Source organism: Tachypleus tridentatus, chromosome 12 (genome assembly GCF_004210375.1).
Source record: "Tachypleus tridentatus isolate NWPU-2018 chromosome 12, ASM421037v1, whole genome shotgun sequence".
Classification (NCBI taxonomy): domain Eukaryota; kingdom Metazoa; phylum Arthropoda; class Merostomata; order Xiphosura; family Limulidae; genus Tachypleus; species Tachypleus tridentatus.
Window position 1 is genome coordinate 41,491,784 of NC_134836.1, and position 288,358 is coordinate 41,780,141.

The window sequence follows — 288,358 nt, forward strand, 5'->3', positions numbered from 1 at the left end:
TGGGCAGATATTCATAACGTATTTTCATAATGAAAGTTCATAACTTCAAGAAAAATATGTTAAAAATTACGTTTAAGACGAGGGAAAAATCTATAATTTAAAACATTACAAGAATAAATAAAACGAGTGAAAAACGGCAAATGTTATGTGTGAGTGTCACATCGACACACTTTCCATCAAGTTCATCCCACTTATTGGTTGTACACCTTTTTGCGATGTCGTATATGATGTGACACGGTCAAGTTAATTTAGCCTCGTTCTAAAGTATAAAAGACAAGAAATATTATGTGGATAAATGATAGGACGTTGCAAGCTTCAGAAGAACTACACAGAAGTTAAAACAGCAGTAAGTCATTTTGTTTCACGATAACAAGAAAAAATATCTTTGTATCAACTTATTTATTTCACCAGCTTTACCAATACAAAATACTTATCCACCAGTTATCCTAACCAAATTGTCTCTTATCTTGTGCACTTTTAGTGTGGAAGAAACTAATAGTTTTTGTTGTTTCTTTACTTTTGTTTGTTTTTGTTGTTACTCATCAACGTAGTTACTTATGTGATACATATAATTAGAGTAAACTAAAACTGTTAGTTTTTAGGCTATTATATTTAGTCTTAAATTTCGTTATATCATTTTGTTCAGAAGTAATAAGGACAGCCACTCATTAACTTTTTAACACACCAAAGAAAGTTTTTTTTAAAAAGGCTTAAACTAATACTAAATAATATCCTAAATTTTAAGCCTTCTTCCTTGCGTCTGGAATCCATATTTTCGTTGTTCCTTTGCATTTCATATATTTTTATATGAAATCTTCTCTTTTCATTATTTGTAATCATATTTGAGATTGAAATACTATTACTCTGACTTGTGATAAGTTTAGTTTGAGAGCAATTTTTTTTTTTATGTTTTACGTATCTTGTTCGCTTAACCACAAACGAGTTTGTATAATGTAGTTATTATTATTTTTAACTTTATTCGAAGGGAAAGAAACCAATTAAGAATTGCTTCAGGTTACAGAAACTAAATCTGAAGAAGTTATTACTTTTTTAAAAGTCTAATATATAAATTGTACTGTACTGTTGGAATTTTCGGGTTAAAATTTTGTGTAATATATTACAAGAATGACGAGATTTGGATAGACATATTGACATCAAAACTGAAGATAAATGTGAATAAATATTTAAACCAGTTTGAAAAATTATGAATTTGTAAATGTTATTTCATTGTGACCATGTTTTAGAAATGTCTCTTCTTAATCCTTGACCATTTTTACAGAAGTTGTGGTCCACATATCCAGAATGAAAATCTTCATAGTTTTGGGTGAGCATTCTGAATGATAACTACAATTCGAATCAACACTCGGTTCAACTTCTATTTTAAAATCAATCATACTTCTGAATGAACGTCTTTTTGTTTTGTTTTTTGAAAGTGGATATTTCATGTAATTCTAACTATATTTTATAAAAAGATAATATTATATTTGGTTTAATATTAGTTTATATTTATTTCATATTTAAACAATTCCATGATATTAAGCAGGTATTACTTGGATTATTGTTATTTTTAAAATATATTATTGTATTTGTTATGTATATTTATGGTAGTTCTTTGTGGGTTTATTTTTCAGCTGTGATTTGTATTATCGCTGTGAATGGCGTCTCCCGGGTAGGTAAAAATATCAAGTACTTCAGTTTAAAATAAATTCACAAATATATTTCTTTATTTTCAAAAACTTAACCTTTTAAGTGATCTTGATGTTCTAAAGACAATTCGTTTTCTTTCTGGCTTTTCATTTCTCAGATTTGTTTAGTATTATTATTATCGTCTGATAGAAAATGTTGAATATGTAAATTTGATTGATGTTATCCGTTTTAGATCAAAAACCAAAATTTTAAATATAATACTGTATACAAACATATTTCTGTTAAATATATTGTATATCTTGTGAATATCAGTATCGAAAAAAAATTAGGAAACTGAATTAATATTTCTTTTCATCAACCATATTAATGTATTCTACAAATATTAAGTATAGTTATTGCAATTATCAAGTTATTTATTACTTTATAACAACTACAACATCCATTTTGTTCTCAGTTTCCATGTCCTGTTTTGATCCAAATGTTATCGTATGGTATGCTACGCATACATGTAATGTACTGAATTAAGGAAGAAAAACAGATATTTAAAACATCTAAAAACACTTATCTTCAGAAGACATACTTCTGTTTTTTGTAAATTTTGCTTTCATTAACATATAAAGCTAAAAAATATTAGTTCTTTAATACAAACTTGGGGTACGGCATGGCCAGGTGGTTAAGGCACTCGACTCGTAATTCTAAGGCCGCGAGTTCGAATCCCCGTCCCACAAAACATGCTCGCCCTTTCTGCTGTGGTGGCGTTATAATGTGATAGTCAATCCCACTATTCGTTTGTAAAAGAGTAGCCCAAGAGTTGGTGGTAGGTGGTGATGACTAGCTGCCCTCCCACTAGTCTTGCACTGCTAAATTAGGGACGGCTAGCGCAGATGGCCCTCATTTAGCTTTGCGCGAAGTTCAAAACAAACCAAAGAAACCTTTATTAGTAAAGCCGAGTTATTTTTTAATTGAATAGTAATGAATGATTTTAGAAATATTTACTTTACCGGATTAAATGAGTTCTCTTCGCACTGTATCTCCATCCAAAACATAATCTGGTTACGTAAAGGAAATTCGATATCTTACGTTCATCGAAACAAAATAACGCATTTAAGTAAAACATCGAATATGATCATACTTTGATGTCACCAGTCTTTACAGAGTTCATATAATTATGCAGAGCCTGATGTGATACCTTTACTTATGTAACGGCCCGGCTTGGCCAGGTGGGTTAAGGCGTTCGATTCGTAATTCGAGGGTTCGCGGGTTTGAATTCCCATCGCACCAAACATGCTCGCCCTTTCAGCCGTGGGGGCGTTATAATGTCACGGTCAACCCAACTATTCGTCGATAAAAGAGTATCCCAAGAGTTGGCGGTGGGTGGTGATGACTATCTGCCTTCCCTCTAGTCTAACACTGCTAAATTATGGACGGCCAACGCAGATAGTCCTCGAGTAGCTTTGCGCGAAATTGAAAACAAACAAACAAGCATAGAATTCTTACCTTATATGGATCTTGTCTTATGAATATGATTGATTATTGATAATTGCTAATGTATTTTAAACATAACCTCATATTTTATTCTTCCTTCTGCTTACAGAGTAAACGGGAAGCTTTTGAGCTTCCAGATGGTGTTTCGCTCTTGTTATCTGACGATGTAGACCGTACGTTCGTATGCAAAAACAATGGCTATTATGCTGACGTTGAAAATAACTGTCAGATATTTCATGTTTGTTACATCGAAGAAAACGAGGATGGGACTTCACAAACAAGACATTGGAGCTTCGTATGTGGAAACCAGACGGTCTTCAATCAGCTCACTTTAACTTGTGCATATCCAGAAGTTGCTGTTCCTTGTGCCCAAGCAAGAGATTTTTTCCCTTTGAACGATAAGCTTTTTTCAGGGGATTCAACACTTCCGTTTCTGACCAATGAAGACATTGCCCGAGCCTACCCTTAGTTACAAAGTTAACAGCTATCAGCAAATTGCAGTTTTCACAGTTATAATATTAAAATTACAGCAATAATATTTACATTTGTTTCACCTCTCTTATATACTACAATGCTGAATTTCATTTTTCCTCACAATCTTATTCGACAATTTATTAAACTGTAGCCAATATTTTACTCCTCTTACAGTTTTATCTTGTGACGTTTTTCTTTATAACTTGTTGAAATAATACAAAATGAGCCATCAAAAAATACCCCAACTGATTTGTTGTATAACTACTAAATTATAAATGTTTTTTATAGTATTTCTCGATGATGGAACGACTTAGTGAGATAAGTGTTTTTATGATATAGTTTCAAAGCTTAGAATAGTTGTTTAATGTTAAGTAAAATATTAACTTAACACATGCAAAAAGAATATATTCAAAGCTTATAGAGCATTTAAAGAATTTTGGTGTAAATGTTGTCATGTTAAAGCAATAAACTGGCTTTTAAAGCAGAAAATATTGACTAAATGTGTGACTATTCAACAAAAAAGTTTTATTAAAATTGATGAGAGACTCATAAAGTTATGTAATCAAAGCACATTTTCTTAATGTTAGCATATATGAAATTTCGAACCACTTAGAGACAAAAACGTATCTAAATTTGACACAAGATTTTGACCAGAATTTAGCAACTTACACTGTATCAACTATTATGAAATTTTGTGACTATACGATTTTAGTGAAGAAGCCTTCTGTTCAAGATAGTATTAAAACGAAGGGATCTTATTTGACTGTCTATTTCCTTTCTTTTGTCACGTACTAATTGATTCTTTGTAAAATTGTGAAATTACAATATCCTTTAGACTGTATATTTAAGTGCACGTGCGATAGAAACATTGTTAAATTCATTGTTTACTGACTCGTACAGCTACAATAATAAGAACAGATGAGGAAGGAAGCAATATATATAACATGCTTTCTTTTATTACCTGATAATGTTTGTCTATGAAAACTGCGTTTTGTTCTCTTTTCTCAATTCGTATTAACAGATGGCGAATCATAATTATATTCGTGATTTGACTGTACGTTTCGGTTTCTCCTCATCAGCACAACTTCGTCTAACATCTACCGTGTAAACAAGATTGTGTTATTCCTCAAAACAGGGGTAAACTCTCCTCGAATAGCAGATGAAATATTTAACACATCTATTTCTTTGAATACTTCCACTTCAAAGACGAGAAACACAGAAACAAACACCGAGCCACCAAATATCACATCTTTAACCCACACCATATCCTCATTCCTCGGTCAAGATTGCACCCCAAGTCCAATAGTCAAATCCAAATTCTCGCTACAGATAAACAGTTCCAAACCTCAGTGAAAAAGCGTGGCCATCAAACCCATCATAATTTTCTTAATTGTTTTAACTCAGTAAATAAGTGAGAAATACTGCAAGGAATAAACCGAAACACGAGTCATAAACAAGTTACACTTTAACTATAAGAGGTCTGTAACTCAAGTGTTGTTTTTGAATATTGAAAATAAATACACCTTTTATTTTTATTTTCTTCTGTGACAGTTTCACATTTGTGATGTTAGTTCCATGCGTTTTCTCTCTTCTTAAGCTTTAAATTAATGTATAATTTAGTTTGGTATTATTATTAGTTTTCACAACATTGTGTTTTCAAATTTTCTGAGCCAGAGCTTATTAAAATGCACATACTAATGAAATAATTTGCATCGTTAATTGGAAGTTAATTGTCTTGTGTTACTTTGAAGTTCATAAAGTTTGAGGTTCTTAGGTGCCCTAGAGTCCACAACTAGTAAAGCATACATCAATGGGCTATAAGCACTTTAATCAGAGCCCGACAATGAAGAAAATGCCAACATCGTAGACTGTCTCTGTTATTGGCTAAAAACGTCACCCAAAGTAGAGAATCATATTCTCAAATCATTCCTGGGCGAAGTTACAAAAACTACTAACTGAAAAAGAATTCGAAGATATTTAGCAGTACTTTAAAAGTTGACAAATTTCCTAACAAACTACCTTAAACATTATTCATTCTTCCTCGTGCTCTAGTTCACCATTAAGACAGAATCAGAAATCATGCTTGTAAATTTAATCAAAGTAATCTACTCTCAATATTAGTCACTATCATTTCGAGCGTCAGAAAGTAAGTGAATAGTGAATCTCTACTATCTGATCACCCATGGGTCCCACACAGAACTCTTACTATACTGTCATTGTTAACACATCCTTGCATATTTCTCAACTATGAAACTTACAAAATGTTTTGAATTACTTGTTACACTGAAATAATTAAAATTAACAACAACACTTCTGACTCGCTCTTACACATTCACATTGCAATCTTCTGATATTAACTTATCGTCCATATAATTTTGTTTATTCCTATAAATGTCTCCCCGATTGAACAATGGTAAGTCTACGGATTTACAACACTAAAATTAGGGGTTCGATTCTCCGTGGTGGACACCTAAGATATCCCTAAACCAAACAAACTCTCGTATTCAAATTTACCTTGAGAGTTAAGATGACACGAATGAGATTCTAAGTGTTGTAACTAGAGTACTTAAACTGCTTCTCATTTTTGAGAGAAATGTTGTTTGCATAAGTTGTTGTATACTGGTTTTAGCTTATAGCAGACTCTAAGCTTTCGAGATGTTGTTAATGGAAGTTGTTGTAGAGTGGTTTTAACTTATAGCAGACTCTAAGCTTTCAATATGTTGTTAGTGGAAGTGGTTGTAGAGTGGTTTAAACTTATAGCAGACTCTTAGCTTTCGAAATATTGTTAGTGGTAGTTGTATACTGGTTTTAGCTTATAGCAGACTCTAAGCTTTCGAGATGTTCTTAATGGAAGTTGTTGTAGAGTGGTTTTAGCTTATAGCAGACACTAAACTTTCGAGATGTTGTTAGAGGAAGTTGTTGTAAAGTGGTTTTAACTTATAGCAGACTCTAAGCTTTCAACATGTTGTTAGTGGAAGTTGTTGTAGAGTGGTTTTAACTTATAGCTGACTCTAAACTTTCAATATGTTGTTAGTGGAAGTTGTTGAAGGGTGCTTTTAGCTTATAGCAGACTCTAAACTTTCGAGATGTTGTTAGAGAGCTTTCGAGAGAGTCGGAAGACGTTTAGTTTAAACATTTAGATTTTAGCTGCATATTTATTTAACATATTTACTTAACATGTGTTATTTTATTTTATTTTGTTTTACTTTTGAACTCTGCCAAGAGTGTAATTTAACCACAGTTTCTTCGAGGTCACGAGCTTTATAAAGGAGAAAATAAAAAAGTAGCAGATGTAGGTACGCAAGCCGTTCTATGTCTTCACCTTATTTAGCTGTCTGCACCCAGATGTAGCAATATGGTTACTCATGAAAATAAGAATAATAAAATAGTAAGATACGTAATACTTAAAGTACGTACGTAAGCAGGGGATACAACAAAACTGTCCTTGAAGATGGCATTCCACCCCAAATGTGATGTTTCTACATGAATACCAAGATTTTAAAGTATTACTACTACACTACACGAGGACTATCTGTGCTGGCCGTCCCTGATTTAGCAATGTAGGACTAGACGGATGGCAGCTAGTCACCACCACCCACCCCTAACTATTAGGCGACTCTTTTACCAACGAATAGTGGGAGTGACCGTCATATTATAACGCCCCCACGGCTGAAAGGGCGAGCAAGTTTGGTGTGAAGGGGATTGAAATTCGCGATTTTCAGACTGCCAGTCGAGCGCCCTAACTACCTTGCCATGCCAAGCCGCAGGCACTTAGTCATCACCAGTCACCACCAACAATTAAACCACTTCTTTACCAAACATTAATGGTATTGACATTATAACGCCCCATGTTTGAAAGAGTGAGCATGTTTGGTAGAACAAGGATTCGATCACTTCTCTAAAGAAAAATCACTTATTTTTACATAATATAATGCATAATCATAAGTATTTCAGTTATTGACTTTTATTCGTAGACCCTGATGAGTTCTTTTTTATTAAAAGCACTTTTTTAGGTATTCATTGGCTGTACTTGTTTTATTTTCTGGTGATTATTTGAACATAAAAATTGACAACAGACTCTCACGGAAGTAAAATGTTCTTGTAACTGCATCGTTAGAAGGTTGTTTGACAAAAAAAAAAGGCAAATAGCCAACACGTTCGACGGTTCTCTTCGACCTGTTTTGTAGATATCACACATGATGTTTAAAAACTGGGAATAACTGGGCCACAGAAGCCAGTAAAGCTTGGGGTACAGTGTAGTTTATTTATTAAGAATGTATGGGCTATTTGTGAACTTGTTTAGAAAGTAAAGAAAGAGAAGATAGGTTAAGCCTACAAACTTTTTTTAACAAGTGGCTTAAGCAACGTATCTTTTATTGTTTTTCAGAACCTTAAAGTCAAAAGTAAATAATTTTTTAAAAGAAATAACGAGAAATGAATCAACACTGACCTTTAGGTCTTGAATATTGGCACATAAAAATACTTGGCAACTTCCGCTAGGAATCAAAATTCTTATTGTCCGAGATACAACCCGGAATTCTTTAACATAAAGAAAATCTATTGAGAAACCTTATAAAAAAATGTTATTCGGTATGAACTTATTTCGTTTTTGTCTTACTGGTATTCCTTCTACTTCTGTTTTAAATGTAAAAAGTTATCTTGATTTCCTTTTATAAGAAACGTATTTCAAAATGATATGCTTAACAAAGTGTAAACTAGTTTGGTATATTTAAGTGTTTGTATGAATTGAAATTGTAAAAATGAAGATATTTAAAATTATAGATTCTTGATGCTTTGTTTGCGTTTGTCGAATTTTATGTAAGGCTACAAGAGGACTGTTTGCATTAAACGTTACTAATTTTGGTGTGACAGAATATAGGAAAGGCAACTAATTAACAGCTTCTACCAGTTTATGAGCTACTCTAGTCAAATAGGGGTATATGACTGCTACTTTTGTAACGCATCTACGGCCCTAAAGTTCTTGGTACAATTTTCTTTTTTTTGGTGGCAAAAGGGGCGTGCTATGGAACTTCAGATCCACAGATTACCCATTAACCGTTACTTTCGGCGCTTCGTACAGACATGAAAAGTCTTTAAATGATATAAAATGTGTTCGTATAGAGAAATTTCAATTCTTAAAGTTGGTCTGAATAGATTTGTAAACCATGTCTGGCCTCAAACTGAAAACAACACAACATTAAAATGGATATAATCATTCAGTAAAACAGCACATGCCCGAATGACGGCAAGTTAAAACCTGATGTCGTTTTAATAAATAAATGTATGGTTTTTAACTTTGGGTTATTTTTGTTTATTTATTTTACTAAAATATTTTATTGTATGATGAAAAGACTCGTAATTTGAGGGTCGCGGGTTCGCATCCCCGTCGCGCCAAACATGCTCGCCCTTTCAGCCGTGGGGGCGTTATAATGTAACGGTCAATCCCACTATTCGTTGGTAAAAGAGTAGCCCAAGAGTTGGCGGTGGGTGGTGATGACTAGCTGCCTTCCCCCTAGTCTTACACTGCTAAATTAGGGACGGCTAACAGAGATAGCCCTCGAGTAGCTTTTTGCGAAATTCCAAAAAGCAAGCATGATGAAAATATGTTCATACTGTTCAGGCGTGTGTGTGTATTTTTCTTAGAGCAAAGCCACATCGGGTTATCTGCTGAGCCCAGCAATGGGAATCGAACCCCTGATTCTAACATTCTAAATCCGGAGACACACCGCTGTACTAGAGGAGTGATATTCGTCAGCTAGAATAGGTTTAAGATCAGACGCATTTGCTGTTGTACTAAATATCTATCAAGGACCTACTTAATGTATAAAATATTAAGATTGTTCAAGGCTTCTTTACAGGTCAGATAAATATTTTACATCATTTAAATATCCACTTTATGTTTCACACGTTATATTGTCTCTGTGATAGAGTCCAGAAAAAACTGTTAATTTTTTTTAACTGTAAGAAATAACTTAATTTTACTTCGTTCAGTATATTAGTTTGTTTTTTGTTAAGAAAACAAAACACTAAGTGCTTTTTTTTGTTTTTTGAATTTTGCGCAAAGCTACTCGAGGGCTGTCTGCGATAGCCATCCCTAATTTGGCAGTGTAAGACTAGAGGGAAGGTAACTAGTCATCACCACCCACAGCCAACTCTTGGGCTACTCTTTTACCAACGAATAGTGGGATTTACTGTCACATTATAACGCCCCCATGTCTGAAAGGGCGAGCATGTTTGGTGCAATGGAGACTGAAGCCCGCGACTCTCGGATTACGAGTCAAACACTAAGTGCATCATCTGTGCTATGCTCGTAATATGATTGTACTAAAAACTTCGGCGTTATAAGTGCTACAGTACTACGACACCGAAAGACTCTTTCTACGTAATTTTTAAACTTAAAACATTATGGTTAGTTTCCGAATCACTAACGGCTTCATGCCTTTAAATATTCTCATAATATAACTTAACATCATACTAAACAAATTATTGGGCCTTTAGATCTGAATTTTCTATTTTTCGCTAATTGTTTATTTGTATTTAAGTAGAAAGCTGAAGCTGTAGAATTGTCTATGTTGCGTCCATCTCGAGTATCAAAACTCGATTTATAGCCTTAAAAGTCTACAAATTTACTGCTGTGCCACTGAGAGGTTATTACAAAAGAAGCTAGATGGCTTCCTCAGTCATTGTTCAGTACATTAGTCTACAAAACCATAAATGTTCAAATAAAAACGTCCGAATAAAAGTTATTTTAGTGTGTGTATTTTTTCAACGGTAATTTAGAGAAATAATTGTATTACAGAAGTTTCTCGGGGATGACAGAGTAGATATGTATTTTTTTTTATTATTAAGACTGTCATAATTGCACATTTTCCACATCCCGACAAATCGCATTCATTTAGAACTAATGTACCTCAAACTCTTCTTGAAATATTTTTCTTGTTAGTTGTTTGCTGGACTTGGCACTACTACTTTTTGTTGTTGGTTGTGTTTACTTGTTCAATGAAATTTGAGAATTTTTTAGGCTAGTAATAACCTTACAAATGGGCTGGAATTATTAATTTCACTAATACAAAATCATAATAATGTAATACGTATTTATGTCTAACTTTCTCTTAATAATATACAGTGACGGTAGGTTTTGAATATTACGCATTATTTTGAACTGATATTCCGTTGATTTTTATTTTCATACTGAAATCGAGTTGCTGAGTAACTTCTAAATATACATATAATCCATTTATAACCCATTCCAATATAAATCTAATTTGATAAAAAAAAATTAAAAACCTTGTTAGAACAAACGAGCGACTTGTGATCTACCAGAGGAAGCTGAGTTATTTGTTGGTCTGGTCAATTCAACTTTTACTCGTCCAAGCACTGGTTTTTATGATGACATTCAAAACTACTGTCAAGTTCGTCACGTCTGTCACATGGAAAACAGGTATTAAACAGTCTACCGTCCCGGATTTATTTAACCTGTCAAAAAACTCAATGTTTTCCTTCCTTTCTGTTAGCGCAGATAGCCTCGTGTAGCTTTGCGCGATATTCAAACAAACATATCCTTTCTGTCGTTCCACCACACTTGAGTCTTCATGTCCTGAATCTGAATAACACACTCTCAGACAGGTGAAGTGGTAGAGATGGATGAACACGATGAGCACCATGTTCCCCTGACCTAACCTTGTTGGATTTTTTTTCTTGTTGGAGATTGTAAAAATGCTTAGGGTTAAATTCGGCATATATGATGTTAGTTATCCAAGTTGTCTAGAAACTCATTTTTGACTACGTTCTTCTTAAATATGTAACTGATCCTTAGTTAAGTATTTTTCTGAAAATGACGTGATCTTTGAGTACTTAAGTAGAAAGTAACGCTTGTTGTATGTGGTACTCTGTAAGATTTTATCAGAATATAACTTTGTACTTTTTTTTGTACCAGCATGACGTGTTTTAGATATGTTTAACCATAATATATAGTATATTCGATGGCAGGAGGTATGTATTTTGTATATTTTATGAATGCTCCCTGTGGATGTACCTTCGTTATATTTCCAGCTAGACCCCCAATTTTAGTTCGTCAACGCGCTTTTGTTCCGATACCCTTACTTACGTTTATTTCAGCTCAAGTTGAAATCATATGTTAGTCCTAGATTTTTAGCTGATGTTACTGCCTGCGGTAGGGTTCCAGCTAAGTATAGTCTAGGTTTGGTCGTGGTTGTTTTAATTGATTTGGGGTGTATGTTTTCTTATAGCAAAACCACATTAAGCTATCTGCTGAGTCCACAGAGTGGAATCGAACCCCTGATTTTAGCGTTGTAAATTCGAAGAGTTACCGCTGTACCAGCAGGGGACTTCATATTAATAGGATAGATGAACGTGAATTGTTCTGATAATTTATTTATTTAAATAAATTGTTTTATCTTTACAACTTATATAGTTCAAGTTATAAGGTATAGGGTTATATTGATTCATTCAACTAAAATAAAATATTTTTATAGTTTTTATGGCATTTATTTTAATTAATTTTTACATTATTCTTCTACTTCTTTTAATAATAGTTGAAGCTTATATGCTGCTTCTGTTACGGTTTGCGGAACTCTTCCAAATTTCAACATCATCTGCGAACTGTGAACAGTAACTTGAATTTGTGATCGTAAAGACGTACGTTGCTGACATACATGACAAAAACGTATGGAACTCCCCTTTCTCAAGGGACGCCTGCTTCTGGAGTGGAATACTTAGAGTGTCTTCTGCATTTTCTCTTATCTTCGTGTAAGGGCCAAATATTATCAGATGCTTTTTCAGCGTCGAGAAAGCAAGCAATAATACATTCTTTTTGTCGAAGTTGTCTGCTCTAGTTTACCTAAGTCGAATTAGAGGATCGTTTGCTTTTCTAAATTTAAGAAAGCCATTTTTAATTTAAGATATATTTTTATGTAGTTTCCAGACATGCCACAAGACTTTTACTGATTTTTTTTTTTTCCCCTAAGCAGCTTGTTAGGCTAATGGATTTATAATTTTCTGGGTTATTCGCTGATGTTCTTTCTAATTATTTACGTGCTTTCTAGCGGTTGGTATATATAGCTTGATTATAGTGATGAATTGATCAAGGTTACAACGTGTTCGTGCAATTTTTGAGACCTCTTTTTTTTATATATATATAGCAATATTCTTTGTAACCTGTCCTCTCCTAGTGACTCTTTTCGTGTGTTTTAAATGTTTGTTATGCCATGTCGCTCTCGTCTTATTTTCTAAAGTTGTGAATTCCTTTATGAATACTAGTATATGTACATATTTATTGTTATTTACTTTATTTGGGAAATTATTGTACTGTTTCATGGTCAGACGATGTCTTAAATGTTTTCTAAAGCCAGTATCCCCTGTGTATTTGTTTAGAATTGAGTAATGTTATGTTTTAAAGTTGAATATTTTCATGCCTTATTTTTATTACTCTAAGTGTATTTGTTGAGTTTATCCACTTTGTTATTTAGTTGTGAGCAGTAAATATCCCAATTTTCAGATTTTAGTTTTTGATTTTGTTCGTTAATACATTGGTTCTTGTTTTGTAACTCGGGCTTCTTGTTTTTATATATTTTCTTCATTTCTCTTTCGTTAATTAATTGTTTCCACGTTAGGTGAGCCAAGTTGTGTGTTTCATGTGGTATGCAGGTGTAAACTGTGTTTATTGTGCACCAAGAAAGTGTAACGCAATACTGACCTATTTTTGATATTCAGTTCGTTTCTGTGTTGATTTTGTTTGATAATTTAGGATTTAATATTACTTGGAATTTTGGTCAATTTGCCTTTTTAAGTTCATTTTTGTATAAAATGGAAAGTTGTAATTTGTTTTAAGATCGAAGGCAACCCATATAGAAAGATGGTCACTGACATAAACACTTCCAACTTTAAAGAATATAACCTTATTATAAATAGTTGATGACCACATACAGAGGACTGAGACATTAATTTTATACCATTTTATACAATGGTATGTGTTGAGATTGAATCATTAATAATATGGTATCTGTTTTTCCGGGTATTTAAAAACTAGTTTGCCATTATTATTAGTTTTTATCTTCAAATATTGCATTTTTGCTATTTATATCACTTATCATTCAGTCAGTTGATGCTACTCTGGTGCCAAATTTCCCGCGAAAGCTAAGGTATTTCTCCATTAAGATTTTAATCTTAGTCACACTTCGTTGGGATAAATCCCGCTATTCACATGTTCCAGGAAGCCTCTTTCCATTTCAGATACGATAAGGTCTATTGTTGTTGTTGTTGTTTTGAAATAAGCACAAAGCTAAACAATGGGTTATCTGTGCTCTGCCTACCATGGAACCAGGATTCTAGCAGTGTAAGTCCGCAGACTTGCCGCTGTGCCACTGGGGGTCTTTTTCGTTAACTCCAGAAATAAGCCAAGCAGGCATCAACAGAAAATTAGAGACTCCATTTAGGTGATTGTTTAGTTTGGGTTTATTTTTAATTTCGCGCAAAGCTATCTGCACTAGCCTTCCCTAATTTAGCAGCAAAAAGACTAGAAGGAAGCAATTCGTCATTTCCACCCACCGCCAACTCTTTTACCAACAAATGGAGGGATTGGCCGCAACATTATAATACACCCACGACTGAAAGAGCATGTTTGGAGGTATGGAATTTGAGCCGTCGACTCGAAGATAGCATTGAGTGATCGAAGCAATGAATGTATTGTCACGAGACAAAAACGTAACTATGATTTTAGAAAAAAGTATAGAAATAGCTGTTTGATGAAAAAGTTGTGGTTTGGTTTGTTTGCTTAGAATTTTTTTGCACAAAGCTACACGGGGCTATCTACGCTAGCCGTCCCTAATTTAGAAGTGTAAGACTAAAGGGAAGGCAGGTAGTCATCACCACCCACAGCCAACTATTGGGCTACTCTTTTATCAACGAATAGTGGGATTGACCGAAACATTATAATACCCCCACGGCTAAAAGGGGCATGTCTGGTGTGACGGGGATTCGAATTCGCGACCCTCAAATTACGAGTCGAGTACCTTAACCACCTGGCCATGCCAGGCCTGGTTTCTTTGAAACTAAGCATAAATCTACATAATGATCTATCTGTACTCTACCCACCACGGATATCGAATCTCGGTTCCTAGCATTATGTGTTCTCAGACATATATCTGTGCCACTGAGAGCTAATGGCAAGGTAAAATGGGAAGAATACTAGTGATTATGGGGATCCTAGCTAGTCAAGGTCATTAAAAGACGGACTCTGATTTCAACTAAAGACCTTATAACGCACAGTATTAGCTGTATATAACAGCAAGCACAATTAATAGTGTTGAGGAAGGTATTTATTATCATTACAATATTTGTCAATACATTTGTACTTTTTATGGCTTTTCTACATTTGCACTCGTGAATAACTATGAGAGTGGAAATGGGAAAAGTGGAAAATGTTAACTTCCGATATGACATTTTAGCTCTTTTCACAAAATAGCTGGAATCCCACATTAAATTGGTGGAGTGCTGAAAATTGTTTTCACTTTACGAAGTGCCAAAGAAAAAATCATAAGGTGTGAAACCAAAAATGAAAATATCACACCACAGCACGTTTGACCGAGGTTTATTCTTTACTCCTCAATGACGATAGAAAGGAGGAAAGCCACAGTAATATGCCATACTGCTACAACCAAAACCTGGTGGCATCTAGAATTGTGCAGTAAGGCCACAGTAGGAAGTTCAATTCATCATAAATACTCAAAGAATGCCACCACCTTACTCTCAACTGAGTGATCCAATGCATCACTCAGAAGGACATCACTCTATAAGTCCACCCCCACAACTGCTAGGAAGTGGTAAGTGGCAAGGACTTGGCATAATTTACTAGAAAAAATAAGGGGAAAATGAGTCAAAGAGTTCAGAGATATCAAGTGACCACGATATCTTATTTTGAAAGGCAGAGCCACCACATGGATGGAATCAACCAACCAATACCTGGTGGCAACTGAAATTGTACATAAGGCTAACAGTAACAAGTGTCAATACCACAAAGCATCAAAAATGGGCAGCAATCCTTGTCTGCTTTACTCATTATTGTTCATGAGTGTACAGGCTTGGATCGAACATATTTATAAAGCAAAAGACCACTAAAAAGAACATTTGTGAAAAAGTGAAATCCATAATATACTTGCAAAAAGGCCCCTGTCCTGTGATTATGCTTGTACTCCCCAATCGTAATGATACCACGATATGTGCAAGATGATGACTAGAGGTGAATAAAAACCTACTGAACAAGAAACAGCTATATAGTGTAAATAATGTGAAACAAAAGTATAAGATGAGGTCACCATATCTGTCCCCATGATGACCCCTAAAGGAAGACAGAAACTGGTAGCCAAGGACATTGGGAGGTGACAGATTTCATGAGAAAATACCGTTAAAAGGTAAGACTCCTTATGAAAAAGGGAAGGATACACGAGCCTAATTAAATGTCGAATACAACCTGTAAGAGTTATGGGAGAGAGATCCCAGAAGATGGAAGGATTACATGGAATAAACAGATGTTTATGAGAATCACAGAAGGGAGCAGTGGAAGTGAGATACCATCAAAAAACCTGAACCATACACGGGAAGCACTCAGTGAAATAAATAATAATGAAATGAGAGAAAAAGTGAAATTACTCTTTCCACCAGCAAAAGTGTTGGACAAAAATGAACAGTCAGTGAACAGAATAACATAAAAACTGGGTATATCATGTGAAGCGTCATTCACAAAGATCTTAGAGCACCACCAGTCACAAGCCAATAACATGAGGAACAGGAATTTTAAGGAAAGGTGATATAGGGAACATGGAGATAAATGTTCGAATGCAGAAAGAGTAACAGCATGAAGGACAACACCGAGATTCCAATCCAGAAGAGATACAGGGTAGGGTGGGTGAAAATAGGATAAAATAATGAAATAACGACAATAACGTAGAAGCTTGGAAGACAGAAGTAATCTTGCTAAATCTAACATGCAAGATAATTAAATGCAATAGCCAGCAGTCAAAGAAACTGACAGTCCCCTATTGAAGAGCCAAATGAAAAATGTAGTCAACTGGAGTAATTTCAGGAAAGATGTAAAGAACGATATCTCTGGCACAGTGGCCAGCAGCAGAAAGTATACTATTCACACTGATAAATCACCAAAAAGGAAGGACATTATTAAGGTTTGTTATTAATTTAGCACAAAGCTACACAAAAGTTACATGCACTAGCCATCCCTAAATTTAGCATTGAAAGACTAGAGGGAAGACAGCCGATCATCACCACCCACTGCCAACTCTTGAAGGGTTAAGAATTTCTTGTGGGATAAAATTTCAAAACACGACTTGAAGGCTGTGAATCGAGCACCCTAACCATCTGGCTATGTCAAATAGGATGTGAAATCAGTGAAGCAGCACAGGTAGTTGAAATATAAAGGCAAACTCAGTAAATCTGAACATGCAAGATAATACCATTTAACATCCAACAATTGAGAAAACTGACAATCTCCTATCAGAGCCAAGCAAAAAATGCAGCCGACTGTTTTAGAGAAGAGTATGAAGGACAATATCCCTGACAGACTGACCAGCAGCAGAAAGTACATCATTTACACTGATAAACTGCCAAGGAGACAGAATGTACAGAATGGGTATTCATTGAGGCAACATACACAGAAAATCTGGATTGTTTGGTGAAGGATAGGACAAAAGCCACAAATAAAGCCGAAGGATGGGAATAAATGGATGATACATGCCTGATTGAAGTTTGTGTAGAAACATACAAAACAATGGTAAAGGAAGGGGAAGTGACACTGTGAAGGTCTGCCCAAAAGAGATAGTCTGTCTTGTGCAGTAGGAATGAGAGAGAAGGTGATAGACTGTGAATAAGATGTTCAGTTTCCAACAAATGAAGGGACGATGAATGGGTCCAACTGAAAAGGAATTTAAAAACACACCCAAATGAATTGGATATTGTGTAAATGTGAGAAAAGTCTTCTCCAGCTTGATAAACCAACGTACTCTGGCAGCTTCTTGCAGAACTGTGTATGAACAGCAGGTTTGACCTAAGAGGAATCCATATAATGGTGAAAATGAAGATTTCTGGCATGAAGCAGTTGAAAAAATTACCAAACTACTTGGCAGAAGTCATAAGCAGCTGTAGTTAGGCCAAACAGTAAAGTTTGAAACCGATAAACATGCCCCTTATTAACAAAATGAAATGAATTCCACGATGCCTGGGGAATGGGCATCTGACATGTCAACCTTCATCATCCATAACCCAGGAGTCAAAAGATTCCAAAGTGAAATGAGAGTGCATTGTATATTTTGTTACGACCAGGAAATAGTTCAGGAATGATAAATCATTAACTAGTCATTATATTCCATTGATTTGGGTACAGTGAATAGACAGGAATAAAACCCCTGCTGAAAAGGTTCTACAAGTTTTATGGCCTCTTTCTGATGTAAGCTCCAAAGTACCTCTGTAGATGTTAATGAGAAACAGGATCCCTTGATGGGAGAATGTACTATGATGAGAAAAAAATGGGAAAAGGAATAGATGTGAAGGTTTAAACCTTCTAAAAAAAACATAAAACCCATAAGTTCATTATAAATGGTGTCCACATATGGCAAAAATGGAAAAGCCTGGACCAACTCTAAAGCCAAGTCACCAATACTATAATCCTCTGAAATGCCTATGAGCAACAACTGAACTGTTAGGACAGACAAGGGGTTGGATGGTTTGTTTAGAATTAAGCTCACAACTATGCAATGGAATATCTGTGCTCTGTCAATCACAGGCATCAAAACCTGGTTTCTCATGGTGCGAGTCCACAGACATACCACAGTACCACTGGAGGTGCAGGTTTGATGGAGAAGTGAGCTGAGAAATAAACAGTAGGAGGAGGTTAGGATAAATGGGAAGTTAGTGAGGATAGAGAATAAAGTAGATGAGTGGACTCAACTCAAGCCTCTAATGAGTCTGCAAGACCCCTAAACAACTCACTTAAAAAAGTTGGCATGCCCAAGTTTCAGTGGATAAATGTATTCACATAAAAATTGTATCCCAGCCCACCAGAATATCAGCTATGTCTGAAGAGCTAGGGCCAAAGAAGAAAGGCATATCCTTGAAGTAAACAGAAGACTGAAAATCAGATGAAAACCTTTCAGGAGACAAGTAAATTTTCTGAATCACCAACTGCATAGCTGAAAATACATGCAGAATTATGGACATCAGTTTGATACAGGAAAACTGAGGTTGTATCAAATTCACCAGTGCAACAGAGTTTGAAAGCTATAGGAATGAGAGATGTCATATGTTGGCATGCAAGATAAAGGAAGATTTATAAAATGTATAAGCAAGATATTCACATGTAAGAAGCAGATGAAGCATACAAACACTCAATAAAAATTGGTTCCCAAAATTTTGGGAATGAGCCCTCATATCAGGTGAGGGAGGAAAAACTAAATATTAGCCCTAGATTCTTCATCAAGGTCAGGTTGAGAACCATTGGAAACAGAAGATAAAGATGAGAAAGCACAAGCGTGATCAATTACTTCAACAAAAGGTAAAGGAGAGTTGGGTAAATCCCCCAATATCTCTATGGGGAACCAAAGTCAAAGATGCAAGGAGAATAGGCTATGTTCTTGTCCTCCCTATCATACACCCCTGGAACATGCGTGACAGCATATACCTCATAGAGTGATGAAGGTAGCATGAACTTAGACATTTAGAAATGCAAAAAAAAAAATTAAGTCTGCAGTATAAAAAAAATCTCAACAAATTATTGAGCCAAAACAAGCTCAACTATACAGTACTATTGCAAACTGAGAAGTTATTAACAAGTACAAATGTGAAGAGGATGGTGATTACGATAGTGGTTGTTGCATTCCTATTGGTGAAGAGCTGCTGTATAACCACTGATGTGTAGATAAGCAAAAATGAAAGGTTGAAGGCAAGTGGTGAGTATTGAAGATTTGCACCTTAGATGACAGTACTAATCGAGAAAAGCTATTTCATAAGAAGAGGTAAAATATCACATGAGAAGTTAAATTTGCCTTTACCTAAAGATGTATTTTAGATAGATACCACTCTACAGAACCTACCCATTTCTGGGGAGTTTCTTCTGCTTTGTCAAGAATAAGGTACTCGTAGGGTCTACTCTGCATGGACGATGTGTTACCTTCCTACTGGTGAAGTACTATTGTTTAATGCTGATTGCATCATACACCAAGTCTGATAACAATAATAGTGACAGAATTTAGATGAGAATAATTCAACTGTTGTCAGTCAATCAACTCATAAAGATAAGATTACACTAACTATGAGTACCATAGTACACAAATGTGTACCAACAGAAATTTTGTTCAAAACTTGGTGCATGTGGAAAAATCTCCTAGGTATTTCTAAGGAAAGGTAGATGTTAGTGTCTTTTCATCTTATGATGTATTTAAAACATACAAGTTATGTCTTATTCACTCAAGAAACCAATAAATGTCAGGTAACGTTTTAAATGATGTATTGTAATTAATGACCATGAAAGATGTGATAAAAATAATATTTCTTCATATCTTTATATAATATAAGTACTACTAAAATAAGTTTCTTTTTAAGTTATTTTTAGCATTGACTATATTATTCAGTAAAAAAAGAATACAAAATCTAGTACATTTAATGACAATAAAGTTGTTTGTATAGTGATAAGCTGAACGGGTCACAATAATGCAAATAAAAAAAATTTTGCTCCTTTGATAATTTATCATGCATGCTGTATTTCTCCTGCCTTTGTTTCTGCAGTGTAAGCAAAAACTCAAAATTAACAAAACTAAAATAATAATGCTTGACAGTAACTTTCTTATTTACTGGCCAACAGTCTCTTTCAATAATTCACCGTCTATATGTCACTAACTTATTAACACTCCAAAATCAATTTTCCATTGTAACAGACTCCAAGATCACTTATTCCATTACAAAATAGTACTCCCATCAAACTCACCTGCTCAAATTGATTCCTAAATTTTCAATAAAGTCCTAATTATTAAGTTGCACTTTGTAAAACCTCACTTTAGAAACAAAAACTAAACTTATAAATCTAAAAACTACCTAAAATGATAGAGAGCAATTGCTAAAGTTTATATACACAAAACCAGAATATGCTTCAACATCAAGTTTCAGATACACATACATCTTTCATATGATTCTTTGGACAGCACTCTAACTAGCATGCAGCCCTATTATTGTGTAAAAATTAACTACACCAAAGTATTCATTGATGATATAATTTACATTGAAATTGGTTGTTTTCCAAACAGTTGGGAAAAGCCACACCAGTATAGTTTATAAAATTACAGGAAGTCATAATATGGTCAGTAGAAATATCATGAATCTTTTCATGGATCCCATATGAGGACAAATTCAATGGTCAGCTATAGTCTTCACTTGATCTATAATATTCCTATCAATACATCTCCACTGGGTCCTCTTTTTTTTAGCCAATTAGACTTAAATCCACCATTCTCTCGAGATTGAAATACTGCCATAAAAGCATGTAGAAATGTTTTATCTAATTAATGATATTCCATAACAAAAATTGCTGCAAGACTATATATATACACAAGTAGGAGCTGTATATATCACTAAAGAGTATGTTAAATTGGCACTGTTTATGATATAGTTGAAGTAGGAAACTTCTCTCTCCAAAAGTGATGTTAAGTATTTCAATGTTTTTTTACAAGAGAAACAACTGATCATTTATACATATAATTAAAGGAATCTTTAAAAAAGTAAAATAAACATGAGCATAATGTAATCTAAATGGACATACAGCTGCTCAAAAACTGGTGCTGAAAAGAGGTAGTCAAACATAAGGATGAAATGGTCATGAGACCACACACAGTGGAAATAAGCAAAATTGGTGCTATTTACTAATTAAAGATTCACCCAAATTCACATTATTGAATAACAATCAAAGATATATTCTATAGTTTAAAGAAATTGGTATCAAAGTCAAAGTGCAGTATCTACAATGAAGCCTTATGGTGTTGGTAATCTACATAAAATGATGACACCCTGACTGCTAACAAGCACATGTAGATTCTAAGGAAATCCCTCAGAAATGCAACTTATTGAGGATGGTTTCATCTTTCTGTAAGATAATGAGCCCAGGCATACAGTAAATGAGCTCAGAGGGACAAATGGTAAAACTCTCAACCATGGCTCTACTTGTGCAAAGTCTCACAACAAACATTCTTGGGTATGAACTGTGAAGAACAAAAGGTGACCAAATGAACTGACTGAATTGTGAAGTAAAAGTAGCTTTAGCATAATATCCACAACTGCACATCGAAAAAACTGTATAGCAGCATTAATACAAGATGCAAGGCTCTGTGTAAGGCAAAGGGCACACATACTGAAAAAAAAAAGTGCACTGCACATGTTCTTTTCTTTTGTACAGGGTGGCCCGCAAGTCCCTACCCATCCATATGTTGTGTCTAAACAACATTATAATACTGATGATGAGTTGAAGACAGCTGTTACCATGGCATTTGGAACAATAACCCCTGCTGTTGTGAGGAAAATGTCCCACAGAACATGGCATCGCATAATATTATGCAGCGAGAATGAGGGACAGCACACAGATACAATGGATACATAAGATATATGGATGAGTAGGGACTTACCGGCCACCCTGTATTTTCTGTATTTTATGTCATTAATAAATTTCCAATAATTCACTTCCTTATTGTCTTATAATTATTTCCATTAATATACATGGAAATCTTTATTTTCCTTTATGATATATTTGCTTCACTATTTCAAAATTAATAACAAGTGGCTTTTTATTAATATCTTACAAAATGTTTAACATTATCATAAATATTCTCCAACCATCCAGTAAATAAAAGTTATTATGAATACAATATGGCTTGAAAATATTCACATATAACAATTAAATTACATAATTTTATTCAATGGTTTCCACTTACAGCAAACTTTGCTATATGTAGGAGTAATATTCTCAGACACACTGTCAGACTTCTGGTATGGACAGTAACTATATGTACTAGAAGAATAGCAAATTGCATATATTAGAGTGCATCAGATATAAACAACTGTTTTAGTGTAGATATTATTATTAATATATTTATTTTGTGTTTTTAATGCATTGATGTTGAGGCTATAGAGACTACTTATGTGATAAACATATAAATAACAAAGACCAGTTGAGCAGGAACAGAATAACAGAGTAAAACCCAAATAACAAGAAAGATAAATTACAAAATGCAGAGCTAACTGTTGTAGAAGTAAAAGCCCTAATGGTTGATACATTAAAATGAGATTAAAAATTTTGAAAGAGATAAGGAGAATAATTTGTCTATTTAAAGGATGTTCTAAGCTTACTGAACCTACATGTGTAGACTTTGATGAAAAACAAACAAATAAATGAAAGCACAGAATAAAACTGCAATTACTCACAAGGCAATGCAAGTAAATCAAAATGGACATTGTTGTGATACATATATAATAGAAAATAATTCAACTTGTTAACTTAATTCTAAGGCAATTGAATAGGCTTAAATGGACTTTTGACAAGAACAGAACTGTGTAGTGTTTAAGATACAAGTATAGTTTCCAGAGTATGAAGAATTTTACAAATACCTTTAATTTGTTTATATTATATACATATTGGAGTGCATATTGTTCATTTATTGTCAAATTTATCACCAAGAAGTCACAGACACCTACTGTAAAGTAAGTTTCCTGATGGAGTGTGAAGCTGAATCTCTGACTTGACTGAGTTGAAAAGAAGCTGTACACACAAGTTTATAATAACACAAAAATAATATTTATTAAATCCCAACACACAAGATATAAATAATTCAAGTGATGTATGGAAAAAGAAAAGACAGAATTAATCTCTATTCAAGAAAACAATTTGCACAAAATTGACAGGACAAAACTTTATATTTTTACAATAGAGTCAGTTTTCCCAGTGGGCACTTCTTGCTAATGTCCCTTGGTTACCTCAATAGTTGAGCACAACCTCTAGATATCTCTAAATCCCTAAATGCCTAGTGTCACTAAAAAACTCTCCAACAATACTTTAATGAGAAAGCTCAGTGACACCAAAAGAGAATGACCTATGAAAACACACAAATAACACAAGAAGATCAAAATATTATAGTCAGTTTAACTGCACATTGAAAGTAATAAGAGCACCATACATGTTTAACAGCAAAAATTTGTGTGAAATTTAATTGTCCACTTATTTTTTAATATAAAAGAGGAAGAAAGTATGGTATTTTTCAATTATCACAGGACCACAAGGCTTACTTTTTCATATAGTTATCCAAGGATAACACTGAACAATCAAATTGAATTACACTGTCTTCTTAGTGAGCAGAAAAGCCTTCCTTTTCTGGAAAAACTGTCCATTATTATGATGGGATCTACGAGATATGGATGATTAGTGACAAATTCATTATATTTCATATTAGCAAATAACATGTCATCTTCAAAAGTTCAAAGTACTACAGGTGGATGATAATTAAATTATTATAAATTAATCATTTCCTATTTTCTATATGTGCTTATTATTATTATTATTATAACAATTCTGTAAATAGAATTGTTTTAAACAAGTTTCACCTGGATCCTTACCATCAAATGTAATAAGTCATATGTATTGTTTGGAATTGAGATTAATAATGAATATATTTATCAGCAGCCCAAATCAAAATCTCCAAACTATGACATATAAATGAATCTTGTTGCAGTATCTAAAATAAATTTAAGCCAAATTCATCAAAGGTTAGAAATTTTTGAAAATAAATATTTCAAACATAAAAATTAGTAAAATGTAAAATTAATCATTCCTGTTTAGAAATATTATGCATATTTTTAGCTCTCTACTATGTATATGTATTGTTTAAACTATACAATAAATATTCTAATATATTTTTCTCTAACACATCAGATCATGCTGTAGTGTTTTTATATAAATTTTATAGTAGACCAAGCTTCAAATTACCTCATTTCACATTGCATTAGTGTAATTTACTTTCCTGGTAAGAAATATATGCAAAACATAAAATGTTAGTAGACTACTCATACTTTTTACTCTTATGTGCCAAAGATGTGTTTAATTTACTTCAAGGCCCACTAGATAAGGTTAAATAATTTTATTAAGAGTAACTTATCTACAAAATTGTAGAATAAAACACACATGCAATAGAAATGTATTTATCAAAAAGGTTTTTTTGAAATTTTAATTTTTTTCTTAATGATGGTATTCTGTCCTTTATTAATTACATTTACAAATTAAACGTAATGACATACCTAATACAAAATTTCAAGCAGAAAAATACATTCAACTTAAGAATCTAAACAGTTTTGCATGAGGTTTAAATGGTAATACAAATACAATATAGGCATGATCATTACATGTTCACTGGGTTAAGAAATGTTTAGTAAAGAAACACATTTAGATTTTATTACAGAAAATTTAAAAAACGATTTGTTACAACATGATAAAGCATGGATAACATTTCTTCTTGAACCAATTCCTTCTTTTTCAAGCTGTCTGTAATATAAATTAATAACTTCAACCTGTTTATAAATATTTCAAAAACTACTTTTTCAGAAAGAACATATTGAATTAAAATAGAAATATCAAAACATGACATACAAATGATGCAGTTATCGTGGAATGACACAGGGAAAAATCATTGTTAAATTACAGTTACTGCACAAATACTGCGAAGTCATTTTTTCTGAAACCTAATAAAATTAATTTTTATTGAGAGAAAATAATAGCTCAGAGAGTAAAAATGAAAATCTACAGAAAAATGAAACAATTACAGTCAAATTTTGGAAACTAAATATATTTTTACTTTTGAAAAGAATAACATCAGTAATTCCAAAAACATAAACAATAGTTAAATGCTATTTACTTAGCAAATAAGACAAAAAATAAATAAATCATGAGTTAGTACGTGTTGGTTCAACAAACACAGCTGAACCTACAATACTCCACCTTTATAACTTTATATGAAAATCTTTTTCAAATATGAAAACATTTAAAAATATGCACAAAATCACACAAGGTCACTCATGACCTTTCACTACTGTTTGTATAATGTTCTGTTCAACTTCCTGAACCACCTACATCTCCTTCTCCTGTCTGCATCATTAAATCAGATATATTTTTCTCTAAGTCATCAATCCTGTGACCCATTTCATCAAGTAGTCCCAGTTAAAGAAATTACAGTAATTCTGTAAGAGCATTTCTAATATACAATATATAAAATATTAATGTCAGCACAAACATTTTTACACATATACTAAATAATAACTTATGGTAAACATTACATATTTCTTAGCTACAAATACATACACTGTACTAATTCAGGAATGTAAATAATGCTAGTTATATTTAGTTAAAGAAATAGGCTTTATTGCAAAATAACCAAAATAAAATCCATTTTTAGTAAATCGTATTATCTTCTAAACATAACAACTAACCACTAGAGTAATAATATACAAGTTTATCAAGTATAAATAAAACCCCAAATGTTGCACTACATCTTTCACTACCAAAAGCACATAAATGTCACCCACAGTCACAAGAGTTTGAAATTTTGTACCACTTAAAATGGTACTTCCTCTCAAATTTCCCACTTCACCAGTGTCAAGCTTCAATAACAGTTATATGTTAAAATTTAGTATTTTTGTACTTTATTGTGTATTTAAATTTACACCTGGCTGTGAAAAAGTTAAAATCACTAGTGACTGTTAAGTTCATAAATGATGAGAAATAATCAGAATAATTTTGGACAATCTTTCAACTGAAACCAAAAAATCTTATTTTTGTCTTTTGTTCTCTTTCATCTAGTAAGTTATGCTTCCATGTACAACAAAGAAATCCAAAGTTTTGAAAATAAACTATATTTCACTTTCTGAAATTGAACAGTCAGTTAAGTACAATATTGGAGAAAATAGCATTTGCCAGAGGAAACCCCTGTAAAACATCACTACCAGCCATAACAGAGATACATTTAAAACAATAAGCAAACAGACAATTGGAATTAAAGCAACAACATTTATACTTTATTAAAATTAATAATCGTGTTTTGAAAACAATGTTAAGTGTTAAAGTTAAAGAATAAAACAATACATTATAGTCTTTCTTACAAACTAATGAAAGACATTAAAATTAATAAATTAGAGGAATGGGACATTAAATTAAAAAATATAGTTGTCCTTCTTGCACATAATCTATATAATCTCTGTATTGCTGATTAAAATAAATACCCTTGAAAATTTTGCAGACAAATTATATCTTATTGTTTTATATATAAACTGAATGAAATGTTTTAACCCACAAAAAAGACTTAACTGCAATTCTCAAAAATGGTCTTCATATGCTAGTATGGTGTACCACCACAGTTTTGAGCTGTAGTGCAGCATAGGACATGTTTTGTACTTTCAGAGGAATTTTGTTCTCTGCTTAAATGGTCCAGGAAACCACAATCAAAGTGCAGTGGAGGGTCATGAAAAGTTTGTTAATATGTATGACCTGAAAATGGTTTCACTATCCTTCACATAAGCTTATTAAAATGCAAACTGCAACGCTGGACAACAGTGGGTACCAAAGATCATTACATTGAGTATGGCTAACCACAAGGCCAGTGGTTTCAGATGAAATAGAAGCAGTACCTAAAACACTGTTCTTATAAAGTACCAGTAATATTCAGTAATGTCTTAAGAGATACAAAAAAGAATCACGAGTGAGACAAACATGGTTAAATGATGTTTGTTAGTTTTTAAATATTTTAACTTTAGAACATGTTTGTAAATTATCATTTGAAAGGATATTTCTAGTAAGAATCTGGTCTGACATAACTTGAAATTTGTCTTGCATTCCTTCAAGTAGAGTTTGGATCTAAAACAAAAGAGAAGCAAGAAATTTAATATAAACTAAACATGGTAATACTAACTACACTTAAATACCACATATCACACAAGTGAAAGTTTTATTAATTAACCAAGAATATCGAACACAGTTTTCCTGATAATCAAAGTAATTTTTTGAAGGATTAAACAAAATAGTTACAAAAATCTACAATATGAGGCCAAGATGAATCAAACCAAGACTCTCTCCTCTCACTTCTAATAAATAAAACACTCAGCAAAACAACACAATTACTCCTAGAAAATTTAAATCACTATTTTTGCATACCCCACTTTTAATATAACTTTAATGTATATATTCTTCCCTTTTATTAATTTATACAATGTTTTCTTAAGATTAATAATAGATGGGGTTTGCCATATTTGTGACCCTCAAATTAGTTTAAGTTGTACATCACTAACTTACATCAAGTATTTATGAACATAATCCCAACATTTGTACATGCTTTTAATGCTATTCCATTAGTTTATGAAATGGATAGCTTAATGCAGTTCTGGAGAAATCTAAAAATCAGTGATCATCCATAAAACTCATTCACATTATTGTTCTTTGAATGAATTGTTCTTAAGGGATATGATAATGTTGCTGAATCATATCTTTTATATTAATGGTAAGCATATCAGGACTAGAAGATAAAAATATAAATTCTGGTAGAGCATGAGTTATCTTCAACTAAGATAGCTTTATTTTTTTTAAAAGGTGGTTTGCATTCAGATATGGTGGATGGACTTCATTTAAAACAAAGAGAAGGCTTTATAAATATTTGAATGATCGGGACCGTCTTTGAGTATTTTGCTTTTACTCAGGATTATTTGAATGTCAATGGATGGAACAGCCTTAACGAACCAAAAGGTTCCTTATTGTACATGTAATATATATAACTATGACATGAAACAGGATAATGTGGACAAAAATGACGTCTAGTTTGCATTCAACAATGAGCTCAAATACATATGTGCCAAGGAGAAAATCTTGGGGCTCACTATAGTATGTTAATTGCTGTCCTTTCAAGTAAAACATCCAGCAAAAACACCATCTTCAGGATACTGCGAGCAGCAAGAGCTATTCTCTCTGCCAAAAATAAAATCCAGGATAAACACACTAAATAAGTAAAGAAAAACTGTTAGGTAATTCATAATCACCCCATTGTTAACAGATAGTGTATAATTCAGCCACATATGTAGCAAGCATTAGCATGGAACACAGTAACGGTCAATCATAGTAAGGTACCTGATAATGTAATATAGATATATATAGCTAGGGATAAAGGAATGTACATGAATAGGCCAACTATAGTCTGCCTCAGTGAAACATCCAGAAGAAAACACCTAGGGATAAATTTGATTATGCCAAATGTGCAAAAACATCCAGTGGAAACACCTTCATATGATATACGATGTGTTTTTCCCAAACAAAACCCAAGGAAAGCACCTTGGATACATGGATTAAGCCAAGTGCTGTCCCCCCAGGCAAAAATATCAAGGAGAAGCTACTTGGATCTGGAACATTATGTTATTACTTAACTAATAAGTATAATGACAATAATTCTCTTCTCACTGTGTGGGTTAGTTGATTTAGTGTTTTATGGCACAAAGCAGCTAGGCTACCTGCACCAAATGTCCAGTAAAAAAGTAAAACTAAAGTAAATGTAGTAAAATTCATAAAATGAGATGAAGGTAAAACAAAACAGCATTTAAAAGCATAAATAGCATAAAACCAATGTTGACATACAGTCTACAATGTTAAGAAAGAAACCACAGCAAGAGAAGTTGTAAAGGACTTTCTGTAGCATACTGGTAATTATCAAAACCCACCAGGAAGACTAACAGGTAAGTCCAAGAACCACCATCAGTCACCTGAAGTTGACCTTTCCAGTCCTGGTTCCGGGTTATGTGTCATTATGGCCATTATCAAAAAGTAATAAAACTTTTAAAAGACATGTAGCAAAATTGCAATAATAACTTGCCAAACACCCAGTAAAAAAGTAAAAGTAAATGTAGTAAAATTCATAAAAGGAAATGAAGGTAAAACAAAACAGCATTCAAAAACAAACAGCATAAAACCAATGTTGATATGCAGTCTACAATGTTAAGAGAGAAACTACAGTAAGAGAAGTTGTAAAGGACTTTCTGCAGCATAATGGTAATTATCATAACTCACCAGGAAGACTAACAGGTAAGTACAAGAACCACCGTCAGTCACCTGAAGTCATTACGGCCATTATCAAAAAGCAAAGTAATAAAAGTTTTAAAAGGCATGCAGCAAAATTGTACTAATAACTCGCCAGGATGACTAACGGGTAGTTAAAACAGCAGCGTTACTCATCTGAAGTTGGCCTTTCCAGTCCTTGTGGTGAGTTATTTAATGTTATGGCCATTTTCTAATTTCAAATCAAACTGGAGAGATTATGATTCTTAAAATGGAACCACAATAAAAAAGGTTTAATGAATAAATATAAAACACTTAAATGACATTAAAAAGATTAATGGCCTTTAAAAAACTAAAAACTTTATCAAGGTGGACAGTGTCACTGTCACCAATAATACTGTCTAATGTTGTGGACAAACCTTGGGACAAAATATGTTTAAAATGGTGCTGTCACTGAGAGTCGTAATGATGGCAAGAAAGTAAAATGTGGCTTATGGTGATTTGAGTGTTACGTAGACTACATACTGGTGCATCAGTTCCAGATAAAAGAAAACAATGAGTTAAAAAACTGAGACCAATGCATAGTCTAGTTAGAACAACTTCCTCCTTCCAATCCTTACGGAAGCAAGATGACCAAAGTTCAATATAGGGTTTTATTTGGAAAAGCTTGTTTTCATGTTGCTCACTCCAAGTCGACTACCAGCTGGCATGGAGACAAGCCTTGAATACAGGACTATAGTCCACGTATGAAATAGGCGCTGCGGTGACAGTGCCAGAGTAGATAGATTTAGCTGCCGTGTCTGCAAGCTCCTTCCCGCGATATACCAACATGGCCTCATATCCATGAAAACTGGATAGAAGTATATATTAATGAGAAATAGGCCAGTCGGTTTTGAATATCAGTGAGAACAAAGTGTGAACCAACGTGAAGCAATTCCAGAGCCAGTAGAAAATTAAGCAAGTCAGTATAAATAGTGCAATTGGAGTATTGCTTAGCTTCAATACAATCCAGGGCAAGAGAAATGGCGTACAGTTTAGCAGTGAACACAGAAGCTGTAGAAAGAATTCTGCATGCAACCACCAAACTGTAACAAACCATGGCAGAGCCCACAAAGTTACTTGATTTGGAACCATCCGTATAAATTGGAATGGAAAGATCGTTCGAAAGATGTTCAATAAAAAAAAAAGATGGTACTTCCAATCAGGTGTACCTGCTCTTAAAGACGACTTAAAGAAAGGTCACATTTGGGGACTGTAATAAGCCATGGTGGGATGGGCTGACCAGTGAATACTGCAATGTTATCCAAAAACATACCCAATTCATTCAACTGCACCTGAACACAAAGGCCAAAAAGAGCAATGGCAGATCATCTGTTCTGAAAAAGTATGGCCCACCGAGGGAGGAACACACAACCCCAGGTGGGATGCTTTGGTAAGGAACGAAGTTTCAAAGAATATAGTAAAGACAGTTGCAGATGGCAAAGGTGCAAAAAACGTTCATGAGACTCTACTTATAAGCTCTGAACTGGGAACGTGCAGAAAGCCCCAATACAGAGCTGAAATCCTTGATGATGAATGGGGTCCAGCATCTTTAAGGCCGAGGGTAGGCAGATATCTTAAACATAGAACATCAATCTGCTCCCCAACTGGTGGTAGAGAGAACATGGAGGATGATCAGTGCTCTTGTACATTTGACCTGTAGCTGCTTAATGTGTGGTATAAAGGTTAGCTTACAGTCAAAGATAAGCTTCAAGAACTTGGTCTCAGGAACCACAGGCAGCAAAATTTCACCAATAGAGTTCAGGATCATGGTAAATACCCCATTGGAAGCAAAAGTGCATGCAAGCTGTTTTAGAGAGAGAGAAATTAAAGCCGTTTGCCATGGTCTACTTCAGTACACGGTCAAAGGCAGTTTGTAGTTGCCGCTCAATTTATCTAATGTTCGACGACTGACATGAGATGTGAAAGTCGTCGACACAGAGCTTGTTTGCAACAGTGAGAGGAAATTGTTTAGTGAAGACATTAATCTTTATACTGAAAAGTGTGACACTCAAAACACAGCCCTGAGGAACTGCAAGTTCCTGTAGAAAAGAATGGGAAAGTGTCGAACCCACACAAACTCAGAATCACCTGTCCATTAAAAAATGTTAATAAAAATGGGTAAATGACCACGTAACTCATATATATGGAGGTCTCAAAAAATGCCATACCTCCATGTTGTGTCATAAGCCTTCTCAATGTCAAAGAATATTGATATAAGTTGTTGTCATTTGAGAAAGGCCTCTCTGATTGACGTTTCAAGTCTAATCAGGTGGTCCATGGTGAAGTGCTGTCATCGAAACCCACATTGGGTGGGTGAGAGAAGATTGTTTGATTTGAGGAACCAAACAAGATGAGCATTAACCATCCTCTCTAAGCTCTTACAGAGACAGCTCATCAAAGCAATTGGATGGTAGTTTGAAGGAATCTTGGGATCTTTCCCATGCTTAGAGAAAAATAAGGTAATAGCTTGGTGCCAGGCATTAGGAAAAGCATTCTCCTGCCAGATCCGGTTAAAAACAATTAGAATAATATCAAGAGAAGCAGGAGATAGATGGCGCAGCATGTCATAGTGGACATCATCTGGTCCAACAAATGTACTGCCAGACCAATGAAGGGCTAGTTTCAGATCCACCAGTGTAAAGGGACAATTATAGTCACAGAGACAATCAGTTTGAAAGGAAAGAGGTGATCACTCTGCCCAAGTCTTGAAGGTCAAGAAGGTGGAGGAACAAGCAAAAGTGATAGATACCCGACAAAAGCTTCCACCTAGAGAATCGGCGATGCTCCGGATATCGGGTATTTCTTGGCCATCAGAGAGTAAGATCAAGAAAGGGACAGAAGTGTAGTTCCCACTGACCTTTCGAATCTTTTCCCATATTGCTTTGGAACTGGTGATAGAAAATATGCTGGTTGTGATCCAAAATTCCTTCTGGCTTTGACGCCTTACCAACCAAGCATGTGCACGGGCCTGCTTTGAAGCAATGTGATTCAAGAGCGTGGAATATCTATGGAAAGTATCCCAGACCCGTGTTTGAGCCTTCCGTACCATGTGGCAGGCAGGATTCCACCATGGACGAGGATATAGTGGAAAACGTGTCAAGGTTCTAGGAATACATTGAGCAGCTGCTTGTATAATACAGTCAGTTACTGCTGCTACACAGTCGTCTATTGATGACTGACAGACGATGATAGGATCAAGTTCTGTGAGAGCAGTGAAAGTGGACCAGTCTGCCTGATCCAGCTTCCATCGGGGCATGCGGGTTGGGTGGCAACGACCACGGTCAGTCTCTCTCAAAAGTATAGAAAAATTATTACTGCCTCGTGGATTATTGTCATCCTTCCATGAAAAACAGGAGAATAATGAAGGGGAGCAAACTGAGATCAATAGCGGTAAAGGACTAACTAAGTGCATGAAAATAAGTGGAAGAACCAGTATTGAAAAGAGAAAGGTTGTGATCAGAGAGCATACGCTCTATAAAGCGACCCCTCCAATCAATAACAGCACTTCCCTAGAGAGGATGATGTCCATTAAAATCCCCCAGGATTAGAAAGGGAGATGGCAACTGTTCAATGAGAGCATCAAGGTCTGATTGATCAAACATCTCTCAAGGTGACAGGTAGAGAGAACAAACAGTGATGGTATGACCCAAGGAAATATGGATGGCGACGGCCTCCAAGGGCATGTTGAGTGACAAAGACAGGATGGGCACATGCTGATCAACCAACAGTGCCACCCTTCGATGTACTCATCCATCACATAGCCTGTCATTTCTGTGCAGAGAAAATTGCCAAAAGGTGACTGTATTGGCAGGTTTCAGAAATGTTTCCTGTAAGGAAAGACATACAGGATGGTAGGAAGCAATCAGTGTTTGGATACAGTTCCATAGTATCAAGGTGGCAATTTTTAATGACATGTCGGCACATTGGCTGGAGAACCCTTCTGTTTATGACCACGTATTTTTTTCTTTACTGTCCTTAATCGAGGGAGGTCTATCGACCCCCATGGATTTTGCCCTGGGTAGACTGGGTAGGTCTCTTTTGTTGGAAGGGGATTCCAGTGACTGAGAATGCAAACAATTGACTGTTTTGCATCTTGGAGTGAGAGAAAGAGATGTATCTGAAAAAATGCCTGTACCTGGAACCAAAGGATGTGGATCTTGGGGTTTGTTGGAATCTATGTAAGGGACAGAGATGGGTGTTGAAGTTGATTCATCAACTTTTTTAACCATGAAGATCAAAAGGCTTTTCATTTGTTTTGAGAACAATTCTCTTGAAGGCATAGAGAGATCTATCTGCACTCCCACTGTAGTTGTGGAATGAAGTGCAGCAGCATATGTCTGAAATGAAGTGGTGGACAGCAATTTTCAAACCTCAGTATAAGTAATGTTATGAGTTATTTTCAAATGCTACACCTATTTTCTTCCAACCATTTAGGGCAAAAGAACCATTGCAATTGACACAATGTGGGTCCGTTTCACACTCATAGGCATCGTGGTCTTTGCCACCACAACGAGCACATCAAAAAACCACGACATTTGCCCTAAAAGTTTCTCTGAAAGAAAATGTAGGATGAGAAAATTAGGTACAACTGGTGGTACAGATGTTGAAAACTGCTGATCAGAGTCTTCAAGATGTGGTCATTTACCTATTGACTGTTTTTTCACTATTTTATTTAAATTTTTATTAGGAGGATACATAGGAAAAAAGAAAATTTAGGTGCTCACTGACCCCCACCCACCAAGAAACCCTACTACCCTACTAGGGGACGCACTAGGATAAAATGACACACTGACTTGTCCCATTCAAAAATAAACAGAAGGGTGCAGAAGTACCACAAAAGAAAAACAATAACTTCCCAAGAAAGATACAACTAGGTTATAGGTTATACAAATAATGTGTAACAAATGCATTGGGAGTTGTCCATGTACCAACCTGAATGATCTTCTCTAAAGGACAGTGTTTTTTAGAAGCTAAAGACAGTCAGATGACAGACTTGGTGAAAATAATCATTATGTAGACAATGACCTTCCACAGACTTGACAAAATATGCATCACATTAACTGAAGAGCCCAGCCAGTAGAGCATGAGATATATATGAATTCTGTGGAAAAAATAGACAAGAATAAGAACCATTAAAAAAAACACAGTACAAGCCATATAATACAGCATGGCAAGAACTGGAAAAAGTAGTTGATCAAGACTTAAATGGAAGTACAGGTGGGAAACCAAAGGTAAGAAAATAAGAGAAAATGCTACACAACCTTCACAGGTAGCCAATGTTCTGGGAAGGAAGGTCTGATAAGGATTGAGGATAGCACAGAAGGAATAGTTAAGAATGCAGGAAACATTAATGATATAAATACTGGAAGGATGATGACTGCATACTAGGAGGAGAAGGAAATTAGGCTTTAAGGAAAAGATGGCACCAGGAAAACATTGCAATAGGTTCATAGTTAGACCAAACAGGGCATGAAGGAAAACACTGCAATCTCATTCCACTAGAGCAAAGAGATGTGGCAGATAAACAAGAAGAAAGAAACAAAAAAAGGAGGGAAATAAAGGAGGAAAGAAGTCTTTCCAGAAGTGGGAGGAGGAAAGGTGTTCAATAGCATAGCCCAATAATAACCAACAGTGAGAAACAAAGTCTGATAAAACAACCAGATGAGGAACAGAATGACAAGGTAGTTGAAACCAAAGTCAAAAGTAATATCAACTACTGCAGTGCATAAACAAGGAGAAAGGGCAAATGGTATTGGCAAGGAAAGACATTACACAAAGGATGAGTCCCTGAGTTGAGGCAAGAGACTGGAAAAAGTCAAGCATGGAATATGACTGCATTGGGATGAAACATGTCCAACTACAGTTGATGAAGGAATGATCAGTACAGAAGTAAGAGCATGGGCTCTTACTCCTGAAAGAGCCAGAACAGAATGAATCACATCTGAGCTGCCCAATATGGAGCAACCAGCAAAACAATTCAGAATTATTGGATAAGGGAAAAGATTCTTGAGAGGAATCTGATTGGAGAGTAGACATACAGGTGAATGCCACTTCAATTTTGACTCAAAACATCCAGCTCCAGATCTAAGAGATAAAGAATTTGAGACCACAATGAAGGAAGATGAGCATTCCAGTGAACAACAAATACATTTGCTGTTTCCCAGTTGAGAAGACACCTACAGAAATGTCTGAAGATGAAGGGATCACTCTGTGGGGAAAACCTGGTTGGGACATGAGCAACTGGCCACAAGATTTATATTTCTACAAACATGAGACACCAGAACAATCATGCCATGGTTGTTGGCTGAGTACAGATGATCCAGAGTTTGAAAGCACAGAGATTTTGACTTAGTTCTCCCTTACTTGGTGGTATGGCTGACAACAGTGAATTGTCAAAATGAACCATAACCACCCACTCTCACAGGAGTGGAATAAAATGATACAGGACCCAATGAACAACTAGAATGTTGGTATGCAGAGTAACCTCCTTGACTGAGCCATTGACCCAAAACTCTCTTGGGAATCAAAGAAAGTTTCCCAATCTACCAAGAATGTATCTCTGAACAGGTGAGACTCTTGAAATAAGATGGAGGAATAGGAATCTCACTGTAGTCAAGTCCCTGTCAAGACATCAAGCAAGATAGGCCCTGATCCAAGGTACAAGGGTGATGAGATGGTCCAAGAGATTGTGAGAGAAGTTCACTGGTTAAGAAGCATCCAACAAAGGGAATGCATATGTGCCTGACACAAGAGAATGAGAGTTTCCAAGGAAGCTCAAAACCCCATAAAAAGATAAAACCTTTTGCTTAGAGAGAGAGAGTAGATGGTAGGTTCTTCATGAAAGGCTGCTCCATATCTTATTAAATATTGATCATACAAGTCCACCCAAGGAACTGATAGGACAAAAGACACTAAATCAGTGATGTCGAGAAAACCCACTAGCAGAGAAATATATCTGCAAAAACGACTCGTTTGGGTTGAGAAAATATTTTACATAGAAGAGCGAACAACGTTGACCTTCTTCGGTCATTGTCAGGTTCACAAAGAAAGAAAGAGGTAACTGACCGAAAGCTGACCACATGTTTGGAAGGGGTTGTGTAACTGAGTGTCAGAATGTAGAGGGCGGTGTCAGATGTTTGAATATATAATTTTATTTATTTTATTATATTAATATAGGTATAAAGGCTTTCCTTTATATTGGTTTATTTTGGGTTTAAGTTGTTGCATAAGTAAGGCTTCTTTAATTTTGCATTTGTTTATGTCTGTTTCTTTATTTAGTATTTGATTGTTTTCTATGGTTATGTTGTGTTTATTTGACTTGCAGTGTTTGAAATCGTGTGAAGGTGACTTTTTATGTTCTTTGAATCTGGTTTCCATTTTTTTACTTGTTTCTCCAATATAGAAGTTGTGGCAGTTATCACATTGTATTTTATAAATAATGTTGGTGTGGTGTTTGTCAGTGTAGGTTTTACACAGTATAGACCTCAGTTTTGTGCCTGGTTTTTGAATAAATTTGGTATTAACTGGAATGTCATATTTTGTTACTAGTTTTTGCCAAATGTTGGTTATTTGTCTGCTGATGTCGGGAATATATGGTATGCAGCAGTATATGTTTCGTGATTTTTTTTATTCATGAGATATATTTACTTTTGTTGGTTGATTTTGCTTTCTGTCTAGGCGTGTACATATAATGTTTTCTACGGTTTGTGGAGGAAACTTATTGATGTTGATGAATTATTGTTTTATTTTGTCTAATTCATCGTTAATTTTATCTGGTGAGCATAGTTTTATGGCTGTGTTTATTTGGTTTCTTAGTATGTTGAGTTTTTGTTTTATTTCATGTGCTGAGTCCCAAGGAATGTATAGTCCAGTATGGGTGATTTTTTGGTGGATTTCTGTTTTGAATTGTGTGTCGGTTCTTGTAATTTTGAGGTTAAGAAACAATATTTGATTGTTTTCTTCCTGTTCACATGTGAAGTTAATGTTGAGATGTATAGAGTTAATGTGATTGAAAAAATTAAGTATGTGTTCTGTAGATCTGAATCCTGCAACCGTGTCATCTACATATCTGTACCAGTAAGTGGTGGATGTAATGCTGTGTTAATTGCTTGTGTTTCAACTTGTGTCATAAAAATATTGGCTAGAACTGGTGATACTGGGTTGCCCATGCTTAGGCCATTTGTTTGTATATAATTGTGGTTGTTGAACATGAAGTTTGTCTTTATCGTGGTTAATTCTATGAGTGTTGCTAATTGGTTGTTGGGAATGTCTATAGTTGGGTTAGGGTCTCGGATATAGAGTTCCAAGGCTATCTTGCAGGCTTCAGTGGTTGGAACTTCTGTAAAGAGGGATATAACATCGAAACTGGCCATTAAGGCTTTATGATTAAGTTGATTTAAATTAGACTTGAAATTAAAAGTCTTTGATGAATGAGCTAGCTCATGTTACATATTTGGAGAATGCCCATGCTATGTATTTACCAAGATTATAATTGAACGATTCATATGTGGTCATTATTGGTCGTAATGGACAATCTGGTTTATGAGGTTTGGGGATGCTGTATATTTGTGGTGTGCGTGAGTCGGTTTTACGTAGGTAGGAATAAAGTGTTTGTGAAATTGTGTTGGCTTTTTTCATTTGTAGTAGTAATTTGTTCAGTTGCATCTCGTGTGTTTTTGTTGGATTTGTGTGTATTGGTTTAAATTTGTTTGTGTCCTCCACAAACCATAGAAAAAATTATAAGCACACACCTAAACAGAAAGCAAAATCAGCCAACAAAAGTAAATATATCTCACAAATCAAAAAATCACAAAACCATATACTGCTGCATACCATATATTCCCGACATCAGCAGACAAATAACCAACATTTGGCAAAACCTAGTAACAAAATATGACATTCCAGTTAATACCAAATTTATTCAAAAACCAGGCACAAAACTGAGGTCTATATTATGTAAAACTACACTGACAAACACCACACCAACATTATTTATAAAATACAATGTGATAACTGCCACAACTTCTATATTGGAGAAACAAGCAGAAAAATGGAAACCAGATTCAAAGAACATAAAAAGTCACCTTCACACGATTTCAAACACTGCAAGTCAAATAAACACAACATAACCATAGAAAACACTCAAATACTAAATAAAGAAACAAACGCAAAATTAAAGAAGCCTTACTTATACAACAACTTAAACCCAAAATAAACCAATATAAAGGAATGCCTTTATACCTATATTAATATAATAAAATAAATAAAATTATATATTCAAACATCTAACACTGCCCTCTACATTCCAACACTCAGTTACACAACCCCTTCCAAACATGTGGTCAGCTTCCGGTCAGTTACCTCATTCTTTCTTTGTGAACCTGACGATGACCAAAGAAGGTCAAAACGTTGTTCGCTCTTCTATGTAAAATATTTTCTCAACCCAAACGAGCCGTTTTTGCATATATAAAAGACACTAAAGTAAAACCCACCATAAAACACAGTTAACAATGTTTTCACTCAAATCTAATCACTAATCAGATGTGACTGAAAGAAAAGAAAAAGGAACTTACAAACTAAATAGCATAAACAGTAAAAAAAAAAAAAAACCAACATACCTACAAAACTAACTGAAAGTATATTTACCCAAACAACGACTGTACAAAACTAGTACATATAACAAAAATTAAAAAAACCAGAGTAATAAACAAACTCTAAATGTAAATTTTGACTAAATGAAGTTGGATGGTAAAAGAAACATAGAAACCTAATTTACCAAATACTAAGTAGTGAAGACATAAAAGAACTAAATTATTTAGTGTGGAAATTAAGTCCATCCACACAAATCTGCTAAGCATGTGTACATCTATTAGGAGTGAGGAATGCATATCAAAAAAAAGCTACCGCAGATCTCTCGGGAAAAAACGAGGTTACCTAATCTTGCAGATTACAAGTAGGCACAGTGGAAAGTGCTGTAAAATAAATTTCCATAAAGTACTTGAATTCTAACTCACAAAAAACCATAACATGAAAGAAATTGTCCACCAAACATAAAAAACAAACTGCTGTGAACTAAAATTTGTGCTTCTCCATCATCAACCCTGATAATTGTAACTCTTATAATGCCATAATTTCATCATCAGCCACATTAAGTTTTAAATTCATATGCAAAAATTATAATTCAGAAAACACAAATATTTCTAAAACAAATGAGCAGAAACAATGGAAATCAAATACAAGTCAAAACTTAAAATTTCAAAAACTGATAAATTTATGATCAAGCACAAGAATTAGAATACCCATCATAACGATGAGCACTGTGATAGAATTGAACTTGTATAGATGAAGTAGTATGATTGGTGGTGGATAGTCATATGATCAACATATTTTAAAATGACACAAAATAGGGTATGAAGGACTGATACATTGCTAGCAAAAGGTGTTTTGGGTGAAAGTAGGTAGTACTATTTCAAAATTTGAGCTATGGGTTTGGTGGGCAATTTCTTTTGTTACAACATTAGCAGTTTTAAATTTTTGTCACAATCTGCAGTCACAGTACAAATAAAAGAAAAAGTAATTGAAATTTCATGTTTTTTGGGTGGTGATTACATGGTTGTTCTAATGGATGAAACCCTTATGGTATTATAACAGAAAAATAACAAAAAAAATATAGTTTCACTGAAAAAGATTTTGATATTAATTTAGGAGGTTAGAGCTCATGCCAATGATATATGAAAACTCTAAGATGAAGAAAGAATTCTTAATACAAAAATTATTTTGCACTCAGATGAAAAAAAGCAAAATTCAAAGACATTAGTTGTAGAAATACTTTATTAAAAATTCCATTTGAAGTATAAAAATATACTTGTAATATTTCCTGAAAGCTTATCAAATTCTGTGAAAATACATCAATTCAAAATTTTTGAATTCATGGTGAACATTAATTTTCAAATATGGGTTAACTCCAGTGGACCAATTCTGCACAAATAGGCTTAACATACAGAACTATTTTTCAATTTTAATGTAGCTATTTTTGTACTGATAATATAATGGTACCTCTCACTTACAATTAGACTGATCATTAATAAAATGTTTAATTCTTTAACTATAATAAGCACGCATATTTTCTTCCTCTACAGCTATGTCTACCAGTTCAGAATTTTTACTATTATATATATTTTATTGTATGTTTAAACCTGGCACTGGAAAAATTGTATATCTATAAATGTGACAGTGAAAGAATTAGTTCAAATAGTATAGTCCATTTTCACAAAACTGTATGAACCAAATATTATTGAAACATTTAATGTCCCCTCCTATTTCCAACAAGTTATCATCAAAATCTTACCGATATGTTTAATTCAAACATAACTGACATCGTAAGAAATATAAATTCAAGCATCATGACTAAGAATTGATATGGTCACTTTAGAAACTAACACTAAAATATCTTTTTAAGCTTTCTGCTCAAACTCATTTCCAATATGTAAAAATAATTTTGCATATTTTTGAACTATTGCTTTTACAAACTATATTAATTTTTAACTTCTACACATGATCTTGGTGTAGTTCTTTTTGTAATTACTATGTTGTCTCATGAGCTCTTTACATGTTAAAGCCATACCACTATGAAATGCATAAAAGCTGTGTGAAAACATGTATATAGTTTGCTAATTGTAATCGTACAAGAATTGTGTGCCATTCACATAAACTTATTAAAAAAGTTTTTTGTTAAAGTATAAATTGTTTTCTTTACAAATTAAATAATGTATCACATGAGCAAGTAGAAAAAAATATATAAATACATGTGAAGACTACACATGACAAGTGTAACAATTACTTAAAAAAACAAACTGTACAGATAGACTGCTTTTTCTTGTACATTTCAATGTACTAAGAATAAAGTTGAGATGAACTGCTATATTTTGTGTAATTTCTTTATTCAAATACATTTACATAGTAATATGTTTAAAAAAAAAACTTAATTCAAGAGTGGATAACCTTTTCCTTTAGAATGTAATTTCAAAATAAAACTACAAAGGCCAACATTAGCAAGGGAATATAGTATGTCCCCTCCTCGTCCATTTTAGGTGATACTATCCTCAGATTAATTTCAAAGTAATGGCATTAAAGGCAAGGAGGGATAGAAAGCGTCAAATACATGTAAAACTAATGTAATTCAGATATACAGACACACAGTATCAACTTATAACTTCTTTGTAGGAAGAAGATATTGGAACATATTCAATTATAATCTTATATTATATCGAACAGCCAGTTTCTGCATAAATATATTCATTCATAGCAATAAGAATTTTACAGCCAATTTTTGAGCAAACAAAAAAATTTAAAAGGTAATTTTGAAACAAACAAGGCCTGTTCTTCAGCACAGTAAATGCAATTTTGAGCACTGTGAGAATCAGTACACTATTAATAACATCCCTTTATAATGTTTACATATTCATACAATGTCTTTAGGTTCAGAGTTCCCAACTACATACGTTATCAATTATTTTACCCTACCAAAGTAATGTTATATCACTATATTTTAGTCTGTGGGAATGGCTACACGATATGTTAACGTAAAGCCTCATGCAGATTGGTTAAAATACAAAAGAATAGCAGCTAAGGGTTTAACTTGGCAACATTTTTAATTTAACCCCTCTGAAAGTACAAGAAAGGCACAACTCTCATATCAGTCCGTAGTAGCTGCTGTAACTTTGTGCACTCTAATCTAGATAGGTTAAAATACAGAGAAATAACTGTCCAAAAAGCCCAGTTTCACAATTCATTTAATCTTTACTTTTTTAAAGTCTAAAAAGACGTAAAATTCCAATTCTATATGCTTTTGATTGTGGTAGTGGTTGCAAGGTATCCCTCTTCCAAATCTTATTTAGACTGAAGGAAATATTAGGAAACTGCAAACAGAAATGTATTTTTACAATGTCCTACCTCTTAAAATTAGAACAGAGATTTGAATATAAACAAAAAACAAATTCCAAAATGTGTCCAGGCATATTGGACTACAATATAAGCACTTACTGGTTCAGTAAGGCCTAAGAACAACAAATCTTATGCATATTAATGGCTGCAAGATGTGTTTGCTTTATAAAAAAGGATATGGATCATTAGGAAAGTCAGGCAGATAAATGGCAGATGGTTTTTACTTGTAATAAAATAAAAGGTAATGTAATGTGTCTCAGAATGGCTGGTATAGACATTAACACTTTTACTAATAAAACAGAGAACAATGTTTCGACCTTCCTTGGTCATCTTCAGGCTAACAGGTTTTGTTTTTTTTAACCTGAAAATGGCCCTGGAAGGTTGAAACATTGTTTTCTGCTTTATTAGTAAAAGTGTTTGTACCCATACCAGCTGTTCTGAAATAGATTTTTATTTCAAGCGGGTTTCTAATCATCAAGAAGATAATGCAATGTCAAGGTGATACCAAAATTTGAATTACAAGTAAAATTTTGATAGAAGCACCTTATCAGTGCTATGAAAGAGAAGGATCTTGATGTTCTAGTTAATGAAAGCCATTCAACTAATGTGCTGTTGCTAGTAGTTGAGGAAATAGGAAGACTTTAGGTTATATCAACAAAAATATTGAATAGAATTCTAAAGAGGTTATAATTTAATTGTAAAGGTTATTGATTGGGCCACATTTGAAGATTTTATTAAGTCATGAGTTCCTTACCTAAATATGGCCACTGAATTGTTGGAATGGGCTTAGAGGAAGCCAACTAGAATTATATCCGAGATGGAAGGGTTATCATATAATGACAAGTCAAGATCTCTGAAACTGCTCTCTTTTGGATAAAAGAAGAATTAGAGGGAATTTAATAGAGGTATTTGAGGTAGTCAAGGGAACTGATATCAATGATCTATGATAATTTTTGATACTTAATGATGAGAATGGTAAGACTAGGCAACAAATATCAATTATGGTAGAGTAGGAGTCACCTTCAGTTAAGATAGTTGGTTGGTCATTGGAATTGGTTACCTTTGAATGTGATAGATGTACAAGTTTAAGAGAACTGAAATGAAGGCATAATTAACACTTAGCTCTAAGCATTTTACCTTTTTTAAATCTTCATTCACTAGATGGAACAACCTACATGGACCAACAGTTTCTTTGTTGCCTTTAAATTATATTATTAATTAATTAGTGGTATTCCAGGACATTTATTTTTTGCCTAGTTTTTCAGGAGTTTCCAATCTTGAAAATTACAAAAGTCTAAATATTTTCCAGGATGTGTGAATGCTGAAGAAGTGTTGAAGGCACCAAATAAATTACTTAATTGATAAAGCACCTCATCTGACAAAACATAGTACACTGTCAAATACAAAGGACAAGGTTAACAATTCATGCCTGATATATTACATAATTTAACAGAAACCACCTTTATAACTTTTCTCTTTTATAATGTAGAAATTATGGTCCAAATACTTCACAAAAGTATACATTGTCTTAAATCACCTAAAAATGAGTATTTTTCTATTTTACCAATTTTACAATATTTAATTAGCAACTTCAAAAGGGATATTCATTCATAGCAGATATCTTTGGCTTTTCATTATTATTAAATTCATTACAAAAAGCTCAGCAGATGCCAAGTGGCATAATTTAACTGGAAAATATTACTAAATTTCACAAAAATGAAGCATAGGGAAAGTCATAACTGGCCTTAATCCCTGTGTAGCTTGTAAAAGTATTTTGAAGCTCTGGCTTTTGGCTATCCATTGGAACCACACTAGTACTTCTATGTCATACATTTGTGAAAAAGTATCTTGATAGCATGTTATAAGTACATGTAGGTGTTGCAAAAATTGATGAAATATTAATTATCTTTACATCAAAAAAACAAATACCATTTTGCTCCGGAAGACATCATTCATCAAACAAAACACAATTCTGAGACATTCCTGCTACAAGAATCCATTATCCTCAAAAATATAGCTCTCAGATGACACCCCGCCTCAATCTTCGCCTGATCTATTAGTATTATTTCATATATACTACAGTTTTAGGATAGGTGTGGAAGGAGATGGCAACTATGTCGTCAATATCATTTTAAGATGCTATACTTAATCTAATAACAATAATAAATGGTTGAATGCTTACTTCTAACGTATTTTTGTTGTGGACAATTACACAACAGATATCAAAAATTAAACATAACGGTGTTTCTGGAAAGAATTTTTGAATATGGATCGCTTTCAATTTCACTAAAACGAGTTAAAAACTTAAATACAATAATCCAGGTATGGAACTTATATTTGTAACCTACATCTAACATTCTAGTAAAATTCTAACACTTACACAATGTGCTAGATCTTGAACATTCTTAGGATCTCGGCCCTTCTGATCTCCCAAACATTCATTTTTATTCAGATCAACATTTTCTTGAGTGGTTCTCTCACCATCCATTTCCCTGTTTTCCGCCATTGCGTTTAGGATTTTATTTGTAGCCCTCTATCAAATGAGTAGTTTAGATCGATTTACTTCTCTTTCGTGCCAACAACATTATGTAAATAAGCATTGGCCACTTCAATAATACATTATGCTATAATGTAAATGAAAATGCATATTTAGACGTTAATTTTGAAAATCTACAGAAAATTTATCAATCATTTATTTCTGACACGATAATCCCATACACAGAACGAATGAATGTACATCCGTTATGATTGATATAAAAATCAACGTTGTTGTTGTTTGACTTAAGCACAAAGCTACACAATGAAAAACAAAACTAAAAATATTTACGTAAGTGTATTGTTTCATTATTTTCTGAAACGTAGATATTAGAAAAAATTAATATAAATTTTCCTGAGAATTAACTTAACATTTATAAGAAATGCGGATCTGTTTTTAGACTTTTTAACAGTAAATTTCCTCTCGCACATCTTTACGATATTAATAAATATATAGTATTGTTTGTTTATAATACCAGCAACAAGAGAAAAAAACAAAAACGACTGAACAACTTTTATTTCAAATATATAAGTTTATTTATACATCAAGGGAAATTTCCTAGGTCAGAAAAATATGATAAAATAATAAAGACCTTGAATGCTAATGTGCAAAATATCTGAAGCTGATATTCAGTTTTTATTCATTATTAAAGTGTAAACGTAAACTGTTGCTTACTCACCAGTATTAAATTTTCGTTATAACCCCAACTGGCTACTAGGACATGAAAGAAGATATCCTAACATTTACACGTCAAAAAGAGAACCGGAAATTTTAAAAACTAGAATCATTTAAAATCAAATGAAAGTCCTAGTGCGATATCCCGAAGTACTTAGATTACCTACTACACTCCATAAACTATGTCAAACAAAGAATAACAATATCAAACAGGTTTTTACCTGACTAAGCGCAACCGACTCTTACAGTTGTGACAATAATCTTATTTGTATCCAGCAAGTGTTAAAAATATCAATTATACCTTTATTCACCCACGTAGATCTAAAAATACCTGTCTTTAGCTTGGAGATACATTACAACGTTGTTGTCATATTATCCAATAGTGATAAATATTCTTAGTTGACATATTCTATTTCCTTAATATTAATGATCTTTTCATAGGCCCGGCATGGCCAAGCGCTTTAAGGCGAGCGACTCGTAATCTGAGGGTCACGGGTTCGCATCCGCGTCGCGCCAAACGTGCTCGCCCTCCAAGCCGTGGGGGCGTTATAATGTGACAGTCAATCCCACTATTCGTTGGTAAAAGAGTAGCCCAAGAGTTGGCGGTGGGTGGTGATGACTAGCTGCCTTCCCTCTAGTCTTACACTGCTAAATTAGGGACGGCTAGCACAGATAGCCCTCGAGTAGCTTTGTGCGAAATTCCCAAACAAAAATATTAAGCTCCATATTTAGATATGTTTCTGACATATGGATGCAATCGGCACTCTCCTGTTCTCTACATTATTATTCAACAAAAAAAAGAGATAATGTGAAACTTGACACGGAAAGCAACGCGCTTTAGAAATTGAAAAAGTGAAATCTATGTATTTTTGTTCCGTATTCATGAACTAATTTTATAATGAGTTTGGAATCAAAACATCGTACTTAAATAATCGTTTGTTTTGAATTTCGCGCAAAGCTACTTGAGGGCTATCTGTGCTAGCCCTCCCTAATTTAGCAGTATAAGACTAGAGGGAAAGCAGCTAGTCATCACCACCCACCGCCAACTCTTTGGCTACTGTTTTACCAACAAATAGTGGGATTGATCGTAACTTTATACACCCTAACGGCTGAAAAGGTGCGCATTTTTGGTGTTATGGCGATTCGAACCAGCGACCCTCAGATTGCGAGTTGAGCGCCCTGACCATCTGGCCCCCGTAAATAATATTTTGAAAAAAAATACCAAAAAACTTTTAATTCGTACAAAATATATGCACTCTTACAGAACATTTGGAATGAAAATTAAAAATAAACCTGCATTCGTACCAAATGTGAAAAGAATCGTATTTTTGACTTTCTTTTGTAACTGGCATCTTTCACACCTTAAATTTCATCATCTGTCCTTCGATTTTTCTGTAGTACGTTTGTAAACTTATTAGGGTAGAAGCTGAGATTCAATCCCTGTGCTGGCCACAGGCCTAATAACCTATTGTGTGGTTTCGGGCTAAAATGCATTTTTGTTTAGTATGTATCTAATGTACGTACGCTCAACTTTCGGTAGTATCGGTAATTATATAAATCTCACTTCCATTAATACTGAACTCTTCAATATATAACATACTTGTAACATAACGTTTTGTGTGGTTTGAATTTCGCGCAAAGCTACATAACCGCTATCTGTAACATTACACACGCATACGTATGTTTCCTTAAATAAGGTAACGACTGCGTTATAGTAATCCTAGAGAAAAATTTTCCCACGAATATAATGCAAGCTTTGTTTTACACTTTGACTAATGGAGTTATCTGAAATACGTTGCAACTAGAAATGAAATGTTAAAAATAACACTACGTAACACAGATTTTGTTTGTGGATAGTATGTGTTATTTCTTAATTTTTTATGTTGTAAAAGTACAGAAAATGGCCATCATTTCCTTCAAACTTTGCTTTTATGACATGTATAATGAAATTTAGAAATTAACCTATTTTACATGTAAAACAGGAAAATTTGCACATTTTCATTTACATAAGATCTGAATAAAACACCCCTCGGTGTGGATGCTTGTACATGGTGAGGGGACCTTCGAGGGAAGGTTCTGTTCTTTCAGTTTACCTCCTCTGGGATCTAAACATCCACCCACGTGTTTGCCATGTATGGCAACCTGTGAAGGGGAGGAGAGGCTCCTGGTGGTTGAGGGGTCCAACCCTAACACACCACTTTGGCTTTGAATTCCTGCAGACTGGCGGACTTTGGGTGGTCCCCCTTGGGTCAATCAGCTGGTTCACTTGAGCTAGGGTCAACCAAGTACCAGTGTTCTCAACAGGGATTGTGAACATTGTATCTGATGCTAGTGTTTGGGTATAGTACTCACGAAACCCTGGCATTGCTGCAGTGTCCTTGCTTGACATTATAGTGCTCCCCTAGTAGGGTTTCTTGGTGGGTGAGGTCAGTGGGCACCGAAATTTCCTTTTTTTATTATGGATCCTCCAAATAAAAACTTAAATAAAATAGTGAGAAAACAGTCCATAGGTAAACGACCACATCTTGAAGATTTTAAGAAGCAATCTTTAACATATGTAACACCTGTTGTACCTCATTTTCTTATTTTCCATTCTCTTTCAGACAAAACTTCAGAGCAAACGTCTCTCTTTTTCATTGAAGAGGAACTAAAGGGACGTGTTGGCTCTCCAAAGTCAGTAAAGAAGCTTCGATTTGGTGACATATTGCTAGAAACATCCACATCTCAACACAGTGAACTCCTCTTGCATTCAAAGGCAATTGGGGATATACCAATTGAGGTTACACCTCATGCTACTTTGAATTACTCACGAGGAGTTATTGTTGAGAGAAATTTGAAGAATATCTCTGAGTCACAGATTCTCGCTGGTTTCTCCACCCAATGAGCTTCTGCAGTGAGGCGTATATCCACTCACAAAGATGGAATTACGATGCCGACCAATGACCTGATTCTCACATTTACATCACCACGTCCACCTGCAACTATCAAGGCAGGCTATCTTAACTGCAGGGTATGGCCATACATTCCAAACCCTATCCGATGTTTCCAGTGTCTGAGGTTCGGTCACTCAAAGAAGCCATGTCGTGGTTCCTTGATATGTGTACGTTGCAGTGGCAAGGACCACCATGCCGAAAAGGTGAAACAGACCCTTACTGCATCAGTTGCAATAACTCTCACCCGTACTACTTTCGTTCTTGCCCTAAATAGTTGGAAGAAAAAGAGGTGCAGCATTTGAAAATTATTCATAACATTACTTATCCTCAGTGATTACTTATCCTAAGGCTCGAAAGTCGCTGTTCACCACTTCATCTCGGACGTATGCTGCTGAACTTCCTTCCACAACTACAGTTGGAGTGCAGACATATCTCTCTGTGCCTGCAAAAGAATCGTTCTCAAAACAAATGAAAAGTCTTTTGACCTCCATGGTTAAAAAGTTGATCTCATCTCTGTCCCTTACATACATTCAAACAAATCCCAAAATTCACTTCCTTTATTTCCGGGTACAGGCATTTCCTCAGATACATCTTCTTCTCCCAAACCCAAATGCAAAACGATTATTCGTTAACGTCCTCATTCACTAGAATCCTCTTCCAACAGCAGAGACCTGCCCATTCGACCCAGGGTAGGATCCATGGAGGTCGATAGATCTCCCTCGAATAAAGACAGTAAAGAAAAAAGACGTGATCGTAAACAGTAGGGTTCTCCACATAATTCACCTACACATAAGTTAAAATGGCCACCTTGATACAATGGAACTGTCGAGATTTATGTTCTTATCTGGATGACATCAAAACACTGATTGCTTCCTACCATCCTGTATGTCTTTCCTTACAGAAAACATTTCTGAACCAGCCGATACAGTCACCTTTCAGCAGTTTTCTTTGTACAGATATTACAGACAGTGTGATGGACGAGTGCATGGAGGGGTGGCATTATTGGTTGATCAGTATGTGTCCACCCTATCTTTGCCACTCTACACAACCTCGGAGGCCGTAGCCATCCGTGTTTCCTTGGGTCGTACCATCACTCTTTGTTCTCTCTACCTGTCGCCTAAAGAGATGTTTGATCAATCAAACCTTGATGCTCTCATTGAGCAGTTGCCATCTCCCTTTCTAATCCTGAGGGACTTTAATGGAAATCATTCCCTTTGGGGAAATGCTGATATTGATAGGAGGGGTCGCTCTGTAGAGTGTGTGTTCTCTAATCACAACCTTTCTCTTTTCAATACTGGTTCTTCTACTTATTTTTATGCACCAAGTCAGTCCTTTGCTGCTGTTGACCTCTCGGTTTGCTTCCCTTCACTACTCGCCCATTTTTCGTGGAGGGTTGATAGTAATCCATGAGGCAGTGATCATTTTCCTATAATTTTGAGAGAGACTGGCTGTGGTCGATGTCACTAGACCGGCATGCCCCGGTGAAAGCTGAATTACACAAACTGACCTTCTTTCACTGCTTTCTCAGAACTTGATCCTGCCGTCATCTGTAAGCCATTAATAGATGACTAATGTGGCAGCAGTAACTGACTGTATTATACAAGCAGCTGCTCAATGTATTCCTAGAACCTTGACACGTTTTCCACTATATCCTCGTCCATGGTGGAATCCTGCCTGTCACATGGTACGGAAGGCTCAAACACGGGCCTGGGATACTTTCCATAGATATCCCACACTCTTGAATCACATTGCTTTCCAGCAGGCCGGTGCACATGCTCGGTTGGTAAGACGTCAAAGCCAGAAGGAATCTTGGATTGAGTTCACAACCAGCATATCTTCTATCACCAGTTCCAAAGTAATATGGGAAAAGATTCGAAAGGTCAGTGGGCAATATAATTCTGTCCCCCTTTCGATCTTGCTCTCTGATGGCCAGGAAGTAGCTGATACCTGAAGCATCGCTGATACTCTAGGTCAGGGGTGTGCAACATTTTTCGTCGGTGGGCCATATAACCAGCTTCATCAATCAAGCGGGGCCACTGGTCAAATGTTCATCAGTCAGCTGACTTCTACATTTGGTTTTGATGAGCTTCAATTGGAGAAAAATTGCTCACAGCAGTAGGTGCTACCAAAAAGGGAGGCAATTCTTTGTGCATGACGGGACAAATTGGGAAACTTTTCACGTACACAGAGTTTGTAAAAGTCTAGCAAACTGTTTTCAGAGAATTTCCTTTTTAGTGTCCATGTCAGCCTGCAGTTCGATGAGTTCCATTTGGCAATCATCAGGACTGTCTTCCACTGCCAAATCAAAAGGTTGAGCGAACAATTTCAATCTAATTTCAGTTTGTCTGAAATCTGGAAATCTGTTTGCAAACTCATCACGCAGCTTTTGTATACTGGTTCCATATTTGGTGCAATCCAGATTAGGAAATTCCAGTTTCCTGGTTGCAAGACATGTAAAATGGATCAATATGGCTCTTCTCAACTGAACCTGGAAAAGTTCCAATTTCTTCTCAAAAGCACAAATATGCTCAAACAACTTATTCCCAAGTTGACTTTTCCCTTGTAGTTTTAAGTTTAAATCAGACAGATGCTGTGTAATGTCTGTGAGGAATGCTAAGTCATTCAGCCAGTTCTCATTGCTCAAGAAGTCCACATTCTGACGTTTGCTCTCCATGAAGAGTTTAATCTCCTCTCGCAGATTCCAGAATCTCTTCAAAGTAGCAGCTCTACTAAGCCAACGTACAGCAGAGAAGTACAAAACATCTGAATACTCACTGTCCAGCTCATCTAAAAAGTTTTAAATTGTCGATGATTTAATCCTCGTGTTCGAATATAATTTACGCATTGGACGACATTTTTCATGACTTCTGCAAAATCCAGAACTTTGGTGCACAAGCTCTCTTGGTGAATAATGCAATGGCTTACAACTACGTCTTGTGCTCCAATTGCAGTTAGAAATTTCTTGGTGAATCCATTTGTCCTACCTGTCATGGAAGGAGCACCATCTGTTGTAACACCACATAATTTATAAGGATTCAGTTCAAACTTTTCTACAACCTTAAGCACTTGTTCACAAATATCCTGTCCTGTGGTTGTGGAGGAAAGGCTTGCCATATCTAAAACTCTTCGAAAACATCAAAGCCTGCAGTAACAGCTCTGATGAAAATGACAAGTTGGGATGTGTCATTGATATCAGTGCTTTCATCCAAAGCCAGACTGAAAGCTTCACACGAATTCAATCTCTTTTCAAAGTTTCTTTGATGTCCTCTGAAAGATCTTTTGTCCTGCGTGAGACAGTAAAGCGGGAAAGGCTAGTTTGCTCCACCAAATATTTTTTCTCTGGACATGCATATTCTGTGAATATTGTTAAACAATTTTTAATAAATTCTCCATCACTGAAAGGCTTTCCCTTTTCTGCCATACATTCACAAAGCTTAAAACTCAGTTTTGTCACCAGTTCTGAATTTTTCTTGAAAGTGGTAAAACACCTTGTTGCTTTTCAATGGATGTTTTAAATGTTCAATTTTGTCCTTTCGTGCCTGACCAACAATTTCATCAAACTGGGAGGAGTGCTTAGTTGCGTAATGTCGCTTAATATTGTACTCTTTCATGACTGCAATTGTAGTTTGACAGACGAGGCAGACAACACCTTGATTATGTGGGACAACAAGATATTTTGTGCACCATTCACTGTTGAATAACCTTCCCTCATCATCAATTTTCGTTTCTTAACTGCTGACATTTTACTAGCCCTGAAATCAAAACAAAAATTATTCTCACGAAAATAGCAAAGCAGAAAAAAACATGGAACCTCTTATGGACAGAAACACATGTTTCTAAATTGGCATCCCGATCATAGCCTTCCGGTACTTATATTAATTGAGAATAGCAAAATACAGTGTGACCTCGCCTATTCGCGGTTCGCCATTCGCGGGTTATGCGCGAACTGCGTTTTTGTAGGTCACAGAGACTGAAAGGGCTTTTCGAGGAGATTTCTGTTGTATTTACTCAATCAAGCCGTTTTATCAATTGTCGTCTTCACCAAACAAGATTGACTGCTATTGGCTGACTGCCTCAGCTTCCCCAACAACGCAAACGGCAAAGCACAGCCCGGTAACGCACGGTACAATTTAGTAAAATACGTAACAGTATGCAATATTGCTACATTATTACTGCATCAATGAGTATAAGTATCATTAGTGTTTGGGAAGCATTTCATATAGTATATAATCGCATACATATACGTTTTAAAATTGCATCCAATATTCGCGGTTTTTCGCTATTCGCGGGAGGGTAAAGAACGTAACCCCCGCGAATAACGAGGTCACACTGTACATAGAATCAGATGCATCTGAAAGCAAAAATTTTAATAAATTCAGTAAAGTCACAACAATATGCTAAATAATAATCAATTTACCTTCAATCTTTGTAGTAACTGTAAAAGGTAATAAAATTTTCACCAATAATGAATGACGGACAGCAGAGGTTAGGGAAAATTGTCGCCAGCGGGCGAAGGCGAGGTTCAGGACATGACGTTGAGTCGTAGGCAATAGTGCTAGTGCACGTCACCTATTCATGCCCTAAGGAGGCCGACCAATCGAATTCGGCCTGCTCCTCTCTAGCAAAGATAATTTTAGAAGTTTGTCGAGTCGAAGCCTGGGAATCCCGTAGGATCGATGCTTTTAAAAATATTCCATTTGCGTTGGATTACAGATCAGGCCACATGGTTAGATTACAACAACTAGGGCCACACTAAATGGCTTGGCGGGCCGGGTTGTGGCCCGCGGGCCGCCTGTTGCACACCCCTGCTCTAGGTGAATGCTTTTACCTGGAATCTAGCACTTTTGCCTCTTCTTCCATCTTCTTAGCCATCAAGACTCGGGCAGAGCAATCCCTTCTTAACTCTCGAGCTGATTGTCTCTATGACTATAATCGTCCCTTTACACTGGCGGAACTCAAACTGGCCCTTCATGGACTGGCAGGACATCAGTTGGACCTGATGATATACACTATGAGATGCTGCGCCATCTATCTCCTGTTTCTCTTGCTATCCTTAATACTGGATGGTTGAGAGTAATCCATGAAGCAGTAATTATTTTTCTATAATTTTGAGAGAGACTGGCTGTGGTCGATGTCACCCGACCAGCTTGCCCTGGTGGAAGATGGATTATACAAACTGGCCCTCTTTCACTGCTTTCTCAGAACTTGATCCTGCCATATCTATCTCCTGCTTCTCTTGCTATTCTTCTGGTTGTTTTTAACCGAATCTGGCAAGAGAATGTTTTCCTGATGCCTGGCGCCAGGCTATTGTCCTGCCTTTCTCCAAGCCTGGAAAGGATCCCAAGATTTTTTCAAACTACCGTCGAATTGCTTTGATAAGCTGTCTTTGTAAGACCTTAGAAGGATGGTTAATACTCGTCTTATTTGGTTCCTCGAATCAAACAACCTCCTCTCGCCCACCCAGTGTGGGTTCCGAAGACAGCACTTCATTGTGGACCACCTGATTCGACTTGAAATTTCAATCACAAAAATCTTTCTCAAATGATAATATCTTATATCAATATTCTTTGACATTGAGAAGGCTTGTGATACAACATGGAGGTATGGCATTTTGTGAGACTTATATATATATATATGGGTTACGTGGCCATTTGCTCATTTTTATTTAAAAAATTTTAATGGACAGGAGATTCTGCGTTCGGGTGGGTTCGACACTTTCCCGTTCTTTCCTACAGGAACTTGGAGTCCCTCAAGGCTGTGTTTTGAGTGTCACGTTTCAGTATAAAGATCAATGCCATCATTGAACAACTCTTTCTTACTGTTGCAAACGGGCTCTGTGTCGATGACTCACATCTCATGTCAGTTGTCGAATATGAGGTATATTGAGCAGCAGCTACAGACTGCCCTCAATCGTTTACTGAAGTGGACCACAGCAAACGGCTTTAACCTCTCTCTCTCTCTAAAACCGTTTGCATGCACTTTTTCCGCCAATTTGATATTCACCCTGATCCTGAACTCCGTATCAGTGAAGTTGTGCTGCCTGTGGTCCACGAGACAAAGTTCGTGAGGCTTATCTTTGACCACAAGCTGACCTTTATATTACACATCAAGCAGCTACGGGTCAACTGTACAAGAGAACTGAATATCCTCCATGTCCTCTCTTCCTCATCGATGTTCTATGCTAAAGATATATCGTGCTCTTATTCTATTGAAACTTGACGTGAATCACTGGTCTATGGCTCTGCCAGAACTTCGGCCTTAAAGATGATGGACCCCATTCATCATCAAGGACTTCGGCTCTGCACTGGGGATTTTTACACTTCCCCAGTTGAGCTTATACATAGTCTCATGAATCTTCTTTGCATCTCTGCTGTTTGCAACTGTCTTTACAATATGCTTCGAAACTTCGTTCCTTACCAAAGCATCCCACCTGGGGTTATGTTTTCCTTCCTCGGTGGGCCATACTTTTTCAGAACAGATGATCTGTCATTGCTCCTTTTGGCCTTCGCATCCAGGCGCAGTTGGATAAATTGGGTCTGTCCGTGGATAACATTGCTGTATCCACTGGTCAGCCCATCCCACCATGGCTTATTACAGTCCTCAAATGTGACCTATCTTTAAGTTAGCTGAGAAAAGCAGACACTCCGAATTAAAAATACTGTCTGTCATTTTCTGAACATCTTTAGAACCATCCTTCCATTCCTATTTATACAGATAGTTTTGAAATCAGGTGACTGTGCGGACTCTGCCATGGTTTGTTGTGGTTCGGTGGTTGTGTGCAGAATCCTCTCTACAGCGTCTGTGTTCACTGCTGAACTGTACGCCATTTTTGTTGTCCTGGATCACATAGAAGCTAAGTTGTACTAAAACTGCACTATTTATACTGACTCGCTTAGTTCTCTACTGGCTCTGGAATCGCTTCACGTTAGTTCACACCCTGTTCTCGCAGATATTCAAAACCGACTGGCCAATTTCTCTTTAACATCTACTTCTATCCAGTTTTTCTGGATACCGGGTCACGTCAGTATTTGCGGGAACGAGATTGACGACACCGCAGCTAAATTTATCACCGCTGTGCCTGTTCCATACTGTATTCAAGGCTCAGCTCGGTGCCAGCTGGCAGTCAACTTGGAGTGAGCAAGCGAAAACAAGCTTTTCCAAATAAAACCCTATATTGGACTTTGGCCGTCTTTCTTCCATAAGGATCGGAAATAGGAAGTTATTCTAACTAGACTGCACATTGGTCAGTTTTTTAACTCATCGTTTTCTTTTATCTGGAACTGATAAACCAATGTGTAGTCTGTGTAACACTCATGTCACAAGAAACCACATTTTACTTTCTGGCCGTTATTGAGAGTCGTTACAACTTCTGTTCCAAGATTTGTCCATAACGTTAGGCAATGTTATTGGTAATAGTGACACTGTCCACCTTGGAAATGTTTTAATTTTTAAAGGCCATTAATCTTTTTAGTGCCATTTAAATTTTTTAATTTACACATTAGACTTTTTTTTAATGTGATTCCCTTTTAAGAATCAGTCTATCTTGTTCGATTTGAAATTAGAAAATGGCCATAACGTCACATAACTCAGAATCAGGACTAAAAAGTCCAATTTCAAGTGACTGTCGGTTGTTTTTGTACTTGTTAGTCTTCCTCGCGAGTTATGATAATTACAATTATGCTGCAGAAAGTCTTTTACAACTTGTATTACTACAGTTTTTCTCTTAACGTTGTAGACTAGGCGTATACTTTGGTTTTATGCTATTTGTGTTCTTTTTAAACTTTGTTTTGTTTTACCTGAATTTCCTTTTATGAATTTTACTAAATTTACTTTAACTTTTAACCAGATGTTTGGCTTAGATACCCTAGCTGCTTTGTGCCATAAAACACCAAATCAACAAACCAACCAACTGAATAAAACAACATATGAATCAAGTTTTACATTTATTTACACTAAAATTATACAAAAATGTTTAAAAGTGAGTAGTTTTCCAAGATTTGTGACTGTAATGTAAATCACTTTCAAGTATCAGCCCCTAAATATAGTCTTTCATCATGTTTTCGTTATTCGCTCCCAGGTCGCAAAAGCAAAGTTTGAAGAGAAAAATAGGTCTTTTCCATTTACTTTAGGCATAAGCAATTGGGAAATAACACTTTCTGCCAAGGAACAAAAAAAGTAATAAAATTTGTTACATAGTGTAATCAGTGCTAATAGTGGTAAAATACATTTTGCCATTATTAACATTAATTACTTTTTAGTAAAATACATTTTAGCAAAATTCGTATATCAAAATAAATATTAATAGTAGCTGTTCACTGATATATGTTAGAAGTTTCCAATATATTAAATGTTTTATGAGAATTTGATATTTATTTACATTGTAGTTAAATTACATTATGTTCTATAATTGTTGCTGTTCCTTATGTTCTTTGTTAAAATCAATCAAACCCAATTTCACTGGTTCTAAATCAAATATTATTTTGTAAAAGTTTAGAATTCAATATCCATACACTAGAATTTCAAATTAATAAAGGTCCCTTTTCACTCTATTAGGCTAAAATATATTTATATTTTAGCAGTATAAAAATAATAGCCTTATATCACATATATTGATCTATTAGAAAAGTTTTAAATACCTTACATCATCACTACACCTTCATAAGTCATTTCAGCTTATGTTATGAAACTAAACTCAAAATCTTTGTAATGATTTCTTTTTAATATGATTTTGAATCAAGTACACAATTAATATGATACATTATAAATACATAAGACAAGTAATTTGTAATATCATGGTTAAAATCTCATTGTTACAATTTCTAGACATTATAGCTGAAGAGCATATAGGAACATCTGATCGTCTTGTTGATATGTTAAATAATTTGATGTCTATTTGACAAATATTAATATTAGAAGCAAGCTTCCTTTCATACAACACAATATAAAATGATAATAACCCTATATTTTCTTTATAAAGGTAGTTACACACCTCGTTTAAATTTTATCATCTGTAAATAAAATTCTTTATTTTAAAACAGGAAGCTTTTTTTCTAGAACTCCACAAAACCACCAAGATGAAATAATGTTTTTCACAATACAAATATTTTATACTATTTATTATTTTTTGCATACAAAGTATACTTTTAACTCATTCCTTCATAGTGTTAGTGCAGTATTTTTGCATGATGGAAACCAATAATTTCTTTGGACTGAAACATATTCAACAATGAAAATGATTAAGAAATTGTAACAAACAGGTTTTCTAACCCATTCTCATTAAATTACCTCATGGATATGTTAGTAATTGAAATAAATGGGGAAGAGAGGTGATTGCCAGACTCATAACAATGCACTACCTTAACCCCTTGAACAGAATCGATAAATCTTTATTTCTTTAGATTAATTCTGTTAACTAACAATGCTAGAATACTACATTATAATCTCCAACAGTTAATTACAGAAAGATGTCTTTATAGTGTCCACCTATACTAAGTGTTTTTTATTTATTTGAAGCAAGGTAATACACACTAACAGATTTGAATCAAATATTCATGTACATCAGAACATGATGTCATACAGATCACAAGACAGTCATCACTGGGAAAATCAAGATTAATTTGGAAATTTAGATAATAACTAAGTTTCCAGCAGCTCACCAGTAAGACAGACTTATAAAACTAAAAACTGGATTTTGATACCAATGATGGGCACAGTACAGACAGCCCATTATGTAATTTTGTACTTAAATAGAAGAGTAAAATATATTAAATACAAAATTCAATTTTTGCTATTTTTACCTATAGTACAAATTTAAGTTTTTAACTAGTACAAAATTTATGTTTTTATCTGTAGTACAAAATTTGTGTTTCTACCCCTCTGGCAACGACCTATATATCTATAGTTATCATATATTTCTTACTATATTCTGAATGTCTCTATTGATTTCTTTAAAAGAAAGATAAACAACCAAGTGTTTAATAGATTTTACTGATATAACACTCAATAAAACTGTGCTTTTTAAGAGACCCAAAAGATAAGCACTTTAAAATAGTTCACTATTCTTCTTCAGAATAAAACAATGTATTCTAATAAACCACTTGGCATTTATTTTTTTTCACACATTCCTGTACATAACATATTATCCCTACCTCTAAGCTAGAAAATCTTAGAGCAAAAGATAAATTATTTAGTTACGATACACGTACCTATGTACGTATCTATCTATCTAGCTATAAATATATATATTCAAGCCTAATCAGAAAAGAAATTACAAATCTACTAAACACTTCTAAAATAAATAATCCAAGCAATAGTTTGTTGAAGTTCTCGACTTATGACAGTACTACAAAATTACAAATATTTCTTTCAAATTAAAATGTACATAAACATATTGATTACAAGTAACTAGATAAGTCTAATACAATAAGAAAGGAAATAGTAATTCTCTCTCATACTGAAATCTGCAACTTCATCTATTTTCAAAGAGCACATGCACGAAAGCTCTTTAAATTATATAACGTTTCTTTTGTTACTTTTAACAATATCTCTTCATGACATTTGACAAGAATCAGAAAATTCATAAAACAAAAATATACTAAGTGTGATAGAAGAACAGAAATGATTGTTTGTTTTGTTTTTTGGAATTTCTTGCAAAGCTACATGAGGGCTATCTGCACTAGCCATCCCTAATTTAGCAGTGTAAGACTAGAGGGAAGGCAGCTAGTCATCACCACCCACCGCCAATTCTTGGGCTACTCTTTTACCTACGAAGAGTGGGATTGATAGAAACACTATAACACCCCCACGGCTGAAAGGGCGAGCATGTTTGGTGAGACCAGGATTCGAACCCACAACCCTCAGATTATGAGTCGAGCACCTTAACACACTTGGCCATGCCAGGCCGAACAGAAATGAAGGGCATGAAAGAAGGAAGAAAAACTTACAAAATATATTGGGTGATGTATAGACAGGCATACAATAAAACAACAACCTTTGAATAGACTAAAGAGAAAAACTGATTTAGAAACTAATGAAAAATAAAGAAATAAGCAAGTGCATTAGTGGATTTTAAAAAGATGAATAAAAATGTTTGTACCTAGTAATTACTTACAGATTTATTCCTGTATTTAAATTTGTCATATACTTATTAAGAACTGAATTTCATTACAGTGATCATATGGAAAATACACAGAACTTATGTATCTCTTCCTAAAGAGAAAGTTTCTCATAGAATAAATTTATCTATTTATTATTATTAATTACTATACTACATTCACAATAGAATATTAAATTTCATACTGAAAATGATATTAGAAATAAAAAATAATTTGCTTCACAATAATTTTGTCACAAACATGTACAAAAATATTTGCACATTTGCTAATCAATGTAACAACAAGTTACTGTAAAATATTTAGAACGTTGTGAAATAGTTATCAACTAACAAAAAAAGGCATACAACATACTTCCCAAAATTCTTTAACGTATATACCAATTGAAAAAACCTGCAACAAAAAGCAATACATTTCCTCTTAATTTGGAATAAATAACTATTACGTACAGCTAACCTGTTATTATTACATATATTATTGGTGTTAAGTTCGTCACACTGGCATACAACTTTATTTGTTTGCATTTCATAAACTTGTTCAAAAATTCATTTTTTGTGACTAATCATAGTTACATACCATTAACTTTCTAAAATACAGTAATTTCTGTTGTTTTAATGCTGAGGTACAAAGTATTCGCAAGTATTTTTTAACCAATTTTATTGTCCTTGACTTATTCTCTCTAAAGACTTCACGGCATCTTTCAGCTGTCCAACCAAGTCTTGAAGTTGTTCCAATGTACATACGAATTGCGTGCTGTCCAAATTAGAAGACCCATCTTGGTTTAACGAATCAGTTTTCAGAGAAATAATGTAACTAGGAAGACATATTCTTTCCAAATTATTACTTTTAATCACGTAATGTTCTGTCCAATCCACATCCACTATATGAGGACGATAACTTCCTACATTACTGAGATGCGACTGAATTTTAGTTTTATTTTTATCATATAAAGAAAGAAAATTAGATATCCTGTCTGAATCAAATTTACAATCTTCCAGAATTGAAGTTATACTCGAGTTATTCGTATTCCATTTTGCTGCATCATAAACAAATGTTACAACTGCAGCGTGAACCTTTTTCAAAATTATTGGACTAACTACAGGTACACTGAGCAATTTTGAGCATGCAAGCGACGTTGAAACCTCCTCAAAAACTAAATCTATTAGTTGCTGAAATACATCATCTTGAAACACAGTTGCATCTCCGAGTAACGAAATACCTTCGAGCACTTCTTTCGATACCTGCATTTTCAAAAACAGGGAAAAATCAAAGCACCACCTTCTCAAAATATCACTCGACACCTCTCCTTCGAAAACGCCACCTAGAATATTTTTAAACACTTAAGAATGTCAAAAACTTTTAAGTTTTGGTAAAATCGATTTACAAAAGAGTATTTGTTATTTTTATTTAATTATTTGTTTTACGATATTACTAAATTATATGGAAAAACTAATATGAATAAGTAGAGATTTAATTTCTTTTATATGTTCTAATAAGAAAAGAATACGTATTTTTTAAAACAAATTATTATTATTCTGTTTTTATATACTGTGGTCTGAAAACTAGTTCTGATTGATACGCTAACAAGTACCCCGCTGATACAGCGGTAAGTCTACAAATTCACAACCCTAAAATCAAGGGGTTCGATTCCACTCGGCAGACTCAGCAAATAGCCCGTTTACTAAATGACACAGTGATAGCACCCTCTGAGAAAATTAGCTTCGTTTGGATTGGAGTATTATTTGTGAAGGGGCTGGTTCTTGTCAGTGTAGCAAGTATTCCTCGTCCAGTAGATTACTTTTATCTCTAGTTGGTTTAAATCTTTGTCAGATGAAACCATGTGGAGCATCAGTGGTGTTTTTTAATATTTTTACGTATTTTGTGTAAAGCTTCTCTGAGTGATTATCTTAGTATTAATGTATTGCCTGCAGTTTTACGAATTGCTGTATGACAACTTATCAATAACACAGGAAGACCCTCATTGCAATTTTTCTTATGTCCGTTTACATAAATGGTTAATTGATTGAACAATCTTCTTTTCCTTGGGCATACCAAATCTTGAAACAAATTCATTTACATGTTTTCCAGCTAAAGTTTCTGTCATCCATTTAGGAACAATATACTTTCCTGGCAACTTCAAGAAATAGTCCATTGCTACTCTGTTTTAGAGGACCAAGCACACCAATTACATTCTTTCAAGTGATGCTTGAACAAAGTAGAAATTCATTGTACAACAATCTGGATTAACAATATTAAAACACCAATGGATTATTTTGTCAGCTGTTAAGAGCATATATATTTATTGAATATCTAGATCCTGAGCACTATGAAATGGTTAAAGTCAATGTAAAATTAGTGATGGCAAACCTTAAGAGTGGTAACAGTTTTGTTGGTGGATATATTAGACTAGTCAGCAACTTTGTAAAGAGCAACTGATGGATCCAGTCGTGTTTGGACAGTACTCCTCCTGCAGCAAGATGAAATGTAACAGTTATAAATTATCTAACAAAGTATTGATGTGAATTATATTTAACATTTTTATAATCAATTATTAGTGCCGAATGGTGTATTGTGCCATCATGACGGAAAACGGCCAGACAAGTGCAGCTAACCTGTGATGCAGCTGATAATTCTCAAAGTTCAAAGAATTGAAGAACACCCAGAAGTGTCTCCCATGTTAAAAGTGTATGGAAGAAGTTTTCTGATTGCATTTATGCAAAAACGTTTACAAATGATGTAGAAACTGTACAGCATATCTTGCTAAGAGGGAAAATCGTTCATTTCTGAGGGAACTCTGGTATAAAGTTGTAGGTCCCTTATTAAAGAAAGCTACTCCAGATATAGCTAATTCTCTTCTCAAAATATAGAAGGGTAGTCGCTAAGTGTTGGCAACCATAAGATATCTTTACCAATGGACTGAAACTTATTAACATAATCTTTTATTTACGTACTGGATATATAACAAATAGCACAATTTGGAAGACTTATAGAAATCCATAAGTCTTCAGTTAAGATCTTAGGAAGTTGATAATTGTTCTTAACTGTCAATACTAACTGGAAACTCTGAAACTACTGCACTATCTGTTTTACAAGTGATACGTTTTAGTGGGTGCTTGTTTGTAGAAGCTTTCTAAACAATGTTTCAACTTATCTTCTAAGCCATCACAAATATAAGTTACTATGTGAGGTTGTAACTTATGGTCTGGTAGGTGTGTATCAGTTTTCCTGAAATATAATAAGTGAGCTGCACATTAACACAGAACAAGAAAATTACATGAAATTTATGAATTAGAATGAAATGTGTATCATTTTGTGAAATTTTTTACTAAGTTTTTATATTTTTAGTATTTATATGATCTAATGGATCTGACTTGACCCATCTAGATAACATTACTACCTCAGGAAACAGTTACATTTTCTGTTGGTTACATAAATATAATTCACAATTTATTTATACAAATTCTGTTTGGCTTTACATATTTATTTTCATTATATTTAATTTGTTTCAGAAAAAAAGATGATTCTGTTTAAAACAATTATGTCTTGATACCTTTAGGGATAAAGTTTTGGTCACTAATCATAAAGTAGTCAAACTAATTTCAGTTACTGATGCAAAGAGTTCATTTGCTGTTTTGTTTCTTTTCCATTGGAATTAGTGCTTTACATTTACAACCAGAAAATGGTGAAAAACTTTAAGGGTAAGAGGCTGTATTCAATGACTAGTAAGCCTGTTGTCAGTAGGCATCATGATCAGAGACTTGGCTAACATAACTGTATGCATCATCCCATAAAAGTTTATATACAGGGATTGGGCATTTACTATTAATTTGGAGAAGTATATTCATCATCTTTGCTGTAAGATGTAACACACCTCACATTTTCTAAAGCAACTTTTCTCTAGGAAAGGTTGGATCACAATCTGATTAGCTATTATATTTAATCTTATCTTGCTTGTTGAAATTCTGATCTACTACAAGGTGAGTTATCTTCAAGTTTTAAATACTAATTTCTGCTATTAAAAGCTGTGATTTATGATTTGCATTCAATATTTTGTATAGCCAAATGCACTATGCATACTTCAACTAAGATTAAAACTTCTTGCTGGTAGATAAATATCTTAACCTTATCCCAATAAACCTTGTGAAGTTATGGTGAGAACTGGTGGAGAAGGACCTTAAGGCACCATGTGCACCTGAAGTTGTAGGAGGCCAAAGAAAGCTGTTCAAACTTTGAACCCTGATGTACTAGCCAGAGTAACTAGAGGATGCAGCTCAGAATCATCCTTATTATGTGTGACCTCACCCCTGATCTCTGTATCATCAATTCCCACAGCAATGATACCAATGCTGGTAAAGAATCAAATTTTTACTGGAAGCTTAATAGTTCACCACACAACAAAATATTGTGTTTTCACCTCATACCAAGCCAAAGAAACTTTTACCGTTGATGAAAAGAAAAGGGTAAGAGGAGGGAAAAGAAGTCAAGAAAGATCAGGATTTTCTCACTGAGCATCTACAGGTGGAATCCACACCAATGAAGTTATTTTTTGACTTTAACAGTGACCCTAATTATCAAAGTCACAGTATCTTCTTACATCAACTATTTGACTACAGGTTGGGTGGCACCTACCCAGCTCATAAAAAGTAACCACAATGTAAAATAATGTTTAGAGACAGTAAACAACCTATTGGTCCATTTTGTTTGTCACATCCTCTAAATCAACCTAATATAATTTTTTTAAAAATTGTAAATCCAGCTCTTATTATTCATATAGTTATTAAGCTTTTTCTTATACTCACTTTAAACTACTGCCTTTACAACCCATTCAGAGGCCAACTATCCTGTTAGAAAAATAAAACTGTCTTAACTGAAGATAACTTATACCCTGTCAAAATTTATACTGTTTCCCCTGGTACTACTACTCTCACTCTTGACTATGAAAAAATATGATACAATAACACTATTAATTTCTCTTACAATATTAAATACCTCAATCAGATCCCTCCTTATTCTTTGCATTCAGGTGAAAACAATTTGAGATATTTCAGCCTCTCCTCATATGACAACCCCCCCATCCTAGACACTATTCTGGTAACCCTTGTCTGAATCTTTTCCAACAATTTGAAGTCTTCCTAAGTTAAGGAGACCAAGATAGAAGACATTACTCCAAATGCGACCTAACCAGTGACCTCTACATTGAAATTAAATCTTCTTTAGACTTGTATTCATTATTTCTGTAGATAGAAGCCAAATTCCTCTTTGTTCTATCACTAGTAATTGCTTGGACAGCTTTAGAGACTGATCGATTATTACAACAAGATACATTTTATTCATGACACTGTTAAGGCTATTCTTATCAAAATTATACTTATAATTCAAATTATGATAACCAACACATATTATCTTGTGTGTATTATAATTAAAACTCATCTGCTGTTTATTTGCCCAACTCAATAAATGATCTAAATCCTTTTGCAAAGCAGTAACATTCTCTTCAGAGCTAGAAATACCCAAGACCTTAATAACATCTGCAAATTTAAGTAATTATTGACTCCTCCTTCATCTATGTCATTGATGTATAAAGAGTAAAGGGCCTAAGACTGGGCCTTGAGGTATGCCACTTGTGACAATAATCTGGTTTGACTGAATTGCATTTTTAACAGCCCTCTACTTTCTTCCATCCAGCCACTCCTTCTATCCAATTTGCTAATTTATTCCCCACACCTATAGAAACAATTTTTACATTCCTTTATGTAGCAACTTGTCAAATCAAGATACACCAACTTTACACCCTTACCCTCATTTACATAAGCAGTAACATTTTAAAAGAATGTCAAAAGATTTGTAAGGCAAGATTTTCCATCAGTGAAACCATGTTGGCTATTTAATAAAAAATTCTAAACTTTGTTCAATGATTTTTGCAAAGCAACTTTTAACAGACTTTACAAAACATGTTTAACAACTGATGTAAGACTAATGGGTCTACAACTGTTGGGACAATTCTTTTCACCTCCTTTGAAAAGAGGGGTTACATTAGCTAACTTCCAATCCTCTTGCACCTACCCACTATTCAAGGAATGACAAAAAATAATGGTAAGTGGCTCACATATCCAATATTTAACCCCATTCAAAATCATTGGAGAAATATTATCTGACCCAAGAGCCTTATCATTCTTTAAACTTCCCAATTTTATTTTAACAAGCTCAGAAAGGATGCAATCATATTGTCTGACCTTGTTTCCATCTACCAACTGTTTAATATGAGGAATTCTGCTTAAATCTTCATTTGTAAAACCAAAGGAAAAGCAAAATCTAATAACCCAACCATCTCATAATCATTAGAAATAAATCTCCCTTTATCATTAAGGGTTAATTAAAGATGTAGAGAAATAATGCCACTATAATCAATAAATATCCAGTGGCTTGGCTAATAGAAGGCTCAATGATGGCAAACTAATGACATTGGTAAGAGATAGCTTACCAATGGTGGCAAAATGATGACTTTAAGAAGAGGTAGTTTACCTTTAGAAGAGAATTTAGATGGCTAAAAAATATTATCCAGAAAAATCACTGTTGAAAGCAGCAGTTTATAAGCAATCTCAGTGGTCTCCTGTTGTTGCTTCAGAGGTTCAGTGTAAATATTACACCATTCTTGTAAAAATTATGATTCTTGTCGAATATTGGTTATTTTTCTTTTGATCTAGGGTAGCCAAACACCTGACCATGCACGTTTTTGCTATGAGGGAGGAGCTCTTGTGAATTTTATTAACTCTATACTAAACGTAATGATAACTAGTTTTGTATTTATGAGCATTTCTTAATGTGTATGTAAATAAATATTAAGGTTCAAAGACTTAACTTCTTAACCATTTTTAAGGATTTTGAAAATGGGAGACAGTTCTTAGTTATGCCTTAGAAACAGATTTGTTTGTTTCTGAATTTAATGGAAAGCTTCATGAGAGCTATCTGCACTATCCATCCTAATTTAACAGTGAAAGACTAGAGGAAAGGCAACTAATCACCATCACTCACCATTCACTCTTAGGTTACTCTTTTATCAATGAATAGTGGGATTGGCCATAACATTATAATGCTCCCATGGATGAAAGGGTGAGCAAGCTTTTAGATAAGTATTTAGTGAACAAAATTATTATTATATTCGGAACATCATGGTAATTACCATTTCTGATTTTTTTTGTTTCAATTTACACCTGCTTTTGTTTGTTTTACTCCGTGCTTTTTGTATACCATCTTATTAACTACCTTCCAGTAAACTGATTTTATGTGCTGTTAATGAAATTACCTTTGAACCAGACCCATATAATATACAGACTAACACATATTTATATACTACTTAAAACTTATTAATAAGCTTGAATTGATGGTTGTACTTGAAGATAAATCATAATAAGATTGTGCCACTGGCTAGCACAACCTTATTAGCATGTATCTATACACAGTCATTTGGAGATAAAACAGAAAAATATAAAGTTCCAGCTTCTTTTACTAATGCTAAAAACCAGGTTTTGATATCTGTGGTGGGTAAATCACAGATAGACCATTGTGTAGCTCTGTGCATAACTTCAAACAAACAATTCTTTCACTAAATCCATTTTAATGCTAGAAAATTTTACTAATGATATTGATCCAATCATTAAGATAAACATATAATCCTCCAGTGTTTAGAAGTAAAAAACGAAATTTGCAATGTCTACAGTTTGAGTTTTGGTATCAGTCATAGAACCTCAAGATTTTTTAAACTAAAACCACAAGACTCAATTATACAGAAATTGGCATGTTTTTTGGTAATTTTGAAGAGAAAATCTATTAGCCCATTCTTTCAGATGAAACTTTGCATAAACTTACGGCTCAGTCTTTTGCTTAAAAAAACACAATGAACTTTTCAAAATGTTTTGATCTTCACAAAGAACAACTACTTTTGTTCTGGATCATTCCATTTTGACCTTCATTTATAGTGTAAAAATTGTTCTCAACATTTTCATAACATATAAAACACTTTGTTGAAATAACAATAAATGTTTCTCAACTATTCCTTATGAGTTTCATTAGTTAAAGTTTGATCAAACATGCGTAACTTGTGAATTGGGCAACTGAGTCATTTAGAAACACTGATACATTCCTTATAAAAATTAAAGAACAGCTGCAAGTACCAAAAAAAAAAAAAGAATTTGACTCACAAATGGTATAAGAAACAAAAGTTAAAGAAAACAAACACAGATTTAAGAAATTCAAATTAACTAGTATTATAGGCAATTCAAAATATTATAAAATATAAAAACAAAGTTGATCAAACAGGAAACTAATAAATCAAAAACAATGTATGAAAAACGCTGGCTTAATAAGTAAGAATATTTTTAAATGCCTTTAGGGTAAAAAAATGCTAGAATGGGAATATGACCATTGATGAATGAAAAATAAAGGCTCTTATCACTATGAGATGGTTGGGTTATTAAATTCTGCTTTTTGTTCAGTTTTTACTAATAAAGATTTAAGCAATATTCCTCATCTTGAAGAGTTGATAGATGGAAACAAGATGATCAAACTGATTCTGAGCTTGTTAATAAACAGTTGGGAAATTTAAAAAAATAATAAGGCTTCTGGTACAGACGATGTTTCCCCAAACATTTAGAAAGAGTTTAAGGAATGTATATATAAATCATGTGATTCTTTTTTTTTTTTATAAGTCCTTGAATAATGGGCAAGTGTCAGAGGATTGGAAATAGACTTATGTTATTCTTCTTTTCAGGAAAGATGATAAAAACTGATCCAATAATTAGAGATTTATTAGTCTTATAAACGTTTTGAAAAGTCAGATAAATGATGCTTTACAAAGTCATTTTAAAACTGTATTGAATAGTCAGCATATTTTCACTATAGGAGAAATTTGCCTTACAAATATTTTGAAATTCTCTGAAAAGGTTATTGCTGATGTAGGTGATGGTGTAGATTTGGTGTACCTAGATTTTCAGAAAATCTTTAACAAGCTACAGCATAAAAGGCTTATATAAATTATCACTGTAGGTGTGTGGGATAAGTTAGCTAATTTGATAGAAGTGTGGCTGTAGAGGTGAAAGCAGAGGGTTGTCATAAATGATGTTCAGTCAAACTTCATTGATGTCACATCTATTTTTCTTTGATTCATAGATGAAGGAATGGTTAAAAATTTCTTAAATTTTCTGATGATATTAAGGTCTTCAATGTTGTGTTGTATTCAATGGCTGTGACAAGGATGCTGCTGCTGCCTTACAAAAGGTTTTAGGTCATTCAGTGAAATGGGCAAATAAAGTGCAGATGAATTTTAATTATAATAAATACGAGATAATGCATTTTTGGTTGTAATTTGAATCATAAGTATAATTTGATTGTGAAATAATCTTAACAGTGTTATGAAAGAAAGGGATCTTGATGTAGTAGTTGATCAGTCTCTTAAGAAATCCAAGCAGTGTGCTGTTGCTAGTGGTAAGACAAATGTGATTTTCAGCTTTATTTATAAAAATATTGAAGATAAATCTAAAGAGAATATAATTTCATTTTTGTATATTATTGGTTAGGCTTCACTTGCAACATATGTTGAAGTCTTGGGCTTCCTAACATAGGAAGGGCATTGAATTGTTGAAGAGGGTTCAGGTGAGAGCTACTAGAATGGAGATGGAGGGGTTGTCATACAAAGACGGGTTAAGATATCTGAAATTATTTTCTGCTGAAAGAATGAGAGTTACAGGAGATATGACTGAGGTGTCTAAGATTGTTAAGGGAATTGATAGTGTTGATGCATCAAGTTTTTTCACACTTAATGATGAGAATGGTAAGACTAGGGTGCACAAACATAAACTTTGAAAGAATAAGGAGTTAGTTTCAGCTAATACAGTTTGTTTTACATTTCTGAGGTAATTGGCCATTGGAAGAGGTTGACTTAAGATGTTGTAAAAGTAGTAAATTTAAAAGTTTAAGAAAAAGCTTAATAACTATATGAATGACAAGAACTGGTTTTATGGTAGGATTTATACAACTGATTTTAAGTTTGTTGCAAGTGTTTTGATGTAGATAACTTAATGTAATATTTTAAACCAAGCTGATTATGTGCTGTTTAGTGTTGAAATTAACTGCCAACAAGTCACAAACACCTACTGTAAAAAACCTGATAGTTTTACAAGCCAACTATGATCTAGTGGTAAACACTGGTTGTAAAAGTAAATGTAAACAATTGGCAAATGGGCCCATATATGCAACTTATTGTTAGATATACACAGCTGTTTATGTTTACAGTTTCAAGTATAGTGTGATGTTAAATTTAGTTATTGTTAGAAATGATAGTTTATTGCAAGTTTGTTTATATAATTGCTTACAAATCATATGTTGCATAGTTCATTTGTTGTGAATTAGCAATTGTTATTGTATCATGTCACTAGAATCTTTTGAGTTTTACTTATTGTTTTAATTTAGTATTATTGCACCATAACATTTTTTATAGTGTGGAAAATTCTAGGCCTCACTTGGAGTATAAATATGCAAAGAAAAATGTAGTTAGATATACAGAATAAATAAATCTAGATTGTGTTATTGTGTGTTTAGCCACACAGAATGTATAGTGGTAATTTAGAAAGTGAATTATCACAGGCCGAGTTGTAATAACAGAGCAGGAAGAACAAATAGTCTTGTCAAATTGTGTTCTAAAATAACAGAACCAACTTGTGTGGACTTGTATGAAAAAAAGAATTGCTTAAAGCATTGGATACAACTGTGATAATCAGAAATGTAACAAACATTTGTATACATGTTTGACTTGTTTAAATATGTTATTTTACGACAAGTGGACTGTGTGCTGTTTGCTTATTGTTGAAATTTATCACCAACAAATTACAGACACTTACTGTAAAAAATCCAGCCCATACACACCTAAAAATCCAACAATTTGAGAGTATGTCTAATAGTTTTAGTTTAAAGGATAGGCAGCCTAAATGGAGATTTCTTGCTGTTCCTTAACATTGTCATGCAAAAACAAGTCTTCTACATTTATTTACAAAAGGCAGTAGACTTTCACCAAAATCTTGGCTAAAACAGGGAAAACTAATTTTGATATCATGATTTCTTTGCAAGAGATCGATAAATGTGCATTATAATTTTACTGTTTGAAAGGTTCTAATATTAAATTACTGCTAAAAGACATTTTAGAATTTTTTAATAATTTTTTGAAGATTGTGATGACCAAAAAACCACCCACCAATTTCAGTACAATTGAATCTTAGTTTTAGGGTTAAGAGTATTGCACAATTTACAGATTTTCTTTTTTTAGGATCATGTTGGTATTCAAAATTGTTTTCTGACTATGTAAGTGTAAAATGACCTTACACAATACAATGTGCTTAGGTAAAGATACTTTGTAATATGAAATTGTCAACAAAATAACCTACATGTATAAACATCAAAAATAAAAATATTTATGTTGACCATTTTTAATACAAATCATGGATATAAATATACACAATACATTATTTACTTATTGATAAAATATCTTGAAGATTCTTTTTCCTTTTTCACATAATGAAATAGTTTGTTCATAATATACACAACTTAAATTTTACTTATTTTAAGGACTCCAAAAAAATGTAATTTATTTTGTAATTTTTCTTTAAAATGGTATTTGTTAAAATAACAGAGGCTTTGTAATTATCTAAATGGGTTTTATTACAGATTGGTTTCTTTAACATTATATACAATCATACATACATACAGTTAGACAAAGAATTAGGTTGCAGAGGTAGGTTTCAAGTATACAGATATTTTATATTAAACAGTTAATAACTAAACTCTTAATACATTTTTATGCAATATTTGTATGAATATATATATATACAGCTATTTACAAAAGAAACTTCTTACAAATATTAATTTTAAATTGAATAGTATGTTAGTACACAATATCAGAAAAATACATTTATATACATAGTTAAATAAACAAAAATGACTTTTTACTATTCTTATTAAATGTATCTCTTAAAGATTCCTTCACAAACAGATATTCCATTTATTCATTTAAATCAATTAAAAATGTTCTGATCTGGTTATTAAAACCTTGAGATGACTTTCTGTATTGAAGCTTATTAAGTGTGTAACAAGATGGCAAACTAATTCATCATGCAAAGGAGTACAATATTTAAACACAGAAGACAAAAAAATGTACATCAGAAAGCCTGATTCTTTGAATGATTTGAAAAGGTAGGCCTATCTTATTCTGATATGATTTTGATGTGTTGAAATATTATACAAAACTTAAATTAATCAAGCACTCATTTAAATACAAATTTCAGGTACATTACAATTTTAATGCTATAACCAAAATTTAGTTTCTGTTAATGGAAATAAACTGCCTTTTTTATGAAAGAAATTAACATTTGAAAAGCAATTTAAATTCCAAAAGTCACTAGACATTTAAAGCAAAGTAAAGGCTACAATGGTCACAAATTTTCTTTACTTTATCTACAAGTTCTCACATGAAGCAGTTTTTAAGAAAACTTGTACATTTTAATGTGAAGAAAACAATTTGAATTTTTATTTCATTTTAAACTTGTAACATTAAAAAACTTCATCTTGTAATCAAATATTTTAACTTGTGTTTTTTGACACTTCATGTAAATATTTAGAAGTTATTTTGTTTTGTTTTTTTACAAAAACATAATGAAAATATGAAAACAAGTGTTGGTGGAAAATAAACCAGAAAAAGTTTAAATGCATACAAACAAATTCCAATTGTGCTATTATAATAACAATCATTTATAGTTTAAGAATGACAAAACACAAATTACACTCATGGTCAAATTTAGAAAATATACAAAGGAATGAATATGCATTTTGTTTAGGGTGCTTGACTTGCAATCTGAGAGCCATGAGTTTGAATCTTGATTGATAAACATTCTCTTCCTATGTGGTAGCCATCTGGACTTGCCTTTCAGATGTAAAATTTCTTGGCTTATTAAATTACCAGCCAACCTCAAATTAGTTGAGATTAAGGTCATTATGAAGAAGTTAATGGGCATTCTACTTGTGACTTTTTATTTAAATCAGTTTCTCTACTTCTGTCTATTATGTTTAGTTTTAGTTAATCTGGACAGTTTTAAGTTTAAACTTGAATGAAATAAATTGTAAATTGTATACTATATAACATAATGACAGATAATTACTGGACTTTCTTAGAAAACTTACCATCAACCTTTTTTTTTTTTAGTCATGTTTAAAGATTCAAAATGGGTAGTCAGATTATTTTGAACAAGTACCTGAGCATTGATCAGAAAAATTTGTAAGTGTCAAGAATTTTTTCCAACATTGAAAAGAATACAGTGCTTCACTGCTTTCAAAAACAAGTTTAATGATTTAAGACAAGAATATTCAGTGACTGTCAACCTAATATTGAATGGATACCATTTTTTCCAGTGTAAATGATGTAAACGTGCCATATTTAAAATTTTTCAATTAGATTTAGTTATCTTAAAAAAAAAAGAAGATCAATTGAAGTTTTCATTCACAGTTAACAGAAGTATTTCTTGTTGCATGAGTGAAACAAAAGATTGAATTCCTTAAATTAAGAAATTGTTGAAAAAGGGAAAGAAATAAAACCTCATTGAAATGAATCAGTTACATTTCATTGGTGGAATGATGTTTTCAACTGTACAGCTAAATATAATTGGAGAATAACAATGATCTACACAGTAGCATCTTTTTAAGTTTTAACATCATTCTGTACTTTCTGTTCGTAGTTAAAATTTTGGTTCAGAAAGTTCATAAACAGCACTTGTCAAGACTAAGACAGTGAAAAGTGGGTATTATTTTTAATTGTAACACTGCTTGGAAAACTAACCAGTTAACACTACCACTTTCTAGTGCTTATTAAGAGCAAGAGAATCAGCAATTGCTGCAGCTAATTTTAAGAGGTTTTGAAAAGTTCAGATGTTGCACAAACCTACATGTACATGTAATAAGTTTACCCTGAAATACAAGACAGAGCACTTCATGTAAAGTATATTAAATCAGCAATGACTCTCTATTTGTAACTACTTTATTAGATGGAATGTTTGTAGAACACTGTTCCTAATTTTAATTATATATACCACCTCAAAGCTTATAAAACTAGATAAAATTCAGAAAAAGAGTTTTCAGTTTATTTAAACCTTTAATGTAACATAATGTTTTAAGACAACACAGGATCTATTGATCCATCAAAGCTCTTCCATCCTCTAAACTAAATTAAAACTATTAATGAACAAGTTTTCAAAAAGGCTTAAAGCCAGCCCATATCATTCATATACTTATGTCCTGAAGTAGTTTTAAAAGTTTATGCAAAACCACTACAAAATGCTTCCTAATTTGTGACTTCATTGAAAATAATGTTTTTCCTAAAGAAAAAATAATCTTTCATTGATAAGCTTATCAAATGCCTTTATTAATAACATGTCAGTCCTATGTTTAATAATTTAAATGGTCTTTCTGAATACACTTTCCAAACACCCTGTACAACATAATTGAAATGCATATAGAAACACAAAACACCTTGCTTGCAGTTGATTGTAAGGTTTGCAAGTCACTTCTGCCTAGTTAATGCTTGTAACTCTAATGAAACTGGAGATGTAGTTAACTTTTGTGTCAGCACTGTTTTTAAAAGAGAGGCATTGAATCTACTTTTACAGCTAACTCTATCAGACCTTTGAATTTAAGTCTAGCTTGAAATTGGAAACATTCGAGAAACTTTCATTAAGTTTCATGTCAAAAATATTGAAATAATTATATGTCTCCATATTAATTGTTATGCATATTTGCATTACTGCACAGATAATAAAGGATAAAAACAGAAATCCTCTTAAAAGTCATTTTCTTCATTAGATGAAAAACATATAACATTGCACACACTTCCACATTTTAGGGGTTGATTTTCCAAAAATATAATTTAACCAAATATTTTCAGTTACTATAGTTTCAATGGGTGCAAACACTTGGTGTAAAAAATATAATAATCTTAATTAGACTTAGTAAAACTATGATTTTACATTTATTAAACACAAAGTTATAAACTTTAAAAAGCAAACAACTGGAAAAGTATTCTCAGTTATTTCTTTTATAATCAATTATTAAATAATCCTTTACACCACTGACTCAGCTCAGTACTTTACTTATATTTTATATAATTTAATTTCTTGTGCCAAATTTGAGATACTTATTAAATACATTTATACATTTACTACATACTTGAGTGTAAAACATATTAGTCTTAAAGTATTTACACAGGATGTATCAAGGCAACATTCTTGGAAATATCAAGGAATGTGACCTATCCTAGTAATTCTGTCATGTATTAATGCTCAACTTGAATGTTGCGTGTAGACTTTTTATACAGAAGTATTAATACATGATTTTGAAAAGGAATAGAAAAATTCATAATATTTTTCACAAATTAACAATGTTAAGAAGCACTGAACGAAACTATGCTTTTGAAAACTGTAGGATGAACTTGATACACTCTTTTCACACTTAGTCATACATCTTGCTTTTCTTAGTAAATCTCTAATTGGACAGTAACCTCATATTTAATTTCTAAAACCAAAAAGGTGCAATTCTGAGAACTAAATTTATGACACGTTATTTGTACATATACACACACTATAATTACATTTGGTTTGCTTCTAAAATTAATATTATTATCAAGGTCCTTTATCAACAAATGTTAGAGAGAACTATATCAAAAATTTGTTACACGTATCCTTCTGGAGAATTTGGAGGGCTTGCTTCAACAGGTGAAAGACATGCAATGGTGCATGAGATGACATTACTGCATTGTTGCTTACTGTCAGTAGTTCTTCCTCTTTTACGTGTGGTTGTGACAGTGTTACGGCTAGCAAGAATGATGTGACACACCATACCTTTGCAACCTCGACAGACTCTCATAAGCTGCCCTCGAATCTTCTCTTCTGTTGGAGATTCTGGTTCCTGAGTAATTGTTTTTGAACGTGCAAGTGCTGCTCTTTTGGCATTCAATCTTCTTCGTTTCCTCTCGGCATCATCACAGAGAACATGAATTGACTCAGAATGGTGGAGTCTCCGCTCAGATCCTGCAGAAAAAGGCCTTGAAGTTCCCTGTTGAACTTTTTTTTTTCTGGAGCTCAGGTTTGGAGATGCAGGAGCCGAACCACTTGTTAAGCTACCAAATAGATATGTATTACTTTATTTTTTAATCTTTTGCTACATATGTAAAGTAAGTAATAGCTCTGGAAATATATAAACACCATCTTTAATACCTCTGTTTTTATCATGAACATCAAAACTTTTATTCTGTTAAACCAAATATATATCTTATTTAAAACATACTTTTGTGTTCAACATTAGTGAAAAAAAATACACTTCTTTTACACTGTGTTGTTGGTCAAAATGTATATTTACAGGTTACCCAGCTGGAGTTAAAAGATATGGATTACCGTGTTTAAAATGAGCTGCTATTAAACCCCTTTCAATTTTAAAACAGACGTTGTATTAAATAAAATTGTTACAACACACTAGTAAAATGAAAGTAAAGTTCATGATGCTTACAGTATGTTAGCAATTAACTTTCCTCAGATCACATCTATTCATCTTTGGTCAAGAAACAAATACAAATTACCACAAATACTCAGATTAAACTATATGTTGAAGGCATTTTGTTTTTCATACTTGTGAACCAAAAGAGATGGTTTACACACCATAAACAAAATTGAAAAATTGTTGTTTATATTGATTTATATGTCACACTCATAAGAATTCCATTTAAAGTAGCCATAAATGGCCATATCGAAACTGCACCTTCACACATCCAAATAAATTTACTTTGAGCATAAATCAACTGAATGTGCAGATCATACTTTTCAGAAAATCCTAATTTTTTTGTTCTTGTAAATTTTACCAACTTGGAAAGGATTGAAACAAGTAATTAGTGTGAAAGACAAGTCAGAATACAAAATTTGAAACTGCACATTAATTAAATTGAAACTTATTGTGTGAAAAAATATTTTTGACAATATAAAAGTGAAAATAAATAATATGTTTTACAATAATGTTATTCAGTTGTATCTGTAAATTTGTAATAATTATTCACCTTGTCAATTTCAATGTTACTGGATTTTAAATGTCTATTCTTATAGCTTGAAATGAGATATCTAAGCTTCGTACTTTTGTTTTGAAAGATGAAAAGCAATATCAATATCAATTTGTACAAAAATAAAGAAGTTTCAAAGAAAAGAGAATCATTGGTAAATATTAATGTTAAACCATGAGGAAAACAGGTTTTTAGAAATTGTATAAGATATATGTATAAATGGCTCATTTGGGTTGAGAAAACTTTTTTTACGTAGAGGAGCAAATGTTTCGACCTTCTTCAGTTATCGTCAGGTTCACAAAGGATTGTATAAGATAGTTTTCATCACCAACTGGTCAAAGAAACCTACATGGAGCAGTGGTACTTTTGAGTTATTATCAACTTCTAATACAGAAATAGTTGAGACTGTGGAGACAAGGAAACATCTGGGTGTAAGTGATGATTATTCAGTTAGGTTCAACCTTTATTGCACGTGTAAATCACAAATAATGAGGAAATGCTACAAGAATTATGTGTTGTGAAAATGTTAATTGAATTAATTGTACTTACTGTTCAAGAGTTAAATATTCAAGGCAAATATGTTTCTTACAGTAAAGAAATTGTGGTTACAAGTGAAAGACCAAGTTAGTTCACAAAGGCTATTAAAGTAAAATTTAAGAAAAGCATTGTACAATCAAGAATTCTAAACTGACTTCTTTAATGTTAATTGAATTAATTGTACTTACTGTTCAAGAGTTAAATATTTTATTTATTATATTAATATAGGTATAAAGGCAAGGCTTAAATATGGCTTTCGTTTGTTTATGTTTAAAGTGTTCGAATTGTGGTTACATTTTTCTAGTGAAAGACCAGTTATCACATTGTTTTTAGTTCACAAACATAGCTATTAAAGGTATTAAAATGTCATAACTAATTTTGCCAAATGTTGGTTATTTGTTTGCTGATGTCGGGAATATATGGTATACAGCAGTATATGGTTTCGTGGTTTTTGATTCGTGAGCTGTATTTACTTTAGTTGGTTGATTTTGCTTTCTGTCTAGTGTGTGCGATAATGTTTTCTACGGTTTGTGGAGAAACTTATTGATGTTGGTAAAGTATTGTTTTATTTTGTCTAATTCATCGTTAATTTTATCTGGTGAGCATAGTTTTATGGCTGTGTTTATTTGGTTTCTTAGTATGTTGAGTTTTTGTTTTGTTTCATGTGCTGAGTCCCAAGGAATGTATAGTCCAGTATGGGTGATTTTTCGGTGGATTTCTGTTTGAAATTGTGTATCAGTTCTTGTAATTTTGAGGTTAAGAAATGATATTTGATTGTTTTCTTCCTGTTCACATGTGAAGTTGATGTTGGGATGTATAGAGTTAATGTGATTGAAAAAATTAAGTATGTGTTCTGTAGATTTGAATCCCGCTACCGTGTCATCTACATATCTATACCAGTATAGATATAACCCAACTATAGAAATTCCCAGTAACCAGTTAGCAACCCTCATAGAATTCACCACGATAAAGACAAACTTCATGTTCAACGACCAAAACTATATACAAACAAACGGCCTAAGCATGGGCAACCCAGTATCACCAGTTCTAGCCAATATTTTTATGACACAAGTTGAAACACAAGCAATTAACACAGCATTACAACCACCACTATACTGGTATAGATATGTAGATGACACGGTAGCGGGATTCAAATCTACAGAACACATACTTAATTTTTTCAATCACATTAACTCTATACATCCCAACATCAACTTCACATGTGAACAGGAAGAAAACAATCAAATATCATTTCTTAACCTCAAAATTACAAGAACTGATACACAATTTCAAACAGAAATCCACCGAAAAATCACCCATACTGGACTATACATTCCTTGGGACTCAGCACATGAAACAAAACAAAAACTCAACATACTAAGAAACCAAATAAACACAGCCATAAAACTATGCTCACCAGATAAAATTAACGATGAATTAGACAAAATAAAACAATACTTCACCAACATCAATAAGTTTCCTCCACAAACCGTAGAAAACATTATACGCACACACCTAGACAGAAAGCAAAATCAACCAACTAAAGTAAATACAGCTCACGAATCAAAAAACCACGAAACCATATACTGCTGTATACCATATATTCCCGACATCAGCAAACAAATAACCAACATTTGGCAAAATTAGTAACAAAATATGACATTCCAATTAATACCAAATTTATTCAAAACCCGCACAAAACTGAGGTCTATACTATGTAAAACTACACTGACAAACACCACACCAACATTATTTATAAAATACAATGTGATAACTGCCACGACTTCTATATTGGAGAAACAAGTAGAAAATGGAAACCAGATTCAAAGAACATAAAAGTCACCTTCACACGTTTTCGAACACTGCAAGTCAAATAAACACAACATAACCATAGAAAACACTCAAATACTAAATAAAGAAACAAACATAAACAAACGTAAAATTAAAGAAGCCTTACTTATACAACAACTTAAACCCAAAATAAACCAATATAAAGGAACGCCTTTATACCTATATTAATATAATAAATAAAATTATATATTCAAACATCTAATACCGCCCTCTACATTTCGACACACAGTTACACAACCCCTTCAAACATGTGGTCAGCTTCCGGTCAGTTACCTCTTTCTTTGTGAACCTGACGATGACCGAAGAAGGTCGAAACGTTGTTCGCTCTTCTATGTAAAGTGTTTTCTCAGCCCAAACGAGCCGTTTTTGCATATAAATTTCTCAACAAGTGGGTTTCTCGTCATCACTGATTAAACTGACTTCTATATGTCAGGAGACTCAGAATATTATAGATCAACAGATTTGGTTGAAAAAGGGTATACGAAGAAAGGTTTGGTGAAAATATAAAAAATGAACAGTAGAAATTTTGTTAAATTCATTATTGGTTTGCAAAATGTTAAGATTGGAATAACACCTTTGAAGGATGATAAAAAGAGAGGCTAATTTTGTTCCTTATCAGATGGTTGAGTTAGTAAATTTTATTGTTTTTTTCAGTTTTTGTTAATGAATATTTAAGTGATATTTCTCATTCTGAATAATTTCCAGAAATAAATGAGACTAAACACTATTATTACATTAATTCTGAGCCTATTAAGAATAAATTTGGAAGTTTAATTACTACAATTTCTCCTAAGCTAATATTTCCTCACGAGTTTTAAAAGAAGTTACACACATTAGAGTGAGCCACAAGATAATTTTTTGTTGTAAGGCAGGCAGGTGTGAGAGATAAGTTGACTAATAGTAATCCTGTTTGTAAGAGAGGTGATAAGAATTTTCCAGATAATTATAGGCCTATTAGTCTTACATTATTGGTAGGAAAAAATCTTGAAAGTCAGATAAAAGATGATTTGCAAAGTCATTTACCCAAATTTTAAAAATTCAGTTGAACATCAACATAATTTCACTTTGAGAAAATTGTGACTAACTAATCTGTTACCAATCTTTTGACCTTTTTTTAACATAAGCTACCATTCACATAAAGAAGGAAAAGAATTTAGAAAAATATTGACAAGCTAGCTTATAAATGGCTTGTTAAAAAAATCATCTCTATAGGTATGGGGGATAAGTTGGCCCACTGAATAGAAGAATGGTTGGACAGAATAAAGTAGAGGATTGTTATAAATGGAGTTTCATGAAACTGCATTAATGTTGTATGTGAAGTACTCCAGGGCTCAAGTGTTACAAACTTTGTTTTTCTTTGATTTACATTGATGACAGTTAGATAAAGGAATGGTAAATATATTGTTTAAATTTTCTAATGACATTACAGTTTTGGGTGTTGCTAGCTGTGAAGAGGATGCTGCTTTAGAAAAGTATTATTATCTAATGAGTTTAGCAAATAAATGGCAGATGACTGTTAATTATAATAAATATGAGGTAATGCATGTAAATTATCACAATTTAAGTTATAAAAATAATTTTTTTGGACAGTGTTATGGAAGAAAAGGAGTTTTGATGTTCTGATGGGTCAAGTAGGATTTCAAGATCCACCTAAAAAGTGTTGAATATAACTTTGAATTGATTATAATTTCATTTTTATAAGTCATTGGTTAGTTCTCATTTGGAGATTGTGTTCTTGGGTTCTTTACTTTAGGAAGGATACAGAATTATTGGAAAAATACTTCAGAAAAGGGTTACTATAAAAATATCTTGGATGAAAATTATGTCATATGAAATGAGTCAATATCTCTGAAAAGCTTTTCTCTGAAGTTATAGGGGATTTGGTTGATGTTTGAGAGAATTGAAAGCACCAATACGTCATCTGTTTTAATACTCAATGGTCAGAACGGTAAGGCTAAATGATACAAAAATAAATTTTAGCAGAATATATATATTAATCTTCAATTTACATAGATATACATTTCTGATGTGGTGGTTAGGCTTTGCTTTCAGGGAGTTTGAAGGTAAACATAACAGGTATTTATATGATAAAGAATGGAACTGAGTTTTTTTTGTTTTGATATTAGTTTTGTACATAGGAAAGTTAAATGAACCAACAGGTCTCTTGATGTCCTTACATTTTAGGTTAAGTGACAAAATTTTTTATTTAATAAAACTAATTACACTGTGTAACAAAATTTTTACTTATTCTTGTTCCTGGGCAGAAAGTGTTATTTTCCAATTGCTTATGCCTAAAGTAAAATACCTATTTTACTCTTCAAACTTTGCTTTTGTGACCTGGGTTATGAAATTTTCAAATTTCCCCATCTTCCAGAACATTCCAAGTAAATTCAGTGCTGAGTAGCTCATATGGAATTTTCTCAAACTTACGGGAGTTTTCAAAAATGTTGTAGAACTTACGAGAATTTTCAAGAATGTTGTAGAACTTATGAGAATTTTCAAGAACCCTTTAGAATTTTCTAGAACTTTCCATAGTAATATATATATACAGGGTTCTCCACTCACCACTTCAGTTTAGTTCTAGTTGCCTAAGTAAACATACAGACCTATCTGATTTTATCACAGATGGCATCAAGAAGCTGCAAGTATTCTCCAGACACATTGATATTATGTGGCCAATTTATCAAGAAAAGAGCAAAAAAGTACTCTGTAACAACATCTGCTAAAATGTATAAAGCCTACAAGGCATATTTCAGCATCCATGTCGAAGATCAAGACAAACCTTGGGCACCTCATTTTACCTGCAAGCACTGCAGAATAACTCTAGAAGGTAAGACGGATAATTTTTGCTTGCTTTAATAGTAAGATTTGATATTATACAAATTTCAGACCTTTTAAATCTTAAATATTCTTTATTTTTTTTAATTTCCAATAGTATAGAAAAAATATCATATATAAAATATTTTGCATAAACCTCTTACACATTAGTTGTGGATAAAATAAATCTATTCTTTGTAGTAACAATTTTATTTTACTCTTTTGCAGGATGGTACACTGGGGAAAAGAGAGCTATAAAGTTTGCTATTCCAAGAGTTTGGCATGAACCCACTGACTGCTCAAGCAATTGCTACTTCTGCATGGTGGACCCTTCAAACATTGGGCTGGCAAGAATGTATCTGCTATCACATATCTGAACCTTCTTTCATCTATTGCCCTAGTGCAACACTGCCCTGAGCTTCCTATACTCACTCCTCCAGAGAGAAAGCAGCCATCCTCAGAAGAGAGCAGCAAATCACAAGAGAAGGTAGACATTGAAGATCCAGATTACAATTTCAGAGGTGCAGCTGGTGAGAGAAGCCCATACTACCCCAACCAAAGAGACCTCAATGACTTGATCAGAGATCTTGGTCTAACAAAGTCAAATGCCGAGACTATACTTGGGGGCTGATACATGAAAGTGATTTACATTACAGTCGCAAACTCGAAAAACTACTCACTTCCAAATTTTTTTGTATATCCTTAGTAAATATACATGTAAATCTTGATTCATATGTTGTTTTATTCAGACCTTATGTAAATGAAAATGTGCAAATTTGGCCATTTTTACATAAAAACTAGATTAATTTCTAAATTTCATTATCCAGGTCAAAAAAGCAAAGTTTGAAAGGAATAATGACCATTTTCTGTACTTTTACAACACAAGCAATTAAGAAATAACACATACTGTCCAGGAACAACATTTGTGTTACATACTGTTATTCATTGAAATGAAAGAATTATTCTGTATATAAAAAAATTCAGAATTCTTCATCAAAGATGTGAACAAAAGAAGTCTTAAAGCATCTTCAATTTACCTGGTGAAATTAAAAGCATCTGGTAACTTCCAAAAAGATTTTCGTGATGATTCTTCATCAGGTGGAGGACTTGGTGTTGGACTAAGCATGTACACAGGAATGTTCGCAAAATGCTCAACTGGAATACGCATCTATAAGAAATATAAATGGTATGTTGGCAAATAATAATTAAACAGTTCATTAAAAAGTATATTACTTTATGAGAAGAGATTAAAATGGGGAAGACTAACAGTTTGAAATAATGAGCTAATACACAAAATAGTAAAGATTACCCAACCAGTTCACACAAAATACAGTAGTAGTTTACCTTGTCCAACAATTAATCAGAAAACACAGTGGTTCAACTTACTATGCTTCAATTCTTCAGCCAACAAACTGCTTACTTTTCTAAGTCACCTTTCATAAAATATAATAATTTAAATTTCCTAGTTAACCTTTATTACAAACAGTGATTTACCTTTCCAAACTCTCTTTCACCAGACACAATAAATTAATTCTCCCAACTTATCTTTCAGTAGAAGCAGCAGTTCATTTTATCAAATATGTTTTCATGATTGTGACACATTATATCCATCTTTCAAAGTTATTTTCCTTATACATAGATTTATCTTGTCAAACTCACCTTCATTAGACAAAGAATATTTATTAATTGTTTTTATTTTAGAATTGGAAATTACATAGTACTTGAAAACTGACCAGTGTAACTTGAAAAATAAATGTTCACAAGTAAAAATGGGTAGAGATTTGCAATACATGAAGGTATTCATATAAAAGAAAATACATTTATGTGGTGAGAAGCATTAACTAACTCATAATTCTTTCAGTGATACAAATACCAAGTATCTTCTAGTCATACAAGGACTAGTATTGGAACACATTCTTGACAAAAATAACAAAAAGTAAAGGTAAGATAAATATGTAAGTATGCAATATTTTTCTGATGAAGCTATTTTGTTAAAACGAAATGCATTTAAATTTAAAGATCAGTAAATCCACAGCACCCAAGTGTGCATAAAGAAAACAGTGTAATATCATCCACCTTACATTAGGCAACAGCCTTAATTAGCATTTTAATCAAATGTTCATTAATGTTAAACAAAACATTCACTTTAATTCCAATAAATAGAATAAATTAACTTCTTATTACTCAATGTATTTGAAAATCACAGAATTCAATAAATGAACTTGTATATATTATTATTCTAATATTAATTAAGTTACAATAAACACTAGTATCCATTACACACACCTTGATTTTTTATGGTATATGTAAGCTTTTAATATCCCACATTTTGTGTTATTTAAAGAAATACAATGACTTTGTCAGTCACTGATTAGTAAAATTGAACTATCAATCTAATCTTTCGATAAGAAAAATGTAACTTAAAATAACATGTTTATACATGCCAATAAATTACTTCTTAAAACAATTTCATATTCATGTGGTCCTACCAAAACCAATACTTTATTTATGACATGCATCCTTACATATTGTGTAAAATAATTAAAGCTAAGTAGTGCATTTAGAAAATACATTAAGAATTTTCTACTGTCTATGTGACTATACTAAAATTCAAATAAAGAATAATTTGATGTAAAACAACCCATACAAATCACTATGTTTATATAAGTTATTTTATTTCACTATTTTTTACCACTAGGATTTTATATTTCTTACCTTACTTGAACATTTCTCACAAACAAGTCTCTCACACAATTTACACTTGACTCCCCAGGAACCAAAGAATGAAAACTTTGTCTTCTTACATGTAAAGCAAACCTGTTGAGAATTAAAAAAATAACAGAAATAAAAAGTATTTATAATTAAATAAAAACAAATAAAAAAATGAACCTAGGTCATAAAAATAACTTCTAAGGTGTTTATGTTAAACGAGACAGTTTAATAAAAAATATTCAACAAACTGCTTTTAAAATATCTTAGAAATTATTCTTAGTTGAGCAAATTGTATGTTTTCCAGTTCAGTAGGTAAGATATACTGTATTATTTCATTTTTGCTACTTTCATTATAATGATTAATATATTTAACTTTATTACTTTGTAATTAAATTCTTTATCATTATACCTTTATTATTATAAATACTTCTTGATGTTGTCAGTTTGATTTATGTATGCAAGCCTAACCTAAGTCTCCTAAACTAGCCAAATCTTACAATATATTTTTCAGATTATGACTAAAATTTTCTTAAACAGCAAGAGGATCCAACTAATGAAGAAATCCATTCTAATATTTATATATAATAATGTAAGAAATGTATATTTACTCAGCTATAATCATTATGAATACCAGGCTAAATCTTTATTTCAACTAAGAAGGTGGTTTGCTCTGATCAGAAGTTAATATTAATTAAACTACAAGAAACAGTATCTATCATTTTTATGTGATTCATTTTACAATAAGTATTTCTTTTTCTAATTCATCACAAAGCAACATTTCATAATATACATACATTTCTTGTTCATTCATACACATAAAACAACTAAATATTATATTTTAGACATTCCACTTTCCATCCTCTCTCATCAAAATAAGACTGGTGATAATTACCATTCCATTTTCTAATTCATCATGAAGCAATATTTCATAATACACATACCATTCCTTGTTCCTTTAAGCACACAAAATAACTAAATCAAAATAATAATGACTGCTGATACGTACTTTTCCTTTTTCCAAGTCATCATGTAGATCTTTGTTAACCAACAAGGACTCTAACTCAGCTTTTGTTAGAACATTTCGAATGTGTACCACTTCTTCTAGTGTAAGAGATAGGCACTCAAGTGACTTACCCCACTGAGACTGTAAAACCAAAAACAAAAAACTATTAACCTATTCATTCTATACCCTTCCAAAACATTAAATATTTTGTAGTCAAGAAGTGTGTTATATATTTCTGTAAGAAACTTTCAACTTAGTTTAACAGTGACAATTTATGCAATATTAGGTCTTTACATCTGCTTTTATTTTCTTCAAGTATTGGTAATTAATGAAAAAAATTACACACACACACACACACACACACACATTAGCTGGAGTACCAGTCTCCAAGAAGGTAAAATAAAAACTTGTTTATAAAGAAAGCTAGAAAACTGTGCTTTATTTTTTCTTAACATAGTAAACATTAAAAGACCAATAAGAAATACATAAAGGTACCAATACTGAAAAGAAAGACATACTGTTTTCAAAACTTCTATCAATGTAAAATTAGATAGGACTCAACTACTATCATAGTAAACAATTTTATCCCCTCTTTAGCCTAATTCAAAAATATTTTATGGTTAAAAATTAAAATATATTCATATTTATGATACATAAACCTTATGAAACATTACATTTCTATACAAGTTTCCTTGTTCAATGTGATTCTGTTTTGCACTTAATTTTCTGTAAAGCTACTTGATGACCATTAGCTATGCCTAATTTTGATAAACTAAATGAAATGTAGTTAATCATCATCATCAACTGCTACCTAGAGTAAGAATGACCATCTGACCCTTCAATGTAATTAATCATTATTTTGTCAAAAAAAAAGTTTATGAAAGCTTATACTGAAAAGTAATTCATATTTCTCATTTAACTATTTCACTATACATTAATTACACAGAGTATCAATTATTTTGTCACTGAATGTTTTAATTATTAAATAGGATTATATATCAATGAGCTTTAAAATACAGTCTTCGAAAAATTATTTAGAAACCATAAAAGAAAATCTTACAGATTTCCAGTACTCTGCAATTGTACTATCTGAATCTGAACAGACTTTGCCATTACCACTGTCATTTTGACCATTAGCCAGTGTGTTGCTTCTCTGAAGAGGAGATCGACCTCTTGATTGGTTTGGAAACTGATCAGTGGGAGACTCACACACTGAAATACTGTGTCTCCGTTCAGATGTGAAGCTTTTGCTGTATTTTGCCAAATCAAGGGCCACTACAGTAAATATTTATAAATATATCAGTAGCCACATACAATTATGAATTTACTTATAAATAAAGGATAAGCATGTTTATTTGGCTTACCAAAAGGAAATAAATATATATACACACACACACACCATAAATAGGCCTCAGAGCTCAGCCCAAACATGTTCACATTCCCTTCTTCAATGATACAAGGTAAAAAGAAACTCAAACTACACATTGCAGGGGTTAATAATGCTGAATAATAACTCATTATATAAAATCCTTCTGAATATTTACAATAAAGTAAAAAAAAAAGAAATATGTTAAATATTTATTATGGCAAATTCAGCAACAAAATAATGTTTTAATATCATGTTTTTGTTTATGTTTACATGTTAATTCACTCAATAGTGAATGCTTTGCTTTTATATACTGTATTTTATGTACATTTTTCTCATGTACCCACATTCTTTACTAAATGCTAATATACACAAGTTAATCTCTTGCTATTTTCAACAATACATATTACTACAGTCTTGTCTCATCAGAGTAAGAGATAAAGATATTTAGATCCCAAGTTCCCAAATAAAATCCAGGCAGATCCAGCATTTAGAACCTCTTAAAATCTAGCAACCATAAGCAGAGAACTGAGGAGACTCCAACCTTATCTACCGTTGACTAATAAATCTGGTATGGTCACTCCTTCACATTAGTGTGAGTACAGTGGCTCAGGCATTCACAATAGGGTTCATCAGATTCTGGATTTAAATACCTTAATTTCATACTGATAAAGAATGGTTATGCTCTACCTATCTCGATCAACTGTACAGGATCCAGCATAATACTGAAAGTTCAACAAAATAGATAACCAAAGCAGTCAGTAGTATATATGCTAGATGTTAGCAGTTATCCTCATTCATTTTAGAATAGACAAAATTAAGTTATAACATCTATCTTTACTGGTAAGTTTAGTGTTTTTACATCTACTGATTATAATGTTTAGTTGCCTAATCTTTACAAAATTTCTCCCAATGATTACAGATTTGTTACTTTCAACCTGAACAGCATCAACTTATATAACACACAAGATAAGTGGTGAAGCAGCAAACATAAATTTCCGTCATTCTCTAATTTAGAGATACTGACCATATGGAGGAAGAGCAGTAAACAGCACACAGTGCATGTGCGACTACTCTGAAAAGGAAAATAGGAATGACTGTCAAAGTTATAACTTCCATAGTTAACTTCCAAACTACATCTTCCAACATTTACCATAAGTTTTGGTAAGGGTATGTAAGAGAGGTGAAGTTCTGTTGTTACTCAGTACCATGACTTGTTAGACCTACTTTTGTCCAATTTATTATAATGTTAGAAAGCAGGCAAATCACGACTTTTAGAATCTAAATAATCATTAAATGTTCTTCAAAAGGACTAACAATGGACCTAACAACATTAGTTTTTGTTGGCAACAAGATTATGATGAGAAGTTATTTAGCAGCTTCAATGTCAGTCATTATTAAACCAATCTGATAGCCTTATCTGATCATGATTTGTGTGATTGGCCAGTAATGATAAATATTTCCATATGATAACATTTTATTTGTTGATGTGCTATGAGCAGTATCCACCTATGATCCTAGGGTGTATAATATCTTTTAGTCATTCAACAGAATTGAAAACAAAAAAAAAGTTTACAATTAGAAAGTTTTTAATTTAGTTGTCTCTTTAATGTATATTTATTACTTTCAAACCATGAAAACAGTGATTCTTATGGAAAAACTTTAAGTAGCTTTTTTACAGCCTGTAAATAAAGTCTACAATTGTGCTTATTGTATTCTTGTTGTTGTAAGAAACAAGGTTGTAGGTACTTTTAGTAACCTCTATTATAAATTACACATATGAGCAAAATCCTTCTCTGTATGCACACATAATTATTGGCAATATTTTGTTAAATAGTACCACATTTATGTACATACACAAGGGTTATTGGTCAAACCCCATATTTTTGTTATTAAAAAAACATATGCTCATACAGCTATAATGCAGTTGTTTATGGCATTTAACATAATCTAAATTTATTTTTATGAAGCATAAACATTATTTGCATGCTGATTGTATTTACTTTTTATTTAACAAATTCAAACCTCCCTTAGAAATATTCTGCATATGGGCCTGATATTTTATGCTAAATCTCTGAAAAACTTTTGATTAAAAAAAAATAATAATAATTGAAAAACAACACACAAGGATTATTAGCATAGAAAAAGGATACAATTGGTTTAGCACCCATAATAAGTTAAGCACCAATATATAGTATCAGCAAACTGGGAATTATCCCAAATGACTTGTAGATGTTTAAAACTTACTTGTCTGCCATGGAGATCTTTTTCTGGGAGGTTGGGACACATTTAGTGGAAGTGACTGAGGCTGTTCTTGTGTTGGACTTGGAGGAAAATCATCTCCATCATCATCCTTCAAACATTGTGAAAAAATATTCAGTATTCACTGATTTTCTTTTACTTAAAAAATATTATTGGTCTCCTTTACAAGTTCTTTTAACACCAATAACAAACAGACATTTAACATACCCATAACAACAGCCTCAATATGATTCATATTTAAGTATTTACAATAAAAAAAGTAACAAGTATATTGGTACACAATAAAAGTATGTATTATGAAAATACGTATTCAGCTTTTAAAAAGTTTATACAGGTTTAAATATCCTTATTAATGAATTATATGCATAGTATTAAATAAAGATTGTGCAAACATAAACAGTACTGTTATATGTTAATATGGTGATTGGTTGTTATGTAACTCCTCAGAAAATGCCACAGCTCTATAAAGCCTATAAAAGTATAGGCAATGCTATTACAACTAGTGACAATTGTGATCCTGTTACGACTCCTAGGACTGAACAACTGCATGAAAAGCTTCCTTAATTTCCAAAAGAAGTAAACTTCAGAAAATTGTTTTGTCAATTATGGAACTTTGAGCAAGCTCTTACAGTTTAATCAAATAAAATAAAGTTTTGACATATCAATATGTTTGTGAGTTGTCTGTCTGTCTGTCTGTGTCTGTGCGTGCACGTGCACGCGATGAGAGTCATGGCCAATCCCTCCAGTAATTAAAGGATGCATAGTGTATTATATGCCATGTGATATTTCCAGTTTACTTGCTGCAAAAATTATGCAAAACAAAGTTAAAGGTTTGGAAATGAATTGTTTGGCAGTTTAAATTATTTCATTCAAATTACTCCTCAAACACTGAGTAAGACTGACTTAACAGAAATGACACAGTAAACAGTTGAGGAACAAAGAAACTTCTACAATTCAAATATTAATGAAGACAATGATCTAAAAAATCTGACAAAAATACAAAATATTCCCATCAGTTTGTTTGAGGAGTTAGTGAGAAGATGATTCAAGAACAGTTACTGTATCCAACAAGAAGAACTTGCCAAGTTAGTTTTATAATTAACAGCGACATTTACTGTGACATATAACAGATAGAGAATATTTTAAATACTGATCTCAGTTATCCTGTTTAATTATAAAGCTACAAATAAATATATCTATGGATTACATTCCTGTAATATTCATGAAGCTCATTAACTCGTATGCATATACAATAACTTATTGCAACGAAAAGTTCATTTGCTGTAATTCTTTTCTTTTTTTTTAACTTTCTTTTACTTTTAAACAAAACTTGGGATTTTGAATAAAGCTTTTATACAAATATTTCATATGACCTTAAGAATCTTTGTATTATATTTCACATACTTACCTGCTTTCTTGATGCATTTAATAACTCTTTGAATAAAGTTTTCCACACGCATTACCGAACCTTCTTGTAAAAACATTACTTCTCATACATATATAACATGTTGCACTGGGGAGCAAAAAGTATAAAGCACGTTCTTTATGTCAGCATCATAAAAGAGAGCTGTGTCACCGTTACTAACTCTCTCTCTCTCTCTCTGTGCGTGTCTGTCTGTCTCTCTGTGCATGTGCGTGCGTCTCTCTCTCTGTGTGTGCGTTCGTGCGTGTGTCATTAAAGCCACAGCCTTCTCTAAGAAAATAATAGGATGCATAAGTAATTATAAACCATGTCGCATTTCCTGTTTGCCTCCTGTGAATCATGATATCCAAAATAAGTATCCTGCTAGAACAAAATATTTCAAGAAGACGGACATCAGGGCTTCAAACGTGTGAAAAAGTGTCTGATAACTCATTGTTTTCTTCATTTGATATTCCACCAATCACTGGTCCTGTAAGTGCCACGGGGATGGATGTTACAAAACTGAATTTTGCATAAACATAAAATAACGGATATAAAAACTTTTTTATGATCCATACTTGAGCATGATAAGCTGAAATTTAGTCATAAATATTACACGAACGTGCAGTTCAACAGGTACGAGTTCCACAAGATATTTTGCAACTTTGATTTTTACGTTGATGAAAGAAAACATCATGATAGTGAATTCGTATTAATATATAAATGTGAACAATTCATAATATAATATCTTGTGCCAGGAATATTACACAAAAGGTTTAAAGCCAGCAAAGATGTGGACATAATGTGGAAGAATAGTAAGATACTCCAGACTGAATGTCAATATAATCAGTGATGTCGAGAAAACACTCTTGTAAAGAAATATATATGTATAAACGGCTCGTTTGGGTTGAGAAAATATTTTACGTAAATATTTCTACGTAAAATATTTTCTCAACCCAAACGAGCCGTTTTTACATATATATGAATGTCAATATAGTTTATTTCATTATGAAGGTATTAACATTTGAAGACTACCACGAGAACAAATATTCTGTGAATTTTCCAATGGCTAGTGATGTATTCTCAATTAGAGCTATGTATTAAAGAGAACAATAAATATCCACAGCATTCAAATTTGTTATACAAAAAACTAATTATAAATAATAAAACCTTCAATGATTATGTGATATTGTGGTCTTTAGGAAAATTGATTCACGTCTACTGTACATGTTTATTATATTCATAAATGTTCATTACTACTTTATTGTAGAATATATAAAAAAACAAAACAATATTATATATTAAAATCTCACAGTTTGAAGAAAAGTTTTCAGTTATATGTCAAATAACCTAAAGACGTACGTAACTTTTACATCCAACTTATAATTTAAATTGTGTAGGCAATATTGAACTGAAAATTGTAACCAAATAAAAAAATATACCAGAATTCTTTATTTTTTTATGGTTTGGTGGTAGACCAGTTATTATTGCACAAATAGATATAGTATCTGGACGTTTGAACAGTAACTGGCAAAGTCTGTTTTGTAATGCATACGTTCGATCATGCGTTCAATAGCTCTTTCCACGTAAATTCCCAGTCTTGGCACCTGTTGTCTGAGGCATCGTGCTGATTTCATTGTAAATGCTAGGACTGCCAGCTTTAAACCATGTAACATGTTAGTCTTCAACCCAAATAAATTCTCTGTCAGCTAAAGACAAGTATTAATACTTATGTATATCATAAAAGTTACTGTTATAGGTTAGTTCTTCCTCAAAGACAAGTCTTATCCCAATAAATTAACATGTGTAAAGCAAAGCCCAATGTATAATCATACAACCTGTGATGTTTTAAACAGTACAGTAACTTTTATTTATACAGAAGGTTGACGCTTCACAAGTCACGAGTAACACACTGATGGTTATAGAACTAAAAATACATATATTACCATAAAACCATGAAATCCTATATAATGACGTAGCGCACGAAGTATATATTGATGGATAAAGTAAGGTAATTGAACGACCAGCTAATCAGTAATGTTATATAATACCAGTGTCTAGTTACAAAAGATATAATTACTTAAGACCTCTAATGTTAAAAACAATTACAATCTTAAAACAACACCTACTTTAAGAGATTAAGTTTTACTTATGTTTACGAGAGATGTTCAAAGATGGAAAGTGTTTATAATTAACTATTAAAATAAATACATTGAATCCAGTGATTTCCTTTTGCAACACTTAGAAACATTGGTATATTATTAATTCTTCTTTGAAAACTATATGTGTAATGTTGACATAGTAAATTGAAATACTATTATCTAATAAATACAAGCTAAACGTTATGATGGATTTGGTTTGCTTTGTATTTAATGTAAAGCTACGAGAGCTATCTGCGCTAGCCGTCCCTAATTTAGCTAATGCAAGACAAGAGGGATGGCAGCTAGTCATCACCACCCACCGCCAACTCTTGAGCTACTCTTTTACCAACGAATAGTGGGATTGATCGTCACATTATATGTTTAGTGTGAGGGGGATTCAAACCCGCGACCCTCAAATTACGAGTCAAGTGCCTTAGCCACTTGGCCATGCTGGGCCTGACACGTAATGGAAACATGAATGTTAGTGCAATGTACGTATACAAAATATAGCATGCACAAATATACTCGAACAAAAGAAATCGAAAAAAGGGCACTTTGAATATTGCAGCCCTCTCTTTGTAGGCTTATGTTCACAAAACGGGTTATTCTGACCTCCTTTACACAGTGACGTATGCTTTTCTTTATTGTTGTTGTTTAATTAAGATATCGATTCTTTACTTTACGGCAAGTCGTGGGGTGTTTACTGCTCTTTGTTTAGGGCTTTACCGTTACAAATATCAAAACGTCATTCATTTCTTATCAGAGCTTCGTTTCAGTCTCCATTTTTTCCCGTTCAAGAAAAGCGCAGTTCTTCAACAAACGAACGATGAAAGTTAATACAACTTACATCAAAACTGGAAGAAAGCCGTAGATTTAAATCCGGTTTAATCACTCTCCGGCGAGGTTGAGGGGTGAAGTCGTCACGGCAGAGCTTCGTTCTAGAAGTTTCGACTGGTGAATAGAAAAATAACATAGTGTATTATAAGTAATTCGTTAATATATCTTCTTTCCTATTCTGCTAATGGTAAATTAATCTTGGCCGTTAGTTTAAATTATATAGCTAAATCGCATAATTAACATTTCCTGAATGATAAATTCAAGTCTTAATGCAACAATGAGAATAGCAAAACAAAATTTTGGCACAAGATTAATTACACTTAACACTGTTTCTTTATATATAATAAAACAATAATTTATTAGAACAATTCGATGTGCGATTTACACTCACGTGTGTGTAAGTGCCCCCCGCTACTACAGCGGTAAGTCTACGGATTTACAACGTTAAAATCAGGGGTTCGATTCCCCTCGGTGAGCTCAGCAGATAGCCTAATGTGGCTTTGCTATAAGAAAACACACACGCACACGTGTAAATATTTTATTAACGCAGGTATATAGTGTTAAGTGACAATAGAGTTAAAGCTTTTATAGCTGAAGTAAGTTTAAATGCTTCCCTAACTTGCTTATACAAGTTGTGAAAATGATTTAAGTATACATAAAACGCGAATATTTAAATTCATACTTAAACTGTTAGATTGAGCAAAATTTGAAGGTATCTAAGTATTATCACTATCTCAAATTTACGATTTTTTGTTTTTAAACAAAAACATTTTAAATATAATAAACAGTTATTGACTAAAATCGAAGCTCACAGAAATAATTCTACAAACTTCGATTTCTTCGGACTAATAGGTATTGCAGATAAACTTAAAATTTCGTGTACAAACAGAAAACAGACAAGTGATTTTCAACTCTGTCTTTTCACTGAATATTCTTAAAGTATTCGGTTAAAAACAGAACACAAAGAAATATCTCACCATGAGAAAATTCATCAGAAGTGTGGGCCATACTAAACACAATTGGGGGTTACCCTTCTGGTTTGAGCACGCGCTTACAATCACCTAAAGTTATAGCGTTTAAGAATAATCTTAAGTACATAATACAGAAGGTTACGGCCCTAAACTCCAAAGGCAAGAATATATTATTCGGTTTCTAAGTTACGCATGTATAAACCACTTTTCACTTGTACTGCCACGTGAAATTAGGTCAGCCGCTCAAACGCACAACAATAGTAGCGTAAACTTGATTCAATTGGGTCTCTCCACTCAAGATTTTTTTAAAATGCTAGAAATGTCCATAAAAAAACCCTAGAAAATAAGCGAGAAATCCTGTAATACGTTCTTATTTTAGCAAATCTATTCAAAATATTTTTACAACATTTCCTTTGTTTTACCGCATGTAAACCCACACAGGTAATTTGTATTATCAAATATGGAAAAGAAAAATTAAGGATATTGATGAAAAAAACAAAGCAGTATTCAAACAACTGCAAGTTAAATCGTAATTATTATCAGCTGTTTCCTGCTCTACTTTCATCGTATATACAAAAAAAACAATTGATTTTACTTTACACTAAAGAAGACAACACTTCTACAAAAATGTATATTCAGAACGGAAAAACAACCACATATTCTCTACGTAATTACATAGTGTCATACATGAAAAGGTAATTACGTTGTAAATAGTATTATCGTTAATTTTTGGAATTAGTTTCAAAGCTCTCTATGACTCAGCGGTAAGTTTGAGAACTTATAATCCCCTCAACTTTTGGTTTCGATACCCGCGGTGGATAACCCATTTTGTACTTTTACGCTTAAGAACAAACAAACTGCATTACAATAAAGTGGTTATAAACACGTGTTTGTCAGTAATGAAAGAAAGATTCTCCATTGGACTACCAATCCAAGATAAACGATCCTATCTTTTTAAAAGTATTTAAGTTCCATTAACAATGAGATGTCGGTGGCAGTGGCATTCGCTTTTACATGTTTGCACCTTTTCTTCATATAAGCATCCAGCTCAAGAACACGTGCTGGTATTTTTTCTTTTTTTATAACCAATAACTGTGGACAGCTCCTTTCAATGTTTAGAATATTAATACGTTTCATTTATCCTTTCGTTTTGTTTATTTCATAATGCTGAACAATGGTTCTGACAGTTTTGGAGAATGGAAGAGAAAATAACTGTTATTCGCTTCAGTACACCACAAAGTACCACTGGAATAGCATAAAAATATGATATGTATTCAGTAGAAGTGATCACATTAATGTTCCTGTTATCGACAATCTCAACTAAACTAGATTTATTCAATTCTTATCAATCTCATTAAGTGGCTCATCTAAAAGAGCAAGTCCTTTTGAAAATGTTAATTAAGGTTCTTGATTCTAAAAGTTTTGTATTAATTAATAGCAAACCTGAGACCATTTTCAGTGTAATTTACATGACTGGTAAAAGTAATCGTTCAATTATGCATTTATTGTAATGCTTATATTTTCAGAGTATCACATTTTGATAAACATACTTGGTCCCTTGGATACCGCCCCCCGCAAATACATACCGCAAAACGCTCCATACGCAAGACGAGCACAACTACTTTGCTTCAAACTTTGTGCCATAACATACTAAACAGCATATAGTTCGTACACTGCTACCTATAATCTATTTTTAAAATGTCTTAATCAATAACAACAAACTTCACGAAAATAAAGCCACATCCAATGAAAGTACCATACAATTAATTAACCCTTTCACCTTGAGTAGGTTGAAGTGCACATGTCACAACCTTTCGCAGAGTTACTTTCAAAATTTAACTATATTGTTATGATTGTATATGAATAAACGCATAATCAGAACATAGATAATAAATCAGTGTTTAAAATTACTGAAATATTAAGGCCTTAATTTCAAGGTCCGAGTATAAAAAAAACTGTCCTTTTTCACTATGTTTTACACTTCTTTAATTTAACGTACATTACTTATTGTAATATTTTCATGGTTCAGGCAGTGTATAAGTTACATAGTTTTCAATCTTATTCAGTTACAAAAGAATAAAATAGAATGTTAGACCTCACTTGCCACGCCCATCTGACACACCCTCTCTTTCAGAACTTACCAATACATCTCTCCGATATTTAACACATGATTTGTAACCAACAGAAAGCCAATATATAATACGTCATTTGGTAGAAAAAAATAATGTTGCTGTCAGTACAGAGAACCATCTATTTTCCTTCCAGTTCAAACATATCAACGAACTTAGCTGAATGTTTAATGGATTTTGTCGCACAGTTAGAAAGTTAGAAAAATTGTAATAGTTATGCAACATTGTTTCCTTCTTGTATTATTCAGTGTTCTTTGATGCATTAACTTTAATTCAATAGAAATAATTTAATGCTGTTGTACAATTAGTATAAATTGTAATGGAAATTTCATTCACAGTCAAGAACAAAAACAAAAAAGACCAAGGTTAGTACTTTATTTCCTTGATTTTCATATGTTCTTTATTTAGTATCATAAAAGTAATTAAAATGTAAATATTGAAAGTTTATAGGTTAGCTAAAATAAAATAAACAATGAAATAAAATTTTTTATGAGGTACCTTTGCATGTAGTCCATGCGTTATATAATTCGATATTGTAATATAAGCTGCAAGTTCATCACGTAATTTGCAATTTATATGGCGCGAATAGTGATTAGACATGGTTCAAAAGGTAATAAGACAATACAATTTAAATATAAATAGATGTATACTGTTACAAGTTTTAAGCTACTTAAGATAAACTATTCTAGTTTTCTGTACAAGCTAAAGTTATTCCAGAAAGAAAACAGAGGAAATTTATAATTATTTCCTAATTTTTATGGTGGTTACGAGGTCGGTCAAATGAAAAACCCTCATGTAGAGTAAGGGTAAAGAAACGACAAGATAAAATGTAGTTGTTTTTTCTGGAAAGGAAAGAAAAATATTTCGGTGGTTTGAGGAGTTATACAAATATTTCAAATTTTCAGATGAAAATAAGTATTTTTAATAGTATCATGAAAATTACTTTGCACCCATAAAGGGAAACAACATGTAGTGTAAATTGTAAATGAAGTTTTCATAAAACATCGACACGCTTTTATTTCACTTGCAGAATATGTATATTGTATATCAAGTTTGTTTGTTTTATTATTGGCAGTGAAGTTGATTTTTCCTTTTTTTGAGTTTATTAAGTTCTACCAATGGGACCCTTGAAAATCTCGCCGGGGCTCTTAAAAAAAGTTGATAGCCCAGGACCCTTCACAGTAGGATCTTAATGAAAACACTGGAATACTGAGTCGATCCATCACACAAATTAATAAACATCATGAAATGGATCGGGTATTGAATTTGAAAGCCTGATTAGACAACCTAAATATGGTTGGCTGGTTGACGTTTTAAGGCGCAAAGAAACTAGGCTATCTGCGCCAAACAAACGATAAAAGATTTAAAATAAAGTATAATTCAAGGGTGTGTCGAGTGGCAAAGACAACGTGGGCACATGCTGATTGACCAGCAGTGTCATCCCTCCATACGCTCGTCCATCACACAACCTGTCATTTCTATACAAATAAACTTGCTGAAAGGTGACTGCATCGACAGGTTTCAGAATTTTTCTGTAAGGAAAGACACACGTGATAATAGAAATAAATCAGTGCCTTGATATCATCTAAATTAGAAAAGAAACCCCGACAGTCTCACTATATCGTTGTGGCCATTTTTAGTTACGTGGAAGAGAACTGGGCAGAGAGTCCTTCTGTTTTCGACCACGCCTATTCTCTTTATTATTTTTATTGGAAGGATGTCTATCGACCTACATGAATCCTGCCCTGGGTTGAGTGGGTAGGTCTTTGTCATTAGAAGAAAATTCCAGCGACTGAGAGCGTGAACGAATAATCGTTCTGCATCTCGGACTAGAGAAGCATATGGAGTCGAGGAAACGCCAGAACCCAGAACCAAAGGAATTGGATCGTGGAAGCCACTAGAAGTGATGGGGATAGAGATGGGAGTGGACGTTGAATCATCTACTCTCTTAATCATGGATAGCAAAATACTCGAGGTGACTTGAAAATTACTCTGTTGGAAGCATAAAGAGATCTGTCTGCACTCCAACTGTAGCAGTGCAATGGAGTGCAGCAGCACATGCCCGAGATGGAGTGGGGGACTAGTTTTTGAGCTTCTGGATAAGAGATATTATTTACACTTTTCAAACATTGTACTTCCTCCTTTTTCACCAACTTAGGGAAAGAATGAAAGTACGAGAGTTGTGAACAACTACAATTGACACAGTGTGGTTCATACTCGCACTGGTATACGTCGTGGTCTTTGCCACCACGACAAGCACATGTTAAAGATCCATGAAAAGAGGTATTTGAATGTCCAAATCTCTGACACTGAAAACATCGGAGAGAGTTTAAAATATATGGCCCAACCTTAAAATTTAAGTATCCTGCTTTGATAGTGGCAAGTACATGGTGATGTGAACGTCAAAATAATTACATTTGTAGGTAACATTATTCCGTCTTTGCGAGTGGAGATACGACGCACCGCCTTGGCTGGAGAAACCACCGAGGATCTCCGACTATGGAATGTTCTTTAAATCCCTCTCAACTATGGATTCTTCCAGATGAATTAAAGTTGCATGGGAAATAACCTCAATGGGTATATCCCTAATGTTCTTCGAATTCTGGATGAGTTTAGTATGTTGTGGTGAAGATGTTTCCATCAAAATGTCTACAGATTGTAACTTCCTTACTCACTTGGGAGAGCCAGCAAGCTTTTTTGAATAAAAAGGGAGATATTTGGCCCAAGAATTTCTCGGATAATGAATGCACGATTAGAAATATAGGTAGAGAATTTGACTGTAACTGTACAAAAGAGTCGTCCACGCATGGTCGTTTTCCGATAATCTGTTTTTTCTCAATGTCTTTATTTTGTTCATGGATGGGATTATCCATTATAAAGGGAATACATTTCAGTGTCCACTGTCCCCACCCACCATGGAGCTCTACGAGAGGACGCACTACACTACCAAACAAGGACACTGCAGCACTATACCCAAACATCAAATCAGACACAATGTCCACAACACCTGTTGGGAACGTCCAACATTGGTACTTGGTTGACCCTAGCCCAAGTAGACTAGCCGATTGACCCTGAGTAGTCAATCCAAGGCCGCCCGTCTACAGGAATTCAAGGCCAAAGTGGGGTACTGTGGTTGGACCACTCAAACACGAGGATTCTCTCCCCCCCTTCCCAAGTCGACACGCACGGCAAACACGTGGGTGGATGTTTAGATATCAGTGGAGGTAAACTGAAAGTACAGAACTTTCTCTGGGAGGTTCCCTCACTACGTACAGAAATCCACACCCAAATGAAAATGCTCTCCACGCAGAAGTCCTCAGAACCAAATTTTAAACTAATGGGCCTAGAGTAGGCCTTACTAGGTAAGGAAGAAGTTGAACAAACAAAATAGGAAGACAAGTAAATTGAGAAAACGAAGATCCCCAAGCCGGAAGAAATGCAGATGACTGGGTCCCCATTTTAATATTAAAATTAAGATACAACCAATCCAATTATATATATTTTATCATATTTAATTTGGATGGTTTAATCCTATTCTTGGTGTGTAAATTGGTTTATGTTCCGTAACTATAATGCATAACTGACTGATTTCACCTTTTTTGTCATCCTTATTAAAAATGTCTTCTGACACCTATTTAAAATATAAATTCGCGGTCTGGAAAGCTGTTATTAGTGAAAATGTCTATTGAATATTAATAATATTGAAAAAGTAAGTGTTCATGCAAGGTTATGTACTTTCTTTGTATATCTAGCTTTATTTATACTCTACGTAACTCAAAAGATACAATATTTATTACATATTGACTACGATAAGTATTTAAAGCCAACTAAGTTTAACTCGTTCTGCACAAACTTATATGACGTACATATGTGCTTAAAAACCATAGAAACAGTAGGAACTCATCTCACACATACAGTGACAAAATAATCAGACATTATCTTTTTGTACATGTAGAATTTTTGTACATAGCTGCACAACAACCACCTTCACATGCAATCCATAAATTTCAGCTGCCAGATTAAGAGAAAGGTCGCGAGTTAACAGCACCCACAGCTAACTCTTGTTGACAAAAAAGTGGGATTTAACTATCAGTCTTAGAATGCACCCACGTCCCTAAACGTTTGTAAAGCCTTTCTGAATGAAAAAACCCGCAAATTCTAGGAGTCACACACAGTACAAGTAAGCCATTTACTAGCCGCATTCAGCCCATTTTTGTTTTATGTTCGTCATTCCATAACTGAAACATTAAACAGTATGCAGCTGAATTATAAGTAGAAAACAATGCTTATGTAATAAGCATATACTCTAGCCGCGACTCGCAAAACATTTGTCGTAGTTTAAAAGTTTATCGCTGGAATTTTCACGCACAACATTTGAAAGCTATACATCCTTCTAGGTATTACGTATTAGATCAACAAAAGTGGTGCATTTTACTATAATGCTCATTTTATTTCAGGAAATTACACGTTTCGTTTGTGTGAAATGCTATGAAAAACAACAACTAAGTTGAAGTCAGAGCCAATCGTCATGTGATGATGACGACAATTTGCCATCGCGTATGCACCATACTCGTTGTATTAAAAACCACGTACGGTGAGTCTGCAGAATTGAAAAGCCAACATGCAATCCGAACTCTATATTCTAACGATACGAGATTTGTGGCATTTAAAGATATCTTATACATGTGTGTGTGTGTTGACACATTTACAGATGAAAACAAACTGTTCCCCATTATTTCAAAAAACACGGGGCATGGCATGGTCAAGTGGTTAGAGCGTACGACTCGTAACATGTTGATCAAAGGTTAGAATCCCTTCACATCAAACATGCTCGCCCTTTCTGACGTGGAGGCGTTAACAGTAGCCCAAGAGTTGGCGGTGGGTGGTGATGACTAACTACCTTCCCTCTAGTCTTACACTGATAAAGTAGTGGCAGTTGGCCCAGATAGCCCTCATGTAGCTTTGCGCGAAATCCAAAACGAAAAACAAAGTAGTGTATAGTTTTAGAAAGTACTAATAATACCTTTTGTTGCACTTAGAATAATATCCCGAGTCTGATACACTCTCACATAATACATCGTTAGTATACAACGCTTACCTCACAGTCACATCATCTAAACATGCCACGTAAGACTAACCTGAAGAACTTCTCATTGTTGTTGGTTTCAGTTTTGGTTGTTGCTTAATGGCCGCCATCAACTTTTCATAAAGAGATGGTTGCCTTTGTGGCGGAGGTGGTAGTTTCCTTTCAGATACCTACAGAAAATCAATGGTTCTGCTCCATGAGCTGTAAATATTCATCTATTCACATGCGACATGCAAACAGGAAAACATAATTGCTTTAGAAACAGATGATCAACCGTGTAAATCGTCATATGGCCACTTACTATATATATATATATTAACATACTCAATAGAAGTAAATATAAGGCACTTTAAATTGTACGAGAAACAATGTAATTTTGTTTGTCATGTCTCAAAGTGTATAAAACATGCGAAAATGAGAATATATTCAAAATATACCTCTATATTAACCATTTTTCAAACTGTTAGTTTTCACAAACCTCAGGTAATTATTGTGTATATGAAAACAAATATATGAACGCACAGTACATACAAAGATGTCTGAAAATAATATTCAGTCATGTTTTCACTAACGAACACATGAACAGTTTTTATAGCTAAATAAATCATTTTGTCACTGGATACACGTGAAAATAACATGAAAAAGGTAACATACCGGGACTAGAGGAGGCCGCGAACGAATGAACTCCAAGATTAAAGCGTGGGCATCTTTCTTTACTCGAGGTGGAATATCTCCGTTCACCTGGAACAGTTCAAATGTTTACAGAATTAAATTAAAGTTTACATATTTTACACAATATGATATCATGGGAAATCTTGTAACATTCACTGGCAGTGTTGAACCGAGATACAAAAAAGAATGGTTTGAAACAATGTCAGCACATTCCGCGAATTACTTAACCGAGCGTCACAACTTTATGTTTAACATTCATTGTTTTCATACTTTGATCAGTTGTTGCCTCAAATGCGTGCTATTATTAACCACGTGTTTGATATCTTTTCTAATAGGAGTGTAGCAAATAATAAATAAGTAGTAATCAGCTACGTAACAGTATTCGTTTATTCCCGGAGGCTGTACGACGCTCAAATCACAATCTTTGTGTCGCGAAATAGAAACCTGTTGTACGCTAAAACCCGGGATTCGATTCCTTGTGGTGGACAGTGTGATGCAAGTAACTTACTGCGTAAGTTTATGTTAAAAACAAACAAAGATAGCGAGATAACCACTGAGTAGTTACAATACATATAAACATAAAATGCATTTTAGGACATGATTAGATTACAATGGTGTAAAACGCAAGCAATGGAACACGAAAACTCAAAGCAAAAAGAAACAATGTAGTACAAGAGCATCTCGTTTATGAAGTGTCCCTTTATTGAAGAGTCTGTAGTTCATTCATCTAACTGGTAATAAATAACTAATGAATGACATTAAAAACTATAATCATCCTGTTCGAAACTGAAGGCAAAACTGCTGTATGCTTTCAAACTCCTGAAACGTTTAGTAAAACATTAAATTTGGGCCATTCATTATCATTAATAAACAGTAATCTATAGCTGTCTTTCAGTAAAATATCACTGTTCTTTTTTACTTTAAATTTGGGCCATTCATTATCATTAATAAACAGTAATCTATAGCTGTCTTTCAGTAAAATATCACTGTTCTTTTTTAACTTTAAATTTGGGCCATTCATTATCATTAATAAACAGTAATCTATAGCTGTCTTTCAGTAAAATATAACTGTTCTTTTTTAATCTATAGCTACTTTAAATTTGGGCCATTCATTATCATTAATAAACAGTAATCTATAGCTGTCTTTCAGTAAAATATAACTGTTCTTTTTTACTTTAAATTTGGGCCATTCATTATCATTAATAAACAGTAATCTATAGCTGTCTTTCAGTAAAATATCACTGTTCTTTTTTACTTTAAATTTGGGCCATTCATTATCATTAATAAACAGTAATCTATAGCTGTCTTTCAGTAAAATATAACTGTTCTTTTTTACTTTAAATTTGGGCCATTCATTATCATTAATAAACAGTAATCTATAGCTGTCTTTCAGTAAAATATCACTGTTCTTTTTTACTTTAAATTTGGGCCATTCATTATCATTAATAAACAGTAATCTATAGCTGTCTTTCAGTAAAATATAACTGTTCTTTTTACTTTAAATTTGGGCCATTCATTATCATTAATAAACAGTAATCTATAGCTATCTTTCAGTAAAATATAACTGCTCTTTTTTAATTTAAGTTTGGGCCATTCATTATCATGAATAAACAGTAATCTTTAGCTAACTTTCAGTAAAATACAATTGTTCTTTTTTAATGCAAAACTACATCACGGGCTATCTTATCTGTGGGGAACTGTTTTAGTATTACAAGTCTCTAGACTTACGGCTGATCTAACAGAAGAGATAGTATATAATGTAAAAAAAAAAAAAAAAGAGGGGCGAGGTACAAATCAAACTCTCGCTCGATATTATTCTTCAAACAGTTAAAATTGATGTTCCTAAAACTACTTATTTTTGAAGGAACAACAGACATGTTTAAAACTATTCAACATATTCCCAAGTTCAATATCATAATTTTGTGTTACAATGTTGAATATATTCTTTTAGTTTTTCACTCTTGTGGCGACCCGGCATGACCAAGCGGGTTAAGGCGTTCGACTCGTAATCCGAGGGTTCCCGGTTCGAATCACAGTCGCACCAAACATGCTCGCCCATTCAGCCGTGGGGCGTTGTAATGTGACGGTCAATCCCACAAGAGGGAAGGCAGCTAGTCATCACCACCCACCGCCAACACTTAGGCTACTCATTAACAAACGAATAGTGGGATTAAACGAAACATTATAACGCCCCAACAGCTGAAACAGCAAACATGTTTGGTGCGACGGTGATTCGAACCCGCGACTCTCAGATTACGAATCGAACGCCTTAATCCACCTGGCCTTGCCGGGTCCTTAAGCGTGGTGATGATCTAACATGACCACAGTCATCTCTTGAGAAAATAGAAATATTTCATGCACGTTTTACAATGAAAAAAATGAAAACCAAAAATAATCTTGAAGCAAAGTTTGTGTTAATTATTTTGACATTAGAATGTTATAGCTGGAGAACAAAAGTCCAGAGAATTGGCTTTTTCACACTCTTTCGCGCTCATTCAAAAGTTTAACTTTACTCTAGATAGTTAACCTTGAGATACTTAAAATAAATTTAAAATATTTGTTATTAAGATCTTCTTTTATCCTTTGGGTTTTCGAAACAAACATATTTTTCGCATGAATGTTAATATCTACTGCATACAAAAGTCTAATGATGAACATTACGACTATTCCATGCTTATTCATTAGAAAAGAAATCCAAATTAAGATAATAAATAATCAAAATAACAGTGATGTAAAATCTTAATACACAAAGAAAATATTCAATATCACTATAGAGGAAAATCGAATTATGTGATCAATGTTTGGTAAAGTCAATTCCATCGGGTCTAAACTTCAACATTTTATACAATTCGTCAACAGATGGCGCTCTTTAGAAACACCACTTTGAAATCACGTGGAGCAAAACAACACAAGGACCATCATTGGTACCGAAACTTTAATTTTAGCGTCGTAAGCCCGAATACTTATCACTAAGGAAGGAAGAAAATTCTGAAGTGACTGATCAGATGTAAAATGTAAATACATTAAAATAATAAAATATTTATTACAAAAAAAAACGATCTCATACATGAGAGAACTTGTAAAATTAATAAAAGGGTTTTCATGATTGTAAACAGATCAAAATAAAACACTTGTTGATTCCTAAGTCTATGGTAAGAACAGTTTTTACAACCCCTTACTCACCATTATTTTATTGAGTTTGTAACGTCTGGAGCGGATATCGTCTAACAGCATTTCGTACGGAGTTAATTCGTATTCAATGGAATGTTGAGGATGTGAATCAAAATCCACTTTCTTTAGTTTAACTCCTTGTCTCAATTCTTTAATCACCTGCATCCATAGCATGGCCTACGTTTGGATAAAATAACATTAAAACAAGTACCCTGTTAAAGTTTTATTTGCAACAGTATTGTAGGTGTTTTGGAAAAGATACTTTTGCGACCATCTAAGTAAAACAATTTCTAGTTCCTTCAAACATTTATTATTGTGTGTTGCGCAAATTAACTTGCTAAAATGAAATTAAAAACTACAAAAAGTTAGAAAATAAATACCCAAAAATTAATATTTGGTTCAATACACATCTAATTTTACACATTTAATTATATTATATACGTCTAGTAAGTACTGATAATATTTAATGGTTAAAAAAAAGGAAAAGTTACATAGACAATAATTAGTTCCTTATTTTTAGTACAGATGTGATAAAATAACTTTGATAATAAGGGCGGATTCGAAATTAATACACAATAATAACTGCTGTATAATTAGTTGTAGTAAAATAAGTAATATATGTTATTTCAACCAATAGCCATTCAGTACTCATGTAAACGTTTGGCCACACACACGTATATTTATGTATTATTGACTGTTTTATTAAGATTTGAAATATTGGTAGTTAAGTTTCCTTTGAAGTATTATAATAAAACCAAATGTGAAACACTGAGCACATTTCTATAAAATATTATTCTAGACTAAAACTCCATATCTAGGATATCTTTTATTGAACTTATTAGCTTATAAATCTCCTGAAGAAGTGTCAAGTATTTGAATGTGCTGAAGTTTTGGTTTTTAATATTATTCATTTTGTTTTATATGCTTTGCATGAGTCATGACCATCCCAACCCTTTGCAAAGCAACATAAATAACTTATGTACTCAGTGTTTTGGATATAGTAAGATGTTTTACTGACATGAGCAAGTTTTGGTTCAGCGACTTACAAGAATTAATCAAAAATGAATCACTACATTATGTTCTCCATACGTTTGTTTAATAACTTTGTAGTAGGTGGAATGATAACTAAGTAAATGTTAGCAGATTGATGTCATATCATGCATCAATTAACATACGAAGTGGTTTGTCACACTATTAACGTTACCGTGGGTAACAATAACTGCAATTACAATCCTCCTTTTTTGTTTATTAAAGAACCTACAACAAATAACCAAGAATCCCACAAAAAAATTCTAATGAATATTCTATGAAATGTAATCCGTTACATATAATCCAGCTTACAAAACATGTGTCGAAGTCATGCACGGATCAATCGTATTCAACCCACCCTCTGGTGCCAGCCGTGTCATTTTGCCACCTTTAAAATCACATACTATAGTTGTATATATTCCAAGTGTAGTTTCAACTTGCAAGTTTGGCTCATTAAGTTGTCTTTCAATTGAAGAAACTATCGTCACATATATAAATATTTTTAATGTCTGAACTAATATATTCACTGCTTCCAAACTTACCCAGTCTTGAAATTTCAGTGTATCCAGTGTGCGTTCTTCACTGATGTCTTCCTTAAACGACTGTCTAAGTTCCTGTATTAACATCCCGAATAATGTAATGACTGATTTGTTAATAATGACACTTGAAATATACCCTACCAAAACACATGCGAAACGTCAAGGGAATCGCTAAATAACGAAACGCGAAACTTAGTATTCTTTATGACTTTTATTTCAACCAGTTCTGTTAGATCTTTAACACTTTACACTGGCTAAACTTTACAAAGAAACAGCAACTTTTCTATTAAAAACGTGTGTATATACACACACTTTAATGTGTCATATATTTTTATTTTTGATTGTATTTGGCGAATCTAATTAAATGTTACAAAAGTTCTATTCATCAATTGACTTTTCAGAATAACTAGTGAAGTTATGAAAAAAACTGTAAAAGTAATTAAATATAATGTAACTTTTAAGCTTTATTATAATTTTATACAGGACAAATAAAATTCAAAATTATCGAAATCTTAAAACCCGATAATTAATATCTAATAACAGATCGACAAATTTATGTCTTTATGAGTATCAGATATTACAAACATAATATAAACTTATTTACAAAAAATAATTTGTTTAAAATTTGACTTCTTAAATAATAGTTAATAATGTTTGTACAGAAAACAAGTACAACGCCCGTACTATGTGTTGCTGTTTTACAAATTAATATTTACAAGCAGACAAGTATTGAAACAATAAATCGGTATAGTTTGCGACACTTTTGGGTAATAATTAGAAACGTTTGTGTATATAAACAAATTCACTTAAGATTCATAACAGTATTCGTAAAGAACAACAAGACATCAAAAGTAATATTTTATCGTTACATAAATGATAAACAACAAGCATACCTTAGTTCCTTTCGACACTTTTTCCAAGAAACTGGAAAGTTCCAATGCTTCTGCTACAAGTGCCCGACACACTGCCTTATAGTGAGAGTCGGCTTGGGTTGGGCACGGAAGATGAGAGGCGCACATCTGAAACGTCGGATAAAACAAATTAATAAAGTAAACAAGAAATAATCAACGTTTATCTACAAAACCATTATTCGATTTGTTATATATGACAGAGAGAGAAAGAGAGAGAAGTTGTATTTTAAGATTAAAACATTTAATAATTTAAATTGCTTTGCAACAATTTTGCTGAAATGTTTCCTTTTAAGACTTGTCACTAGATGACAGCACTTACTGCAACGATAGATTTCAAACAGAACAGCTCCACTTTAATCCTTTAAAAATAAAATGGAAATAGCGACATAGAATAAAATGTACGCAACATTACTAATCACCACACTATTTAACCAATAAAATATTACACTTGTATCATCGCCTTTGAAAATAAGAACAGATTTCAGTCGTAACAAGGATTACCTCTTGTAAAAATATTGTGTACAAGGCGAGATAAACTTTCTGCAAATTATATGAATAAAGGTGTTAAACGTGTGTGCTTCTCAAAAATAAAATAACAGTGGCAATTCTGCTTAATTTGTATAACACGTAGACTAAACGGTTAAGTTAAAAACCTTTCTTTAATCTTGAACTCCTGATCAGAAGGAAGGCAGATAGCTTTAACCACAAAAACTTTATTCACTTGTGAACCGAATGTTAGGATTGATCAGCACTATTTTAAATGGCCCGGCATGACTAGGTGGTTATGCCAGTCGACTCATACTCTGTGGGTCGTGATTCGAATCCTTGTCGCACTAAACATGCTCGCCCTTTTAGTTGTGGGGGCGTTATAATGCTACGGTCAATCCCACTATTCGTTGGTAAAAGAGTAGCCCAAGAGTTGGCGGTCGGTGGTGATGACTAGCTGCCTTCCCTCTAGTTTTACACTGCTAAATTAGGGGCGGCTAGCACAGGTGGCCATCGTGTAGCTTTGCGAGAAATTAAAAAAAACAACAAATCAACACAAAAACAAACTATTCTAGAGCACCCATAGCTGGAGAGCGCGAGCGTGTTTAACGGTGAAAACCTTAGACCTTCAGATCCGCAAGCTAAGTATGCTAACCACTCGAGTAGCATAGCAAAATTAATGAATACAAAAAGTTTGTTTGTAATTAAGCACAGAGCTACAAAAAGAGCTATCAGTGCCCTGCTCACAAAGAGTATCGAAACCCAGTTTTGAGCGGCACAAGTCCGCAGACATGCCGCCATGCCCCTGAGGGCGAATACATTAAGGATTACTCTACCAAGAAAATGCTATATCATGCGTAATATGCACGCCAACCGGATCACTAAAAATGTTGAGAGCCTATATCATGCTTAGAAACACCATATATCCAGAGAATTTAAATTGTATAAATATAAAATCCATAAAGCTTTTAATCGATAGTACTAAAACAGTAATTCAAATTGTCTGTTTCATTAATGTTTTAAACCCATCCTTTTTTGCACATGACCTTTTTGTTTCGTTCATCATAAATGTTATTTACTGCAACTAGAAACAACCAACACTTTCTTTCTTACTTTACCCCAATCGACCTTGAATAATAATAATAATATTGTCGTACATATTGGATAAAATAAAGCACTTTGATCTAAGTTGAAAAAAAGAAACCATTAAAAAATCCATTATAGAAACTCCACAACAATGGCTTTTTGAAATATTATTTAAACAACTTGCACATGTTGATCATTACTTTCACGTGGGTTAGAGGGTTATAATGAAGAGGTACACGATTGAAAAGGTATCTTAATGACCTTAGATAGTTTGGTTTAGTTTGTTTTGAATTTCGCGCAAAGCTACTCGAGGGCTATCTGCGCTAGCCGTCCCTAATTTTGCAGGTAAAACAAGGAGGGAAGGCAGCTAGCTAGTTATCACCACCCACCGCCAACTCTTGGGCTACTCTTTTACCAACGAATAGTGAATTGACTAACATTATAACGTCCCCACAGCTGAAAAGGCGAGCATGTTTGGTGTGATGAGGATTCGAACACACGACCCTCAGATTACGAGTCAAGCGCCTCAACCACCTGGCCATGCCGGGCCAACCATAGAGAGAGTCGTGTGTTTAACAAGAGTATTTTGAAAAGTTTTAAAATACGGAGAATAATTAATGATAGGCACTATATGGTGAGATCTTGCACTATAAATACGTAACAACAACATAACCCATGTTTTGCAAGCATGAAACAACTAGATAGGTGTTAAATTACTATATACACGAAACGTCTATCAGACTTTTTACTGAAGATATTTCTACATTATTAAATCATTCTAAATTAAACTTCGTTGTCAAGACACTTAGACCAGTGAAACAGTAACGAAATATTCATGTTTGATGCTAATAATACAGGTCAATCTTGAAAACGGATAGAATATCAAAATTCAACGTTATTGGTTACGCAATATCACAAACTGTAAATTACTGTAAAATGTTATACAAATATTGTTAGAAGTTAAATTATCGGGTACAGGCCATGTTTGGCTGATATTTATCAAACATTTAACTCAGGTTTATTGAGGATATATCTCTATATCCACTTCTGAGAAACATAGCTCGTTATAATCTTACTGTCCCGTAAGTGGCATGCTCAGCACTCTGGACGAGCACGCTGATTGGCTGTCTCAGGGAAAGGGGTGATGTCAAAGATGTTCAGTGCTCTAGTTAATCGGTCGGATGGAAATATCTTATCGAAATTATCTCCGATACATTTCCAGGCTCACACTACGAGCTCGAGTGCTGTCATTAGGCCCTCTATCGATGATAAACTTATATGTTAGAACGTAAGGAAAATCGTTGTATGTTTCAACGGAGTGCAAGTATGGTCCGTATCAAGAGGGAACTTCAAGTATCTTGGTGATTGTCTCAGCAATAGTGAATTACAGTTAACTTTAATAAAAGTTTTCTTTAAATATTCAAGTACGTTGAAAGTGATAATGTGTTATAATTAATATTTATTTTAATAAAAAAATCTTCCGTAAATATATTGTAAATATCACACGTTTAAAAAGAATAGAACTTTCGTTTAAGTAGATTGTCGTTACTAAGTAACAATAGAAGTACAGTGGTACCTCGGTTCTCGAACAATTTGGTTTTCGAACATATTGTTTGCGAAGAAAAAGTCTCGGTTGTCGAACATAAACTCGGTTCCCGAACCAAGCTGTCGTTGCCCGAACCCCCGAAATAACCCGACTGATGACCCGAACGACCCTTCGACCATTTTCGTTCCACGCCAAGCTTGCCCAAAACATTTTACCCGCACCTGTCGCTCAGTCCACACCCCCGCTAAAATCTGCTGTGAACATTCTCGTTTTTCTTTTTGTTTGTTTTTTTCTAAATATTCTGAGTAAATAAGCTACCATGGGGTCAAAGAAGGATAATGAAAGCAGCAAACCAAAAAGAAAAGTTGTTAGAGCCACAATATAGGTGAAAAAAGATCTCATAGCATAGTATGAGAGTGGTGTTCGCGTGTCTGACCTTGCTACACAGTTTGGTATGGCGAAGTCTACAGTCTGCACCATACTGAAAAATAAAGAGGTCATCAAAGGAGATGATGTTGCAAAAGGAGTGACAGTGCTTACGAAACAAAGATCACAAACAATGGAAGAGGTGGAAAAACTGTTGTTGATTTGGGTAAACGAAAAACAGTTAGCTGGTGATAGCATTTCTGAAACTATCATTTGTGAGAAAGCAAAGCAGTTGCATGCTGACCTCCTGAAAAACACCCCTGGAACGAGTGCTGATACAAGTGATGCCTTTAAGGCTAGTAGGGGGTGGTTTGAAAAATTTAGGAAGTGGCATACATAATGTGGTGAGACATGGGGAGGGTGCCAGTTCTAACAAAGACGCTGCTGTAATTTTTTTGGAAAATTTAAGGAGTATGTAGAAGCTGAGGGTTTTATTCTCCAAGTGATGCCTTAAAGGATAGTTGGGGGTGGTTTGAAAAATTTAGGAAGAAAACTGTGATGAGACAGGCATTTTTTGGAAGAAAATCCCAAAGAGGACCTACATCACCAAGAAGGAGAAGTCACTGCTGAGACACAAGCCAATGAAGGACAGGCTAACTCTATTGTTATGTAGTAATGCAAGTGGAGACTTAAAACTTAAGCCTTTGCTTGTGTACCATTCTGAGAACCCGAGGGTTTTTAAGAAAAATAATGTCCTGAAAAGTAAACTAAATGTCATGTGGAGAGCTAATTACTAAGCTTTACTAAGCATGGGTAACCAGGCAATTTTTTATGAAGTGGGTCCATAAAGTGTTTGCACCAAGTGTAAAGAATTACCTCACGGAAAAACAGTTGCCACTCAAGGCCCTTCTTGTGATGTACAATGTACCTGCTCACCCATCAGGCTTGGAGGACGGGTTGGTGAAGGAATACAGTTTCATTACAGTGAAGCTCTTGCCCCCTAACACGACTCCTCTCATTCAGCCCATGGACCAGCAGGTCATATCGAACTTTAAGAAACTCTACACCAAAGCACTGTTTCAAAGGTGTTTTGAAATGACCTCTGACACAGAGTTAACCTTCAGAGAATTCTGGAAAAAAATCACTTTAATATCCTCCATTGCTTGAGGATCATAGACAAAGCCTGGAAGGAAGTGTCTTTGAAGACCATGAACTCAGCCTGGAAGAAATTGTGACCAGACTCAGTAGCAGATAGAGACTTCGAAGGCTTTGAGGATGAGCCTGTTGTCGAGGATATTCTCTCACTAAGCAAATGTATGGGCTTAAATGTGAGTGGTGATGATGTGGAGGAGTTGGTGGAAGACCACAACACTGAGCTCACCATGGATGAACTCCAAGACCTTCAGAAGGAGCAGCAACAGAAGGCAACTGAAGAAGTGTCTTCAGATGAGGAGGAGGGAAGAGAGGATGTTCCTAGTTCACTAAATCAAGGAAATGTGTGGAAAATGGGAAGAGTTACAAAGTTTTGTGGAAAACTTTCACCCTGACAAAGCTGTAGCAAACCGCAGCATAAACCTTTTCAATGACAATGCTCTGTCTTACTTCAGAAACATTTTAAAATGCAGGCAGAAACAAACCTCATTAGACACGTTTTTAGTGAGAAATAGGTCCAGTGAGTCTCAAGCAGGTTGTAGCGGTGGAAAGAGACAGAAAAGAGAAAGAACCCCAGAAGGAGAGTTACCTGACGTTTTTATGGAAGATGACTCCCCTTCCAAACAATAATAACCCTCCTACTCTCCACGTTCCTGACCACAGGTAAAATGCAGTTAAATTTTCATTTATTGTTTTTTTATTGTGTTTTTTATCATTTTTGTGGTTGACTTTATGCATGTAAGTGTTATTATACGGGTATAAATAAGCATAAGCAATATTTTCACTTAAAATGCTTCATAATGCGTAATTTTTGGAGGTCTGTAACGGATTAATTTAATTTACAGTATTTCTTATGGGAAAAATTGATTCGGTTTTCGAACAGCCTTCTGGAATGGATTAAGTTTGAGAACCGAGGTACCACTGTATAACGGAGATTGTACACTAACTTGTAAGAAAACTAATTAAATCCATACATATTTCAGAATATTATGCTGCCCCCTAAAAACTCTAAACTGTAAGATCTAAGATATCAATATTTCTTTACACGTTTAAACTATTACATATTCAAGAAATTAAGGCTATGTATTTAACTTTGCATGTTATATTTCAGTACGAGTGTTCCAGACCGAAACTTAGTATAATGGATGTAACAGCTTATTTGGATTGTAAACATACTGGAGTTAAAACATGTGAAAGAAAACGTATGTATTATATTTTATTATAAGAAACTTGAAAAATACTGAAATAGAACTTATGGGTTGTTTATCCGTTTTCTATAATGATCGAAATGCATGTTTTGTTAGTTTCCTCTCTATTTATTCTAAGAGGTTTATTTATGCCCGGCACGGCCAGGTAGTTAAGGCACTCGACTTGTAATCCGAGGGTCGTGTGTTCGAATTCCCGTCACACCAAACATGCTCGCCCTTTCAGCTGTAGGGGTGTTATAACGTTACGGTCAATTCCACTATTCGTCGTTAAAAAAAGTAGCTCAAGAGTTGTCGGTGAATGGTGATGACTAGCTGTTTTCCTTCTAAATGTTTTTCATCAAAATTATCAAGGCTTGAAACATTTTAATAAACTCGTTTATTTCTTGTTTAATGTAACTTTTTTATTGCGGTATTGGTTACACTGCACAACAAAGTTTTTTGCTTTTTAAACACTGTTGGGTGTTCCTTATAGATTTTTGGCTGCTGATCACGAAAATCACATTCAAATTTGCCCATCGCGTACCGTTTCATCGAAATCTTGGTTTCACCAGGTCTTTGCTACAATGGAAAAACGATATCAGGGCAACTGGAATCCGTCACTACTTGCTGACTACTGTTGGACACTGCAACGTGATGCACCGGACATTGAATGCAAACGAAAATCAGGAGCAAAACACTTTTAATTATGCTGAACTTAATAGCGTATTAGAAACATAAGCGTATTTAAATACGTTATTGCCAAAAAACAGTTAACTGTCTATTTCTCAGAGTTCCTACGTGATGAAGCAAAACCAAAACTATATTTGTGCATACCCACCAGGTACCTATTACAATCAGCAAAACCTTTTCAGAAAGCAAAACTTAAAAAAAAAAAAATTGTTGTGCAGTGTTATCTTTCCAGATACAAACAAAGCACTTCGTATTCACTATAGATGAACTAATGGATATTTAATTTACTGTATTGCCCCTAATTAAAGCCCCCTAACTAATTATCGCCCCTCCTAGTAATTTTATAAAGCTTGCCTTTTGTGACAGCAATAGTAATATAACGCATACTCCAATTTTATTACTGTAATTTTGATTGAAAACAAACACACACATTTGTTAGCAGTGAATTCAACAAACCACATGTGAAAAATTGGAGTCCCTTCCCCTTTTCAGGGGCGTTAATTAGGGAGAGTACGACATCTCTAAAGACATTAACTACGATTGTATTTGATAGTAATATATGCATCCCACCGATCTCTACTTCTTGGTTCCATAACGTTTGGTTGTTACTCCACTTGCGCAACATTTTAACAGAGAAAGTTAACGAAAAGAAAATCATTTACATGCCAATAACATGTTCTATACTATACTTCGTAAAAAAGACATGAACTGCCAGGTCACAATCTCATGTGGGCTTCAGATACATCTGTACCTAATGAATCATTGTTAAGAACGAAGCTAGCCAGCAAACAACACATACTGCCATAAGCGCTTCGTCTCGTTTTATTTTTTGAACCAACTAATAAGAATTGTCATTTTTACAATATGTGCACACATTAAAGATGCGAAGAGTGTTCAGTAGCATCACGTCTCGAACTCCGAACCCTCAGTTATGCAGTCCACTTGTGTTTCAGCTATTTGACAATCAACATTAACCTATAGAAACAATAAACCACCATTTGTTTATTTTATTTCTGAGCCATTCTTAGTCTAAAGGCGCCAAAACCTTCGTTATAATCTCCTCAATATACTGTTAGTCCAGACATTTCTACTCCTAGTTAAAAGGTTTAGTCATTTTGTAATAACTAAACTCCCATCGGTTAAAATAAACTCAAATATTTCGTTTTTACCGAAGAACATAGAAGTGCAGGGAGGGGTGGAATTAGTCATCAGTTTACATAACATACGGCTATTCGGGCAAAATTGGAAGCTGAAATATGGTGATTTAGGCAATGTTTACTTTTATTCCGGAAAAATTGGTAGCAAAAAGCCGTTACTACCCATAACCACATTTGGGAAAAAATTGTACAACACCCTCCGAAATATCCCCGGAACGCCGAAACACAATAAAATAAAAAAACGTAAAAGAAGGAACCAGCTTCCGAAAAACAACAACAACGTAGGTGTGTATGAATATATCAAATTAGTTATAAATCTTGACCTTACATATACCATAAAATAGTCATAAGGATAGAGCACATTAAAGTTTATGTCAACTTTCAGTGTATGCTTATAAGCCTGCCTATTTAACAGGATTTTCACTAAAACTCTTCAACGGTTATGCTCGCATAAGCTGATTATTTGCTACAGATAAACAGACTCGACTTTCCTAAATTTGATTAAGTCCTTTGTTATTACTATGGTACAATCTTTTCTTGGATCCATAATCTCTAGGATTCTTCATTATCATAACAAAAAATCTAACGTTAAGTAGACAATATTTGAGAATAATTACACACGGAGACACAAACAATATGTTCATATAAACAAAATACAATCGTTCCTTATTATTTAAAAAGCTTTTATTTTCGTCATTCATGAAACCCATTATTACTGCCGCCCACCAAACATTTTCTGACTGTATTTGGCTCGTTTTTTTGTTACACCTACACGATGACCAAGGGCAAACGATAATTAAACGACTTTTGTTTCGAGGTTTTGGACACTTGCCAATCAGTTTTTAAATCCGTCAACATGTGAAGCTACTAATAAAAGTTTGTTGTTGTTTTGTTTAAAAGGGGGCGCAGCATTTATGGAACGTACATATAGTTACAGTAGTTGGCATTACGAACGCCAACCAGACGCCCACAAGGACATCTCTGGGTTGAAATATTTAAGTACAACAGAGGGAGTGGCGGTGGTAAAGCCAAACTGCAAGCTGTTTTATGAATATAAATTTAATAATAAAATTTAAAAAATACAGCTTTTCTTAATTTATTAGCACAAACCCTAGACTATGGCCGTGAACCATCACAAACTATACCAAGTGTTTGTTTAGCGTACACAGATTAGAAATAGACACGACATTCTTGACGCATGGCAGAGTAGAAGGTGCGCTGCCACGCCGTACACTAAGCCTATTACTGCTGAACGAACAATGATGTTTCGCTTACCTCCTTTAACCCTAAAATCAATTATCAACTCCATAGGATTGTTAGACACACTTTTGAAACTATTTATTCACCGAATTCCTTGTGGGTCAATGATGTATTTTTGTTTATATTACACGAATCTCTAATAAGAAACCATATAACTGCCTTTTGATGACTGGTAACTTTTGTGGATTGAATTTACACGAGTTTTCTTTTATTTTGTTTGCCTTTGTGATTGTGATTTACAGAAGATTTTCTGTGTAGAATTGAAGTTCTTAGATTGTCCTAGTAGGACCAGTATTAACAAACACTTTTAATTATGTTACCAGCATCATTTATTACAAACTATGGCTACACATCTATATATAATCACTTTCACTAAAAGTGTAAATAAGTCAATATTACGATCACGTAGAGAGAGAGACAGAGACTGGGAAGGGGCGCAGCATGCTGAATTTTCCGAGTGGATTTTGTGGCAGAAGAGATTGAGAACCCTTGAGATTATGCACGCCAACATTAGAAGATCGTTTACTTTGAACAGTAGGAGAACAGGTACCTCACCTCAATAACTTTGTGTAGCGTGAATCCATTCCTCTCTTTGCTGTTGTTTTCATCATCTGTCTCCAAAGAATCATATTCTCCTGAATCCTTTTCAATCCCTTCATCTGCATTTTGAGATTTAGTGTCGTCACCAGAGCTGTCACTGTCGTCAGGATTTGAAGGGTCATCAGAATCTGCCGAAGTCATTCGGTCGATTAAAATTTCCAGACTTTGACTCAGATTTCGTTCCTCATCTTCACATAGGCCGTAATCTAATGCGTGGAAAAGGACAAGTCCTAGTGAGGCCACAATCTAAAGAGAAACAACAATATGTAAACATGAAGTTACAAACAGAACATAAAACTGAAAATATTTAGTGATGGAAGAAACAACAATAAAAAAACCAAGTCACATGTTATTACAAATCTATTTACAATGATTTAAAAAGATAAAAGTACTGAACTTTTACCAAATGACTTTTAGTACAACGAAAAATATGTAAACAACAATATACATTTTGTCTTTTGTGAAATTGATTTTCAGTGGAACGGGCAGTTCAAAACAAGTTGAGAAAGAGTCAGTGATCAGTATTTAATAGATCACTATACATCTTGGATATTCATAAAATATGTCCTCGGTTCTAATAGGTTAAGAAATTGTAGGGTATTATAATAAGACATTAGTATTATAATCAATATGGTCATCACACCCGAGTGGCACAGCAGCATGTCTGCGGGCTTACAACACTAGAAACAGGTTTTCGATACCCATGGTGGGTAGAGCACAAATAGCCTAACGTGTAGCTGTGTGCTTAATTACGAACAAATATGCCCAACAAAGTAATACGCATACGCAAAAAAAAACACCTGAAAATGCACATTTTACGTGGAAACTTCTGAAACAAAATATTGTGATTATAAAGATATTTAAAACAAATTTTGGTATTAAAACACGTTTTGTGTGTGTGTGTGTGTGTGTGTGTGTGTGTGTGTGTGTGTGTGTGTATACAATACTTTAATCATAAACAGCACTAAATCTTTTACAATGTTAAAATAATTATCAACACTTCTCTCTTCATTGTTTTCGAAAATAAATCTATAATGAATGCGAACATGTTTCATTCTCATTTCTCACTGATATATAATTAGACTGTCAGCTCAACACCCATGTGTAATGGATGACTACATTGGAGCATCCACTTCTAACGTAACCTTCAGAGGGGCAGAGGCGGTGACGGTTTATTTTACATGTTTGTTCAGTATTACGTGTCCGTTCTCGATAATTTATAAAGTGTTCATTAAAAGTTTATTAAACGCAGGGCGAAAACGTTTTAGTAGTCGAGTCATTCTGCGTCCAAGATTACCATTATCCTTATATAATGCTGGAAGGCAGTATTACGTTAACTCAATATTTAACATACAAGCTGTGCAAGTTTCTTACTCGTGGACTTGTAAATAGTGTTTTTAAATTAAGTTAAACTGACCGTTGAGGAAACCTTGTGCTCAGAGAATAATTACAAATGCATCACGGGCCAATATACTGAATTAAACGAAAGGTTCATATGATACGATGGAAACGAGTAAAGTATATTGTTACTAATAAGCAACAGAAGAGAAAATACAGTAAACAAATCGACAGCTACACAATAGCGATAAGTACATGTCTGAGCAAAGAATACAACTTGCACAATATTTTAATAAATGTGTTTTGTGTTGAACTCGCTTAAAGTAAGAAACACCAGAAAGTTCTTGTATTCTTAAAAGTATTTAACACCGGCTTTTAACTTTTAGTAACCAACCCTACACAATATTTTAAAATCCGGTTAACTAAATCAATATACATTTTAGTTATTTACAGGCTATAAAGCCGTACCATGAAACGACAACAAATAGCAAAACGTTTTCAATTTTAGTCCACGCCTACTGCCAAGACGATCCCTTTTCAATACTTAACATGAATGTAAGCCTAAGGCACGTCAAGAGTAGCATGTAAGGCTAAGAAGAAAACAAAAAGCCAAAAATAATTTAATTGTTTAAAACCAGCAGATGAGACAATATGTGGCGAACATGTTTGGTGACGGAATTCGAACCTGCAATCCACAGATACAGAGTCGAGTTACTTAACACTCCTACGAAAAGTGAGGCCTAATATGCCTCAGAGCAACTTGAAAGGTTATTAATATTAGGCTAATAATTTTGTATTTAAATGAAATTGCCATTTAAATCCATTAATGAATGGATTAACGAGATTCCCACTGTCCCTATCTACTATCTAGCGAAACCACAGCCAGGGGAACGGGCTTGAAGAAATCAGGACTAGAAACGTCTTTTCGTAGGAGTGTTAACTACAAAACTGAAAGAATCTTGCCAACTAGAATTACGAACAAAATCTAACGTCTTTTTTTTTCTGTTTTAATTTTAAGAAACAAGAGAAAATCCTTAATAGCCGGGACTGTAATTAGATCTCAAATCGGTCAAGAGATGAAGTTATAAGCTAAACGTTTATACTTGAAAAGCAAAACAAACTCGGCTTATCTAATATAATACACATCAATGACAAGGTTTGACCTCCCGAGTCCAAAACTGTAATTAGATCTAAAATAGGTCAAGAGGTTACGGAGCTATAAACCAAATGTTTGCATTCAGAGCCACTCTTGTAGCCGTTATGCCGCAGCTAAAAATTAATTAGCACACAGTTCATGGTTAATGATACAGAGAGGAATGTGATCAATCAAAATAGATAAATACATAAATTGTACTAAATGAGCATTTTTATTGATTTTTAAAGAAGCGCATTTCAAAAATTAAATACTATATTGTTGTAGAATGAAGTGATATCATTATTATAAGTGGTCTGTCAAAGTGGTTTCGCAAAACAACGGATAATATAATCAGAAACCTCAAAAAGCAATTTAATGGACTTTACGCCCTAAAAGCAAAAATTCTTATCTTGAACAGGGATAGAACATTTCTAAACCATTGTATTTTAATTATAATAATGTCTTTATTCAGACATACTCAGTAATAAGTTTAAATATTTTTGCGCACGTGCCCTGCAGTTACATAACTTTCCTGGGAACAGGATGCAAGTAGTTATAAAGTTGTATTAACTTTCGCCTTAGGCCGAGGTTGGCTATAGTTCACAGAAGTCATACCATAATCTTGAACCGTCACTTTCCTGAGGTAAGAATTATACCAAAATGGAGAATATAACAGTATATCTGTTATACACTTGTATTAATATTTGCGTTTATTTCAGTTTGATGCATGTGACGTGTACTGCACAAGTCGTGCGTATTCTTTAAATTTGTAGAAGATTCTCAAGAGTATGAATCAACAACGTATGTTTTACAAAAACAAGAGTATCTTCGAAAGTTGTTGAACGTTCGAGAATCTCGCCCAACTGATATAAAAGCTAGCCGAGACACAGAAATAGAATATTGTTTGGTCACTACAGTCAGTGCACCATATTTCTCAAAAGCTATAATTATGGTTAACGCTTATTGATCAGAAAACTACAGAATTTGATCAGGAACGTTTATAGTTTTCAAACATTACAAACGTCAATGAATTAGCTTCAAACCTTAATATTTCTACTAGGACATTAATTATCTTCGTCGGGAAAAAAATCAGTTTATAAGCGGCGTAAGGTCAGCAAAACTAGCTTAAGCACGGTGCAACAGTATTAACTCAGAATTTGCTCGTCGTGAATTTGGACCATAAATAAAATATTCGGTTTTAGGTCAGATAAAAGACTGTAAAATTTGTAAAACTCTTGTAAATAAACCACAAATTTTAATAACTACCGTATTTCCCGGCGTCAAAGACGCTATTTTTGTCCCAAAATAAGTTTCAAAAATTTACCCCACGTCTTCCAGACCGAAGGCTACGTTGGTCATATGCCTAAAACTTAAAGGTAGCGTTTCGATACTAGACAGTAATCCAAACCTCTCTGTATGATCCACAATAAAATGTACAAATTACTTAGTATTAAATAACAAATAAATAAACAAGAACAGGTCACCGTACATATGACACTGTAATGCTGGCACTCGTTTTAACTCCTCAGGCTTAGAATAACGTTATTACTGGTAATAATACAGATATTTCTGTGGTAACATAAGGTACACACTTTCGAAAAGTAGATACGATAAGCATATAGCTCATAAAAAACAAGAAGTGAGCAAGAGGATCTATGTAACGTAAGTCACTAAATAGTCCACGAAACATCTTGGTAAGATTGATGCAACCTTATTCTTATGTTTATCTCTTTCTTTCTTTCTTTCAAAATTTAGCTGATCAAAATGGGGTACGTCTTCGACGTCGGGAAATACTGTATTTATAATAACTAATCATTATTATAAGTTATATTATTGTTTGCATATTAAAATATCTTTGTGTTAAGAAAGAAAATTCTGTGCATGAGGCTTGTCAGCAAACATCATAAGTACATAAACTTTAAATTAACTTCTAACTTAAAAATAAAATTTCCGGATGTTTGAAATTACATAACGTATGGTGCACATTAAATCGGACGCTCGTTCGAGATAAATTATAACACGTAACATTACGGACTGTGTGGGTGTTTGTGCAAATTAGTATGATGGAGGTTGGGAATCATAAATGTAGAAATACATGATGGTTTAGTTCTACTACACCTTTAACACCTGTAATTTATGTCAACATATTATGGGTGACTGCCTTCTCGCATCTGACTACAGACAGCGAAATGCAGAAGGAGTTGAGAAATGTGGGTCAAAACGCTCAACAATCCTTAATTTGATCTTCCGTAACACACTGAGCAAGAGAATGTGAAAGTTGTATTTCAAATTGCTCTGCACACTGATAACAAGCATCAGGTGGTTAACTCAGAGACTTGGATACGTGTTAAAACAAGAAACCCCTTACAATACTCTTGGTTTTGGGAGAAAACACACAAGTACAGAATAATCAGCTACACTCCAGTCAACAAGCATATCCACATACTTAAGATACGTACGGTACACAAAACATATCACTCTGCTTATTATATAGTTGTATTTGTTAGAAGTATACCTAATACTTACTTTTATACTCCTACGTCAGCACATAAAATAATTAATTACACATTATTAAAAGAAATAACCAGTTTGCCAAAATAAGATAAATAAATAAATAAATAAAATAAGACGCTCGACTCGCAATCTAAGAATCGCGGGTTCGAATCCTCATCACACCAAACCTGCTCGCTTTTTAAGCCGTGGGTGTATTATAATGTGACAGTCAATCCACTATTCGTTGGTAATGAGTAGACCAAGAATTGGCGGTTGGTGGTGATGACTAGCTGTCTTCCCTCTAGTTTTACACTACTAAATTAGGGACGGCTAGCGCAGATAGCCCTCGTGTAGCTTTGCGCGAGATTAAAAAATAAACATAAAATAACCACTGCACAGTCCGAAGTTTCACTAAGTATTTCAATAAATAAAAAGGATGTAATAAGTGTTTGATGGTTAAAACACAACTAACGATTTATTTTAACGTATACAGACCACAGAAGCGTTAATTAGGAATATATCATACGGAAATACTATACATAACTGGCAATTTATCATTTCAGTTTATTAGTGGACTGAATTAATGCAGTTAAATATATAATGAATGTATTTTCAAACAACCCCATAATCGTAAGAAAGACAAATGGCGATGCGATTCAAGCGTTTTTAGTGTATTTTCCAAGACCCCCGCTAGTACAGCGGTATGTCTCCGGATTTACAACGCTAAAATCAGGGGTTCGATTCCCCTCGGTGGGCTAACCAGATAGCCTAATGTGGCTTTGCTCTAAGAAAACACATACACATGATATTTTCCAAACGTTTGCTATTAACGCCCCTTTAAAAAATAATTTGTTTTTTAGTGAGTGAAAGAATGAGTTAGTGACATGATGTAATACACGGATACACGTTAAAATAATATATGTGTATGTGTTGATTTAATCAATCACTTTGCTACGTATTATAAATTTATCTAGGACAAGTCTTCCATTTATAATGTTACGTACTTTATGTATTACAATTTCAAATAGCCGAAAAGTTTAATTTAGCAGCTGTTTGAATTTCGATATGTTTCAAATTTATAACATTTGCCAACAAGATTGATATACACTATTTTCTTTTTCAACATGTATATTTTAATATACAAACGACAATACAATTTATAATAACTTATTACAAATAATGATTTATGTACATCTGTTTTACAAACTTAAAGAAAATATTGAGTCGTACATCCGATATAGAACTGAATATTTTATCGACGACCCAGATCCACAACAAGCAAATTAATTCTGAGTTGATACTGTTACACATCGCTTAAGCCAACGCTGTCTTTTCTTGGCTGGCCTCATACCAGTTACAAATTCACTTATTGCCGATGAACATATTTAATATCCTTGCAGAAATAATAACGTCCGAAGTAATTCACTAAAATTTGTGATGTTATAAATCTATAAACGTTCCTGGTCAAATTCTGAAGTTTTCCGATTAATAAGCGCTAACCACAATTATAGCTTCCAAGGCTTATAAGTAGACTGACTGTAGCAAATGAATAAGAATAACTATCTCTCGGCGCGTCGGTTTTATATATTAAATCACGCAAAATTCTTGAACGTTCAACAATGTTCGAAAACACGTAAACCACATATTGATTATTGATTCCGAGTATCTTCTAAAATTTGAGAGAATAGACGGGAATTGCGCAATAAATATACAACAATATGCATAAAAAACAACCTATAATGAAACAACGCAGGTATTAAAATAAATGTACAACAGTACATCCTTTACAACGTATTATTTTCATTAATAAATATATATTAAAACGCTTAATTTTGAATTATTGCACAATTGACTCTACCCTTATTGCCCACCCCACCCCCTGAGAAAAAAAAAATGAGCCCCTGGGAAACTCGCCTCACACGTTGTGATACACTTCTGTATCCTTAATGGAGTATTTAACAGATGCACCGATGAAGAAAATAGGTGCATGCCCTAAACAAATACAGCAAATGAAAACCACGTAAATTCTTCCATATTTCCAATATTAAAGTGCTAAAATCAAACGAATAAAAGACTCACCTGATATACGCTTGTGGCAGGTGGCCTTCTTCTTACATCTGTTGGAAAGAAGAAAAAAAAATACAACTAAGTAAAATATAGCGATTCAAAACATTAAATGTTCGAATCATAGAACCCTAAGGAGTTGATATGTTAATAATCTTCAGAATGGAACGACGAGTTTAGTTGAAATGATCGCCACAATTATTTTGTGCGCTTACTTAAAGTTATTCTTCTAATTTAGTTACGGTCATCTCTTTTACAACAGATGTTGAATATAACACGTACTTGAATCTGTGGATAAACGCAGGAAGAGCATTAAGTTCTGACCTTGGTGACTACATGTTTTCAGATAAACAGTTTACTCGTTATACAAGTTAACGCTTATGAACTATGAGTAAGGGTTAATCAAATGCCAAGAGCAAACACAGAATCTGAGTGCATGACGATATGTTCTACACCCAGTATTCCGTTGTTTTGTATAGTTTCTACAAACTAACGGTCAACAATGAAAAATATTGTATCTAGATTTGTTAAGAATGACTATAATCGCAGAATACGATTTAATCTATTACTAACCTCAGATTACAGCCAAATGTTCACATATTAATGTGTCTGATTTTTTTTCAATACGTATATCACCACTGTGATATAAAAACCTGTCTTCTAGCCATAAAAATCTGTAAAAAGCTGCGGAAGACAATAAAACCAGTGACAACAGTACAATGAGGTTTCCAAATATACTCTTGAAAATTAATACTTCTGAATTATACGTGCAAGTTTTAAATTTCGAGAAAAGCCATACTTGTGCTTCTTTCCCTAAATTTGAATTAATTTGACTTTCATTTCTCTATACTGTTCATCAGCTATTGATTTTGAAACTTGCGTGAACCAGTTTTTTGTATTTTTTGTCGTATGTACGATATTGTTCAACTTCGAAGTGAAACGCTCTCAAACAGTTTATATATTTCACTGAAAGAACTAAAGGATTTATCTTTCCCAGCAGTATATATATATTTATATACTTGTAATTTATTCTTATAACTAAAAGTTGCAATATGTGATTAAGTTAGAAGTATTTTGCGTAGTTCATGAGATAATCATGTAGAAAACATAATAATCAAGACAAGAATCTCATACTAACGAAATCCTTGATCAAGTAAGCATGAAAGAACGACGACAAAGTCTTGGTTACCTATTCGTTAATACAAATAAAATGGCGTCAGAAAGTAATGGCAACAGTTACTTTTGTTTCTAGTACAATTTAAACGTGTATGGAAACCACAGAATTACCAACTTCTAAAGATTTAAACTAAATAAGCTTTCAAGAGATGCGTCGAACAACAGTTGTGCGGAATATAAAGTACAGTTCCCACAATGCTACTGCTCTAGGCATGACATAATGACACCTTATGGCATTCTAGGAGCAATTTACAGCGCCATCTGGGCATGAAGCATGACCTATTATCATCCTAGTGCAATTGTAACATAGTGCTTTTGATAATAGGGGGGGGGGGGAGTTAAATTGGTCTTAAGATGTTTGAGCCGTGAAGGCTCTTGATCTGTGCCGACCTTGGCGGGAATTCAACAGTCCTTGACTGAGTAGAGAAAGTCACGTGATAAGTCAGTTAATTTGACGATGATGGCCGCAAGAAAAATCTGTGTGTCAATGAATTTATTGCGACTTGTTATGTATTATAATTTATATCAGACGAGTTTCCAATTTATTATGTTACGTGGTTAAGGAATTACGATTTCAAATAGCCAGAAATTTTAATTTTAATTTAACAGTTAATTGAACGTCTAAATGTATCAAATTTATGATATTTGCCAACAAGACTGATACACACAAATTTCATTCTCAACATAAATATACTTTAATATACAAACAACAATGCAGTTTATGATAACGGTTATTATAAATAGATCAATACAAATAATTTATATAAACATTTTTTGCAAACTCAAACAATATTCAGTGTTCTATCTCGACTGAAACTGATTTTAAAACGGTCCAGGTACACAACACACTATTTCAGTTCTTGTTTGGCCTAAAGCGGTTTACAAGCTCATCTTTTACCGATAAAGATAATATAATGTTCTCTTAGAAATATTAACATCCAAAGTTAACTCTGAAGTTTAATGGTTCGCAATGTTCGAAATCTATACACGTTCCTGGTCAAATTCTGTAGTTTTCCGATTAATAAGCGTTAATCACAATTATAGCTTCCGAGGCTTATAATATACTGGGTATAGCTGACCAATAAATATTCTGTTTTGTCTCTCAGAGCGTCGGTTTATACAGTTTAAGGAAAGTTTCTTGTGTGTGTTTGTGCGTTTTCTTTGAGCAAAGCCACATCAGGCTATCTGCTGAACCCACCGAGGGAAATCGAACCCTGATTGAGTTTCTTGAATGTTCAACAATGTTCGAAGACACATTAGCGTTCTCACAAAATGTATATTGTTGATTCTTACTGTCAATACTCTACAAATTTAGAGAATAGGCGGGACTTGTGCAAGACATTTCCAACAATATACGTCACACGCATCAAACTGAATTATACGTACAAATTAAAATAAACGTATAGCGGTAAATCCGTCACTGACTGTAAAACTAAGATAAAACATTTTTGGTTGACGATAACTTTTAATTTACATAAAATGTAAAGATTAGTCATTACTTCACTGATTTATATACCTGTAACACTTGTCCAAACGTATTGTAAAATACAGGTTTGAAACTAGATTTTTTGGCCATTCATAACAATATTGTCTGGTTGTTAAAACAATAAGTAAACAACAAATATGTAGAAATAAAAAATCTAAATCAAACTAGTATTTATGTGTTCTTATTCAAAAGTTACCTTTATAGTGTAACGTGTGTGTATTTTTATAGCAAAGCCACATCGGACTATCTGCTGAGCCCATTAAGGGGAATCGAACCCCTGATTTTAGCGTAGTGAATCCGTAGGCTTGTTGCTGTACTAGCGGAGGTCCGAAGGGTTTATATTGTAATAACCGAATAGTTTATTTAAACAGCTTTTTCAATAAGAAAAAGCTTTGAAAAACAAGTATTTATTTCTTACTCGCAAATCTTATATTTTATATAGTTCAACAGTTTAATATCAGACAAAATTCGCACTTTGCGTACAAAGCGTGGTAGTTTTTCTATTTGAACACGTGAAGTTTATGTTTCAGATTCTGTGTTTAATTTGCTTTCCTTTACGATTATTTTGATTTATTTTTTTATTCTTTAACACTTCTGGTTCTTCACATTATAGTTTGGTTGAGTTTACACTACAAGATGTTTCCACAGTCTCTGCACTAATAAAGATGAGTCCAGGTTGCTGAGGTTTTGTCTAATTCACACAATATTTGTTTTCGGTAACACTTCCCACACTTACACAATGTTAGACCTATTTTCTCAGCGTCCTTAAATAAAGAATTTGTACTGCCTTTTTTAAGGCCTTGTCCATATTACGGGCTGATATAATCAGTTTTACATAATTACATCACACAAATCACTGATGTAGGCTCATACAAAGTCCAACGATTACACTACAATCCACTAAAGTAATAATATAATATACAAAAACAAATTTATTTCAGTAGACATTAATAAACCCTTTTTAAAATAAAATTATAAACCAGCGATGACGAGAAAACCCACTTGTAGAGAAAAATATACATGTGAAAACGGCCGGTTTGGGTTGAGAAAATTGTTATGTAGAGAAGTGAACAACGTTTCAACCTTCTTCGGTCATCGTCAGGTTCACAAAGAAAGAAAGGATTACTGACCGGTGGCTGACCACATGTTTGAAGGCGTTTGTGTAATTGAATGTAGGAATGTAGAGAGTGTGCTTAGTTGTTGGATATATTTATTAATATAGATACAAAGGTGTTCCTTTGTATTGGTTTATCTTCGGTTTAAGTTGTTGTATAAGTCAGGCTTCTTTAATTTTGCGTTTGTTAATGTTTGTTTTTTTATTTAGTATTTGAGTGTTTTCTATGGTTATGTTGTGTTTATTTGATTTGCAGTGTTCGAAAACGTGTGAAGGTAACTTTTTATGTTCTTTGAATCTGGTTTCCATTTTTCTACTTGTTTCTCCAATATAGAAGTCGTAGCAGTTATTACATTCTATTTTATAAATAATGTTGGTGTGGTGTTTGTCAGTGTAGTTTTTACATAGTATAAACCTTAGTTTTGTGCCTGGTTTTTGAATAATTTTGGTATTAACTGGAATGCCATATTTTGTTACTAGTTTTTGTCAAATGTTGGTTATTTTTCTGCTGATGTCGGGAATATATGGTATGCAGCAGTATATGGTTTCGTGATTTTTTGATTCGTGGGATATATTTACTTTTGTTGGTTGATTTTGCTTTTTGTCTAGGTGTGTGCGTATAATGTTTTCTACGGTTTGTGGAGGAAACTTATTGATGTTGATGAAATATTGTTTTATTTTGTCTAATTCATCGTTAATTGTATTTGGTGAACATAATTTTATGGCTGTGTTTATTTGTTTTCTTAGTATGCTGAGTTTTTGTTTTGTTTCATGTGCTGAGTCCCAAGGAATATATAGTCCAGTATGGGCGATTTTTCGATGGATTTCTGTTTTAAATTGTGTATCGGTTCTTGTAATTTTGAGGTTAAGAAATGGGATTTGATCGCTTTCTTCTTGTTCACATGTGAAGTTGATGTTGTGATGTATGGCGTTAATGTGACTGAAAAAATTAAGTGTGTGTTCTGTAGATATGAATCCCGCATCATGTCGTCTACATATCTGTACCAGTATAGTGGTGGAAGTAATGCTGGGTTAATTGCTTGTGTTTCAACTTGTGTCAAAACAATATTGGCTAGGACTGGTGATACTGTCTAAGGCTATCTTGCAGGCTTCAGCGGTTGGGACTTCTGAAAAGAGGGATATAACAACGAAACTGGCCATTAAGGCTTTATGATTAAGTTGAATAAGATTAGACTCGTAATTAAAAGAGAGTCTTTGATGAATGAGCTAGCTCATGTTACATATTTGGAGAATGCCCATGCTATGCATTTACCAAGATTGTAATTGAACGATTCATATGTGGACATTATTGGTCGTAATGGACAGTCTGGTTTATGAGGTTTGAGGATGCCGTATATTTGTGATGTGCGTGAGTTGGTCTTGCGTAGGTAGGAATAGTGTTTTTGAAATTGTGTTGGCTTTTTTCATTTTAGTAGTATTTTGTTTAGTTGCGTTTCGTGCGTCTTTGTTGGATTTGTGTGTATTGGTTTAAATTTGTTTGTACCTGATAGGATGATGTTCTTCATTTTTTGGATGTATTCATTCGTGTTCATTACGACTATAGCGTTTCCTTTATCTGCTTTTAGAACTATGTTTTTGTCTTGTTTCAGGTTGTTAATGGAATTAATGTCTCTTTTTGTAAGATTGTTTTTTAGCTTTGTTTTGTGAAATTATTTTGATGGTTTTGTGAGACAATTCTTTGAAAAAATCGTTTAAGATGTTGTTTTTAGGTGTTTCTGGAAAATATAAATTTTTAATTTTACCTGGGAAGTTTGGCTGTTGGATGTCAGAAAAATTGTCGAAGTTGTCTTCTTTCTGTTGGTAGTTTTCTTGTTTTTGTTTTCTGTGGAAAGTGTAACAAGTCTTCTGGCTAGGTCTTCTAAACATGTTTTAATTTCTAAGGTTGGAATGTACCTAGGTGCTATTGTGAAGTTGAGTTCTTTGTTAAGTCTGTGTTTAATTGTCGGTCGGATCTGTTAATTATGAGGCTAGTCAACGGTTTCTCGTGTTGGTGTCTTTTCTGTTTGCATCTTAGTTCTTCTGGTTTGTTGTTGTGGCATATCTTTTCGTCTTTTTCGTTCTTAGTATTGATTTGGTTTATGTTTCGTTGTACAAGTCCGTAAATCTCTGGTTTAATGCTGTATGCCAGGTGACGGTCTAGGTTAATCAGAAACAGGTGCATCGGAAACATTCTGTAATGCTATTCATTTTATTTAATGGCGAGACGTACTTCTGTTTTGTCCATCATGTATACCTCTCTAAGTTTGTTTTTGTATTAAAATATTTGAGCGAATGTTAATAAAAACTAGATAGCCGATGGGTAATCGAATATGTATGTAACAAGGTTAAATTTGTTTTACAGGGGATCTTGTTAACTTTCGCGTTTGTTTGTTTTTTAATTCGCGCAAAGCAACTGGAGAGCTATCTGCGCTAGCCGTCCCTAATTCAGCAATGTAAGACTAGAGGAAAGGCAGATAATCATCACTACCCAGCGCCAACTCTTGGGCTACTCTTTCACCAACGAATAGTCGGATTGACCGTCATTTTACAACAAACCCACGGCTGAAAGGGCGAGCATGTTTGGTGTGACTTGGATTCGAACCCATGACCCTCAGTTTACGAGTCGAGTGCCTTAACCACTTGGCCATGCCGTGCCTAGGCTTTTGTGAGCATATAGTTTTGTGTGCTCTGTAGACGTTTTATGTGTGCGAGTTAAAAACGTTTAACCATGGTGTGCACGTATATTCTAAGACCGACCTGATGTATGTTTTACATATTTTAGGTGAAGTGTCTGGTGAAACTCCTTGATTATTACCTCTGTAACGGATTTACCGTTGTACATTTATTTTAATACACGTTTGTTTCAGTTTAATGCGTGTGACGTATATTGTTGGATGTGCATTGCGAAAGTTGTGCCTGCTCTCTAAATTTGTAGAAGATTCTCGAGAGCAAGAATCAACAATATATAGTTTACGAAATACTTGCGTGTCTCCGATCATTGTTGAACTTAGAGAATCTCGCTTGATGATCAAGCCATCACAAGACGCCAAAAGACAGTAATATAATACTGTTGGTTAGCTGCATTTATTAGACTATAAGCCCGGGAGTTATAGTTATGGTTAACACTTATTAATTGGAAAACTAGAGAATTTGACCAGGAACGTTTATAGATTTCGAGCATTACGAACCGTTGAACTTTATAGAGTTAACTTTGAACAATAGTATTTCTACAATGACATTAAATATCTTCGTCAGTAAAATGTCCGCTTATAAGCGGCGTGAGGCCGACCAAGCTAATTAGCTTAAGCGAGGTTTAACAATGTTAAAGTCAGAATTAGTTTGCTCGTGTGGACCTCCACTGTCGATAAAATATTCAGTTCCAGACCAGATAAAAGATTCAGTATAGCTTGTAAGTTTGTGAAACTCTTGCATATAAACCAATATTTGAAATAAGTACGAGTAATAACCATTATTATAAAAACTGTATTGATTTTACGTTTGTATATTAAAATATATTCGTGTTAAAAAAAAAATTGTGTATATCATTCTTGTTGACAAATATCATAAATTTTAACATATCGAAATTCAATTAACTTCCAAACTAAAATTAAAATTTATAGCTGTTTGAAATTGTAATACGTAAGGTATGCAACAATAAATATGAGATTTGTCCAAAATAATTTATAATACGCAACACATCGCTCTAAGCCACATCTGATTATTAATACTGTTAATACGCTTGCAATTCAAAACTAACGTGGAGTAAGCTAATTCTAAGAATTTTCTTTGCAGCTGTGGAGACCTCTAGGATTATCCCATCTGCTTTGTTTTGTTGATTTTGCGAATAATATTGCTCGTGCTTTATGGATGTTTTAAATTCAATTGACCGTTTGCTACATAAATGTTCCATTTCGTTTAACAGTGGCTGTATATTGTATGATGCTACCTAGACTACTTTGTTTCGTTTTGAATTTCGCGCACAGCTGCTCAATTTCTATCGGAGCTCGTAGTCTTTAATGTAGTAGCGATAGCAGAGAAGACAGGTATCCAACATTATAACCACCAGCTTTTTCACTAACTCTAACATTATAATGTCCCCACAGCTGAAAGGGGCGAGCATGTTAAGTGACGGAAGTTAGAACGATCCGCACTCTGTGAATCAAGCGCTCTAACTTCTTGGCCACGTCAGGCTCACCCGTCCAGACTTCTCATGTAGACTTCTGAACGAATCCGATGACCGTATGGGGAGTCTCAATGACTGTGAGGTTAAATCTAAGTCAGTTAAACCTATTCCACAATACGAGATACCAATCACAACACCTCTAGTACAAAAGACACTAAGCTGACTGGTCTGATTAAAAATGTCATACCGATCAACTTATCAAGTAAGAGACACTAGATACGATACTTTCATAACCTAGTTATCAAGGGCAAGAATAAAAACTCAGTGAAACTGATCCCAGGTCCCTACTAAATAGTTTGATGGTACTGGTGCTCTAAATGTGTGTAAACAAATGAACAAAGATATACAAAAAAAAAATCCTTAACACACTTTTGAACTATGATCAGTTATTTCACAGTTTTATAGCCTCCGGTGTGTCAACAGTATATTTACTGACTTAAAAACTTAAATTCGGGGTTCGAAACCCCGCGATAGACAAAGTGTAGATTGCCCAATGTGTGGCTTTGCTATAAAACAAATAAAAAGCCCTCAACTCCTATGAAAATCTTTTCTTGGTATACAATGTTATATTTATTCTGAATAACATACACTACCGTTTTAGTAAAACATCTGAATCAACTCTATACCAAAGCCCACGTGTCTCGCTTGATTTCTCACAATAGGAGTAGCCAAGCAAGCAAGATAGTTTGATTACTGTCTGCCCATTACGACTTTGGTGACGAGGGCGAAAAGAATCATGCGTGCGTGTGTTTGTGTCGGATAAAGTTGTAAATATAGTTGGTGTTGGTATAATAAGTCTAAAGCAAAGACAGTGTGGGATCACCTAGCTTAGAACCAAGCGTACAAAATATATCATGAAATCAAAAAATATTGACTCAGTTTTAAACTTAAATAGTTTCTGAATTAAGCTGTTTCCTGTCATATCACCAGAGATGATAATAGAAAACAAACATCTTTAACTAATGGAGACTCTTAAATTAAGAAATCAATGAATATTTCCCAGCTTTGTTGATTATACATTTCATGTTATTCTTTAAGTACATATTAAGGTATATATCTGTTGCTAAGTTACACCAAATAAAAGCCATTGTTGGAAACTAGCATTATCAAAATGCACTAGCTTTTATATTTACTAAAATGTTGTTAATCTGATTTTTACCAATAATTATTCTATGCATAAGCCACGCACTCGTTTCATGAATGATCTTACGTTTGATTGGCTCACAAAGAAATTTAACGACGTTTGACTGCTTCGACTGCATTTTTCTGCTTCTTTGTTGGTCAAGGTTGATTTCACAAAATTTATTTATTCCAGTTAGCAATGAAGTGTTAGGTGAGGGTGATAATTTGATTGTTTGTTTTTAATTTCGCGCAAAGCTCCACGAGAGCTATCTGCGCTAGCTATTTCCACTTTCGCAGTGTAAGACTAGAGGGAAGGCAGCTAGTTATCACGACCCACTGCCAACTCTTGGGCTACTCTTTTACCAGTCAATTCCACTATTCATTGGTTCGCGGGTTTGAATCTTCATCACACCAAACACGCTCGCCCTTTCAGCCGTGGGGGCGTTATAAAGTGAAGCATGTTTGGTGTGATGAAGATTCAAACCCGCGAACCTCAGATTACAAGTCGAGAGCCCTAACAACCTGTCCATGCCGGGCCTGTGGGTGGTTGTACTTGCCCCATAATTGTTGACGCTAGTGTTGTATAAAAATGACTTACTGATTGAATATATGTAAAACAATACACATAGAAACAACTGCAAGATTATATGCATTTTTCCTAGTAGTAATTCCAAATTCGAATATAAAAAAAAATCAGATTGTTTTTACCGATGAACAGAAAGAAAATAAAAATGAATTAATTCTTAAACGGTAATGTCCCCACAGTAATCCTTCTCAAATACATGACAAGTGTCATGGAAGATGAATTATATTGTCAATGATGCATCGACTACGAAAGTAATTTTAACTTTTTCAACTCAAACTTATGAAAAATAAGTTATCTCACCGATTTGAAAGATTTCTTAACCCCTTAAAAGCGATTTTTATCCCGTACTTCTGGGGTACACCACTGTATAATATTATTATGAAAAGCAATTTTCCAACTTTTCACCGAAGATACGTTTGGTATTAAAAGTTAAACTTCTGTTTTCTTATTCATCTAATCAAAACTTGAAAAAACAAAGAGCTCTTTACTTTACATAACACGCCCTGCTACATATAAGGTACAAAAAATACAAAGCACATAATATGCAACTTGTCTGTTTCATTATGTGTAGATTTTTGTTTTCTGCACTAAAACGTACGATATCTGTGAAAAAAAACACACAAACGAAACAAACTGAAAATGACGTAGAGGATTAGTTTATTCTCCGATTAGCTACGTTCTCTGCAGTGGACTAGTTTCGTCGAATTCACGACTAATCAGCGAACGTAGCAAATAAACAAATTGAGCCTTAAATTACGGTGGAATATAAACAGCAAAACAATGGCGAGTAAGTAATATAATCACGTTATTCAAACAGCTAGAGTATTTCATGTTATTAGTGAAGAGTAAAAGTCTATATATCAAAACCTACTTCTGTTCGATTGTTATATGCGTGCTTATTAATTAGACACATATGTGAACGATATTGTTTATGTTACTGATAACGACATAATTGAAAACTGCCACAGTTTCTCATCCTAATTATCTGAAGACACATATACATATTATTATTATTATTATTATTATTATTATAAGGAGGTCGCTTTCCAATTACTTTCCGAGAAGTGATTAGTTATATTAGATAATGCAAGTTGAGGTCAAAAGTCGTAACCCAATTCTGTAGACAAGGGAGGCAAAGCAGATTAAGTGAAGATGTGTGCTTTCTTTCAAGTTACATTTTATTTTTTTAATGAAATATCAAATTTGAAAGATAACATACATTTTGTATGGCAATATAACCTAGTATACAGAAATACAGATATTAACAATTTTTTATTCAAGTTTCTGCGAATCAGTTTGATATACATATACGAGCAAGCGTTGCCTTTTATATAATCTTAAAACCTCGGTGTTTAGACCTTTTGAGAAAAAGCATTAATACATTGTTTTATATTAGATAATGCAAGTTGAGGTCAAAAGTCGTAACCCAATTCTGTAGACAAGGGAGGCAAAGCAGATTAAGTGAAGATGTGTGCTTTCTTTCAAGTTACATTTTATTTTTTTAATGAAATATCAAATTTGAAAGATAACATACATTTTGTATGGCAATATAACCTAGTATACAGAAATACAGATATTAACAATTTTTTATTCAAGTTTCTGCGAATCAGTTTGATATACATATACGAGCAAGCGTTGCCTTTTATATAATCTTAAAACCTCGGTGTTTAGACCTTTTGAGAAAAAGCATTAATACATTGTTTTTCAGTGCAAAGTTAAACACCAGACTATTATCACCCTGCTTGTTGCGGGAAATCCTAATCAGAATTTTGCGTTATAAGTTCGTAAATTTACAGCCGACTCGCCGTGGAGAGCAGGTATACACTTCAGCGTTATTATACTATTTATATCAGTATTTCAAAACTTCCAATAAATACTATATCAGTCAGTTGTTTACCAAGTTTATTATATGGAATACCATCGCAAATACAATATAGTGTTAGCAGCTATAACTAGAAGTACTGGGAATCAGTTTTGTTACGTATTTATATACCCATGGATAAAAAAATGGGGTTAGATCAAGCTTCTGCTCTCGACTGAGTATCGAACTTAACTACTTTGATACCTTTAATTGATGGTAAAAGTTTTCAATCAAATATTCTATATTTGATGTGCATTTGTGAATCCTCGTTTAATGAAACTGATCCAGTTAAATTATATATCGAATCACTCACATATAGTTAAGGTTTGGTTTGAATTTTGCGCAGATACATGAGGGCTATATATATGTTATTCGTCCCTAATTTTGCAGTGATAGACTAAAGAGAAGGCAGTTAGTTAACACCACCCACCGTAAACTCTTGGGCTACCTTTCTATCAGTGAATAGTGGAATTAGCTGTAACATTACAACGTTCTCACGGCTGAAAGGGTGAGCATAATCTGAGTGGTGGGAATTCAAAAATACAATTCTCAGGTTGTAAAAGATCGCTCTAACCATCAATCCAGGCAGATCTATTATTTTATATGGAAAATAATATCTAAGGGACATGTAAACTTATAACTGTCATCTAATTTCAATGCCACCAAAATAGTTCAAAATGCGTAATAATATCTGAACTAATACTAAAAACTCAGTTTCGAAACGTGTTATTACCCAAGTATAATCATACAAGCTACTAATAATACGTTTATAAAATATCAAAGTTTCTCCATATATAGCACAGAAATTACGTTCTTTTATTACTCGATCTCACGTACATTTTCACCATGAAACTGCACAAAACAATTAAAGGGAACTCGAAACATAATAATGCCATCCATTACCAAACAATAATACAGTGTCAAAAAACAAAATATCAATCACTCATTTAGTTCACTTCTATCAAATCAGGCATCTGAAATGTAAATGATTGGACGCCGTGTCTGTGCTCTGAAATAAACAAATTATAACATTTCACTTCAGTATGAAGTATGATCACCAATAAACAGCACAAAAAAACCTGTCACAACGTTGTATGCATGAGTTTCAAGCGTCGTTAAGATCTAAAGGTACTCTTGAAAAATCCTCTGAAAGATCTATTTTTAGGGTATCTCAGTGTTTGAAGGAATACCACACTTTTCCAAGTGTCTCATACATGAAGTTCAGAGAGCATACAAGATATTGCACTTGGCCCTTCTCTCCTTCTTCAAGAAATCTGTTTACGAGTTAAGCAATGGAGGGACAGACATCATTCATTTTACTGAGATGGGATCGATCGCATCCATATATAATGTAGACAGAGTTTCAGAATGTGGCCTTTTAAACCTAGGTTACTAATTGTACCATTTTCCGCAAAATATAGGGCAGTACATCCACAGATGCTCATTCTTGTCCACAGCACATTTACACCGCTACCATATTTGTCTTATTCACGTATAAAAATTAGTTCTAGGCACTGTTTATATAAGTATACGCTTATTATCTGAAAGCAAGCTAGATCATGACTAACATATATAAATATTATTTACATATGCCACTAGTCTACTGACGGTGCTTTTGGCCTCATTGAAACCAAGCTTTTTTGAGTCTTGCTTTGAAATGCACTTCACTGGGTAACGATGTTGGCCCCTCTGGTGAATCATGTATCTAACCATCTGTAAACTGACAATGTGTACAACTACAGCCGCAAACACCTAATCCAGTTGCGGGTCAGGTAGCTTATATTTTCAAGAAGCTGTTATTGTTGTTGTTTTGAATTAAGCACAAAGCTACACAATGGGCTATCTGTGTTCTGCCCACCACGGGTATCGAAACCCGGTTTTTAGCGTTGGAAGTCCGCAAACATACCGCTGAGTTACTGGGGGGCTTTCAAGAAGCAAGACAGTGGTAGTACGTCTTGTCAAAGCGCCTCTGAAATACTGGTTTCGATACGATTCCACATTATGTTAACGACGTAGCAAAAATACAACAGCCTAATGTGATTGGACATCTACCATTCGTTAAATAATTTTCCATATCAGAGAAACATTCAAATATATTCTTGATTTAAACATGTTTGAAAAATGATTTTAGACACTTTAACCCATGTAATCCTTTGAGCTGTATATTAGAATATTACAAAAGATAAATCTGCCCCCAATAAAAGTATGATGCAAATTTACAAAATTTATTGTGTTTTAGGGCACATAGAGTTGTAGTGCATCATGCAACATCATTTCTAGTTTTGTTTACCTTTGTTACACATACATATAAACAGTGTTTTATGTTTCGTGTTGCACTGGAAACTACTTCCTTTTCTGTAATGGTGCTCGGATCGATGACCTGACAAAAGTATTTGCAAGATTTTCCGTAGACCCTCCATTATATGCGCCTACATTTAGCCATTATCTCTCTTTCTTCATCTATAACTTTCATGAAAACAATATCGATTTTCAGGTGTGACTTGAAGTGTGTGAACGTTTCTTAAAAAAGGTACGAAATATATGTCCAGCTTTATCGAAATCGCGTTTTGTCTTGAATAAGAATGTCTTTTTTAACCACAGATTTCACTGTGCGATTTCGTGCCTTGGGTCAAATTAAGTTAAAGTGTGTTTTCAGAGTTCACTAGTATCCTAAGTCACCTGCTGTGCGGGTTTCATCTCTTCTGCAGGGAACACTGAGGTCTCCTTTCTTATAAATGTTATTTGGTTCTACATAGTTTTAAGGGGGCAGCGTGGCCGAGTGTTGGATAGTGCTCTGGGCTTATAGTCGAAAATTTATGAGTTCGAGGCTTGCCTAAAACACGTTGTTATGACCTTAATAAGTCACTTTATTCCAACTGATTTAGTCTACTCGGTGGTACAATGAGAAACAGCGGGTAGCTAGGGATTAACCTGCGATGGTCTGGCAACCCATCCAGTTAGAATAATGTCGCCATTATCAATCGTTTCTGCAATATGAATCGAAGTTAAGCACCGGCCTTAAGGGTATTTCGAAGCGTGAAAAAGGATCAACTTTTTTCTTACATCGTTTTAACGATCTCGCTGTATGAATATTATTTATCCGGATTTTAGAAATTATATATCTACGTTCCTTCCGCTATTGCGTTGTCTAACAGCCACAAATACGCCATGAACAAAGTGTATAGGTGATTATCATGACGCTTGTAGCAACATGGATAAAATCTGTCGTGGCACGCCCAATACATATATATCGTTTACATACAATCCAAGTAACAATTTTTTCTGAAATTTAAATTAACATTTTTTTCCTATTATCTAGTCCGAAAACGTGATAATGTAGTGGTTAGTTAGTAAAAAAAAAAGTTTATTAACAAACAGTGTTTCACGATTGTTTGTTTTTTGAATTTCAGTCCGCAGGTGTAAAAATGAAGATAGAAACAAATGATTGATTTCTAATTATTTCTGTAAATAGCTAGGGAAGTACATAATTATTGCAATAAGGTTTGTTTGATTTTTTTTAATTTCGTGCAAAGCTACACGAAAGCAATCTGCGTTAGCCATCCCTGATTTAGCAGTTTTAGAGTAAAGGGAAGGCAGCTATTCATCACCACCCACCGCTAACTATAGGGCTACTGTTCTACCAAATAGTGGGATTGATCGTTTCATTATAACGTCCCGCCACTGCTGAAAGGATAAGTATGTTTTGTGTAATGGGGATTCGAACCCCCGACTCTAACATTGCGAATCAAGCACCCTATCTTCATAAATATGACAAATATTTAATATAATTTTTTTTGTATAGAGAAGGAATGACTAACTTTATACCATAATATCCTTGTTTTAATCTTTTATTAATTCAAAGTTCTGATTTAAGCAAGCTACCTACACACGTCACAACTGCAGATATCTGCAGATAATGACTGCATATAATTAAATATTATGTCTAAACTTTATCAGTTAATTAGATTGTTGCTTTATCAGTTGAGTACCTTTTCTGTTAACGATATGTTATTTTGGGATGTTTTAGTTTTCCCATTTTTGAGACTTATTAACGCATGATGGTTCTATTTTTTAACAGGAAGTGAGCAGCAACTTTAAAACGTGAAACGATTACACCACGAAACCTAGTTGATTTCATACCGCATTTTACTACGCTTCATTTGGTTTCTTATATACGCCGATCAATGAACAAATGAAATATATATGATTTATTAGAGCTGTTTTTACATCAATAACTTGGAGCTTTTACATCGTCACTGTACGTTCTTCACGTTTGTTTATCATAAATCGAGAGCATGCGGATATACGCGTGGTACCTTAGCTCGAGGTGAAGGTTAAATAAATGGGAAACAGTAGGTACATAACCCCAATCGCCCTTGAGAGAACAGTTAAACGTCAAATCCAATAAGAAAGAACTGGCATATAATCGTAATAGCATGGACTAGGATAATTTCCGCCATTATTCCGAGGGAAATTAAATGTAGGATCATTTCCGTCATTATTCTAAGGAAAATTAGATTAGAAGACTACGTCGCCTTCCCATTCGCTAATCTCTAATACTTCGACTAAATCAATCTTTCTTGGGTTCTCGAACCAAAACAATGGACAAAAAAAGATAATATAAAATAAGTCGTGAAACATCCTGGTAGTTCTCACGTGCTCTATGGCTGTGAACGCAGGTCAAGACCCTAGTGCTGTTAGACTTGTAAAGGTTCTTTTAAGTCCACATAAATATTCCAAATCAGTCTTCCGTATAATGTTTTTTTTTAACCGTATTTGCAACTCAATTGGATTTCCTAAACTTGCTTCTTCCGTCTTGCGCAACAACCGACTATTCAACGGCCTCCGACATTGAAACAACTGTTGATAAACCTCAGAGTTCAAAGATAAAACGTGACGTGAAGCAACAACACAATCACCACATGGTCAAACACCTTCATTCATGTCACATTTTTGCCAGTTCTGGAATAACCCTCCTACACAAGAAATCAGGCTGTTTTTCAAGTTGTAAATATCGGCCAAAGGAGAGGTTACATACATTTTGTGCTCGTTTTTAATGAGTTCTATAGGTAGTTGAGACCAATGCGTTAAGTAGGATTTAGAGTTCTTGGAACGAATAAGTCAAAATATTGTTACGTTACAAAATATACAAGAGTGAGGTCAACTGACAATTATTAAAGAACAATATTACACAACTAATGTTAGCCTATACCCTGTTTTTCTTTACAGTTAGTTTTATTAAATCTTACTCGTTGTAATATTTATCTTTTTTACAATTTTGTGAAACGTCATTATACTTACGATTAAACACAAACGACTTAACCTTCATAACAATAACGTTTTTTTGCTGAAAAACGTGATTTTTAATGGTTAACATCAGTTTCATTTGGCACAAAATGAAGTGCCATGGTGCACCTCATCACACAAAAAGTATAATATGAAAAAGGTATTGAGCTCAGTATTTCGTTGCAACAAGTTTATAAAAGCAGAATATCCTCCAAGTCATCAGATTCAGATTTAAGTGCAAATCTTTCTTCGTTTTCGATTAGTTTGTATTCAGATAATTCTTTACTACTATTAACAACTTCACACTTTAAATGAAATATGTCATACAAATCACTGTTGAAACAATACAATATAAAAAATTTAATTCACTGTTAAAACAGCAAAATATATAATCCATATTTTATTGTCCCCCAATATATCAGCGGTAAGTTTATAAATTTAGAACGTTAAAATTCAGTATTCGATTCACCATAAAAGGACAGAGCACAGATACCCTATCATATAGTTTTTGTAGCAGACAATTATGATTTTCAGTATTAACAACATAGCTGCAAAATATAATCTAACTGCATTTACGTCATAAAAAAGATAAAATATATGCTTTTTCAAAATTGTGTCAAATGTTAGCCCAACTTCACAGAAACTCAAATCAATGGGAAACAAATGTGTGGTTATTAACTGTCAGTCCTTGAATTTTCTGATAATATGATTAGTGTTTGTGAATGTTACAAAATATTAATTATTACAAAATACTCAGTAGTATAGTACTAACTAATCACTAAGTGGTAACTGTCAAATATTTAACATCACACGGACAAATAACATAGGCCTGCAAATTTAAACTTGATAAAAGTTGTTTTTGGTTTAATAGATTTTTCATAATCTAACTACCCAGGTTACGAAAATATTCATTTTTATGATGATGTAAGAATTCTTAAGAAATCTGGAAGACAAAAAATCTTACTTGGATCAAATTATTATTTGGTGTACCACAATGATAATTTTTAATCACTACTATGTTTGGGTTCTGGAGCGATCGACAACATTCTTACGTTGAGATTGGTCTAGAGAAATCTATGGCCAGTGGTTCTCAATATAATAAGAATAACAAAATGCCACCCGATTTCAACGAAAAATGATTTATTTTTTATAAAGTATGTATGACGTTTTGTGAAAAGCTGTACTTGATGGAGAAAAATGAATATCGTTTCCCGATTAAGCGTACAGGATTTACCGGAGAACATGTAAATTCACCAAGACAATAAAACCTTCGCGAGCCAGTGCAATGAGTGAAGTGCAGCACAACCTTCACATATTTTAATAATAAAAGGCATGTGTGTGATATACAGATAATCATATAGCTTTTAGGCCTAGCATGACGACATGATGGTTAGGGCTTTCGACTCGCAATTTGCGGGTCACGGATTTGAATCTTGACATCGAACATATTTGCCTTGTTAGCCGTGAGAGCATTATAATGTTTCAGCCAATTCCAATTCATTACTAAATAGTAACTCGAGAACTGACAGTCAGTGGTGTTGACTAAGTGTCTTCTATTTAATATATCATTTCAAAATTATGGACGGTTAGCACAAATAGCGTTCGAATAGCTTTGCGCGAAATTCAACAAACAAATGGTATAGCTTTCCTAGTTATATCATGTTTACTACCAAGTTTGATTATTTCAAAAGTTAAAGAACTCACAAATTACAGCATTTTTCTTCCTTATTTTACAAGTACTACTTGATTTAGAACTCCATAAAACACGAACAACTCGAATGAAATGTTACTCGACAGCTGTGCGGTATGGCTTTCAGGATCCAGAATTACCAATAAAAACAACTACAATAAAGTACATTTTAATAAAGACGTATACTAATAGTGACCATTTTACCATTAAACGTTGTGGAAAACAAATGATATTGTGGACTACTAGACACGTGCACTTGGGTTCTCCAAGGTGTCTCTCAGCTGTATTTGTTTTTAGCATCAAAGAGTTTAGAGAGCATGTTTTATATAATAACCATTACAACCGAAATAAAGTTAAACAATTATTTTCCATTATCAGTCCAAGCTGTCGACATTAAGTCAGAAAATGTCCACGGTCATAGCACCCAAATGCGTTGGGGATATTCCATCAGTTATTCAAAATCAGTTAAGGATTAAGAGCTGAGTGATTACAGCCACAACGTCTGAACTCTTACTGTCTTTCGCTATTAACAGCCAGTTGCAGGAAGGAACCAACCCTTAATACTCAGACGTAAAAGTAGAAATAATAACGTCCTAAAAATTCTACAAAATAAAACTCCCAACCTTAACCCTTTCAGTTACAAAATTATATTAAACAGAACAAAAACGATATTGTTCTGTAATTATTTCTTCTTTAGTTTACGTTTATATTTCACATATTTGAGGCCTGATTTCGTTATAGGTTTGAAGTGTATTACTTCGTATATTCAACTACATTAATTTTACTACGTGTGATACAGGACAAAAACAAAACAAAAACGACCTCATGTTTTTTCTTATACAGTTTTATTCATCTTTTTACACAGTTAATTCATGACGAGGATCAAACTGCGAGTTACCTTGAGCTGAACAATAGCAAGGGTACGTGTATGAAAACAAGAACAATGAGGTGTTCACGGGAGCATAACTTCAGGTAGAATTTTCGCAATATATCCAGGTGTAGAGGCCAAGATTAGTAAAAATGTCGTTATTACCATAATTTATTCCAATATTACAGGTCGAATTTACAAATATAGTATTCCCATTTCTCAAGCCGTAAAATGGGTCGGCATTTAAAGAATGTATCCCCCCCCCCGAACACATTTGTAAAAGAACGGTGATACAAGTTCGTGGAGATTACAATAAAACATATGCGGTCATATGTGTAGTTTGGTTATATAAAACTAATGCAAGACATTTGTATTTAAGTTCACGTAAAGACTCGTTCCTCAAACTAACTTTGGATAATTAAAATAATCCCTAGTTGGATTAACGGCAAGTTTTAGAACTTGAAAAACAGTGCACAGGTTCAGGATAAGATTGGTGTTATTAGGCCTCTAAGTTTAAAGATTCATTATGCCGTAATCTATACTAACAGGATTATCAAAATACCACATTCCGGACTTTTATCTTTTCGCCAATGGCGACTGAATCTGTGGCATACTTAAGCGATAATACTCAAAGACTCGCGAACCAGGATGTTACCACTTTAGTGAAAAACTACATGAAACTGCTTCTATGAGATTCTCCGAAGCTTTAACGTTATACATCTTCACGCTTAATGATGAAAAATTGGAACGGGACGTAAAATTGTGAAATGACATTGTTAATTAGTATCTTATTAAAGAGGTATTTAGAATGCTGTATATAAAATACTGTGTAAAACTACTCTAAGCTAAACTTATAACAGTAACTTTACCCACAACACGTTTACAAAATTTTCCTAATATTACTAGTTTTATCTTGTACGGATATATGTTTGAAAAGTTTACAAAATATGAACATAATTTTAGTTATTGTTTGAATACAACTGTAAAATTTCAGGAAAATGAAGCAATTTGGCGTCATTATCAAATTGTTTTTTCTCGTTCAACCTACAAAAAAAAAAGAACAGCTGATGGGCAAGTCTCTCATGAGCCTAAAAAGAAGCGATGAGAAACATAACGGGATATCTGCGCGTTGTCGAACCTCATTTTGAACCGATTAGAGAAAACAGGGCTTCTCGACAGTCACCGCCAACTTTTAAGCTTCTTTTGTTTGATTGAATAGTGGAATTTCACCCTCATTTGTATACTGTATCTACGACTCCAAAGTTTAGAACGTACTTTTATGGTAAGAGAAAACGAACAATAAAATTCTGGATTCACAATAAAATCGTTCCAACAATTAGGCCACTTCCGGGCCCCATGGAAATATGAGTAAAGAATCAAATTGTGAACTATATGTATATATTTATCGTTTCTTGTCAGAATCTGAACAACAACAACAAAATCGCTACTGGTTTGGTTTTAATTTCGTGCAAAGATATTCGAGGGCTATCTGCACTAGCCTACCTAAGACTGGACTAGAGAGAAGGCAGCTAGTCAACACCATCTTCTTTGACTGCATTTTTTACAAACGAACAGCGAAATTGGCTACTAGGCTATAACACACCCACTGCTTAAAGGGCGAGCTTGTTTGGCAACGTGGATCGAAACTTACGACTTGCAGGTTAGGAGTCAAGCGCTTTAATAACCAGTCCGGAACAGGCCAATATTTATTATAAGTGTTACTAAGCACATTTAGTATATCTATCGATATAAATATAACCGTACTGTCCTTTATCTGTTTCTCTAACTATTTCGCAGGGTGTGGATGAATTCTCACCAAAATTTGTATGCGGAGGTAGATACGAATTTTCAATTTCACATTTTGTGTTTTGCAGTTTTTATGCAAGTTTTTTTTATAATTACTTATCCTAAGATGGCCTTTCATTAATCATGAATGTACATGACATGGAAGTCTATAATGATACTGAAAAATCTGTCTTGAAATCTCCTTGACAACTTCTGAAGGTAAATTTACTTTGTAGACATGTAACCCCTGAAACTGACTTACTTCTTTAGTGAAATTTTCTTATTTAAGTATTAAAACTATAGTACTTCTGTATGAAAACATATGTCAGTTACTTTGCTGCAAAATGAATTTAAAAAAAAAACTAACATTTCTTGAAGCACTTTTTTTTTACGACATAAAAATCTTAAGAGCCGATAAAAGCACTTCCCATTTGTTAAGCCTAAATAGCTATTTGTTGCTAACCGTGGCATTAAGAGAACCAGAAATGATACGAGAAACCATGAGGTGTCACAGACAAAATTACTCCAACCTAAATCATGTTTAAGCTCCAACAGAGCAAGCCGTCATCTTGCTAGGCCTTCAACTTGTCTCACTGGCGGGCTTTCAAAACCCCCATTAAAAGACTTAACTTTTTATCTGTTGGTTGTTAAAAAAAATACATTTCTAAACGAACTCTGTGACTTGAATATAAAGTTAAAATATATCACGCTTAAAACCATATCTAAAAATATAAAAGACATCTCTGGACTGAAGAGGGTATTTGAAACAACGTTTCTCTATATATTTTTATACAATAGTAAATATTAAGAAGTAGCAGAATAATTTTGAAATTTTGAGAATTCGGAAACCATTGTGAGCCATGGAAAAGGAGCAACAGGAAAATGGCAAATATACGAAGGTAAATGGAGAAAAAAGAAACTATGAAAACAAATAATGAGAAAAGAAAAAAGGAGGTAGAAAAAAAAAACTGTAAATTAACCATTGGGTTATATTACTGAAGCTGTGAAGCTATGGAGAGAGTTTGACAGATGAAAAATTAGGGGAACCTCTTGGTAACTTAAAGTGAGGTAACAGGAAAAAATCTGAGATTTTTGTTTAACAGATTATCTGTTGTATATATTTTCTAAAAACATTACTATTATCTTTTTCTCCTAAGCATTGGGTTATTATATCCTTTTTTACTAACACTCTTAAGAATTTTGAGAGAACATTATTCACTTTGAAAACTATAAAACTAAAAAACAACAACACCGAAATAGCACGAGCGTATAAACAACAATTTTCTGAATAGTCAGAAGCGCGAACGTTCAGGACGCCTACTGAATGAAAAGTCCAAAGCGCGAGATTCATCGAAATGAAAATAAAGTGCACAATAATAATATTTTATTTAACAGAATACGTTTATCTGTTATTGTAATTAAAGACTGAATATATAAAAATAATTATAGGCTATATTCTGAATCATAAGAGGCGAAGGAAAGAAAGACATTGTTTTCAGTAGCTATAGCATTATGAAATTAGATGGGGAGGCCAAACCCCATCATCTCTTCTTTTATGTCTTTCTGTGTTACTGTGTCAAGTCAGGTGTTGATTGATCAAGAAATGTGGAAACATAAGAAACAGACACCCGCAGACAGTGATGTTTATTTTCACACGTTTTTAAAAAAACATAGAAACATCGCTCAATTTTTTTTTTCGCTATACATACACGTTATCTCATTTGCTTCCTTTGAATTTCGCGCAAAGCTACACGACAGCTATCTGGGATGATTGTTCCAAATTCAGAGATAAACAAGAGCCAAGGCAACTAGTCATCATCAGCAATCGCCAATTCCTGGGTTTGATTTGAATTTCGCGCAAAGCTACTAGAGGGCTATCTTCATTATCTGTCTCTAATTTAGTAGTGTAAGACTAGAGGGAAGACAGCTAGTCACCACCACCTACCGCCAATTTTTGGTCTACTCTTTTACCGAGGAATAGTGGGATTGACCGAACATTATAACGCCCCCCATAGATGAGAGGGCGAGCATGTTTTGATGTGATTCCTGGGCAATTCTTTTATTAAAGAATGGCGGAATTGATCGTCACTTTATAACGCCCCCACTGCTGAAGGAGCGAACATATTAAAGACTGAATATATAAAAATAATTAGATGTTATATTCTGAATCATATAATACTAGAGGGAAGGCAGCTAGTCACCACCACCTACCGCCAATTCTTGGTCTAATCCCTTACCGACAAATAGTGGGATTGACCAAAAATTTATAACGCCCCCACGGGTAGGACGGGGATATATACGTTACCGACATTAAAAGTCGAACCAACAACTGAAAGACTAATGTTGTACTGCGCCCTTTTATCCAATGACTTAATTTCTACTTGGAGTAAAATAAACGTAAACAGAATAAAGTAATACTAATTAGGCAAAAGTGGAATGAAACTTCAACTGAATTGAATATCTGCTCAAAAGAGTTAAGATATTTGAGCGAAACTAACTAAGTTTATTGTAAAAACATACTGGAAAAAAAACTTAAAAGGTCAGTCACTTTTTGTTGTTGTTGTTGTTTTTATCGTAAAACATATGTTTGATAATTACGATTAGCAATCTGGGACGATATTGTTAAAGTTTGCAGTTTACTTATCCAAAGCTTCGAACATAAGTGTTACTCTAGTCAGAAGTGCACAGAAAACTCAAAGAAATATGAGAAAACCTCTGGAATATATACTAACCGAAACGATATGTAATTAAAACTTACATTCTACGTACGTAACGCTTCAAACGTAAAATAAATGTTACTCAATTATGAATTGCGTGGAAAATATGAACAAATTTCGAGAAAACTTCCAGAATATAGAACGCGTGTAGAACGAAACTTACTTAAAATTTCAGAAGTGAAATAAGTTATACTCGGTCAGAACTGTTTAGTTTGCTTTTAGTTAAACATAGAGCTGCTCGAGGGGGAACTATCTGTTCTCTACCAATTAGGGGTATCCAAACTCGGTCCGCAGACGTACCGCTGTGCCACTAGGGGCAGTCAAAACTGCATAGAAACTCGGGGAAAATTTGTTTAAGAGTTCCATAAAATGGAATATGTGAAGTTGTGACGACCAAAGAATTAGATGAATGGCTTGTTTAACAATGGTTCTGAATTCTCTTTATAGTGTGTAATATTGAAGCATTAACGACAGTATACGGTTCTTTCGAAATCTGAAACCAGACTGTTTATCAATAACAAACTGCTTTCGGGTACACAACGTCAAAACATTTCACTGTTTTCAAGCTCAAATATCAACAGATAAACAGAATTTAACGTGAAACAAGTAAAATCGAAGCTATTGCAATTCGAACAAGATATATAAACACAGGAAATTTTAGTCAACGGTTAAAATAAAACAGTCAAAACAACACAGTTGCCGTAGGATGTCGAAACTGTGGATATCCTGGCTCTTTCTTTAATAATATTTCAAATCATTTTCGAAATGAAAAGAAGATTCCAACATTCTTGTTTGTATTTAGTTAATCGCAAAACTACACAATCTGTGATCTATTTATCGTGGGTATCGAAACTCGATCTTTAGCGTTATATGCTTCTCTATAAACCACCGAACTACAGGGTACGATTATAACATTGTATTATGTACAAAATAATCAAACAATTCAGTGAAGCGAGTTACGAAATGCTCGGTGAAGCAAAATTATTCTGTAATTTACTCTAAAAACATAAAACAAACTTATGTTTGTTCTCTAATGATTTTGTTTCTTAAAGATAGAGGTTTGAATCAGAATATAAAGGACATTAACTTTGGCTTTCACATCATTGAAAGTGTATTGTGAAATTCGAAGTCAATTTAGAAGTCATATAAATACAACGATGAAAAGAAAAAAAGACATATTTATCAGAGACATACGTAGCTAACTTAGAAAAATTGAATCAACATGTTTAGCGGATTAACCGCATATCAACAGCAGTGAAATGTTTCAGTAAACTGAAAACATCCCATCGTCTTTGGCTTGCGGTATTACTGAGTACAGAATGTAAATGCATAGGTAAATCACTTTTCGCCACAGGTATAGAGTAATAACGGTTTGTTTTGAATTCTGCGTAAAACTACACGAGGGCTATCTGCGTTAGCCGTCCCTAATTTAGCAGTGTAAGACTAGAGAGAAGGCAGCTAGTCATCACCCATTCAATTCTTAGGCTACTCTTTTAGTAACGAATTGTGGGATTGACCGTAACGTTATAACGTCCCCACGGCCGAAAGGGCAAGCATATTTGATGCGACGGTGATTCGAGCCCTAGATCTTCAGATTACGAGTTGAGCGCCCTAGTCACCTGGGCAAGTTGGGCTTGATTAATAACAGAAGCACTGCAGAAAAGATAGGATATGTATAAGGTTACTCTAAACCTTAATCTCACTTTAAAGTTTAAATACGTTCAAAGTTGTTCAGAGGAATTTCAAATAACCGAAACTCTATAGAAATACAATGAGGAAAAGGTGTATTTTCATACGTCAGGTCGTCTACTTTGTATTTGTTTCCAGGACTAGTCGATATTTTGATATCTGGTGCAAGACTCAATTCTAAATGTCAACTGACCCCTGGGAGCGGAATTAATTCTGTCCTGCAAATATTTGATTCTGAAGAGTGTTCAACGTCATTTGTCACTGTGTGATATTTGAGTATATCCTGTGTTTGTACACAATCTTTACAGATATCAAACTTTTCTGCCATTTTCATGTAGTTTGTTTTATGCAGGTTTTGGCATAAGAATACTTAGTCACGAACCGTTGGATTTTTCCGTTCAAGCGTGACTTTGTCTTTCCTACATTTTTTGGATCAAGTGTCACTTCCGGTGTTGGCGAGGAAACAGTAGAATGTTTAGAGAAAGTGTGATCCGTCATGTGGTAATGCCTTTGAAAGACAAAGAAACTGATAGTTTTATGCAAAACTTGAAACACATTTTCTAGATCATTCTTACTTGGTTTTTTATTATGACTGGTTCTTTAGAGATTTGATTCAAAGGATGAAAAGATGACGATCTAGTTACTAATCCAGTGATACATTTTGTACTTAAACCTGTATTTTCATCGCCCCCCATTTTTTACGCAGTGTAAGGTATTTACTGTTTTACATTTATTTTAGTGCCTATGCTTGTTTCTGTACAGTTTTCTTTTTTGCATGTGACGTACATTCTTGACTGTATATTTGCAAGTCCCGCCTGTTCTCGAAATTTGTAGAAAATTCCTGAAAGTGAGAATCAACAATATTTGTTTTACAAAGATGCGCTAGAATATTGTTAAAACGTCAAGAAACTCGCGTGATTCTTATATAAAAAACCGATGTGCCAAGCAACATAGGATTATTATTACCGAACTGCTACAGTCAGTATGCTATAGGCTTTGGAAGCTATAATCGTGATAAATGTCTGTTAACCGAAAAAACTACAGAATTTGGCCAGGAACGTTTACAGATATCGAACATTACAAACCGTTCAAAATCAGTGAATTACTTAGGACGTTAGTGTTTCTACGAGGATAATTATCGTAATCGGTAAAAGACAGCTCAGCGGGAGGTCAATCAAGCTTACTAGCTTAAGCAAGGCGTAACAGTATCAACTCAGAACTGATATGCTCGTCGTGGACTTGGATCGTCGATGAAATAAATATTAAGTAATAGACCAGATATAAAACTCAGTACTGTCTACAAGTTTGTAAAACTGTTGTATATAAACAATCATTTGTAATAACTATCACTAATAACCGTTATTAAAAATTGTATTGTTCGTATGTTTGTATATTAAAATATATTTATAATAAAAAGGAAAATTGTGTGCATCAATCTTATTGGCATATAACATAAATTTGACACATATTAACATTTTCTTAACTTCTAAATTCAATTTCGAGTTTCCGGTTATTTGATATAGTAATACGTTAACATAGATAACAGTTAATCGGAGATTCGTCCGAAATAAATTATAATACATAACAACAAGGTGGCCAACTGTGTTCTTACAAAATATCATAAATGTGTTGATAACAAAAGATAGCATAATGTTTATTATTAAGCAAAAAACTACGCAGTGGGATATATCCTGTGACCACAACAGATATTAAAACCCGATTTTTAATATTATAAACCCTCAGACTTACTGTTGAGCCACTGTGTGTGTGTCGACCCATGTTTTGAAACAAACTTAAACGTGGGTGTATAATTTATCTATATTGGTAATAAGAAGAAAATCAGCAAGCTATTATTTCATTCGTACAAAGCTACACGTTGGGCTACCTGCACTCTGCTTGCTGCGGGGAATCGAACCCTACATTTTAGTGGTTTGGTTTGGTTTGGTTTTTGGAATTTCGCACAAAGCTACTCGAGGGCTATCTGTGCTAGCCGTCCCTAATTTAGCAGTGTAAGACTAGAGGGAAGGCAGCTAGTCATCACCACCCACCGCCAACTCTTGGGCTACTCTTTTACGAACGAAAAGTGGGATTGACCGTCACATTATAACGCCCCCACGGCTGGGAGGGCGAGCATGTTTGGCGCGACTCGGGCGCGAACCCGCGACCCTCAGATTACGAAGCGCACGCCTTAACGCGCTAGGCCATGCCAGGCCTACATTTTAGTGTTACAAATCCATAATTTTACCGCTGACCCACTAATGGAGAGAAAGGTTAATAAAGACATGTGGGTATGAAGGAAGCTAATTTTATTTCTAGTGTACGTGACACTTATAGCGAACAGAAAAAGTCATAATATAAGTAACATCAAAGACAGTTTACAACCATGAAAACAAATTATGTATTCAAAATATTAAATATTTATATAAAAGTATAACAAACAAGTTTTTAGTAAATTGTGAGTATTATTGCTCAACTTATTAACTTAAAACATCAGAACTAGTGACTAAACATAAAAAACAAAACATATGCTTTCCTGTTAATTTTATTTTACGTTTAAACGACTTCGCAAAAACTCAAATTATCACGCTGTCCAAAATTAAGTTTTTAGTTTTGAAAACAGTTGCAATGAAATCACCAATCTGTGTCCACTTGACCATAAGTCTCTAGTTTAAAAAACAAATTTGATCTTTATCATTTACTTAACATTGTCTCAAACTTCCTTTTCTTTATAAACGCCTCAAAATATTAATTTACTAGCTGAACGGAGGTTTATGTAAATTCATAATTAATGAAAGGCTTTCTTAGGATATGAAAAGTTTCTTCTCTTACACAGGATTATTAATTAAAAAAAAACACGCAACAGTGCCCATAAAAACCGCAAAACTTAAAATCTGTATATATCTCTCCATAAACTAAATGAATCACCATACCCCATTTGGTGAAGATCCATCCACAGGAGTAAAAAGTAATGGTAAAAAAGGTCTGTAGAAACCGCAAAATGTAAAAATGAAAATTTGTATAGACTTCACGAACCTCCACACACATTTTGAGGAAGATCCATTCACATCCTGCGAAGTAGTTACATGGACAAACAACAGACAGTACTGTTATATTTATACCACCAATCTCAAATGGCAAGGGTTCTAATGACGATAGGCCGGCTAAGGCTTAGCTATGTATTCCTCCATACACGAGTTTTTTGTTAATTTTCACTAGTCTTACGAAGATTTACGTTTATCAAATTTTCTGCACATTTATATACTGAATTTGTTGAAATAAATGAACTCTTTGAATATGGAGCTCCTTGTAAAATGTTCATTCATAATTTATTATATAAACATAATGTTCCTATTCTTATATGAAAACACTACAAACTTATATCAATTACTGTTTTGGTAAGAAGCTTTAAGTTGTTCTGATTTTAATAATGGATTTTCCATACTTTAGCTATGGATATTTCGAAAATAGTATTCTTTTCTATCACGTAAGCGTTTTTTTTTGGTTTTTTTTTTACAAATTTAGCTTAAAACAAATTATTTCGTTGATCAAAATAAACATTTTTTATTATTATGTTTGGATTCTAGCACGATTGATAAGATTCTCACGTCGCGATTGGTCTAAAGAAATCTATAGCCAGTGGTTGTCAGCATTTTTAGTATAACTAAAACTATTCACTTTGTGTAAAATTTGGACGTGATGGAGAAAATATTTTCGCTTTCAGCGTACAGGAATTCCATAGAATATGTTTATATTTTAAAACAATAAAACCATCGCAGGCTTGTGTAATTATAACCACGCAATTAGCTGCCTTTATCTCAACGATTTTTTGAATGCACTTTAATTAAGCAGTATTTGTTGAATACAAGTCTATATGAAACAAACAAAAAGCCTTCGTGAATACTCGCTTGTACAAACGGTAGACTCTTATTGTACTGCCTTCTGATTTCCTAAATAATGCGACAAATTAAATGGTATTTGACAAGGCAAATTGTCTGGAATGTTTTAAATTTTGCGCAGAGCTACATGAAGCCTATCTGCGTAAACCGTCCCTAATTTAACAGTGATTAAGTGGAGAAAAGGCAACTAGTCAACAACCATTCACCGCCACCTCTTGGACTACGCTTTCATCAACGAGTAGTGGGATTGGCCAAAAACAAATAACGTCCCCACGACTGAAAGGGTGAGTATGTTCGATGCGTGAATGCGACGGGAACAAAAAGCGCTAAGTATCGAACATCTGTTTCAAATTTACGTTTAATCACATGTACGTACGCAACGTTTAGCATGAAGTAACTACTAATAACAAACTAGAGGTAAAACTAAAACACCAACTGATACCAAGTTATATGTAACAGAACTTAAACCTTTTTCTAACACACTGAACAATATATCATACAGTTAATGTATACGTAGTTCCGGACTGCTGGAAATTAAGTTGTTTTGTTGTTTGTTTCTGTGGAAAGTTACACACTGTCATATCCGCGATCTATCCACCGAGAGGAAGAGAACCCCTGATTTTACCGTTAAGTTCATAAATGTATCGCTGACTTACCAGGGGGCAAGAGTTCAGTTTGTTTGTGTGTTTGAATTTTGCACAAAGCTGCATGAAGTCTATCTACGCTAACCGTCCCTAATTCAGTAGTGAAAGATTAGGGAAATGGCAGTTAGTTATCACCACCCACCGCTAACAAATAGTGGGATTGACCATTAAAATATAACGCCTCCCCAGCTGAAAGAACAAGCATATTTCGGGGGACGGGGATTCGAACCCGTGACCCTCAGATTGCGAACCAAGCATCATAACCAGCTGGTCATGCGTCTGGTCCCTGAATTAAGTTGTAATGCTAATTGTGATAAAGTAATTTCTTGATAACTCGAACATCTACACAAGAATACTGAACAGAACGAAGAATTAACATTATATACAAGACATACACTTCAACCTACTTAATATATATATAGTTTATTATATTTTATTTATTACAAGTCCATTTATGAGCATTAAGATTTTTAATTAGACCTGCATGTATAAAGATATAGTACACAGACATACACGTACATTTATATCGCCTTAATAAATTCAAAATTAAGTATTCTTACTCGTGGCTAGACTATCTTTTATATATATATATACACACATACATACATATATATATAAAACCGTGGTGTTTGTGCGTGTGTGTTTTTCTCATAGCAAAGCCACATCCGGCTATCTGCTGAGTCCACCGAGGGGAATTAAACCCGTAATTTTAGAGTTGTAAATCCACAAACTTATCGCTGTAGCAGCGGGGTACCCGTGGTGTCTGTTCGAGCGTTCGTTTGTCTTCCGTTTAAAAAGCTGCGACGCAGGCAAAGCTCAACATTCTCTTTCCAAATGGCAGGAGAACAGGCAAGAATAATGTTGATAGTAAACTTTATTTAGCAACTAGAACATTCTACAGTAAGGTGTAAGGAATTAGTCATACCACAACAGGTATTTCAAAATGTGATGTAACTTAAATAAAAACGTAAATCTACCTATATTTGTATTGAGCGCCTCTTAACATGACTTAACTACTTAACAACTACTTTTCGCGATAGGGGGTGTAATTCAAATATTTGGCTCTGAGCGAAGAGTAGAACACAATTAACTTTAAGTCCATGAAATAATTTAAAGCTACAGATTAATTTCAACTTTTTCCGTCACTGGGGACGGGTACTTTTTCTTGTATAACAGTGTGAAAAATCTGATTAGCACTAGCGTAAAGAGACTATTATAAACACTCAAATTTTAGACACCATATGCAGTCTATAACATCCCATGCAGAAGTGTTTCCAAATGTTCTATTATTCCATTTATATGTTTCTTCATTGCTTATTTTTTAGAATTCAGCACAAATCACGGATTACTTGACTTGGGGAAGGCGTCGAGAGCACCCACTAGAAATTGTTGGGTTACTCTAGTATGATGCAATAGCGAGATTTGACCATCACTCATAGAGCACACCGACAGTTACAATAAACTGAGCGAATTATTATGGCAAAGGGACGCGAATCGAAACCCTCAGATTCACAGACCTCATCTCACAATACCTGCCGTTACGTCACGTAAATCCTACGCAGAAGTATTGAAAGCTGGAAGTCGTGAAATTTAAAGGAAAACGGCCGGAATATGGCCGCTCACCATAAGTACAAAGTCGGCGAAAAATGTGTCCGAGATTAGCATAAGAATGTTCTACACACGTGGAAGAAAACTACGAGAGGAGATCACGAGTGGACAAATTAAAGTCTGGAATAGTTATTAGACAATAAGAGGAGCCAGAGAAAAACTGAATCGTGAGAATAGCGTCGCACCTAACATGTCGCTCGATTTGAAGGCCATCATCTACTGGGATACCAAATATAATAAATTTGATGGTTTCTCTGACATAGTATGAATATATGTGGTGGTAAAATGTGTATTCGGTAATTAAAATCATATTTGAATGAATATAATTATTACTGGTAATTAAATGCTTGGATAATTTCACAGTTGTTAAAAGTTAGGCTTTATTTTTCGTTTGATGTTTCATATATGTAATAAACTAATTTTAACTCTTATTTTGTATATTTACGTCTTTCTTTTCGCTAACTTTGGCTACCTTCAAATTTTCCATCATATTTCTTCCGATGGTATATAGTATACAACACAGTAACACCGTACTTGGTCCAAATACCACAGTTCGACTTTTAAATGAACGAAGGTTAAAAGAAAAAGAGAGAGAGAGAAATCTAACTCCTTCGACTGATGCGTCGAAAAATACGGTAATTTAAATTTTAAAACTCGATATTTTTCATCGTTGCGTATGACGACAGCACTTATAATTTTATATTACACAAACTATGCTTTGGTAGAGCTGATTAAAAGATAACTGTTTTTTAGTGGATATGTTACCTTCAATATTCCTCGCTAACAAAACTAAGAAATAATCACTTAAAAGTAAACAGCGAAAGGAACATTTTTGGGCCTAACATAAAAATCATAGGACAGGAAAAATAATGGGCAATCACGCTAATTGAAGAAAAGAGTGCACTTAAATCACCATTATAATAAAATATACAATGTTTAGTGCATACATAACGTGGTAGTTTTATACAATTACAGCTGCCTATGAATGCACACCTTATTTTAAACCCAAACCACTATACAGCTATAACAATTACGTATACATACACACAAGATTTACCTTTGTGATAAATCTAACAATATACAGTATATGTACCGTATAATGAGACATTTGTGAACATATGTAAAAAAAAGTTTGTTTAGACTTTGATTGTAGTACGTTTTATCACACGACTGTTACTTTTCCACGTTAAAATGATTGAAGGTTCCTTAATAACTTCGTAATGAAATAGTAATTTTTCTGACAAAGCTTTAAAAGCAGCCGCGACTTTAACATTTTAATAACTAACAGAGGTAGGAACCAACAAATACATTCACAAGATTTCATACGGATTTGATATGAAAATCCAGTTTACAACAATAATGTAAAAAGGGAAATACAATTGTAACTACTTAAACAGCCTTCCGTATTTATGACGTTTAGCATAGCTTTTAGGGATTTCAGGCAAATAAAAACAGTAAGTCAATGCATTATTTCAATATTATTATTATTTACGCTTTAAACATCTATACATATTTGTTGCAAGTGCTTATGAAGAAAGTTATTCTTTCCATAGAAATGAACAATACTAACAAACGTAGTTTTATATAAAACCCTTTCCTGGATTAGACAGCAGCACTTTCCTAACTAAAAGTTTGGTTTGTTTTGAATTTCGCGCAAAGCTACACAGGGACGGCTAGCGCAGACAGTCCTTAATTTAGCAGTATAAGTCTAGAAGAAAGGCAGCTAGTCATCACCACCCACCGTCAACTCTTGGGCTACTCTTATCAACGAATAGGGGAATTGACCGTCACTTTATAACACCTCATAACTGAAAGGGCGAGCATGTTTGGTGTGTGGCAGGAGTTCGAACCCGCGACTCTCGGATTACGAATCGAGTGCCTCAACCATCTGGCCATGCCAGACCCTAACTAAACATACTAGAAAAGCAATAGCGATTGTTGAAGGAATACTTCTGTGCGTAGTCTGATCGCACTGCAATTTTCATCACTTTAGGCTTAGAAGTCCCTTATATGATCAGCGATATGTAATTTGTCATTTCACTTTAAGCACCCTACAATCGTCATATCACGCGAATACTTATTTTCATAGCTTTTCACACTCTTATTCCAGTGTCATCTGTTTGTTTATTTTTAAATTTTGCGCAAAGCTACACGAGATATATCTGTGCTAGCCATCTCTAATTTGGCAGTGTAAGACTAGAGGAAAGGCAACTAGTTATCACCATTTACCGCCAACTCTTGGGCTACTTTTTACCAACAATTAGTGAGAATGACCGCAAATTATAACGCTATTACAGCTGAAAGGGCGAGCATGTTTGGTGTGCCGAGAATTCGTACCCGCGACCCTCAATTACGAGTCGAGCGCCCTAACAATCTATCTGGCCATGCCGATCTCCATTATCATCTTTCGGCAAGTAAAAGCGGAAACATGAAAATAAAGGTTTATAATATGGGGTAAATGAAACGAAAACAAGGGTAACAATGAACATTCGTATTTCGGCGTACAGATAAGCGACACGAAGTTACGAGAGAAATACAGAAATCTGGAGAACTGCACGTGAATTGAAGGAATCGGAATACAGGCCTTATGGCAGAACGGAGTGCAACTGTGGACTTTGTTCACCCTCATAACAGTGTGTGTAACATATTTTGATGTTCAATTGGATACTATTACAATAATATGAAATTAAATAGCCAGTTATCTGGTTGTTGTATTCTGACTGCATAATGGTACACAGGTTGTTAGAACTCGAATACAACAGAATGATCCAATCTGCAAAAATAAATGTGGATAAAGGGAATATTATACAGGAACACAAAAAACAACATTTTGTATGCAACACTGAAATGGTTTACATAATGGAAATTAAACTAGAATATCGATGCGGCAGAGAATGAAACGCAAGAAAACTATATGAAGGATTTATTATTATTATTATATACATCTATTTTAATGTTTGTTTCAATTAAATACATATTAGAAAATGAATTTACTTCTTTCTCTCTCATAGGGACTTGGGTACAAAGACCTTTGAGGGTCAGGTTCATATTGACCTCTTCCTCCTTATATTGTTAAATCTGTGTTACAAAATTCCTGATTATTTATTATAGTTGTAGAAGATTGAGTATAGAAATCAACCCCGCACCATTTTCGTATATAAAATACAAGTGATTGCCAGTATTGTTTGTTACGTATTTAATTTCTCTCGGACGAGTCACTACTTTTAGGTACGTTACGTGTAACGATTTCAAATAACTGGAAATTTTAATTTAAGTTAATTAAATGTCGGTATGTATTAAATTTATCAATTTTGCCAACAAGATTGAAACACACAACTTTCTTCTTCACACAAATATATTTTAACACACAACAGTACAATTTACAATAACGGTTACTGTAAGTAATGATTTATGTACAAATATTTTACCCACACAAACAATATACAGTCTTTTCACTCGTCTGAAAATTTTACTGACGGTCCACGTCCATCCTGGGTTGATATATTATATACTTCTCTTGACAGCTAGCTAGCTTGAAGCACACAAGTTTTTCACCAACGACAATAACTAATGCCCTAGTAAAAATAGCTCAGCATATCCAGGTAGTCAAGGCACTCGACTTGTAATCTGAGAATCGCGCGTTCGAATCCTCGTCACACGGAACATGTTCGCCCTTTCAGTCGTGGGGGCGTTATAATGTGAAGGTCAATCCCACTATTCGTTGGTAAAAGAGTAGCCCAAGAGTTGGTGATGGCTAGTGTTGACTAGCTGCCTTCCCTCTAGTCTTCTTACACTGCTAAATTACGGAAAGCTAGCGCAGATAGCCCTCGTATAGCTTTGCGCGAAAATTAAAAACAAACCCAAACCCAACCCTCGTAAAAATATTAACGGCCAAAGTTAATTTCACTGAAGTTAAACGGTTTTTAATGTTCGAAATCTATAAATGTTCCTGGCAAATATCTGTAGTTTTCAGATTAATAAGCGTTTGTACATTTATAGCTTTCGAGGTTTATATCATGGTTATTGTAGCGACCAAACAATATTCTATTGTCTCTTGGGCCTCGATTTATAATGTTTAGGCGAAGTTCTCGAAGGTTCAGCAGGCAACAACGTAAAACATGTATCGTTGATTCTTACACACGAGAATCTTCTACAAATTTAGAGAACAGATAGGACTTGAGCAATACACCTTTACCATAAGTTATATGCATTGCTAGATACATAGTAAACTGAAATAAACATCAATATTCAAATAAATAAATGATAGAAAATCAGTTAGATGTTGCCTCAGTTGAAATTCCTAGAAACTTTTAAACTTATAATATTAACCAATACAACACGTCAAGAGACAGTATTATTACATGTTACCATTTATCTCGGATGAGTCTCCAATTTACATATTACGTACATTACATAATAAGATGTCAAGTAACCGAAAATTTGAATTTAAAAGTTAATTAAATGTCGATATATCACATTTATGACATTTGCCGACAACAATGATACCCACAAGTTTCGTTTTTCACACAAATGTATTTTATATACAAACAATAATACAATTTATAATAACGGTTAATACAAATAGTTAGTAAAATACTGGCTTATATACAAGAGTTTTAAAACTTACAAAATATACTCAACCTTTTATCTGGTCAAGAACTGAATATTTCATCAACTGGTTGATATTGTTACACCTCGCTTAATATAGTTAGCTATCTTTTCTTGGTTGGCCTCACATCGCTTACAAGCTTACTTTTTACCAATGGAGTTATTTAATGTTCTCGAAAAAATATTAAACGTCCGGAGTTAATTCACTGAAGTTTGTAATGTTTAAATCAAATATTTGTAGTTTTTCGATTAGTAAGCGTTTATGACAATTATAGCTTCCGAGGTTTATAGTATACTCACTGTAGCAGCCAAAGAAATATTATGTCTCTCGGTGCGTCGGTTTATACTTTATGACGAGATGATACTGGAATTTTCAACAATGTTCGAAGACGCGCTAGTGACTTCGTAAACTATACATTATTGATTCTTGCTCTCGAGAATCTTCTACAAATTTAGAGAACAGGCGGGACTTGCGCAACACACATCCAACAATATACGTCACATGTATCAAACTGAAACAAACGTAGGTATTAAAATAAATGCACAACAACAAATCTATTGCAGTATATATTGTTGGTTTGCTATAGTTGGTATACTATAAACCTCAGTAGCTACAATTGTGAGTAACGCTTTTTAATCGGGAAACTACTGATATTTGGCCAGGAAGATTTATCGAGTTCGAATATTACCAAACGCTTAACTTCAGCGGATTAACATCGGACGTTAGTATTTTTACAAAGACAACATCCAACTTCAAGTGCGAAAAACTCGCGTATGACAAGCGAAGTGCTAAAGAGCTCACCGTTAAATGAATTGTACCTATATCAACTCGGAACTAATTCGCTCATTGTGAACTCTCGATAGGATATTAAGGAAGTTCCAAATAAGATAAGACTCGGTATAGTTTGCAAGTTTGTAAAACTGTAAAACCCTTGTATATAAACCAATATTTCATTATTTATAATAACCGTTATTATCAACTATATTGTTTGTATATTAAAATCTACTTGTGTTAAGCAAGAAAACTGCGTACATCAATCTTGTTGGCAAATAAACAATTTTATCGAAATTCAATTAACTTCTAAATCCAAATTATAATTTAACTCAGTTTCAGGCTATTTCAAATTGTAATACGTAACAAAATAATTAAAGGCTTGCTCGGAGTAAATTATAATATGTAGCAACTAGCACACTGGCCGGATGGAAAGAAAATATCGTAACAAAAAAAGGCACTAGCTGGCGTTGATGACGATGTTATACAAAGAATCAAGACCTTTTTAACCCCAACGCTTGATTAATCATGCTTACGGTCTACGAGACCTAGCAATACAGTCACACTCATCGATTAAAGAAGATAAGGTGACCTAAAACTGACTGTGATATTAATGGTTAATATAACCATGACTGGTGCCTAGTGTACTCTTTGTGCAGCTTCTTACCTGGTTATAAAAATTCCTGCTTCTCATATGAAGGGCAAGAGCAAAGTTTTAGTTGTGTTTCGTTCTAAATTTAATCAAACTTATAAATAAGTATATCACGTGATTTGTGAATAACTATTTTTTATTCGGATATGTTTTAACATAAAATTAAACAACATATAATTCATTAAGCAACTTTGTAGATAAAATATTTACTAGACTAATGCCTCAGAAAGGCGGCAAACCATGCAGCTGAGAATTATTATAGAATTTTAAGTTTTCTAGTTAGAAAGAACGTCTACAGATATCACCCTATATCTACAATGGAGCATGTTCATGCGCAAAAATATTTTAGAATAAGTCCATCAGTTGACATTCACATTTTAAAACAGTCTTCACACTATCAGATACAAGCTGACGCCATATTGCATTAAAATTATAAGTAATATTGGTTTAAAAAAGTTAAAAATTTGTCAACAGTAAATTACAACCCTCTACGAATTCATACCATGTACAAAACACATACAGACTGCGAACTATTTTAGGCTGAAAGAGGTAACCAAATTATCATGGCGATATTTCGAATCGTTTTACATTCAAGAAGCTTCACAACGAGCGAAACAGACATGAACGATGGAGCAGGGAGAATATGGATCTGAGGATCACTCCAACAAAAAAACAACCTTCAACAGGAAACAAAACGTCAAATGTGCATGACTCATGAGAATCCAAATCATAATCAGTTTTGGATCAGTGCTCTTCGTATGAATAAGTAAAAAAAAGAATGTTTAGATAGGAGTAACCCGTGACTTGTAAAAGGGAGAGCTGGTATAAAATTTCTCATGTAAATTAATGTCATACCCATTAAGGTAACATCACACAACATGTGTTTAAAGAAACATAAATTATACACACAATTAGTGTTAAGTGTTGCCAGGTATTAAAATCAAAACAAATGATTTTTTTTTTTTTAAATCTAGCATAAGCATTAATTACTGAAAAACTTTCACTATTTAACACATTTTTCAGAGTTAAAGGATTTTTGGTCACAAGAGTCGACAATGGAGCTATATTTGGAGAAGCTGCTGTAAAATCAACTTAATATTCATTTCACATCTGTTTTCCTTGTGTAAACATAAATAACAATGTGTAATTATTTCCTCAGATATTAATCAACATAACAGTTACATACAGGAAAAGATTCTGCATTATTATAAGTTACTTTCAAGGTTGTAGAGAAAATGTCACAGCAAAGTACGCATTCATCGTTTCGTTTCTGAATGTAAAATGTTATTGTGGTCACACAGTAATCTTCGTTTTTTACATTAAACATTATCAATGTTTTGCGGAATATTTTAAATACACCAATTTAATGTTTTACAACGAATCTATCTTTGTATCTCGAGCTTCCGTTTCTGTAATAATGTACCCTTTAACCTCATTAGCTTTTGTTACTTTTTTAACATACAAAAAAGGTAAACAACCTATGAAGTTTCTCGTTCTTCAGACTTTTTTAAGGAAGAAGTTTGTTCAGTAATTATATTATTTATGGTATAACAAAAGTTACAGTAATTTTCTTTGATAAACAATAATATCATCTTCATTATTCGAAGTACTTAAATACGCTTACAAGAGAAAGTGCAACGTAATTCAGATAAGAAATAAAACTTCAGTAATTACTGTCGTAGTCCGTATTTTAAATGTCATTATATCAAGGTTTGGCACGAGAGAGCTTTGACGTCACGTGAATAAACGTTTTAAAACAGTTTGAGCCAGATTATAAAAATTTATTTTAGAGTATAATATTGTTCATTATGTTCAACCTGTTGTAGTGAACAACGTTTCAACCTGTGTGTATGTGAGTGTGTGTGTGTGTTTTTGTGAAATTAAATAATTATATCTAAATGAAGTTAAACGAATAGACAAAATTATGAGAAAGGACTGCGTTAAAAACAGCAAATCGCAACCTTTGATTAATTATATTATAACCATAAATCTTTCAAGCCAAAAACCCAAACACATTAAGATGATTTTTTTTTAAATACGCTTCAAATTTACAAAAAAAATAAAAAATTTCATGTTGAATGTGCTTTCGCTTATGTCTTGAAAATTTTATGGTTATAATATATTTATTTATTTACACACACAAAGTTACCGCTATATGAAAACTACACTAATTAATCTGTTAAAGTATAAGTAAACAAGTCAGGAGATAAAATAGTCAAGTTCCCTCCTTTCGGTTTTTCTTTTGAGGACAATACACTCTTCAAACTTCTGACAGAACCAGCTGAGAGCAGTTACAGAGACTGTACAACAAAAACAATGAGATGATACGCACATTCGTTAAATTAAAGAACGCATTGTGCAAGAATTTTAACCACACAAGTACAGCAACAAGTAAAAAGTTTGTTTTATTTCGCGCAAGGATACGTAAAGGTTATCTGCGTGAAGCTTTTCTTAACATACAACTGACAGGAAGGAGGAAACGCAGTTTGTCAATAGCGCCCACCGCTAACTTTTGAGCTACTTTTATAACGCACCTGCGGACCCAAAGTGTCAAGCACGTTTTGCAGCAACAAGACGGGAGCCATAAACCGTCAAATTCTCAGTCGGAGAACGTTAACCCTTAGCTCATGTTCGACCCTTGTTACTCTAACGTACACTGAATTCATGTATACAGTTGGCGTTTTTCGAATACAAATTTTCTTTTATTGTATGCTACTATTACAGTTTTAATTTAATGTATTATGTAAAAAAACAGTGAAATTTATAAAATAATTTAGGAAAAGGAAAACAGTCGAAGAACTAAAATGCTAATTGAGTAACAAATTACTAATTCAATGTATAATTACAATTTAAGAGATATATCTAAACTAATACAACATTTTTACGCTAAGAGTTGCTAATGAGCCAAACGTATTCAAACGTCACTGAAAGTGATATTACTGTAAAAAGTAATATTTTATTGTGAAATAGAATACTTAAAATGAATTTATACATTTAGTTATAAAGTGTGCGATTACCGTATAATTAATTGTGCATTGTGGTAGAGAATATTAAGATGGAATTACGTGGAATTCATATACGTAACCCATATATTCATAAAACGTCCCCTAGTGGTTCAGCGGTGTGTCTGCGGACTAACAACGCTAAAAACCGGGTGTCGATACTCGTGGTGGGCAGAGCACAAATAGCCCATTGTGTAGCTTTGTGCTTAATTCAAAACAATAACAATATTCATAAAACGATGTTTATATTATTTCATATGAAGTACAAACAATTACCAGTTGACTGACTCAAACATTAAAAAGTTATGCAACCCAATGTTTTTATACGGCTGTAATATGAAAAAAGATTTCATGGAACGGCCCTCTCTAACTTTAATAACTTAGCAGCGATACTTATAAGCAACAGGTAAAAAACGGCGTTTAATAAGAATAACTAATTGATCGTTGTTTTAAAAAACAACTAAGTTTTTTTTGAGCTTATTTGAAAAGTCCTTGAGTAAAGAGCAATAAACATTAAAAGTGCATGTGATGCCTAATCATTTGTTTCAGGGTCATAATTACGGGTTCGATTCTTTTCGGTGGATACATCACACAGCCCGATATGACTTTGCTATAAGAAAAACACGCATACAACGTACTTGGTACTTATGGGAAAGTATTTATTAAAATAAAAGTCAATTATAATACACTGTCACTGTCTATATTAATAATATATTTAAAATAGATGGTTTATTTTACAAAAAATTACAAAACTGTAAATACAAAGAGGAAAACAGCCTGTTTATATATTATTAGTTTCTCAACTATCGCTGGAAAAAAATGTTTAGCATCGTTATATACAGGTTTCTTGAACTTTTAAACATCCGTTTTATAATTGAATTCGCTCAGTTTTGAAGGCAGTATTGTTTGTTAGTATTTTAATTTCGTGCAAAGCTACACGAAGGCTATCTGCGCCAGCCGTCACTAATTTAGCAGTGTAAGACTAGAGGGAAGCCAGCTCGTCAACACTAGCCATCACCAACTCTTGGGCTACTCTTTTACAAACGAATAGTGAGATTGACCGTCACATTATAACGCCCCCATGGCTGAAAGGGCGAGCATGTTTGGTGTGACGGGGATTCGAACCTGCAACCCTCAGATTACGAGTCGAGTGCCTTAACCACCTGGTCATGCTGGGTTTTGAAGATAGTATAAATCAACATTTTATTAAATTGATTAAGAGTTCGTGTTTATAAAAGATATCTCGAATCCTGTCCTTAAGGTATATTCAGGACAAATTTTTAAGAACAGTAGCCTCTGACGCAACGAAGTTGGTTAAATAGATAAATAAAAGAGTTAAATAAACTACTGTTTATTTATTTAAAAAAATGCTATACCTATTCATTTCGAAGTGGAAACCACTTTGAATTACAGTTTACACACACACAAGGCACACTCAGCGAAGAAACCACAAAGGTATACCTAACGAAGCGGTTAGCGTTCTCTAACTATGAACCCGAAGGTGTTTTGTTTTGTTGTTTTTTTGCTTCCCATTGCGGCCAAAACGCTTCAATAATTTCGGTTCGTGGGTCATTATAAGGGTGGCTGACGATAACATCTCACTATCTGGCCAGATAATAAGCGACCAAAAGTTGAAAATAGGTGGTATTCGCTGCCCTTCCTTGTAGTCTACCAGTTCAAAAGTATGAACAGATAAGAGCAGATAGCCTATTTCTTTCTGGCTTGGCGCGAAATTTCAAGAAAAAAAAAATCTTATTTCTACTGTACTGCCATTTTTTGATGAATAAGTTTAAAATCTTACAATATTTCTCCCAAAATATTATCAAAACAAAATTGTGAGACTATTAATTAGTCACTTTGTTTTATCTCGCTACTTTTAAAAGACGTTTAAATTAAACGAGATTTACCCGTTTCCCGAACTATAACACTATATAACACAAATTTTATTCCTGGATAGTATGCGTTATTTCTTAATTGATTATGTTGTAAAAGTACAGAAAATGGCCATTATTCCTTTCAAACTATGATTTTGTGACCTGGATAATGAAATTTAGAAATTAATCTATGTTTTATGTAAAAACGGGCAAATCTGCACATTTTCATTTAAATAAAGGTCTGAATCAAGATTTACATGTATTTATACTAAAGTTATACAAGAAATGTTTAGAAGTGAGTAGGTTTTCGAGATTTGCGACTGTAATGTAAATCACCTTCACGTATCAGCCCCCAATTATAGTCTTCCATCATGTTTTCGTTATTCGCTCCCAGGTCGCAAAAGCAAAGTTTGAAAAGAAAAATAGGTCTTTTCCATTTACTTTAGGCATAAGAAATAGGGAAATAATACTCTCTGCCCAAGTACAAGAAAAATTTTGTTACATAGTGTTATACTACATAGTGTTATATAGTGTTAATATTAGTTTAAAAACTGTGAAACCGTTTCTGTAGTTCACAGACATTTATTTTAACACATTGTACAGAATCAAGTTTGGTAAGGTATGAAGACACTTTGATAATGCAGCAACGACGTATGTGAAATTTTGCTTTTGATTCATTTTATTTATTTTACACTTACATTTCTTATGGTGGCGATTATATAATAGCAACTGATTCAATCAGAATTATACTAGTAATCCGTGATTTTCAGTTTAGTGCATTACACACGCAGTTACCCAAACTTTTACGCCACGTGCTTGCGGATACTGTGCATAATTGTCGGTGCTTTTAAGTGCTATCATCTGTATAATACTATATGTAATCCTATACCTTGTTACGCACTGCACGTTTATCACACACGAAAGTTGAAACTGAAAGTTGCAAGTAACATAAAAGAGGTTGTCCTGAGCAGTCAGCTGTGATACAAGAATCAGGCTGTAATGTTAGCGCTGTGGGAAAGTTTTAATCACAGTTTGGTATATTTCACAGGAAAAAGCTGGTTTAAAGATTCCAAGTTCAACAATTGTTACTCGTCTACAGCAACAACTCTTCAGCTGTTTCCCAACAAGTAACACGCAGTAAACCTTCTGTCAAATTGCAGAAACACGTAAAAACTTGTGGATTTTTCATTTATGATAACTTGCAATTGAACTTTTACTCACAGTTCTGAAAAGTTACAAAATCAATCGAACATGACAACTAACTACATTTGCGCTGCATCGTGACTTACTATTAGTTTTTTTTTTATTTCGCGCGAAGCTACACGAGGGCTATCTGCGCTAGTCATACCTAATTTAGCAGTATAAGGCTGGAAAAAATACAGCTACTTACAACCACCCTACGCCAATTCTTGGGCTACTCGTTTTGAACGTCACATTATAAACACCCACGGCTGAGAGGGCAAACATGTTTGCTGGGACTGGGATTTGAACCCGCGACCCTTAGATTACGAGTCGATCGCCTGAACCACCTTAATCATCAGGAAGGTCTGCGTTAAAAACATAAATCCTAATCTCTGATTAGTTATATTATAACCATAAATTTTAAGCAAAAAATATTAAAATTTATCAAAATACGCTGCATTTAAAAAAATATATCCTAGGGTACAAACTACAACGTGGTATTATAAAGTTATCCTAGATTATGAAGGTGACTGAGAAGATAGGACCCACATTGCGGTGGGGATACACCGTCTATCAGTCTTAACCTTCAATTCATTAGTGTCATATAAGATTAGGAAATTAGGAGAGCGAGATGAGGGTGCTCATGCCCACAACGTCCCACATCTATATCACCCTTTACTGCTAGTGGACAGTTGTGGGAAGGTGACTGCTCTCCCAAGTTAAAATAAGAATAAGAAAAAGACAAGCATAAAAAGATGAAAAATACACACACACACACACACACACACAGGTATAAATCGATATTGGATATTTTGTTTCATGTACCGCGTTAAAATAGAAGAAAAAAGAAAAACATTTAAAATGTACTTTTTAACACTGTTTTTCGGACTTAAAGTTTCATGAAATAAAAATAAATGTTTTATTTTATTTACAAAACAAAGTAAATATTACATATCTAATTATATATACATACATACACACACACACACACACACCTATGTATTTAAAATAATTACAAATCACGAAGACAATACAAAGTAACAAATTGTATGTGAAAACTCAAAAATATTCTTAAATTCATGTTGGAAGAAATAAGCTTTTGTATGCTTGCGAAGCCAAAAGAACACACACAGATACGAGTCAATTATATTACGACTGGTTCCAGAATGTCGATTGTACCGTATTTTACGACTTTTAAAACATGCTTGTTTTCTTAGAAGTGCGTGCGCGCGTTTTCGTATAGCAAAGCCACGTCGGGATATCTCCTGTATCGACCGAGGGGAATCGAACCCATGATTTTAGCGTTGTAAATCCGAAGACTGTGGGGGACAATGTATGCGTTATCAAACAATTTTTTTATATATATATCAAAGGCAACTATAATTTTTTTATTTGAAATTTATGGCACATTGTTACTATTTTTTATTTTCAATAAAATAAAGTGTCTTTAAAAACTATTGAATCATGTTTCCTTCAATGCATTTTTTTTTCAAATGGAAAAGCATATTTGATATAAAGTATTTTGTATTCACAACATCAAGCGTAATTATCAATGTATATTTACCACATGTAAATTATAGACATTACCACCAATAATATTATCTGAATCGGTTTTATAGTTGGTTCTACAGAATCATATAACCATAACGCGGAATCGAAATGTGTAGATAAAATGATACAATTGGAAACTAGATGGCGCTTCATATGTTTAATCTACGTTCACACCGTGTACAACAATTTCATTACTTTAACAATGAGACGTACGATTTCATGAATATTAAATATTCCGCTATAAAATTTACATAGTATTTATCAAATTATAATGACCGTGATCTCATTTTAACACTGACATCTGGTTAAACAATAACAATACTATTCAACAACAAGTGTCAAACGTATGAAGAGTGCATGGTATTCTACCCAGCTTAAAATCATTTTTTTCACCTCAAAAATAACAACAAACATTATTTACTGAACGTTTGAGTATCCATTCATCATGTATTATCAGTTGCATCAGAAAATATTTCCTTCAATCTTTCACAGTGCACATAAAACTTCGATACAGCAAAACTTCCTTGGGCATCGTGTTTTTAATTGTGGAAACGCGTTGTCGACAACTACACACACATCAAAATAAAACCGTTTGCAAGAATATTTTACAATAAATGATATAGTCAAATATTTTAAATTATATAAAACAGTCTTCAATAAAGTTTTTTTTTTTTCGGTGTGGGACACATTTCAGAAGGTACTTTTAGCGATATTGTGTTAAATTGTGAGATGTACGTTTTACGCAAGATTTTTTTTATTCAATGTAAACAAATGTTTACATGCTGATACATTTTCACTTATGTTTATACACACACACTGATACAACATTTAGTAAAATTAATTTTGTCAACATATATGTATATGTAATCACACACACACTGATACAACATTTAGTAAAATTAATTTTGTCAACATATATGTATATGTAATCACACACACACTAAACGCTTTCTTGTTTATAAAGGTAAAGAATTATAAACATTATACGACGAACCTGCTTCCTCCTTTAAAGTTTATGTAGTGCCTTTCTGGGAGTACAATTCACCAGTTGGTAGAGACTTAATGATATAAACTTTCAAAATGTAAAATCTGTCTGTCGTTAGTGTAGTTCATTTCCAGTTTCTATAAATTAAGCATTTAAAGATGGCCGAAATACGTTTCGTTCATACAGCTTGATTGCTTCCGGTCAGTGAAATAAATATAAATGGAATTGTCAGTCAACAAAACGGGAATGTGGCTGGGGTTTTGTTATGTGAATCAGAAACTTGTTATGCAAATAAATTCCTGTTTTTCCTATTCAAAGTACAACGTCCATACTGTATTGTCTAAATTACTACACAGAGAATTAAAATCCAAAACTAACGAGCGTCGAAAACATAGAATCACGTATTTTAAACCGAATTATCGTTAGAAAAAGTATTCAATTCGTGTGTTCAACGCTTCGCAGTTATCGCTTGACGTATAACAAACCTTACTGACGTTGTTAAAAGCCAAAACCAAACCAAAGACCTGTTTGGCCAGCTTACAGCCTCTTAACCAGGGAATTATAATTCTCTGATGATTAATAACTAAAAGAGAAATCCACAGAAGGAAAGGAAACGTTAATAATAAGGAACTTATCGTTTCCCCTTGCGGGTATTTAGGATGTGACGCACCGGTACAAGTCATTCACTCATCTTCACTATCGGGACAGTAAACACCGAAGCGAAACAGGTGAGCACATGCATGTACCTGTTCACCCCACGTTGGACCTTTATTAAAAAGTCCCAAGCTATAATAAGCGCGTTTAGTGGTTTCATTTCCATCAGACACAATATTACTCTTCTTTCACCGTATTTCGTCGTGTTTATTCGTTCCCCTGGGGTCACGCTGCGAGCGAGACCTCAGTGCTTTTGGTTTTTTAAGTAGATCACCGAGATTTAAAGATGACATAAAACCTAGATGTTGTACTAGTGGCAGGAAGTGACAAGATGTTTACATTAAGAGCTGAACTTGTCTTCATAATGTGGCACTTTCTTAGTGGTGAGCGAGTGGGCTTCAACACTAAAAACCTGGTTTCGATACCCGCGGTGAGCAGAATACAGATAGCCCACTTGTGTAGTTTTAAGCCATACAACAAATAAACAAAACTTCCTTAAAATGAGATAATATATCCATAATGACGCCCCCCCCCTATTTTGTTTCGCATAAATAAAACACTCAGAATAACAACAGTATAAACAATTAAAGTCTGAAAATGATGCTACTTGTTTTCTGCGGGTCACGAGGATGACGTATCTGAAACAATGACCATAACTTTTTCATCACAAGTAACCGGAGACCTTCTGGTGCATATTCGGCCCATGCTCTCAATAGCATGAAGAAATGTATGCTTCTTGAATGCTAGAAATTATTGTGGAATAGGTGTAGCAGTTGGCTACCAAAAGGTAAATTTGTAACATTATAATAACGTTCTGAATAGTGACCGAAACAATTATTTACGTGTAATACGTTGGTACTTTTGTGATGTTTCAAATTAATATATTATCCATCCAAGCCACATGCCAATTTACAACTAGGCATGAAACATTTGTTGAATCTAGGAAAAAATCTATAAAGGGTTTTCTAATCCCTAATTTTTGAAGTAATAAACTAGAGGAAAGGCAGCTGTTATTAAGCATCCACGACCCCAAAGTGCGGAGTGGGCTTTTTTTCCCCACAACCATAAAGGGGCACGAACCTCAGACCATATTACGACACTCTAACAACTGGGCCGCGTTGAGCTCTTATGAAAGGTAAAGACTGCTAATTGTGTTATTTCAAACATTAACTATATCACTATGTAATCAGACACGCATGAGAACATTTTACACACAAATATACATGACGACATTCGTAAATTTTGTGGGTTGAGTTTTACAACATTTTCTTCAATAATAAACATAATACAAGCACTAGAACATTATGCAAACTAAAGTTTAAAATCTGGCGATATATTATTGAGATTACTAAAAATATATATATCATTAACACTGATAGTACGAATTAGTGAAACAATGTATTCTAATTTCCACAAGTTGAAACGTACGAAGACTATTTAATTAGCTATACTGGTTACCAGATTTGTTCATCGTTTCTTCCTAAATACATAGCTTGCTCTGATCAGAGGTTAATACATTAACAAATATACTTCTAAATCGATGGATAGAAATAACTGCAGTACGACAGACAGTAGCGCCACTGTATATCTAACGCATCTAGTTTTAAGTATCGATTCCTCTTCTAAAGAACATACAGCAGATTCCTTCTATCGCGTTTGATTCCAACCTCAAACGTATTTTATCACGTGAGCATGTTTACACATTTGAGAATACTTACTAATAAAGTGTGTTGTATAACGGTGACGTACTGATGAAGTCAGACCTTTTCTGTGGTGTTACGGCTAATGAGAACTGTTTGACCCTCGTATCACTTCATTTCGAATTGAAGTTCACCGTATTTTCTTAAACAAAAGATGAAATAAATGGTTTCGCGAGCACGCACGCGAGTATGTGTGTGTACATATATATGGTAAGAAAAGAGAGAGAGAAAATGCTTATTAATCACAATCTAACCTTTAAAAAAGGTGTGTGTAACGTCACGTTTGATTTTTCAAAATAGGAGAATCCATAAAAGTCAAAATGCATTTGTAAATATATAACAGTTCGATTATTGTCTATTTGTTAAGATTTTGGTGATGGGCGCCATAAAAAAAAGGAGTGTCGTGAAAACTTACAAGTCTAGTGAGTGTTGGTATAATAAGCCTAAAGTAAAAGGCGGTGTTGCATCACCTAGCCTAAAACCAAGTGTACAAGATTTATCATGAAAGATAAAACATCGATTCAATTTTAAAAACTTAAATATTTTTTTGAATTAAGATATTTCTGTTGCATCATAGACGTTTCTAATACAAAAACTACATCTTTAATCATTAATAAAAGTCATTAACGGAGCGTAGTATTACCACAACGCACTGGCTTTTCCATATATTAAAAGTTGTTATTCTGATTTTTATCAATAATTATTGTTTGAATAAGCCATGAATGATTCTAATTTTGATTGGCTCACAAAGAAATTTACCGACGTTTGACTTCTTCAACTGCATTTTTCTGCCTGTTTATTGGTCAAGCTCACTTTCACAGAATTTATTTATTTCAGTTAACCATGAAATTAAAGTTTAGGGTATATTATGAAATATGGGATGGTAGTGAAGTTATAAACTTTCCTTCCTATTATTTTGTAAGAAGTCACTTCAAAGACAGTGTTTTTAAGCTTTATAAAGACCGGAGGTGTTTTTTTTTTTTTTTTTTGCACTGTTGTAACTGCAGATAACAAAAGCATAGTTTGTTTATTACGTTTATGTATAATAATAACGATATATTTCAATCACACACACATTACATCGGATTTTCATCATATTCTTGCACACAAACTGAAGTAGTCAGGTGCTATCAAGACCTCTTCCTATCTTCTTGACAAACGCTACACGATCAATTCGAGAGATTAGCGCCCATATATTACATTAAATCTATTACCTTCTTCAAGGCCATTTCTTAACCATTTCAACGAGAAGAGAATTGCTGTATTGCATATTTTAAGGAGTTTGTTTATTCATCAATGAAATCAGTCTTTTTAACTACTTCCGTTATAGGCTTGTTTTCATCATAACGCGATACCATTCCAGCGAGTACAAATTCTCTGACGAGGTGTGACAATGTTTTTTTTTATCAAATACACATATTTTAATACATTAAAAACAATTTCAACAGAATTAATTTACGCATATTAATATCGCGTTTTCGTTTTCAGTTGATTTATTTATTATTTTTCGATTTATTGATGCAAAATAGGAACGTTAAGAGGTTAGCTTTCTATTTATACAACAAAAAAAATGTTGTGAAAAACAACAACAATGGTATGGGGCCTAGAATCTATATAAATATAATAGTAACGCGTGTTGTATATGCAAGTTACTACTTCACAGGGTGCAAATGGATCAAATTTGATGTGAAGATTCATTAAGTCAATGCGGGGGTACTTAAAAATTTTAATTTTTACATTTTATGGATTTTTTCACTACTTCGCCCACTGTACATGGATCTTCACAAACTTTGGAATGGGGATTCATTGAGTCCATGGTGAAATACATGCAAAGTTGCGGTTTCACATTTTGTGTTTTGCAGTTTTCATGGACGTTTTTTTACAATTACATAATACAAGGGAAGTAACTTTTTAATGTTATAGTTTACGTAACCTTCGTCAAGGGGGGTGCATACTCCACGTACTTAGAAATACAATAGGACCGATTACTTGTCTCGACGTCTTAGAGTATTATATTGATCGGTCTGAGAAAGAAATGTGGTAGGAATTTTAATGGGAAACAAATGATGATATTTGCTCTTCGGTATACGATGATTTTTTTTTTCTATGAAATATCGCGGAAGCCAGAGTATCTGCGCTGGTCGTCCCTGATTCTGAAGTAATGGCCCAGAGGTAGGGAGCTAATCAACAGTCCACACTGCCAATTCGTGGGCACTCTGAACGAATAGTGTGATTTGACTGCTACTTTTGTGTCGTAAACACTGTTCCCGAGTACGGAGCGCGATTATTATTATTTTTTTTTTTTTGGGGTGTAGGTTCGAATCATAGCATCTTGGATCTATAGTACGACACGCTAATGTTTAGACCGCATGATAACACAATACTATCCTATGCGTTTCTCACTTTGCTAAGCGATAAGAATATTTAACGTAAACGTAACAATATAAAATTAGAATGAAATAACGCCACGAGAAAGAATACATACATGCGCCTAAAAAGCAAACAACCTCATACGATATCAGGAAAGTGTGTTAATGAACTAATAATGTCTGAAGATGGGGCTAACTTCGATTTTTTTAAGCCAATATCATCCACGTATCGACACTTTTAATTGTCACTATGTAAAGAATTTATAACAAGTCTGCTGACTACGTATCCAAGAGATGTGAAAAAGCAGAAGGTCAAATATATATGTATATTACCAACCATAATTTTAATCATTAAAATATACACTTATTATCACTATTTTTAACGTACAGCCTGGTGGAATCGATTAAATGATAAATGCCATGCGCACACCCACATTATAAATTAAGCCCACGCGCTGTGATACAATCTAATGTCTCTCTCACTCATGCACGCACACACACACACACAAAAACATAAAAGCTCAACTGGCAAATTACTTTCATTTTAGTAAATATGCAAACAAATCTCCGTTTTCTACAGAAATTCTGGTGAAGAACAAAGCTGTCCAATTTCCAAGAAACGTCCTTTAAAAGCGTAAAATTGTAATTGATAACACATGCAAGTTTTATTAGGATTGTAATTTTAATTTACTATCTAGAAACAGAATTAAAACAACCTAGAATTACTTTAATTTTCAAAGATGTACAAGAACATCCATAAAACTATATGTGCATATCAACCTTACATTTCTTAATCCGATACATAAATGAACCTTCTGGATCACACACAACATCGTCAACTACGTCGTCCCTCACTGAGGTCATTACCACACAACCCTTCCCTTAATAAACAGGATGGCGTAGGAAGACAGCCTGCAGGTCCATCCTACCTGATAAATGTTGTTCCAAAGAAGACCTTGGCCAACAACTGTGATTTAACCAACAGATTTGATAAAAAACACTAATCTCTCACACACACACACACACACAGAAAAGAACGGGTTAACGGACAGTCACACAAGAACGCGCATACAAATATCCCTATTTGTTTTAATAAATACGTACAGCTGTTTCATTTTAGCATGACACTTCAGATATTTAAAACAGTGAAAGGTTATACAACTGCTATTCTAATTCAGATGTGGTATATGATAAACTGCGGTTAATGTTCTCTTCTGATTCAAATGCAGAAAACAGTAAAATGTGTCTAATGTAGTGTAATAATTTAATTCAATTAATATAGGAAATGGTAAATTGTATCTGATGTACTCTAAGATTTAAATGCAAAAAAGGGGAGGCAAAATATGTTTAAATATATCATTCAAATTAAAGATGCAAAAAATGATTAAACATGTTTAATATACTTTTATTATTCAAATATTTTGAGGTAAAAACCGGAAAATGTATTTAATGTCTTATTATCATTCAAACGCAGGAAATATTGAAGTCTGTTCCATGTTCTTTTCAGAGCTGAGCCACAGCATTCTCAACTCTGCGTCATTAGAAAATGTTAGTAGATGTTACCTGCATCTAACTGATCAAAATATAAATCATTCGTAAATGGATATTTCTTTCAACAAATAATAGTACGCACACCACCTTCAATCTTTCAGATTAACTCTCTTACTCGCAATATAACAAAACATATTATAACATCCGAAGTTATCTCCATCACAGTTACAAAGATTTTTTCAATATCTTTTTCTCTCCTTTAAGTGCTATATGTGTAATTTTAACGTCACGTAGTGAAGCCATATTTCATTAATTATATCTTTTTATGAAGAAGTTTAGGAAACAATTTTAACAGTGTTCGAATCACATTACAGTAATCAGTGAATTGTTGATTAATTATTTGGTCAGCCATCTAGTTCAGTGGTTTATTCAACTTTGTGTTTCAACAAAATATTAAGATCAAAAGAGTTCCAAACGTAATTAGTAAGTAAGCGACTGTTTGGTATAACCTGGGAAACTAGTCTTACCGTTAGTTACGTGAAACGTCTAACTTCACTCGTTGTAGAAATTGTAGTAAAAGAAATAAAACTCTTTCGTTATCATTAAGTGTATTGGACTCTGTATTGCCTGGCTACAAAATAAAAAACCGTTGGAACAGTAATTTCATCACTTAAGATCCTCGGAAAAAATGTTTAAATTTAAAAATCTTGTGAAAATAAAGTTTTTTATGACACACATACACACACATCTATATAACCTTTATTTAAATAATGCCCTTATTATAAAACAAGTACAAAATATGTTATTAAACTTTATTGTTATCGGTGTATGCTAATATAAACCGTCAAGACAAACGAAATTCTATTTCGTGTAGGCCAATAATAATAAATTTCTTTTTGTGAACAAATGAGTGCAATAACCCTAAATGTAAATAAAGTGACAATTTTAAAATTAAAGTTTTTTTAATACCCATACTCAAAACCTTTAGAATACGTATGAGGAAACTTGTCAGTAACAGCATACAGGTGTTAGCGAATTTGATGGTGGAGTTACATTAAGGTTAGTTATAAAAATACAACAAGCACAATATAAAGTAGTATGGTGTATGAACAGTAATAAAATAAAATAGACTTGTGGTACCACATAACTTGGGTCCTTGTGAATCAAAGAAGGTTAAATAAAATACAACGAGAACCTTAGAAATCCCGTTAAGATGTTTTTAAAAGATTAATAAATAACTATTTTCTGTAAAATAGAAGTTCAGAATAGGTATGGAACTACTACATTTTGTAGTGCAGCTTGTCTTGTACACATGTTTTAAGAATGTCAACGTCCCAGCAAACTCTCGATGTGATAGCAAACAGTTTTTTGTTCCTACCAGTTTGTCATAACACGTACTTTAAGAATATCAAAATCCTCAAAACTGTTGTTGTGATAATGTACAGTTTTGTTTTGTTGTTGGCTCCTACCAGTTTGTCATTACACGTGTTTTAATAAGGTAAACGTCCCAACAACAACAATTATTTATTTATTTTGTGGTGGTTTCCTGAAGTATTAATGATTAACCAAGCTTTTAACAGCAAAATAAACGTGGGCTTAAAAAATACGATGACAGATCGTAGTGTTATTATTGTTATTTAAATTAGCAGAAATAGACGCCCCATGGGCATGTTATAATTGCGGAAGGCTACTGGGCGTGCATCCTTTTCTGGAATTGTCTGACAATTCTACATCAATGCACTCGTATTCACCATCCATTGGTGAAAGGATTTTATTGAAATTTTAATTTAAAAAATGAGCTGTCATCACAGCCTTACATCACAGAATCCTATAACCGACGGAGAGGTTATGGAGGGAAAGAGGTACGTGGACCATATTACGCCGACTGGAGGAGTTAGTTACCTATTATGGCCTAATTCAGTATACACAACTACACGTAATCATTATTATTATTATAACGCCTTATACATTCAGAAATTTGCGAGAAACGTAGAATATTGCCTGTGGTAAGTTTTAAAAGCAAGTTAAATAATGAATTTATGCTTGCCTGTAATGAAGGTTTTCCCGCAAAGAATGTTGTAGCGAAATTAAAACAGTACCTGATTGTTTTGTGTATGTATGAAATTACAAGTGTTTAATAACTTGGATATTTCTAAAGATGGGTCGAACGTGGCTCAGTGGTTAGCTGGCGGACTGTAAATATGCGGGTCGTAAAAAGAAAGAATCATAGTCCAAGATTTTAATAGGCGCAGTATAACAGTGATGGTCAAATACTATTACTTAAAAGTAGCTCAAGAGTTGTCGATTAGTTGCCTTTATTCTACCAGTTCCAAATTAGGGACGACTAGAGCAGATAGCTCATAAGTAGCTCTGTGCGAATATTCAAAACACAACCAAAAATCTGATGCATTCGCCTATCTGTTTCCAGGGTTTTATAAACTTAATAGGCTGTTTACACTTTATAACACTGTTCTGAAGAAAGTACAGAATATACACTGATACCTTATTCAGGTGGTTGTTTTCATAGAATACTTTCAGTAGTGTAATATCCTACACATTCTATATAGCGCGTGTGCGTAGCATATAATTTCATATACACAAGCGGACGCTGCCAGTGTCCAGCCGACAATACCGATTTATCCATGGATGGTGGTGACAGCATCCGATAACATCTACGTCTCTTTGGCTGAATACTAACCCAAGTCTGTTATTATCCACAAAATTAAGAAAACTGAGACTTCATAACTTTCGGCGATAATTAGTAGGACGTCACAAAAATAATTCCGACAGAACGCGTAAACATTTAGAAAAACTTGAATCACCTGCAGCAATTTGAAAGTGTAAAAGAGTTGAGAAGGCGTAAAAACCGACACGTCGATGATAAAAACATATTGGTCCGTCCTAGAACCAGGGTATTTCATTAAAACACGTAATGTCGATGATAAAAACATTTTTATTAAACTGAAAGTGGCTTAATAATATGAAACATATTCCAGAAACAGAAATTCAAGAGTAAACATTAAGAACATTATTTTGAAAATATTTAAACACTTGATGAAACTGCACTATAAAAATATACTTTTCAGATACAAATCTCTGACTAGAACAATGCGAAAGTAATTCTGTTAGTAAACACAAAGCAAAAAAAGTAACAAGTTCTTACATATAAATGTATACATACACAACTGAACGGCATTATACGCGTGCCCTTTACTGTTTATTTTATAAATTACAACGTATTATCAAAGACATTGAAACTGCTTAGAAAGCAACATAAGGATATGTTTTCCTGTGCCTCCAATAAATAAATACCCCGTTTACAAGACGTTCAAATAATCTTATCTGTAAAGTTGACTAGAACACCGGGTGCTGCTTCGTTCAGTTCATGACTGATCCTGTATCACATTTTCTTTTTCCATAAATGGTAAATAGTTCCAAGGCAGAGTTCACAACTTTTTACGTGTGCTGAACTATTGTTTTGCTAATTTACACGTTAGATTGGGTGTTTTTGAAAGCACGGGATGTAATACCCCCTTCCTTCATTCTGCACTAAATATGAAAATTACTTATGACCTTTATTTATAAATTTTGTATACGCCAAAATGTGTGATGCAACAAAATAATGTTCGAAGGTATTGATTTATTTTGAACGTGATGTCACTGCCAAGACATAGACTAAAATAATTTGTTTCTTTACGCAGTATCCACCTATATATGAGCAATATTGAAACCAAACATATGTATAAGGAAATTTCAAACAAATACCGTGTAACACTAGTATATTAGACTAAGTTACACGTAGAGGAAGAACTTTAGAATAATCCTATACTTTATACAACAAGTTTCAATTTTACGTCGATTATTTTATTTAACATTGCAACCTTTCTCTTTACCTTATTTATTCAATTTCCTCCTTTAACTCTACCTGCATCGATAAAAAACGACTGTTCCTACGTGTCTTGCTTTACGTTTAACCGGTTCTACAAGGGCAGGTGGACATCGTGTATGGTAATAATAACCTAACTTCACTTCGTTTCCGCGTTCGAATACCCTAAAGGTGTAGTGGTCACCTCGCGAATACCTTTCTTCTGAGGTCGATTAAAAAACAAAAACATTGAGCCTGAGACAGTGCAGAGGCTATTCAATAGTTTAGATTATCGGAAGAAAAAAACGAACAGTTGTTATATTTCCATGGCACTCAAAATATTACAGCTTTGCTTAGATTTATGTTTCGTTACTAATATTACTTACAAATATACCGTATACACGGTTGTAATGAAGAAACGTATTCTTTACACCCGCCTCATGAAACATAAAAAATTCAGGCAAAATGAAATATTAACATTCCACTCTATCAAATGGATTTGTTCAAATATAACCTGTAGAAGCCAGTCGCATTACTGATTATATTCAAAACATACAACACAGAAATTATAGAATAATAAAAATATCCCAAAATTTCGAATGGATTGAAGAGATTTACACTTGACGTGTCTTCTAGGACAAAAGTCTTTTCGCACACTGAAATTTATGACTGCTAGTTTGTGTTCTGTAACAAACTTGAATCACCTGCAGCAAATTATCCTAGCTGCTTGTGCTGGGAGAGAAATTTCATCACGTTTTGTGTCAACAACAACAAAAGGAAACACTTTTAAAGAACATTAAAAAAAACAATATTAAGTGTTACTTATTATCACTACAATAAAAAATAAACTATATCTAACACAAAAATATTTTTGAAGCGAATTTTATGGGCAGGATTTGTTTATTCCTCTGAAGTGGTCACCGAAATTGTAAGCTCAAGCTCTTGTGATGAGTGGGAAAATACACGTGCTAGTAGATTATAAAGTTCGCGAAATTTGTCAAACTTTCATATTTCAGGTGAGTACTTAAATATTTCATTTAAAAAAAAACTTTGGTACAAGTGCATAACAACATATTACAGAACCCAACCGTTCGGGCTTATTTCAACAGTTAAATTTATTCAATCAACGTTCACAATGAAGGAGTCTGACAAGACAAAACAGGTACGATTCATGTAACTGTAATTTGTCGTACAACAGAAGTGGATAAACGTACAGAACACAATATATCAACTACTAATTACTTAAAGAAAGACATACCGAAAGCACTTAAACTAGTTACCTTGATTAAAGATCAGGTAGCTGACATATAATAAGATCATATTTAACTATTCAAAATCGTTTTCCTTTATTAAAATAATTGCCAGTGATGAAATATTATCGGCAACAATTGTTTTAAAAATAGAAGTAACGTTTATAAGACATTGACTTCTGATTTTGAAACTCTGGCCTTAAAACTAATTCTCAAAGAAGCTGTACGTTTTATAACTTATTACCTCACACACAACTATATTACCAAAAGTATTCGATGAACGTAACCATCAGAATAAGGTGTCATGTAAGGTCACCTACAAATGACACTCATCTGGTGTAACACATCGCCCCCTTTTATTGTAAAGCAAATTTCAAATTAATTTCGCTTCTGTCTCTTATTTCCCATAGTTGGAATTCTAAAATGTTCCAGAACTGTTCAGCTGAATTCAAAGTAAAACTGTGAACTAGCCATAGCATATTCTGGATGTTATTTGTTTCAACTTACCACTCAAAAGAATGATAATGTATCATGCCGTATTGCACAAACTGAAACAGATATGATTCTTCCCACAAAATGTAGTTGTTACTGCCAATGAACCAAGCCTTAATCAAATAAAACAGCTTATGTAATGAATGGCTTATGGGCTACAGCCCATCCGTGAAATTCACCAAATGGAACTTCCCGAGTGCAACTGATGTGTTGAACTAGTCTAAAACTTTCTTTACATAAATGCATAGAGACGTGCTGCTTTTATATTGTTTCTTCTTCTACCAAACACTTTTCAATCGACTGCCATTCATTCATTTCTCATCAGATTAAGTTGAAACGTAGTAGGATCATACCTTGGTCAAAGACGTCAAATAACTTTTTTTTTTTAGTTTGATCTTTTAAACAGTTCTGTGGGGTCAAAAGTGAAACAACTAAAAAATGTGCGGACAAATTTATAGAAATCAAGATGAAAATTTTAACAAATATAACATTTCTTGCACTATCACAATGAGATGCAAAAAGTTCCATTTGTCTATTTCGAATCTTTCTAAAGAGGTCTGAGCTCACAAAAAAGCATAATTTTGAAGTTAATTACCTGACCGTATCTTGATCAATTTACAAAGGATTTGGGACAAAGATACCTTTTTATATAGCTCATGCAGTAATACAGGCAGTTTAATTTTTTTTTAGGTGTTTTTCACGATTTTTCTGGAGTAAGATTTTACCATGTTGAGATTGTGTGGCGGAGACATGCTGTATTTGCCTGCAAATATTAGCATATTTAATTAAACATCAAAATACCATCTTGTTTGCATAGCGTTCACTGGCACAGATCGAATCATATGAAGTAATCACATTTCTTTCATTTAATAAAATACTCAGCATAAAGTACTAATCTAAAATAAGAATAAACCATACATTTCTACGTAAAATTACAGCAGTAGTTAATGGAATTACATATTCGAGGTTTTTTTGTTTAATTTTGTGTGATTTGTGCGTTATTAGGAGCCCTAAACTAACAGACATAGATCCAGAAGCAAGGTGGTGCATAAATAGTTCATAAAATCATGTTTAAAACGCTGATGGAGTTTATGTCTATTGGTAATTATACGATTAAAGTGTCAGACGTTAAATCTGGTGCTAGACATGGAGCTTAGTTGCACAAAACGTTTCAAAATTTACGTGAATAAAGAAAGAAAAGTGAGAGAAATTTTACGTGGACAGGTCAGTACTTTATACTTTAAGGTACAGTGGTATATTTTTCCTGCAGTACATAAACTGAAATGGAACTGACACATCACAGATACATGTTCTATACCAAACCTGTATTCCACTTTCTTTCCTCTTTAAAAGCTTATAAATTCTTCCCTTCAAAACAAATCAAAACCAATTAGCAACTATAGCAGTGCTTAATGATGGATTCTAAACAACAGTGTACCTTTAAAAGCAGATAAATTCGAACAAGTAAAAGGCTGTTAGTTGTGGAGGAAGGGTAAGTGTGTTTGAAGACAATTGTAACGATAAGTGAAATGTTTAATTGTATGGGAAAATGTATAAGCACTTTGAACTGCTTGTTGCTAACGTGTGTGTGTGTGTGTGTGTGTTATAAGAGCAAAACCGCAAAGAAATATATGCTGTGTCTACCGAGGCGGAATCGAACCCCTGATTTTATCATTGTAAATCCGAAGACTTACCGCTGTCTCTGGAGGCTTCTGGTAATGCAAACTGAAAATCCTCGTTAACGCAGAGATATTTTCTTTTGTAAAATTACTGAAATTAGTTGGGAATAATTTTGTACATAAATATCTTTTCATCGTGTTGAAAATTAGAAAACGAGTCATGTTATTCTATTTTAAGTTTACCCTAATCAATAATTTATACACACGATAATTTTATTATAGTTTTTCTTGAGTTTATAACTCGACTCGTCCGAAAAATTAATGAACATTAAATACATTGCGACGATTAGAAAAATCATCGAATGGACTACCAGTGTTTCCCAGCTGGATTTACTAGGCAACTACCGCGTTCGTACTTTGGTATCACAACTCCACACTACAACTATAATGATAAAAAAAAAAAAAAACAGTTCGTCATAGTTCATGACAAAGGTGATATAAGCACCTCTCAGACACCTCGAGGGTTAAAAAAAAGTTAACTCACCACAGACATCTCGTGACACCCTGGAAACCTGCTCGCGACCCACTGTTTGAGAAACATAGCATTAGACTGTGTCGCAAAAACTGGCTATTGTATTATATTCAATGCAATGGTACGGATTTGTTTCCTTTGCCACTAAATATAACAAAAGTGATGACAAATAATAAAAACTGTAAAAGGTATTTTAATCTTGGAAACAAACTTCATAATCTGTTGCTCCACCAACTTAACATGTTTATTTATAAAATAATACAGTGTATTTTCTGGCCTACTCCCTTAGGCTTTTATCTTATCTGCCTAAGACTATATAGATTTACACCGAAACAATCCGTGATAACTCGATTTCCTAGTTTAACGCACTGTTTGAAATCGAAAACACGGAACAATTTATAGGACAACCACTCTAAACCTAGAAAGCACTAACGTATCATTATTACATATTACCATTTTGCTTTATAAAAAAAAAAAAAAAAAAGCGTGGGTCTTTCACACCAACATCACCTAATTCCTAGTATGGTCAATAGTATTGAATAATGTTTGTCTTTGTGTTGTTTTATATATAAAATGAAAGCAAGCACAGTGAAACATAAACATATGAGAAACTCAAACAATAATCACTGCGTTTGTTAGGATACTAACGTTCAATCAAATTCACCAGAGCAGTTTCGCAGGTTTATTTTATTTTTACGTATACGGGTTAAAATTGTGACAGCAAAATACGACTACATACATATATAATCCGTGTTTACAACGATAAATTAGAACGTGCGCACCATTCCGTATCATGTTCTATACCGGCTTTAACCGTCTGACTTATACACGTGTATTTATTAAAAACTTCAATAACATAATTATTAAACCTTCAAAACTAATAAAAACGCAATCTAACGTACTTAAGCTCAGGAAAAAATCAACTGATGTTATGTTAATTTTGTCCAAGAAATTCCTTTTTCATGCTATTTTTTATATATTCTTATTAATCTATATGTTCGTACGTTTACGAAAATGCAAGTTCTGAATTGTGTATGTGCGTGCACGTTTTTTTTTTTTTTTACAGGCATATTTTTTCCAGCAAGGCAGCTAATCAGCGGCACCACCGTCTACTTTTGGACTTTTCGTGTTTACCGAATAGTGGGAAGTGACCTAACTGTTACTCTTGTAACACGTATATGGTGACAATATACGGAACACATTTTTGCAGCGACGAAGCGTAAACCACAAACCAAATAACTTATACGAGATCTAAAATCTCATTCAGTAGTTAAAAAAACAAAAAGCACAACAAAAAAGTTGCTTAAAACTTGTATGTCGCGATAAATGTATCCGAACCATACATCTGCTTGCATAAATATATCTATGACGTTTGTTTCAGAAAGTAGCGCTACACGAGGGCTATCTTCGCTAGTCGTCCCCATTTAAGCAGTGTAAGACTAGAAGAAAGGTAGCTAGTCATCATCATCCACCCAACTTTGGAGCTACTTTTTTATCAACGAATAGTGCCCCCCAGTGGCTCAGCGGCACGTCTGCGGATTTACAACGCTAAAAACCGAGTTTCGATATCCGTGGTGAGCAGAGCACAGATAGCCCATTGTGCAGCTTTGTGCTTAATTCAGAACAACAACAACGAATAGTGGGATTCATCAATATATTATAACGCCCCTCGGCTGAAAGGACGAGCATATTTGGTGTGACAGGGACTGTAACCCGCCCCGGGATTATAAGTCAAGCTCCCTAACCACTTGGCTATAATGGGCCAATATCTTTGATATATAACGTATAAAAGTATTGGAATTCGAAAGTATCGTCACAGCTGAAAATATATCCGATATTTCACTTTCAAGACATTTTGAGCATAATTTATTGCAAGGTTCACCATCTGGCTGATCAGTGGTAAACGTAAAGGCTGATAATGCTAAAAATTAAGTTTCGATACCTGCAGCTTAGAAGCTAATTGTTGAGCACAAAGACGTGTGCTGAGTAGATCACAAAGATGAAATTTCGAATTTTTGTGTTATAAGCCTTCAAGGTTACCACTGAATCATTTCGAAGAGGGGGCGTAGTAGTAATCATACCATTAAAATTATAATTTGTTAAGCACGGTGTCAGTGTTTTATGCGTATTATGTCAATATCGTTTTAAGCCATGGTAATCGCTACACGTAGCTCGTGTCTTTACTAACAAGGACACGCATGAACAACGTTGTTGAAAGGGTTTCTGTGGTGAATCCTATTATTAAACTGGCATACACTATGGGCTCTGGTAATATATATAAATTAGACTGAAAGCCTTTTGAAAGGTTTGTTTGTAATTAAGCATAAAACTATACCTCGAGTATCGAAACTCGGGTTCTAGCGTTGTAACTCCGCAGACACAACGCCGTGATGCTACTGGAGGCAAGCCTTTTAATACAGATATTTAAAAATATTTTAATAGCTTTCACATTTTAAACAATATCACAAGCAACAGTTACGATGAAAATAAAATTATATAAACTATTTAACAATAAAGCAGACTGATGTATAGTACTCTAATTATGAGGCTTCCACTTAAGGATCGTGGACTTTGCCATAAAAATATACTTACTACATGATAACATACGGATAAAAAACATTTGAAGTTTATTTTCCATTACTTTAAAATTTTAGCAGATTACTTTATCTAAACAGGAATTACACAGGCCTGTGAGGATTTTTATTGTATTCAAATGTTTACATGTTCTACAGTAATTCCTGTACGTTGAATCCGAAAATATCAACTTTTCTCAATCACTTAGAGATTTTTCACAAAACGTTATGTACTTTTACACAAGTGAATCATTTTAATTGAAATCGAGGCATATTTTATTTTGCTTAAGATAATGACAACCACTAGCTATAGGTTGCTGTAGATTAATCGCGAAGTGAAAGTCTTACCGACCATTCTACAACCCACGAAAAACACCGCTCGTGACGTCATTTCTGGATAGTATTTGTTTGTGTGTGAACTTTGACATTACATTTTACTTTTCAATAATATTTATTTCTTGCTATGGCAATAAGAAGTTCTGTTAATGAACCACATTGTTATATTTATGGTAAGTTTGATATAAAAGTTTTTTCTTCCCGATGTGTATAAAAACAACAACAACTTACGTAACAGAAAAAAATTAATATTTTTGAAGCGTGCGTTCTTCAATTATGGAAATTACGCTATTAAAACCAAAACAAATTTTATGAAGGTTAAGTTCACAGGCCTGTCTAACTAACTAAAAATACATTCAAATTATTTCCACTTACTTTGTTGTGAGAGTAAACAAGCGCGTACCTTTATTTAAAAAAAAAAATCAGCTTTCTCACACATTAAATGAATAAACACACCAGGACTATTTGCTGTGTCTACTGAGGAGAATCGAATCACTGATTTTAGCGTCGTAAATCTGAAGACTTATCGCTATACCAGCGGAGAACTGTCCAATAAGATAGTGAAATAAATAACAGATTTAGTCTTAATAACGTTATGAAAAAGATAAGAAAATAACATTAACTTTATGGTTTTCAAATACCCTAAAATAACATCGATTCTATCACAAAGTTAAACTTTTTGTTACTGTTATTTTAATTACAGGATTGAGGATTATCGTTGTAATTTTGAAATTTCGTTATATCTTTTCCTTTTTGACCGTATTTGACAAATTGGCCCCATTCAACCGAGGTCCATTCCTGAGGGCCATCCAACTGGAACACAATAAACAATACTCACAATCTTGCATCGTCTTTTCTATTAACTGCATTTGATTTCACCAATGACATTTCAAGTTCATAAAACATGTCGGGAAGAAAGTTGCTACCGTAAATAAAACGTACAAAAGACTATAAAATACGTGTGACCTCATTTCATCAGTCAAAAATAATGGAAGGTAAGGGTATAACGGGTGGGTATGGACGACCCACGCACACGGTGACAGAATGAATAACTCACTCGACTTGGCTTGAAGTAACAGGTGGGTTTTGTTAGGTTTACCATTTTACACCCATTTACCACACAACATAAGAACTTAAATCATATTGAAAGTCACTTTTGTAATGATGTATTTTCAGGTTGCTATCGCAACAACACAAGTTCTGCGGTTACTTTTCCGAGGAAAAATGAACATACAATCTGCGTCGTCCACAGTTGGAGAACGTTTATATAACTCCACCTTAACCTAGTTTTCGACAATGTTCTTGTAATTTATAATATAAATAGCGCCTGACCAACTCTGTTATAGTCGTAAGGCCTTGTCGACACTGAATAAAGCAGATGTAATGTAGTTAACATATTATACATCCTTCTTTACTTTCACTAATAAGGCCTTAGAATCATTAATAAGGAGTTTTTTCATTACCTGGCATACACTGGAAACAAGGCTGGTCTGCTGACGAGCAATATTAAAATAAAACAATAATAATTGGTAGTATAAAGTAAAATAATGAATATTGTTTTAATACTTGCCTAATTCTGGTCAGTAAATGAACTTAACATAGTTGATAATACTGTTTACGTACTTTATATAGTTTACAACATAAGGGTTTTGTTATCCATGACACTGATGATATAACTTCTACCAGTACTATAACCATCGTATACCAGCCGGTTTGATACGTCCTGGTATTTACCACTAGGCCTTTTCATATATTGCAGACTGTGTTTCACACTTTTACAAATTTCTAAAAGTTCTTAAGATTACAAATTTGGGTTCGACACATAAAAAGCTTTTCAGGTTGTTTTTTTATATATTTTTTTTATATATCAAAACCTATCGAGTACAAGCTTGCCCGTTACATGGGTCATTTACATAAAAGGTAAGATTCAAGTTCTTGACGTCGCCTGTAGCGCAGTTACCACAGATACATGTGGCAAAACAGTGAAATAGCCCGATCGGCTGAATTATTGATTTAGGTGTTATCGTAAATATTAGCTGTTTCTTTTATATATTTGCTTCAGTCGGTTCCGTCTTTAGTTTCAACCAATGAGGTTGTTTTTTGCGTTAGCCGTTGGTCTGTTGTTTAGCTAATCAGCGTTTCCTAAGTTGTCAGTTTTGCATTCCGTTTGCATTCAGCTTAATTATGTTTTGTTTGGTTATCGTTTCGCCTACTTTTAGTGTAACTTCTGCGTGAATGGTAGTTCATTTGGTTTTAGTGTTTATTGCACACTCTTTGTTTGTTTCATCGGTTTTTATTTATTTATTTTAGAATTTCACGCAAAGCTACACCATAGCTATCTGCGCTAGCTATCCCCAATTTAGCAGTGTAAGACTAAAGGAAAAGCAGCTAGTCATCACCATCCACCGCCACCATGTTGACTAATCTTTTGCTAACGAATAGTGGGATTGACCGTTACATTATAACGCCCCATGACTGAAAGAACAAGCAATTTTGATGCAACGGAGATTTGAACCTGCAGCCCTCAAATTACCAGTCTGATCTAAATACCTTTTTTAATTCATTTTAACTGAGGTTGCAACACAAAGCAATATATGAAACTGTCCAAGGAAACCCAACTCCGAAATCAAGAACTATCCCATAGAGCCAGTCCACGTCCTTCTACCAAACTTTAAAGTTAACAAAATTTAGTTTTGTGTTCTTTTTTCGCAACCTATAAATTATCAAGGCATTCTCTTTCCTAACAAAAATCACACTAGAAACACTTCTGAGCAAAAGTTGTAATGGCCAAGGCTAAAAAAGTAAAATCCGATAAAGAGAGTTGGTAAATGCTAACGTCTTATGTCATTCTTGTGAGCAACACTGGGCTAATCAAAATAATTTAACAAAATTTCGTATTATCAGCCCAATATCCAAACTGATAAGGAATTAATTTTACTCAGAAGTAAAATTAACTCATATCATTAGTGTTTCAAAACATTACTTACGTACTGTATTTTCTGAATGGCATTAATAATTGAGTAAACGAATTTAACAGGATACTTGCAACATTTAAATATTTGGCAGAAAGATAAAACTTTTAGCGGAAATGATGACAGGTTAAATTACTTCTGTAACGTCTTTTTTTTCCCAGTTCGAATGGAAATGATAGCAAAGGCTAATCTAATAATGAAAGAAAACGTTTGTAGGTTCATAAACGAAGCGAGTCGATATGACCGAACTCTGAAATCCAGATTGAAACAAAAACAGAAGTTCTAAAAAAAAAAAAATGACGTTTTAATGCAATTGTTCTAAAATTAAACGAAAGAATTACTCTATATAAAGATAAGCCATCAAGTGCAGATGTTGATGTTTTAAGAATGTCAAATATCATGTCATCTCTTAAATAATGTCCGATTTCAGGTTCAGAGAGAAAAAAAAAAGATTTCAAACACTTTTAATAATATTTAATCAACAATGTATGTTCCATTATTATTAATCACTTCCTGTGAACGATTCACAAACTTTTTAATACTACTTTTATAAAATTCTTGGGGTTTGGAGGAAAAGAATGTAAAAAGGGTCGTTTTCATATTGTTCCAAGCTCTTTTCCATCAAGATAGTCTGCAAACTTCGGAATAGTTGATAATCAGATGGGGAAAGGTCTGGATAATAGGAAGGATGTGGAAGTATTTCCCAGTCTAGCTCTTCCATCTTTGCAGATGTGATCCTTGCTGTATGGGGTCGTGCATTATCCTGATGTAACACAACACCTTTACGATTGATCAAAACAGGCCGTATTTCCTTTCTGTGCAACATTCAAGCGCTCCAACTGTTGACAATAGAAGTCTGATGTAATCGTACACTGAGTGGCAGTAACTCAAAGTGGATCACATCAACAATATCCCACCAAACGCTTAACAAGACTTTAAGGTGGAGGTCCATTTTGGGCTATGCTTTAGCCAGTTTAACTGTATTGAGCTATTGTCTGCGACGCTTAACATTTTTATAATATATCATTTTTCATCTCCAGTCACTAACCTGTCCAAAAAAGGTGAGTTACGTTCACGAGAGTGCAGAAAAGTGTAAATGTCCGCTCTTGCTCTAAGGTTGGCTTCTATCAAATCATGGGGGACCCATTTTCCACGTTTTGATACCTTTCCAAGCTGTTGCAAAGGACGATGAACTATTGAATGGGTTGAATTAAGCTTCTTTGCTAGTTCTTCAACTGTTACAGCACAGTCTTCTACAGCTAGCAGCAAGTCATCATTAAACTCCAAAGGTCGACCGCAACATGTCGCATAACTTAAGCTGTACTCATCTGATGTGAACTTCTGAAACCACCTTCGACACGTTCTTTCATTGGACTCCACACCATAAACACCTTGAATATTTTAGGTAATTCCTGTTGCATTATATACCTAACGTGCTCCTCAGACTCATCCATCTTCATAAGGGTTTATTTGATTAATTATCTACAAAAGTGGAATTGGGCTAGTTTATTTTATTTGTCTAAACATGTCTGTACACGTCCTACTACAACTTTTAGTCATTGAAACCTTCTACAAAAGACAGAAATGATGATGCACTTTCTGTATTAAGTTTTTGGCCATTACTTAGGGGATGACCTGATATATCAAAGAAATAGAAGTAAACGTACAGGCTATGTTCTATCAGAGATCATTTTTTAAAGGCTTACGGGAAAACCTTTGGAAAAAAGGCGAGAACAGTAGCGTGGTGACGGTTCAAATGCGAAAGGATAATAAACGAAGTACCACCTAGTTTGTGGCGATTAAACAGAAAGTCATTCTTGTTCCGTTTAACGTCTGTTGCGACAAATTCTTAAAATCTATTTAAAACATTTTTAGTCTTTTTTCTTCTCAGAAACATTGCGTTGCGTCTGCTAACGATAGTCTATTCTGACGACCTTTGTAAATATGACTCACAAACATCTTTCTCACTCCAGACGGAAGTGTACGAGTGTTACGACGTCGAACTTGCGAAGGATATATCGAACGCACTAACGAAGTAACACCACTTATTAGTTATTGAAATGATTCAGCAGACACAGCCGTGTTTTCCTCTGCTTACCATTGGTTAACTTCGTGATGTTCTTGTGACCTCTCTATGACCTCCTTCAACCTCCGCTAAAACAGTCTCCGCTAGTCAGGAAGCAAATACAGAGCTCAATAGTAAGTCAGTCAGTGGTATAAGAACTGACATTTCTAGTAAATCAATCAATAAACTTATGCGTAATAACTGATATTGCTAGCAAAACCTAAAGTCAGTAGATGGTGCAAGAAAAACGTTACTTTCTTATACAGAGAATGGTTTCTCTAGTGCCATGACAACAACTAAAAACCGAAATAACCTGTTTCAACATCACTGAAGAGCGCACACTCATGCCAGACATAATATTTAGTTAAAGATCTGCAGACGAGCCAATCGTTGTACAATAACAAGTCAAAACTGATTTTGTTTTCATTGCGACAGTGTTTTGACAAAATAAAGAAAGATCTAACTTGCACCGTGATTATACGTCGATTTTTAGATTCCTCTAATGTCGTTAAAGTTATTTAAGTATTGAAAAAAATGAACTAGAATCTATGAAGTTACGCTAGTTATTGGCAAAATTTATTTCACGGTTGAACTTCAAAGTCCAGCTACAGTTCTCCCAGAAATATTTAACGTTTAGATTTGAAACAGCGTGATTTAGTGAAAAATTGTTGTAGAATTTGTAACAAAAGAATTACAAAGTAAGTTTATGCTGCTTAGCGGAAAGGATAAATTTGACTTTCGCACAAAACTTATGTTCTTAAATATTCAAATCAACTTTCGGCTTCAAACTTGTAAAAGAAACAAATATACAATTCACACCTAACTTTTGTTTTCTTAGTACAAAGCTACAAAATGGGCTATATGTACAGGGTGGCCCGTAGGTCCTTACCCATCAATACGTTGTGCATAAATAACGTTATAATACTAATGATGAGTTGAAGGCAACTATTACCGTAGCATTGGAACAATAACCCCTGCTATGCTGAGGAAAATGTCTCACAGAACATGGCGTCGCATAATATTATGCAGCGAGAATGAGGGACAGCACACAGATACACTGGATACATGAGATATATGGATGGGTAGGGACTTACGGGCCACCCTGTACAATGTTCACCGCAGGAAATCAAATCCCGAATGTTATCGTTTTAAGTCCATAAACTTATCGATGACCCATAGGATGGTCACACTTGATATAATTATCCAGTCCATTTAACATAAGGAATAGTGAAAAAGGCAACTCACGCCCCCCCCCCTTCATTTATAGCATAGTTTTAAGCCCAGCATATTGCCGGGTACTTTTGCTAGTCATTTATAAATTATAATACTTTGAAAAGTGTCATATTTTTCTTGCAAAATTAGAATTTTGTTAAGTATAACGGGAAGAAATGTTACTAATACCAGTAGTGTTTAGCTAAACTGAATATTTGTCAGAAATTAAGAAATATTAGCTTCAATTCTAATAAAGTATCTACAGTGAAAAACACTACGTTGATATTCAGTTAACTGTATACACAGTGGTATTTTCAACATATATGGCACTTTATAAAACACGTGGAATAAATGGTGAAGCCAGATTCCCAGGTTTAAGGCATAGCTGTCACTAATTATTAAACTACTGACTAGAGGGAATACAGCCAGTCATCAGTATTCGCTGCCACAAACACTTTGTAAAACTTTTAACAGAGTCACGATAACAAAATTATCATTCTTATAACTAAGGAACCCACAGCTAAGAGTGATAGGCAAGCTTAAACCATACCCACTGACAAACTTCCCACAGGCCTTCTGCTGTAGATATAACTAACATTACTACTAAGCCAAATTTCAATACCACTAAACCTAAGACATTTTAACTGCAGTATTATAATATTCTCCTTGAAATTTATACGTGAAAGAAAACTTACCAAACCATTGTAAAACAAGTTAATTCTACAACTTCCTAGTGTCCCGTGATAATAACTCCATTTAGCAATTTCAAATAAGAATTAATAATATCCAAGCTAAGCTCAATTTCATCCATAATACTGGATATAATTACACAGGCTAGCCCAAGCTACATTTATTATTTTTAGTTAAACGTGACCCAACCAGATGCTTTTAACATACAAATATAAATACTAGGTTTCGTGTATAGCCTAAAAACTACCTGAAATCAGTTTCAATTTAAATCACGACAGCAAGTGGAAATAATTTTATATATATATTGCTGTATAATTCTGTAAGAATCAGAGTAATGTTGAGCAATGAAGTAAGCCTTTTTATTTTATTTTTAACACCTATGAAATAAACTAAGCCTAATAAACCAGCAGACGATAAAAGTTGCGGCAAGAGATCAAGCAATCTTCCGCCATACCCCATACCTCTTGGGAACTTTACAGCAAGACACGACTCGTTGCGCTACTGTATTAATTTAATAACAACATCCGGCATTTTATGAAAGCTACTTTGTATAGAAAATTTTCGTAAAAGTAGTAGTGGATTTCTGAAAAATTTCTTTACTCCACGTGAAAACAATGACATTACGAAATATCAGGCGTTACTGAACTTACCAGAACGGTGCGGTCGAACAGACGAACTGTGAATCGTTCCATCCTTCTGTATTCGAATTTGAGAAGTGTCAGTAAGGCAGTACACGTTTGATCCACCATTTTCCCATTCTCTTAAAAAACATTTTGCTGCCTGATAACAAATTGCCCATGCATGTTCTTCGTTAATTGGAGCATTGAAAGACTGTAAAATATACGATAACCTTACACAGCCATATTTGTCTAATTCGCATCGGGGAGTCGAGCATCTCCCCTCCGCCATGATTCATTTGATAATGCGACACAAACGCTCAAAGCAAACTGCACTGCAGACTAAAGAGCTCCGTCAGGGATAATAGTGTACCGTTAACCAAACAGTGTAAGCGCGTTGTCAGGTCTTCAGTCGATACCCTATAAAATTATTTCATACGAACTTCCTATTAAGTATAATTGTATTTTATACAATACTTTATAACTTAATAACTTCAGCATTTATACCGTGTTAATTAAATTAAAATAATGTCTGAGGCGCATAACGTTTCAGCACTAAACTCGAAATTTAATTTCGAGCCACTTAAAAGTTACGTAAACTTGGTGGCAGACCTTAGACAATATCAAACTGATTGACAGCTAGCTGTTAAGAAGGGTTACGTTTTCACCTTCGAATTCCTTGCATGAAATGCTTACGTAATATAAATTAAACAAAAATGTTAATCTAATAAGAGGGAGTTTTAATAAGCTACACCAAGCTTCTTTCTTCCTTAAAACAAAACTCTAAAAAATATTTGATATATATATATATATATTTATCAGTATCAAAATACTTTGAAAGATATCATGCCGTTTTGTTTACAGTATAGTCTAATACAAGTAATAGCTCTTTCGTCATATTTACACCTCACAGTTACAATTTGATAAATCTCAGACCTTTACATGGGATGTGTTTTAGTGTAAGAACGATTGATTTATTTATGATTAATTTCTGTTTGAGTTGTTTCAAAACAAAAAAAAAAACATATAATTTACTATTGTAACAATAATCGAGTGTTAAAGTTGTAACGGTATTTACCTATTATAACATCTTTATCAGGTTATCCCCTCTCTCACACGAAATATATCAACAAAATTTGAAGTTATGCATATTTAGGTATTTAAATATTCATATATCCTGTATAACTACTCTTATTTCTAATTTAATTGAAATCTAGTACAAAAGTCTTCCTTCATGTTTTATGGTAAACTGTAATACGACATATTTTATCTTAATTTTATAAAAGTTAAAATTTTCAAAGGTCTCGCTTGCTCAAATTTAACATCTTCAACTTTCCCCTAAAACTCTTTATTTTTCTTTTGTTTTTAGAGGCTTTAACCTTTTTAACTGGAATAAAACACTATAAATTTGTTTTGACTTGCGTGCAAAGCTACACGAGGGATGTCTGCCCTAGCCGCCCCTAATTTAGCAGTGTATTTTTTTTAATTTTGCGCAAAGCTACACGAGGGCTATCTGCGCTAGTCGTCCCTAATTTGGCAGTGTAAGACTAAAGTGAATGCAGCTAGTCATCACCACTCACGCCAACTCTTTGGCTACCCTTTTACGAACGAATAGTGGGATTAACCGTTACATAATAACGCCCACACGGCTGAAAAAGCGAGCATGTTTGGTGCGACAGGGATTCGATCCCGCGACCCTCAGATTATGAGTCGAACGTCTAACTCACCTGGCTATGCCGGGCCTTAGCAGTGTAAGATTATAGGGAAGGCAGCTAGTCATCACAACCCACCGCCAACTCTTCGGCTACTCTTTTACCAACGATTAGTGGGATTGAGCGTCACATTATAGCGCCCCACAACTGAAACTAAGAGCATGTTTAGTGCGACGGGAATTCGAGCTCACGACCCTCGGATTATGAGTCAAGTACCTTAACCATCTGGCCATGCCGGATCTGTACAGATTTGGTAAATTGTATTTTGATACTTCTGTTGAAGTAGTGTGGAACATATTTAATTGTGTTGATAAGAACATTTCGTTGTTTTGTGGGTGTATGCCCTTAAAATGTTTAACAACTCACCATTAAAGATATTCCACTTAAGTATCGTTTAATTCTATCTCGTGATAAGTGATCTCAGGAACATATGATGAGTAATGAACCTCAAATATAAATAAATATTTTATTTTTCTAGTCATATTTTTATTTACTAACTTTTTCTAGGATCTATTAGTGGCTCATGCAGATTACACACACACATACACACAAATGATTTTAGCTATTCTTGTTTAATTGAAATCTAGTACAAAAGTATTCTTTTACGTTTTATGGTAAACTGTAATACGACCTAAGTTTAAGTAAAGAACATTTTAGTGAACCTATAACAGATATTCTTCTAACACTGTTTCAGTGTTCAGGCCAGAATTTAAAATTAAATTCTAAATTCTCTGGCGTTTTTCCCAGAAATTTGGGTCGAGTTTTCGCACACAGGAGGTCTTAAAACTGACTTGAATCTGGACAGCCAAAACCAACCATTGTTTAAATTATAAAACAGAATGAGTAAATGTTTGCTTGCAGTTAAGTACAAAACTATACAATGGGCTATTCGTGCTCTGCCCACCACGATATCAAAGCCCGATTTTAGTGCTATAACTCTGCAGAAATTCTGCCATGTTACTGGGAGACCCGAGCCTGATTTTAGTGCTATAACTCTGCAGAAATTCTGCCATGTTACTGGGGGACCCGAGCCTGATTTCAATGCTATAACTCTGCAGAAATTATGCCATGTTACTGGGAGACCCGAGCCTGATTTCAATGCTATAACTCTGCAGAAATTCTGCCATGTTACTGGGAGACCCGAGCCTGATTTTAGTGCTATAACTCTGCAGAAATTCTGCCATGTTTCTGGGAGACCCGAGCCTGATTTTAGTGCTATAACTCTGCAGAAATTCTGCCATGTTACTGGGAGATCCGAGTAAGTAAACTAACATCGAGTACTTCAGTTGATGTAAAATTTATCGGGTTTAAACCTCTTTTACTTCACCATATAATAACCTAAATTAACTTAGGTATGTGAATAAGAATATGGCTTGTGCCTAACTTATTATTTGATAATAACAGCAGAATAACTGTTTAACAATTAATTATATTTATTTCTAAGTGTTCCACGTTGAACAAAAGAGGGCACCATCTTCAGTCACACTACCTTCAAGCCTTCAAATTACAGTTAACAGTAAAGCATTGCGGTATCAGTATTTTTAAACATTAATTATATTAATTAATTAATTATAGCAAAATCACATCGGGCTATCTGGTGTGTCCACCGAGGGGAATGATCCTCTGATTTTAACGTTGTAAATCTTAAGACTATAGAAATTATTTTTATATATTCTCACACTAGTGTAAATAATTATTTTGTTTTATACACTTTAGTATCTAGAAATCAGAACTAATCACTTTTGCGTTTCTTCAATACCTCATAATCTTTTTTATGTACAAGGTTCAAGGATGGTTTTTAACATCTGCCACACGAGTCAGTACAGCATGTTTTAGTTATGAGCCTGAGATGGTCAAAAGGGTGGTTATTCCGTAAACCTGTGATTTAGGATTATTTCAATGTATCTCGAAAAATGAAGCTCGACACGACTTCTAAAACGAAAACAAACATGCAAAACAAAACAAAAACAAGTAAGCATTTTTGAAAATATGACATGGTTAAAGCTGTATGGGTTATACCATGGTGATACCAGACTGAGCATTACATCATCCTGCGTTACAAAAATGGCATTTTACATTTAAGGATAGCTTGGGGCATAATCACGTAATGCATCGTATATCTGCTTCAACTTCAACATTGCATCTTTGAACTTTACTGTGCTGTTATTTTCATAAACTATTGAAACCAATGATTTCTTATATATGTTTCCAATCCCTCTCTTTGAAGATAACAATAGTAATGTGTCCGTTGTTTTAGGTTTCGCTATCAGTTCAGTAATCAATTATCGAATCTCCGATTCAGCTGTTATGTCAAGTCGAATAAATTCTTCTCCAATCCGACGTAGGCCCACGGTTTATTTTAGTTGTTACACTTAAAGCATCCATTCACAACCATATTCAGAATATTTCAAGTATGTTTCATTGCTACATTGTTTTACTAATTAGGTCCTCTGTGTTGGCTCTTGTGGTTTTGGGTCGGGTCACAGGTCTAGTCACATGTTTGGTCCAGCGACCTAGCCCTCGAAAATAGTGCTAAACGTCTTCTATTCATCTAATCAAAACAACCCAAACTTTTCCTGAATTACTTTTTTTTATCCATATCAAGATGCCGAACTGGATCATATGGCATATGGAAACGTACTCACTGCGCAATTTGATTGTTTGTTTTTGAACTTCACGCAAAGCTACACGAGCGCCATCTGCGCGCCGTCCCTAATTTAGCAGTGTAAGACTAGAAGGAAGGTAGCTAGTCATCACCACCCATCACCAACTCTTGGGCTACTCTTTTATCAACGAATAGTGGGATTGACCGTAACTTTGTAACGTCCACACGGCTGAAAGGGCGAGTATGTTTGGTGTGACGGGAATTGGAACCTGCGACCCTCGGATAACTAATCAAGTGGACTATGCAATAACGACGATAAAAATTCGTTAGAGAAAGTCATGGCTAAAAATATGTTATTTCCTTCTTTATACTGTTATATGTGTACAGCCCGGCATGACCAGGAAGATTAAGGTGTTCGACTCGTAATCCGAGGGTCGCGGGTTCGAATCCCCGTCACACCAAACATGCTGGCCTTTTCAGCAGTGGGGATGTTATAATGTGACGGTCAATCCTACTATTCGTTGTTAAAAGAGTAGCCCAAGAGTTGGCGGTGGGTGGTGATGACTAAATGCCTTTCATCTAGTCTTACATTGCTAAATTAGGAACTGCTAGGGCAGATAGCCCTCGTGTAGCTTTGCGCGAAATTTAAAAAAACAAACAAACAACTATGTGTATATGTAATGGTTTGAATGGATCAAATTACGCAAAAAATATAGTTGGATAAAAAATGATTTGCTTTTACAATTACACTGAAATGTCATCATAAGTTTTACTATTTTGAACCTTAGTAACTTTAACTTAAAACCATCTTTAAATGTTTCAATGATATATTATATAATTGCTAAAGGAATATATATATAGTATGTTTTTCTATTTGAATTTCAATATATAATAAAAATTAATACAAATGTCGTTAAAGCGCCATCTAGTAATAGGTTAGGTAAATGTTATTTAACATTAGATATTGTAACTTTGTAATTATTCTCTTCAAAGGATTAATTTTTGCTTTTGCTTGCTGAATAATTACTTGAATAGTTTTGAATATTTAAGCAGCTTGCAATATTTAAAATAAGGAGAAGCAAAAATTATAAGAGACCCTGGAGTATGATGATTTTCATATGTTTTATTCACTAAACTTCAACAATTGCATACTTTCAATAATTTATTCTATTTTTTCTTTGCTCCTTTCTTTGTCAAGTAATCATCTAACGCTACAAAAATTAAAAAAATATCAGAACTTTTAATTTATAGTAACCTAATAACAGTTAAAGTCTCTATTGTTTCAAGAGAAACTCATAAGGTGATGACAGGCGTTCAGGGTTTTTCCTCTTCATTCACCCTTTACTATCGTACTCAATTCAACGATAGGTAGAACATAGTGATGGAGAATGTGTCTTTCAAGCTAACCTCATTTATATTTAACTGAATTAAGTTCAGGAACTGTGGTAACCATGGGAGATGTCTGAAGTTCCCACCATGTTCTTCAAACAATGATCACATAGTTTGAACACAACGTACTGAAGCATTGTTGTCTTGGGAGTAGCTGTCCCCATTATAATACACTCGAAGTATTGCTGGATGCAGTTTATCAGAAATACTGTTTAAATAAGCTGTGGTCTCGTTATAGAAAGTTGGGATCATAGAATAGAGGTGAGATATTCTAGTGACTTTTCCCTATTCTCTTCTCCCGTGTGTGTAAAAAAGAAAGAGTGAAGCGCAATTGGATGGATCTTATCACCTTTTACCTATCCTTATTATCAAATGTTTGGGTTTTTTAGTCCTCTAAAGTCTTTCCTGTTGTAGGTAACTAAATTCAGTGGTTTGTACGATGGTCTGTTGTTGTCATAGTCTATGTGTTTAGAAGGTACAGTTAGAGATAAGTATGGGTTGTTCTGAACTGAATGTCTCTCAGTTGGTATGTTATTTAATGACAGTTAGACTTCACCAACTTATCTATCTTTCTCCTATCTCTATCTTAGACTTCACCAACTTGTCTAACTGTCTTCCTCCTATCTCTATCTTAGACTTCACCAAATTGTCTAACTGTCTTCATCCTATCTCTATCTTAGACTTCACCAAATTGTCTAACTGTCTTCATCCTATCTCTATCTTAGACTTCACCAACTTGTCTAACTGTCTTCCTCCTATCTTTATCTTAAACTTCACCAACTTGTCTAACTGTCTTCCTCCTATTTCTATCTTAGACTTCACCAACTTGTCTAACTGTCTTCCTCCTATCTTTATCTTAAACTTCACCAACTTGTCTAACTGTCTTCCTCCTATTTCTATCTTAGACTTCACCAACTTGTCTAACTGTCTTCCTCCTATCTCTATCTTAGACTTCACCAAATTGTCTAACTGTCTTCATCCTATCTCTATCTTAGACGTCACCAACTTGTCTAACTGTCTTCCTACTATCTCTATCTTAGACCTCACAAACTTGTCTAACTGTCTTCCTCCTATCTTTATCTTAAACTTCACCAACTTGTCTAACTGTCTTCCTCCTGTTTCTATCTTAAACTTCACCAACTTGTCTAACTGTCTTCCTCCTATCTCTATCATTACGTGCTTGTAGCCAAAATTCGTCTTTGCAGCAGATATTTCCTTCACCTTTTACCACCGTTGATAAACTCAAAAGACCAATGTTTTAGAGCAATCTACCAAGGAAACTGTCTTGGCTATTATATCCCTTGCTGGACTTCCACTCACTGTAATACCTCTACTGAGTATCTCTTTCTTTCTTCTTATCTATAAGATTGACTGTACATATCCCTGATAAAAACATTTATAATGTTGAAAGAAACAACATCATTTGCATCTGCAGCTCAGATCAGGCTAACTCTAGAATAGTGCTTAGTTTTTAATAAAGTGGCTGGGCTCTGTAAAACTTGTATAACGTACAGTAAGTAGTTTAGCTATTCATTCATCTGGACCTTAATAAGTGTCCCACAATAAGTTACACAAGTATCTTGTATGAAATAAATTAAGTATGTGGTACTTTGTATATTCAATTAATTCAATTATGTTATGAAGATAACTAAATTCATTAAATTTGATACCATATTTTGTGTTTCATCTACAGTTTATTATCACACGAGGTTGCTGTGGGTTAAAGAAATTTCTCCTTGCTTCGAATTCATTAATCCCTAGACTATTCACGTCAACAACTATTCCAAGTTACAAATATACATGAGAGAACCACGTACACGTATATATGACACCTATTGAGATGCGATTAACCCACCCTAGGGAGTCGACTCAAACAAAGGGTCAGTTTGGTACAAGTTTCTGTGAGGTAGCTGCTGTGACTCTTAACTTTTACCCAAACAAAAATATTAGCACATGCCTATTATCTTCGTAAATCCGATTTACAAGAATATCATAAATGCTTGGGCATTTTGAGAAAAAGTTCTTGAATTCTTCCAAATGAAGATATAACCTATTCTAGTTATAGAATGGTGACATTAGCTGTTGTAACACTACTTTTCGTATCTTAGGTTCTTCCAAAGCTCGAACAGTGAAAATAACATTAAAGGCCAGAGTAAAAGGTTAACTACCAGGTTGTAATATATAATTTTCGTTCCCCCATCGTAAGACACAGACAAATAAAGTAAAATAAAATACAGCTCGAAAACAAATCAACATACGTAAGTCCAAAATAAAGTGATATTACAGTAAATCATAGTACAAAATACACTAACTCAAGACTGCAAGATCACAGGTTAAAAAAAACAACACAGTTTATCTACATGTTATACTGTTTTAATAGCCTGACAGTTATAATATGAATAAATGCACACAAAACAAAATTTAAATAATAGAAATTCGAAGCGTAATACTATACAAAACAAGTAATAAATAATTTATATGCAAAAACGGCTCGTTTGGGTTGAGAAAATATTTTACATAGAAGAGCGAACAACGTTTCGACCTTCTTCGGTCATCGTCAGGTTCACAAAGAAAGAGGTAACTGACCGGAAGCTGACCACATGTTTGAAAGGGGTTGTGTAACTGTGTGTCGAAATGTAGAGGGCGGTATTAGATGTTTGAATATATAATTTTATTTTATTAATATAGGTATAAAGGCGTTCCTTTATATTGGTTTATTTTGGGTTGCAGAATAAGTAAAGCTTCTTTAATTTTGCGTTTGTTTATGTTTGTTTCTTTATTTAGTATTTGAGTGTTTTCTATGGTTATGTTGTGTTTATTTGACTTGCAGTGTTCGAAATCATGTGAAGGTGACTTTTTATGTTCTTTGAATCTGGTTTCCATTTTTCTGCTTGTTTCTCCAATATAGAAGTCGTGGCAGTTATCACATTGTATTTTATAAATAATGTTGGTGTGGTGTTTGTCAGTGTAGTTTTTACATAGTATAGACCTCAGTTTTGTGCCTGGTTTTTGAATAAATTTTGTATTAACTGGAATGTCATATTTTGTTACTAATTTTTGCCAAATGTTGGTTATTTGTTTGCTGATGTCAGAATATATGGTATACAGCAGTATATGGTTTCGTGGTTTTTTGATTCGTGAGCTGTATTTACTTTAGTTGGTTGATTTTGCTTTCTATATTTTTATATCCAAAAACGGCTCGTTTGGGTTGAGAAAATATTTTACATAGAAGAGCGAACAACGTTTCGACCTTCTTCGGTCATCGTCAGGTTCACAAAGAAAGAGGTAAAAACCGACTCACGCACACCGCAAATATACGGCATCCCCAAACCTCATAAACCAGATTGTCCATTACGACCAATAATGTCCACATATGAATCGTTTAATTACAATCTTGGTAAATACATAGCATGGGAATTCTCCAAATATGTAACATCAGCCAGCTCATTCATCAAAGACTCTTTTAATTTCAAGTCTAATCTAAATCAACTTAATCATAAAGCCTTAATGGCCAGTTTCGTTGTTATATCTCTCTTCACAGAAGTTCCAACCACTGAAGCCTGCAAGATAGCCTTAGAACTCTATATCCGAGACCCTAACCCAACTATAGACATTCCCAGTAACCAGTTAGCAACCCTCATAGAATTCACCACGATAAAGACAAACTTCATGTTCAACAACCAACACTATATACAAACAAATGGCCTAAGCATGGGCAACCCAGTATCACCAGTTCTAGCCAATATTTTTATGACACAACTTGAAACACAAGCAATTAACACAGCATTACATCCACCACTATACTGGTACAGATATGTAGATGACACGGTTGCGGGATTCAAATCTACAGAACACATACTTAATTTTTTCAATCACATTAACTCTATACATCCCAACATTAACTTCACATGTGAACAGGAAGAAAGCAATTAAATATCATTCCTTAACCTCAAAATTACAAGAACCGACACACAATTCAAAACAGAAATCCACCGAAAAATCACCCATACTGGACTATACATTCCTTGGGACTCAGCACATGAAACAAAACAAAAACTCAACATACTAAGAAACCAAATAAACACAGCCATAAAACTATGTTCACCAGATAAAATTAACAATGAATTAGACAAAATAAAACAATACTTCACCAACATCAATAAGTTTCCTCCACAAACCGTAGAAAACATTATACGCACACACCTAGACAGAAAGCAAAATCAACCAACTAAAGTAAATATATCTCACGAATCAAAAAATCACGAAACCATATACTGCTGTATACCATATATTCCTGACATCAGCAAACAAATAACAAACATTTGGCAAAAAACTAGTAACAAAATATGACATTCCAGTTAATACCAAATTTATTCAAAAACCAGGCACAAAACTGAGGTCTATACTATGTAAAAATTACACTGACAAACACCACACCAACATTATTTATAAAATACAATGTGATAACTGCCACGACTTCTATATTGAGAAACAAGTAGAAAATGGAAACCAGATTCAAAGAACATAAAAAGTCACCTTCACACGTTTTCGAACACTGCAAGTCAAACAAACACAACATAACCATAGAAAACACTCAAATACTAAATAAAGAAACAAACATAATCAAACGCAAAATTAAAGAAGCCTTACTTATACAACAACTTAAACCTAAAATAAACCAATATAAAGGAACGCCTTTATACCTATATTAATAAAATAAAATTATATATTCAAACATCTAATACCGCCCTCTACATTCCGACACTCAGTTACACAACCCCTTTCAAACATGTGGTCAGCTTCCAGTCAGTTACCTCTTTCTTTGTGAACCTGACGATGACCGAAGAAGGTCGAACCTTGTTCGCTCTTCTATGTAAAATATTTTCTCAATCCAAACGAGCCGTTTTTGCATATAAATTTCTCAACAAGTGGGTTTCTCGACATCACTGATTTTGCTTTCTGTCTAGATGTGTGCGTATAATGTTTTCTACGGTTTGTGGAGGAAACTTATTGATGTTGGTGAAGTATTGTTTTATTTTGTCTAATTCATTGTTAATTTTATCTGGTGAGCATAGTTTTATGGCTGTGTTTATTTGGTTTCTTAGTATGTTGAGTTTTTGTTTTGTTTCATGTGCTGAGTCCCAAGGAATGTATAGTCCAGTATGGGTGATTTTTCGGTGGATTTCTGTTTTGAATTGTGTGTCGGTTCTTGTAATTTTGAGGTTAAGGAATGATATTTAATTGCTTTCTTCCTGTTCACATGTGAAGTTAATGTTGGGATGTATAGAGTTAATGTGATTGAAAAAATTAAGTATGTGTTCTGTAGATTTGAATCCCGCAACCGTGTCATCTACATATCTGTACCAGTATAGTGGTGGATGTAATGCTGTGTTAATTGCTTGTGTTTCAAGTTGTGTCATAAAAATATTGGCTAGAACTGGTGATACTGGGTTGCCCATGCTTAGGCCATTTGTTTGTATATAGTGTTGGTTGTTGAACATGAAGTTTGTCTTTATCGTGGTGAATTCTATGAGGGTTGCTAACTGGTTACTGGGAATGTCTATAGTTGGGTTAGGGTCTCGGATATAGAGTTCTAAGGCTATCTTGCAGGCTTCAGTGGTTGGAACTTCTGTGAAGAGGGATATAACATCGAAACTGGCCATTAAGGCTTTATGATTAAGTTGATTTAGATTAGACTTGAAATTAAAAGAGTCTTTGATGAATGAGCTGGCTGATGTTACATATTTGGAGAATTCCCATGCTATGTATTTACCAAGATTGTAACTAAACGATTCATATGTGGACATTACTGGTCGTAATGGACAATCTGGTTTATGAGGTTCGGGGATGCCGTATATTTGCGGTGTGCGTGAGTCGGTTTTACGTAGGTAGGAATAAAGTGTTTGTGAAATTGTGTTGGCTTTTTTCATTTGTAGTAGTAATTTGTTCAGTTGCGTCTCGTGTGTCTTTGTTGGATTTGTGTGTATGGTTTAAATTTGTTCGTGTCTGATAGGATGTTATTCATTTTTTGGATGTATTCATTCGTGTTCATTATGACTATAGCGTTACCTTTATCTGCTTTTAGAATTTTTATGTTTTTGTTTTGTTTTAGGTTTTTAATGGAATTAATCTCTCTTTTTGTGAGATTGTTTTTTAGTTTTCTGTTTTGTGAAATTATGTTGATGGTTTTGTGAGAAAATTCTTTGAAAAAATCGTTTAAGATGTTGTTTTTAGGTGTTTCTGGAAAATATAAATTTGTAATTTTACCTGGGAAGTTTGGCTGTTGGATGTCAATAAAATTATCTAAGTTGTCTTCTTTCTGTTGGTTGTGTTTGGTTGTTTCCTTGTTTTTCTTCTCTGTAGAAAGTATCACAAGTCTCCTGGCTAGGTCTTCTAAACATGTTTTGATTTCTATGGTTGGAATGTACCTAGGTGCTATTGCGAAGTTGAGTCCTTTGTTAAGTAGATGTTTCTCGTCTGTGTTTAATTGACGGTCGGATCTGTTAATTATGAGGTTAGTCAACGGTTTGTCATGTTGATGTCTTTTCTGTTGTTTGCATCTTAGTTTTTCTAGTTTATTGTTGTGACAGATCTTTTTGTCTCTGTCGTTCTTAGTATTGATTTGGTTTATGTTTCGTTCAGTAAGTCCGTAAATCTCTGGTTTAATGCAGCATGCCAGTTGATGGTCTAGGTTCATTTTTTGTTTTTGTAAGTCATGTAGTTCTTTGTATTTTGTGTTCAACATGGCTTTAAGTAGTTTTTCTGTAAATTTTGATAATGTTTGTGTATGTATTAAAATTTTTGAAAGTTTTACCTTTACAAAATTAGGGGTTAGTTGTTCCTTTCTACATTGTTGAATAAAATAAATGTCATTTCTTCTATTAATAATTCGTTGGGTTAAATTTCTTAGTTTCTTAACGATCGTGTACTGTTAATAGTGGTGTACGGTATGCTAGTTCAGACATAATGGTAACAGATAAGTACAAATACACTGAGAAAAACACAAAAACTTACACTTCTCGTACAATCGCCATGTGTACAATCGCAGTGTAAGACCAGAGGGAAGGCAGCTAGTCATTAGCGCCCACCGTCAGCTTTTGGGCTACTCTTTTACCAACAAATAGTGGGATTGACCGTAACATTATAGCCCCCCACGGCTGAAAGGGTGAGCGTGTTTGGTGTAACGGGGATTCGAACCCGCGACTCTCAGGTTACAAGTCGGGTGCCTTAACCACCTGGCCATGGCGGGCCGGTCCTCAGGTCTATAAGGCTGTTCTCAATAGTTCTCTTGTAATTATAATATACGTCAAGTAGTTCACAAGTTCCAAAATGTCTAGGTTGTTGGGCTACAGGAAATACAAGAGTTTATTTAGTAAAATAGACAGTTCAAGGAACAAGTAGGTAGTGAAACTTGATGAACACAAGTGTACACACATTTTCATCGATGGATGCTGACCCAGCACTCTTGGATTTTTAAGAATATTCAAGTTTAGTGCCTGTGTTCCAAGTCGGACATATTCTGGCACCACAGCTAATCCTTCAGTTTTGGTCTGCTGCATCTCAGTATCTGATGGAAATTGGTCTGTAACAGGAAATGTCTCTTAATCCGAGATAAAAAAAAAAGAGTCCGCCTTGTTTCTTTATGCAAGCTAAATGTAATCCAAATAAATAAATGAAATCACACCTGATTTCTGAAATACACCCGGAATTATATTCACGCTGTAATATGAAATACAGTTAAATCAAAATGTTTGTATCATGATTGCCTTGTTCAGAAATAACATGAAGTAAAACATTCAGTGATATGTATAACGTTCAGAAACGGTTTAATCGTACAAGTGAGGTAATATATATAACCAATAACAATTATTAAAAAAACAGTGCGTGGATTATGCATACTTTCAGTTTGAATGAAAAAGCAAACGTGATTTCGTTTCATACCACTTTAATCAACTAAATTACGAGCACTCTTTCACAAACACCACTCTGCTCACCATATTTCTTATTTTATGTTGTGTAGATTTTAAACCAATTTCGTGAGAAACACTCTTGTAACAACCACATTGTAACAAAGTGTGCGAAACAGTTGTTTTACAATTAGTTTGTAGTAAAGTGTGAAAAACTTTTCCGTAACAACTGGATCGCAGAGAGGTGTGAGAAATTGTGTTATAACAATTGGATTGTAGAAATCTGGAAGAAACTGTTCGATAACAACTGGATTGTGTAAACTACATGTTTTTCCAGAATTTTGATATACTCTATCCGAAACACTGTTTTTTTTTTTTTTTCTGATTTAAAAGAAAAGTTTAATCATGACTAATGTGGAATTTTATTATAATTATGTTCTGTTAAGTTTCTATTCAAAAACGGTACATCAACTTTGAAAGGTCTTAATTTTAGAAACATATTATTATACGTTATATCAACGTAAGTACACGAAAATCGGCCCTAGTTGAGACTGTTTTGCAAGTGATATTTTAAGCACTATATATATAAATGTAACATACCATAAATAATTTGATAACGCGTTAAATGTTTTAAACCAATATATTTTTTTTGCACTTGAGTATAATTTAAATGACTTTATGATCTCCAAAAGTTTTCAAAGATCATGATTAAACTAATCATGTCTTGTTTTGAAAAAAATAATATTTGAAATACAGTATTTTCTCTGGTACATTAAATGACATTATTCTAAATTTTTTGTATGAGAAATATTGACCAGATAACTATAAATAATTTTGTAAATGTAATAGGAATCATAGAAGTAGTCCTATATATATAATATTTTAGAATTTTTAACACTGTAAGTTTAATTTCACAAATGAAAATAACTGATCTCGTTATCATAATTATTAAATGTAGTTACTATTTAGCTCACTAGGTAATATAAACATCTTTCGTTTAGAAGATATAATTGAACTAAATCCATATCCGTGAAATTGCCGGTGGAATGATTTTTGTAGTGCTTATAAGTATGTGAAACGTAATTATTCCTGCCTTTCAAATAATTGTGAAGGGTGGAAGAATCAATACTTTAAATGTAATGATCGTACATGTTGAAATCACAGTATTAAATTAAAATTTTTAACCGAAAAAAAAATAACGCGGATACAAATAAGAATCTTGCAGGGTAAAATTTTTTCGAAAATTAATAACTGTAAAGGTACGATTATTTATAACATGAGAGTATGCCAGACCTTTTAAAATTCCAAAATTGAAATTCCATGCATTCAAACTAATAATAAAATATTATCTGTTTTGAAAGTTTCACCGTGATTGAAGTTGGTTAATTTGGTGTTGAATAAAGAAGACATTACATCTCTCTCTGTTCCGAACTGTTTCTCATTGTTGATTGAGAACAAACATGGTATTCTGGTGTTACAGTACACGCTGTCTGTGTTAAACTAATATGAAAGTAAACATTTATGAATAAAATACCGTTCGTTGAAGAAAATATGTCCCCTGCTGGGTAAGTCTTTGAGTTTATAACGCTAAAATAACAGGTTCGATTCTTGTCGGTGGACACAGGAGGTAACCCGATATATCTTTGTTATAAAAAACGCAACTGAAGAAAATGTAGTTTATGTATATTACCATATTTCAAATTATTTTAAACAGAAACAAATTAAAGTATTTTTTTTTATGCAAGGTAAACTTAGAACTCTAAGTTCTGATCTCTGTTATGAGTACAATATTAAATAAAGGTCTGCTATAAATGTAAAAGATGAAAATACAACTATAATGACATTAAGCATTAGTTTATTAGGAATTATTTACATTTAAGCTTTGTGTACAAATCATGAATAGGTTTCGTGCCTGTTTTATAATTACAGCAGACTTCAATGAAATATATGAATCTATCTATTATAGTTTCTTATTTATAAACGTCCTGTTTCTGACACCATGTGTTGCCTAACTAATTACCTATAATGCAAATATTCTTAATTACATACGATCTATTGGTATAAATAAAACCAATGACGTTCGTACAACCATTCAAGATATATATATCATTACGTTGTGGGCTTCTAACAATTCCTGCTTCATTTGTATTTCAGTGACATGTAAAAAAATTCATGATATATTTTTAAAAATTTCTCTTACGTGATCTAATGATATAAAACAATTTAAAATCATACGTCGAAACAATTGGAGAGGCGTAATGATGAGACGCTTGCTATTATGTTTATGACGCTTTTTACAGATTCTGGTGACAAACACATCTCTGAAGGTTTGATTAAATGTTTTAGACTTACAAAGTACAATTTTAGAAATAGTATACATTGACAGTTACTACTCTAATTCGGTACTCAGTTCCTTGATCAATGTAAGGTGGTTAGGGAGTTCGACTCGTAATATGAGGGTCGGGGCTTCGAATCCATGCCACGGTTAATATGCCCGCCCTTTCAGCGTTGAGGGTGTTACAATGTGACTGTCAATCCCCCTATTCGTTCGTAAAAGAGTAGTCTAAGAATTGGCGGTAGGTAGTAATGACTAGCTGCCTTCCCTTTGGTCTTAACACTGCAAAATTAGGGACAGCTAGCGCAGATAGCCCTCTTGTAGCTTTGTGCGAAATTTAAAAAACAACAGAAACAAACATATTCTTGATCAAAGACGATCTCTTATTGGATAAAAATGTGCGACTTAAGAAAATGTAGAATGAAATCGTCATTCATTTACAATATTATTGATTTTGAATCTGTTTAGGACATACAGAGTGAACCTTCAAATTACACCGGATTTATAACTGTTACGTAGTAATAACAACATAGTCCCGAAGCAATGGTCACGTGCTTCCGGTTTAGAAATAGCTGATAAGCGCGGTAAGATTTGAGTTTGGTGTAAGTTTCTAACATCCTTGAAAGAAATAGACGTTAACTTGCAGTTAGAGCACTGGACTAACACCGAACATACTAGCCCTTTCAGCCGTGAGGGCTTTACAATGTTACGATCAATCCCACTATTCTTTGGTATAGAGTAGCTCAAGAGTTGGCGATAGGTGATGTTGACAACCTGTCTTCCCTTTAGTCGATTTCTTCAACATTATAGACTGTTAACGCAGACAGCTCTCGAGTAGCTTCGTGCGAAATTCAACAAATAAACAGAGAGAAAGGCTTTGGAATTTGAACTTTTCAATTCACCACAAAACATTTAAAATTCAAGCAAAGAAACAACAACATATATATTGGGAAAATTCATATATAAGTGGCGTAATATTTGTTTCTTATTAAACAAAAAGCCACACAATGAGCTATCTGTGTTATGCTCACAGACATTATTGAAATGGATCTTTTAGCGTTATAACTCTTCCAACATACCACTGAGCCACCAGGAGATCACACGAATACCTGCATCTAATCTGAATGCTGTATTTTTCTTATTCCCTCCAGTTACTATTTTAATATATACACAAAAAAACCCATTAAAACCTCCGTTTCAAATTTTCTTGTGTATAATTCGTTATAGCAAAGCAACATCAAGTTATCTACTATGTCCACCGAGAGGTAGCGAATTCCCTAACTTTAACGTTATAAATCTGAAGACCGGAGGACCGAAATATCTTGTGAGTCCTCTTTTGTTGTCGTGGAAGAGCACATGTTATGTAGCTTCGTGCTTAGTTACCTTTGTTGTTTGGCGTACAAACCCAATCTACCCTTATAAATAACAACTCTGTTTAAGAAGTTCCTATAGCTATACCGTAAAACTCACTTTTGACCAGCGAAAGTATACGGCTTCGTTTGGGCTATTAGGTTGATATATTTCAAATGACGATGTCAGTGCATGTATTCTGAACCAATATTAACATTCCGTTGGTAGACACAGCCTTCAACTCGGAGTTTATTTTGGTTTATGCGAATAAATCGCAGCATTTCTCTTTCAATTTTTTAATACGTTACAGTTTTAGCAATTTGAAGCAATGGTCAGCGAAACCTTGTAAGTGTAGTGAATGTTGGTATGACTTAAATAAATTAATAATTAAGCCTAAAGTAAAAATACAGTGTAAGATAACTTAGCCTAGAGCCAAGTGTATAAAATGTATTATGAAAGCAAAAAATAAAGATTCAGTTTTAAACTTAAATCATTTCTGAATGAAACTCTTTTCTGCTACATCACCGATGTTTTTGCTACAAACAAACAACGTCTTTAATCAACGGAAACTCTAAATTGAGAGTCAACAATTATTTTCAGTTTTGTTCTTTACAAATTTTATTTTTACGCTTTTATTACATAGACTAGCAGCAATATTAGGTTATACTTTTGTTATTAAGCAACGTAATATAAAAGCTATTGTTGAAAGACATTGTTACCAAAACGTGCTAGCTTTTCTATTTATTAAAACTTGTTAATCTTATTGATATATTATAGGGTATACTTGTCTCTTCATTTTTGACGAGCTATATATCTTTAATAAAAGAGCATGTCTGTCTGTGATTTATTTTTGTAGTATAAGTAACCACTTCATGTGCGTTTTTATTAGCTTGCCTCATTAAAAGGATGCGCACGCAAGTGGATAAAAAGTAATACCCAGGTGCACACCCTCATGGTGCACTTAATATGATGTAGCATATTTACTGTTATACATTTATTTTAAAATCTACGTTTATGTCACTTTGATACATGTGACGTATATTGTTGGATGTGTATTGCGCAAATCCCGCCTGTTCTCTAAATCTGCAGAAGATAATATGGAGTAAGAATTAGCAATAAAGGTTTTACAAAAGCACTGGTGTATCTTCGAAAATTGTTGAACTTTTAAAAATCTCGCCTAATGAGTATATAAAGCAAGCTATCACAAGACGACAAAAAACAATACTAAAATAATGTTTGGTCGCTACAGTCAGTATATTGTAAGCCCCAAAGCTTATAAATGTGATTAACGCTTATTAATCGTAAAACTACAGACTTTGACAAGAAACGTTTAAGCTTTCAAACATTACAAACCGTTCAACTTCAGTGAATTAACTTCGGACACTATTATATCAACGAGGACATTTAGTATCTTCGTCGGTAAAAAGGCAGCTTAAAAGCGGTGTGAGGCCAAGTAAGCTAGCTAGCTTAAACGATGTGTGATAATATCAACTCAGAATTAGTTTGCTAGACGTGGACCTGAATCGTCGATAAAATATTCAGTTTTAGACCGAATAGAACCCTCGGTATAGTTTGTAAATTTATGAAACTTTTGTATTTAAACCATTATAACTATTTTTAATAACCGCTACTATAAATTGTATTATTGTTTGTATATTAAAATACATTTCTGTTAAGAAAGAAAATTATGTGTATCAACCTTGTTGGCAAATATAATCAATTTGATACATATCGAAATTCAATTAACTTTTGAACATCCAAAAAATCCCTATCTGTTACAATGGGTAACAATTTTTCACATTATTTCCGCTCGCTGACTCAGTCAATAGTGCTCGGATTTTGATGAAACTTAATGGACATACACAGAATGTTATTCATCATCGTTCTATCAAGGATGGTCCTTGACCGTTGATAATCACGGACATACGGACACAATTTCGTATTTTTGAGAGCAAATACATCCGCAACACAACGATGATCAAATAATTTATCATAGATATGTTAACTTCATAACATATATTTCTAGGCTATGAGTTAATATTAAAAGGTTTAGAACTTGACAAAAAGTATAAACTCATTTCATCATTAAATATTGTGTTTGCATTACAATGTGTCCTTCATTACGAATGATAACTCTGAAACTATTATTTAAATTTAGTAGCACTGCAAATTATACGTTCAATAATGTATTACGAAGTTTAACATTCATTCGTCGAATTAAAGAAACATAATTGATATATGATAAAAAAGCGTTTTTATCTTTAAAATATTTTTTACGTGTGAATAGATATCTTCAATTATATTTTATAATATTGGACTTTAACATCAATTTCTAAAATCATTTTAAAGAGTTCTAAAACTCTCTTTATTATCCATTCAAGCTATCTCTAAACTTTATTTGTTTCAAAGTTGGTTCTTCGTTATTTAACTTCGCAATAGATGGCGGTAAGTCATCAACAGTACTTAATAAAGTGTGTGTTATAGCAAAGCTACATGGGGCTATCTACTCTAAGTCCACCGAGGAGAATCGAACCCCTGATTTTAGCGTTGTAAATTTGTAGACTTATCGCTGTACGAGCGGGGAATATTAATAATGTAATTATAATATTTTGTGTGATTTAACTTTATGATAACATATTAATAATTTAAGTTGCTTCATTATTTCATCGATCTAGCTTAAAAGCACTTCCGGGTTATAACATGTAAAGCTTTAATTGAAACATTCAGTGTATTCTTCTATAACAGCATGTAACAGACAAGATATAATTGAAATGCTGTAATAAGCCGTTGTTGTTCCAAGTCTAGATGCATCAGTATATAAGTATAAATTGAATAATGATTGGTCTTGTAATATTCAGTAAGAATTATATATAATATCACGCTCCGGCACCTAAAGCACTAGAACAAACCTTGGTAATGATGTTTTTATTATTAAACCACAAGAGCAAAATTTACATACATAATTTTTAAAATCATCATTTTATCCTGTATATTGTTAAGCACAAAACTACACACAAAACCTAATTTTTAGAAGTACTTTGACGCACCAAGAGCATCGGAGTTTGTTTCTAACTACGCACAAAGCTACACAGTGGGCTATTTATTCTCTGCCCATGACGGGTATCAAAACCCAATTTTGAACATTATAAGTTTGCAGACATACCGTTATGCCACAAGAGGAGGACAGAGACATCAGAATTTCGAATTTCTATGAATACCTTCTTAAAGTTGCAAGAGCTCCAGAACTAACCCTTTGTGGTATGAAACATTCTGTTCCCTAAAAACTTAAAGTCACCAGAGAAATAATGTCCCGATACCAAACTTTGTGAACATTAAATATGTTTGTTCATCATTTACTAATTATTTTTTTACTGTAAATTTTATCCTTTTTTGTTCGACTTAATTGTATCATAACTACCTCTATATGACTTTTAACAAAACAAAACGCTATATATATATGCATGTATATACATTGCTGCTTCCTTTTTCTTATTATTCAATTACTATAAGTTCGTAATTTAACAAACAAAAATAACAATTGCAAGTTCCAGTGCTCTCTTGTGTTAAAGCCCGGCATGGCCAGGTAGTTAAGGCACTCGACTCGTAATCTGAGGGTCGCGGGTTCGAATCTCCCTCACACCAAACATGCTCGCCCTTTCAGCCGTTGGAGCATTATAATGTGACGGTAAATCCCACTATTCATTGGTAAAGGAGTAGCCCAAAAGTTGGCGTTGGGTGTGGTGACTAACTGCCTTTCCTCCAGTCTTACACTGTTATATTACACACGACTAAAGCAGATAGCCCTCGTGTAGCTTTGTGCGAAGTCTAAAACAAACCAAACTCTTATGTTAAACTCATATGTATTGTATTTGACATAAAAACTTGGACAGATTAGTCTTAAACATAAATATCTAAATTTAAGTATAATAAATATATAAGAGCACTACCTAACTATGAAAATGATATCATTTTTCAATGTACAATATAGTAGTTTGTGTTAAATCCGATTTGTAGATACTTGATAAAGTCAATTGAAGATATGGATCTATTCTTCTACTTTTTTCCTTTTCGAAAAAATTGTTGACTTTAATTTCCTATGTTACATATAAGTTCAATTTATTTTTTTTACACATCTCGAGCTTCTTATGAGTCCGTTTGAATCACATCTTTGGGTGTCATAGCAACAATTAAAATACTTGTTAACAACTACGCAGCTGAGATAATTCAAACAAAGTTGAACAAATATTAAGTAAGTTGATGAGTAGGCACGAGTTTAGAAAAACACGGTTTATCAGTGGCACAGGTTGTAAGTATAATCATTCACTTAAAATTGAATTAACGTCGAGGGCGATTTTCTCCTATCTTTACAGTAAGAAATAATAAAGCTGCATATCTCTACATACATATCCAACGCATTTTAGTTTCACTTGTATCTTCACGCTCAGCTCTGTATTGTTAACATATTCAAGTCAAATTTAATTACATGGCAGGGAGTTCAAAGTACTTGACTCTTAAGAAAACGAAGTAACACAATAAGATTAATTAAATAAAAAAATAATTATACATTCTATGCCGAATAATATCGACTTCAAATAAACGTAATTTATGTATGATAAATTAATTATTTCAAAATACAAAAGTTTCTTGGAACCCTTAAAGATGTGATATTAAATTTCTTCTGTAGATATTTTTGATTATGTGCATGACAAAGTAACTTGTAATGGTGTTTTTGAACCATCGTATATTCATCAAACTATGAAAATAATGGTGTTTAGCCTGTTTATTTTGTATTTAGAAAAACAAAACAAAACAATTAAAAGTATATACAAATAAGAAAAAATATATGAATTACTTCTGAGGAGGTTGAAAACATCCTATAACAAGTAAAATAAACAGAATCCGAATATATTTGTTACATGTTAGTGATAAAAAAAATCCACAAACGATTTTTTTGTTTGGAAATTTCGCACAAAGTTACTCGAGGGTTATCTGTCCCTAATTTAGCAGTGTAAGACTAGAAGGAAGGGAGCTAGTCATCACCAACCACCGCCAACTTTTGGACTACTCTTTACCAACGAATAGTGGGATTGATCGTCACATTATACAACCCCACAGCTGGGAGGGTGAGCATGTTTAGCGCGACGCGGGCACGAACCCGCGACCCTCGGATTACGAGTCGCACGCCTTACGCACTAGGCCATGCCGGGCCGTGGATAAACGAGGAAGATTTGTTTACAGACACATGGTGTGTGCGCAGTCAACTAAATTGACGTGTTTGAGAATCACTTCTACCTGTTGCCTAGGCGACTAGTAACATCGTCGTGGCGACAAGGAGAATCTGGTGAGATCTCTGACGCTCAACTATAGCTAAGCGGGAGTCTCGAGAACGGTGAGCTTCTTATAACATTCTTCCATCAAAGTTTATTTAAACTATATAGGGAAATGTGGGCGAACAATATAATTCAGGTATGGCGTAAGTTTAATATTTATTTTAATTTTTTACTCTTTACAAAAAACAACATTTTACCGCTCAAGTCTAAACTTAAAGTCTTTTTGAACATATATAACTAATTTTATAAATAACATATACTAATACGTGGATTTAGATGGGAGTTCAATGAATGTGCTAAATGGTTGACATTGTTTACATATCAGTAAAGATGCAAATAATTATCATTTTTATTGTTTGTTTAACTCTTAATAAAGATTATTTGGTAACCTGTCGTTCTACTTGATGAAAACAATTTCATTTAAGTTTCATACGCAGCATAATTTACTTTTGGAAACAGTATTTTGTACTGTAAAAATGGTTTGTTAAAGTCTTCCCTACTTATTTAAAGACAATCTACACTATTTACTGTGAAAAACTGTATTATCTTCAAAATATTAAAATCCAGACATCTATAAGTGATAGTTCATGAGACAAACAACAAGCTTTTACATGTTTGTTTTTTTTAAGTAAAGAATAACGTGTTGTAACTCACATACCAACCACACTATGTCTGTTACATGCAGTGCCGATGAAGTCTTTTACCCAACCCCAGTGTTCACTCGGCCAATTGGGGTACGAAAGACTTAGTGGTTGAGACGCTATTTATCTTATCAAATTACACGATCAACGACTTTTATGGTGATGCTTGTTTGTTTTTTGAAGTTCGCGCAAAGCTACTCGAGGGCTATCTGCGCTAGCCGTTCCTAATTTAGCAGAGTAAGACTAGAGGGAAGGCAACTAATCATCACCACCCACCAGGGGCGTAGATTTTTTAAACCCGATAGGGGGATGATTTTTGCAACCACTTATGTGGACTGTTTAATTTGAAAATTGGTAATCTCTGATTACGTGAACCTGAAAGCAGTAAACATGCAATCACAGAGTAACCTTGTTGCCACGATACTTGCATGTATACTTAGGCCTACTGACTGATACTTACGAACTATCGCTTGGATCGAAAAGCTTAAAAGCACGCCTATATTAAAAATGTACATTTCGGCTACTGAAAAAGCCTACATCTAGGCCTAATTATGTAATTCAATTGGTAAGAACACAAGAATCACAAGAACAAACATACAATTTGTAGGCCTGTGCTGCAGGCCACAATTCAACAGACCAAACTGTAGGGGGGGGGATGATTGTATGCACCATACCCTCCACCTAAAATGAAGGGGAGATGTATACCCCATCCCCCAGGATCTTCGCCCCTGCCACCCACCCCAACTCTTGGAATACTCTTTTACCAAAGAATAGTAAGATTGACCGTCACATTATAATGCCCCCATGGTTGAAAGGGCGAGCATGTTTGGTGGAACGGGAATTCGAACCCGTGACCCTCATATTAAGAGTCGAGTGCGTTAACCATCTGGCCATGCCGGGCCATTTGTGGTGATACTTACATTGAACTGATTAAGTTTAATTTTTATATTCTGTTTTTTGTTAAACATTCTGGTTCAAATTTAATATACATAACATATTTGTTGTTTATACTTAGAATTGTGCATTATGTATATTATACAGGAAACTGGTACATTTTACTGTAATTAAAAAAAAATAACAAAATGCAACTACATAATTTCTGATATTTATACAATAAGTTTTTCTTCATACAGTGAAGGTTAATTCCCACTGTTTGATGTAACAAAATTAACCCAGGATTTGGTGGTGGATGTTGTGTAATTACTTGCCTCACTGTAATTTCAAAATCAGGGATGGTTAGGACATATAACCCTCGTGCAGCTTGGCATACAATCTTGGAAACTGAAAATTGAAGTGATTATTTACAACAGAAAAAAAACACAACTAGAAATACTCCACTGGTTTAGTGGTAAGTTTTATGAATTATAAAACTAAAAATCGGGCTTCAATAACAACGGTGGGCACAGCATAGATAGCCCATTGCGTAGCTTTGTATTTAACAACGAACAAAGAAATTAAAAAAATAAATGTGAAAAACTGAATGAAATAAGTATTAGTATGAAATTAATGATAAATATTAAAGTTGATTTTGTAACAGTTGTTTTGGTCCTAATCAAATTGAGGAAGGAAAATTAGATATGCATACTTTTATGTGTAACTGATTTTTGCAAACAACAAGTAAACATTTAATTTTCGATTCTACTTATGAACACATTGCAACAAAGAAGTAAGAAAGGAGACAATATTGTAAGCTACATTTAAACCATTGGAAACAGTTCTGCTTATATTACCATTCTGGTTTACAAATGCTTATTAAACCGCTAGCAAAAGTAACCGGCTTCGCTTGGGTCAGGACCCGGCATGGCCAGGTGGTTAGGTCGCTCGACTCATAACACTATGTAACAAAGTTTTAATTTTTTCTTTTTTTCTGGGCAAAAAGTGTTATTTACCAATTGCTTATGCTTAAAGCAAATGGAAAAGACCTCTTTTTCTCTTTAAACTTTGTTTCTGAGACCTGGGAGCGTATAACGAAAACGTGATGGGAGACTATATTTGGAGGCTGATACGTGAAAGTGATTTACATTACAGTCGCAAATCTCGAAAAACTACTCATTTCTAAACATTTTTGTTCATTTTTATACAACTTTAGTACAAATACATGTAAATCTTGATTCATATGCTGTTTCATTCAGACCGTTTTTACATAGAAAATAGGTTAATTTCTAAATTTCATTATCCAGGTCACAAAAGCAAAATTTGAAGGGAATAATGACCATTTTATGTACTTTTAAAACATAAACTGCTACGAAATAACACATACTACCCAGGAACAAAATGTTTGTTACATAGTGTAATCTCAAATCCCCATCACACCAAATATGCTCGCCATTTCAGTAGTGGGGGAGTTATAAGTTACGATAAATCCCACTATTCGTTGGTAAAAGAGTAGCCCAAGAGTTGACGGTTGTTGGTGATAACTAGCCGCCTTCCCTCTAGTCTTACACTGCTAAATTATGGACCGCTGGCGCAAATAGCCCTCGTGTAGTTTTGCACAAAATAAAAAAAAAAATCGCTTGGATTATTAGGTTGATACATCCTAGATGGTTGTGTCTGTATTCTGAACCTATTTTAGCTTAAAAGTATAACCTATATATGTCTTGCTTAGCAATATAACATAAAATCTATTGTTCGAACGTACTGTTACAAAACGCGATGGCTCTTTTATATATTAGAAGTTGCTATGTGACGAACTACTTCTTTTTATGTGGTTTCTCGCAAACTTGCTTCATTAAAAATGAGGCGTATGCGCATGTGTGCAAGCACATGAATAAGTAATAATACTTAAGTGCACACCCTTAGGATTAGGTTTTTTAGGTTCTTCATCATGGAGCTATGGCGGTCACACTTATCTCATAAAAGATGCGCACGCGTATGCGATTGCACACTAGGGTAAGTAATAATGCCCAGATATACACTCTCATAATCCACATACCATGTGTACAGAATTTTAGGTTTCTAGGTCCTTTTCTCTCGCAGCTATAACAGTCACAAACATACATCCATACAGATCCACAGACACGCCCTTTTATTCTTATACAGGGTCTCCGCAAATGGAACAAACCAAAAATAAACTTTTTTGTTATTTGAGACAGAAACAAAATTGAGTATAAAGAGAAGTGGTAAGTTTATAAGTTTTAGTTTTGATAATTAATGGGCTTCCACGTATCTTAAGTCATTCGCTATAACTAACTAATTCTACTTTTTCTACGAGAATACATTTTACAACACAGCAATAGGAATGGATAAAATAGCATCACGAATCCGATGTTTCAGTTCTTCCGAGATCTTTTGGTTTGTTAAAGTAAAATTATGTTTTCAAAAAGCCCCAGAGTTGAAAATGTCAATGGATTAAATCGAGCGAACGAACGGGCCATTTCATAGGTCCTCCTCAACCAATCCCATGATCTGGAAAAGTTTGGTTTAAAAACACTTGAAAAATTCGAACAAAGTAGAGTGGTGCTCCTTTTTGAAGGATAGTTCTTTGTAACAAGCCAGGCATTTCTCGGAGTTGTGAAATATAGAACTCTTGTAGTATGTGTAAATACGAATTTCCTGTAGCAGTTCGTTCGTCAAAAACACAAGAACAAAACAATAAACTTACAAGCCTACTACAAGTATTTATAATCAATTTGTGTTGCTATTTCAAATAGCAATAAAGTTATTCAACTTCATTTTAGGTATATTAATTTTCGGTGACCCTGTAGATAGCTACCTCGTCTAATTAGTAAAGTGTTAATTAAATTAATAAATGAGTTTATAAAGTTTTCTAGCATTCTCAACTCATCATACTATGATGGAACTCTTGCTTGCATGATACTGGAAAAAACATTTTTACTACGCAATGTGCAATCCCCAACTTCTAGAAATTTTTATCCTGTGCACATGTATATTTGCAATAGGAGTCACAATTTTTACATTTTGCCTTCATTTTCTGTCACGGAGAACTTTACTATTCTCCATTCTCAGGGTGTAGATATAACATAATGAATACGTCTCACGCGGATCTGATACACTAGCGCTATCTATCAAAATATAATAGTACTGTCTGTTGTATGCCAATGTAAATACTTCGCCGGGTTTGGATATATGAGTATTTTTGCGGGTTTTTTTTTAGCACTACTTCGACCCTGTTGATGAATCTTCAACAAATCTGTCATGAAGGTTTGTTGAGTCCATGAGTAGATACATGCAAACGTATGGTTTCACATTTTCTGTTTTTCTGGGCGTTTTCGGTTATGTATATATATATAAAGGAAACAACTTCTCATGTTCTAAGATAACCTTAGAATTTAAATGACTTCTCTCCAGGGTATGGGTACTTCAGCTAGTTCCACATAATTAGTTTTCTAGTATCAGAAATAAAAATCCATGCTTTTTATTTACACTATTTGCAAGAAGCCAAAAAACAACAGAAGTAATAGACCATAACGAAAAGTATAACTGTATCCTTTGAAACTTCATTCTTCTCTCCAGTAGCTCAGTATGTGGGAAAAGCAGTGTAGCACATTATGTAGATTTGTGCTTGACTACAAAAAACAAACCATCCTTTAAGTGCAAACAAAAAGTATAAAGTAGATATATTTTGTACTTAAATTCAAATATTTTATTGTGCAGTAGAAAATCACTGCAGGAGAGGTTTGTCTCTGTTTTAACGAGATCTCTCGTCTAGTAGGTTAGCTAGAAATTAACTAAAATAATGTCTGAAAATATTTTTGTCTGGTGATAAACATGTAATATATCTCTAACATAATGCATCGGTGTATACCAAACTCTGGGTGATCTACTACAAATATCAATTTGAAAATAGCACATGAAAAATATAAATTTATTGCGAGATTGTACAAGAAAAAAACACACTGATTGTGGAAAAAGGGGAAAAAAAACTCGCTGGGATTTAATCCCAGTCTCACTTATATTAGTAATTGAATTTGAAGGTTAAAGAACCTGAGAAAAAGCTATTAAAAGAAGATAGATTAGAACGAAATTTTACACGTCTTCTCAGTTTTTCAATCAAGACGAGTTGTTGATGTGTTTTATTCACACAAAATGAAAAACGTTTACACAGTGTTTACTGATATAATCTTGAAAATAAAGTAATTTATAATACGCAGTGTTAATAATTTCATTAAATAAATACAAAATTTTATTTCAAACATATGAGAAATTAGATAACAAAAAACGGAACAGAGATAATGGAATTAAATCCAGTTTCATAAAACAGTAGTCAACAATAATGATCGGGTTTAGTGTAAGTTTAAGGTTCACAGCTCGTTGCTGAGAAAAAACAAACACGCCTCGCACTTTGGGGGTGTTGGAGTGCTAAAAAAGTAAAAGTTAAATCTTACTACTTTGTAAGGAAAGAGCAGTTCATTATTTGGTAGATGGCGCTACCTGTTAACTGTCTTACCTCTAGTCAATTTGTTCAAAAATAGGGAAACTGACATGGTCTGATATTTATCATGTGACTGTCAATTCTATCATGCGTTGGCAAAGAATAGCCTACGCGCTGGCCATTTAAAGACTGCGTCATACAGACAAAGTATCTTTGATAAAAACAAACATACTCAGAGAAAACCACGAGATGATAGCCCTTAAAAGTGATTTTACCTAAATTCAACACGAATGTCAACTCTTCCTATAGGAATTATTCGATGTGTAAATGCACTTAATATTTAACTTGTTATGCTCCAACTTTTTAAGTTTGGTTATGTGATTAATAAGGGGCAATTTTTCCGAATGAGTGGAGAATATGCAATAAAAATAAAATCATATGTTTATATAGAGATTTAGAGTAACAGCAATACTTCTGATGCAAAGAGAAAACCGGAAGTTATAGGACTACAAGATAAGTAATAATCAAGACATTATACGTCATTTTCCTTTACAGACAATTCATTCTCAACGATGACGTTGTCACGCGTCATGAGATAAAACGTTTCATCGGTTTACATTGACCTTGCGGAAACTACGCTTGCAATCATATCCGTTTATGTCAGGTCTATACATTACTTTGGATTTCCGCTAAAGAACTCATTTTGAAAAGGTAGAGTTGAAAATAACACTTTATTTGCTTGTTTGACACACGATAAAATTTGTGAAAATGTTTTGTTCAGTTGAGTTTCTGCTTTTCTACAGCTCTGAAGATAACGGTTATTATTGCAAAACTTAAAACTGCGCGGTTTACAATTATGCTATGCAAAAACAACTTCGTCGTTTTCGAATTCCCATTATTTGAAGCTGCAAGATGTAGCAGTTCACACACTAAAGAGTGCAATTTACTATAATAAGAGCAGACATTAAAGATACGTTTATGGGAATCCGCTACTTATAAAAATGATAGAGAGTTATCAGAAGACATTACTCTTTAGTATGTTAAATTGTTTGCAGTCCATTTTTATCATCTTAAAAAACAACTAAAGGAATAAGATAAAACATAATAAAACTTTAGTTATGCAAATTTTGATCTTATTAATGTTACGTTAATAACTATTTAATGTTGAAATGTTTGTGGGTTTATATAAATGATAGTCATTCATAATGTTTGGGGACGGACCATCATATGTTTTCAAGATGGTTTTGGAGATGCGATCATTAAGAGTATTAAAATAAAATACTTGTGCTCCTCTGTGAGGTCCAAAAGGTTTGTTTCGTTTTTTTTTGTTTTTTTTAAGTTTCGCGCAAAGCTACTCGAGGGCTATCTGCACTAGCCATCCCTAATTTAGCAGTGTAAGACCTGGTGTGTGTGTGTGTTTTTCTTATAGCAAAGCCACATCGGGCTATCTGCTGAGCCCACCGAGGGGAATCGAACCCATGATTTTAGCGTTTTAAATCCGTAGACATATTGCTGTACTAGAGGGAAGGCAGCTAGTCATCACCATCCATCGCCAACTCTTGGGCTACTTTTTTACCAACGAATAGTGAGATTGACCACCATACTATAACGCCCCCACGGCTGAAAAGGCGAGCATGTTTGGCGCGACGAGGATCCGAACCCAGATCCAAAAGGATTGATTTGAATTTCGCGTAAAGCTATACGAGAACTACTTGCGCTAGCCGTCCTTAATTTAGCAGTGTAAGACTAGAGGAATGCAGCTAGTCATCACCACCCACCGCCAACAAATTCGCATTTGTTATCCTGTTCTTGTAGGCATAAATAAAAATTTTAATTTTAGTTTTAAATATTATTTGAATATTTAAAGCTTATATTTGCACATGAAACTGTACTGAATTTTCATAAGTGTAAAAATGATTAAAGGTTTGTAATATCAAAGCTGAATATTAAGAAAATTAATCTTCTTTTACCTCAAGGATTTCCAATATTTAATACTACTGTCATAAACTGACAAGAAATACACTGTTGGCCATAATCTTAGGGCCAATGAATATAAATAAAAAATATGCATTTTGCGTTATTAGACTCAACTACTTATTTGAGTTGAGCTTCGAAAGATGAAAATAAGAAAAGAGAAAATAAAAATAAAAGACTTTTTAGCATTTAATAGGGAAAATGTGAACACTATGAAATTAGCCTAAATACCAGCTGGTCAAAAGTTTAAGACCACACCAAAAAGAAGTCCTAAACAGGGTAGGATATGCCCAAAAAGAGATCTCAGTAGAGAGTTGCACGGCCGTCATTGCGAATAACTTCAAACATTCGCTTTGGCATGGTCGATATAAGCGTTTGCAAAAGGCTGGCTGGAATGTTATTCCAAGTGGTGAAGATGGCTTCACAAAGATCATGCACTGTTTGGAATTGACGTCTATTTCTATAGACTTCCCTTGCAATCCACCCCCAAACATTTTCAATGGGGTTAAGTTTGGGTGAACACGCTGGATGGTCCAAAATAATTACGTTATTCGCCATGAAAAGTCCTTTGTCCTGCGGGCATTATGGATTGCAGCGTTGTCCTGCTGAAAGATCCAGTCGTTTCCACACAAGCGAGGGATTTCAGTCAATAAGGATGCTCTCTCCAACATTCCAATGTAGCCAGCTGCTGTTTGACGCCCCTGTATAACCTGAAACTCCATTGTTCCATGAAAGGAGAAAGCACCCCAGACCTCCTCCACTGTGCCGTATAGAAAATGTCTCCGGTAGGATAACCTTATCGTGCCAGTAACGTTGGAAGCCATCTCGACCGTCCAGGTTAATTTTTTTTCTCATCAGAGAACAAAATCTTCTTCCATTTTTCTACGTCCCATGTGTGGTATTTCTCAGCAAAGTTTAATCGAGCTGTTTCATGGTGTGGCCTTTGAAGACGTTTACGATTTTTAAAGCTTTTCTCTCGTAGATGCCGTCTTATTGTTCTTGAGCTGCATTCTGCGTCCGTAAGGGCCTTAATCTGGTTCGATGGTCGGCTGATGTCTTGTCGGACAACCCTTCGAATCCTCCTGCTTACTGCCGGCGACATTTTCTTAGTTCGACCACTTGAAATTCTTGTTCCGTATCTCTCAGGGTCTTTTAAGAAATTTCCTACAGCAGTTTTACTACGCCCAATCTCACCGGCAATGGCACGTTGAGAGAGACCTTGCTTTTTCAGCTCAAAAATTCTGCCACGTTCAAACTCTATCAACTTTTCAGCCTTTGTCATGTTTTTACCCAATGTAACACAGGAGATGTCAGAGGGAGATGTTGACAACGCTAGTGTCTGAACACAAATGACTAAATTTCGTTACGTGTTTACCGATTAACGCTTCGATTCAGTATGGTCTTAAACTTTTGACCAGCTAGTATTTAGGCTAATTTCATAGAGTTCACATTTTCCTTATTAAATGCTTAAAAAGGTTTTTTGATTTTCCCTCTTTATCTTCATCTTTCGAAGCTCTACTCAAATAAGTGGTCAAGTCTAACAACGCAAACTGCATATTTTTTCTTTATGTTCATTGGCCTTAAGATTTTGGTTAGCAGTGTATGTCTCTACTCGTTGTAGTATTATCAACGCTTGTAGTATTATTAAGTTCGTGAAATAAACTTATAAACTTCATTTCTTTCTCAGACAGGCTAAGGCACTCGAATCGTAATACGAGGGTCGCAGGTTCGAATCCCCGTCACACCGAACACGCTTGCCCTTTCAGCCGTGGGCGCGTTATAATGTGACGGTCAGTCTCACTATTCGTTGGTAAAGAGTATTTCAAGAGTTGGCAGTTGGTAGCTGCCTTCCTTCTAGTCTTACACTGCTAAATTAGAGACGGTCAACGCCCCTCGTATAGCTTTGCGCGAAATTCAAAACCAACCCAACTTTCTCACGCAGAGGGCTTGTTCTAGTATTTAACGTCCAATCAAGTTCTAGATGGTGAATAACGAACGTCTATGGTTCACAATAAACGCATTATCCACTTTAGTTTCCAGACGTTACGTTATGAGAGTGACGTCAAATGCCACTATTTGATTTCAGTAGTCTAACTTTTGGCGGTAGATGCTAGTTACCAGCTACCCTCCCTCTACTCTTTCAGATGTTAAGTAGTTTGTGAAAGAGTAAAATATTTTTCAACAAGTATTACTTTTAAGAGAGAATTTGCCATTTAATTTATGCATTGAAATGTGTGCACTGATATACTTTGGAAGTGCATGAAATGATAAGTCATTGTATTTTTAGCCGCGGCATAACGGCTCATAGAATGGCTCCAAGTATTTTTGTGTGTTTATTTTTTAAATACAAATTTTTTGCTTACAGGTCCGTCATCTCTTGATCGATTTGATGTCTAATTACAGTTTTGGAATCGATTTTTTTATTTAACCACGCCCAAAGTCTCATAGATTAATTTACGCTAATTTTATGGTAAGCTGCTATAGATCCTGACTAGTAATAAAATTGAATCGGTTGTAAGTAGAATAACAAACAGTATAGCAAATAATTATCAATTTATAGAAAAAAGCATATATATAATAGATATAATTAAGTTATCTCAAAGTTCTTTCAAGTGATTAGAAAAATTAACAATCCAAAAATAGTTTATTTTTTATTGTAATAAGTCGATGTTAGTCTGAAGATGCCAGCTATAAAAATTAAAGAAAAGCCAATATGAAAAAAATAATAGTTTATTAAAGATAAATGATTTTTAAAAACAGTGTAAAAAAAATCCAGAGAAAATTATTATGGTCATTATTTCCAAATCCAGTTTGATTCTTTTAGTTGGGATTGAAAACGAATGAAAAATCTTTGTAAACGTCTCTCCTCACGATATGAAGGTTGTTTATGATAGAAATATGTAATTTTTAGACCCCTGGTGGCTTATAATGCTAAAATTTAGTGTTCGATCTTCGCAAAGTGTAAAGCGCAAATAGCTCACTGTGTTGTAAAACAAACAAACGTGTTTTTGGAGGTAGTTATTGAACTTTCTTCACCTAAATGAATATCAGCGTTTTCCACCTTGTAGGTTAGCGTATTCAAAATGGATGTAAACGATTTTGCTGGTTTTAGAAAGGTGGAATTTATATTTACAATGTTAACATTAGCACTTGTTATTACTGAAGTATCAAAAGCTTTGTTGCGGAATCTTAGGAGCTGAATATATTCTAAAGCAACATTTCTCAATCCGTGGTTGCGAACTCCTGGCGGTGCTTCCCTGGATCAGCGAAATATTACATAATTATGAAGGACAAGCGTCAGCTGTTTGGGTTTACAGATCCAGTTGTGATACGTTGTATAAAATAAAATTTAGGTGGGTTTAGGAACGAAAGAAGTTTAAGAACCACTTTCAAAAGTGATAACTGAATATTTTATATATAAAGATCCAATAACTTTTAATAAATAAAAACAAATAGAATTGCAATTTTGACATGCCTGAGTTCCGGTTACTGGAATTAGCTGCGAATCTTTATGTCACACACACGCAGCTGAAATTTCGAAGCGTGTTCACTGGTTCTGCGGCTCTAACTCTTATATTACGAATGGAAAATCGTCAACTTTCTTGCATAAAAATATTTAAGTTTTGATTTCGTTTTTCCTGCCTATCTAATAAGATCTTTAATATTTTGCAAGAGAAATATTTCCTCCTGTTCTCTCGTATTCATTCCTTGTAAAGCAAGTATGTAAGTGGAATCTTTATAATGTGTTTTAGTTTCCGTTGCTTAATTTTGCATCATCAACCTTGGTTCTCTTTACAGCTTTATTAAGTACAATAGACAGTTAATTTCGGCCCTTGAGAAATCGACATATATTGCATTCAGTGTATATTTCAATGAGTCGTTTTAAATAACTTTACGGATTTTTTATATTAGTTGACGTTGAATGTAACTCCCCGAAAAGACGTATTTGTTTTAGGTTTCCTGGCTTAATCTTTGATAAATACATAAACCATTCCCAACGATGCCAGCAATAAATTCAAAAACATCATAGTTGTTTTATTTTCAGTGTCAAGTTATTGTTGTAATGAACCCTAGAATTCACGGTTTAGACACGCTAATTATTACCCCACATCCGGCCCCTAGAAGTAAGCAATGAACACATTCGTTATATTGGCACTGAGCGTATTATTAAGATACATTCTTAAAAGCATAAAATGCATGCAGAATCGCTTGACTATTCGATTCTTTGTAGTTTACCTTTACTATCACCTTTTTGTTAGAGCCAATTCTAGTTATAAATGTGTGTGTGTCTGATCCATTTCGTTTTTTTTTTCCTTCTACAATGCTTGCACGTGGAAACCATGTTGCTCTCGAATTTGATCGAATTTGTCCTCTGCACCCGCGGTGTGCAATGCGACGCCTTTCACATAACATCTTAGTGTCACAGGCGTTCGATCGATTAGTACGGTCTTGTACAGAAAATGTCATCTCAAACACCAGGTAACTGGGGCTTTGGAGTAAATAGAAAACTCTGAAGACGATATAAGCGTATCAAAGGGCACAATGTTAATGCTCCATTGAAAGTTTAGAATTAGTTGTTCTCGAAAGACTTATGAGCAAAATCTACCCATTTCCTTAAAACGTTTCTTATCTGAAAGCGCGTGAAGGAGTTAACAAAAAGGTTTGTTTGTGTCATCTAACAAACGTACATTTACATAAGTTACACCGAATCATACACTAAGATATATTAATTAATATAATGTTAAAACAGTTTCTCGTTAACGGTTAGCATATTGTATGTTTAGAGTTAGGTACTGATCTCTCATTTGTTTTAAATTAAACGTGCATTTTTTGTATTTCTGTAATAGCACCATATATCATACAAAATTATATATATATATATATATTACTTAAAGATTGTTTGTTTATATTAAGCACAATTCTACACAGTAGACTATCTTTCTGGTGTCAACCGCAAGTATCAAAACTCAATTTTAGTGTTATAAACCGACACGCTTGCCCGCTGTGACACTGGTCGGACTCTCCAAAGAAGATTACTGCATATTTATGATCTATGTACAGTCAGTTTACCGAGAACTGGCATGGCCAGGTAGGTTAAGGCGTTCGAATCCCTGCCGCACCAAACACACTAGCCCTTTCAGCCGTGGAGACGTTATAATGTGACAGTCAGTCCAACTATTTGTTATCAAAAGAGCAGTCCAAGAGTTGACGGTGTGTGGTGATGACTAGTTGCCTTCCCTCTAGTCTTACACTGTTAAATTAGGGACGGCTAGCGCAGATAGGCTTCGTATAGCTTTGCGAGAAATTCCAAAAAACAAACACTTTACCGGGAAGACGCTAACTACATGCAGAACATCTCTTTGAAAATGTAAAAAGCTCATACAACTGTATGAACTGAAACATATTCTACACTAGGTACGATAGTTTTAAATATGATGATAGACAACTATGAAGCTATACATTAATTACATTCGAGTAACACCAAAAATCACCTTTTATGATTTTCCCCTTTCAGGTATTAAAATTTATCTGTGTTATTAGACTGTAGATATCTTTAGAAATCCACCATGTCCACTTTAAAGTAGCATCTTAACGATGTAGACCCTGGTTAATTAGTTGACCCTCGCTATTCGTTGACTCGTCTATTTTTTGAGTGGGAATACAAGTCCGTTGACAACCTTTAGTTAGTTTTTGTCGTGTAAGGCAGAGTTAAAATGGCAGTGTATTGTGAGGCGTTGTAATTTTGTGCTCTGTTTACTAACGTTGTATACAAGTGGCTATTTTGTCTTGGTGACGAGGAATTCACTATATGTTTTGTCTTTGTTTGAGAAGATCCGAGTGTGTGTGTTTTCTTATAGCAAAGCTGCATCGGGCTATCTGCTGAGTCCACCGAGGGGAATCGAATAAGTTCTGAATAAGTAAACATTACTTTAGACAGTTGCACTGTAAAGACGACTTATAAACCTTTATGCAGAAGTTGGTGTAGTATTAAAATTTTATCAGTTGCTTTAAAAATAAATTTTAGCTAAGATACTTTCAATTAGTATACTTATGATACGTAATTTCAGTAGAAGAGATTTTTTTGGCGTTTTTAAAGTTTCCCACTAGTACAGCGATAAGTCTACGAATTTCCAACCCTAAAGTCAGAGCTTCTATTCCATTCGGTGGACTCAGCAGTTAGCCCGATGTGGCTTTGCTATAAGAAAACACATACACGTTTTCAAACGATGTGATTCCCGGTGTGGCACATATAACTACATCAAAATGTTTTCTATAAATTGTTGTTTTCCAGTTACAACCTATTTCTTTTTTAATTGGTACGTCTATAAGATATAAGTTGTTATTTACTTTAGTTTCATACGTGAATTGAATTGATGGGTTTTTTACTATCAAAATACTTAGAAAATTCTGTAGTTTACTATTTCCGCCACATCACGCCACAGCAAGAAAATATTTTTTTTCTTTAAAAGATAAAAACAAATATAAAGTTAAAAATTAGAAAGAATAAAAAAAAAACGTAAAATTAGAAAAGGAAGACCTGCTTCCATCTTTTGATGTAATACCGTTATTTACTAAAACTCCAGTACAAGAAGCGATCGAACACTTTGAAAATAAATTAATGGAAAGTAGAATTATTGCAGTAGAACATTTTGAATTTAACAAAACTATGTGTAGCCAACCATTTTTTCTAGTTAATCAAAATTATAATAAACAAAAAGAGTGTCACCTTTGTTATGTGACCTTTCCATGGATGTATTTGAATGTGAAGCGATATGTGAAACTATAGTTTAAGCCTGAAGTTTGGATAGGGTATGTAGTATTTACATATTCTTGGTGCTGCAGCGTGGAAACATTAGGTTAAAAGAAATAACATTTATAGTGATAATAAAATTCATTTCGAAGTAATGCTTTTAGTGCAAGACTGCTTACTTAACGTAAGTGGAAATGTGCTATCTATCTATCTATGGGTGTTTGGGTATATATATTTGTATAATCAGGAGGGTCAGGTACACTAGACCTGGAAATATGCATAGTTTGATTTTGTTTATTTTGAATTTCGCGCAAAGCTACACGAGGGGTATCTGCGCTAGCCGTCCCTAATTTAGCAGTGTAAGAATAGAGACAAGGCAGCTAGTCCTCACAACTCACTACCAATTCTTGGGATACTTTTTTATTCACGAATAGTGGAATTGACAACGCCCCACGGCTGATAGGGCGAGCATGATTGGTGTGACGGGGATTCGAGTCTGCGACCCTCGGATTACGAGTCGAGTGCCTTAACTACCTGGCCATGTCGAGCCCCACTAGTTGTATAGACGATCTAATACTTAATTTCACTTATGAAATTAAACTCTGCATCTTTCATTACACAACGGTAGGTAGATTTTGCTATAAAAAATGTTTTGCCAAAATGTATAGTGATTTCAGGTATTTAAAAAAATGGCATGGAATGCTCAAGAGCCTATGCCTATTTTATCCATTATTAAAAAGCGGTGCATAATACAGGCTTTCATGTTTATAAATATATATTATACCACAAAATATTTACGTGTAATTGGTTTAAATTATGATACGAACGCCCAATCTGTAAACTTATGGGTATTTGTTGGTACGTCGATTGAGAAAATCATTTCCCTCTTACACATAATACACTATCTGTTTGGCTTAATTTATTCCATTCGTGCTTATTACAATGAAATACAAATATTCGACTTACTTTATTTATTGTATTCAAACATACCTTTTATTAGATTTTGTTTTCACCGTAATATTGGAAGCATCTTTGAGATACAAATAAATAATAAATTTTCTTCTTTTTTATGCGAACTTGTTTGTTTGTGTTAGCGCGCACAGCTACACAATAGGCCAGTTACTCCCTGTTCTCTAAGTTTATCTGTCCCCTAATTCAAATATTATAAAGATTTACATGAAACTGAATTAACTGAAGTGATATGGATGCAATATACGTAGATCATGTTACAATAAAGTCTATATTTATTTTAAAATTATGAAAACTCGTGTAAATTTTTAATAATTTTTAAATTATAACTTATATCATAAAAATATACAGGAAAATTATTACAACATACCATTATAATCATTACGTTTTTATATGGTTCAAATGTAACCGTCCCTTGAGGAGGCAGTAAGTTTATGAAAATACGTTGTTAAAATCGGAAGTTCAATTTCCCGCAGTGTACATAATGTAGATTGCCCAATATGTAACTTCACGCTAAAACAAAAAACAAAAAAATAACAATAACGATCGTAGACTAAAAATTAAGACAACTTCGTAATAACTAATGCGTAAGGGAGTAATATCCAAAAGATGTATGTCAAAACATTAACCCCAGTATTACTCTGTTCACGAGCACTAAAACCGACATTAAAGAAAAGCTTTTATAAAATATTACCTGAAAACCTCTTTGATATCAGTTCTAAGAACAAAATGTTTTAATTCTCTAAGGCTAATTACCTACTAGTTTTTTTGTCATTATTGTGCGAAAAACAATACAGATGATTTAAACACGTTGATGTATAATATTAATATACATTGAACATGCTATTTTCTAGGAATGTGCATATTGCAAAACATAAATTTGGAATTAATTTATTTAAACTTATCTATTTGATTAAATGCAATATAAAGTTATATTGCCTACAATAATTAGCAATTCTATGAATCTACCCGAATTTTGGTTTTTTCTGAAACATAACTGTATTCTTTGATCGGAAGAAGATACAATAGCTTTTGTCAGTTTAAATTATATATGTCTAACATTTTAACCTGAAAAATGTTAAAGCTACGAAATACATGGAATAAAATATTAAAGCTGTGAAATTCATGGAATACAATTGGCTATCTCAACAACCAATACACCAATTTAAGCAGAGTCCTGATAGCTATTTAATTTTGCAGATAAAGCAGAAAGCATCAGCGTCCGCAGAGAGGTCTTACCACCCTAGGAAAAATGAGAAACATAAATCTTTCTTTATTCACTTAGCATATGTACATGAATTTTAATTCAGTTCACAATTTCACACTACTTCCCCTCCTTTTAAAAATTGGTCTCTCCTTGTATAAACTTCTGCTGATGCCTATGGCAGAAAGCCTGCACAATTTTAGTTACAAAAAACGTACTCATAATTATTTAATAGCTGTTATTGTGCCTTGTCATAGCTTGAATACAGAAAACACTGATTATCCCGCAATCTTTTTGGGCGGTACGTTTATATATACCCACACACAGGAGGCAACTTGCACACGAATTAGATTGTTGTTTCTTTTATTTTACGCGGATAATTTTATGTATTAAGAAACATTAATGAACACGAAGTAAGCTTAAGTTTTCACACCCTTTGTAATGATATAAAAGACTGTTTAGTGCAGATTTTATTAATTTGTTTATTCTGTGAATAAATATTTTATGATTGTTTAGTTTTATACTACAAGAGAGTTAAAAGCAGACGATTATTGGAAGTTGTTCTTGTAACTCATTTATGTCAAGAATACAGCAAACAGACGATTAAGTGATACACATATAAATAGTGTGAGATGAGCGTAAAAGACAGAGCAGATGTGAAACAAAGCAAGGTGGCGGGAAAGATACGTTTAGGCAGAGATAAAAGGCCTAACGATTAATATAGGCCTAGCTGTTGATATATATATTAGTCAGACTGACGGCGTTGAAAGAGTTAAAGAAGAATAATGTATTTCGTCAAAGAGAGTTCTGAAGTAATTAAACCTTTCTGTGTGGACTTTGAAAAAAAGTAGACGCTTATTGGAAGTAGCTCTAAATACGAAAAAGGAGCAGAAGGTTTTAGAAATATAGGATACAAGCATGGTAATTCGACGAAACATTAGTGAATCATGCTCAGATAGTTTAGTGATAACAACAGTGTAAATTAGTCTGGTTTGTCAACTGAAATTCTAAAGCAATTGAATAGGTCTAAGTGGGCTCTTTAACAACAAGAAGAGAATTATATAGTGCTTATGATATACCTATGATCATCTATCTGTAAAGAATGTGTTGTACATACGCTTAATTTGTTCCGAATGTATATTTTCTTTTAAAAATAAGTGAAGTGAAGCTGTTCATTTATTTTTCAGATTTACCGGCATTAAGTCTCGCACACTAGAGGAATCTTAAGCTAAACAACAACACAGTATATACAGGGTGGCCCGTAAGTCCCTACCCATCCATATATCTTATGTATCCAGTGTATCTGTGTACTGTCCCTCATTCTTGCTGCATAATATTATGCGACGCCATGTTCTTCAAGTGTACATGGGCTTACATCGGCCATATTTTTCTGAGAAAAAAAGAAACAACTTTATAATACATGCGTAATTCAATATAACATAATAATATATGGATGGGTAGGAACTTACGGGCCACCCTGTATTTAGTCTTCAACTGACAAATGGCGAACATAACTTAATATGTAATATCATTTACCTGGATATAACATTACTGTAGTTTAATTACATACAAGTTTTTCTTACTTTCAAAATTTTAATAACGATGTTTCTACAGTCTTTAGATTTTAATGATTGATGGCACGTTTCATATCTGTCTTATAGGGTTTAAGTGTAAACCCTAGGAACTTTAAACGATTTACGACATTATTTCTCCTTTTCTCTGAGGCGTTGAAATATGAAACGAGAAATAATTTAAAAGTTTATTTCGTTTAAGGATGTAATATTTTGAACCGATAAAAACTTAATAAATGTTTACTTTACACTTATTTCTAACCCTAAGATCTTCACGAGGTTATAAACATAATTATCCTCTAAAAGTTTTTAATGTTAAATGTTTGAAGTTGATTGGTTATTAACTACACTGCCGGGTACCTTCAACGAACGTAGAACAGTCAGGAAATGTCACATGAAAAACCTCCCTAATTTAAGAGTTAATTTAGGAAAATTATTACCTGGTGATATTATTCATCATTTCTCCAGTTGATGCCACGTTCTGTTCAAATACATTTCCTTCCTAATTTTTAAATATACGTAAAATTTATTTTCAGACATGTATAACTTCAAATTTCTCTATTTTTTCACTGTTGTATAGCTTTACAAACGTATTAGATATCGATTTAATTTGTATGTTAAAAATAATCCATCCCACTTCAGTTTTGAAGTAATTTGACTGGGAAAAACAACGAACCAGAGAAGTAATACTTTCCGATAGGTTTAAATGTTTTCAACGTAAGAATTAAATAGAGGAAGTTGTATATATATTATTATTATTATTAAATAATATTATATTCTTCGTTTTAATTTTGTGTAAAATAGAGATCGTAGACTGGCTATGTTTGTTTTCCAGCACGTGTGCATTTATTTATCCACTGTTTGATATCTGCAAAACATAATACGTATATGAGAAGGCCTGCCCTGATAAATAATACTGCACAACAGTTGTTTTTTTTTAAGTTTTGCTTTCTGAAAAGTTTTTGCTGATTGTGACAGGTACCTGGTGGGTATGCACAAATTTAATTTCGGTTTTGCGTCATCACGTAGGAACTCTGAGAAATAGACAGTTAACTGTTTACCGGCAATAACCTATTTAATTGCATTTATGTTTCTAGTGCACTATTAAGTTCAACATAATTAAAAGTGTTTTGCTCCTGATTTTCGTTTGCATTCAATGTCCGGTGCATCACGTTGCAGTGTCAAACAGTAGTCAGCAAGCACTGACGGATTCCAGTTGCCCTGATATCGTTTCTCCATTGTAGCAATGTCCTGGTGGAACCTTTCATCGTGTTCGTCACTAACAGCACCGAGATTTGCGGGAAAGAAGTCTAAGTGTGAGTGGAGGAAATTAATCTTGAGTGACACGTTGCACTTCACTGTTTTGTATGCTTTGAAAAGTTTGTCTACCAGTTTATTGTAATGTGGGGCTCTGTAATTGCCAAGAAAATTGTAAACAACGTCTTTGAAGGCTTTCCAGGCAATCTTTTCCGGTACAACTAACAGATCTTCGAACCGCTTGTCACTCATAACATGTCTGATCTGAGGGCCAACAAAAATGCCCTCTTTGATCTTGGAAACATCTGTCTTAAATAACAAAAACCTTCGCCTTCTTTGTTCATTGCTTTCACGAAATTCTTCATAAGTCCCAATTTTATATAAAGAGTAGGCAAAAATTTTTTTTGCCGGGTCGACAAGCGGTTCATGCGCCACATTTTTCTGTCCTGGAACTAACTTTTTACGGAGTGATCAGCTCTGCCTAGAATAATGTGACTCTTTGGCACGACTGTCCCATTAACAGATGAAACAGCAGTACTTTGTATAGCCGAGCTGCAGTTCCAGTAACAGAGTTTCAGATCTCCACAGATATTCCAGTTGTACTTGCTGTACTGGGTGTGCTTCAGCAACATTTCCATGTTTGTGTAGGCTTCTTTCATGTGTGACGCATAGCCAACAGGTATTGAAGGGTGAACGTTGTCATTGTGTAACAGAACAGCTTTGAGGCTTAACACTAATGAATCAATAAAGAGACGCCACTCTTGCGAATCATGGTCACAACCCAAAGCAGAGAACAAGCCTTCGATGTCAACACAGAAACAGAGACTGTCAAACTGTCAACTTGTGCAAAGAATTTGGTTATATCATCTTGGCGGCTTCGAAAAACAGAAATTTTCGTACCTGGTGACAGCAAACACCATTCCAGCAGTCTTGAACCCAGCAATTCGGCTTTTGCTTTTGACAAACCCAAATCTCTGACCAGATCATTTAATTCTGACTGTGTTATGAAATGTGGATCGCCCGAGGAGCACGGTTCAAAATCCGGATCAATGCAATGCCAGTTCCCTGCATTGCAGTTTCTTCATCTTGTTCGTCTAAGGTCCATTCTTCTGGTGGTTTCGGAATTGAAAGACTGTCGTCATGTGGCACTGGTCTTATTGCTGAAGGCAGATTAGGGTATTAAATTGAGTTCTTGTTTTTGACAAAGAAACCAGACACATTAGTCGAACAGAAGTAACAGTCCCTCACATGGTCTTTCTGTTCTCGCTATATCATCGGGACAGCAAACGGCATTGTCTTTCGAGTGCCTTTGAGCCAAGCTCTCAGACGGACAGCACATGTTGCACAACAAATGTGAGGCGCCCATTCCTGGTCTTGATCACCAATTTTACAGCCGAAGTACAGATGATATGTTTTCTTCACAAGAGCAGTCATGGAGCGTCTCTGGTAGACAAGCGTATACTCGTCACAAATATAGCAGAATGTATCACGGTTGTTACGACATTGACGAGACATATTGACCGACACCAATCGTCCTGTAAAACGTCTATAATATCTAACTTGTTACAGTGCTACTGAGGCAATACTATATTCTGAAACAATATGTACACACTATTGTATGGCACTTTTGTTTTTTCAGAGTGTAACTAATTATTAAATCTGTTCTTAGAGTCGAATGAAAGTTGTTGTGAAGAAACAATTCACTGAGTTGTGAAAATAGTAATTTCTTAATTCACAAATATCCATTTGAAACAGAAAAAAATCTGATTTTCATAAACGAATGCAAACAGAGATAGGAAGCATAACTTATAAAATATGTAGTTTAGAGGGATAGAAACCCAGTATCAACTTGAGAAATATACATTGAAACGTACAAAACTGTGACCTTATAATGTATTATTTGTTTGGAGTTAAATACTAAGTTACACAATGGGCTATCTGTTCTTTGCCCACCACAGGTATCGAAACCCGGTGTCAAGCGGCATAAATCCAATACTTACCACTGCGCCACAGATGAGCGTGAAATTATAATATGTTGGACAGTTAGTTTCTACATACAAAAACTTATTAAGAAGAAAAACTTCAAAGGTAATTTTTGGGCAAATAAGACCTGTTCTGCGACATGGTAAATACAATTTCAGGCATGTTTTTTTAATCGAAACAGTATAAACAATACCATGTACGTTTACGTATACAGACAATAACTCAAGACTTGGACACCTCTATTACAAGCACTATGATTTTTTCTTTTACTTTTGATTTCTATAAAACCAAAAGAAAGGGACAAAAACTCTTACCTTTCTGTTCAATTTGTGAGAGTTGTTGCAATATATCTTGAAGAAAAGTGTCTTATAGATTGGTCGAAATACAAAGGAGTAGCAAGCCAAAAATATAAAGTCAGTGGATTTTTTTAACCTCTTACACTGTAAAACTGTAAGGTATCATTGCACCAAATCTGATTCAGTGTGACTGTAATATAAAAGAATAAACGGCCTGAGGTTTGTGTATTTTCTTTTTTTCACAACTACCCCTCTACAAAATAAAAAGAAAGACAAATTTTTATCTGTGTGATTCAATCAGTGAGAGTTATCGTAAATTATTATGTAAAATCGCATCTGGATTGGTAGAAATATAAAAAAATAACAGGCCAAAAACATTAGTTTTACGATCTTTTTTTTTAACTTTGAAACTTATATTATCAAAAGAAACACAAATTCCCAAGTTACCTATTTCGTACTATGATGTTTGCTGCAAGCAATCACTGTGGTAAGTTTATTTAGTCTGACTGAAATATAAAGAAAAAGCAGACTAAGGTATTTGATTTTGTAATGTTTAACTCTGACTTCCTAAAACTGAAGTAAAGTTAAACATTAAAAAAATAAATATTTAATAGTTGTATTGGACCAAAATATATACCGTCTAAGTTCAAGAAAGATCAGCCTAGAAATAAAGGTGTGGAATACAACTGTAATTGTTAGAAAGAAATAAAACACATTTTTCTTCCCTTAGGGAATACGTAACATTTTCATCTGCTATTGTGTATCACGAGAAAAGTAAATGAAATACGTCTTAAATCATCAAGAGAATGAATAACTTGATTAATAAATCGCTACCATAAAATATTAAATACGTTATCTTAAAAAGATTTTCAATATGCAAATCATTAAGTCATATAACAATTACAATGTTGGGACGCTGTGAATAAGAATAACATTCTGATATTAAATGGCGTATCGTAGGTAGTGTGGTGCCACAGAAAAATAATCGATTTTGCATCCGACGCAAGGTTTTTATGCACTCAGGATATAAAGATGTGTCCAAATAGAGGATTTAGAATTTCCAAAACAGGAAATACCTTATACATAAAGATATTTAACAAAGGAATAAGCGAATACGTGGTATCTTGTAACAGGAAGCAACCCAAAAATATGAAGGAAACTCTGTAAAAACTGTCTACGTAACCTAGGCAACGTTGTGCAACATAATTAAAAGAGATCTTTGTCCGTAAAAGTGGTACAAGTCACGTACATACAAGTTACCTTCACGACATATCTCAAGCTGGAATATAAAATAGAAAACTTTATTATTCCACGCGAAAACAGATGGAACAAGTAGTTTATGTATTTATGTTAAATATTACTCTGGGAAACCACCCTTCTTATACTTGGTAGATTGGGGAAGTAAGCAGGGAGGAATGGTATGATTTGAATATGGCAGTTTTACGATGGAACCATTTAGAATAAAAGTTCCACTGCTTGGTCATTGTCAAGATGCACGATTATCAGCGATAACGATATTTTGAAACTCATAAATCGTATTTACATACCGTACCCAACCTCTGCACAACATAATGTAAGAAATAACTTTTATGGGAAGCTTGTTTACGCACACAGTGCTACTGTACATGATTTTTCCAACTCTATAGCTTCCTACGTGTGCCATGTTAGTGAATCATGTTTGTCTTAAAAAAGAGGTAATTTAATCAACTGAATGAAATGCGTTGCAGTTGTCTGAAAAATATTGTAACAATTATTTACACCATCATAAACTACTGGGAGTAGGAAATTAGGAATAGTAGACTTGGAAACCCATCTCTCATAATTACCTGTTTAAACAGAAATTACTTTCACGTACTTTCGGCCCAACTACGTAGATAAATTGGACCGTGCGTGGCTTAGTGATTAGTCAGTTTGGACTGTGAACCTGAAGGCTCTCAGTTTGCATTTTGTCGACGCAGAATCACACTTCGCACTTTTGGGTAGTTAATGTGGTAAAGGATCAAATTCCACTGCTCAGTTAGACCAGAGGTGGGAGAAAAGTGTGTTCGTGATTCGTGATGACCTTAACCTGAAGATGACCTAAGAAGGTCAAAACATTGTTCTCTGTTTTTTTAGTAAAAGTATTAATACCCGTAGCAGCTGTCCTAAGATACAAAGTTAATGTTTACTAGTTCGCTTACTCCCTCTCTCTAGTCTGTCATTTCAAAATTATGGAATATTTTACCTGGTTACTCCGCGCGAAAATCCTACATAAGCAAAGAAACAATAATTACAATAGTTTATTTGTTCACTATCTCCGAAAGATAAATGGACTCAAACGACGGTACAGAGAATATTTATAACAAAACAATGGACTTAATTAATCAAAAGTTACTATACAATCTGTTACAAATAACATAGAATTTCATTTCAAAATATGTTCAGATGGAAATATCTGTTTCTACATTTTTTTTAGTTGTTTTATTTTGTATGTTTGTTGTTAAGCTCAAAACTACCCAATAGACTACCTGCACTTTGTGAAACACGGGTATCGAAGCTAGATTACTAGCGCTCGCTATAAGTATTCAGGCTTACCGCTGGGCTCTCTCGTATTTTGTTTTTCCAACTTCAAACCAATCTTTACGATTGTGTTTCCCCAAAGTTTCGATTCTGATATTCTACTGTGCAAAAGCTTTATTGACTGTTTTGTCTTGGATAACTTTCTATAAATCACACGTCAAAACTAATGCAAATAAAACTAAAGACATAGCTCTTTTATTTAAAACGATTTCTACCACACTTTAGGGAGTTGTGACAATAGTGAAAGTATCGAACAAATGCAAAAATATACATTAGATTGTTTTACTGAATTAGTATTAAACAAAGTTTGTATGTTGCTACTCAAATGGTTAAACCTAAAAGTAAAAACAGTTAGTTTTTTTCTTAAAGAACAATCCAAGAAAGATGTTTAGTACCCTAGTCATCATAAAATCCTCTGAAATCGTGCGTACTGTCCTCTTGTAAATTAGCAGTAACTTTGTGGACGTTCAATGCTCGTATCTAGGGTTCGAATAATAGACAGAGCGTAAACGACGTAAACGGCAAGAAACAAATCGCACGTATTATTCAAGAGAAATTGTTTGTTTTTTTGAAATTCGCACAAAGCTACTCGAGGGCTATCTGTGCTAGCCGTCCCTAATTTAGCACTGTAAGACTAGACGGATGGCAACTAGTCATCACCACCCATCGCCAACTATTGGGCTACTCTTTTACCAAGGAATAGTGGGATTGATCGTAACATTATAACGCCCCCACGGCTGGGAGGGCGAGCATGTTTGGCGCGACGGAGATGCGAACCCGCGACCCTCAGATTACGAGTCGCACGCCTTAACACGCTTGGCCATGCCGGGCCCCACAAGAAAAATATATAATCGCTGAACGAAAAGTTCCTTCTCTATAAGCATTCTGTTTTTACTCACTCTTTGCCCGGCATGGCCAGGTGGGTTAAAGTGTTCGACTCGTAATCTGAGGGTCGCATGTTCGAATCCCCGTTGCACCAAACATGCTCGCTCTTTCAACCGTGGGATCGTTATAATGTAACGGTCAATCCCACTATTCGTTTGTTTTTGAATTTCTTATGTGATATTTTCGCAACTAAAACATATCCAGAGTGAAGCTATTTTCAGGGAGCACTTTAGTGATTACACATCTGTAAAATAATATACTTTGAAAAAATGTTGCTAGGACTTTAGATTTCTTAACTTCCCTTTCCATTAATAAAATACACACACATATATATTTGTTTTTTTAACTAGTAATCACAGTGTTTTATCCAAACTTGTTTATTGTATTACTGTATTTTAAACATTGCAATTATTGTATGAAATTCTGGATCATCACAAGTTGGAAAACCTTAAAGATTTATCGAATGTAAATGATGGTAAATTAATGATTACTTCCAATTCAAGTAGCCCCCATCCATTGGCTCAATGTGAATCTGAAGACTTAATACGCTAAATACCGAGGTTTGTTTGTTTGTTTTTGAATTTCGCACAAAGCTACTCGAGGGCTATCTGTGCTAGCCGTTCCTAATTTAGTAGTGTAAGACTAGAGGGAAGGCAGCTAGTCATCACCACCCACCGCCAACTCTTGGGCTACTCTTTTACCAACGAATAGTGGGATTGACCGTCACATTATAATGCCCCCACGGCTGAAAGGGCGAGCGTGTTTGACGCGACGGGGATGCGAACCCGCGACCCTCAGATTACGAGTCGCATGCCTTAACACGCTTGGCCATGCCGGGCCCGACCGAGGTTTGTTTCCCATGATGGGTTTAGCACAGGTAGCCCATTTTAGGATTTTATTTGTCTACCAACAAAGAAACAAAATCAATTCCAATAAATTTAATTTCAAGGCTAACTAATCTGTTTTTCTCTACCTACTATGAATTATTACCTAAAACACTATAGTAAGAAAGTAAGATAAATACAAATGGTTAACTTCTAATAAACTCACCTTCCCCAATAGTACAGCGGTATATCTGCGACCTCGCACTGCTAGAAGCCGGCTTTCGATAGCTGTGGTGAGTGGAGCCCAAATATCATATTGTGTAGTTTTCTCCAATATTACCAAAACAAACCACGGAAGCTGTTTTTAATGTCGACTTTCTGGATACTTTACTAATCGGATATTAACAAAGTAAATTTTTCAAATATCTTTGCAGTTACTTGTGATTTATTATAGATATATTAAATAATTTAAGTGTGATGGAATTTTTTTTACCTGTACTTAGTCTTATAATTAAGTACTCATGTTAGTTGCCTTTAGTGGCGTGGTTGTGAAATATAACTTAATAAACACGTGAAATTTATTTTATTAAAGATTCGATATTTTCTTATTTCATTTACAAACTTATCGTAAGCCTTTGCGTTATAGAAATACCTTAATGTATGTGTTGGACACATTCCTAAACGGAGAGAGGAAAATATAGTTAAATGAAAATACGTCTTGTCCTTTGGAACTTTAGTTTTCTTCTGTCTAAAATATTCACATCTGTAACGTTTACAAGCATGCTTTCCCTTTTCAAATAATCTTAGTTCAATGTATGTTTATGCAGTTAACATTTAAAGGCAGATGGTTCTTGTGTTTATATTGGCAAGTTATAGTGTACATGCAACATCTTTGACACGGTCCGTTTTGTATGTTGTTATTACATATGACTAAGAAGAGATTCTGTATAGAATAGCATGTAATGCAACATCGTTAAAATTATTGATTAATATCTCAGACGTTTAGCTTTTTCTATTTCTTGATAAGCGCAATGTTACAGAAAGATCTATTTGTGCTCTAGCCACAGCGGGTATTAAAACCCGACATTTAGCGTTACAAGCTCTTAGAGTTAACCATGAGTCACCAGGGATGGGGGTGAGAAGAACGTCTAGCAATTAATAATACTTGAAAAAAAAAGGTGTTACATCAATAACACATTGTCTATATATTAGATCACAGGATAGTATTGATGTTAAGTGGTTCCAGCTGTTGAAATTGTTATAGATGAGAAAGTACAAGATGGTTCTCATAAAACATTTTTAGTAACACGCTGAATAGTGATTGATTTGACGGATGAGATAAGCTTGTAGGTTCTCTCTCTCTCTTTAGTGATGCTTTCTTTGACAGCCTAATCATAAATTATAGTTTTATATTATTTTCAGATATTTATGGTATTTAAGTTGACATCTAAGAAGACGAAACCTCATATCTTTAAAAATAATAAAAGTAGAGATAAGGTAAAACAAAATAGCATAGACAGCACGAACAAAATCATTTTTAAAAGTTATGTCTTAATTTGTAATGCAGTTTGACGTTATAGAAAACAATACTGTGGTGCTTTGTTGTGTACTTCCAGTCGGTTAATTGGTTTGTTTTGAATTTCGCGCAAAGCTACTCGAGGGCTATCTGCGCTAGTCGTCTCTAATTTAACAGTGTAAGATTAGAGTGAAGGCAGCTAGTCATCACCACCCACCGTTAATTCTTGGGCTACTTTTTTACTAATAATAGTACGACTAATCGTCACATTATAATGCCCCCACAAGCATGTTTGGTGTGACGAGGATTTGAACCTGCGACCCTCAGATTACGAGTCGCACGCCTTAACACACCTGGCCATGCTGGGCCTAGTCAGTTGAGTTCAAACCAAAATATGACATTATTTACAAACGAGTGAATTATTATTTTGTACGAAACGAAGTCGGTTATAGAAAATGAAGCATTACATTTTAAGAAAGAAAAGTGATATAAAACAAAAACATTTAAGAGTCATATGAGATGTGTTCATCACATGGGGATAATAGTTATGTAAACCAGAAATTAGTATTCATCCTTCTGTTGAAAATTACTGAAGAGAAAAAAATAACTGGCTTCATGGAATTATCTTAAGATATTTTTTTTAAATTTTCATTCTCCCTTCCTCGATTCAGTCTCTTAATAGTTCAGCGATGTGTTTTTTTGTTTACGGACCTATAAAGGTAAAATCCGGATTGGCGACTGTCTACGGTGGAAGAATCACACAGAATTATTGAATCGTTATGCAATAAAACATACGAATGTAACTGATTCCTTTCAGTTCATCGATATATTACAAGTTTTTCAAAGAGTAAATCTCAAACTGAACGAAAAATACCAAAATCGTAACACTCTTATGAATATTTATTTTAAATATATTAAGAATAACAATCTGTTAATTATAAAGAATATATCAATATGGTTTCGTAGCTAGCGCATCTCTCAACTGACTTAGCTCATACACCCTACAGACTTTTAAGGCTTCTAACATTTTGGCGCCTATCACATGTTCTGTAGACAAAAATAAAAACGCAGTCAAGTCAGGAATTATATTTTCGAGTGCAGACAAGGGTTCTTCACGTGGAAATTATTTAGCGCTTCTTTAGTGCCTACTTGCTCTTTAATGTCTGACTTTCACAGTCTTTCTAATATTACCCATGCTTTCGGCGATATACACACGGCTAACTTTTGATAGAAAAATAACTTTTTTGTCAAATGTATCAAATAAACCTCGTACAGAGAAACATTACTCATGATTGTTTTTTGTTGTTTTTTTAATTTCGAGCAAAGCTACATGAGGGCTATCTGAGCTAGCCGTCCCTACTTTAGAAGTGCACGACTAGAGGGAAGGCAGCTAGTCATCACCACTCACCGCCAACTTTTGGGGAACTCTTTTATCAACGAATAGTGGGACTGACCGTAACATTATAACGCCCACACGGCTGAAAGGATGAGCATGTTTGGTGTGATAGGTTTCTAACCCACGACCCTCAGATTACGAGTCAAGCACCTTAACAACCTGGCCATTATTACACAAGAAACTATGAGGGACTCAATTCTAAGCTCTGTTTAATTACTTACAATACACAACTATTACAACCCCGACTAGTGTAAAAATATAAATAATGAAATAATTTTTAATTCATTTTTCTCATCATAAGTATCGTATACCGAAAGTGATAGGGTTTTATAAAAAACTATATGTTTGATCAAATCTGCAAAAATACAAATAGAGGAATTTGGATGTTAACTTTAATTGGTGTTACAAATATCTTACTGACATGTTCAGTAAAATATGGCGTATATTTAAAAAAAAGCATCGTATATAATACACACTATTTTTTATTTTAAACGTCGAAGAAGAGATTCATATGCAGATTATAATATATATATATTTATTTGGGATTATAGTCGAAAGATTTTAATTCCTGATGAATTAGTATTTGATTTTCGTTCCAGTTTTTTTATAGCTTAGGTATGCAATACCTATTTCATTCAGATACATACTGGTCATGGTCCCTGATGCAACTATTTTAGATTTCTGTGTGGTCGGAAACCATTGTCCTTGTAAACTATATTGATCATGAAAAACAAGCAGAGAACAGTGGTCTGCTTTGGACAAAAACATCTTACGACGCGGTCTTTTACAATGGAGTCTAGATTTCAGAACTATTGTCAAGATGCACGGTCTTGAGATAGAGCAACAACAACTATACATCCTCTTTTAATTAAAAGTAGAAATAAAGTAATGAAAGCTAGTATGAAAATTAAGGTGAGACAGAAACTCAGACATACAAAGATTTCAATTGCTCTCGTAAATAAGATTCGTGTGTTAACTTAAGAAAGGCACGAATAACACCTACATACCAGAGAGATGACGTGCTTTGATCATGAATGTGGAATAATTGAGTAAGGAAGCACATTATTCTAATATAATAAGAAGTAAGCAAACAACGACTTATAAATATGTTTCACCATCAACAAAACTCTTCCTTGTGCCAAAAAGTCATTGTTTGTCTACCTGTTATTTTTAATGTGGATTCTTGAGTTCCCGATTTGCTACTATGAACCCGATATCAAAAGGAAAACGTTATAAGTCGTAAAGTTATGTGGCATGTTATTTTAGGTTGTGTTTTGAGATATGCATACTATGTAATACACAAATATAAACAAAAATAATTTATATGCCAACGTAAATATTCGTTACGTTTATATGTATTTTTTGTTTATTCAAATTATTTCTTCTACGCATGTCTAGTTTCATTCTGTGCCTGAATTTTAAATTAAACGTGATTATTACTATAAAGAACATCCGTACGATAACACTCAATTTAATTACACTTTGTTTACAAATGTTTTACATTAGTTCGCAATTTTTTTGCTAACACGGGTATGTTTTCGTTCAACGCTTTTTTTTAATTAATCAAAAGTTGATTTTTAAGTAATATACATATTATTAAAAACATATACAAATAACCTTGGATATCGTCTGTTTGTTATCTTGCTGTCAAGAAGGATAAGAAAATACGAAGCTAGAGCATAGAGGGGACCCGGCATGGCCAAGTGTGTTAAGGCGTGCGGCTCGTAATCTGAGGGTCGCGGGTTCGCATCCCGCGTCGCGCCAAACATGCTTGCCCTTTCAGCCGTGAGGGCATTATAATGTGACGGTCAATCCCACTATTCGTTGGTAAAGAGTAGCCCAAGAGTTGGCGGTGGGTGGTGATGACTAGCTGCCTTCCCTCTAGTTTTACACTGCTAAATTAGGGACGGCTAGCACAGATAGACCTCGAGTAGCTTTGTGCGAAATTCAAAAAACAACACAAGCATAGAGGGAAAAGATATGACTGATCCCTGCGTAAAGATAGAAACCACGTGGCAATATATGAGGCTCTATCGTCCATTTTAAGCCCATCACTGGTAAAGTGTTGTGTCTGCAGACTTATACCGCTAGAAATCAGGTATAGACACTAATGGTGGTCAGAGCAGGGATAGCCCACTATGCAGTTTTATGTTCAATTACAGATAAACAAACAAGCCTACAAGCTGTCAACTTTAATTTTTTTAGTACACGAAGACAACTTATATTATTTTCTTAAAAACTAATTGAAAGAAAAACTACTTCGCCCCGAGTCATGTTTTATTTTTCTTATTTCTCTGATCATGCCGCAGAAAACATTTTCTTCAGTATCAGGAGATTAAATACGACATTGCGTTTTTATGTTGTTTTAATAAAAAAAATGTCCCTACAACATACAACATGTAAAGCTTCGCTCTATCTTCAACTAAAATAATTTAAGGTCATTGAACTGGAAATTTTTATGGTTATAATTTTGAGATATTTATAGGTAAAAATATTGTTTTTTTATACTCCTTAATAAAAGCGACATTTCAAGCAACATTCTGTACGAACTAAAGTTACTCAGTTTATACGAATCTAGTGCGGCCTCATACTTATTGTGCATGCTGAATGTTCAAGGCTCGACCCGTGATATGCTGATGAACACGTTTCGCACTTTCAGCTCAAAGGAAAACGTTATGGCTGTGACAGTCAATACTAGTATTTGGTTAAGTAATTGTATAATCGGCTGTAACTGCTGATTGGTTACCCTCTTTCTGTTTGGTAGCTTAGGAGTCACCAGATCTGAACCTAAGAGATCGCTCAACTGGGGTTTGGCCCACGTGGCGCTTAAGTTGGGAACCAGGTTGGAAACAATGATAAAATATTTCTGAGAACTCGTATTTATCTTAGAAATTTGTTGCGAGACAGAATCAAAATAGTGAAATTGAAACAAAAAATACAAATTTTCATAAAACATTTGATACATTGAATGATTTGATTCTCAACTTGAAATGATTCAATAAAACAATATTTTTCCTTATACTTTAAATCGACATGAGTATTAAAAGCAAAGTAAAACGTTGTAAAAACAATATACATGTATATATTTCTAAATGACATAATATTTAGAATATAAGTATTGTATATGTTACACTAAAATGATTTGAAGCGCCATCTCCTCGTCACAGTTCATGCTGCCACATTTGGTCATTCTCTTATTAACAAATGTATATCTTTTTTATATTCCTGAATCGTAGTTTCAATTAAAAAGGTTCTCTTGTAAAGCTATCATGTACAAAGCACATCACTTTTTGTTACTGCTTTCCATAAACATTCTTGAATAACGTATTAGGATAACGGTTTCTCATCAACAATTTCAACGGGCTGATTGCACAGAAATCTGGAGGTACTGTTTACAACGTCTTGACTGGCGTGTCTTCGTAGGGAAGAGCGTGATTATCCGTTTTATTTTTCTGTTGTTGGTATTATGCAACGGTTAAAAATATATGTGGCAAAAGCATCTTGTGTACACGCAACTAAAATGGTATTTTCCCAGACATAGATCTTTCTGGGTTATGTTGCGTGTTGTTGCCTGAGATTTGGCGTTCGTGGATTTTTACCTGTTATGAGATGCTGCGTTTTGTTTAACATGGCTTTGGTAGGTTTCTTTAGGGATTTTTCTTTTTGGTCTTAGTTCCCCTAACTGATTTGAATACACCATTATGACTTGAGTGTATGAATATTTTGCGTCGCAAAGAGGCAGTTCTCAAAAGCGATAAATTTTCTTTGTACTTGGATACGCCAACCAATATCACAATGTAGTTCAGATGCATGTCATACCACCACCACCTCTACAGGTTGTGTTTGTGATGCTGATATTTAAAATAATTTTAATAAAACGTGCTTAACCTACTATAATGGTATTTTTTTAGGCAACTAATGCTTAAATGAGATTCTTTGGAATCTTGGAAACACGTAGAACGTAAACAAATAAACTGCTTTTGTGCTGTTTTATCATTCGTAAAATTGCTTATGTGATTTATGATAGTGTAAATTGTATGTTTTGGCAAAACCATATCTTTAATACTTCCTATATATTTACCAATGCTTCGTTTCATCTGATTTTATATCAATTCACAAAAAATATAAACGTAAATGGTGTAACCTGACACACCAGTGAGACTGATACTTCAATATATCTCATTTTGATAGAGAGAGAGCAAGAAAAAGAAGTGAAACAGGTTTTCCCTCAGTAGCAGGTGCAGCAGAAATCGCTTCAATTTCAGTGAGAGTGTCTATTGGTCCAGCATGGCCTGATGGTTAAGGCAATCGCCTAGTAATATGAGGGCCGTGGGTTCGAATCCCCCGTTATAGAAAATAAGTACAGTAAATGCGTGTATTATAATTAAATGCAAAGAAAGGAAAAATAATGAATAATTCTAGCGCTAATCTCACTAGTTTCAAAGATAAATTGAACACACGTTTACTTATTTCAGGATTTCACACAAAGCCACACAAGGACTATATTTGCGCGCAGCTGACTCTACTTTTGAACTGATATACTAGAATCGCTAGAAAGAGGGTACCAGCTGATTCTACTTTTGAACTGATATACTAGAATCGCTAGAAAGAGGGCACCAGCTGATTCTACTTTTGAACTGATATACCAGGATCACTAGAAAGAGGACAGTTAGCTACTCAGCTATAATCACCACCAACTTTCGAGCTGCTTTGTTGTGATCGAATTGTATGATTAGATAGTCTTTCTTACAGCGCCTCCACTGTGGCATGGCATTTGTCTGGTAGTTAGTGCGCTCGAGAGTTTGCGGGTTCGAATCCCCGTCACAACCTAAATACTCGTCCCTTCAGCCTTGAGGGAGTTATAGTGTTTCGGTCAAGTATTGCTAAATTAGGGACAGCTAGCGCTTATAGTCTTTGTGTAGCTTTGCACGAATTAAACAAAATAAGTTTCCAGTTGAAAGTGCAAAGCGCGATTTTGCGGCAATGGAATGCAAACAGTGGATTCTCATATTCACAGCTTCCACACGCTAATCATTCGTCCGCGCCCGACCGACGACGATAGGGGTAGTGAGCCAATGAAAGTTTAAGTGCTTGTCTGTAGTACATATTTGATGGTGTGACTTTAGCGAGATAATGTTTAAGGTTGTTCAGTTTTATAGACGTAGTTCTAACTCGTGTTCTGTTCACTTTATGGTTTTGTATTTTACATCGAGGCTTTGAATATGAAAGAGCCGAGTAAAGTAAAAACTGAGCAAATGTGTCGTGTTTTAACACATGACTTGCTCAAACTCATGCCTTGAATTGAAAAAAAAATATATACTTGAACACTTTGTTAAGCGATACATTATCATATGTAAGTTTAAAAACCAATTTAATTTTTCTGAAACGTAGAGCTTTAACATCTGTTAACAATTTTATTAAGTAACAATACTGTTTTTATACAAAATTTAGGGTTCTTTAATGGCTTCTTATTGGCCTTACAATATCTGTTCAATACACAAAATTGTTTCCACATCTACCAGCCATCTAGATTTTAGTTCAAGATACATCTACATTGAGAGTGTAATACAGTATTTGCTGAACTACTAAATATTTCAACGATCATAAAGCCTAAATGACTGTTAAATATAGTGTTCCCACGAAGATTTAACTATCAGACACGTAATGAGAACTGAAAAGGAGTGGTTCAAAAGGAGTTGCTTACAGAAAATTATAATGCATTTAGGCACCAATAAAAGTTATACAGTCAAGCATAATACATAGCAATGAAATTATTGTACCACAGGATGTGTTTTTTAGACTGTATTTAAAATACAAACTTTAAATATTAACTGGCTTCTGTTGCTCAGATCTGATCTGAGGTCCTCTTTCTGCTAGGGTAGAAGTGACAGAAGATTGTGTCTGTAATATACTTTCAGGTCAGATCCGAGTTCTGGTTTGTTAGTCCATAATCCTAGATTATCTACGCCATTGATCATTTTCGTTATACATATTTAGTAGGATTAATCTCGGTGCCACTTTGGAATATTCCATACCCCAGAGATGAGAAATACAGAAGCTTTATTAGACATGTAAAACTTTTCTTGTCAACCTATTATGTTAGATAACTTTAGCCTGAGCCGAGAATTAAAGTTCATGATTAATTACATCTTTTGGGCAAGAAAAGTTTTGGAAAACGTTCCTGCATATGTTCCCTAATCTGTGCGATCCCAATTGTTCGGAAATGAATTTCAACCGGCTATTTCAGCTTTATTTACTGTATACGATATTTTATATGCCAAATGTGTGACTCCATATTTGGGATCCACTGATCTAGATATCAACATATCATTTCTTCAACACATGACTGTTGTTCAAAGATTTATCAACAATTTAGATGATAACATAGTATCAGTTTATCATATAAATACGGTTTAAAGATTCATCAACAGTCTGGACAATAATATAACATTGTTCAACACATAATTATTGTTTAAAGATTCATCAATGGTCTAGACAGTAATATAATATTGTTCAACACATAATTATTGTTTAAAGATTCATCAACAGTCTGGACAATAATATAACATTGTTTAACACATAATTATTGTTTAAAGATTCATCAACAGTCTGGACAGTAATATAATATTGTTCAACACATAATTATTGTTTAAAGATTCATCAACAGTCTGGACAATAATATAACATTGTTTAACACATAATTATTGTTTAAAGATTCATCAACAGTCTGGACAATAATATAACATTGTTCAACACATAATTATTGTTTAAAGATTCATCAATGGTCTAGACAGTAATATAATATTGTTCATCACATAATTATTGTTTAAAGTTTTATTAACAACACATAACTATTGTTTAAAGTTTTATTAACAGTCTAGACAGTAATATAACATTGTTCAACACATAACTATTGTTTAAAGTTTTATTAACAGTCTAGACAGTAGTATAACATTGTTCAACACATAACTATTGTTTAAAGTTTTATTAACAGTCTAGACAGTAGTATAACATTGTTCAACACATAACTATTGTTCAAACGTTCATCAATGGTCTGGACAGCAGCATATCTCCTACTCAACACTTAGTAGTTTTTTTTTTTTATGTGCATCATTCAAAAATTGCTTAACAACTGATATAATACAATTATAATACAAATAATTTTTGGGCCACATAAAAATATGCAATATAGCTGAGAGAGAGCGTAGCTTATGTCGTTTTTTTATTTACAAATTTTATGCGTATTGTAAAGACAAATAATATATTTAAGTGAAAATAAAATAAACTACTGTATAGAAGCTTATTCTTACTAGCTACATATAAAACAACGTGTGGTTCCTTACATTTATCTTTCTAATTAGAACAGACGGTATTATTTCCTAAACAAAACGTGATTTTCTTCTCTCAAAAGTGAATGATGAAGATTGGTCGAGCGTACGTAATGAAAAAGTATAACGGTTATTTTAATTAATAATTCTCATTTTTTTTATGAACGACACTATTCAGAAATTATCATGTGTATCTCCCTTATAATAGATATAATATGTCGATGTATCGATGTATACGGATGTTGATTAGTTTCCAGCTACGCCTTTTATTAATTCACGACGACAACAAAATGAACTCGCTGGGTAGATGCTTTGTTGAAACTCGTGACGAGTTCCTATAGTAATGAGCTGTTTTGTATGTATGAGTGTTTAGAACTTAAGAAAGTTATAAATGAAGTACGCATGATGAAATGAAGGAAAATTAAATCGTTTACCACGTGTTATTAACGGGCGAATCAGAAAGCTAGTCCTCTTGATCCCGAAGCTGACTATGTGACCATTGGATCAACAAAGGAAAATGATTCTGAAACTTTTTTCCAAATAGAGGTCACTTTTCGACCTAATCACACTACCTACCAAACGATAGCAATGTCAGGATATAGCACTGATTTGCATATTCATAATTAGTTTGTTTGGTTTGGTGTTAAAACAAGTTATATAGTCGGCTATTCATGTTCGGCTCACCACGAACATAGAAACAAAGTGTCTAGCGTTGTAAATCCGCAGACATACCGTTGTACCAGTGAAGAGATTAATATACCGTCCAAAAGCCTCTGTATATCTTTTTTTAAAATAGCAGAGGGACCTAAAATATGTTATAGAAACTTTGTCCGATCTGGGTGGTAACAACATTTTATTATTATTTCCTGTATATTTACATCCTTAATAATTTCGTTTACTTTTCGTATATTAATATTAAAGTAACTTTTATAAAGTATGTTTAGTAAGTGCTTTAAGTTTTTAGCATAGAGATGGAGGTTAAGGAACATTTTTCTCATCCATTTAACTCTTATTAAATATTTTTTCGACGAAAGTAGTCCACTGTCGAATACTGCTTAATAGTTTTACGTAGCTATTGAGTATAACTTTTTGCCTCATAAAAGAAAGAAAAAGAACATATATATCTTTTATCCTTTCGTAATATAGAAGCCCGACATGGCCAGGTGGTTAAGGCGTTCGACTCGTAATCTAAGAGTCGCGGGCTCGAACCACCGTTGCACCAAACATGCTCGCCCTTTCAGCCGTGACGGTCAATCCCACTATTCCTTGATAAAAGAGTAGCCCAAGATGTGGCGGTGGGTGGTAATGACTAGCTACCTTCCCCTTAATCTTACACTGCTAAATTCAGGACGGCTAGCGCAGATAGCCCTTGTGTAATCTTACACTGCTAAATTCAGGACGGCTAGCGCAGATAGCCCTTGTGTAATAATCTTACACTGCTAAATTCAGGACGGCTAGCGCAGATAGCCCTTGTGTAATAATCTTACACTGCTGAATTCAGGACGGCTAGCGCAGATAGCCCTTGTGTAATAATCTTACACTGCTGAATTCAGGACGGTTAGCGCAGATAGCCCTTGTGTAATAATCTTACACTGCTGAATTCAGGACGGTTAGCGCAGATAGCCCTTGTGTAGCTTTGTGCGAAATTAAAAACAAACTTCAACCCAGAATAAATGTTTCTTACATTTCAACAAACTTATACTATGTATATTATGATTTTAATAACTTTATAAACGTACTGAAATTTGAGAAAAAATCCTTAAAAAGGACATTTTGCCTCGAATAAAATTATCTTAATTACATTTTATATTGTATTTCTTAACACGTTTCAGTTTAGACAAAGTTATCTAGTTTAGGAAAATACAGTTTGGGCCTTACATGACCTCGTGGTTAGGGCATTCGACTTGCAATATGCGATTCGCGGATCCGAATCCCGTCATGAAACAGACTCGTCCATTTCATCCATGGAAGCATTATAGCGTGACGTCAATTCCACTGTTTCTTAATAAATAGCAGTCCAAAAGTTGGCGGTTGGTGGTGTTGACTAGCTGCCTTCCCTCTAACCTATCATCTCAACGGTTTGCATGGATAGCCTCTGAGTAACTTAGCGCGAAATTCAACGAACAAGCAACGTACGCCTCATTTCTCCAAGGGACAGATACAAGCAATTCCAGGTTTTTACTTCACTGTTTAGATTCACTTTGTATGCAAATGAAGCATTCTTGATTAAATAATATCTATATTACGTGAAAATCATAAATCCAAAGTATAATTTAAGTCTTAGATGATCGTTAAAATGATGTAATCACAGAGGAGTATACTCGAAATTCACATTTACATACAATTTCCATGAATGTTTAAAAGTAGGATTAACAGCTTTGTATCCGTCGGATGTTATACAAACATGATAATTCTACGCACAGCCAGATGTTATATAAACGTGGTAATTCTATGTATGAATCATAAATCAAGTCTGCCGTTAAAAGGAGGAAGAAAAAAAAATAATAATAAGTATAACATATAGTGATAACAAAACACGTGGGCGGCAAGTGGAAACCAGTTTATGTTTCACAGAATATATCCCATAGCAGATGAATAGTGGCTGAGATTACTCCTCAGATTAGTAAAGTCAGCATGTAATACAACTTTTGTAATTAAACAGGGAGATTTATTGGCATTTTTGCTAATGATTCCCGCATGTCCTGAGAGATAAAAAGTAACAAAAAAAAACACTAACAGGCGAATATTTCCACCATGTTTATTGAGCCTAAGCCTTATAATTTGTGAGATAAATTATATCTAATATAAATTCTTCCATTATGGTACCTTTATATTGTTCATTGAATTTACAGCTCTCTCTCACACACAGTAATTATTACTTTATGTACTGTTAACGTTCCATAATATACTTAATCCAAATTCGAAACTGATTTACAAAAGATTATATGTAATAAGGTACGTAAAGATGATAAGGTATTAATAGTCTGGCGTCACAACAAACACAATATTACTTTAGTAATAAAACCTAAGGTTATTAATTACAGACAGAGTAAGATAGGTGAGACAAAGAAAGACGTGTTGAAAACAATGAAGTGCATCAGAGCAGTTACGTACTAAATATATCAATGGGATTTAATTCACTTCTTGAGAATGATTGATACTTTTGAGAGGCAGGATTATAATAACGTTATTGTTATAAAACAAAAATTGTAAATCCACTAGGAAAAGATATAACAAAAAACTGTTAATCTAAATTTCATGGCATGGGTATAAAGGACTGGTTTGTTTGGAAATTCGCTCAAAGATACACGAGGGCTGCCTGCACTACCCGTCCATAATTTACTAGTGAAAGACTACATGTTTTACCCACTATCATGCCCAAAGTTGAACAAAAAAACGTGGCTTTGCTAACTAATGAAATAAATAATTGATGTTAAATTCTTATCAATGTCTAGTTACCGGTTTGATCCTCAGATTTAATTTCATTATTTTTATTGTATTTCAACTTAGTCAATGTTCCTGTGTTTAACCACATTTTGCAAAATAAAACTTAAAACAAAAGTAACGGAATAAACATTACAAAACTATAACTAACTTAATCAATGAGTTTCAGACTTTACGTCAGACAAAGAATATTTTACAAAACACGGATTAGGATTGTCGCACAAATTATATATTTCTCTCGAACAAAAAGTGAATCTGGAAAATCTGAATTTGAAGTGAATATTTTGGTCTGATTTAAAGATTATTAGATCATACAGAAATAATGTTTACATTCATTTTACTTAACTTATATCTACAAGTAAAGTACATAGATCATCATGTTATATAAAGTAGCTTATAATATATGAACTAATATAGTTCTCATTGTTGTGATGACCTAATCCTTTGACTGGCAGTTCAGGATCTTCTGTTTTGCAAGGTTAATGATTTGTGATTGTGTTAGAAATACACAGTGAGCCGTCATTGAAAGTAGACGAAATCACTTGTCGATTCATTGATTCTACCTTTCTTTTAAAACCTGGTTCCGATATTCGTGGTTGGCAGAGTCCAAGTAGCCCACTGTGTATATTTGTGCTTAAATTTAAACAAATAAACAGAACCTTTCTTTAAAGTGTTATCAATGATTACATAAAATTTTCTGGAGATAACGAATGAGACGTGGACACTGTATTGCGTTTTAGAGAAACGGACAAGAATACCTTTATTTTTTACTCGATTTATAGCCGATCTGCTATGATGCTTAGCGTAACTTAACTTTTACAACAGCTTCTTGTTGTTGTATTTACAAAACGAATAAATTGTCTCCTACTAATCAAGGAGGTAATTATTTCTACTGCAGTAATGAATGGGTTCTAGAAACACATACAAATATCGCAACAAACACTGGATATGCTTAAAACATTAATTATTTTTTTTTTAGAACTTAAGGCCGAGGGTAGTTGTTTAAAATGCTATTATTATATTACACCACTCTTGAATAGCAAGTAATCTAGCTGGTTAAAATACATGCCGTCTCGAAATTTAAAAGAGTCTTTGTTCTCTATAACTCACTGATTAGCAATTAAGTACTTTGGTAATAAATTTCCTTACTTTGATGATAAGTAACAGACAATGTATGTGGAAATGTTAGTTAGAGAATAGATAGCTGAGTCTTCTCCTATTGTACGCGTTTCACGCTAGTACAGCAGTAAGTTAACGAATTTATAACAAAAAATTAGGTGTTCGACTCTCCTCGTGGGGCGCAGCACATATCGAGATGTGGCTTTTCTATAAGAAAACTCTGCGACTAAATTGTCGTTTTTTTATTTACAATATTAATAAAATAATAATCGCAGAGAAAGTTAAAGACAACTTTTCATCGGTTATATAATTTTTATTGCAAAATTTATTAAATCCTTGTGTCAGTTAGGTTTGGTTTGTTTTCAATTTCGCGCAAAGCTATACGAGGACTATGTGCGCTAGTCGTCCCTAATTTTACAGTGTAAAACGAGAGAGAAGGCAGCTAGTCATCATCACACATTGCCAACTCTTGGGCTACTCTTTTACCAAAGAATAGTGGGATTAACCGTCACATTATAAAGCCCCACGGCTGAAAAGGCGAGCATGTTTGGTGTGATGGGGATTTGTATCACTTAGGTGAGCCTTTGTACTACATAAAAGGTTGAAAAACGTATTATTTTTATTTGAGTTTATAAACATTAAGTTTTACTAGATCTTACATAAGAAACCAGTATGTGATTTCTTGCACCACCATTTAGGTTTTTAACTTTTCCCATATTTACCAATTCCTTTACTTTCGGGAATGGAGAGTAGGTGAGGGCTGTATTTATATCACACTATTACTCATTACAAACATAATAAAATATGAATAAGGGCATCGATGGGAAGACATTTTTCTAGAAAAATCGCCACATCAATAATAAATTGGGTGAAGCTTACTTAACTCAAAAGTTTCTGATATTAAAGAACTAGGCTGAACTTTGTGTTATTAAAGACATAGAAAAATCACATTTATACCACTCTTTGACTGCAATATATTGATAGCAATGATTACTTAAAACATGTTACAGAACTTTCCAGTAAAGAAAACAACTCACGTTTGTGTTTAAATATCGTTAAAGCGCCTACAATATCAGTCGTCGTTAGAGCAAAACTGAAACCAATCTTGTAATTAATGGAGTATGAATACCAACCTCATGCACTCACGTGGTGAGAGAACTGAAAGGTCTCTTATAGCGGAGATCTGTGAAATTTACATTTAAGAATTTACTAAATATATGTTTAGTGTCAGGATTCGATCCTTGCAGTGGGTAGAGCGGAAATAGCCCACTATATACCTTCGAACTTAACAACTAAACAAATAAAGCAATACGTTTGATTTTTCGATAGTTCGTTTAAAATACATTACGTTTATTTTTTATTTTATTTTAATAAAATAGCAAAGTTCTTGTAAAGTAAAATATAACGTTCTTTATATTTTAGAATAAAAAACACTTTACAAGCCGATCCAAAGTGTAACTTCAGGGTTGTGGAACAACCGTATTTTATTCGCCAATATGGTATATTTTCTTTTCTTTCCACATTTATTTTTCTCGCCCCGGCTGTTTGTGTGTATATACTTATAACTGGCGAACCGCTGAGCCGATTGTCATCAAACCTGGCATATATCCTTAAAGCCCTCAAAAGAGTGACATAAGGTGTCAAGATTTGGATCTATCTCCCCCACTCTCGACTGTTATAGGCGTTGAACACGCACGTTAGTTAGTATAGATAATTTTCCAAATAATAAATACCTTTGTGGAAAATATGAATTAAGATTGCAATTTAACATTTCTTTTTTTCGTTTTTCCTGCACGTGGTTTTGGTTTCGCTTTCCATAGTTCAGGATTTCGATAAATATATTGGTGTCATATATTACAATTTCAAATAGACTGAGTTAAATAGTAATTTATATTTAGAAATTAAATAATTATCAATACGTATCAAATTGATAATATTTGCCAACAGAACTTATATACGCAGTTTTCTTTCTTAATGCAAACAATAACACAATTTATAATAACGGTTATTAGAAATAATGATTTATCTACAAAGGTTTTACAAACTTACAAACGAAAATGGGTCTTCTATTGGGTTTGTAACTCAATATCTTATTGAAGGTTCACGATAAACGAATGAATTTTGAGTTGATATATGTACAATACACTTAACGGGGAACTAGCTAGATCTGTGTTCTTCGTCGAGTTTTCTACTGATGAGGTTGTGTAATTTTTCTTCGTAAAAATACTAACATTCGATGTAAATCCGCTGAAGTTAAATGGTTTGTAGTGTTCAAAATCTATAAACGTTTCTGGTCAAATATCTGACATGTTGCTTAATAAGTGTTAATCACATTTATAGCTTCAGAGGTTAATAGTATAGTAACAAAAGCAAATCAATAATACAGGTGTTTCAAAATTACGTTTGGTCTGATTTGTTTTGAATTCGCGCAAAGCTCGCGAGGACAATCTGCGCTATCTGTCTCTATGTTAGCAATGTAAGACTAGGTGGAAGGCAGCTAGTCATTACCACCCACCGCCAACTCTTGGGCTACATTTTTACCAACGAATAGTGGGATTGACCGTAACATTATAACGCCTCCACGACGAGCATGTTTGGTGAGACGGGGATATGAATCCAGGACCCTCGGATTACGAGTCGAGTGCTTTAACCACCTAGCCATGCCGGGTCCTTCAAAGTTACGTAAACACACCTTAGAAATTTATATCTCGTGAACCACATGCAAAATTGTCATATTTTTTTTTATTTTAAAACTCAGAAACATACAATAAACTAAACTTAGGTAAGACGTTAAAAATGTCCGCCGCCAACACTGATACATGAGCGATGTCTCACTTCAACAGTTCTACATACTACAGAGCACAAGTTAGGTGAAAGTTTGTGTACTTCCTGCTGTATTGCCATCCGCATTTTGAGGTTTGTTACTGTAAAATTGATCTTTAAAATATCCCCATGTAAAGAAATATAAAAGAGTGAGGTTTTGAGACCTTGGAGGATGTTCAAAAGCACTCTTTCTGCGACCTATCTATTGTTCAGGAAATTCATTATCCAGATTCTCCCGCACACTATACGTTTAGTTTACTGTGAAAGAATTGTATGTTTTGAGTTTTAAAACAAAAGGTTTATGAAAATTGTGCGTATGGTTCGCGAGATATAAATTTCTAAAGCGTGTTTAAATAACTTTGAAACACCCTGTATATAATACCTCTTGGTGCTTCATGTTCGTCATTTGCATAGACGTGAGGATAATTTTTATACATTTCAGCCTGCACAACATTGTCGACGATACAACAGAGTCTATGCACACACATATACTGTATTGTTGATTCTTATGCTCGGGAATATTCTACAACTTTAGTGAATAGATGAAATTTCGCAATACAGATCGACCAGTATAAGTTATGTATGTTTCTAAATATAAATGTAACTTAAACAAACATTGATATTAAAATAGATAAATCATGGTAAATCCATCATTGCTAGTACTTTCTTCAAATTAAGACAGCGCATTAACTGACAATTTTGGTCATTCTATTTCCTTTTCATTTCAAATTAACTATAGTTCCAGTAATGTACACCAAAAACATTCGTTTAAAGAAAAATTTAAAAATAACATTTCCATCCCTATATTCTTGGTGTGATTTGACCAACTTTTAGAATGTGGTTACGTTCCTATTTAACTATGCCTCATAGAATTTTAAAATTGCTATATAATACGCATATTATTAATAAAACTTCGCACATTGTAATTATACCATTGTTGATGTTTTATTCTTTAAAATATTATATTTAAAAGCATCTTTAAAATATTATTTTGCGAGTCTTTAGATTTTTTTTCAGATCATAAGAGTGGAGGAAAAGTGATTGGATTTCCATATCTTGCCTTCTGGCAAATGAAAAAAAAAAAAGGTTTCTGGTCCAACCATTGTAATACGCTAAAATACGTTAAAATACGTTACCATGGTTGTTGTTTTTTGCGCACAATTTCCTAAACGACAACAGATGAAGATGATACTATCAAATTATATGTTTTTTATAAAAGTTACAAATATATGCCAATATTTTTCATTTGGTCTCAGAACAAGGAATTTTTAGTCTGTGACACGGCAGTTTATTTCATTAATTTTGTTATGATTCTTCCAATGCAAGAAACATAATGATGAATTTGACACCTGAAATAAAGATCCAAAAAGTAGGTTCATTGCTATAAATTATATTTAACCTTTAGATGACGATACATACTAAAGATAATTATTATATGAGTATATATATATATATATATATATATATATATATATACATACACACATTCGAACCCTCGACCTTTAGGTTACGAGTCGAGCACTCTAACCACCTGGCCATACCGGGTCCTCATATTTTCTCAGAGCGTGCTCAAGTACATTAAACTTAGGTTGGCATGTTCATTCAATTACACTGTCACCTTTTTCTTAGTAGAAACATTGTAACCTTTTAGTAGAAACATTGTAACCTTTTAGTAGAAACATTGTAACATTTTAGTAGAAACATTGTAACCTTTTTGACAGTAAGGGTAGGTAAATTTATAAACAACATATGATGATTGTAAAACATAAATGCGGTACTTAAGCCTAGAGAAACCTGTAGACGACAGTTAAGTTTCAACAAACACGTCAACTGTATCTGTGGATACACATTTTTAATCATGTTCTTTAGCATGTTGCTAACGTATACAGTAAAATGATAACTAAAGGATATTTACATACTCTAAGTACGTCTACTACGCTAACATTTCGTTTGTTTAAATAAATGCAAAGTGTTCTAACAGTTATAAAAAAAATCGGGAGATAATTCTTACATAATAATTCTTTCATTTTATGTAACACTTCATATGTACTGGATATTTTATAAGCAGGATAGAACAATATTTTAGCCAAGAATTTTTGAAACAAGTTAAGAACAAAGCTTGCAATGCGAAAATACACGTTTGTAAATGTCTTTTTGTTTTTCATTTGACATTTGACGTGGCCATTATTGAATTGTACTGTTATATTTATACCATTGTATCTACTGTCCAAATATAGAAGAAATTGGGATGTTTGGTGGCCAAAGTCCTCAAAGATGGTAAAAGTATCACCGACGTACCTTCATTCGTCGTAGAGAGGTTGAAACTGTTTGGGACAATATTCTAACTATTGTTTTTTACAAAAACATTAAAAATATATTGGTGAAATATGCCGCCAGTCTCGAGTCCATACAATAACTATTAATCTGATCACAAAGCTTTTCATTCAGAAGAAAGTGAAATAACTTAACTAAAACATTCCTTAGGTTTTGGAATGATCTCGTTGTTGAAAACGTCACAGTAAACCAAACTGACGCTTAGCTACATGCTATCTTCCAACAGAATATTTGTATACAATTATGATTCAACATCAAAGTCAGCACAGTGTAAATTACTAGTGAATTTCAAATGTTTCATTTCTGGAGAAAAATCACATCTCTTCTTTAAAGTGTATTCGTTGGTGATAAATGTTTCACTTATTCATTTAAAAACCAGTTATAAGTTTCATATTAGAAACAGTATGTACTAATGGAACTCTTTCTTTATGAATTTTGGATAAACCGAAAAAAAACTCCCCAGTGACTGTATGATGTTTTGGGTAAACTGAAACAAATCCATAGTGACTATCTGATGACCTGGGTAAACCGAAAAAATCCCCAGTGATTATCTGATGATCTGGGTAAAACAAAAAAAAATCCAGAGTGACTACCTGATGGTCTGGGTAAACTGAAAAAAAATCCCCAGTGATTATCTGATGATCTGGGTAAACCAAAAAAATCCCCAGTGACTATCTAATGGTCTGAAGCTGAAGTACTTTCTACCATTAATTTTTTTTAGTTTCATTAGATATCTGAAAGTTAGTTTATCTGTTATCAATGTAATCGTTATGTAATATCACTAATTTAGTAGTATAATTACTTTGGATGTATTCAGACACAATCAGTTTCACCTGATACTACAATAATATTTTACTACGCTAAAATCATGGAGTTCGACTCCCCTCGGTGGACTCAGCAGATTGCGTCGATGTGGCTTTGCTATAAGAAAACACACACACACACATAATATTTCTCTTATTAGAATTAGAAATCGTAATATTCTCAATTCTTCAATATTTGAACAGTGAACTCAGCAATTTAATGTTTACAGTGTACAGTAGTACATTAGATATATGTCTAAGTATCCTGTGGTTATAAGTTTGCCATATTTAGGTAACTTTATTTATTAGACACATGTGTCTTTAACCTAATTGTTGCTTACGTGTTTTTTTTCTAACTTTAAGGACCGTATTAGTGGTCGTGTTTTTTTTCTAACTTTAAGGACCGTATTAGTGGGTTTCAATTACCGTTTGTTGTTTATAACCTGTCTTTGCTGTCAGAAGGACTAAACCGGTTCTACTACGAGCAAATTAATAATTCGAGTGAAATAACATATTATTTTAAGATATCTCATTAAGTGTAGTGTATTTGAACATGCCATAAGAGTATGTGATAATGTTGCTTAATCTAATTTGTTTATATTTTAGCCGGTGAACAAACAACTTGCTCATTTACAAATTGAGGCCTGAGATCAGAGTCGAAAAAGCTCCTAGTAAATTTATTTTATTATTTTGAAAACTGGTTTTATACGTTGCTCATGCAATCAAAAGTGAGCACAGAACCATTTTATGTTTATTTTTCACTAAATGTTTGTTCAGAAGCCTCATCTCCCGTAACACAAAGTTGTAACAGCTCACTCGCTCGTGTGACATATAATATTCACGAACTTGACCGTTTACAATCTATGTATGTATAAATTGCAGGTATCTGGACTCAAAGGAAGAAAATAAAAAAAAATACTTTTAAGAATATAAAACATACATTTGCTGACATGTAAAGAATCTAGTCACGTCAGCTGTCTTCTTGCTTGTCAAACCATGAAATACTCCAAGTTTCATCCCATTGCCGAGGTAACGTGATGCTGCATGCAGATTTCCATCCAATCAGTCGATAGATCTTACATAGTCAGGTGGTTAGGGCACTCATTTCGTAGTCTACAGATCATATTGGCAAAGATTAGCTTAATATTTGGTAATGGGTGATCTTAAGAACTGTTTTCTTTAGCCTATGATTTTAAACATTAGAGATATTTACCGAAATCCGAAAGAAACAAACAGATCGGGGGTGCATTAGAAAAAGCGGCTGAGGCATACAATTATATAATTGAATTGTTAGAGTTGGAATATTTGTCATTGAAAGCAACGCGTCATCTACTATTTAACTTGTTGCACATCACATGCCACGTCACCACGCTAACCAAATCAAGTGTCGTTTACATACGTTACAAGATTTTTGAAGAATCTCATAGCTAATAGTTGTTGTTGTTTAGAATTAAGCACCAAGCTACACAATAAGCTGTCTGCGCTCTGCCTATTACGGTATCTAAACCCGAATTATGGCGGTGTGAGTCCCCAGATATGCAGCTGTGCCACTGGAGGGCCTCATAGCTATTAGAGCTGCTGGTTTCTTGTATCGTCTATTTAAACAATTTCCAAGCAAATTATTTACTGCACAAACTAAAAATAAAATAAAACAAAACAATGGGAAAACAACTGAGGAATTATGTAATAATATATGTAAAGACTTTCGTTTATTATACATCTAAAAACGTGCAAACCAAAAGTAAAAACCGTCAGAGACTACGCAGCGCCTCCTTGATCTTACCGTTACTAGCCTCGAAAAATGTATATATATATTTGCATGTGTGTTTGTAGATATACATATGTAAGTACATGTTAGAAGAAAATGTTACTATCTGTCCTTTAAAAAAACTGTTGCATACCTTGATAAAAATGTCACGTTTTCCCGTTGTTCCGTATCATCTAACCATTACAAACTCTGAAATCATAAAAGTTTCAGAGCATATTTTCAAAGAAATTGAAATAGGAAGAAAATGCATGCAACACGTGTTAATGTTGATAACTCTTGTACTCGCTTTTGCGTTTTTATTTGATAAATACATTTAATATAAAGATTATTATATTATTTGGGTTTTCACAAGGTCTGACTAACTCACTTTCTATTTCTACAATAATATTTTGCTTAAATTCCACGTGTAAACTTTTGTTGAACGTGTTATAGCCAGGTAGTTCAAACAGTAAAATAACATACTAGTCATGGAAGACTGTAGGTCAAATCCTTACTTTGAAGAACGCTTGATGGACATGGAAAAATACGGGTTAAAACTGGATTACAGAAAATAAAATAAGGATAATAAATCTACATGTTAAGATATCGAAAGAGAAACTGAATAAAAGGGGTTGAGCAACGTTGTGAAGTATTATATTAAGTTAGTTAAACTTACGTAATGTTTTATTAACACATGTTAAAAGGAACATACGTACAATATAAATCATGTTTACGTCAGTTGATTCTTAAAGATGAAATACACAGAAAATATTGAACTAAATCTTCCGTTTTCCATATAAAAACTGCAAATAATGACTAATAGATGTAGAACACAATGTTGACTCGTTCCGGGAACAAAGCGATTAGCTTGTTGGTCCGCTAGTTATGCCCTTCTTAATTATTGTAACTGAAGTAAAATAACACAATGTAGAACACAATGTTGACTTGTTCCGGGAACAAAGCGATTAGCTTGTTGGTCCGCTAGTTATGCCCTTCTTAATTGTTGTAACTGAAGTAAAATAACAATAAACAATTAGTGTTTGAATAGAATAAATTAAATTATGATTTATGAATGACATAAATAAATTAACTTCAACCAGTTTACAACATAACAATTGTTATAAATAAAATTGATGCTATAAGCAGTGCCTCGACCAACACTGTGTATGTTGTATCACAGCCCGCATGATATTGAAAGAAAAGTTTCTCGACCACTGGATAAGACAGATGTAGTGTGGCTGACGTATATATATTATTACACAATTGTCTTTGTTTTTATTCGTATGTTTTTGTAAGTTATTAACTACTAATATGGTTTTCTCTTGTTCATACAGTAGTTGCATGGCTCACTCTAGGTGAAAAACGACTAGCTTCGGAATCACCAGTTTTTCTGTATAACAGGGTAATTCAATAACTTAATAATATGAGGATTTAGAAGAAATATATAACATTATATTAAAAATTCTTACCTTATGTTGTGACATAAATAAAAGTGATGAAAATATTAAACTTCAACTTAATTCAGTTAATACCATAACAGTTGTTGTCAAGCGATATGCTAGTATAAATAGTTTTTAAACCAACAGGATGTCTTTCTTATTCACGTCATCCTGATGAATCCTAGTGAAAGGCCTCATCGGTACTGACTGAGGCAGATGTAGTGTGGTTGGCATTTATTAGATATTTGTATCTGCTTTCACTCTCAACCTCCTAATATTGTTTTACGTAAGTAAAATGAGCATTTTTAAATATTGATTTTAAAAACTGCCAGTTGTGGTAGTGTTTGTTTAATAATGCATTAATGGATGATATTGAAACTTAATGATCAGTGAAGGTTTTGAGAATTTATAAATTTATTTAATAAGGATAAATAGAAGGTTTAAGGGATGGGCAAAATGTTTTTCACAAAATGATTGGATTAGACATGCTTGTTTATATCGTAAATAACACGTGCAGGCCTTTTCTTTTACCCTGCATTTTAACAAAGAAAGTGTAATATTCAGGTTTCATCAGAGTGACGTGTACACCTATTATCAGGGATAGAAAAGGAGGGAGATTGTAACTTGACTGAATTATTTACATGTTTTAAGTGGTTTTAAGTTATTTAACACGTTAACGCTTTTTGTCTTTTTCTCTGAAGGTGTAAATCACACTCAATGGAGAGCTCACGTTACAACACCGAAAGTGCAACTCCGCCCTCTAATGGCAATATTTCAAGTTTTAACTCCACAAGTGTTGAATATATGAACTCAAGAAGTAACGAGGTGGGACCATTGATTCTGTATGGAGTATTTTCTGTTTTGGGGTCTACCATTAATATCTTCGAAATCAGTTCTTTGATTGTCCAGGAAACTCTCTGCAGACGTGGAAATGTTCTTTTAGTAAATCAGGCTTTAGCTAATTTGCTTGTCAGTGCTCTATCTTTCCCTGTCATGTGTGTAGCCATATTGGCAGGGCTACGAGACGAAGTCTTTATCTGTGAGTGGGAGTGGCACACAGCACTTGCTTGTTTTCTAGTCACTGTGATGAATTATCTGTGCATTTCCGTGGAAAACTATCTACAAACGTCCAGGAAAGAAAACGACCTGTACGACAACTGCTTTCGAATCCAGTTGCTGCTCTTTCTCATACTGACAACATGGGTTGCTGCCGTCTCTTGTGTAACTACCTTAGTTGTCTTGCAAAGAGGACCTAATCTCTGTCAGGAGAACTTTGAAGATAGCACCTTCCTTTTTGTGTTTTTTGTACCTGTATTTCTAACGATCGTAGTATTTGCCAAGGCAGTTTACGAACAGCGCAATATTACACTGTCTTTATCGCAACAAAACAGTCTGGGAAGCCGTGAAGAAATACTACAGCGCCACCTGCTAAACAGCAACGTTCTAGCTTTTACTTTATTCTTGTGCTTTTGGCTCCCTTTTCTTATCTCGCTAACGTTACATTCTATGACATCAGTGCCGCCTATCACCACTATTCACCAGCTTTTTACTCTTGCACAAATTTACAGCTGTATTTGCGGCATAGTGTACGCATTGATACACGATTCATTCCGACAAGGTTACATTTATCTGATACGGTATTTGTGTTTTAAAACCCATGGGGAATTGTCTAAGCTCATGACTCCAGAAAAAACACATGGAACAGTGCGGGTGCATATTGGAATGGAGACGAGGGTCGGGGATCGAAATCGGAAATCCACCAGGATTCCTTTTCCTATATCATATTATGAATCCAGTAGCTCGAAATGTGAAGAAGATTTTTTGTGAGATCTTCAGCCGAAAATATGAAGTTTCAAAGATCATTGTTCATACTGTTTGCACCCATGTTTGTTCACCCGATTATATACTTTGTTCTAAAAGAAACTTAAGACCTGGTCGAACAATTACTTTTATTGATTAAATAAGCATTTAATGAAGAGAGAATTATAGAACATTTCTGAAGCGAAAACCAAATGTTATTAACTCCTGTTCCTCCATTAGTGTTCACAGAAAACTAAAACATGGCGGTTATATTTGTTGTTTGGAAATTTCATTTAACAATTAAAATAATTAAAGACACAAAATATGCGCATGTAGAGCCTATAAACTATTTAGGTGTCTCTGAGTAATACATTATCCGAATACGTGAAATTGAATCTCAAGTTTCAGGAAAAGACCCACTTATTCGAAGTCATTTTTTTCTTCCTTTCTGTTTAATTTTTATTGTTCTTTTCTTCGGTAGACATACAAATTAAACAGCTTCATTTATCCGTTTCAAATCAATAAACTTCAATTTTACTGACCGAGCCGATTTTAACAATACAAGCGCTCTATATAACAACAGACATATTAACTAATTAACTCCCAGTACCTTATTAACAAAGATGCGCAGTTTCAATTATTAAAAACTTTTCGATAATGTAGCCGGTACAAATATAAGCACGTACATTATTATTGAGTGATCCGACGCAAACGTGTACATTTTATTTCAAAGTTGTATCGAGAGTAACGCTTTTAGAAACTGATTGCAATTTGTAACAAATTATATTTGAACTACCTGGGAATTTTACTTCTATTCCCAACGGAAGCGGGAGGACCTCAAATACGAATAGTGCAACACGTTTAGACCCAGACTTTTATATGAAGCAGATTCTATTTGAATTAAATGAGGAGTGAAGTCCCAAGGGGGCGGGAACATTAGTAGTAGAAATGGAATGTAACACATTCACTACCAGATTGTTAAATGGAGTAATTTCTATTCGAATTAAATGATTATTTTACTACGACCCCCTGGGTCTGGCATGGCCAAGCGCGTAACATGCTCCCCCTCCCAGCCGTGGGGGTGTATAATGTGACGGTCAATCCCACTATTTCGTTGGTAAAAGAGTAGCTTAAGAGTTGGCGGTGGGTGGTGATGACTAGCTGCCTTCCCTCTAGTCTTACACTGCTAAATTAGGGACGGTTAGCACAGATAGCCCTCGAGTAGCTTTGTGCGAAATTCCCAAACAAACAAACAAAAACTACGACCCCCAAGGGGGCGGGAATATTGGTAGTATAAATGAAATGTAACACATTCACTACCAGATTGTTAAATGGGGTAATTTCTACTTGAATTAAATGAGGATTTTTACTCCGACTCTCACGGGAGTGTGAATATTCGAGGAATGAAAGACAAATAGAGTTGATGTTTGGTTGTCTTTTTCTCGTTACAATGAAGATATATTTGCATAAGTTTTCAGGAGTATGCAGTGTTAATGCTGATAATGTATTATTCTGGATTATTTACCAGACCCGCTGCTTAAAATACTGAAAGGAAATATGAAACCCAGTGTGTATATATATATATATATTATAATAATTCGGTCCATCATTTATCGCTGAGTTAGATCCGTTTCTGGAAATTTCACTCATCTTGGATGACCTTGAACAATGGCAAATCGAAAACCAAGACTGGGAAATTTTGTTGTTGTTGTTGTCTCTTACTCCCCATGGTGACATTATATTTTTATAGGATTTTATTACTTTTATTTTTACAGGGTGGATCTGTGGGTAAATTTACCCAAAAGGCGTCAATCACGTTCATCCACATATCTTCACAGTCCAACTATGACAACAATTTCGCTTTTGTCTAGTACTAATACTAGAAAGAAGACATAAGATGCGGTGTTCAAAGTTGGCTCGTAACACAATAGCCTGGCATGGCCAGGTGGTTAAGGCACTCCACTCGTAATCCGAGGGTCACGGGTTCGAATCTCCGTCGCACCATACATGATCGTCCTTTCAGCTATGGGGGTGTTATAATGCGACGGTCAATCCACTATTCTTTGGTAAAAGAGTAGCCCAAGAGTTGGCGGTAGGTGGTGATGACTAGCTGCCTTCCCTCTGATCTTACACTGCTAAATCAGGGACTGTAAGCGCAGATAGCCCTCGTGTAGTTTTGCGCGAAATTAAAATCAAACCAAACCATAACACAATATTATGTTGGAATAGTCACAAGTATAGCGATCCGTTATATACATGTTGGAATAGTCACAAGTATAGCGATCCGTTATATACATGAGTATCCCAATGGATTAATGTAAAACCTATACATAGATTAATTAATACATTATTTTTGAAACAAATGTGTGTATATGATTTTAAAATATATTAGTTATACCTCAGGCCTGTGAGGGAGAAAATTCGACTGGCTTATCAAGTTTCATCACTTGTAAGCTTGAAAATGAATTCCAAGTGATTTAAATATAAAATATATTAAACACACACACATATATATATGTATATATACATATGTTTTGATATACATAACTCATATTTTTGTCAAATTGTATCCCGAGTTTCATCATTGCTATATAGGGTAGCTTAATATACATGTCATTTTGCTTACTGTTTCTTATTCAAATGCCTTCCTCACGGAATATGATCGCCATTTCAGTATTAGGGTGCTATAATATAATGGTCAATCCCAATATTCTCTGACAATGTGTAGCTCAAGGGTTGGTAGTAGGTTGTGCTTACTGCCTTAACTCCATTACGTTACTTCAAAATTATTGTTGACAGCACTCGAGTAGCTTTGCGCGAAATTCACAACCAACCAAACAAATTTGTTGTTTTTGCATTAGATGAATAGACGGAATGTTATTACTTTTGTAAGTCTTGCTCTTTTAAAAGGATATCTTTAAGCCTTGTGTTTATTTTGCCCTACTTTATATTTACACGCGTAGCCTAACAAACATTATGACTATATGTCTTAAAAATAATTCATAATTCATTTAAATATTACTCTAAGCAATACAAAATACAAGTTTATTAATATCGTTGGTTCTTTTGCTCAACACGTACTAAAAATTTCATATCTACTGTAATATTTATACTGGAAAAACTAGTCGTTCCTGTGGAGATGAAGCCAGTAACTTAAAAAAAGTTAAAAACTGGGTTTCGATATATGCGGTTTTACGTTTAACAACAAACTCTCGTGTTAAATTAAGTAAAAATTAGCACTTTATTACGTTTCTTTTAACGCACTTAACAAAGTTTCAGTCTGAAACTGTTCAATCAGTAAACTATTATACTAATATACGCGGAACTAAAATAGCTTGCCATTTTGATAACAGAGACAGAGACTGACAGTTTGAAAGAGAGCTATATGCAGTTTGCTCGAAAAATGACAAATGCACAAAGAATTTGCTCATTAAACAAAATTGCAATTAATGTATGACCGTACGTGTATAAACTAGGGCAATCGCAAATACAAAGAATACAAACACCTTTTAAAAAAATCATATAAATACGTTTTGTGTTTACTGACGATTTGTAACTAGCACAAAAATATTCATATTCACTTAAAAGAAACGTTTTTAGTGTCGAGTTATACCTGAAGGAAATACATGAGAACTCGTCAAAAACACAATAAAAATAATCCAACTTGAATTAATTACACGATACAATTAAAACTAAAAATCTCAAAGCAACTCCTTCTTCTTATGCATGAAATGCGTAAAATATCTCAAAAATAAGATTTTGACAGAAAATAGTTATGAACTAGTGTTGTGTGTTTGTTTTTTAATTTCGCGCAAAGCTGCGCTAGCAGTCCTCAATTTAGCAATGTAAGACTAGAGGGAAGGCAGCTAGTCATCACCACACACAGCCAACCCTTGGGCTACTCTTTTACCAACGAACAGTGAGATTGATCTTCACATTATAATACTCCCACGGCTGAAAAGGCGAGCATGTTTGATGTGACGGGAATTCGAACCCGGGACCTTCAAATTACTAGTCGAGTATCCTGGCCATACTGAGTTATGACAACCAGTGAAATAACCTAGTAGCAGTTCTTCAGCTACTCTGATTAAATAATGTAATGTAGCTGTCATTCTTGTAACGTACCTACGGCCCACAATTATGAAAAAAAAAAACTGTTTTTTTTTCTTACTTTTCGGTAACGATGAACCCGCAGAGCTACATTCCGGCACGTTGATCAGTGGTTCAAGATAAAACACTCATATTTGGACCTGTAGATTTCAAACCAGCCTTTTTACTATGTTTGAGGTAATGAACATGTTATAATGGATTACAGATCCATTTAATCTTCGTGAACTGGTGTATAATTCATATGCGCAATTATCATTTAATTTTTAGCCACGGTGTAGGGGTTCATGGCTTCTAGTTTATAGCTCCATCATCTCTTGACCAATTTGAGATCTAATTACAGTTTTGGACCCACGATCTCAAATCCTTTTGATTTATATACTTGATCACGCCTAAGGTCTCATAGATTAACTTATTCTAATCCTTCCTAAAATAATTACGATTTGAGGGGAAGCAAGTAAAGGTCCCGAGGAGTTATAAAATGGAATCAGGTACACGCGCGCCGCACGCTTGATATTGGTGATGCAATATACATATATATATAGTTAAATAAAGTAAAAAATGTATCAGATTAATTTAATCTAATCTAGCCGCGGCTATTGAGAATTCCTTTTTTTATTTAGAGTCTCACCACTGAATAAGTAGTTGTTTGTTTGTAATTAAATAACAAGTTACACAACTAGCTGTCTTGCTCTTCCCATACCGAGTATGAAAACTCGACTTTTAGGGTTATAAGTCCTCAGACTTGCCGAGAAGCCACTTTTCACTCTGATTTTTTATATATATATCGATATTACATAAGAATGTTTAAAATGTAACCACGTTCTAAACTTCTTTAATATAGCTTATAATTTACATCCGAGCCAGGTCTCTTCCTCGTCAGAAAATATCTTTTTTTAAAACATTTTGAGAAAATATGGTTACTTTACATTTTCTATAAACCATAGTAAGTGTATTTTTAACGCACGCTGCTAAGAAACAGTACATTGGTTCTGAACATTTTTGTAGGTTTACCACTTATTTTCCAAACAAACAGAGCACTACTGTGAAACAGAGCACTACTGTGAGAAGTGGTATTTGACAAATAATCATGGCTGGGTTCACAATATGTTTCGAACTACCCACCTTGTCCTTTGCGTTTATGAATTAGCTGTAGACATAACACATGGTGCAAGTAAAGCTACACAAGCCACTAAATAATTAGTTAAATAAATGATAAGTGAGCCACATAGAAGTTGAGAGCATTATCTGTATATAAAGTAAAAACAACAACCCAATTGTTTCCATATGTATTATCGGTTATCTAACTCTGAGTCCATGGAATCGTAAACTTAAAAGAAAAGATAATTTACTAAACTCGAATATGAGCTTAAATGATAACTGAAATTATTTTCGTAAATGTATTTAGTTCACTTATTAATGCATTTTATATAGATGGTAGGTATTTACATTTGGTTGTATGTTCTCTATGCTGTACGCCTTAATATATATTGATACATGTTGCTACTTTAGAATGCCCAGGGTTTGAAATTCCTGAAAAAATCTACATATAACAAGTTCGTAGTACTTTGAATACTTAGTTAATTACACAAAATGTTTCCCATAATTTCATATATTCAGATACATGTTCATGCTGTCATGATTAGTCAGTAAATAGTTATTTCGTCGTAAACAAAACACCTTAAGTTTAGAAAATACCCGTTTCCTTGGTAAGCAGCCAAACCATTGTACCAGTTCAAACAATGTCGTACGTAGTTTCACTTCGATATTTGTCACTGTATGGACGGACATATGTGGTATCTACGTAAACTAGGCACATGATAATCGATCATGTGGTCTGAAGTCCAAATGGTGGTTTATTCAGTCTGTGTTTATACATTATTGTCTGACAGAACCTTGTCTCAGCTGTCTGCTGTTCGTGAAATACGAGCTAGCCTCAAATACGTTACGCATCAGAAGAATGGAACAGGCCAATCACAACAGACACACGTAACTCGGAAACGAGTCTAAAATCGTCATTATCGAAGCGTAGAAACGCTTTCAAACTAAGAGTATGTTTGTTTGGATACGTGGACAAAACTGAATGACAAACAAACTATAGTCACCTAACAATTCTGGCTCGCAGTATACTCGTTGCGAGGATGAACTGTCCGTTCGCTACCATACCTGGACACTGTGTCAACACTGTATTTCACTTCCAGCAAGGGTATAACAGCAAGCTTGTAATTACGTGAATAACTCGTTCAGTGGAGCAACGGCATGCGAACCAGTATTTGTTTTACAGTTAAATCATATTTCTACTTGCAGCTATGAAACAGACATAAACGAATTAGAGTGAATTTGGACCCAGTCTTCACCCAACAACGTAACACAATTGGTTGTAACAGAGGAGAAATAAACAATTGACTGAAGTACCTATCTCTAACTCTTTTAAATCCTATGAGAAGCTATAACGTCTTACAGGAATCACATCAGGTGATTCTTGTACCATCACCTACTGATATAACTGGTTCTTATTTAGTTTTACAGTGATAGAATGGTCGACACATTTCTCTCGTGATAGCCACAACAAAACACAGAACAGATGCCACAGGAATCAGCTGATCACCGGCAACATTAGCAGAAGTTCACTTGACCTCCTGTTGACCGAAAGGGCCAAGGCGGAGAGGGTTTGTGACCCACTGGACACACCTTTCAGGATGCCCACCGGCCAACACAAGTAACCCAATAGAACCATTTTTTTCTAATGAAACGCAATTTTATGCAACAAAATGCCAAGTTTTTTGCAACAACGTGTAATTTCTCATCTTGAAAAATACAAGCTATAATTACCAAACTACTTACCTTATTATATTCTCGCTTTGAAACAAATAAACTTTCAAGATGTCTTCAAAAGTAATAAAAATAAATAAAAAGGTAGACTACATAAAATATATTTAGGTGAGACATTGTCTGTCTAGTGTTTAATATACGTTCTATTATTCTTAATCAGCATATGAGGCCTGTCCTTAAATGAAACTAGTATTGTCTTTTCTGTCTATTATTGATCCTCCAGACATTCAACACGCTGACACGTATTTCATTCGAATCTTGAATCTCGTATTGTTGAAAGAGAGAAATAATAGAGATGAAATCGACCCTTGTTTGCTAGAAACGTGTCAGTGGAATGTAGTATAATATGTTGTTTTTTTTTTTTAATATCTGTTACACACCAGCACAACATTCCCCATTCTTAATACTCCTGTTGGATGCAATAATAAATAATTTTATTACAAGAGATAAAATCCTTTTCACTACGTATATGTGTATCTGAGTATGCTAATATTCTTATCGTTATGTGTAAGTGTTGAAATTATTCCAAATGATTTGCAGCCATCTACTGGCGCTTCTTGCATATCTTATTCCTGATAGGGTTAAAGTGTGTAAAAAAATTCCAAAAGTACAAGCCAATTTTAAAAGCAAATAGCCTGCTATAATGATATTACTCAATGCGCTCTCATACAGTGTTAGATCACGAACCAAGTAAATCATTAGTGAATAAATGCAGGATAAACATCTCTAATAATTAAAAACACGACAACATATTGTCAGTGAACAAATAGAAAAATTCGTAAGATATGTAACTAATAATAAAAATCCTAAGGATAAATGCGTTTTTCGTCTACTTATAAATTTTGAATCATCATCTTTAACAAAAAATACTTTTGACGCTAGGTAGCGCCAAAGCAAAATTGTAAAGTTCAAAGCTACACAATGGATGTGTGGTGTGTGCTTTCTTATAACAAAGCCACATCGGGCTATCTGCTGAGTGCTACACAATGGCCTCCGTATGGCCAGGTGGTTAAGACACTCGACTTGTAATCTGAGGGTTGCGGGTTCGAATCCCCGTCACACCAAACATGCTTGCCCTTTCAGCTGTGGGGGGCGTTATAATGTGAGGGACAATCCCACTATTCGTTGATAAAAGAGTAGCTCAAGAGTTGGTGGTGGGTTGTGATGACTAGCTGCCTTCTTTCTAGTCTTGCACTGCTAAATTAGGGACGGCTAGCGCAGATAGCCCTCGTGTAATTTTGCGCGAAATTCAAAAAACAAACAAACCCACACAATGAGCTAATTGTGGTCTATCAACTATGCGTATAAAACTCAAAATTTAGCGTTATAAACCATTAAGTTTTACTCTAGAAATAATATAAAGATGTGAAGATAGAAATGAATCCCTGTTATACGTCTAGGTCATTTCTGTTGAAGGTGTCAGAAGAAGGTAAAAGAAATTAATAATAGTACATTTTAGAACTTAGACTATCTTTCAATAAATATGTATATAATTTGTGCCTCATTTTGCACTACAGTGAACAATAATAAAAACAGTTCGTAAAATATATGCTTGTACGTAAAATGGGAAATCAAAGGTTTTTTTTATTGAACGTAAGAAGTGAGGGCGTAAAGTTGTGTGTTGTTACGAGTAGAAGTTAAGCAGTTATTTTGTAAAAAAAAAAGTACTTATTTATTACACCCTCTCCCGAGGAGAAAGTATTATTATCGTTCTTCTGCGTGTGTTTACAATGGAACTAAAAACTTTTCATCTGAATTTGGTCACATTTCATACATAGGTTGAGTATTTCCCAAGAATTAATTTAATGAACTTTCGGTGAATGCATGTCAAAGGTCAACTACATAACTCGAAATTTTGATTAACTTTTGTACTAATATTGATTGTACTCGAAGGAGCATTTAATGAACTTTTAGTGAGTGTATTAATATTTTTATTTAATTTTGTTACATCCCTAAGCACATCTTACATTTTAGCAAAACGTTTCTCTCTCTCGAGAGATGATATTAAAATCTCACAGTTTTGCTATCAATTGTTTCTTACACAAAATACATGCAAGAACCATTGTGGATATTCTAAATCAACTGAAATCATACAGTTGAGCTGAGATTTTTTTTTTCTGCAACAGAGAACAAGCGATGGCTGTGAAGACCTCTAGTGGAAAACACACACAGTATCTTTTTAAATATGAGGTACTTCGTAGTTTTGTTTAATCACCTGAAAACAGTTGTTCATGACATATAAACGTATCGGAAATTAACTCTCTCATGTTCTCTTTTTTTTTTTTCTCCATTGTCTCACGGTGTTACAGCGGTAAGTCTTCGGATTTACAACGCTAAAATCAGAGGTTCGATTCCGCACGGTGAACAGAAGTGCTAAGCATATGTAGCTTTGGTATTCGAAAACACACTATTTTTCTTTTTTTATAAGCAGGTTTTCTTGTTATTGTTGCTTATTAATTATATTTAGTAAGTTCAAGTTAGCGTATACCATGATGTATACGTCATCAAAATACAGAAGAGCTCGAGCGTACATCTTGATAACAGCCATGTAAAAATGTATACATTATTAAACACCTAATTTTAGTCAGCTATACATATGTTAACACCTACATGTATATATTGTTTGCACTTGTTGCCGGGAAACAAGTATTGACTATTTAGATCTATTTTAACATCAACACAACACAATGTAAATGTTGGATCCTAACGATTTTATTGACGAAACTTTAAAACTTGTAGAAAATAAATATAAAACAACTGTTTTAAGTATCTAAATACAAAGTTATTATACTCAGTTATTTTTGCACCCAGAAATATTTGCGTTAAAACATTTTCCTAAAACTTCCATTTTTTTTGAGCCCTCAATTATTTACTCAAAAACAAAGTTAAGAAAAGGGAAATAATTTAAGAAAGAAAAATTCAGTTTTATAATTATTTGTACCTGAACAGATATTATGCAATTGCCAGTAGATAAACAGAATAACTTTATTGTGCTCTTGCATTTGCTTATTTTAGTTGCACTCAATGGAAATTTTAAAATCATTTGGGGTGTGTGTGTTTTTCTTATGGCAAAGCTACATAGAGATATCTGCTGTGTTCACCGAGGGGAATCGAGCCTCTGACTTTAGCGCTGTAAATTCGTGAACTTACTGCTGTCCTACCGGGGGACAAACCTTTAACTCTTGATATATTTCTAGTGTATCCCACTTGCTTTGAGTCAAATGGTTTAACTCTTATAAGGGGGATATTTCATACATCGGGTGTCGCCATATGGTTAATGTGCCAAATTGTGAATCCTGATGTCGCGAAAAAGAAAAGAAAAGTTAATCAACTTTGATATTGTGAGTACGCCATAACAGTAAGTGTAAATCCTTTCAATTAGCCAAAGATTTTCAAAGTTGGGTATCAGTGCTACTGAGTAGCTGACCTCCCTCAAATCTTTAAATTTAACATTACAAACTACTAGACTAGATAGATCTATTAGCTGAAGTCCAAGGAATGATGTCGAGATTTTCCAATATAAACAAACAAATCACATTTTTAATACCTTTATCAGGCTGAGTGTGTATTTACATTCTAGTTAATTAAAGATTTTAGTAGGCTAAGTAGACATTAGCTTATTTTTATATTACTCTCGGGTTTAATCTCCGCGATAGGCAGGTTACAGATGGCCATTCGTCTAGCTTTGTTCTGAGGAAACAATAGTAACAACTTCTTCAGATCAGTTGATATTAAAGGATATATGTATGTTTTAATAGAAATCCCACTGGTAAATTAGGGAGGCCAGCTATTAACCATTGCCTATCGACACCTCTTCGGCCACAAGTTTACCAACAATATGTTCAATGTTTCAACTGTGTGACTTCATCTCACATTCAGTTGAAAGACTAGCATATTGGACGACTGGGATTTGAATCCATGAAATTGCTAGTCGAGCGCCCTAATCACCAGGCTGTGCCAGGCCCTCGTGTCAAAATGATTTAAATAATAAATACCTACACTTTTCTATTTTTGTTTTTAAAACAGAAATTGAAAAAGGATTGGGTTTAGTCCAATTTAAAGATTATTTAAAGGAACTATTTACATGATGTAATACACAAAGTGTGCAGAACATTCAGTGTGAGTGTAAGAATTTTCAGGAGTAACGGTTTTCCTTTGCAGACTCGTGATTAATTAATAAATGTTCGGTGTTCTAGGATACAGATGAAACTGCATTTTTTCATACTGTATATTAAGGTATAGCCTGTCAAAAATAACGGGACAGGTACTACCATTTCCACCCCTTAGTACATTCTAACTTCACATTACATATACATTATAGAAAAGCCATTAGATTTTGTTAGCTCTACGTTCCAGAAATGGCTTTTGTGTCATGCCACCTAGCAACAAAATTATAATCCAACATTGTTGTTAGTCTATATACTATAAGTATAAACTAAAATGTATAGACGACAAAAGTGAAAAAAAATGTGTTGCATTCTTAATTTAGAGTCTTAAATTTATTTACAGAAACTTAATACACGCATCCTTAAAGCAGATGATCCACCTTCTGTGTTTATATTTTCACAAAATTAAACGTGTAACTCAGAAGTTGGACAGTGGCACATTTACAAACTCACGAAGCTAAACTCCAAGATTCAGTTCTTCACACGAAACACAGGAGGTATCCCAACGTCACATTGCATTGAAACAAACGAACTAATGGAAGTTATAGTAACAGGAATTTGTGCCTGTAATACGATAAAGGAAAACTAAAGTTAAAAACTTAAAACCTTCGTTTTTTGTCACACTGAACTGCAAAATCTTTCCCATTGGTTACGGCTGCAAACATTTTGTCTTTCAATGTGCCAATAAACGTCGGTTTTTGTGGGTTTTTTTACTCTTAATATAGGAACAAAATATGCCTCAAAAGACCGAAACGTTCATGAACTATAGGGGTGCAGTCCGGTGAAGAAATGTTGACGTAGTTTCTGTTATGGCTAATGCCATGTTTAAACGATGAACAAAAAATTCGAGACCTTTTTTTTTCATTTGCTTATGAAAACAGGCCCGGCATGGCCAGGTGAGTTAAGGCACTAGACTCGTCATCTGAGAGTCATGGGTTCAAATCTCCGTCACACCAAGCATGCTCGCTCTTTCAGTCGTGAAGGCGTTATAAAGTGATGGTCAATCCCACTATTCGTTGGTAAAAGAGTAATCCAAGAGTTGGTGGTGGGTTGTGATGACTAGTTACCTTCCCTCTAGTCTTACACTGCGAAATTAGAGACGGTTAGCGCAGATAGCTCTTGAGTAGCTTTGCGCTAAATTTAAAAAAAAACAAAAACAAGCTTATGAAAACATATGTAACCAAATTAGTGATGCTGCGCCATCTCGTAGATAAAAATGGAGATACACATCGGTTCCAGTAGGCAGGATGGATATTAAGTATGCGACACACAACATAGAATATATCAAACACTTAACTTGTGTTTTTAATGTTAGTAAACTTGCACAGATGTTATTTCCTTGGTTATATTCTTACTTCCTAGTGCTAGTAAGAAACATTTATTTTTCACTTAACTGATGGAGTAACGTCCTATAGAATACAAATAAATACGGACGAGTGTGACACCTTATCAACGGAACCATAAAATATCTGTATAATTACGAAGGTTAGCGGCTGGTTAGTACAATATATTGTTTTTGTCGCTTCCGTTAGATGTTCATTACCACAAACACATGAATGCTTGTAACATGTTTCTCTTATCTCTGGTGACTCTGTTGTAAGTCTGAGCAGTTACAACGTTAAAATCAAGTTTCAATATGGCAGTCGTCAGAGCACAGATAGCAACAAACAAGCAGATTGTAATACGACTATGCTGATGTTTTATATGTTTCTTATGGAAATCTTTAAACAAATGATTTATATTTTACATGTTTTGTAGGTAATGATTTAAATTTATTGTTATTTTCATTAAATCTCATCTCCTTAGGTTACCGAACCTCGTAAGGTATTATTCGAATAACGGCCGAAATGTTATTAACAATGAGGACACCCATTTGATGAATCAATGTGTTGTAATCCCTATACGTTTCCACATTCTGTTGTGTTACTTTACGTCATTCAGTGTTTTTGTTAGTTTGTTTAATAAAACTGGCTTTATTGTTTGTTTGTTTTTTAATTTTGCGTAAAGCTATACGAGGACTATGTGCGCTAGCCGTCCCAAATTTAAGAGTGTAAGACTAGAGGGAAGGCAGCTAGTCATCATCACCCACCGCCAACTCTTGGACTTCTCTTTTACTAACGAATAGTGGGATTAACCGTCACATGATAACACCCCCACAGTTGAAAGGGCGAGCATATTTGATGCGACCGGGATTCGAAACTACGACCCTCAGATTACGAGTCGAACGCCTTAACCCACCCTGGCTTTATTAACTTATAGGTTACAGTGTGGTTTTGATCTATAGTATCAAAAATAACTATTGAAATGATGAAACTAATGGGTATAAAAAGCAAATATTGTATGAAAATGAATTATACCAGAGTAAAGTCACATGTTGATAGGTTCCACCGTAAATGGTTGCCGCCCAACAAATCAGAAAATATGACGCTAGCCTAACGCCTATTAAAGTACAAGCAGTTATACCATTCCGAACAGTAGCGTGGTATTCAGTTATGGCTCACAAAACAGAAATTTCACACGATAAATGTGGAGAAAGCAAAGTTTTAAGTGGTGACAGTGACCCCATGCGGCAGGTTGAGGCGAAGTTTCAGTGATGCATTCTGAGAACTGATAATTACAGATACAATCTTACGAATCATACAATTTCCTCAGGCATCATACCGGTTCATTACAGATTCGTATTCTAGTAAGACATCAATCTCACATATAAAGGAAGTGTGATGAGACAGTCTCGATCATGGATTAGCCAAAATAAGACAAGACCAAGTGTGTGCGTGCGTGCGCGAGCGTGTGTCCACTTATAACTGATGGAAATATTTTACTAATTGTTACCATATTTGGAGTGGATGATATTTAGGTCTCGATAGGTGCATGTCTGATTTAATCCCTCTTTGTCATCATGACATCAAGGGTAGGTCAGCTAATAAATATTAGGAAACTTTGTTGCTTGTATTAAGCCTGGAGAAGTTAGACACAAATCAAACAAACTGGCTGAATAATCGTGAGTGATACCGAACATTTGGAACAACATTTCACATTGATTTAAGCCTAGATCAGATTATTGTGACCCTGGACAAAAAGGGCGTTTAAATTCTGGTTCGTATTAATTTATACCAAGTAAGCAAGACTTGAAATAAATGATTATATGTTTGAGTTGGGTTTGTTTCACATTAATAGAATTTCTAGTAGTTAAAAATGTGCCAGTGTGTTGTTGGTTTGAATTAAGCACAAAGCTACACAATGGGCTATCTGTGCTCTGCCCATCACGGGTATCGAAACCCAGTTTTTAGCGAACATACCGCTGAGCCACTGGGGACATTTCAATGTGTTTTAGAATGAATTGGTTAGTTTACTGTTTTATATTAAATACTGTAAGGGTATTTGGTATAGACTTAGCAACGTTTTCCTATGATCTTTAGCAATACTATAAGTGAAAGGCACAAGGATGGCGCATCGTTTCTTGAAGTTAGAATTTTTGTGTTGAAAGGGATTATTTGAGTGTTAGATACCAGGAAAAAAAGTAGAATTTTTGTGTTGAAAGGAATTATTTAGGTGTTAGATACCAGGAAAAAAAGTAAAATTTTTGTAAATCCTGGTGTTAGATTATAATTTATTTAATGAAAAATTTCGTGAATAACTATCTTTAAATATTATTGACAAGAAAAAAGTCGTCAACCACCGATTCTTAGGCTACTTTTATCTGATCAAATAATATGTTTTGTCCTTAACTCATAAAGTCGTTCTTAATCATTGTAGCGCTGACATTAACTATTACGACGGATCATTGGTTCCAAAAGTGCAAAGATTAATTTTAGCAGCAACGGGTCTCGAGTCTTGAATCTTACGATTCATAGTCCATGCACATTAATTACTAAACATTTCTGGCCCAAGAACGCTGACTGGACATGCTCGCAATAAATTAAGAATTAGTGGTTAATAAAATTGGTGAATCGATAATTTTATCCAGTAAGATTTTCAGTTGTAATCAACTTGTTAAAGCTAAACACAAGCAAGGAATACCTTAAAACGAAAATGTGAAAGAACCAAGGTTTAAAATTTATAATTTATTAAAATAGATTTAGAAAAGGTGGCCGAGTACATTGCCTGTTAAAAATTGAAGAACTTTATGAAAATATTGAAAGTTTATAGGTAGGAACAAAACTATACCCTCTCGGTGGATTCAGCAGACAGCTCGATGTGCTTTTGCTGTTTATTTATAGGTCACGTATTATACAGTTAACACGATATTATGTCTTGAATAACCTCACAAACAATTCTCTTCAATTAAAAATCGTTTTCGAGAACCAACGTGTTGCAAGTCAAACATAAAATGATCTATCGCCATCTATCGTTGATTAATTTAGTTTATAAAATATTGTCGTTAATTAATTGAAAAATATTTTTATAATGACAATAATATCAACAAAAATATAATTAGATTTTGATGAAAAACAAATAAATATTTAGACCATTAGAATCTTTATTCTCTGTATTTTTGACGACACAAACACACATACAAAATGCGAATAGCAGCCAAGAAAGATTGTTCTGAGAAGTAATTCCGACATGAAAACATGAAATTACATCGTTGCAAACAACAACATAAAAAACAAAAACTGAGAAAGTTCACAATACTAGTTTAACAAAGTTAATGTTTTTTAACTAAAATTAGTTATACCATTTACACCTGCCGAGATAGCTAAGTTAGGAAAGCATTAGACATAAGGTAAGATCTAAAGATTCTTGGTTGGATCCGCTGTCCTGGCGTTGAGCTTTGAATCGTAACTTTTATTTCATTGTTTAAGAACTAGTAGGATGCTCTCGGGCTCCCCGCTAGTACAGTGGTAAGTCTACGGATTTGCAACGCTAAAATAAGGGGTTCGATTCCCCTCGCTGGGCGCAGCAGGTAGCTCAATGAGGTTTTACTATAAGAGAAAACACGCAGTATGCTGTCGAAGTGATATGCTTTTCTTTAAACCTACGATTATATATGTATTGGTAAACTGATATCAAAAGTTGTACAATGTCCTATAACGTGGTAAAGTGTGTGCTTTCTTATTACAAAGCAACATCGGGCCATCTGCTGAGCCCACCGAGGGAAATCGAACCCCTGATTTTAGCGTTGTAAATCCGAAGACTTTCCGCTTTACCAGGGGGGGGGGGCGTTATAACGTAGTAGAACATTACATTACGAAAGATAAATCACTAAAACTATTTCTCATGTAAATATACGTTACAAAATATCCAGTCTTCTAGTTATCTAATTTAATTATTAAAACTTCAAAGTATTTATATTATTTCTCTTTTGATTCCGTATATTTTTATGAAGTAAACACCACTTCATTATACCAACAATATTGTTTTCTCATTAATACATGCATCGTATTCAGTTTACAATATAATAAACTTTGTACTAAAAGAACAACTAAGTCACTAACAAGGGTAATTATCGTAGGTAAAACACGAAACTGTATTCTTACAAACAACTAAGTTCTGTAAAATTGACAATAAATTACGAAACTTTGAAAACACAAATAACTAAAGAGTTTGTTTGGCAAATTGCAAATATGTTCACTGTAAATCACGTAGTGAGGAAATAATACCTTAGTTACTTCACTGACAATAACAAGAAGAACATACAACAATGGTTTGTTTTCAATTTCGCGCAAAGCTACACGAGGACTGTCTGCGCTAGACGTCCCTAAATTAACAGTGTAAGACTAGAGAGAAGGCAGCTAGTCATCATCACCGACAACACTTGGACTACTCTTTTACCAATGAATAGTGGGATTGGCCGTTACATTATAACGCCCCCAAGGCTAAAAGAGCGAGCATGTTTGGTGCGACGGGGATTCGAACCAGCGACCTTCAGATTGCAAGGCCGACAACAGTACCAAGATATTTTAGGTAATTCCGTTCAGCGGGATGTATTTTCAGAATTAACTCATCTAACAAATAGATTCTACAAATATAATATTCAAAAATTGCATTAAAATGAATTAATGTAAACAGAAAAACCATTTTGAAACAATCTAATGCTAAAGAGCAGTGTAATCAATTAGCTGAGAGGGGGAGGGAGAGAAAAGTTCTTCATAGCAACTTTTCGTTTCAGTAGTGCCATCTCTCGACCAATTGTAGATGTTATGGTAGTTTATGTGAATAGTACAGAGCTTATGTATCCGACCTATGTTTAAAAATTCAGCTTTATCAAATATTGACTGCTTTGATAGCTGGTTCTTCGTAAAGGGGTATATGGTATTCATTTCAGTAATTACACTTTCTAATTTGTTACTACTTCAGTATTTTTATAACGAGCACAAAAATATTATGTTCTATGAAATGTAGATCAGGTTAGGCTTTATACATTAGTAATAACTATTAAATTATTTCAATTTATATAAATATTTGTAGTTTTATAGGCTTGCTCTTCACAATATGTAGATTTCATCTGAAAACTCGGATATTAAAAAAATAGAATTTTCTTCAATAAATACATTTCTTTTTTGTTGTTGTTGATTAGATTAATTAAATCTTGTTTTAAAATTATTATCTTAATTAACTTTTTGTTCTTTGAATAATTTTCAGTTAGTATATCCAGAGGATGAAACTATACATTCTAATCTTTGTAAGTAAAAAAACGTAAGATAAGTGTATTTAATTAGCCTTACTCATTAACGGGCTGATTTTTATTTCTGAATCTAAATAGAAAGCTTATTTAATCGGGAATTAATATTAATGGTTCCAAGAAAGATT

At 33.9% G+C, this 288,358-nt stretch overlaps 5 protein-coding genes across 11 annotated transcripts; 2 read left to right on the forward strand and 3 right to left on the reverse strand.

Moving 5' to 3' along the window:
• The first annotated feature begins 251 nt into the window (after positions 1–251).
• Positions 252–4,348, forward strand: LOC143233126 (U-scoloptoxin(01)-Cw1a-like). The gene is made up of 4 exons (XM_076469056.1): positions 252–346; positions 1,280–1,324; positions 1,632–1,669; positions 3,242–4,348. The coding sequence occupies exons 2-4, from the start codon at positions 1,303–1,305 to the stop codon at positions 3,599–3,601; spliced, it is 420 nt and encodes a 139-aa protein (XP_076325171.1). The 5' UTR covers positions 252–346; positions 1,280–1,302; the 3' UTR covers positions 3,602–4,348.
• A 19,090-nt stretch (positions 4,349–23,438) lies between these two features.
• Positions 23,439–45,456, reverse strand: LOC143233128 (uncharacterized). 4 transcript variants are annotated; one of them, XR_013017998.1, is made up of 5 exons: positions 45,102–45,456; positions 27,493–27,559; positions 25,784–25,860; positions 23,950–24,065; positions 23,439–23,756 (listed from the first exon to the last, which is right to left on the reverse strand). XR_013017998.1 is itself a non-coding variant. In XM_076469058.1 (4 exons), the coding sequence occupies exons 1-4, from the start codon at positions 45,225–45,227 to the stop codon at positions 24,054–24,056; spliced, it is 282 nt and encodes a 93-aa protein (XP_076325173.1). In that variant the 5' UTR covers positions 45,228–45,456; the 3' UTR covers positions 23,439–24,053. The 4 variants fall into 4 exon arrangements, 3 of the variants coding, with proteins under 3 accessions (XP_076325173.1, XP_076325174.1, XP_076325172.1); XM_076469058.1 differs by having other exon boundaries at positions 23,439–24,065; XM_076469059.1 differs by having other exon boundaries at positions 23,439–25,198.
• Positions 45,457–57,317: 11,861 nt separating this feature from the next.
• LOC143233129 (COMM domain-containing protein 3-like) lies at positions 57,318–61,299 on the reverse strand. The gene has a single exon (XM_076469060.1). The coding sequence runs from the start codon at positions 61,221–61,223 to the stop codon at positions 60,633–60,635; it is 591 nt and encodes a 196-aa protein (XP_076325175.1). The 5' UTR covers positions 61,224–61,299; the 3' UTR covers positions 57,318–60,632.
• A 10,116-nt stretch (positions 61,300–71,415) lies between these two features.
• Positions 71,416–196,498, reverse strand: LOC143233130 (protein spire homolog 1-like). Of its 3 annotated transcripts, XM_076469061.1 has the most exons (16): positions 195,911–196,498; positions 185,425–185,466; positions 125,119–125,156; positions 118,029–118,319; positions 108,526–108,651; positions 107,636–107,707; positions 106,077–106,241; positions 102,876–102,962; positions 102,274–102,391; positions 94,046–94,149; positions 89,641–89,746; positions 87,088–87,302; positions 86,031–86,168; positions 85,028–85,129; positions 83,350–83,480; positions 71,416–76,180 (listed from the first exon to the last, which is right to left on the reverse strand). In XM_076469061.1, the coding sequence occupies exons 1-16, from the start codon at positions 196,167–196,169 to the stop codon at positions 75,733–75,735; spliced, it is 2,442 nt and encodes an 813-aa protein (XP_076325176.1). In that variant the 5' UTR covers positions 196,170–196,498; the 3' UTR covers positions 71,416–75,732. The 3 variants fall into 3 exon arrangements, with proteins under 3 accessions (XP_076325176.1, XP_076325177.1, XP_076325178.1); XM_076469062.1 differs by lacking the exon at positions 185,425–185,466 and having other exon boundaries at positions 195,911–196,497; XM_076469063.1 differs by lacking the exons at positions 125,119–125,156; positions 185,425–185,466 and having other exon boundaries at positions 195,911–196,152.
• A 21,985-nt stretch (positions 196,499–218,483) lies between these two features.
• On the forward strand, positions 218,484–270,823 carry LOC143234972 (uncharacterized). 2 transcript variants are annotated; one of them, XM_076472669.1, is made up of 2 exons: positions 218,484–218,564; positions 269,402–270,823. In XM_076472669.1, the coding sequence occupies exon 2, from the start codon at positions 269,418–269,420 to the stop codon at positions 270,525–270,527; it is 1,110 nt and encodes a 369-aa protein (XP_076328784.1). In that variant the 5' UTR covers positions 218,484–218,564; positions 269,402–269,417; the 3' UTR covers positions 270,528–270,823. The 2 variants fall into 2 exon arrangements, with proteins under 2 accessions (XP_076328784.1, XP_076328785.1); XM_076472670.1 differs by lacking the exon at positions 218,484–218,564 and adding an exon at positions 268,873–268,986.
• The last annotated feature ends 17,535 nt before the right edge of the window (positions 270,824–288,358 follow it).

Coding starts and splice junctions, on each gene's coding strand:
- LOC143233126 (XM_076469056.1), top strand. CDS start 1,303: ATGAAAATCTTCATAGTTTTGG. Junction 1,325..1,631: donor GAAAATCTTCATAGTTTTGG/GTGAGCATTCTG, acceptor TTTATTTTTCAG/CTGTGATTTGTATTATCGCT. Junction 1,670..3,241: donor CTGTGAATGGCGTCTCCCGG/GTAGGTAAAAAT, acceptor TTCTGCTTACAG/AGTAAACGGGAAGCTTTTGA.
- LOC143233128 (XM_076469057.1), bottom strand. CDS start 45,227: ATGGCGGAAAACAGGGAAATGGATGGTGAGAGAACCACTCAAGAAAAT. Junction 27,560..45,101: donor TTCAAGATCTAGCACATTGT/GTAAGTGTTAGA, acceptor CTTTTGTTTTAG/ATCCAAACTCTACTTGAAGG. Junction 25,861..27,492: donor AGACCAGATTCTTACTAGAA/ATATCCTTTCAA, acceptor AACTGGGACTAC/TTGATGAAATGGGTCACAGG.
- LOC143233129 (XM_076469060.1), bottom strand. CDS start 61,223: ATGCAGGTATCGAAAGAAGTGCTCGAAGGTATTTCGTTACTCGGAGAT.
- LOC143233130 (XM_076469061.1), bottom strand. CDS start 196,169: ATGGCGGAGGGGAGATGCTCGACTCCCCGATGCGAATTAGACAAATAT. Junction 85,130..86,030: donor ATGACTTGGAAAAAGGAAAA/GTACGTATCAGC, acceptor AATTCTCAACAG/GTTTGCTTTACATGTAAGAA. Junction 83,481..85,027: donor GTGAGAAATGTTCAAGTAAG/GTAAGAAATATA, acceptor TATTTCTTATAG/ATGCGTATTCCAGTTGAGCA.
- LOC143234972 (XM_076472669.1), top strand. CDS start 269,418: ATGGAGAGCTCACGTTACAACACCGAAAGTGCAACTCCGCCCTCTAAT.